Source organism: Xenopus laevis, chromosome 9_10L (genome assembly GCF_017654675.1).
Source record: "Xenopus laevis strain J_2021 chromosome 9_10L, Xenopus_laevis_v10.1, whole genome shotgun sequence".
NCBI classification, from domain to species: domain Eukaryota; kingdom Metazoa; phylum Chordata; class Amphibia; order Anura; family Pipidae; genus Xenopus; species Xenopus laevis.
The window spans coordinates 99,128,624-99,416,981 of record NC_054387.1 but is presented as its reverse complement, the minus strand read 5'-3'; the positions used below and the strand labels follow the sequence as shown (position 1 = coordinate 99,416,981).

General features: G+C 38.4%; 3 protein-coding genes across 9 annotated transcripts; 1 reads left to right on the top strand and 2 right to left on the bottom strand.

Moving 5' to 3' along the window:
• Nucleotides 1-56,948: 56,948 nt before the first annotated feature.
• clec16a.L (C-type lectin domain family 16 member A L homeolog) lies at nt 56,949-187,603 on the bottom strand. 6 transcript variants are annotated; one of them, XM_018236297.2, is made up of 25 exons: nt 187,267-187,601; nt 178,844-178,972; nt 175,518-175,651; nt 173,841-173,989; nt 171,760-171,865; nt 170,113-170,118; nt 168,195-168,318; nt 163,681-163,855; nt 162,059-162,112; nt 159,741-159,854; nt 154,223-154,454; nt 153,134-153,254; nt 151,812-151,912; nt 148,958-149,080; nt 146,865-146,974; nt 146,280-146,324; nt 141,060-141,110; nt 140,335-140,463; nt 128,064-128,184; nt 106,193-106,344; nt 98,025-98,229; nt 96,503-96,670; nt 71,679-71,834; nt 65,718-65,813; nt 56,949-59,347 (listed from the first exon to the last, which is right to left on the bottom strand). In XM_018236297.2, exons 1-25 carry the CDS (start codon nt 187,341-187,343, stop codon nt 58,980-58,982), a joined length of 3,246 nt encoding a protein of 1,081 aa, XP_018091786.1. In that variant the 5' UTR covers nt 187,344-187,601; the 3' UTR covers nt 56,949-58,979. The 6 variants fall into 6 exon arrangements, with proteins under 6 accessions (XP_018091786.1, XP_041432917.1, XP_041432916.1 ...); XM_018236299.2 differs by having other exon boundaries at nt 59,208-59,347; nt 65,718-65,817; nt 187,267-187,600; XM_041576983.1 differs by lacking the exon at nt 178,844-178,972 and having other exon boundaries at nt 187,267-187,603.
• A 3,025-nt stretch (nt 187,604-190,628) lies between these two features.
• Nucleotides 190,629-199,332, top strand: LOC108701521 (dexamethasone-induced protein). The gene is made up of 2 exons (XM_018236295.2): nt 190,629-191,371; nt 198,232-199,332. Exon 1 carries the CDS (start codon nt 191,006-191,008, stop codon nt 191,201-191,203), a length of 198 nt encoding a protein of 65 aa, XP_018091784.1. The 5' UTR covers nt 190,629-191,005; the 3' UTR covers nt 191,204-191,371; nt 198,232-199,332.
• An 11,606-nt stretch (nt 199,333-210,938) lies between these two features.
• On the bottom strand, nt 210,939-266,240 carry LOC108701883 (MHC class II transactivator-like). 2 transcript variants are annotated; one of them, XM_041576679.1, is made up of 22 exons: nt 265,907-266,240; nt 265,027-265,299; nt 238,905-239,009; nt 237,629-237,724; nt 236,664-236,717; nt 234,222-234,305; nt 233,720-233,761; nt 232,995-233,093; nt 231,965-232,093; nt 231,613-231,681; nt 231,372-231,503; nt 230,613-230,681; nt 228,092-229,655; nt 225,466-225,639; nt 222,793-222,861; nt 221,258-221,338; nt 220,685-220,777; nt 220,282-220,365; nt 219,382-219,465; nt 216,207-216,290; nt 213,489-213,575; nt 210,939-211,616 (listed from the first exon to the last, which is right to left on the bottom strand). In XM_041576679.1, the coding sequence occupies exons 1-21, from the start codon at nt 266,169-266,171 to the stop codon at nt 213,491-213,493; spliced, it is 3,735 nt and encodes a 1,244-aa protein (XP_041432613.1). In that variant the 5' UTR covers nt 266,172-266,240; the 3' UTR covers nt 210,939-211,616; nt 213,489-213,490. The 2 variants fall into 2 exon arrangements, with proteins under 2 accessions (XP_041432613.1, XP_041432614.1); XM_041576680.1 differs by lacking the exons at nt 265,027-265,299; nt 265,907-266,240 and adding an exon at nt 257,404-257,487 and having other exon boundaries at nt 210,940-211,616.
• Between the last annotated feature and the right edge of the window lie 22,118 nt (nt 266,241-288,358).

Sequence of the window (288,358 nt, the reverse complement as noted above, 5' to 3'; positions counted from 1 at the left end):
TTTTCTGCCGTGCCCCTATCTTTGTCCTTTGTTCATGTGATTTTCCTTGTTTACCCATGGCCTGCTACACAAACTTGCTCTTGTTTGCCACCTGCCCAGACCTCTTGCCTGCTACATGGACATGTTATTGTCTTCTGTCTTCCCTAAACACCGGTCTGTATATATAGACTTGCCTTCCCATTACACCTTGCACAGTTATTTTTTGTTCTATTGCTCACCCATTAAATCATTTTATTTTCACCATAACATGGCTTCCAGTTTTCAAGGTTACATAGCCCATAAGATACTTCCAACCAGTTCCTCACCTGTGGGGTTTCCTGACACTCACTGAATCATCAGCTTAGTTGTCAGTTCCAGATGTAACTCTTGTTTGCAAAAAGGTAAAGGTCGTAAATTTAGTGGGTTCCTGACTCAAGTTTTCCTACAGATTAAAATCTAGAAAACCTGTTTCCGGAATAATTTAATATGGAGTGTATCATCTCCCTTCTAGTGGAATCATCTTTTTTCTTGGGTTTCATCATATCTAAACACTCTATTCTAAGCAACCACAAAACACTACTCAAACTGTAGCATGGGATAGCTGACCAGTTGGAATGGCAACAAAAGAACTCTAAGGGGTGGTGGAGCTGCAGCATCAGGGAGGGAGGGATACAGGGAGGGAAGGGATGGCAGTACAGAGAGGCAGAGATGGTGACTTTATGCGTATGTCTGTGTGTCTCTTAAAAACAGAAGATAGAAGATACAGTATTTGGGTCTTACTAGTAATATAGATTAATATAGGACTTCAGTATCACCTTGATACTTTGGGCAATGATATAAATAAATGCTTTTAGTACACAAACTAAAGACAAGTACTGAAACACGAGTTGGGCACGTTTTTTTGTATTTCATTAAACTTGAAGGGGGCCTGTTTGGAGAAGCCACACACTTACTGGCAGCTTTGAATTCATAATCAATAGTCATGTTATATAGTGCAACTGCACAGCCCGGCTGCTTTCTCGTTTCCCGTATGAAAGGGTTAAATCTTTCTTAAACTTCAAATTACAACTATTTATCTGCACAGGTGTCCAGGCAAGGCAGACAGTGGAATTCAACGAAAATGAAGTGTCAGTAGAGCACAGGCTGACCATCCAGTCCTACCTAATCTTGTTATGATTGATGTCATTTACAAGAAGTAAGGCTCTAGTTGCTATCAGCAAAGATGCTATTTCGAACATCTTAAAAAAAAAAACCTGTCTGAGGCTAGGCGTTAAGCATGTAACACATAGGGGGTTATTTATCAAAATCCGAAAATATCTCATTATTTTCTGAAATCTACTCCAAACAAATCCGCAAGGGTTAATTAACCCTTATTTATCAATACATTTTCCCGAAAATTTCCTGTGAGGGAAAAAACACGAAAAAATTTGTAAAAATTACAATCATTTGGGATTTTCCGCCTAATTTTCCTTGAAATCCACAAAATCTTATAATTATTGCATGAAACCCAGCACTGATCAGGATATCTTCCAGACTTCACCCACTGACTTATATACAACCTCATCAGATCTGAGATGCTGGATTTTTGGATTCCATTTTTTTCCATTTTATTTTCACTAAAAATTAAGATCTTATAGTAAAAGAAAACTCGAATTTTTTGAGTTTTTGCCATTCGGACTTTAATAAATAACCCCCATATTGTACTGCAGACTGTCCTAATAGTCATTGCAGTAGCTTTGTGAATGAACAAGTTGGTTAGTTGAATATGCAAATTGACTTAGACCTGTTGTACCTACCCTGATGTTGTTTTAGGAATGTAGAGACATTTGATGGAATTACAGATTGTAATAGGTGCTTTCTCTCTCTCTTGGGCAAATTACACCTAAAAGTATTGAGAGAGCCACATGTACAGTGAACAAATCTAAAGGACTCATTAGAGTACCCGATTCAATACATTGGACAGTTACATTCTGCCATTAAAAAGGAGCAGGAGATAAATCACTGAATACAACATTGTTTTTCCATTAATGTGTAGAAGGAGTTGTTCACCTTTGAGTTAACTTTTAGTATGAAATAGAGAGTGATATTCAGAGACAATTTGCAATTTTGTTTTTATTATTTGTGCTTTATTATTTGAGTTATTTAGCTTTTTTATTCAGCAGCTCTGCAGTTTGTAAATTCAGCAATCTGGTTGGTAGGGTCGAATTTACCCTAGCAAACATGCACTGATTTTAGAATGAAAATGGAGTATGAATAATAGAGGGCCTGAATAGAATCTTCAGTAATAAAAAGTAGCAATAGCAATAAACGTGTAACTTTACAGAGCATTTGGGGTTTTTTTTAGATAGAGTCAGTGACCCCCATTTGGAATCTGGAAAGAATAAGGAGGCAAATAATTCAAAAACTGTCAAAAATAAATAAATAATGAAGACCATTTGAAACGTTTCTGCAAACTGGCCACTCTATAACAAACTAAAAGTTAATTTAAAGGTGAACCAGCCCTGTAAGGGCACATATATATATATATCTAAAAAAACAAAAAAAAAACAGTTTATTATGTTGGTGCCTTTTGACTGCTTTCAAACCAACGAGAATGCATTCAGGCACTGTGAGAATGTTAACTAAATTGTAAGATACCATTTTTATATATTTGATACATAGTGCTATATTAGCAAACCTTGCTTTTGCTCATGTTTCATAACTGTACTATTAACAACTCCCTGTTCTTCCACTATACCTTGCCTTTAGCATCTTTGTGACTACAGAAGATTCTAATCAATTCTGTTATTTTTAGTATATATATGCCTGCCTATAAGCATGTCTCAGATTTGAGTGATTTGACATTTGTAAATTGCAAGTTATATGGAGTCATTTTGAACTTTGATGATATCAAAAACATCCAGTCGACTTGCACTCATTATAGCTAATAAGTTAATTTGAAGGAGAAAAATTCTACTTAAAATCATTTCTAAATCATTCAGAGGCTGACGTTCAACAAAGGCTATTTTTCTTTAATAGTCACACAAAATAATACTTGGCTGGTTTTAATCCTGTCTACTGCAGTAGGTTTGCAGACAAAATACCTCCTTACGTTTATCTGTAGAAAACAAACATTTTAAAGATAGACTGCAGAAAAATTATATCTGTATATAAATTCCTTCCATTCAGCCTCTGTTGTGACTGTTTTGACTTACAGATAAAAAAAGTCTGTGCTGTGTCTGTGCACTAGTCATGCAATGAGCTACCTAGAAATGACCTCAAGAAATAACATTAAGTATATGTTATTTGATTAAAACAATAGGCAAAAAGTATGTTCTCTGTTCATTGCATCTCATGTTGAAAAGGGAGGTATACTGCCCCTTTATTAATAGGAATGGTTATCCACTACAATGAAATATCCAGAAATTGTGAATAATTGAGTTTTTCTGCTATAACTTCATTTTATATGAGGAGTTGGAAGTTAAATGATTCTCCTTTCTATCAGTCTAATGATTTATGTAAATGTCACTCAAACATATTCAAATTGAAATACTTATTTTCACATATTGGGTTGCAAGTATTAGGTTAAACTGGAAATATTTTCATCTGGAGGCTGTCAATAACACTTCCATGTTAGCTGCTATAATAAACACCCACAGTCTGATGTCATTATAAATGCAAGAAAAAGACATTACGTATGTGCATTTTCAGAAATCAGTGGGGCTCTGGAGCTCAGGTGCAAGGGTGGGCCAACACAATCCTAACTGCGAAGGGCACCCATGCAATTGTTATTATATACACTTCCCTGTAAGTGTAGCTAAAAGATTGTTTTGGGTGAGACTCCTATGCTACCTGAATGATTCACCTTTGTGTCACATCCTTTAATGATACTTGGGGGCAAATTCCCTAAGCGGCACTAATTCGCTAGTGTCCCACATCGCAACACTTTGCCAGGCGTAAATTTGCCCAGACAACACTAATTCCCTAAAATGCGACCAGGGCACTGAACACTGGCGAAGTTGCGCTATAGTTGATTCGGCAAGCAGAGTGAAGTTGCGCTAGCATTGGATAATTTGCATGTGGTGGGGAAGTTAAAGCTGAATGGACGTATATGTTTCACCAATTACATTACATTACACAAGCCGAGGGAACCTTGATAAAAGAAAATAGAGTTGTTATATTGCCCTATACATGAGCCCAGTGTATAGTTTATGTGCCATATGTTAGGAAATGTAGGGGGGGGGGGACTTTTCAACTAAATTTAGAGGAAGTCTTATCCACTCTAATGCACTTCGCCTGGTCTGAGGTGGCAAAGGCAAATCTGGCGGGAGAGGTAACGTTCAGTAAAATCTGCAACTTAGTGAATTTGCGGAGTTACGTCCGTTCGCCAGAGAGAGAATTTGCCTGTGGCTAGAGTGTGAAGCAACGCTAGCATCTATCTCCTTCACTGATGCTTGCGCCTGTTAGGGAATTGCCGTAGTTATGTAATGACGTCACGCTGGCAAATTTTCGCTAGCGTTAGTCACTTTGCCCTTTAGGGAATCTGCCCCATGGAGTGACAGATGCTCACCGCATGGTACAGTTGCTATGTATCGGCCACAGATGTTTGAGAGCTAAGGAGTGCAAATTTGCTCTCCATAGACAAAAATATACAGTTTTTGCACAAAAATGCAAAAAAAGCAAGGCTCACATTACAAAAAAACATGATATGTCACCATTTCAAATCCACCCTGTTATCTGGTAAAATATTTAGATTCCCTTCCTTAACGTTGGGACCTTAGATGTTGCTGCACTACAATCCCCAGCATGGCTTAAACAATAGTTATATGTTATGGAATGCTGGAACCTGTAATCCAGGAACATTTTGGGACTTAAAGTTAAGGGACAGGAGGGATCATTTATGAAACTCAAGTGCAGTTACAGTCACACATATTTTTCTACAGTCATGCAACATGACGCCATTCTTTAAAGGGATTTAATCCCAAAGCCACTTCTTGCAGTTGGTCATTTTAGTTCACTGTCAATATATTGAGAAGACTCGCACAAACTACACCAACTGATGCAAAAGAACCCTTGAGCTACCACCACCTTCAAGGTGACAGTATCCCCAGGGTTCCCACTGCATGCTGTGTCAAGCTATGTATTAACATGCATTTACATGATCTCATACAAACATTATTTTGATGCCAAAATGCAGTAATGATGCCAACCAACTGATTACCAAGTAGCGTACTAGATTTCATATCCATCTTGGTGTAATAGAGCACAATTTAGTTTCTCACACAATATGTTATATTAGGGGAAAGGGAACACATTTCAGTCAAAATAAAAAGTGAGAACCATCAACCATAACATGAGAACCATTTTGCACTGTGTGATTTCCTGGCGCTATACCAATAAATGATGATAATTATTAGCTTTTATGTTATTGGACAGTAACATTAACTCTTCCTCATGTTTCATTGGTATCAATTCTGTGTCTAACCAAGTCTTCCATTTTTTACAATTTCTTTTTTCTTTCTTTACAGTTCTTGTTCAGAGTGCCTCTTATTTGACTGCCCCTGTACAGAGATATGGATTTCTACTCAGCTATGTAACTAACATGCAGTCATATGAAAAACAGACTGTGTCGGAAGCAGCTACACCTCAGAATGGCATTTTTGTTGGCTGCATGTGATTTTTCAAAAAAGCCACAAAATGACGTCTCAACTCATTTATCTGTTCCTGGAAAATAAAGTCAACCTACTTCCCCGAAGTTTGATGTGAAATATTCATTTTAGATTCAGACAACATTGCTGCTAAGCCTCCACTCTCACCACCTTCTGACAAGCTCATTTTTACCTTTTCTGAATTTGAAACCTTCTAGTTTTTAGTAAGAGTTGTGGCCTTGAGCAAAAGCCACCATTCACTTTAGCACAAGAACCTTTAAGAAAGAACCTTACAGACATTCCACTAGAAAAAATATTAGCCTGATGCTCTAGAAACCAGGTACAAAACACATCATTTGCATTTTATTCAGTGACCCTGCTCAGTAAGCCTCTCCTCTGGTACCTACTGGCTACTATCTGTTATGGTCAGTATCTGTACCTCTATGTGTCAGTTTATTTAACAATAAAGAACTGTTTGTATAGTGTTCTGATATGGTGTTTTAAGTTTACTCACCGCAGCAGAGACCTTCAGGATCATACTTCCCTAATTCCAACCAGAAAGCAGAAGACCTCTATGAAGAGGCTAGCAGTGAGATCTCAAATAGTTTAGCTGTTGTTGAAGCTCAACTGGAGGGTCAAAGCTTGTAAATCCGTTGAGGTAAGATTTTGGAGTAAATGTTTATTTTATGTTCAGAATACCCCAATATTTTCTTATATATGTAACCATGTGATCAGCTAAGTGGGACTAGAGCCACGGCCGGAACTAGGGGTAGGCAGAGTAGGCGACTGCCTAGGGCGCCATCATTGAGGGGCGCACTTTTAAGAGGAAAATTTTTTTTGTTTCTTTTTTTTCTTGTTTTAACAGAATTTAATTATCTGCCTGCCACAACCCTCTTTTGCGTTATTTGCAAAGTGCGAGCGGAATCCACCTCGCCGCCACCTCCCTCCGGTGAGTAGTAGCCACCTTAAGTGATTCTCTTTAACATACTCCTATGTGTCGGTGCTGCTTGTCGGTGCATACGCACGCACTTCAATTACGCCGCTGACACGGCTGGGCGGCAGAGAGCTGCAAAGAGCTGGCGCGTTGGTGTGACACGCTGCTGAAGACATTCCAACAGAAGCAAAGAAACAACCAGCCTGGGCTTGTATTCTGACACTTCCTGCTGGCACAGGTATAGATTCGTGGGCCATATTTCTGCTGTTGCTGCTGGCACAGGTACATTGATACTTGTATCAATAATCTACATGAGTTGATGTATTTGTGGCTGCTGCTGGCACAGGTAAGGATTGCCAATATGATGGCTGCTGGGCTTTCTGGCACAAGTACAGGGGGGGTAGTAAGGCTGCTGGGCTTTCTGGCACAGGTACAGGAGGGGGTAGTAAGGCTGCTGGGCTTTCTGGCACAGGTACAGGGGGGGTAGTAAGGCTGCTGGGCTTTCTGGCACAGGTACAGGGGGGGTAGTAAGGCTGCTGGGCTTTCTAGCACAGGTACAGGGGGTAGTAAGGCTGCTGGGCTTTCTGGCACAGGTACAGGGGGGGTAGTAAGGCTGCTGGGCTTTCTAGCACAGGTACAGGGGGTAGTATGGCTGCTGGGCTTGCTGGTACAGGTACCGGGGAGTAGTATGCTGGATTGCTGCTGGCCCAGGTATGGGGGGGGGCTGTATGATGTATGGCTGCTGGGCTTACTGGCACAGGAGGGGGGGCAGTATGATGGATGGCTACTGGGCTTGCAGGCACAAGTACAGGAGGGCAGTATGATGGCTGCTGGTGCAGGATGACAATATGATGGCTTCTGACACAGGTACATTGGGGCAATATGATGACTGCTGGGCTTGCTGGTACAGGTACGGTGTGGCAATGTGATAAAATTATCCTACTGGAAAACCTAACCGTAATGTTAAGGTGGGAAATAATAAGGCTTAACGGGTTGGAAGGGGGGCGCTGATTAAAGCCCTTGCCTAGGGTGCCAAAATACCTTGGTCCGGCCCTGACTAGAGCAAATATTTTTTTGAAGAGGTGAGCTTGAACTTGGTTCCAGTGTGAAAACTACCTTGAGACAATGGGGGGTACCAAGGGGAGAGTGTTAATATGGTAATGATCTATATACTGTACATGAACATGATTGTGAGACTCGTTGGGCAGCACTTCTGCCTTGTACTGAGTTTTAACCACCATAGGCATTGCCTTCAAGCAGTGGTAACTATAAAGGAGAGGGGCAGACCTCAGCTGGACCACAGCTAGGACTGTAGAGCCAGGCAATTGGACCACGTGGCCTAGGGCCGTCTGCCCGAGGAATCCGGCCCTGAAAACAGGCAGCACTCTAATGGGACAACCCCAGGGACATCCCCTGGGAGCCAGTGTACAAAGTGCAAAAAAAAGGCCAATTCCAGCTCTTTTTGCACATTGCCTTCCTTATTGTAAATGACCACTATTGTGTGTAAAAGTGATAGGGATTATACCACTGGGACAGGGACTGATGTGAATCTCTTTAAAATGCTGTGTACATAACAGGTAGTAGTAATAATATTAATAATAATAATGTTATACTCTTCGATTTCATTGAATAATGGCTTCCCTTGTACAGTTAGCTCCTTCAAAGGGAAAATAGAATGCTATCTGCCATGCTACAACTAGAGTAAAACAGAGACTGAGAGGTAGCTATATGCTTTTGATAGCACAGAAATGATATCACATACCAGGAAAGCTTTTGACATCGGTGTGAAAATGATAACACTTCTAAGAAACGTCAGGCAGTGAGTTTAGAGAAAAGGAGATGAAAGAGAGAACAGACCAGAGACTAGCTAGCTACAGGGGGGATGCATTTGTGCAGCAGATTTCTCTTTATCTGGCACACTGAGCAAATTTACAGGAATTAAGAGTAAGTGGAACAAATGAGTAAAGCTGAATAAAGCTTATTTAAAACACCAAGGAGTTTTCTACATTTCTGAACACTGCGCTATTTATGGGGAATTGCGAGGACTCGAGATAGAGCTATCTCCTTGGCTGGGGAAGTGAATGCACATGCTCACTTTAAGAGAAGCCACTGACCTCCTTCAGGGTTCCCTTGCACTAAAGTTTTTATATAAATGATTTCATTCTTGATACTGAAAATCTGGTCAATTCTTAAGTATTCGCTGTATACATTTGAAGCATAAGATAGAGAGACTTTTTTCATTAAAACTGTTACCCTGCATCAGAAAGCAAAAGTAATTTAGAATTTCCCTTCCTGCCTCGTGACCAACTTCCTCACATCGCTATGCTGCTCCCTTTGTTGTCATCGTAAGCACCTTTCATTTGAGTCTTTCCCTTATGACTCAACAACCCTTCTGCTTTAGATCCACCCTTCTGCACTACCAATGGCATCTCTGTCATCAGTCTTTCTACATTTGAAGCTTGTAATGAAGACTTCAGAAAAAAATATTGTAGGGTGAAGATCTAATGTTTGACACTAGATGACTGAAGCTAGAAGAGAGTTTTCCAACTAAATGAGGCTCTGCAATGGATTTCTATGGCCACATCTTGTTCAAAGGCTCATAGGCTTCATTATATGTAATAATCATTTTTACATAATCCAGTCCTTGGACGTTCAGTGGGTGGAGGTCTGGTGTTTGAAGCTAGATGTCTGAAGCTAAAGTGTTGATGTGCAATGCAGTTTTAGAAGAGAGTTTTCCAACTGGAGACCAAAATGCTTCAATGTCATAATTATTTGCCCACTTAAGGGAAGATTTATCAAAGGTCGAAGTGAATTCGAAGGACTTTTCGAAGTATAAAAATTTGAAATTCAAAGTAATTTTGTTGGTTTCTTCGACCATGAAATAGGATACTACGACTTTGAATTGGATTCGAAGTAAAAATAGTTAGAATATTCGACCATTCGATAATCGAAGTACTGTCAACTTCAATACTTTGCCAAATTAAACCTGCCGAAGTGCTATGTTAGCCTATGGGGACCTTCTACAACCATTTGCTAAGTCTTTGCACATCGAAGTAAAATGTTTTGATTGTATGCTAAAATCGTTCGAATCGTTCGTTTCAAACAATTTTACTTCGATCGTTCAATGGCCAAATTCGGTGAAAAATACTTCGACTTCGATATTCGAGTTTGAAGTATTTTAATTCGATGGTCGAATTTCGAAGTATTTTACACTTCGAAATTTGACCCTTGATAAATCTGCCCCTAAGTGTAAAATGTTACACAATGTTTAAATATTAAATAAATCCAATATGATTGTATGAAATATAATATATGAATATTATTTGTTTATTTGCCAGTATGGGAAATGGCATTGATATGTTGCAGAGCTTTCTGGAAAATGGGTCTCCAGATAATAATAATTTGTACCATCATTTAACATTCCCTGACTCATCTATGTTAAAATGGCACTAGAACAGCCAAGATGTCATTTGGAAGCAATATATGTTTTGTGTTACTTTTGTTGTTGAAAATAAGACTGAATATGAAAAAATAAGAATGAATGCCAGAGAGATACTCCACATTCTGTGTATTATTTCATTAAATAGCTCATATGGATAATTTTTGCTAGAATTGGGTGCCTGTATAAGTGTGTGTGTCGGTGTGTTTGTTTTCTCCTACTATAAAAGTACAGATTGTGCTTTACAAAGCAATCAGGAAACACTTGAAATTAGAGGAGTTCTGCATTACAATTTAAATGGCAATTAAATAGTCAGTTCCTGAAAATCTTTTCGCACAAAACAAAGTCTTCCTTTCCCAGAAATATTCATTCAGTGTGTGGCTTCCAGAGCATTCCTGTAATGGATAATTCGCTTGCAGAAAAAGCAAAATAACTTTACGCTGCCTTTTAAAAAGTGATCAGCCCATAAAAGTTGTTAGTGATTATATATTCCGATAATACACAAAAGCCATGAATATCTTGTAAATTATATCCTTATAAACTGTGTCATCAGTTATGAACGGTGAGTAGTGATGTCATTTTTGTCACATGACTCACTGAAACTTGTGTATTATAATAAATAAAGTACCCCTTGTAGGAAAATATGAGGATATTAGAAGAAAACGGAGTTCCATGACCTGTATAAAAACATGGAACTCCTCTGTGACTTATAATATCCTTATATTTTACAATAGGGGGGTACTTTATTTACTTTATATACAAACTTGCAAACAAATTGGGTTGGTAGATATTAAATAACACTGAGACATTGACTAAGCCCACTTTGCACCGGCCTTTGTACTCTGGAAGGATCATTTAGGAGAGAGAATCAGACACAGTGGATTCTGTAACTGTAAAATGTAACATATATGAGTGTTTCTACTTCATAAATAGGGCCAAACATTTTGACATTGTGCCCCCCCCCCCCATTAAAGCATTGTATTTAATCTTACACATTAGCTGCATTCTAACTAGGCAACCTGTTTTCAAAGTGTTGAGATGGAAAATAAAAACGTAGTCTGGTTGAGCTGTTAATCTATATTTTGTCATGTATGGGGATGAGAGGTTTTTTTTTCAGTAGACTTTGTGGTTCCCACTGCATAATGTTATTAGCCAACCAAAGCATCAGAACAATGATCAGTGTTTCATAAATAAATGTGCCCACGTTACAAACCCTACAGGGCTCTCCAGCAGTCATTTGATCTGCTGTCTCTGCTCATGTACCCCACTATAGAATACTCTCCAACATTTGCAACTATGAACCTCCTAGCTTGGCATTTACATGCAAATACATGAACTCTTGCTATTGAATACTACATTACAGGTATGGGACCAGAATGCTGGGGCCTGGGGTTTTCTGGATAAGGTGTGTTTTTGTAATTTGGATCTTCATACCTTAAGTCTAAGGTCTACTAAAAATCATTGAAACAATAAATATACCCAATAGGATTGTTTTGCTTCCAATAAGGATTAATTATATCTTAGTTGGGATCAAGTACAAGGTACTAGTTTCTTATTATATATAAAAAAGGAAATCATTTTTAAAAATGTTATATATTTGATTATAATTGTATTTGAGTCTATCAGAGATGGCCTTCCAGTAATTGTGAGCTTTCTGGATAACAGGTTTCCAGATAACGGGTTTCCAGGTACATCTTCTAGGTTCACTTCCATGTATATCCTGTGTAATGAAAAAAATAGGGATAGATGCATTATACAATACCATGTATTATACCATACCAAATGTTAATGAAAAGATCAACCACCCCTTTTAGGGATGATATGTTTTATCTCTATTATAAACGTCGCAAAAAACAGCTTTGAAGGTTTGTGAAATGTAACCGAAACACAGTGTAACCAATGACACAATTAGAGAGTTAGAGCGCAAGAAGGAGAGTTTCACAATCATTAAGGAAGTCAGCAGTCTGCAGGCAAGAGGTGATGAGATCACTCTAATGTAAATTCTACACGGAAAAGACATTCAGCAGTACTTCCTGATGAACGGAGATAAAAATAAACAGTTCAACTCTTCCTGGTACTGTCTTTTTTTAAGCCTGTGGATTTTGCAATAACTGCTCATAGAAAAGAAAAACCAAAAAGCTACAATTCAGAATTTACAGGAAAGATGAAATTGGTGCTTGCTAACACCTTCTAGTAGTAGCAGCCAGGCAAAGACAAAAAATATTGCCACAACCTGGGACCCGTCTCTCATGTTGCTCTTTCTCATTTCTGCTCTGTCTGCTCTATAACACATGCTAAAATCGAAAGAACAATGCAATTATTCATACATATTGTATTTTAGAATATTGTTTTAAGATTTAGTAGCAATAGCGATTAGTTATGGGCGTTTAGCCAGGTGGGAATTTGTGGCAAATTTCTGTGTTTCACCGGTGGCGAATAAATTTGCGTCAATTCTGACGGTAGCAAAAATTAATAGGCGCCCATTGACTTTAATGCGTGTCAGAATTGTCCCCGGCGCCTAAATTCGCGTTTAGTGAACTGTTCGCCATTTCACGGATTTCGCTAGAGATTTGCTAATTTTTTCAGGCAAACCGTAATGGGAGAAATTCGCCCATCATCGATAGCAAAGAGCAAATCTGTCGCGTTTCCCGAAAAATTTGAGAGACTGCAAAAAAGTTTGCAAAATTGAAAAATTATCAAAATTAATTGAAGTCAATATGCATCAAAAAAACAATATTCAGTGATGCATTGCCCAGCCGTGATTTCAATAGAAACAAAAATCTATCATAGATTTCCTTAAAAGGCATTTTAAAGCATGATTGCCTTTATGGTAAACCTTTTTATACTTTTAGCGTCTTACTAATGCTTTAAATCCTTTCTCTCAAGATGTCACAATAAGTTCCTAACAGTTTATTGGACGTTGTTCAATTAATTACTTCCAGGAACACTGCACAGTAAAATATTATGACCTGGCATGACCCCCTCTCATAAGTGGGAATGAAATCCAGTGGGAATGCTTTAGGGTAAATGTACAGGGAAGAGGATTTTACAAGACAACACTTTCCTTTGATGAATGGTTTCTACAGAAAAAGGGCAACGCTTGTTTTAGTTTTTATCATCTAAATAATACTGCAAAATTCAAGAGAAAAACAGAATGATTTCTAAACAAGACTTGTTATTAATGTTATAGTATGAAATGCAGGGTCAGAATGTACCAGACATGAAATCCTAATAAAGCCTAAAATCTATCAGAGCTGTAACCCCTGCTGATGCTTGCTGTCTAAAAATGGATGAGATAAAAATCTAACATGGTGTCCAAGGGTAGACAGATTTAAGTGAGATTTACTTTAAAGGGATACTGTCATGGGAAAAAACATTTTTTTCAAAATGAATCAGTTAATAGCGCTGCTCCAGCAGAATTCTGCACTGAAATCCATTTCTCAAAAGAGCAAACAGATTTTTTTATATTCAATTTTGAAATCTGACATGGGGCTAGACATTTTGTCAATTTCCCAGCTGCCCCTGGTCATGTGACTTGTGCCTGCACTTCAGGAGAGAAATGCTTTCTGGCAGGCTGCTGTTTTTCCATCTCAATGTAACTGAATGTGTCTCAGTGAGACATGGGTTTTTACTATTGAGTATTGTTCTTAGATCTACCAGGCAGCTGTTATCTTGTGTTAGGGAACTGTTATCTGGTTACCTTCCCATTGTTCTTTTGTTTGGCTGCTGGGGGGAAAAGGGAGGGGGGTGATATCACTCTAACTTGCAGTACAGCAGTAAAGAGTGATTGAAGTTTATCAGAGCACAAGTCACATGACTTGGGGCAGATGGGAAATTGACAATATGTCTAGCCCCATGTCAGATTTCAAAATTGAATATAAAAAAATCTGTTTGCTCTTTTGAGAAATGGATTTCAGTGCAGAATTCTGCTGGAGCAGCACTATTAACTGATTCATTTTGAAAAAATCTTTTTTTTCCATGACAGTATCCCTTTAATTATTTGGTGAAATAATTAGTAAGAATACACAAATCCGGTGCATCCTGTTCAGCAAAAAAACCCTCTCTGCTAAATAGCGTGAAAATTGCCAAGCTTATTGAACAGCGATGTCCAACCAATGGCTTGGGAGCACATGTTGCTCACCGAGTCCTTGGAAGTTGTTCCCAGAGGCCTCAAAGCAGGTGCTTATTTTTGAAATCCAGGCAAGTTTTGATTGCATAAAAACCATGCCAGTCCACATACTGTGTTGCTCCCCAACTCCTCTTACATTTGAGTGTGGCTCATGGGTAAAAATGGACCCTTGTTCTAGGCGTTCCAATTCCAAACATGAGTGAGGCCCTGGGGAGGCAACCAGTCTGGCAGTTTTGACAGAGGATATGCGTTTTATGTCTAGGGCTTATTTTTTTCATTTAAATCTTCACAATGAGGTTGGTGGCCATTGTGGTATGGCAGAAAAAACATATTGTAGTCCTGTTTGGAACCAAAGGAGAACCTGCTACTGTACAAGCATGTTATGATATCTGCCCAATCCATTGCTGTGTAGTGCTATACGATTCAAGGGTAAACCTTCTTTTATTAACTCTGTTGTCACCCTTGCCTATGGTGGCTGTACATGCTGCTGATTTGGCCTCTTAGATTGAGTCAGCAACTTAACTGCTCAAGTATGTGGCCCACCAATGGGCCTGCTTGACTAATATCCTATAAGATGAGGAGTAAGTTGGCATGTTGATGCGGTCAACAGCTGACAGGTCTTCATAGGCCCCAAGGAATGATCCAATTGTTAGTCCTAAGGCCAGAGATAAAATCAACCTGATTTTGCTGAGAATTTGCTTAGGGCTGGTAATGAGCTATTAACCATGTTGTTTAAACCCTCATGTTCCAGGAAACAAGTATTGCTCATCCTGTTATGTATTCATGTATAGGAGCCTTACCAGATAAAGCAGTATATAGAATTCATTTTATTACCTTTCTAAATTATTTTAAAGTAATAGAAGCCCCAGAGATTTTGAAACCCAACAACTAGAAAAAAGGATTGCCACAAACTTTTGGTTTTGTCTTAATAATTAATGAAACCCTTTTCCCATGACAAATGTCTCCATACAGTGACTGAAAAATCATGACAATGTGCTGCTTTCAGAGGTAAATGCCGATGCCAATGGGAGATCCAAGAAGTTAGAGGGGAACTGTGAGCAAATGCAGTGCAGCATAAATAGAGGGCAAAACAAGGTAAAATCAACCATTTACTTTTGCATTATTGGTTTATTAAATAGACATTTAGGGAACCTTCCTTTTTCCCTGTATGTTTCATCAGAGATGAGCAAAGATCAAGTGAATAAAGGATTTATTATTCTGAGTGAAAAATCTTTAAATGAGTTTAATAGTAATTGCTTGTCTGTTGGTTCCCTTTGTCTTTAGGAAATGACATAAACCTTACTGTGCAACATTGAACAATTGCATATTAGGATGTACATGATGTACTCCTTAGAAGGCAGATATTATTCAATAAACAACATAGTTGTGTAAAGAGACAGACATGTGTAATTTATCAGCTAGTGACTGTGGATACGTTTTATGCACCGTGCAACAACACACAAGCACAGGGCTTACTAATGTTTGGTACTACACGGTGCCCTATTCAAAAATCTGTTGCTTCCCCCCCAAATGACAGACACCCCATACATATATACAACAAGAGGAAATACCTCAAATACTTTGTAGTCAGTGAAAGGGTACTGACATTCGATGGTATTATATATAGTCAGTGGCTGTGGGCACAGGCACCCCATGTTTCTGCAGATACAGCACTGCTGCTGTCTAACCATCAGGAAAGAAAACAGCACCAGGACTACAGTGACTACATGGGAAATGTACCCAAGTGCCATTGCAGAGCTCTTCTCCTGCCAGCGAGAGTGCCGCGCTTTCAGATGATTTAAAGACAAACGGTTCAGTTCCTCTACCGACACCTCTAAGGCACTACCCACTGGAAGCATTGCTATGCACAAAACAACCCAGGGCACAGTTAATGAACTATCTGCTCAGTGAAGTATAATATCTGACTCTGTGGTGATAAATTGGGAGAAATGGCTTAAAAATGAAATAACTAGACCCCACAGAGAAGATTCATTTTAGTCACCTCAGACTCCAATTCATGGGTAGATTTTTTGCACTACTAGATTGTAGCTCCAAGTAAAAGCTAAAATAAAGTAAAACACTCACACATAAAGGCCATGCTTAAAAACTAAAAAAGGGCTAGAAATAGCATCGAAAATGCTTTCAGAATAGCAAATACTGCGTATGATGGCTGGTCACTCCTTAAATTAGTCTTTTTATAAATATCTTGACATTCAAGGCTATTTTGGTCTTTTTTTTTGCACATGAACTAGCAGAGGATCTGAAAATATTTCAGACTGGCTAGACAAAAATATTGTGCAATCTGCTTTTTATTAAAAAGCTACTGTATATAGAGGAAGATACAATGTAAAACCTTTTCAGGCTTGTAGAACTATAAATAAGAATTGAGACACCCACAGCAATGTAACTTATTTAGAGCTGGGAAAAGGTCATTCAGGTGTGCATGAGCCTAGAGGCCTAGAGAAGTACTGTATACACAAACATGTATGTATCACACACACAATAACGTGTTAAATAAAAGAGATACAGTGACTATAGCACCTAATAGGCACTTCTTATAAAGATTTTTTTTTATAGCTAAAATGTAAGCAATAGAGCAGGGGTGTCCAAAAGGTAGATCGGTAGACCTTTAGCTGGTGATCAGTAGACACTGACACTGTCAACAAACAGCTTGTCTATATCACCCTCCTATTTCATTCAGATATTTATTCTGTTATGGTTACATAAAAATAGTGTTGTTTTTTTTTAAATATAGTAACATAAAACCAAATGTAAATCAATATAATATTTAAGTAATATTTTCCATGGAACAGAATGCTAACAATGCTATTATGGATGTAGATCATAATGGGACAACACCACTAAAAGTAGACCCCACATTAGTAAAGTATGGGCACTCCTGCAATAGAGTAATTCAAGAGGAAAAAAAGTGACATTGTTGTCTATGCACCTTTATACAGCCATGCAGCTACACAGAAATCAAGCAAATGTTCTCTCTAAAATACTTGTTGGGCCTAATTGAATTTCTCTGAAGTCTTCAAGTCTAAATTGTAGACAAATACCACACAGGTTAATAAGCTCCTGCTCCAGCTCCAGCTGTTTCCCCTATAATGTTTACTATTGCAATCCTTGTATTACTTTATGACAGATTTCCATTAATATCTCTTACAAGACTAAACATGTAATTTGCACCCTAATCTGTAGAGATCCGTTTATCAAAGGTTTTGTAAAAATAAAAAGTGGTGGAGCAAATCAGAAAAACCAATAAAAAAACTCATAATTTATATGCTATGAGTAAGTAAAAAGGACATCCTGGGCCACTGAATTACAGATCTATTGTCACTTACAGGTAAAAATAATGACAACATTAACTAGTCTCTGAGGTTAAAAGAGACACGTTCAACTTTTTCATTTTTTAACCAAGCCAATAAAATTTACTTCAACTGGACCAGTCCCTAGATCAAAAATGCATTAATGGAGAAACATAATAGAAGGTGCCACGTTTGCTACTGGTTAATTTACCTATAGCAACCAATCAACAAGAAGCATATACAGGTCATCTGTTCAAAAAATCTTATTAGCTGTTATGGGTACTACTCCAAGGCATAGGTAGTGCCTTTTATTACATATGTGTGAGTCTTAATACAAGTATACAAGTAGCCCTGTATTTTTTTACAACCTAAAAAGGTATCCAACCCTGTCTTAAAAGTATCTAATTTATCTGCCTGTACAAACCACGTCCATGTCAGTTCACATTGTACCAAGGAAATACAGTAAATTCTACATTTTCTACATTTAAATGCACCAACGCTATTTATCTGCATCTTTTTCCTATTAAATATTTAAACATTTTTGATTGGACTTTTGCAAGTCAGGCAATCAATTCCTTGTTTTGTAGTTTTGCCATCTTGATTGCTGCTTTACAAGACTTGTAATATTTATAGGTCCTGAATGATGTCTGTCCCCTTTGACTTGTATATTTTCTGCTTTATTATTCCTTTCTATTTCCTTCCTTACATGTGAGTTAAGCCACACAGTTGGCCCTTAAAGCTTTTACTTTTCTTTCCAAAGGAAATAATTTGAGACCAATAATGGATTAATTTCATGCTCAAGGACAAGCATTTTTGATCGTTTTTTTTAATCTGAGAAACTATCATCTAAATGCATTGATATTATGTAAGAGCACATAATTTCTTAAATTTTAAAACCTTTGAAGAGTATGTATGTTTTTTTTAAGTATATATATTAAATAAGACAATATTATGGTCACATTGTGTTCAATGTTGTTATAGATCACTGCATCAGAAATAGAATTAGTCATGGTTCAGATCTCAGCAATGACATGAATCTTCATGCAGCATTTTTTCCACAGATCTCTAAAAATTAGGGGTTTTCCTAAAAATTTGAGATTTATCAAGTGGAAAAACCATCTTATACTCACCTGCAGCTGTCATGTGGATTGCCTCATCCAATGCCCTTCTGTCTTCTCACCTGCAATCAACTTGAAGAACTGGGCTGTGCAAACAAGAATTCCTTATAGGTAAGTAACCCCATCATATCCAGCCAACCTTCCCATGATGGCTCTTAAGTTTTAAACACACTTGGGCCAGACATTCTCAACAGAAAAAAATGCTCATTGGAGCGATTGAGTCTTTAATTCACTCTATATTGTGTATACTAAATGTACATATTAAAGTATTATAAGAACAGCTGGGTGTGAAATTGACCTATTGGTAGTGTTTCCAAAAACTTGGTTTTAGTGGCTACCGTGGAGAATTTGACAGTCACATGACTTATATTGAAACTAGACAAGAACCTTTGCTTGGAATTTGGAAACCACAGACTAATTGTATGTTTCACTTTCTTTAACACAATTTATTGCTGTGGTTGATCGGGGTAATATAATATTGTACAAAATCTGACATGAAATTGAAAGTGTTTAGTAACAAGAAAGAAACCCCAAAGAAAAAACAGAGGTGTCATGAGGGCCATAAACCACCCTAGATTAGGACTGACCTTAGATTAATTGAGTACATTAGGTTGACGGAGAAATTGTTTCAGTTTCACTGTGATAATCTAGTCTATACCTGAAACCTCAGAATAATTCAATATGTCTGAACCACAAATATTATAAGGAATTACTAGAGCTAGTGACTGGGGAACAGCAAGGTAAATATTATGTTTTTGTGGTGACTGCAGCCAAACTGTAGGTCCCTTATGATGTTAATGCAGCTTGTTGCTTGTGTCTGGGACGTATCTGACCTTTTGGGCTGAATGTTTAGATATTGTGAGATATTGTCATTCATGCAGAAAAATCCAGGGTGACTGTAACTGTAGGGTTCTCCTGCTTCAATATCCTCATTGCATACTAATCAGACAAGTCTGGGCACGTGCATTGGGCTGAGTGCAAGTACAAGGATGGGCTAGGGGTATGTTTGGGCACAAGAACTTTTCTTAAATGGTGGTTTCAATACAACCACAAATTTGAACGGTTGTAAGTTAGGTCTTTTACCACTTATGGCCAGAGTTTTCTTCTTATTGTGCCATGTTTTTTCTGCTTTTTTAGTGCTCACTTATATTTTCTTTTCTTCTTTTTTTGTTCTACTTTTAGTTTATAGTTTAGTTATTACATTTACATTTTACCTCTCCCTGTAAACTTTCCCTGTAAACTTGCTAGGCCATTGCTCAGTAATCCTAAACATATTATAGACATTTCACCCCCTTTTTGTATTCTGTCCCCTTCTATACTGCCCTTCTTTTTCTTATTGCTCTCCCATTTTTCTCACCTTTCTAGTATGTTCTTTTTCCCTTCTCTATTGTCCTCTACTTTGGAAATATTGCTATTATTGTGCTATTTACTTTCTCATTTGTTTTTCCTTCACTTCATCACTTCAGATGTTCTCTACATTTCTCTATCCTCCTCTTTTCTATTTTCTGCTGGTCTTCTCTCTATTTCTTCTACTTTTACCTATGTCAATTTTGTATCTTTTCATTATATTCACATTTTCTTCTCTATTGCTCTCCATTTTGCCTACCTCCACCCTTCATGCTTGGGCCCATGCTCTTTAGTATAAAGAAGGACACTGCTTTTGGACATTTTGCTGCACAATGCCTTGGTTGATGTTTAGTGTTTAGTTTTAGTAGAAATTACTGTTTATAACAGCAAAGATACAGCCATTAACCAGACTTGAAGATTCTTTGTAACTTGCTGGATCTCATTGGTGACTAATAGTAAAATCATGGCTTCTTAGGTTTAGTGACATAAAGAAAGAATCACCATGATAGGCAACACATGTAATATACAGTATAACATCCAAAAATTTTAAAAAAATGGGACAAACTACTATTTCGAGACTTTTCCGTTTCGATAACACGATTTCCCCGTGGCACGACCTTGCTGAAATATAATTGATTTGCATTTGCTATCAGGCCTGGTGAGTTTATTGGTCAGTTTATTGTGCCAATTGCAGCCTTAAACAGTGTATATTCATGATGTATAACGTAACAGTACTGCAAAATACCATAAATATATATAGTGCTTCTGAAATAAAAATTCTCTATTTAAAATATTTATATAATAGTATACTATATTTAAATATATATGATCTGATGATTTTTTTATCAGCTTATTGCATTTCCAAGAATTGATGAGCTCTGTTAATTTAAAGGGGTGGTTGACTTTTAAGTTAATTTTAGTATGTCATAGAATGGCCAATTCTACATAACTTTCCAATTTGTCTTTATTATTTATTTTTGATAATTTTTAAATTATTTGATTTCTTCCTCTGACTCTTTCCAACTTTCAAATTGGGGTCACTGACCCCATCTAACAATCAAATGCTCTGTAAGGCTACAAATGTATTGTTGTGACTTTTTATTACTCATCTTTCTATTCAGGCCCTCTACTATTCATATTCCAGTCTCTTATTAAAATCAATACATGGATGCCAATGTAATTTGGACCCTAGCAACCCTATTGCTGAAATTGCAAACTGGAGAGCTGCTGAATAAAAAGCGATATAACTCAAAAAGCTCAAATAATAAAAAATGAAAACCAATTGCTACCACTCTCAACATTATACTAAGGGGCATATTAATTATGCTGGATAAAAAACAGCTGGATAATACACCACACATCGCCAGGCTTTGCTGTGTAAAAAAGTCATAAAAAATGGAGTAAAAAATGTTTATGCGTTTTTTTCTTAGAGTGACTTCAAATATGCAAATCTGGCGTTCACATGGCGTAAAATTACACACATTTTTACACTGCTTTTTACATAATCTTTCAGTGACTTTCATTTTACACAGCATAATAAATATGCCCTTAAAAGTTAACTCAAAGTTGATCAACCTCTTTATTTAATATACGTAGTAGTGCGTTAGCGGTATTTTATTTCATTTCACCGTCGGTTGTTTGTTCAGCTCATGACCATGATATGGCTACTGTGCACACCCTATATAAACATCACAACTATTATGCTTGGTTTTCACAGGTTTTTGTTGGAAAGTACCTAATAACACCAGCATGTGATGTGGTAGTCATGAATAATATGTAATTAAAAAACAATAGCAGATTTCCTTTGCCAAATAGTTCTGAGCTTATGTAGATAGCGTTAAAAGGTGATTTCCATTGTGGGTGTTGAATTCTCATTTCGGCCAGCCTAGTATGAAACTATGTACCATCTGTAAAAGAACTGCTGTTATGAAATTATCGTTTCTTTGTAGTTAAAATTAATTTTTAATATTTATTTACAAAGGCAGAATATGTTAGAGACTCACAAGTAAGAGAAAGGGTGACATTTGTTTTGTAATCAATATACTATACAGTATATCATATACTTTTGGGGCATCCTTAAATGAGAAGGATTTGGGGATCTGTGTGGATAACAAGTTGTGTAACTCTAGGCACTGTCACTATGCAGCTACTAAAGCAAATACTATACTGTCTGGCATGAAAAGAACATTAAGTTCTAAGACCTGGCAGAAAGCACACAGACTTTTATTTCTATAAGCCAGTATCACTCCTAAATATGAAAAGCAACACCCAAGCAAACTCTATAACAATATCTCCAGAACAAAAAGGTTTCGTTCACAAACCAATTACTGATCCAAATTATATGTAATGTAATAGCTGCTACAAATTAGGGATTTTCCAGACTTTGCAGAAGCTGTGATCTTTAGTGCCTGACTTTGATCAGGTTAATTTCTCAGGACCTTAGACATCCAAAGCTTTGGCCTCATAAAATGAATATATGAATCAACCAATTATATCAACTGCTAGTCAAATCAAATCAAAAAATTTCCATTAGCAAATTTCCCTATTCCCTAATATTATTCAATTTAGCAGGGAATCCACTGATTTAGAACCTCAAAAATGAAAGGGGACGTCACCCAGACATAAAAAGCTGTATCATAAAAGTCCTTTGCAAATTAAATCACAAACTTTTTTTTATTAAAACATCCATAGGCATTTAAAAATCTCAGCTGTCAATCATATGTTGACTGTCCCACCTCTATGTTTTAGGCATAGAGGCGGGGCAGCCAATTACTTTCACTTTCTACTCCTCCCATTCCCCCTCCCTGCTCACCATCTAACTGTGTAACCTGGGCATGTACATTATGTGCCAGAATGAGGGACCTAAACAAGATTTTGAGATCAACAAAACTTGCCTTAATAACAGTGTCCACAAAATGGCCCCTGACAGTTTGCTGTGATTGTGAAATCCCAGACTGATGCGAACAAAATTTAAATAATTTATATAGTATAAGTAAAGTTTATTTTGTTTAACCAACATAATAGAAAATGATTTTCTTAAGGTGACAGGTCCCCTTTAAACTAATTCAAGGGATGAAAATATCCATACATGATGCTTCTATAGCCAGCCCAGAAATAGATGTTGCAATGCTTTGGAGTGAGGCTAATACAGAGAAATCTGTACTGATGTGGTTAGGAACCTCTTCCAATATAACAGCTCAAAACAGTGCTTAGGTTCTTCAACATCATATTTAAAATACCAAAGGATGAAGATCTTCATTATGTTCATATAGAAACTATAGACAGAATAGTCAAAACTTTATGGGGCAGATTTATCAAGGGTCGAATATTAAATTCGAAATTCAAATTTTTGAGTGTTCGCACATTCACAAATTCAAATTTGAATCAACCTATTTAAAGGTAAATTCAAATGTGAGATTTATCACACTTTGACCATGGAAACGTTCCTAATTCGACCTAAAACCTGCCGAGTTCGTGTACAAGTCAATGGCAGAGGTCCGTTGAGCCTTTTGGAGATGTTAATAACCTTCCTGACATTTTTTTTCACAAATCGAATATGATTCGAATTTTCTGGTCGGAACCATTCAATTGAATATTAGACATTCAAATTTTTTCTTCAATAACCTCGCAGTTGAATTGTAAGTATATTCGAATTTAAAAAAAATTCACATGGATTCGAAATCCGACCTTTGATAACTGGGCCTCCCTATGTTGGGAATATTTACCCATACTTCTATATATGGTGGCATTCTGAGATTATATTATAAACCATCTCTGGTGATACTGCTGACTGTGAATAATCCTAACCGAATCAATAAGAAGTTACAGCTCTTATTTGAAAAAATCAGTGCCAGAATGATATCAGGAGTAAATTGTCAGAAATGTGTCTTTGGGCTGCTATATGGGGCCTTGCTTTAAAGGAGAAGGACTTGGGGTGCCAAATGTTAGGCGCACCCAAAAGATTGTATTTACTTACCTGAAACCCCAGGCCGGTGCTCCAAACAGCAGAAAACTGCACCGGCCCGGGGTTATACCAGTGAGGACCACGGAGCGATCCTCTTCCGTCTTCCTCTTTCCTTTGCGCAGTAGAACGAAAAGCCAAAATTTAACTAAAAAGTCGGCTATTGCGTTCTACTGTGCAAGCGTTTGCCCAGGGAAATTTGAAGAAAGAGGAAGACAGAAGAAGATCTCTCCCTGGTGCTCACCTTATGTTCATAGTAAAAATATTAAGGATATAAAGATAATACATAATTGGATTAGCCTTGGGAACTATGGCATAAACCCATGAAAAAAACTATGATATAAATACAACATAGAAGGAAAAAAACAAGTTAACAAAAAATCCTCCTACCATAAGACTTCAGATGACTTACATAGACAGAGATGTCATTTAGCTCCATATCATTATGGTGAATTACCCAAGGCACTTTGTAGACCCTAAAGCTCATTTACCTTGACAAGTGCAGTGAGCAAAGTGCAATTTTGAGTGCAATCGCCATGTTTGTTTCCCGTAATGCTGCATTTTTTCCCAGAACCCCTTCTTTGTTGTGGTCACATTGGGGACTTGTGTCTGATGCAATTGCGACCAATGTGTCAAAATTAACGCTACTGCACTCACATTTTACCATCAATTGGCCATGATTACTCTTAGTTTTACTAAGATGAGGTACAAGGAGCATCGATACAATAAACCCTGCAGCTTCTGCCTCCTGCACCACTTATGCAAAGGGAATATAGTATCTGGAGACCCTTCAAGGCCATCAAGCCCTATCCCTTGCCAAGGTTATGGGGAGTGACACTTTATTAAATCTTAAATTCCGGACACCGGGGGGGGGGGGGGAAGTGCTTTAAATCAACAAGGCATTCTCCCCCTGTCACCCTCCTCCCAATTACCCCAACAGTGAAGAGAAGAGGGGTTATACATTCTTGTAAAAGTAGTTGTGCACAAATAAATCTTGTTTTAAGTAAGCTTCACATCACTTCAGTGGGTTTTTTATTTTTATGGGATTTTATCACAAAAAGTAAACAGACTAATGGGGAAATTTAATATGTTTCTTAAGAGGAAAAAAAAAGTTTGCAAAGACCATTGAACAAGAACATTAGCGACTAAGATTTTCATTGTTTGCGTCCTTTTTGACTGATTTCAGACCTCAACAACTTCCTTTCAAAGTTTGCAAACAAATGGCTCTTGCGGACATTCGCAGTGTATGTAATACAATTTTGCAACTGCAAAGCCATTTTTGCGACAAAATATTTACCGAAACTCCAGAGCAGTTGTTTTTTTTTAAAGTTTTTTATTTAAAGTTTTAAACATAACACAATTAAAAGAGCAGTAAAGAGATAGTAAAGGGAGAAAGTTGAGAGAGAGGGGGGGAGGGGAGGTAAGGTATAAAATGACATATCTATTAAATTAGTATATAGGCAGTTAACCAGATTGCACATTTAACCAGGTACCCCATATCGCTTAAAATTTCCCAGGGCATCCTCTTGAAAGATAGGTCAGTTTCTCCCAGAGCAGTTGTCAACTCTAACCTTTACTTAGTGGTTAATGAGCGATGTAATATTCACCAGCAAATTATTTACATTGCGAGTTGTACTAAACATTCATAAAAACTATAACAAAGCTTGCGATATTAACTACATTCCCCTTAAAGGAGAAGGAAAGGCTTGGTGCACTTGGGGTGCCATATGTTAGGCACCCCCAAGTGATTGTATTGATTTACCTGAAACCCTGGGCCGGTGCTCCTATCAGCAGTAAATTCCACGGGCCAGTGTTATACCAGTGAGCACCACGGAGCAATCTTATTCTGTCTTCGTGCGGCTGCGCATGCGCAGTAGAATGAAAAGCCGAACTTTCACTAAAAAGTCGGCTATTTCTTTCAACTGCGCATGCGTTTGCCCCAGGAAATTTGAAGAAAGAAGACGGAAGTGGATCGCTCATTGTCTAATGATGGAGCAATATATCACTATATCAAATACAAACCCACTCTTTCTCTGTGTTTAAGACATAAAACCTATTCAGAAGAATATTGTTAAATCCATTTTTAGAAATCTGTTATATGAACTTTATAATCAGTAGAAATCAAGCACACCACAAAATGACAGTTTGAAATATGATGAGGACCCATGAGCTATAGACATTCGACATTCTGCAATAAATTGTTGTTAGTTTATCTAGTTTTCTGGTTGCATATTTAACATTTCATTGCAAGTGGGAGTTGATGAAAGTTAAATGTGTAAACTCCAAATGTCAGAAAAGTTGTATTTGTCTGCATTATTTGTGCACACATCATATAAATAGCCTGTGTTTTAATCTGACTTTTATATAGATGAAGTCACTTCCCCATTATGCAGTTGAAATTAAAAATGTTACTCTGGTTTCAATTAATCGCGTCGTCCCTTATGTGTAAATTTGCCTTATACTGACGTACAGAAAATTCACTTAATGAGTTCTGGTTTTACTCAGCTTCCTAGTGACTCAAAGCGAATCTGGTATTTAAGGAACAGTATAAAGATATAACAAAGGGAAATTTAGCGATTCAGATAAAATGAAACTTATAATTATTATTGCAGCGAAACGGGTAGATGGGTTTATCCATCCCCGAGACCCTGTGTAGTCGGAATTATCAGGTTTTGAAGTCTGCAGCGGTTTCATGAAATCCTCCTCTGTCTAATAAATTACAAGTGAAAACCCCTGTGGATCTGTGGTATCTCTTTTGTATGAACTGATAGCTCTCACTGTCAAAATGAACCTCTTCCTACGAACTTCTTTGGCCCAACATCAAAACAAATTTAATTTCAGTTTTAGGAAATAAGAACTAGTTTTTGCATTCTTTATTGCATTACAGAGATCTTGCTTGCCACCAGCTAAACTCATTCGCACAACAAACCACGGTAGCTCCTATCTAAACCCAACTTGCAATATAGGTTAAACTGGGCTAAATGGGAAAATGTATATTTTCTTAGAGGTACCTGGTATACAAAGCTATTGCAGACTAGTACAAGTACATGGTAAATGTATATATATAGGGGGTTACTAAAAAAGAAAAATATAAGGTTTCCAGAAGTTCGTTCCTGTAGCCGTTTCTATTCCGTTCTCCAACAAGTATAAATCCTAAAATCCAATCATTTGTGAAACAGCGCTTAGCAAGAAAGTCCAGGAAGAGACAACAAGAAATGATAGAAATATAGTGTAGTATATCTTAAATATGTTTACCACCTCTCTGTGTGATCACTCTATGATATACATTTTTCGTGGAACCCACTCCAACATTCACCAAACCGTTATTATCCTTAATTTTTAGTGGGCCACCATCAAGGGAAGGTGGGTACTCACAAACGTTTAAAAATGGTTATGCGTCTGTCTGGAGGTTCTCTCAATGCTGTTGTCTGAATTCCAGTCCGGATTTGCTAAGGAAAATGCACTTCATATAGTGTAAAACCAAGCAGATTGGGCAATGAACAGTCTTTTCCAGGTTCAAAGTGCTTCTACCCGATATGCTGTGTTAGGAGTTCAATTTGTTTAAACCGGCATACTTCTCTCCTTTCGGATGCACCCTGGCTGACGTAGCTAGGCCCCACCTGACACGTTTCGTCACTCTTGACTTTCCTGGGCTTCCTTGCGACTCGCTGTTTCACAGATGTTTGGATTTTAGGATATATGGGGGGTTATTTATCAAAGGTCGGTTGTATTTTTCCCCAAACATTTGAGTTTCCGAGGGTAGTTTAACTGAAAACTTAAATTTTTAAGGATGAGTTTATTTGAGGTAGAAAAGACCTCACAAACCTCACAAACTCAACCTTTGATAAATAACCCCCTTAATGTGGCAGTGTCAAGTGCAGAATGTAATTAAAACACACCCATGCCATAACTACACAATGATCTCAGTTTAGGCAAGATAGTCCCAAATCGTAGATCCAAAAAAGGGAAGTTTACTGGAAAGTGAGGTTATTTTTGGCCATATCTGGGTGAAAGCAAAAAGGATTTGGGCTGTGACCTAAACGCCCACATAGACACAAAGGCAAATAAACACCTCCACCACCCTTAATCTTTTTTAAATGTAAACTATTTTTTGGAGTGTTTAGGTTTTAAGAAAACATATACAACATACACAATATTTAATATAGGACTGGGACTCTTTTTGATATCCAGAGAGCTCCAAATTACAGGAAGCCATCTCACATAAAGTCCATTTTAAACAAAAAAAACTTTGAGTATTTTTTCTTTGTAATGATACTTATTTCTGTAATTATAAAGTAGGACCTTGTACTTATTGGCAACTAAGCAGCATACATTCTTATTTGTGGCAGAATAATCCTATCGGGCTTATTTAATGTTTATTTTTTTTTGTTTTAGTAGACTTAAGGTGTAGTGATCCAATAAACCCTTATCTGGAAAATCCCAGGTCCCAAGTATTCAAAATAAATGTTCTACCAAAATTACAAAGTACAAAGTGTGAAGCATTACTGTAACGAGAATTCAATATTTTATGGGTTCTTTATTGTTATATAAATCATTGGGCCAGACTCTACTTTGGGTTTTAATACATGGGCCTCACCATGTTTGCAAAGCAAACCTCCCATAGGTCTGGTGTATGAAAAAGGTTACAGGTTCTAGAAGGTCCCCCATAGGCTAAAACAGCACTCCGGCAGCTTTAAGGTGGCGAATGGTTGAAGTCAAAGTTTTGAAGAGACAGTACTTAAAAAAAATTCGACCTTCGAATTTCGAAGTTTTTTCAAATTCGAATCAAAGTTGGACTATTCCCTAGTCGAAGTACCCAAAAATTACTTTGAAATTCAAAGTTTTTTACTTCGAAAATTCACTTCGACCTTTGATAAATATGCCCCTAAGTGTAACTTTTTGATTAAAATGGAGTCTATGGGAGACAGCCTTCCTTTAATTCTTTCTGGATAATGGGTTTCTGGAAAATGGATCCCATACCTGTTTATACTGCTTGTTTCCTGCTTTAATTCAGATATGCTATTACATATAAGATGCCTGACATAGCTGTTTAATCTTCTTTAATTGTGTCCCCTAAACGCATAATAATAATTTAGACTAAGCAGTTTTGAAAGGAAAAGAGTTGGCTAGGATACAGTGAAGCAGGGGAATTTACCATGTCAAGATATAAAACATCAACTGCTGCACTTTAATCAGTGCCTGCGGTTCTATTTTTCTGCCAGTGATGACAGATATTAAATGTTAAATATAGATATGCTCTATTCATTGCAGGAACTTGTTTTAGCAGGAATTTTTTTTCAGCCCACATCTCATTGTCAGAGTGGGTGATAGTTTACTGTGGCTTTTTTTGTCTCAGTGATCACCCTAAAAAAAGGCAACTTTTTTTTTTAAAATTAAACATATTTTTTACAACCTCATCATTAGTATGCAACATTTGGAAAATTTTAAGAGGGATAAAAAGATGTGCTGCGCATAGTGCGGTGAAATTTTTCTTGACTACACCCCCAAAGTACCATGCCATTTTACAATATTTGGCAGTTGTGGAAAGTTTAAACACATTTAAACACGGGGGTTTTGAGAGTCGTGTTTTATGTGTTATTACTGTCACAATCGCACCCTAAATCCAGAACAAGTGCTAGGCTCCCTGGTCTCAGCTCCGCTTCCGCCTGTAGCAGCCGCATTTCACTTCGGGAGGAGCCCTCTGCTAATTGGATGCCGCAAGGTCTTACTAAGAGAGGAGCCTAGCACGAGTTCTGGATTTAGGGTGTGATTGTGACAGTCGTGGCACAATTGTTTACCAGGGATTTTGGATGGAAGGCCACACAACTCAGGAGGAACCAACGGAATAGCGTGGTCAGACAGGCCAGATCGGTACAGGCAGAGTTCAAGCGAGGTCAGACAGGCAGGGTCAGTACAGGCAGAGTTCAAGCAAGTTCAGAAAGGCTAGGATCAGGATTGGAGAGTTCAGAATAGGCAAGCAGGCAAGGGTCAAAACCAGGATACACAAAAGATTCACATAGAAATAGCACCCAGGAACTAAGCAAGTTAGACCTAACAACTGGCAACTATTTAAATTCAAAAACGACTTCAAATTCCTTTTGATTTTCGCGTCACCACGCCGTCATGTAAAACCCGGCAGCGCGCACCGCGCTTGTGCCATAGAGAAACCGGCACTGGAGACTAAAGGAAGCACTCGGCCACTAGACCAGCAGGGTAAACTATCTTTACAATTACAGTTTTGCTAATGAAGGTAAAATTGCCCTCTTAGCTGCAAGTTCCACCAAGAGATCTGCTTATTATGTGATATGTGGATCGACAAAAATTCGACCCACTACCAACCAGCACCTGACCAAAACCCTGCCAGCAACTCCATTTATAGATTCATGCATGACCCATCTATCTCTGACGTCACAAAAGGGGGCGAGGTGGGGCAGACGCATGTCTATAAATGGAGGCTGCTGGACAGGGAGAGAGGAAGAAGTACTCAACCTGAATCCGACCTGCAGAATTAGGGTTGCAACCTGAACGTTTTTCACCCATACAACTCGGTTCTCAGGAGGGCTGTCTTGTTGAAAACTGCCTGTCCAGACTTCCAAATTAGGAAATTTGGACTGGTCTTTAAAATGAATGGCACAGCAAAAAAAAAACCTTGATGTTATGGGCACACCCTTGGACCGTCACTTGCCCTGCGCCCTGATGTGATTGCCCATCCCTGATGTCACAAGGCCTGTGGACTGCCTGTTGAGGTGGCAACGCTATGTAGAATGTGTGTGGCAGTCAGCCTGAACCTGCCTGACCTGCAGGTCAATCTACTTATCTTATTAGTTACAATTGTAACAATCCTAATAACAATTATATTTGTAACAATTACAATCTTTCTGGTATTCAGTTCATTGCAGGAGATCAAAAAAATGTGGCACATTTCAATAAGAATCTAGGACTGCGGACTGAGCTGTCAAAATCAGAACTGACCCGCAAAAATCAGGACAGCTGGGAAGTACGGTAATCTGTTTTACCTACAGAAGTAAATGTGCCTTCCCTAAGATGGCTGCCGCTTGATGTCTGGCACAGTGAGGTCATCAGTGTGCTACTTCCATTCAGGGCTGTGAAGGAGGAGCTTCTCCCAGGAGGAAATGAAGTAGAAGTGATAATTGGAGGAAGTGTGCTCTCTGCTGTGAGAGAGATGTGGACTGAAAAGGGAGCAAAGTGTAGTTTGTATTAAATCAATAAGTAAGGAGTATTGGGGAGCACCTCCCATCAAATAGAAAACAACCGATGGTGTACAATGTCAAATAATTAAACCAATATAGAAAAGAAAAAGAAAAAGAATTGACCTTTTGCTTTGCACCTTCCCATCTCTCTTAGTCCAAAAACAGTCATATATCTACCCCACAACATGTGTTAAAACATAACTTTTAATAAATATCATTAAGAGAGTGAAAGAAAAAAGTCCCGATTAACACCATTAAAAATACGTTACGTACAGGGAGGCGAGATGCCACAGGATAGTGGGTTTAAAACAAATCTTTGCGGCAATATATATGCCGAACAATCCCACAAAATAATATGGTGGCGTGTTGTTGTGTACTGGTATCAGCCTTATATACATAGACAATGGTAATCCACCATGCATAGCATCTTATACATTTAATTTGATATTACCGCAGCATATAATGTCTAAAATATTAATATCATAGCAGACTGCTGCGTTTAGAACGAAAGAGGCACTATCTAGGTGCAACTCTTAGATTTATTGTGGCGGTAGCAGAAGTAGGTTCCGTTTCCCAACCATTCCGAACCAACCCCTTCACCCACAGTATAAACCCTCCCAGGTACTGAAAGAGGTAATAAGTGAGTGCAGCTCTAAGCTTGCTGTGGCGATGAATTTATGATTACATTTATCCACTGTTGCCAAGCCAACCCCTTCTCCCACAGTGAACACCCTCCCGGTCATTAAATAGGAGCAAAAATGTACTCGATGGTAAGGACATTATTTGTGTTATAGGATATAAAAGAAGCCGGTCCCAGCACCACAGCCACACCAACCCCTTCACCCACAGCGTAACAACCTCCCAGAGGTGACAATTTGTTTCAGGTATCTTGCGACGCCCTGCCTAACGAGATTAATATCGTGAAAGCGTATGCGCATGACGCGCGTTTCGTTCACAGCATGTGAACTTTGTCAAAGGCTGCAAAGCTGCCAACAGTGCACATCTACTTATAGACATGGATCCAACAGTTGTGTTTTGAATTCACCAATGAATCCATGCCACATCATAAGGGGCGGGGCCAGAGGCAAACGGCGCAGAATCCCTCTACCCTAAATATTGTATTAAAGTGGCCACATTCATGCATCCTGCATCGTATTAAGAGCGGAGTCCCTCTACCATAAATATTGTATTAGAGAATGGAGTGTCTCTCAATTAGCTACATTTTGTGGAGTAGGGACTGGGAACTGTCGCTCAGCAGAAGCAGGGAGGGCACAGTTTAGACATCTATGATCTCTGTAGTGTCTCAGGTCACTGCACTGCATGGGATCATTTAATCTTTTCAATTTAATGGCACCCCAGAAACTGTTGTGCACCTGAAGCAAGTAAGCCAAAAATTCAGTGCATAAGTGCTCCAACAAGCCTCCTTTGCTGGAGAATTGTCTGCAATTCCGTTTGTGAAGCAGTATGATTGGGCAGGAAAGGTATCCTGAAGCTTTCCAGCACTTCCTAATCAATGGGGAGATAAAAAGATGTCTGACTTTTCTAGAAGGTGGAGGTATAATCACCTCTCAGTGTACAGGGTCCAGATATACAGTATATACAGAACTGGTTTTACTATTTATAACCACTTACAATATACTTCTGCTACACAAGATTTAAGTATGCATTGCCAGTGATGGACCACCTTTCGCAGAAGATCCTGCAATTCTCTGCTAATCCATCCTGGAATGATGGGTTTATACTTCAAGACTGGTCATCTCACTGGTGACGTCCATCGATGAACGGGGACAGTATTATGGCATGCTTCATAAGCATTTAGTTAGCAGGAATCCCTTCATTCTTCCAAGCAGCTATATCTGTATCATCTGTCAACACAGATAAGGGGTCCAACAATGGGTATCTGGAACCTGAACACAAACAAAAGAGGGTCATTGAATGTATAGCTTCCAGAGAATTCAAAGTTTCATCAAGAAATCACAGCTATATCTGTATTATCTGTTTGGCTGCATGGCTACAGGTATAGGACCTGTATTGCAGAATCTTTGGGACCAGGGGTGAAAGGAGTCAGAAGACAACAAACAATTCAAAAACTATAAATAATAATAATGAAGACCAATTGCAAGTTGCTAGGAATAGGATTTTCTATATCATACTTGAAGGTGAACCACCCCTTCAATCATAGCAAAGACACCTGTGATATTTGTACCTTGTTCAGCTAGAAAGCTAAAAGTTCAAGGTAGACCAGTGGCTCTTAAACTGTGAGGCTGGTTCTAAAGCAGTGGCAAAGGTAGCTCAGCCTGTAACGCTCAAAGACTTAGATTTCTGGTTAATGCTTTTTGCTCTTCTAGATACCCCTGAAAGGCCAGTCTTAAGGTCAAATAGGCAAAATCGCTGCGACTATTCGCCCATTCGATAGTCGAAATTCTGTCTCTTTTAAAAACACTTCGACTGCCTACTTCGCCACCTAAAGCCTACCGAATTGCTTTAAAAACCTATGGGAAAGTCCCATAGGCTTGTTTTCTAAGTTTTTGATCGAATAAAAAGGCATTCGATCGTTCATTCGATCGGATGAAAATCCTTCGATCGAATATTTTATCGTGCGACTATTCGCCGGGTGAATATTCACCCATTCGACTATTCGCTGACGCGTAAATTTGCCCGAATTGCCTATTCGATTCTATTCCCCAGTCGAATTTCGAGGGATTTAACCCCTCGAAATTCGACCCTTGATACATCTGCCCCTTATACTTCATAATTAGATTGTCCAGATGGAAGGAAAAGCTCAAGAAACTTGGTGGGGAAGTCTTAGGGGCAGATTCAATAAAGGTTGCACACATAGCACCACCTCGCCAGTTGCAAATCCACTACCACTATGCTAATTCACGATTATGCAAAGTTGCGCCCTGGGAGCCGAACGCTGTGCTCGCACTGTGCAGTACTTTGGCAGTGCGAGCATTTCACAGGGCCGCGCCGCACAGGCGCCCAAGGCAAGCCGGTGGACGTGGCGCCGGCTGAGCCCAAGTGAGCATGCGCGAACTGGCGCGAATGTGCGCATGCCGAGAGATACATTCGCGCGCAAGAAGCCATAAAAACTTCAAAGCGTCGGGCACCGGACTGGGGGTTGGCGACAGAGGAGGTGCGTGCCTGGCCCCCCCCCCGGCTTTGCGCCCTAGGCACGTGCCTACTCTGCCTACCCCTAGTTCCGGCCCTGGCATTTCATATCGAAGATTGTGCTTAGGTCAATTTGCATACGGTGGGTAAAAGTTGTATGGAGGTCTTTATTATAAATGTTGGTGCAAATGCTTGAACATACCACTTTTTATTACACATGTCCAGGGAACCTTAATAAAGACAAGAGAATTTAAATAATGCCCTACACATGAGCCCACTGTAAAATGAATGTTCCATATGTTAGGAAATGTCTGGAGAAAACCGGTTACCCAAATAAAGTTTGTTAGGACTTTTGCAGTAAATCCCGCTTCAAAAAAGGAAAAGTCGCCAGCATTTTTGTAACTTTAATGCATTTTCGGCACACAGGATATGATCAAAGATCTTACTTCTTTTTAGCACTTCGCTTGGTCTGAGGTGGCGAAGAGGTAACTTTCAGTACAATCCGCACTTTACTGAATTTGCGGAGTAACAACCTTTTGGCAGAGCAAAAAGTCGCCTGGCGATAGAGTGTGAACGAATGCTAGCAACAGTCTCTTTCGATAGCGAATTGGCCCTGCACCTGTCAGTGAATTGGCGATGTCCCTGCGGGTGGCAACGCTGAAGAATTGTCGTTATCGTTAGCTATTTCGTCCTTTAGTGAATCTGCCCCTTAGTGTCTGAGGTATAATTATCTGTTATGACGCATGAGAGAGAAAGGTTCACTGTCACTTTATTCTGCAACAAAAATATCCATGTATTTTGCAATTGGTTTCCTTTTAATGATGTTCAACACTGAGAAGATAATGCAGTTAAAAAACATATGCTGCTTAGAACATGGGCATTGGGGTTAATGCTTAGGTAGGTCAGTTGCTATTGAAAGCAGTTGAAGCAGCCAATCAATATTTATCACAAGCTTTCACCTTTATATGTTATATCACCACTATGAACCACTATTAAATTATCCAACTATATGCACATCCTTGCATTACCATCTATAATAAATGAGGATAGCCTAACCGCTAAAACTACTTTATATGTTGTCACTATTGCATATAGATTTTCTTTCGGTGTAAAATATATATGAATATCAGATGAAACAGAAATGATCCATATTTCATACCTCTATGCTCTGCTTCTGTGTTCTTCAGAAAAGTCCATTTTAGCATGAGCAGAGAGTTGTGTAACTGCATGAACTCCATGGTACATGTAGCAAGTGATTAAGCGTACCAATGATATTTGCTTTGATTGGGGCTGGTAAGCTTAAAGAAGAACAAAAGGCATCACTGGGGGTGCCAAAATGTTAGGCACCTGCCAAATAATTAGAATCACTTACATGATACCTCAGGCCAGCGTTCTTGTTCAGTACTGACAAACCACTTAACTTTGAAAATTACTTAAGGGCAGAGACAAATGCTCAGATTTGGGGAGATTAATCACCGGGCAGGATGGCACTCGGAGCTCTTTATTTTCCCGAAATTGCCCGAAATTTCCCCGTGAGGCAATTTCGGGCTACTTTGGAAAACAAAGCGTTTTGAGTGCCATCCCGACGGTGATTTTGATTCTAGCCGTCAGGAAGGCAATTTAGGGAGATTAGTCGCCCGAAGAAGAGGAGATTTGTCACCGGGCGACTAATCTCCCCGAATCTGAGGTGAGTGTCTCTGCCCCAAAGGAACAGTAACATCGAAACATTTAAGTATTTTAAAGTAATAAAAATATAATGCAGTGTTGCCCTGCACTGGTAAAACTGGTGTGCTTGCTTCAGAAACACTATTGTTTATATAAATAAGCTGCTGTGTAGCAATGGGAGCAGCCATTCAAAGGAGAAAAGGCTCAGGTTACACAGCAGATAGCAGCAAACCTTAATTGGCCTTAATTTTTTATTTTTTAGAGTTTTTTGAATTATTTGCTCTCTTCTTCTGACACTTTTCAGCTTTCAAATGGGGGTCACTGACCCCATGTAAAAAACGAATGCTCTGTAAGGCTACAAATGTATTGTTATTGCTACTTTTAATCGCTCCGTGCCCTCTCCTATTCATAGTCTTGTATTCAAATCAATGCATGGTTGCTAGGATAATTTGGTCCCCAGCAACCAGATTGCTGAAATTGCAAACTGGAAAGCTGCTGAATAAATAAATAGTGCAAAAAACACAAATAATAAAAAATGAAAACCAAATTGCAAATTGTCTCAGAATATCACAAAGTGATTTGACATGTGTCAGACTGGGACACCAGGGGCCCACCGAAAAACCTTAGACCAGGGGCCCACTCTCAGTACTATTATTTTTCATCTCCTCAATCAACCTCTATTCTCCCAGTCTGTTATCTTTACATACTATAATCAATTATTCCATTTATTTAGCCTCTTTGTTCTCATAGAAATAGGAAATGACCATGAAATAGGCCAAAAGTTTAGCAGCATGAGGGCCCACTGACACCTGGGCCCACCGGGAGTTTTCCTGGTATCCCGATAGGCCAGTCTGACCCTGAAATAACCCAAAAATACTTTGTCGTCCATCTGCCTTGGACTGTGGAAAGTATTTCTTGGGAAATGTTCAGCGCCCCACCTTTCTTCATGCAAATGTCATATATCAAATTTCCACAGAACTGCTGTGGATGAAAATCAGATTAACAGCTCACAGTGATCTTTAACTCCAGCTTCATGAATATATTTTCACATCTGTAAAGCAGGGTTTCTACTTTAAAGAAATGAATCCTTGCAAATGTTACAGTCAGTATCTGGAAACTACACAAGCCCATCCTACATGAAACTGCTATAGACATGCATGTTTATGTTTATTGATATACTGCATATAATGAACTGTGCAAGTTGCAGAGCCTGTGAAATAAAAAAAAACACAGAAGGAAAGCAACTAAATAAAGAATAAATATGAAAGTGTTCTGCTGGCAGAGCAAACAGCCATTTATCAAAAGTCACCCTAACTGGTCATCAGACTGCCCCCAAGTTTGATCTCATTGCAGTGCTATCTTTCAATTGTGTCCTTTAATTACAGGTATGGGATCCATTATCCGGAAACCCGTTATCCAGAAAGCTCCGAATGACAGAAAGACCATCTCTCATAGACTCCATTTTATCCAAGTAATTCAAATGTTTAAAAATGATTTCTTTTTTTGTAATAATAAAACAGTAGCTTATACTAAGATTTAATTAATCCTTATTGGAAGCAAAACCAGCCTGTTAGGTGGATTTAATGTTTACATGATTTCTAGTAGACTAGAAGGTATGAAGAGCCAAGATCCGTTATCTGGAAACCCCCATTCCCGAGCATTCTGGATAGCAGGTCCCATACCTGTACTTGGAGACTTTGTAGATGAAATCTATAACTAATGTCTGATATGCTCGGCCTGTGTAGCCAAACTGTATGTCACATAGAATGGAGGGTGGTAGACTAAACATGTTATTACTGTACAAGTTTAGGATTTGTTATGCTGAAACTTGTTATCCAGAAAGCCCCGAATAACAGGCCATCTGACATAGACTCCATTTTTATCAAATAATTCAAAATTTTCTCTGTAATATTAAAACCGTAGCTTGAACTTGATCCCAACTAAGATCCCAACTAATATATAATTAATCCTTATTGGGAGCAAAACAAACCTATTGGGTTTAATTAATGTGTTTTTAGCAGACTAAGGTTATATCCACACAGGGCGTTTTGGGGAAATTTGGTCGCCTGGCGACTAACCGCCTAGTTTTTGTGGCAACCAATCTCCCCAAACGCCTTCCCTGAATATGCGCCGGCTAAAATGAAAAAACACCAGCGCTAATCACACGCGGCGGTTCCTTTTCCAAAGTCGCATGACGAGGAAGCTTAAGGAAAACGAATCGCCACGTGTGATCAGTGCCGGCGTTTTTTTCATTTTAGCCGGCGCATATTCAGGGAAGGCGTTTGGGGAGATTGGTTGCCGCAAAAACTAGGCGTTTATTCACCAGGCGACCAAATCTCCCCAAAATGCCCTGTGTGGCCTGACCCTTAAGGTATGGAGATCCAAATTATGGAAAGACACCTTATCTGGAAAATTCCAGGTCCCACACATTCTTGATAACAGGTCCCATAGCTATAAATATTTAGTTTATACATGTTACATGTAGGTTGCTATTTATATGGTTTATTAAGCAGAGCATGAGTACAATAGTTATACTGCTTTTTATATGCAGCAGTGGCCCTGTAAAAGTCATGTTGCACAGAATCTGATGTCTGAAGACTAATACACATGCTAAGAAACAGTAGTTAGTTCCATTGTGTAACATGCATAGTTCATACAGAATTTCATTAACTATGCTGGTTTCTACACAGGTTTATAAGATTTGTGGCAGTTACTCACTCTAATGTTATGGCATTTTGATGTGATGTGAAAAGGGCAACTTACTTGACTTGACAGAATGGGTTAAACTTTGTGTATTTTGGTCAGTACTGATGATTTAAAAGCGGGCTTTAATCATGATCTAAAAATCTGTATAATAAAAGTTCTTTTCAAATTCAATATGAGACCAAAATTATTATTTTTATGAAAACGTCCATACCTGTTATAAACATGTTTAAAAGTCTAAGCTGCCAATCATGTATCGCCTGCCCCTCCTTTATGCTTTAGGCATAGAGGCAGGGCAGCTTATTACTTTCACTTTCCATTCTGTACTTCACTCCTCACATTCCCCCTCCATCCTCCCCATCTAATTGTGTAGCCAGGGCATGAGCATTGGCATCAGGTGCCCCATTCCGACTCCGACACATAAACAAGATTTTGGCATGATCTAAAGCCTGCCTTAATAACAGTATCCATAAAATGGCTGCTGCCGGCTTGCTGTGGTGTGAATTCCAAGACTAAATGAAACACGATTGGAATAAGGAATGTAGTGAAAGTCAAGTTTATTTTCCTTGACTACATCATAAAATAGAATTTGGAATCGTTATTTAAGGGTGACAGGTCCCCTTTAAGAGCAGTAGGTGGTGATGTGGGCAGGACAGAACCTAAAATAAAAAGGGAAATACAGCAATTCTTATCCCTAAAGTATTTATTAGAGCTGTAGGAAAGGGTGAAGAATAAGCAGCATCCTCCGTCATGCAACATCCTGTACATTCATCATAGCTAAAGGAAAAACAATTAAAAAGCATAAATATGCATTTAAATATAATTTACTGTTGCTCTGTGTTAGTAAAATAATAGTGTTTGGTTCAGAAACACTACTTCACTTTAAATGCATAAGCTTCTGTGTGGGGGACAGCCATTCATGTTGAATAGGGCAAAAAAAAGGCACATCATTACACAGCAGATAATGCAATGTGTTTAGTTCTTACACAGGCAGATAACAGCTTAATTGCTATTCATGGCTCTCTACAGTAGTTGTAGGTACTGGATGGACAGATCCAATCTTTAAATGTAAATCAAATATTTTCACTTTTTAAAAAAATGTTAAGGGGTCATTTACAAACCATGGGCTGGGGGCAAGAGCTCATTTACACAGAACTTGCGCCCCAGGATTGCTGCTCTTTGCAGGAAGCGCTGGGTCAAATATCTGGTGCATCTGGAGACGCACCCCAGTCCTGTTCTTATTTGCTTGTTGTAGATCAGGCGGTAAGGACAGGGCCCCAATATGGGCTGCACCCCCACAACTCCATGCCAAGCATCTCTAAATGACACACAAGGTACTGGGCAGGTAGGGGAAGGAGGGGGGGGGTTGCCACATTTAAAAAATTTAGAGTGCCCCAGAGTTTTTCAATTTAGAAGTCGGTATTCCATTAAAACAAACAATTTTTCAGACAGTACTTTGTATGTAAAGTTCCCTATATATTTTTTTGTTTGTTTAAATCATTTTTAGTAGACAACAAAGATTTGAACTATTGTTTTAATTTGACTTAATCCTTGTTTATGTGGCAACTTCCAGCACAGCAGATCAAATATCGCATGGCACTAAATCTGGAAAAAGCCATGTCCTATATCTTTATGAAATCAAGTAGAAAATTCTACAAAACAAAGGATCATCATTGTGGACTAGTATAGCTTAGTAACTTATAATCAATCTATATCAGGAACATAACATCATTAGGAAATGTAAAAAATAATTATACAGGTTACAGGATTTCTTATCTGGAGTCCCAGTATTTGGAACACTTTGAATATTGGGATCCCACAAAGTCTGCAACCCACTCTGAAGCTTTATTATTACTGGTATGTAACCTGTTATCCAGAACAGAATCCTTGAGACCCGCGGTTTTGCAGATAATGGATCTTTCTGTAATTTGGGTCTTCCTACCCTAAATCTACTAAAAAATCATGCAAACATTAAATAAATTCGGGAGGATTGTTTTACATCCAATAAGGATTAATTATAGCTTTGTTCGGATCAAGTTTCTTTTTATTACAGAGATAAGGGATATACATTTTTAAAATGTGAATTATTTGGGCCCTGTAATTCAGAGCTTTTTGGATACGGGGTTTCCAGATAATGGATTAAATGAGTGTTTACACTGAATATACAGATTATACACCAAAATACAAACAATAACCAATCCAAGAAGTAAAGAAAGTCCTTCTCAAAAGAACTAACAATCTAAAATTTAAGAACAGATTGCTGGTTTTCCCCTGCCTTCTGACCCAGAGCTGAAGGGAGGAAGAAGAAGAGGGGTTTAGGGAGTTTTAAGAACGTCCTGGTCACCACATAGTGCTCACACTGTTATTTATGTCTTTTATATAACTAAAAATTCTGAACCTGTTAATAATATGTTGCTTAGTACTAGAACTCTTTCAATGCTTGGAATCACAGTAAATTGCAAATATGGGTTACACACAATTTCCACATACCAAGATTCCATTGTCATGATAGTTCCTCTTTAAACAGAATGAAATGGGAAATTCAAAAAAAAAAAGAAAAAACATTTTTCAAAGGCCAAGAAGATTTTTCTAAGATGACAAATACATGATTTTCTTACAACATATCAAGATGCTGTTCATTTATACTGGAAGCTTTGCTGTTGATTGGCTTTATTTCTGCCCATAAAACATATACAAATAGGAAATGTAAATAACCCCCTTACAGTTAACTTACGATCATTTATCACCCAAGACGCTGCCAAAATTCTTATTCACTCTCTCATCATATCGCGTCTAGACTACTGTAACTCTCTTTTAATTGGCCTCCCCCTCCAGAGACTGTCACCTCTCCAGTCCATAATGAACACTGCTGCGAGGCTCATACACCTCAGCAACCGCTCATCCTCTGCCTCGCCATTCTGTCAATCCCTGCACTGGCTTCCGTTGCCTTTCAGAATCAAATTCAAATTAATGACACTGACTTTCAAAGCACTTCACAACTCTGCTCCACCCTACATCTCTGAACTCATCTCTATATACTCACCCACTCGCTTACTTCGCTCCTCTACTGACCTGCTACTCAACTCTTCTCTCATTACCTCCTCACATGCTCGCATTCAAGACTTTGGAAGGGCTGCACCCCTCCTCTGGAACGCTCTCCCACGATCTGTCCGACTTTCTCCCAACCTTTCTGCTTTCAAAAAATCTCTGAAAACGCACTTCTTTCGAGAAGCCTACCCTCACTCTGCTTAACTACCAAACGCAACACCACATACAACACCACATTTCTCACCCACTTACTTCGATCTTGCCCACTGCCACACCTTGTGTATTACTCCCTTCCCTTTAGACTGTATGCCTATGCATAGGGCCTTCCTCACCTCTTTGTACCTGTATTGATTGTGATGTTTGTTACTCCATATATTCTATGTATGTAATTCATGTGATGTAGTTGTATAATCACAGTTACTTTACAGTGCTACGCAATATGTTGGCGCTATATAAATACATGTTAATAATAAATAATAGGTGGGGGTTCCCTGGTCCTTTAAATTTGGTCAGTGGTCACGGTTCAAAAACGTACTTATAAACACATTACAGCTAAAAAAAAACCCACAAAACCAAATGTTTCTTATTTAAAGGGCCCAGTAGAGCAATTTCCCTGGAGGCTATATCATTAGGAAATTACCCAGCATAAACACTTGTCTATCATAATAAACGGATGAGTATTCATCAACCAAACCACCAAACTAGTTGGGACAGATTGTTTTTATCTGACCTCCAGCCATGTTAGTTGGAAAACAAATAGACATAACCTATTAGACCACAACAGTCACAATTCCCATCCAGACTGGCTTTCCCAGTAAGTCCTAATCTTTACATTTCTGAGTCACTGCTTCCAAGCTGCATTAGCTGGAACTCGCACAGTCAACTGACCATCATACCATGACACAGTCTGTACAGTGTTTCAAAATACATTGCACCTTCAAGTCAAGTCAAGTCAAGTGGATTTTATTGTCATTTCAGCCATATACAGTAAATAAAGTACATAGTAGAAACGAAATGACGTTCCTCCAGAACCCTCCGGTGGACATTTCAGTTCCTTATGAATATATTCAGTTCAGTCCTTGGGAGTTGAGATACCTATTGGCTTGTGGAAATAGACTGTTTTGCATCCTGGAAGTCAGCGCTCGAATACTGTGGTATCTTTTACAGGATGGCAGGAGGGTAAAGAGATCATGCACAGGGTGGGTGCTATCCCTGACAATGCTGGTAGCCTTCTGGAGACAGCAGGTGTGGTAAATATCCATAATGGCAGGAAACGAGACCCCAATGATCTTTTCTGCTGTCCTCACCACCCGCTGCAGGATCTTGCGATCTGATACAGAGCAGTTGCCATACCAAGTAGTGATGCAGCAGCATAAAATGCTTTCAATAGACCCTCTGTAGAAGATAGTGAGAATGGGTGGTGGAAGGTGGGCTTTTTTCAGCTTTCGCAGAAAGTAGAGACGCTGCTGTGCTTTCTTCACTATAGAGCTGGTGTTAAGGGACGAGGAGAGGTTCTCTGCCAGATGTACCCCAAGGAATTTGGTGCTCTTGACAATTTCCGTCAATGTACAATGGAGAATGATCCCCACGTGTTCTCCTGAAGTCAACAACTATTTACTTTGTTTTGTTTGGATTCATAGACAGATTATTGACCATTTCACCTCTTGTCTATATACTGACTCGTTGTTGTTGCTGATGAGACCTACTACGGTTGTATCATCAGCGAACTTGATGATGTGATTGGATCCATGACTTGCCACACAGCCATGAGTCAGCAGTGTGAACAGCAGTGGACTAAGCACACAACCTTGGGGAGCTCCCGGGCTCAGTGTGATGGTACTGGAGGTGTTTTTTCCCATTCAGACTACCTGAGGTCTCTTGGTCAGGAAGTCCAGGATCCAGTTGCAGGAGATGTTCAGGCCCAGCATGCTCAGCTTAACACTCAAGTGCTGAGAAATGATTGTATTGAATGCTGAAGTCTATGAACAGCATACGTACATATGTGTCTTTATTGTCTAGGTGGCTAAGTGACAAGTGCAGGGTAGTGGCGATGGCATCGTCCGTTGAACGATTGGAACGGTGGCGAATTGCAGTGGATCCAGAGATGGCGAGAGCAGGCCTTTGATGTGTCTCATACAAAATTGGAGTGCTCACCTCAGACAATTTTCCTTTCGGATCAGGTGCTTCTAGCAGTATTCGATCACGCCTGCCACGGATCCAAACTTCAATTGTAGAAATCCAATATACTGCAGCACACTATAATTTGTGTAAATATAAAGGTGTACTTTATTTGGCTCAAATACGAGCAGACATGTGGCAACGTTTCGGGCCTCGCAGGACCCTTTCTCAAGCCTGGAGGCTTGAGAAAGGGTCCTGCGAGGCCCGAAACGTTGCCACATGTCTGCTCGTATTTGAGCCAAATAAAGTACACCTTTATATTTACACAAATTATAGTGTGCTGCAGTATATTGGATTTCTACATTTGATGTGTCTCATGACCAGCCTCTCAAAGCTCTTCATTATGGTGGATGTTAGTGTGATAGGACGACAGTCATTTAGGCAGGACACGTGGGACTTCTTTGGCACAGGAATGATGATGAACTCCTTGAAGCACCTCGGAACAACAGCGGTGCTCAGGGAGATGTTGAAGATGTTGGTGAGAACATCTGCCAGCTGGTATGCACATTCTCTGAGCACTCTTCCAGGGATATTGTCTGGTCCAGAAGCCTTACGTGGGTTGACTCTGTGGAGAGTGTTCCACACATAAGACTTGGTTAGACATAGCACCTGGTCGTTGTGTGGGGGTATGGTCTTCGACACCTTTGATTTGTTCATTTCGTTGAACCGGGCGTAAAATTTATTAAGCATATCTGGAAGGGAGGCATCATCGTCACAGACTAATGTTGTCATCCTGCCACATGCGCCTGGTGTTCCCGCTGTCTTGAAATTGGCTATGTATCCTATGACTATATGCACGTTTGGCTGCCTTGATGGCCTTGGACAGTTTTGCCCTTGCCGTTCTTAGAGCTGCCTTATCACCTGATCTGAAAGCAAGGCTCAGAGACCTCAGCAGATCACGTAACTCAGCAGACAACCACGGTTTCTGATTGGGACGTATAGTGATGGTCTTGTAAATAGTGACATCACCTTATTCATGTTGATAGGGAAGACTTGAGCTTGTCAGAGAGTTAATATGGATCCCTGCATCTCCTGCCTCCATTACACTTCGGGGCAGATTTATCAAAGGTCGAGGTGTAAAATACTTCGAAATTCAACCATCGAATTAAAATACTTCGAATTCAAATATCGCAGTCGAAGTATTTTTCACTGAATTTGGCCATCGAACGATCGAAGTAAAATCATTCGATTGAACGATGAAATCTTTCGAACCGAACGATTTTAGCGTACGATCGAACAATTTTACTTCTATGTGTAAAGACTTAGAAAATTGTTGTAGAAGGTCTCCATGGGCTAACATAGCACTTCGGCAGGTTTAATTTGGCGAAGTATTGAAGTCGAAGTTTTTTTAAAGAGACAGTACTTCAATTATCGAATGGTCGAATATTCAAACTATTTTTACTTCGAATCGAATTCAAAGTAAATTCGAAGTCATAGTATCCTATTCGATGGACGAAGTATCCAAAAAATTACTTCAAATTTTGAATTTTTTTACTTAGAAAATTCCCTCAAATTCACTTCAACCCTTGATAAATCTGCCCCTTCATTTCTTATATATAAATGACCTTCTTCCTATTAAATCAAAAATAAAGCTGTTCTTGTTTCACATCTGCTTAGAGAAAACCAAATTCCAATCACTTGTTAACCTCCTGCAGCCACCAGAGAAGATTCTTATTTTACTATGTACATGCAAGATGTGATTCATAGTTTTCTAATAAATACTTTTTCCGTCATAGGGTGGAAAGAATTTTTGGGCTTTAACAAAACACTAAATGCCATAATATAAATTAATTAGCTTTTAAATCTTTATAAAGGTTTCTGAACGCAGGGTCGGTCCATTGTTCCCATCTGCCTCCTCCTGATTTTCTGGCCCCATTTGAATTATACCAATAAATAATGACGGGCGAATTTATTCGGCAGGCATGGATTAGCGGAGAATTTCTACGTTTTGCCACCCGCAAATGTTGTCTCAAAACTGTGGCAAAAATTCACAGCAACAAAACAATTTGTTGCATGTCAAAATTGCCGCATGCATAAAGATTTACATGCGTAAAAAATTATTTGGACGCCCATTGACTTTAATGCATTTGGACAAAATAGTCACATGTCTAAAAATTATTGCTGGTGTAAAAATTGATGCACGTCAAAATTACTTCAATGCGTTTCGCAAATTTTTTACTGGACAGATTCACCCATCACTACCAATAACCAGTATTTTAGTACATTACTAGATCTTCTCTCTACAAAGTTTATTTTGAAGCCCAGAACAAGAAATGCTGGAGAGAGCGAGTTCCCAGTGATCTGTGTTACAGTCACAATAATCGTAGATAATATATCAGTTGTTAAAATGTGCCAGGAATGTTAATGTTCCTATGAGTTATCACTTTTACCTAGAGGTTATTTATTACTATGGCAACTCTGAATCTGAGTTATGAATGTAGTATGTGTCTGTTAGTATAGACTATGAAAGGTTCAAGTGTGGATACCAAAAAGCAGAAAAAACACATCATCAAAATTTAAAATTTTTAAAATATGTTTACTTAATATGTGGGCTCCTGCCAAAGCCCTGGTTTCATTTTATTATATCCCATTTAATGCTTTTACCATCACCCATTGGTCTTGAACAATGGCCAGCTAAAATGAAACCAAGCTATATAGGTACTCGAAAGTTTGTTCCATCTAGCCCTTGGGCCGTGTGAACATTGTTAACATGTGTAAACATTTAAGTACCATATCCTATGTCAGACACTGACTCAGTTGAGCCATCTGTATCACTTCAGAGTGGGCCCTAAAACTCAGACTACTCTATTGTACACATTGAAGAAAATAACTGATTAAGCACATGTGCTAAACCAAATTACATTTTTTAATGGAGCCGCACGTTCAAGCTGTATCTTTACTACTGATATACTTTTTGGGACTTGTCTTTGCCTATGAAACAATCAGTTCCTCCTTTTCTATTTTTGCCTTTTGAATGCTGCCTTACAACACTTGCTTTCGCACTATAGGCTTAAAAGAAGTGTTTGACTTGTCATTTTTAAATGTTTTATTATTCATTCTTAATGAGGGAGACAGGTTTTTGACATTCAAAAAGTAGGGTATGGGGACAGAAGGGTAGGGGGGCTGGTCCACCAGGTCAGGCCCAACACTACAGGAGTAGATGCAAAATGAATAAGTTCAAAATCAATAACTTCAGAATGTGTGCCTCCCACATACATCTCACGTTTAGGGGTTACTGATTTAACTAACCCATTACCAAGGGGATTTTCATCTATGGGCAGGAGTCTGACAGGAGAGGAAAGAGGAATGGAAGGGACAGACATTTTTGCTGCAAAAGAAGCATCAAGAAATTTCCCAGCAGCTCCTGAATCAATAAAAGCCTTAACAGACACAGGTGTATTATTCCAAGACAGAGTGACAGGAACCAAAAACGGAACTAGAGGGGGGCGGGCCCTGGCGCAGGACGCGCAGCTGGGCCCCCGCCCCCCTCCGTAAACCCGGAACTGGCCGCCGAACATGCGGCGGGCGGACTGCCGGGGGGCCCTGAGGGGGTGTGGGCCCTGGCCCGCTCGTACCCCCTGCTCCCCCGGTAGTTCCGCCCCTGACAGGAACACAAAGCTTAGAACTAGTTTTACAGGGAGCAGAAATACAGCCTGAATGATTCTCCCCAACCTCATTCAAAAAGGTTTTCCCACCTTTACTGAGCAAGTACAAACAAAATGGCCTTTAGAACCACATTACATGCAGAGACCATGGAAACGTCCATGGAAACGTCCGCAGAATCGTTCTACAGGTGATAGTTTAGTGGTCCAAATCTACATGGGCTCCTCAGGAGATTGAGCAGGAGGAAAAGATTCAGAGGGAATAAAGACCTTGTCGGCAGGAGCATAACCCAGTCGCAAGACCTTTTCCTGATGCCTTTCCATTAATCTGCGATACACCTGTATAGCTACGTGCATTAAGGCTTCAAGGGATGTGGCTGGAGGAAAGTTAAATAAACTATCTCTAATAGCATCAGAGAGCCCCACCCGGGAATGGACTGCACAAATCTTTCATTCCACTGGGTATGAACAGCCCAGCGCCTGAACTCAGTACTGTATTCCTCTGCACATTTCTTTCCCTGTCGCAGGTTGCGGATAGCAGAATCTGCTGAAGCACAACAATCAGGATCATCATAGAGAAGGCCATGGCTTGAAAAAATGCTTCCAAAGAGACTTTTGCAGAGTCAGAAGCTGGTAAATTTAAAGCCCACATTTGGGAATCCCCCTGTAGGAGGGTTTTTACAAATTTAATTTTAGCCTCCTCTGAAAGAAAAGAGCATGGCAACAAGCTAAAATAAATCTTACAGCTTTCTCCGAATGCAAAGAACTGTTTACGATCCCCAGAAAATCTATTGGGAAAAGGAACCTTAGGTTCTGACTCTTGAATGGCAGGCTCTTGTTGCAAGGCTTACAGATGTGAAGCTAATAGTTGCAGGCACTAGATGACATGGTCTTGCTTTGCCTCTTGTTCCCCCGAGACGCTGGAGGAGATTTGCCAGGATTGCTTTTCTGGTGGCAAGGGAAACAGCCTCTCCTTCGGGCGTCCATGTTGGCCCAATATCATGTTACAATTGGTATCCAAGCAATCCCCGAAGTCCCGGTCTCGGCTCATTCCTCTGCTTTTAACATTCATTTTTGCTTTAGGAGGAGCCCTCTGATTCTCAGGTGCAGCCAGGTCTTAGTGTGAGAGGAGCAGGGAGAGAGTTCTGGGCAGGCAAGGAAACTGCGTGTAGTACAAGAAATGGAGAACAAGAAGCGAGGTCGTGAGGCAGAGTCTATACCAAAACAAGAGCAGGCAGTACAGATATATGAGACGGAGGAGTAGTCAGGGTCACAGGCCAGGTCAAAACACACCAATATCTAAGTACAAAGCAGGATCCGAAGGAATAGTCAAAGTTCAGGCAAAAGTCCGGACAGGCAGCAGACAATTCAGGAACAGGGACAGGCAAGGTCAAACACGGTTTAAACAATAACAGATCAGGAACTACCAAAATAGACCTATATTGGGCAATGATTCAGTGCAGAGGTCTTTATAGGTAGCCTAATCGCTTACACTGATTATATGGGACCAGATTGATAACAGCTGAAACAAGCCATGCCAATTTGCAATTATAAGCATAGCAATAGAAATGAACAAGGGCTTTGTTGTTTGCTCACTTAGGGGCGAATTCACTAACCTCTGAAAATTCGCCAGCGACTGCTTTGCTCACAGTGCAACACTTTACCAGGCATAGATTCGCCAGGACAACACTAATTCACTAAAATCCGAAGTTGCGTCCAGGGAGCAGAATGCTGGTGAAGTTGCGCTAGCGCTACTGAACCAAGCAAAGAGTTGGCTAATTCGCATACGGCGGGAAGTTAAAGTTGAATGGACATATATGATGCAGAAAATACATTACATTACACAAGCCCGGGAAACCTTAATAAAATAAAGTTGTTATATTCCCCTACACATGAGCCCACTGTATAGTTTATGTGCCATATGTAAGGAAATGTAGGGGGGAAGCCAGTTACCCTAAAAACTATTTACGCTCTCTTTCAGCCTATTACCGTGAAAAAGGAAAAGACACTAGCGTTTTTTGAGACTTAGAACAATTTTCAACTATTTTTTTAGGAACTCCTATCTACTCTACTGCACGGCAAGACTGGCTCAAGAGGTAACGTTCAGTAAAATCCACTACTTGGTGAATTTGTGTAGTTCATTTGCCAGAGCGCAACTTTGCCAGGCGTTAGAGAGTGTAGTACCGCTAGAGTCTATCTCCTTCGCTAGCGAAGTTACGCCATCGCCCGTTAGGTCCCTGGTTCAACTCCAGGCAGGATATTACAGTTGGGGTTGTTCATGAAGTGCAGAGATGCTTACGGGTGATATGATGACTATGTATAAATACAAGAGTATCTTACAATAATCTCTCTAATGCTTTATTTACCAGTAACAGATGACAAGTGGACACCCATTTAGATTAGAAGAAAGGAGGTTCTGTCTACATATTTAGAAGGATAGTTTTTTACAGTGAGAGCTGTGAAGATGTGGAATTCTCTCCCTGAATCAGTCGTACAGGCTGATACATTAGATAGCTTTAAGAAGGGGTTGGACGGTCTTTTTAGCTGAACCCATAATATGCACTGAAATAGTGATTTTAAGGTGCTAAAAGTCAAGTCTTTGTTGACCCAGTGTATATATTTGTTATGGTCATTATTACCATGGAGTTCTAGCACTTGCACCTTTGCTATATGTTCTAGATTGTTAGAAATGATTAGATCCAGTACAACATGATGGTTGGGTCCTCTACAGTCACATAAAATTGTCATATAGCAAGTTTATACATTTTTGTTAATAGTCCTCTAACCTAGAAGGAGCTGCTGGAACCTGACCTGAAACACAGTTGTATTCATTGCCCAAAACGGAGCCCCATATTGAAAGTGAGGTCAAAGTCAGTTACAATAAGATAAAATGTTTTCTACTAACCCATATTTCCTCTTCTAACTATTGACCATTTAAATACATGTCTTATGTTAAGCCTTGAAATCAATAACTATACATTAAAGTGGACCTGTCACCCAGACACAAAAAGCTGTTTGATAAAAGTCCTTTTCGAATTAAACATTTTTTATTAAAGCATTCATAGCTGTTGTAAGCTCATTTAAAAATCTCAACTGTCAATCAAATATTGTCTGCCCCTCCTCTATGCCTTAGGCTTAGGCAGACAATAACTTTCACTTTCTATTCAGCACTTACTAGATGTCACTGCTCTCCCCACATTCCCCCAGTTCCCATTTAATTGTGTAGCCAGGGCATGGGGATGGACATCAGGTCCCCCATTCTGGTGCACAAACAAGATTCTGAGATGATGCAAGGCTTGCCTTAATAACAGTGTCCACAAAATGGCTCCTGCCTGCTTGCTATAATTATGAATTCCCAGACTGAAGGAAACAAGATTCAAATAATTGATACAGTGTAATTAAAGTTCATTTTGCTTGACTAATGTGATAAAATAGGATTATGAACTTTTTTTTGGGGGGGTTGACGGGTTCCCTTTAATATACATTGAATTATAAGTGCTAGTACTTGCCCATTTTTTCTTTAAGCAAGAAAAATATGTATGCAGTTGCCACTCTATGGTTGAATGCTGTAAACAAATTCTGATAACATTTTGACCCACTTGTCCACTTCCTAATATGTTTATATAATATGAAATAAAAGGGGGTTAGGTACCAGTATTTCAGCACTGCATTAGCCTTAGGGCTACATCAAAACATTGCACTAGTAACTCTATCCACCCCGGGGCATACAGTATCTATTAAGTGAAGAGTACTCCGCTTCCAAAGAGATGGTTAAATTGTAAATCTGTATCCCCTGTATTTCCTTAGCCCAATTTCTTCCAAAAGAACAAATTCAATATTTTAAAAATGATCTGTTACACATGACGTTAAAGGGGCTGTTAACCCAACTGTACCTCCTTTCCACAGCGCCCATAGTTTTCTAGGAAGAAAATTCATCAGTACTAATTCTGCTGATGAAAAACTTTATTATAAATGCAAAAGAATTGACCAATGGAAATGCTGATTGTCAGAACTATGTCAGATATCTTGATAATTATGACATTTTTGTCTTCATTATAATACACTGGAATCAAACATAGGGGTAAAGGACAGTTTTTTTTACAGTGCTATTAAAGCTTCCAACTTTGGAAAGGTTTTATTGTGCAATATTGCTTTAAAAACACAACCCTGATGTTGCTGGACTACAGTTCCCAGCATACCTCAACAGTTATTATTTGTTGAATTACTCTGTGATTTGTAAACCAGCAACAAGTGTAGGTAAGCAGTGCAGCAGGGTTTACTGTCCCTTAAACACACACACACACAAGTAAGAAATATGTAGGTGTTTGCAAAACAGAGTCATTTCTCTAAAGTTGTACTTGTGGGGCTTTACATGTAATTTACATGTAATGTCACTGCATACAGAGGTATTTCCAAATAGTTCTAAGAGCAACAATAAACATTTCCTTCCCCAAATATAAACATGATAAAAAAGCAGTTTAAAACATTCATTTGGGTAGAGTTAAACAAGTCAAGTATTCAGAAAAGAGACAGTGATATTCAGTGATAATCATAAATACCATTCCTGAATGAACCATCTACTCAGTGTTCACAAGCCCTCATTATTCTGCTTGCACACAGTATTGGAATGCAGTAGATAAGAATAAAACAGTGCCACCGTGAGTTCTTTACATATTCATTAAAGGAATGTAACCTGTAAGATAACTTATATAGTATGTTATAGAATGGCTAATTCTAAGAAACTTTTCAACTGGTCTTCATCTTTTCTCTTTCATAGTTTTTAAACAATTTGTCTTTATCTTCTGACTGCTTCCAACTTTCAAATGGGGGTCACTGACCCCATCTAAAAAACAAACGCTCTGTAAGGCTACAGATGTATTGTTATTGCTACTTTTTAGTACTTATCATTCTATTCAGGCCTCTCCTATTCATATTCCAGTCTCTTATTCAAATCAATGTATGGATGGGTATTGGTATTAGGTTTACATTATTGTAATATTGTTGAGGGATTCCCTTTCAGCTTTCTTCTGACTGTGCGGGTTGTACAACAGCAGACAAAGTCTGAGCCATTCGTTTGAATCTTGTATACAGGAGTTGCAATAGAGTATATAGTAGTATACAGATGAGCAGAATTACCTGTAGGAATGAGAAGAGATAGGAATTAGTTCCATGGAACTGCCTTGTTTAAAGGAGAACTAAAGCTTAACCAAATAAGTAGCTATAAATGCTGTACATTAAGTTTTGAGCTTCTATACCAGGCCAAGGCAACCACAGCCCTTTAGCAGTAAAGATCTGTGTCTCCAAAGATGCCCCAGTAGCTCCCCATCTTCTTTTCTGCTGATTCACTGCACATGCTCTGTGCTGCTGTCACTTACTGAGCTTAGGGACCCACTCACAATATACAGTACACGCAGAATATAAATGTCAAAATATGGGGCTGATTAGTAATCAATACAGATAATTACTACATGGCCGCACAGAAACCAGTGCAATTAGCATCCAATATAATAATCGGCCCTCAAGCAGCAGCTTATATTACAGGCCAACCTCAATTTCTGCTTGATAATTTGCGACGACCCCTAAGCTCAGCTTCTCAACAGCTGCTCAGAGCCCACTGAGCATGTGAATGTCACAGACACTTTCCAAGATGGTGACCCCCTGTGACAAGTTTTAAGTCCTGGATCATTGCTGCTATTGACAAGCTGAAACTTTAGGCTGGTGCAATAAATTCAATATATAAAATATGGCATTTTTATTCAGCCATATTCATTTTTAGGGTTTAGTTCTCCTTTATCTGACATTTCCTAGCACTTGTTAAATATAAGCACTTAGGAAACGTTATCACTAGTGCCATGCCCCTGACATACTAGAATAGTGACAAAGGAAGTTAACTGGGTGGAGTAAATGCCAAAGTACAATTATGAGATAATACAACAGAATTGCATACCCTTCTTAGTTAAAGGGAAATAATGTAATATAATATATATATATATATATTACAAACTTTTCTGTTTTTGCACCTTAAAAGCCCTGTGAGTGCGGTTTTTCCAGCATTTTGTTTTACATAATACCATTAACCAGCACCAAGGCAGCTGTCTTATATTGCATGAGTGCTCCAGCTTGACGAACAATATATATATATATATACGCTGAGACAAAAGGTATTTGGGGGGGGGGGAACTTTCCCTTCGCCAGGAATGGAGCGAGTCGGCAGTTTATTAGCCCGTGTTGAGGACCTCAGATGGACCTTGCCCAACAAGCAGATGTTTTAGTGATGGCCAGCTTAAGAGCCCTAGAGGAGAAAGAAAAGTAAAAATCACTAATGGATTCCAAGTTGTTAAGCAACCCCAGTGATTCTAGTCACTTACCTGCTACCCCAGGCTGGTATCGCCATCTTGTTCCAGTGTCCCAGGAATCCTCTGCAGTAGCCAGGGCAAGTGACTTTGTAGTACTGAGTTCCCAGACAGCAGAACTTCATATTTTTGTGAATCTGAGAAAGAGAAATATTCGGACATAGCATTATTTATTTTATGGGCAGTGAGTGTTACAGATGATTTTGCACATGGTCAGCAGAAGGAATTATGGAAAAGAAGCCCTGTACCCCTCCTAAAAATGGGCATTTACACGTCATTCCATAGAGCAGTGTTTACCAACCAGTGCTCACCAAGCTCTTGGATGTTGCTCCCAGTGGCCTCAACGTTGGTGCTTATTTTGTATTTCTGGCTTGGAAGCAAGTTTTTGTTGCATAAACAAAGCCTCCTGTAGGCTGCCAATCCACATAGGGGCTAACATCCCCAGGGCCTGTATTCATGTTTGTGTTGATCCCCGACTCTTTATAAATTTGAATGTGGCCCACAGGTATAAAAGGTTAGCAACCCCTGCCCTAGAGGCTGATACTAAAGCACATCCAGGGCAGTATGCTGAACAGATTTCTAACTACAACTTCCACTTTATTGAAGCTAACAGGGCAGGGATTTCCAACCAGCATATGTAGATCCTTGTGGATCCACAAAAGAGGTATTTTGGTTGAGCAAATACCATCTTGGTTTTAATGTAAACTGCTGGGGCTCATCAGTGAAGTGTTGGGCACACATGCTTATCAAAAAACCCTGCACTGAAGAGCACAATAAAGAGGAAATACTGCTCCTGCTGGACTTTAAAACCCAGAATACACATTTCCCAAGCAGGGAGGCTCCATCGTATAAAATATGACCAAAGGTAAATAGCTAGGACCACCATGTGACATGGTATTTGTGCTTTATGCAAATTTCCATTATTTTATCTATTCTTTAATTATCACATACTCCCTTTGTACCCTCATTATCAACCTCTACTACTTAGAATTGCTGTTACACCCATTTAACTCAACACAAGCATATTGATATTTTTCTTTTGCTAACAGTAGGATCCCTGATGCAGTGTCAGACTGGGTTACCCAGGGCTCATCGGGTACCCAATTCAAAAATCCAACCCCCTTTCCATCCCACCACTCCACAACACCACTACTTACTCCCCAAAATTGGCCCACACCTCTGAGGAAAACTTAAAGGTGGCAATGCATTCTTTATTGGAACAAAGGCAATTTGTTTGAATCTTTCTGTAGATTTATCTCTTTATCAATTCCAACCAAGCCCTAAGGTCCCTTGGCATGGACACAAGGCCTTCCCATTAAGGAGATATTTTGTTTAAAAAACAAGAATGTACCAGTCTAGTATACTCTTTTAAATATAGAAGGAATGTGCTGAGAAAAGTAGTGTTTCAGGCTGGTTGATTGAATATTTCTGCAAAAACCCTACTAACCCCGCCCATCTCTTTCACTTCCTGCTGCCTCCATTCCCGGCTGTGCAGGGGAGCCAGCGGCACTCAGCACACTGCACTGTAGGACAGGAACCAATCAGCAGCTAGGCTGACCAGATATCAGGTGTGAATAAACAATCAATATCCAGTAATGCTAAAAGTCAGATTGCTGTGAAGGAAGCAACTCCGACTACTTTAATGCAAAAAGGCAAATCTTAGTGTGAGAGACATTTATGGATCAGTCAGGTAACGTACAGTAGATACAACTGTACTGGGCCACAACATTCCTATGTCTGCCTGCCAGAAGGACAGTTTGTATTCAATGTCATTGGACTACAAGAAATTATCATTAATGGCTCCTCAAGGGCACTTTCAAGCACTTAAAGGATAAAATCAAAAGTACAGTACTGAAGAAATACGTACTCTTGAGAATTTAAAGATGAATATATTAATATGTACATCAGCTCTAGAAATAAAAGAAAGTTATTTATGTACGTTTGTTTGTTATTCAGCCTTAGTGTGAGCCGTGTGCATGCTGTGTACACACTAGAATACTGTTACTTGTCCAGGTAAGGAGGCTGTACATGGTCATAATTAGATTGCCTTGATAAGGGGTAAATCTAGTACTTTGTGAAGATACAGGAACAGACAGAAGCATTCCACCTCCAAGATTGAACTGTAGACCTCATACCAGTAGAAACATATTTTGATTGCGTTTTTTAAAATGCTCTTTAATAGCATGCAACATTTGTATTCAGCAAAGGGTTTCATGAATATGTTCAAAGTCCCTCTAAGGACACACACAGTCCATGTTGTGACTTTCCTTGTTCTGCCGCACAAGAATAGACCCCATTCATATTTATGAAGACTGTAACCCCATGACAGCACATCCTTTTTTTTTTCCTTTAAAATCCTGGGTCCAACACATGTGCAGTAGAGTGAAAACGCTGGCTTTTTTTGTTGAAGTTCAGGGTTTTACTTTACTGCACATGAATCACTCCAGGGTGCTTGCTGGTAGAAACCCAGGACACGGCAGTTTTCTGCCAATAGGAGCACTAGTCTAGGGTATTAGGTAAGTGAATTCAATCACTGGGGGGGGGAGACAAACTTTTGGCACCCCCCAGCGATTGTTGCCTTTTCTTCTCCTTTAAAGCTCTCCAAAAAACACATTTAAAGGAAAACTATACCCCCCAAACAATGTAGGTCTCTATTAAAAGATAATGAGTAAAACAGCTCATGTGTAAAAACCCTGCTTCATGTAAATGAACCATTATCATAATAATATACTTTTTTAGTAGTATGTGCCATTGGGTAATCATAAATAGAAAATTGCCATTTTAAAAAATAAGGGCCGCCCCCTGAGATCATAAGATTCACTGTGCACACATACAAACCACATGTAAGGTCACATGAGCCAATTAACAGACAGAGTTCTGACTTTTGCTTCCTCACTTCTTCCTGTTACAGTTAGAGTTGCAGTATTTCTGGTCAGGTGATCTCTGAGGCAGCACACAGACCATCACAAAATGGTGGTTCAAGGTAAGAGATGTAAAAGGGCAATATTTATGTAAATATATATTCCAGTTTGGTAAGATTCTTTAATATGTCATTCAATTTGATATAAACTATCTGTTGCTTAAGTATTCATTTTGGGGGTATAGTTTTCCTTTAAGAGAAAAATGTATGCAAAGAGATGATGCATCTATGTATGTAGCATTTGGGAACTCATTCCTTTGCAATACTACATTTACACAGAAAATGAATTAGAAGAGGTGCAGCACAGTTAGATAATGCAAATGTGAAAAGCTTTATTAAATTGTATGCAATATGACTGAAATACTGATAATGAACCCAGTATGCAATAGTGTGCGTAGGGAATATGCAATAAATTAACATTTGTTTGGAGAGCACAGGCCTGCTGTACTTGGGCAGAGAACAGTTCTATGAACTACATAAAGCATTTTAAATTGACCTTTCAAGGAGATTACTTTAAGCAACACATAGGGGGTTATTTATCGAAGGTTGAGTTGTTTTTTTACCTGAAGAATTCAAGGGTAGTTTTGTGTCAAAAGTCGAATTTTCGTGTTAAAAAACAACAGCAAATTTTTCAGGTTTTTAAAAGAATATATAATTTTTCAAGATTTACTATACCCCGAAGATTACTATAGCTTCATTTTGAAAATAGTCCAGCTAAAACCAAAGTCATGTAGAAGTCAATGGCAGAGGTCCCTTGAACCATTTGAAGATGTTTGTAGCCTTCATGATGTTCGGGTTTTTTTCGGTGGGTTTTGTTCAAAAACTCGATTAATTTGAGCAATTTGAGGTTTTTTTTTTTTCGCCAAAAACTTGATAAATTAGAGTATTCAGGGTTTTGACCCCAAATTCACTGATTTGAGTTTATTCAAGGTATTAAAAAACCTCACTAACTCGACCTTTGATAAATAGCCCCCATACTGTGCAGTCTCTACATCTGACAATGGAATCACTTCTCCAATACAGGGTTTTATGCGGGAAAACTAAATTCTAATTCAATGGAGCAAGGGAAAAGAACTTATTAAAACATAATGCAGGGGAGCTGTCATAGATAAGCATACATTAATTTAAAGAAAAAAACAGTATTGTAAAATATTTGAATAGATTCATAAAATTAATAAATATGACCTGTATGAGAGTCGATAAGAGTCAGAGGCTTTTTGTTGTGTACTGGAACTGGTCATTATTACAATGTTCAATAGTCATTAGACAAAATGAAATCAAAAGAGTAAAACATTTTTCTTAATTATTTGTCAATCTGATTATTAAGACTGGATGCCCCCCCCCAGAAATAACAATATTAAAACATCATATTGTAACATACTATACACAGGTATAGATACCCACAGTACAGATGTTGCTATGGCAGAATGTATGCGGATAATGGGTGTATTGTTTTTCAGCAGACTAGAATAACCAAGTTTCTGTTGACTTTTATTCATATATAAGACATGAATGTTACAGCCGAATTTTTTAAATAAAAGCAAAAGGCTACACAGACCAAAAATGGCCAATGAAGGAGTGGCACAATAGTCTAAAGCAACATAAGCTGAACTTTGTTGGTCTCTGTTTAAGAAGCTTTAAACTATGGCTCCACCATGGTCAGTAACAGTCTATGCCAGTGGTTCCCATGTTGTAGGTCTTGGAGCAATGGCAGGGTCTCTCTCAAATGACAGTTAGGGCAGAATATGTATTTGGTGTCCTTGGAATTCTTGAAACTAGGACTTAATGAGTGACACGCTGATATTTTAGTATATCTGTACTCGTTTCATAAGTTAAAAGCCCTGACCAAAGACTGAACCTAGCCTCCAGCCAAGACCAGACAAAAACAACTTAAAATGAAACTGAACGCAAGGAAAAGCTAATAACATGTTCAAGTGACAGCCAGTGCAAAGACCGGACAGTGTCATCTGTGGAAAGGGGACAGACACCACAAATGTAACAAAACAATCAACACAAAAAGCAATGTGATTATCACAATCAAGAATCGTTATCATTCCAGTGGCTTTAATTTAAGTTAAATAAAGTCTCATATCTCCCACATCTGGTTAGAAAGCAGAAGCATGAAAAGCAGCGCAGGGCAGTTCTTATGGGGACATCAACTGGCTGGTAACTTCTGTACATGGCTATTTCTTCTGAATGTCTATAGAAAGATTGACTTTACAACATCAGGACAGTGCTAAAAAGAACCAGTTCCTCAGTCCAAAAGAAAAGAGCTGCAAATGGTAGTTGAATGTTGAGCTCAAGTCATTATTATGGCTTTCAATATCTTACAAAATAGATATATCACTGTGTCTCCATTATTACTGCTTGCTCAGTGTCGGGGGGCACACCAGTGGCATCTTCATTGTCACTAGAGGTCTCTGACTCGATGTGAGCTTGTAAAATGCTACTGATCGAATGAATACTTTGTGGGTCAACAGGCGGAACCAGAGTCAGGGATTCCACGCTCAACGCATCTGTGTTTTCATCAGATATTAAAGATATAGTTGGTTGGGGTGCTGGAGTCAGACTGGGAGCCAAGTTGGTTTTTTCAGTGTCTGACTTGTTTAAAGAACTTTTCCTTATTTTGGAGACTGCTGCCTGAGCCTCATCAGCACTTTCTTCTTGGTTGCTTGGAGTCAGCTGAGGCTGGTCACAAACGGATGCATCATCTAATAAAAAAAGTAATACATGGAAATATGTGAAAATGTGCTAGTATTAAGTAACATCTATGAAGAGAGGTGCAAGACACACAACAACAAAGTAGATAAAAAAAATCCAGTTATGACAAGATAAAAAAAAAAAAAAAAATACACTTTTCTTCCCAGCTGAAGTTTTTGCATGGTTCTCATTGAGAGACACAGAAATACAACATGCTAAGTAAAGACATTGCTTGGCAGGAGAATGCATTCAGCTAGCGGAACAATACATATCCAAGTGGTAACAGCCCTCAGATTTCCGTTTTATTGCTGGCAGGTTCTCAATGGCTCGCATCTCAACCTAACATCCTTTGTTCTGCTGGAAGTAACATGAATATACTTGTTGGAGTTGGGTCTCAACCTGAGACTGAAAGAATGAGTGAATTAAGTTGTTTGGAGCAGAAAAAAGGTAAAATAAAAATCCCTCTCGCTGTTTCATTGTAATAACAACTTTCTCTCTTTAGCCGATTGAGCCTTATTTCCATCCGTTAATCGCAGTCCTTCTCATAAGTTCTACAATAAGAGACCAAGCATCCTTTTGTACTGAAGAGGAACCAATACAAGCAAAGAATGCTGTTTGCTTAGTAGAAGTTCTGCAGAATCCAGAAATGTATTCTAAAGAAATCTTTAACATGGCTAAAAAAATTGTTTGGGTGCCACAACAAGAAATCCAACCAAACAGAAGACAGCCGGCACTCACAGATCCCATAAAACAGGCCTGTAAAACAACGGATAACTTTATTTCAGGCCACAAGGTAAATAAATACATAGCCCTGTTTTATGTATTAATTTACTTCCTAGTCTGAAATAAAGTTCTCTGTTCTTTTACAAGCCTGTTTTATGGGATCTGTGAGTGCCTGCTGTATTCTGTTTGGTTGGATACCTTCACTTTGAGTTGCATGTGCACTCAGACCCCACGTACTACTGGTGACATTACAAATTTATTGGTTTTGCATTGGGAATTTCCTTCTTTGAATGCCACAACAAGCAACCCTAATTCCTTAATTTATGCATTTAACGTACTGCAAAAGAATGTCTAGGACTATGCAATAATTTTACAGCTTGATAAAGAAAATGTTTATTGTACAGATAAATGAAGTCTTCTTAAGAATGCGAAGATGTCACATTATGATGACCACCATTAAATAGATGTCTAATTTACTTTGTTCTCTTTTTTTAAACCTACAATATGAGGGATTGGGTACTCGGAGACAGAGAACATCATAACTTTTAATGAAACATCATTTCGATTAATACCTTTACAATAGGGTGTTAAATCCACCTATGAGGGATGAGAAAGCTGAAATGTACGTTCAAAAAACTGTTGCATGGCAAGTTAAATTTCCTTTAAGAAAATATTTTGGAATTTGTTTCATCTCCATGACAGTATCAAAAAGTACACAATCCCTTCACCAGTGTGATGGCCTATAGTTCTCTGGTGTGTATATGCTTCTGTGAGCTACAGGGTCCTTTTTATAAAGGGGCCAAAAATGCTCAGAAATGTGGACCCACCATCAACTGTTATTTGCTATAACTTATGACTGAAGCATCCCGCAAAAATGGGAGGCCCCTTAGTCTCCATTCCAAACGGAATGCTGTTGAATAATAGCCACTATTTAGCCAAACTGAATTTTTATGATAATTTACTGGAGAAAAAATGTGGCCATAAAACAGCCTCTATATTTTACTGTTCATTTCCATCACTCAGGATGTCACACAAGGCATATTCTCCATGGATGTGCAGACTTGAGCACTTTCAGGCCAAAATCCACTTGTATGCGTGGTGGGAACCAGTTGCTATTGAAGTCAATGGCAATCTGCACAGGAAGCACTGCCTGCTTTTCTGCCAGCTGAGAAAACTCCCTGTCTAACATTAGCCTTAATGTACTACATTTCCATAAACCACCTGCAGGGAGAAAAAAGATTTACAGAAGGAATGCCAACAAACTCCATGGTTAGAAAGTTTCCTGGCAGATTCTACAATGAGCTCCCAGCAGGGAAAGGGAGGAATGAGGGGTTTAGCCAGTAGCACATAAGAACTATGAATGTATCACAGTTTGTCTGCTTGCTTCTCTCCATTGAAGAGCATTGAAGGCATTATTTTTTTATGATTTTACCCATTTAATGTAGCATTGATATATTGTGTAGAGTGGGGGTCCACAATCAGTTATACCCTTGAGCAACATTCATATATAAAAAGAGTTGGGGAGCAACGCAAGCAAGAAAAAAGTTCATGTGGGTGTCAAATAAAGGATATATGTGGACTGGCAGCCTACAGGAAGCTCTGTTTGACAGTACACCTGCTTTTTATGCAACTAAAACTTGCTCCAAGCCTGTATTTCAAAAATAAGCACTTGCTTTGAGGGCCCTGGGAGAATCATCCAAGGGGTTGGTGAGCAACATGTTGTTCATGAGCAATTGAAAATTGAAAAATGTCTTTCTATGCTGCAGAATCACCACAGGACTCTATACTCTGTTCTGAGTTTGTAAAATGACCCTTTTATTATAGAAATTTTTAGAAATAGATTTTATAAAATTGAATGGAGTGTATTATCTGATACTTTATAGAACTGCTTTTTTTCTGGGTATTTTAAGGTTCCCCAAACCAACTGAAGAATGAAAAATGAAACATTTTATCACCCAAAACAATGAGTAAATAGAAGTGTTTCCATGCGGTGCGACAATCTGAATTCAGAAAGTGTAATACTGTAGAAGCTGGCCAGAATAAACCAGCTGAGACGGATGACACTAACAGGAACATTTCATTAGAATAATATCGACTCTAGTTCTGCTTATTTTTATCAGGTTCTACAGTCACCTCTTTCATTACTCCTTAGCTTTATCATCTGGCTTTTCTGATGAACTACAGCTCATAAACATGCTCAAAATTATGACTAAACAGTATGCAGGAAATAACCACAGAAATGATAACGGACACAAAACAGGATATTATGTCTGTGTGACTGATATGAAGAAGCATCATTAACATGGCACTACCCACTAGGTGGTTCTAAACTCTAGAGCCAACAGTTTCACCAAAGGTTATGTCTTCAAATGTCATTCTCAAGTTATTTCATTTATTATTAGCAAGACTGGCTGATAAAATAAACAGTTTGATATTGGGCCACATAAATGCACAATGTTGGTGAAATGCATTATATGTGACAGTTGGCATGGAATTACATGCAGAACGCCAATTAAAGGCGTGGTATAACTTTAAGGTAACTTTTATTATGTTATAGAACGGCCAATTCTAAGCAACTTTTCAGTTGTTTTTCGTTATTTATTTTTTATAGTTTTATAGTTATTTTCTTCTGACTATTTACAGCTTTCAAATGGGCGTCTCTGACTCCCTTCTAAAAACAAATGCTCTGTACGGCTACAAATGTATTGTTATTGTTACTTTTTATTACGGATCCTTCTATTCCAGTCTCTTATTCTAATCTATGCATGGTTGCTAGGGTAATTTGGAACCTAGTTACCAGATTGATTAAGATGCAAATTGAAGAGCTGCTGAATAAAAAGCTAAATAACTCAAAAACCTTCAATAATAAAAAATGAAAACAAATTGCAAATTGTCTCAGTATATCACTCTCTACATCATACTAAAAGTTATTTCAAATGTGAACAACCCCTTTAAAGGGCACAGTTGACTTTTTTGTGAAGTTTGAACAAACAGAAAAACAACGGAAGGCTCTTTCATGTGATTGGGACCTGGGATTTCCAGATAAGGGATCTTTCTGTAAAGTGGATCTACAAACATTAGGTCTGCTAAAAAACATAAGTAAGTAAATAAATTAATTTTAACTTAGTTTGGGTCAAGTACCAGCTACTGTTTTATTATTATTATTATTATTATTATTATTATTACAGAGAGAAGGGGAATAATATTTTTAAAGACTGGAATTACTTGCTTAAAATGGATTCTATGGAAGATGGCATTCCCATGATTGTAGGCTTTTTGGATAATGGATCTGATGCCTATGTTCAATAACTATGCCACTTTGAAAATTATGAATTTTGTGTGTGTATGTATATGTATAGACGCTTGCACTCTGAACCAGTCTTCCATAAACGTGGGTGCTGGGTCAAAGTATTTATGTAAAGTTAAAGAGGACCCGCACTCCTTGGTTAGTGCATCCAACGTTTCGACCCACATTAGGGCCTTTATCCTTGATAAAGGCCCTAATGTGGGTCGAAACGTTGGATGCACAAGTTTGAAAAATAAAGATATTTTTGGGGCCCCTGATGTCAGAACGCGCCATTTATAAGGATATAATTGCCCTAACTTTTCCATAATTCTGTAAAAACTACATTGCGACTATGTCTTGATAAGATGGAAACAAATTATATGGCAACTGTTGCTATTACGAACATTTACTAAACCGCAACCGATGTTGAATAAATAAGTTTCACTAATTGCTTTTATTTTATTTACACTTGTTTATATGTTTAATAATTTATTTAGTTGCTCAACTAAACTTGTTTTCTGCTGTTCAACCAACACACACTGATATCAGTCACTGACAGAGCTTCTGTTCTGGTTGGCTACTTCCAGCAGGAGTCATCAATTTACAGGACACTAGTGAGAGCCAGCAAGTTTGAGTGATTAGATATTGAGGAAGCACACTAAGCATTTGATAAAGAAATATTAGGCTTCCCCTGCAGTTCAGTTGACATGAATATTTTGAAGGGTCGCTTTTATAGTGTCAGTATCACTTTAACTGTAGTGAAAGGTATGGAGATGTTGGTGAGAAAATTCTGACAGCTACATATATTTTGCTACAGTTGCAGGAAGAAAGGGTGGGGCAAGGAGATTGTGGGAGTCAAAACCTATTTGTCACAAACGGTATCACTTGTGCAAAAATGTTAAGGCAAATTACCGACTTGCTGTGATACTATATTAAAATGCATTATTTATTATTCTTTATTTACATAAAGCTGACAAATTAACACAAACATTTTACAGATAGTACATGATAAGAGAGTGGGAGGCAGGACAACAAAGACAATTTAAGTGCAACTTATTACACTACCCTCATATAAAACAAAAAGCACTTACAGGAGCAGTAACCTGTAGCAAGCAATAAGAGGTTTGCTTTTAAAAAGGTGACGTAAATTCTACCTTCTGATTGGATACTATGAGTTACTGCTCCTGGGCAAATTTAGTGCAGTCTACTATATGTTTGGGCTATACCACATATAGTTTAATGAATAGCCCTTTGCACTCTACGGGGGTTATGTAATATCAGGAGCAAAGTTTGCTACACTTCGTATCACCTATAGCAACCAATCAGCAGGTAGCATTTACTGGTCACCTGTTTAAAAGGAAGGATCTTATTGGTTGCTATTGGTTACTACTCCTGGGCAACCATTATGCCTTTAATTACATATGGGGGTAAATCTGTGTTGTCCTGCCTCCAACTCTCCATCGTGTACTACATGGGATAAGGTACATGCATGACGGAGCACAGTGGGAGCAAATTGAGGACAACTTGGTCTATTAGGAACTGGCTGTATTTTCACAACAGTATTTTATAATTAACATCAGACCAGGGGCAAAACTGCAGGGATCGGGGGTGGCGGGTGCAATTGCAGCAGGGCCCACACCCCCTCAGGGCCTGTTGGATGCTTACGCAAATCGGCTACAAAAAAATGCATCCGAAAGGGGGTCCGGGTGAATGGCCTGGGAATTACTTGTTCAATTACTGCATCAGACCCTGCTCCAATAAAGCAAACAAAGGTCTTTCTCAAATTCTCACACAGACACTGGGGCCTCCTCTGATCAACGTGTGTAAACAATGTGTGGGTGGAAACCAGAGAGCATGATCATAAACCTTCGAATTTTAAGTTTTTTATAGTGCACGATTTCTGGTACGGCAGATCTTTAAAGCCAAAATCTTAGTGAAAATTCTACATAAGAGAAAACAATAAAAAGAGAATCCCACATGCAGAAGTGATCTTGCCAACATGAAAGAATGAAGCTTTTATAGACAGAGATAGACACAAGGACAAGTCACATACAGAGACAACGCATGCACAAATGTATCTGCATATAAAGAGAAACTTTTAGATTGTCCCCAGAGAAAGGAACAGCAAACTGAAGAGGGAGAATGTACATCAATCACAGATGGTTCCATAAAGAACATAGCAAACATCAGCTATTATACGTGTTTTATCTTCCACTTTAAGAATTCACAGACCTGAAACAGATTAAAAACTGACAGTTTCATGGTTATGTGATTTAGGGTGTGGCATTGATGATGACCAAGTATGGATGCTGGATCTGTGGTTGATCTCTAATAAGCTAAGTCTGGAAGCCATGTATTTTTGCAAGACTCACTGAGGCAGCTGCCGCTGGATGGCCTAAACCCAGTGTCCGCCGTGACTGTCTGCCTCCGAGAGACTAAACACTCGCCGTCTTCCTTTCCTGCCAGACCTTACTAGAGGGAAACATAGTGACAGATCATAGAGGCTGTAGCAGTGGAACAAATAAAGGAGAATACAAAAAGGAAAGGAGCACAGAGGTTAAACGACACATTAAAATAGCAGGTTAGACAAAGACAACGAAACAAATGCATTCTGGTCTCCTAGAAGGACGTGCAAACTAATACCTGCTACGGACGTGCAAACTAATAGCTTACCTTACCCACACATTCAGTTGAATATAGCTATATTGCTTCCACGATTCAGTTTTTTACATAATAAATTGCTTTGTCTAACCCAATGACACACCAGGCAAAGGCACCATATTTAATCTCATTTATACCCACCAGATATCATACAGAACTGCTTCCCTTGTACTATGTTTTACTCTTTGTGCACTAAGACAACAATGTATTACAAGTATGGGATCTGTTATTCGGTAACTCGTTATCCAGAAAGATCCAAATTATGGGAAGTCAGTCTCTGATAGATTCCATTTCAATCAAATAATTCCGATATTCTTTTTCTCTGTAATAGTAAAACAGTACATTGTACTTGATCCGAACTAAGATATAATGAATCCCTATTGGAGGGAAAACAATCCTATTGGAATTAGTTAATATTTAAAATAATTGAGTAGACAATGTATTGACATCCAAATTACGGAAACATCCCTTATCTGGAAAACACCAGGTCCTGAGCATTCTGGATAATTAGGTCCCATACCTGTACTATTGCTGATGTAATTAATTAGTATTCACTTTTTTTTTTTTTAAAGTATGCCTTGGAGCAACAACTGGACTTTCTTACCTGATAAAAATATTGAATCAAGTGTACAGTTAATTCAGTTGCTTTATAGGTAATTAACAACACAATTATTGCTTCTGAAGAATATTATTTTGCCCCACAGAAAAAGGCCTTGGGAGTTTTTACTACATTTAAAACAAACAAGCACCTGAATCAGAATCGTATATTTCTGCCACTACAGCTGTACTACTCATGCACCATAAACTAAACTACCTCCTGGCCACAAGTAAGGGAATCCTTTGGAATAACAGTGTTCCAATAATAACATGAAGGTGATTCCTAATCATTTGGGATCAAAGTATCAACGCGCTTGTATCTAAATTAACTTTTCTATTCAAGGGTTAACTCATCAATTATAAAAAGATAAGAAATGTACCTGATTTTTTTCAAAAGCTGACTTGTGCTCAAAAGGTGCAGATTCTTAAGATATTTTCATCAATAATTAGAAAAAAGGGAAATAAACCCCTTAATAAAATAGCAGGTTAGAAAATTAAATAATTATCAGGTTGGAGATATCTTAAAAGGAAAATTCAAACTCAATTTGCCCCTAGACATTACACCAAGAGTAAGAAGGCAGAAGCCTAGGGGGAATGGTCTCAAAAATTAACTTCCCTAAGCTTAAATATCCTAAACCCCAATGGGCCTTAAGAAGCCAAGAAGAGTTTAAACTATTAATTGCATTAAAAATGTTGCTAGTCAAAACAGATGCCTATATATACCAGTTTTCTTCCTTGGTGTCTGTAAAATTCATTAAAAGGAATTAAAAAGAAAGATATGCAGAAGAAGTCAATATAAAGGACCCCTAGAGATAACAAGTTTTTTTTAATTATTTGCCTTCTTCTGACTCTTTGCAGCTTTCACTGACCCCATCTAATGTTCTGTAAGGCTCCACATTTATTGTAATTGATACTTTTATTATTCTTCTTTCTATTCATATTCCAGTCTCTTATTCAAATCATGGCATGGTTGCTAGGGTAATTTGGACCCTAGCAACCAGACTGCCAAAATTGCAATCTAAAGAGCTGATGAATAAAAAGCTAAATAACTCAAAAACCACAAATAAAAAAATGAAAAAAACAGCTGCAAATTTTTTTTAGAATATCACTCTCTACAGCATACTAAAATTTAATGTAAAGGTGAACAACCCCTTTAAATAAGGGGTACAATGGTACAAATATCTTTACGAGTTAGACTGTGAAGTTCAATGGTTGGAAAACTAACATTCTCCGGCCAAATTAGAAGCGGTCTTATAGGACAGCAAGGACAAGGATAACAGAGTGCTTGTTTATTCAGTATACAAATTGAGCATAGCACAGGTTTTTAGGCTACGTTTCCGAAAGTTTACTTACTTAAATCAAGTATAGTATTTTATATATTTTTTATAATATATTGGTTTATATTAATGCAATGCGTGTGCTTGTTTTCACAGTTATACATTGGTCTCCTTCATTTATGATTATATATAGGGAATACATCATGAAGATTAGGTGATAAAACAGATGGTAATGCGTCACTGGTTCTTGTTAGCATATAATGTAGGGAAGTACCCACCTGCCTTTCAATAAGAAATATTCTGTACACACAATGCACAGATAAACTCACTATTTATACATTGGACTAATTTATGATGGACTGGCATTTTTACAGAGCAGTAATGACAGTAATGGGTTGTAAAAAAACAATGAATCCTTCCAGATTTAACATGTTATATTTCATACTGGAACATTCAAGTTCTTCTAAACCTACAGTATAAACCCCTCTTACATTGCATTCTTTCTTGGGATTCATGGGGTGTTAGACAGTATTGCTGAGCTCGAACACCTCATAGAGAAGAAGGGAATTTGACTGCTCAAAGATGCTGAACTTATTCCGACAAATTAGGGAAATTTATTTAACTGTACAAAAAAAAAATCCAACAGACGGAATCTTTCAGGATTATCCAGTTAGGGTTTTAGTAAATGTGCCCAATAATGAATTCATTCCCCCTCAAAAATAGAGATGTCCTTTAACCCCTCTATATTTACTATAATGTTCTTTCTTTTTATATAAACCTAAAACACATTTTCCACAATACTGCATTAATGCATAGCTGGCAGGTTCAGACCAGTTCAAAGAATTCCAAGGGAAAAGACTAAATAAGCAAGATTAATTTAAGACTTTGGCAGATGTTAAGTGGCCTTGTTAAAATAGAACAGACTTCTGCTTATGAAGGAAATGATAAAGAAGCTGCACCAACAAATAAGGCACGATGTAGTCCTTTAGCCTTTAACAGATGTTTCTTCTTGAACAGATTCAGAACACAAATATAGCAGGGATCACCATACTTCCCCAATTGTATCTGACTTACAGAAATAAACTCTGGTTCTTTCCAAATAACAGAAGCATAAACTTTGAGCAAAATATACCTTCTCTCTCTCTATTTTTTTTTAAATTATATATATATATATATATATATAATATATATATATATATATATATATATATATATATATATATATTCGCTTGTATTGGTTAGTAACAGCACTCACGCTATGTTCTCTTCGTATGTGTGGTGCAAGTCCAGATGAGGTTTTCCGGTCTTCCCTCGTTATATAATGTACAAAAATGGACAGCACTCACGAATTGTATGCAAAAATTTATATTATAGTGAAAAAAGCATATACATCACCATATGTGTACACATTTTGTAACGACGTTTCGAGCCAGTTTAGGCTCGAAACGTCGCTACAAAATGTGTACACATATGGTGATGTATATGCTTTTTTCACTATAATATAACTTTTTGCACACAATTTGTGAGTGCTGTCAATTTTTGTATATGTATATATATATATATATATATATATATATATATATATATATATATATATATTTAGGTGCCATTTCTGTTATGACTCAACAATTGAAAAAAAAAGTAATGTGACATATGTTTTAAATAGTGAAGCTATTTAGAGGTGGTCTAAACCACATATTTTGAACTATTTTATGCATAATAACGACCTTCTTGCAATTAGATAAAGGTTGGGATTTCTGGGTGGCAGGGAGTGATGGTATGGACCACATTCTATCTACTCCCACACGCTGATGCTTTTGAAGGGTAATTTATATTTATATTATGCAAGAACATAACTCACCATCCCTTATAAACCAAGAATTCTAAAAGTGAACCCCTTAGTAAATCTGAACTATACTAAAGAGAGCTTATCTGCATTATGAATAACAGCTCAGTAGAAAAATCCTCCCCTCAGGCATATTTACATCCCATATGTTAATGACTGCATTTGCTCTATCTTTAAATCAGAGCCATTTAATGCACTATTAAAAGTCTGTTAAAAGTGCATTCCCATTCACTTAGCAATTTTAGTTAATCGAAGATGCCTATATCGATCTTCATGCCAGCACTAATTACCTCCTGAAATTAATGGGCCACGGAAAATAAAAAAAAAAGGCCATTCTGGGAGTGAAAACAAAGTCTCTATGCCAGCTCAAGTTCAGTTAAAATGGTACAGTTAAAATGGTATACTACATGAATATGTCTCCATGCAAAATTGTTTAAATTCTAAGCAGAGATAATTCCCATAATGTGTTGGATGCATCAATCATGGACGTTTACAACGAGTCTTTCATTATCTTCAACCACCTTCTTCCAAAAAGATGATGTTGTTCTAGGTGCAAGCTTAAACACTATTAAGGTACTTGCACCTATATACACACACCTTATACAAGGGGTCCCCAAACTTTTTTACCCGTCAGCCACATCAAAAATAAAGAGTTGGGGAGCAACACAGGAATGCAAAATTTTTCTGAGATGCCAAAAAAGGGCTAAAATTGGCTATTTGGTGGCCCCTTCGTGGACTGGCAGACTACAGGAGGCTCTATATAGCAGTACACCTGGTTTTTATGCAACCAAAACTCATCTCCAAGCCTGGAATTCCAAACTAGGCACCTGCTTTGAGGCCACTATGAGCACCATCCAAGGCATTGGAGAGCAACATGTTGCTCACAAGCTACTGGTTGGGCATCACTGCCTTATACCTTGAACTGAGCACCACTATGCCAGTTCAACCTGCTCTCATGTGCAAAGTACAATAAGCATGGATGCAAATAGCCTGGAATTAGCCCCAACCTTAAAAGGCTGTCACTTTCACATTCCCCTTAGCGTGTCGTGCCATCACACTCAACTTTCATCAAGTGAATACCATGCTAATGCCATTACTGACACCATGTCATTCAATGTGCTAGACGTGACAACTAAATCTTGCCCTGCAATTAGCAGATGATTTACAGACTCTAATTTAGATCTTATTGGTAAATGCAAGATGCTTTGAGACAAGGTAAAAGCCACAATGACAATGTCCTCAGTTGGCTCAGCCAAACTCAAGCCTGTATTTAATAGAACACTACATCTAAAAATGCTGCACAATGCCCAGTTAAGAATTATTAAGACCAATTGATTTTTACAGATTTTAAGTAAAAGAATTCTCCTAGTGTAGATGACAGTATATCCTAATATTATTTGGTTAAATACAGTGAAGGTAAATGTGTATATGTTGCCCTCTATAAAAACAACTAGGGAATCTGAAGCTTACTGGCCAGGAAAGTCTAACCTTTGTTTATAACCTCTCCCTTATGCCAAATGTAGGCAATGTCAAGAGGTTCAGTCCAAACAGAAAAGGTGTAAAACCTTTATCTTCACAGGAAACATATCCTCACTCACCGACTTGTAACTCTGTTGCCATTATTGTAGTTTGCTATAAGCCACATGAAATTTATTGAAGCTATTAAGTGCAATGGGTCCAAGGCAGGAGCCTCCTCAATCCTTTTGCATTCCACATACCATGTATACTATATAGCTTCTAATAATAGGAGGAGTTTAATTCCCTGTTGCAATTTCAGTGTGCTTGCCTCTACACAATTGCAAGGCAATCTGTACAATCATGGATGAAATCCAGCATCTAAATTGTTGCTTTATTAATTTATTCTTGCAGATTTATGATTTAGCCCCAACTTCTCTGAAGCTTCAGCTGCACCCATGATACAATGACACACTCCCTAAGGGGGGTCATATTACCTGACGGACTGTGCAGTGTGGAGGGAGTGGACGTTAAGCTGGTGGTTCCAGAATCACAAACTCCGGTGCTTCCGCTGGAGCTGCCACTGGAAGGAGGGGATGGTGAGGATGCTGGGGATGAACTGTGCTGGTTTATACACTGTGCCACCGCAAAGCCTGCAAAGAAACACCATTCATTAGCATCAATTCACAAACAAAATGAATGACAGCCCTACAGTATATCCAAACAGTGCAGTGCAACAGATGCAGTAGGACTGATACTTGACAAGCATCATGGTGGATATGAATTGAGACTTTCTTGTGATGAAAATGAAATGCAAAGATGCAAATATTCCTGCAGTAGTTCTCACTATGGGGCATTTTTGCTTGTAACAGTCGTAATTATCCCATTGCAAAACTTTAAAATACAACAATTTATCAAGAGCTCCATGGTGTTATTTCGCCTTTTTGTCCAGGCTGTTAATCTACCATTTTAAAGATACAGCACACATTATCTATGTCCTACCCAGTACTCTAGCAGCATACGTGTGTCATTGCTTTAGGGCTAGTCCACACGGGGAGATAGCGACGCGTTTGCGGTCGCGGCGACAAAGCGCCGCGACAGTCGCCGCGACCGGCGCAGGCGACAGTTTTGTATGGGCGCCTATGTAAAAACGCCTGTGCTAACCACACGAGGCGATGCGCTTTTCAACAGTCGCCTGAAAAAGCCTGGCGAGGCATTTTCAGGCGACTGTTGAAAAGCGCATCGCCTCGTGTGGTTAGCACAGGCGTTTTTACATAGGCGCCCATACAAAACTGTCGCCTGCGCCGGTCGCGGCGCTTTGTCGCCGCGACCGCAAACGCGTCGCTATCTCCCCGTGTGGACTAGCCCTTATGGTGATACTTTGCCAGTGTTATTACCCATAACAAACGAATAAGTAAAATAGCATAATCATGCATATATATGTAGTGATGGGCGAATCTGTCCCGTTTGGCTTCGCCCAAAAATTTCACAAACTCCAAAACAATTAGCAACATGGCGAAAAGCGTATGCATTGAAGTCAATGTATCAAAAGTATTGATGTGTGACATTTTTTTTATTTTTTTTGATTTACATGTTGTTATTTATAAATGTAATTGCAACTGCAATTGCAACAGAAAGTTGTTTTCTGGTTCTGATTCTTAAAACAATGAAACAGAAAGCAGGTCTGTTAAACACGAGTATTTAATAAATGAGCCCCACTGTGGTGCAGATAAGTGCTGAATGCAGTTGGACTGCAACTTGTAGATTATAGATTCTAATGGGTTGGTGATGGGGAATAAAAGGTCATCAGCATATGATAATATTTTATGCTGTCGACTAGTGACATTGATTCCATGTATGTATGGGTTTTGTCTGATTGTGTTTAAGAAGGGTTCAAGAGATAGGATAAAGAGGAAAGGAGAAAGCGGGCATCTTTGCCTCGTGCCGTTCTTAATTAGGATTGGAGAAGATAGTGTGCCATTGACCTTTACTTGGGCTATAGGATTGGTGTAAAGTGATTGTATCCAGGTTAGGATATTTGATCCCAGTCCATAGTATTTCAGGCATTCTATGATATAGTGCCAGTTGACTCTATCAAATGCCTTTTCAGCATCTGTGGATAGTAGTAACAATTTAATTTGTCTCTTCTTGGCTATATAGAGTAGGTCTAACAATCTCGTGGTATTATCGCGTGCCTCTCTACCCGGTACAAATCCTACCTGTTCTAAACCTATTAGGTAGGGGATAAAGTTTTGCAGTCTGGTTGCTGTTATCTTGGCCAGGAGTTTAACATCACCATTTATTAGAGAAATTGGGTGGTAATTACCAGGGTCTACAGCAGGTTTACCGGGTTTCTGTATCAGCATGATTTATTGTTTTTAATGTCTTCTAGTGCATTAGTTAAGTGTGGCAGGAGTACCCCTTGAAATGCTTTGTAGTAAATTATAGGGTAGTCATCTGGTCCTGGGCTCTTGCCTGTAGGAGTGTTGCTTAGAGCTAATTTGACTTCATCTATTGTTATTTCCTGCTCTAGTGCTTGCGACATCTTGTTGTTTCAGTTTTGGTATATTCGATTTGTTCAAGTAGTCTTATATTAGGTTTGTGGCTATGTGTTTGGAGTGTCGGTGTGGGTCTTCTAGCTGGTACAGCTTCGTTGAATCACCAAGTGTTTGTTCGGGGGGCGGAAGTAGGCGGTTGTAAATATAATGCAATGGGCGCATGATCAGACCAAGTGCGGTCATGTATTTTAGTAGAAAGTACTTCTTTTAGGCTAATGTGCGACACTAGGAAAAGATCTATTCTAGTATATACGTTATATCGATGTGAGTAGAAAGTATAATCCCTTGTGGTGGGATGTTGTATATGCCAAGCGTCTATAGCCTGAAGGTTATGCAGTAGTTTCTTCAGCATTACGATGCGCAGCAATTTTTACATGTGCGACTTTTTTGTCCAAATGCATCAAAGTCAATCATTTTGACACGTGACGTTGCCGCTAATTTTTTTGTTGGTGAATTTTTGCAGAAGTTTTGCAAAACAATTCGCAGGTGGCGAAATGCAGAAATTCACCACAAATCCATGGCTGGCGAATAAATTCACCCATCACTAGGAGCATGTAAATGTGTTTGAAAATACATTATTTAGCATAAACCCTCCTAATTCAGGGGGTTTTAGTCCCCAGTGACAAATGACCTCCTCTTTGGGCGACTATTCTCCCAGAAAAGCCTTCCCGCCGCTAGAATATAAATTGCCAGCGGGATGGCACTCGGAGCGCTTCGGAGGCACTCAGAAAACGAAGTGACCTTAGTGCCATCCCACCGGCAATTTAGATTCTAGCCAGCTGGAAAGTTTTTTCGGGGAGATTAGTCGCCCAAAAAAGAGGCGATTTGTCACTGGGCGAGTAAATCTCCCCGAATCTTAGCCTAAGTATGTAAAAAGGGTGTTTACTTGTATAAGCTATAAAAGCAGCTGTACAATTGTATATGTTAGGCAAAACAGAAAACTACAGTTGATTCTGTTACTGCTGCATAACCCATATGTTTCCAGTTATTTCTTTAAAAACATACTGCAGTCATAGGACTTTATAGCTCAGCTCTTATTCTAAATAATCAGCTGTATTTACCAGTGGTGTTCAAAGGACTTTACCACAGAACTACAGAGAAGTACGGTGAACAGGAAAAGGGTTTCCCTGAGGTTAAGCCAATCCCGGAGTTCAGATAAGTTCAAGTACATTCAGTGGAAATATTCAGATTCGCGCCTATAGGGTTTTCCTGACTAAACTGAATTAATGTTTTAAAAAAAAAAAAAAAAGTTTTAATTACCTGAAAGGTAATTATGTTACACACACATATATAGGGTTGAGTGCAGGGGACTCTTGTATTTCTTTCTCTCTCTCTCTCTCTCTCTCTCTCTCTCTCTCTCTCTCTCTCTCTGTGTTAAAATCAGCAAAAGCTTTACGATTCCATCCTTTTTTCTGGCGACTAGGTATGAGGCATCCATAAATGTATTAAATATTAGTATATCTAGAAATGATCTTCTAGTGAGTGAAGCACAAACAGGGAAACATTATAATTAGCCTTCTCCCTGTTTTCATCAACCAATTTTCCTGTTCTGATTCAAAGCAATGTAGCAATTCAGCAATGTCCCTTTCATTTTCAATATTTGCTTTCCTGATGGCTTTTGCATGTTCAATGAGCCTTTTACATAATAAAAGTTTCAGATTACCATATTAAATTAAATGCCATACCCCCATACGCAATAAAAGGCACTACGTTTGCCCAGTAACCTATAGCAACCAATCCTATGTGTGCCTTTGATGTTACATGTACAGGGCTATACGATATACTGTATAGTGTTATGTAAGTATGATGTAAACCGTGATATTTGGAGACAATTTGCAATTGGTACATTTTTGTGGAATTTCAAGAGCTGATTGCTAGGGACCAATTTACTCTAGCGACCAGTGGATCAAATGAGCAACTAAGAGATGAGTTGGAGAGGCCCTGAATAAAAGGATAAGTAATACAAAGGAACAATGTTAATTACATTATAGCTTCACATAGCAAATATTTGTTTCTGATAAAGTCACTGATCCAATTTGTAAGCTGGAAAGAGGCAAACATTTAAATAAAAAATGAAAATCAGCTGAAAAGTTAATAAATGGACGGTCTATAAAATACTAAAAGTTAATTTAAAGCTACTTTACCCCTTTTCAACCATAAAGGTACTTTAGTAGCATTTTAAAGACAATTCGTCCTATGGGTTTCAACCTGTGAAGATAACGCATAGATGCTCTATGTTCCAAAGAAGCAGTTACTGAGGAAGAAGGCATGTAGGAAAATGTAATGAAAAGACTAATACATAGGTTTTTCTTTACTCACTACTACAGAATATTGATTGCTGTCTACACATATTTCACATACAGAATATACAAGTAAACTAATAAGTAAACTTTAGATGGAAAACACATTTCTACAAAAAAACTTAAAAAACAAAATGCATTCTGAATAAAGCCACATACATGTCTGTAATTCACATTGTAATAAGAACTGAACATTATAACCCCAGGATTCTTTGAAAAGAATTGTCTGACATTACTAAGGCACTACAAATTTCCCAGAATTACTTCTCATTATGAAACCAATTCCTTAGTAAGATGTGAAGCCAACCAGAATGTCCAGATTTCTTAAAAAACTCCTTCTATTAATCTTGGGTAGTGCTACTGAAGAACCATGAGCAGTGACTTTCCCAAGAAAAATATGCAATGATAAAATAGAAAAAGCTTGTGACTTGTAGTATCACAAGTAATTTGTTGCTTCAGGCACTATCAAAACTGCAATGATTGAAGTAGATATTCACAATTCAATTAACTTTTAAAATATTCCATATGGAACATGATGCACTGCCAGATGTCTTCATTTTTGGGGTCTAAATTATTTGTTGGGGAGAAAATAAAATACTAAATGAAAGTACTGGTAATACCCGTAGTTATCTAAGCAGTAACTATAATTATTATTATGCAGTTTAGCTCATAATTGTGCTTTTCTTTATGCTCAAATATATGGGCAGGGAAGTACATTTGTGTTAATTGTGTTATCTTGAATAGCCAGGGCTCAGTCAATATCTTAATGTAGGACTCCCCAACCTTTTTCACCAGTGAGCCACATTTAAATGTAAAAAGTGTAGGGAGCCACGCAAGCATGAAAATAGGTCCAGGGGGTGCCAAAAAAGGGCTGTCATTGGTTATTTAGTAGCCTATATATGGACTGGCAGCCTACATGAGGCTTTCTTTGGCAGTAAATCTGTTTTTTATGCAACCTAAACTTGCCACCAAAGCAGGAATTAAAAAATAAGCAACTTCTTTGAGGCCACTAAGAGCAACATCTAAGGGGTTGGGGAGCAACATGTTGCTCACGAGCCACTGGTTGGGCATCACTGTCTTAATGTATTCTATATAAAAGTTCTCTCTCTTTCTTACCACACAGAGGATTAAACTTGCCTGTTACAGAACCAGAAAGGAAGTCATTATTGGAGTACAATGTTGCTCTTGACTGACCTATCTTTTTTACACCCATAGCTGCTATGTAACCAAGTCTTTTATTGATTCCATCTTTATTGTCTTGCATTGAACAGTTCAGTAATAGGTATAACACACAAAAGAGAAACACATACAGTTATGGGACCTGTTATCCAGAATGCTGGGGCCTGGGGTTTTCCAGATAACGGATCTTTCCGTAATTTGGATCTTTATACCTTAAAGGTGGTCAGACGTAACACTTACGATCTTTCTTGGAAATGATCTTTCCCAGAAAGATCGTTCGTTTCAATACACACGTTTAGCGATGAATCGTCGGATATACAGGTAGAAACAATGGAATTCTACCTGTATCTGACGATTCAGCACTAACAATGGCCGATGTTTGAGTGCCTTCAAAGGTGCCCGATCAAAATGTTCCATCCAGCCCGATAGACGAGCTGACTGATATCCAAGTCTTCTGCCGATATAGGTTGGCTCTTTTCCACCATACACGCACCGAATATCGTACAGAATTTGTTTTGTACGATATTATCTGTGCGTCTATGGACACCTTAAATCCACTAGAAAACCATGTAAATATTAAATAAACCCAATAGGCTGGTTTTGCTTCCAATAAGGATTAATTATATCTAAATTGGAATCAAGTACAAGGTACTGTATTATTATTAAAGAGAAAAAGGAAATCATTTTTAAAAATCTGGATTATTTGGATAAAATGGAGTCTATGGAGTCTATGGAGAGCTTTCTGGATAGCAGTTATCCAGATAATGTATAAAGAATAAGTAAACCTTAAAAATAAGTGAATTTAAAATGAATGAAGGTGATATTATGAGCACTTTTGCCATTTACATTTATTTATTTTGTTTTTATTCCAAGATATGAAGGGATACATGTACTGTTAATATGAATGAATTTTGTTACAACAGCGCCATCTGCCGGTCAGTTTCCCACCAGTCTGACCACCAAGTACGGTATATACTCGAGTATAAGCCGATCCGAGTATAAGCCGAGGTACCTAATTTTACCTACGAAAACTGGGAAAACTTATTGACTCTAGTATAAGCCTAGACACAACTACAGCCCTGTCTCCCAGCAGCGCACCTTCCGCCAAAGAGACTCCCCCAGCGATCAACCGGACTTCTTTGCAAAGTTGATGGTGACAGAGAATTGTGCAGAGAGTGCTGTGTGTCATAAAACCATCACTGATCTTTCGTATAACCAACAGATGGCGCTGTGTGATATTGCCATCACTGTTAATCCTTTATTCAACCAACAGATGGCGCTGTGTGATATTGCAGTTACTTTTATTCTTTGATATAACCAACAGATGGCGCTGTGTGATATTGCAGTTACTTTTATTCTTTGATATAACCAACAGATGGCGCTGTGTGATATTGCCATCACTGTTAATCCTTTATTCAACCAACAGATGGCGCTGTGTGATATTGCAGTTACTTTTATTCTTTGATATAACCAACAGATGGCGCTGTGTGATATTGCAGTCACTGTTATTCTTTGATACAACCAACAGATGGCACTGTGTGATATTGCAGTTACTGTTATTCTTTGATATAACCAACAGATGGCGCTGTGTGATATTGCCATCACTGTTAATCCTTTATTCAACCAACAGATGGCGCTGTGTGATATTGCAGTTACTTTTATTCTTTGATATAACCAACAGATGGCGCTGTGTGATATTGCAGTCACTGTTATTCTTTGATACAACCAACAGATGGCGCTGTGTGATATTGCAGTCACTGTAATTCTTTCATAAAACCAACAGAGGGCATTGTGGGATATTGCAGTCTCTCCCCAAGTGAACTGTTGGTATAGGAATGATTAAAAGTGACTGCAATCTCGGCTACTGCCCGATGACCCGAGTATAAGCCGAGGTAGACTTTTTCAGCACATTTTGGATGCTGAAAAACTCGGCTTATACTCGAGTATATACGGTAGTCAAGGAAGTTGTCAGGAGAAAGAAAGAGGCTGCTCTGGTGTTCTTCTGCTTAGGAAAAAAAATTAGAAACCTTTCTCACATCTTTCCTAAGCAGAAGAACATCAGAGCAGCCTCTTTCTTTCACCTGACAACTTCCTTGACTACTTGGTGGTCAGACTAGTTGGAAACTGACCAGCAGGTGGCGCTGTTGTAACAAAATTCATTCATATTAACAGTACATGTATCCCTTAATATCTTGGAATAAAAACAAAATAAATAATGAATGTACATTGCAAAATTTCTTAGCATAGCATCCTCGTCAATTTTAAATTCACTTATTTTAAAGGTTTACTTATCCTATAAGTAAGTTAACTGGAGGTACTTTTCAAAATCAAAGGGATTAAACATCTTATCAACAAGAAGCTCAACACTAGTGATTTTCAAATCTCCCCAGTTAAACATTAGTAGTAGTTAGAAAAATGGCATAAGAATCCATAAATAAATAATTTTAAGGATGTGCCAAAATGATTCAGGATCCATAGTCCGAAATGTTTTCAAGTGTTCATTTGGTTTATTTCCCTGGTATATCCCAAGAAGTAAACCTAATTATGCCCCTAAAATGCCTATCAATAAACTCATACATATCTTTAGTTTTCATTGTTTAATAGAAATAAAAGATTTAGTAACAATTATTATACAAATTACATAGAATGATTGCAACCCGACTGCATCAGAAATGCATGCTGGGAAAATGGATCATTACAATTCTGCCCAGTTGCTGGTGGAGTATATTTTGTGCAGGGCAGTCTTTGCATATTTGCAGTTTGGGCAGCAGTGTTTCTAGTGACCATGATTTACACATAACAGGGCTGGGAAGGTTATGAAATGACATTATCTGTAGCAGATTTCTTTGCAGTTCTGTTGTGGTAGTGTTTCAGAGAACAGAATTTTATTGGCGCTATCTGGACTTTTAACAATCTCATTTCACAGAACTCATTTTTATCAACCAGGAGGTTTCTGGGCAGGTTAGCTGCAATGCAGTTTTCTCTGCACCAACGTCTCACCACAGTATGTGTTCTGGTTAATAGGTGGGGAAATGATTATTATTAACATGTATTTTTAGCGCGCCAACATATTGCGCAATTTCTGTAGTGGGAAATGGGTTTACAGTCAGTGTTTCAGTTCTGGTCAAAGCCACAGTGTGGGTTAGACTGAGCGCTGGTGATTTTCTTTCAGTTTAAGTTATGTTTAAAATGTTCTGTATTCTACATTGTACCAACATATGCATACGTTTTATGGGATCTGTGTGGCATACTAAATAGTGAAAAGGGGTGAACAGCTAAAATGAATGTAAAAGTACACATGGACAAAAAAATTCTACCAAATCAGCTGTGGGTCCCAACTCTGTGCAGATTGGAATTATCAGATGAGGGAATGAATAGTGTGATTTGAGTAATTGGAGGGCTGTTGAACTATTGAAAAATGACCTGTATTGGCCACAAGTGTGTAGCCAAGTCGGCTGATTATCTGGAGCTTTGGGCATTTAGGTCAAATGCAGCATAACTGGTCAAAGAATAAAAGGACAAGGGGGCACAAAGAAAAATGGAAGAGATGAGGAACATGAGAGCGACATTAGTAGATATTTAGAACAGACATACAGCTGATATAGTGGAGACAACTATATCATATCCACCTACCTTTTATGTGTGATCTCCTACTTTGCTGTCCTAAATGCAACAGCCGCACATTATAGAATGAGAACTGACTGTGGCGACAGCCCATGGACAATGTCCAACTGATGCAGTCTAACAGATAGGGCCTCACCCAGGCACTGCATTCATGCTACAGCCAAAATCTACCACAGCAGCTCCCCATTCTGTAATTAATTCTGAGATTCCCCTGCCTCTCCGGTGTCGGCATACACTGTTGTACTGGTTTAGCCACAGCTCAAAACAGAGAAACATATAGTAAGTGATAACTTTTATTGCTTAATTTAGTAGCTTACAAAGTGTGAGCTTTTGGGACAACTTAGGTCCCACGCTCAGGCATGGTATAATGCAGTAATCTGTTTTGTATGTAGAAAATATTTCCAAGCCTCCCTGAGCCAAAACTCCCAGCAAAGAGGTAATGGCAGTACTAAGGTAAAGCATCTACAGAAATGTAATAAAGTCTCAAATCCCCCTAGCAGCATCAGGGTAATATAAACAATAATTCTATCTGGACATAAGGCTACTGTTAAGGCTACATTGTAGGGTATCGAATTCATGTATAAATGTATGCTTCCACTCATTTTACTACTACTGCCCATTAGTATGGTGACTCAAAGTTCATCAATACTGCATCATTGCTGCAGAAATACGCCGCTACTGGGCAGGGCAGCCATCAGGGGGGACAGGGGGGAGAGTTGTAGGGGGCCCCGAGGGTAAGGGGGGCCCTGCCACGCCACACTTACTTGATTAGCCAGGCCCCCCATCTTTCTGAGAGCTGCTGACTTCGGGAAGGTATGGACGTTTAAGGGGCCCTGGCAACCAATTTTCTTATAATGTGTTGGTGGGGGCCCTGGCCACCAATTTTGGCCACCAATTTTTTTTTCTCATGTGGGGTCCTAGCCACCAATATTTTTTTAATTGGGGGGCCTGGCCACAAATGTTTTTTTATGGGGGGCCCTGACCACCAATATCTTTTTATTTTTTATTAACATGTGGGAACTCTAGCCACCAATATTTTTTTTGTTTTTTTTACTGTGTGGTGGGGGGCGGACCTGTGGGGTGGGGAGGGCGGACCTGTAGGTGGGGCTTGCGGTGGGCACAGCCCAGGGGGCCCAGGAAATTTTGTTGTATGGGGCCCTGTGATTTCTGATGGCGGTCCTGCTACTGGGGCATCTGTTTTTCCACAATTAATATTGGATGTGTGGAGAGGACATCTGCTGGCAGTTTGCAGTTTCGGCAATCTAGTTGTTAGGGTCCAAATTACCCTAGCAACCATGCATTGATTTGTATAAGAGACTGGAATATTAATAAATAAATAGATAAATATAATAAATAGGAGAGGGAATGACTTTTGAGCCCCTGAAATTAAGTGATTGTGTTAAAAAAAAAAAAAGGCTTTAGTTCCTCACATTTTTATGCAATCCACTGAATTAAAGCTGAAAGTCTGCAGTTCAACTGCATCTGAGTTGTCATTTAAAATTCATTGTGGTAATGTACAGAACCAAAATTAGAAAAAAGTTGCCTCTGTCCAAAGATTTATGGCCTAACTGTAACTTAAAGGTGAACCATCCCTATAAAGTTTGATGGTTTTCTGCAAACCAGCAGGGAGGTTCTGGGAATAGATTTTTCAGAAAAAGCACACACACCCCCAAATAAAGGTAAATGCTTGCGGCTACACAGCCTCAAAGAACTTAAATATACTTAGAAAAAGGCCTTTTTCTGAGAAAATAAATAAAAGCCCTTAAATTAACTGTACTACTTTCTAATCTTTGTTTTATGATAAATAGAGGTTTTTCTGGCTACAGATCTTTTGCTTTAAAAGTGCATTTTAAGAATCTGTTAAAATGATTTTTCTCTTCAGATAAGTGCCATGTGAAGTACGAGGTACCCATAATTCACTGTGATTGGTTAATATTGGGGCCAGCTGTCTTGCAATCACATATTTCACAAGACATGAGACATAGAGCACTAGTTTCTCTTTTGTTCCCCAGATTATTTCTTGGGATGGGAGTAGCCAGTGTTTACAGTGATGGGAAATATCTGTGGAATTGATCAGTATTTCATAATATGCAATTGTGTGGCAAGAATAAAGAATAATATACTGTTTCCACATAACCGTTGGTGGCTTATGAGAAATGATCAGCATTTCAAATGTAACTTATTCCATTGCATTGGGAGGAATGTTGATTTGTCACGTTCCTTACCTTCACTCATTTCTTCTGACCTACTTCACTAAAGCAGCATCATATCTTTACTAGAACCTATTATACAAGAGTTCTTGAAGCAATACAACTGCAGTGTAAGGTGACAAACATAAAAGCATACATATAGATCATTAGTAGTACGGGTATGGGATCCGTTATCAGGAAACCCGTTATCAAGAAAGGTCAGAAATTACAGAATTTTACTTTATTGCTTGGAATTCTTCAGGGAGCAGTACCAATAATCAGGGCTGTCATCAGAAGTGTTGTGGGGGGGGGGCAATTAGAAATACTTTCCTCCTGAGAATTAAGGATCTTGAAAGGGATTTTAAGGAATGAGCAGGGTTTGAGCAAATTGTAGCAATTTAGCAAGAGTTGGCATGGCTTTTTTTAGACATCTATTTTTATAAAAGAAAAATTAGGGCCCCATTTTTCTGATTTGGCCAGGCCTACCTGGACATTGGGTTAATACCTCATGCACCCTGGAGTAGGCCAATGATTTCTAAGGATGGGCTCTGACCATAAAACTGATTAATTTTTTGCTCTTCGAAATATAACCTTCAATAACATAAAAAAGTGAAAAAATCAGCTATTTTCACTGATTAATGTGATAGATTGTTGGAAGTGTGTAAACTCTTTGAAAGAAAATTCTTGTGAAATGTAATAGCACATGCTGTGCCAATTCCGATCAAAATGTCCACAAAGTCATACCCTCTCTTTTATTATTCTCTGTAATCAGTGTGTGCCAAAGTTTCCTCTGGAAACAATGTACGAGTTAGTTTCCAAAAGAGAAATTGTTATAACAGGAGGAACACATGTGACAATCAGTCCCTGTTGTAAAGATAACAATGTCTTCCGTAGACTCTATTTTATCCAAATAATCCAAATTAGTCCAATTGATTTCCCTTTTCTCTGTAATAATAAACCAGTACCTTGTACTTGATCCAAACTAAGATATACATTAATCTTTATTGAAAGCAAAACCAGTCTAATGGGTTTATTTAAGCTTCAATACTCTTTTTTTTCTTTAGCACACCATTTACTTTTTTCTGGGTGTATCCACTCCAAAGCCACCTCCAAGCCAACCAAATCACTTTCTTGAATAACGGGATATGAAGCACACCATCCTCCAGCTTTGCCTTTAAAGTATTTTATCACATTGGAAAAGTAACTTGGGGAGAACGGTTACCTCAGGTGCATTACACACTAAGTGAACCTCATGCATTCAGTACCCCTTACATCATGTGACAAATTCATTAACCCCTTAACATCATGATACAAAAAGTCCTTATTCCATTGTCATACAGTCTCAATTCTTTTATTTAGTCCCATCGGCATAAGAGAGTCTAATCTTTTTATCCAAACTGCCTCTCTGCTGTTTTCGTAAATATTGCCTCCTCTGATCCTTTCTGTTGCATGTAAAGTGCCCATTAATCCTAATGGGAGAGCCTTTTGTAGGATGTGCTATTGTCTCCCCTCTTATTATCCCATTGCAATGTGCACATTCTCCACAACCAAATGTACCATTTTTAAAGGTGCCAGTAATCCCATATTCTTGTCTTTTTTAGGACCTTTTTTGATAATATTTCTCCTACTGTTTTCCCTTGTCTATATGCCGATGGGACTAAATGAAAGTTTTAGTTTACAATGTTTTTTTATTACAGAATAATGAAAAGACTTTGAGATAGGCTTGAATTTGTAATATGTATTAACTGTTTTTTAATCAAGATGAATTATTTATTTATTACAGGTATTGAATTATGCACCTAAAAAGAATTGAGACTGTATGACAATGGAATAAGGACTTTTTGTATCATGATGTTAAGGGGTTAATGAATCTGGTGATTAGTCACATGATGTAAGTGGTACTAAATGCATGAGGTTCACTTAGTGTCTAATGCACCTGAGGAAAGGTTCTCCCCGAAAGCTTGTGTTACTTTTCTGCTGTAATAAAATGCTTGCAAAGCAGGAGGATGGTGTGCTTCATATCCCGTTATTGAAGAAAGTAATTTATTTAGGGTTTACTTGATTTTCTAGTAGTATGGAGATCCAAATTACAAAAAAAGATCTGTTATCCGAAAAAAAAACAGCATTTCCGAGCATTCTGGATAACAGGCCCCATACCTGTATAATGTCCAGAGAACAATGTAATTCTCCTACCGCACACCTGTAGTTCACCAATCCTGCAAGCTGGTGATGCGTTCCTTCCGTTGACCCGGCCGGGTCCCTTAGCAACCAATGTGTAAATGAAACGGATCCGCACACACAACAATTAATGCAGTCGGGGATTATCCCCTTTTATTCAGCCACGTTGATGTTTGGTGGCTGAATAAAAGGGGATAATCCCCGACTGCATTAATCGTTGTGTGTGCGGATCCGTTTCATTTACACATTAATGTCCAGAGAAAACACTAGCACACACAGAATATATACCAAAAACAACATTTACTTGGAACATATTTAAAAGAATATGTTTAATACAGCCTCTACTTATAATGGGGGGTGAATCTAACCTTTTGTTAAAACAAAGCAGTTTACGCAAGAAGCTTTGAAGGACCTGTACAATGAGACACTGTATTGCATTTCTTTACTGCTGTTTACAGGATTCCAAAGAACTCCGAGCGAGAAACCCCAGAGGAGAGATAAACTATCTCAGTAATTAGCCAAACCCATGTCTTGTTTTTACTGGCCAATTTATTACTCCTTGAAATAGATTGATTGTATGTGACCTCAACAGTAACAATAAAGCATTAAGCTCTGCATCACTGCACCGCAGAAACAAAATAATGACACATGAAGGGGTAATGTCACTGGAGTTGCCACTGGCCAAACTGGTTTGTTGGCCAATATGGCCTGGGGAGGGGCCACAGTAAATATAGGTCATTGCTAGTGACATAATCTGAAGTTTCTATCTACTTTGATCCAGGTATTTCCAAGATTGCCACTCGCATGAATAGGGAATGGTGCAGTTACATGTGGGCGGAGCAACAAATTGCCAAGGTGACACAACTCCTGAAGCTTAAATATATGTCACTGACCCCATCTAAAAGGTAAATTCTCTGTAAGGCTAAACATATATTGTTATTGCCACTTTATATTACTCATTTCTATTCAGGCCCTCTCCTATTCATATTCCAGTCTCTTGTTTAATTCAGTGCATAGTTGCTGGGGTAATTTGAACCATAGCAACCAGAATGCTGAAATAGCAAACTGGAGAGCTTCGTAACGCGTTTCGTAACTTCCGATACATAGTCATAGGTACCTATGACTATGTATCGGAAGATACGAAACGCATCAGGGAATGGATGCTTTTAATATGCTGAAACAAACATTTACTTCTTTTAATCCAACAGGTGAATGGAGTGCTCGTCAAATTTTTTCTATGGACTGACTCACCTATAGCTACGGGCTTGGGGCGATGCATCCGGACCACCACCTGTTTCGGGTGAGCTGTTTTAATACGAATTTTTGAAAGTGTCCGCTAGAGATGAAGTATGCACCACATAGCATAGGCTTAATATAATGTTTTTTGGTGCTTATTATTAGAGGTTTTCACCTCTGTTAAATATATGTGAACGGAACAAAATTTAGCACTTAATTGTTTTGTATACGACAGTAAAAGATCAGTACAATACAAATGAGTTTCAATGTTTTATCTTCGAAACTAACAAACTTACAACTATTCCTATCTTTGAAGCTATAAAATTCTCCAGACTGTTGAAAGACAGGAAATGAAATGTCAGACACCGGAAAAGCAAGATTTATGTGAATCATTTTACATATAACTGTGTGTATATATATATATATATATATATATATATATATATATATATATATATATATATATATATATATATATATATATATATATATATATTTATATATTACCCAACAAATTCTGAATAACTAGTCAAAGAATATACATTCTTATAAAAGATTAGTGATTTAATAATCTATGCTTAGAAATGTGATGTGTCACATGACTCACTGAGCCTTAAACGGGTGGTTCTACATATAAACCACTTTTCCATAAATGTTCATGATTTTTTTTAAATCATTTTTTAAAATAAATGCCTCACCTTGATATTTCAGGCATATAACAATGTAATACAGGTATGGGACAGGTTATCCAGAATGCTCGGGACCTGGTGTTTTCTGGATAAGGGATCTTTCTGTAATTTGGATCTCCAAACCTTATGTCTACTAAAAAAATGATTTAAACATTAAATAAACCTAATAGGATTATTTTGCCTCCTATAAGGATACGCTATATCTTAGCTGGGATCGAGTACACGGTACTGTTTTAATATTACAGAGAAAAGGAAAATGTTAATATTTTCACTAAAATTGAGTCTGTGGGTGATGGTCTTCCTGTAATTGGGAGCTTTCCGGATTACAGGATAAGTAAGGTAACTAGATGTACTTTTCAAAATCAAATGGATTAAAAAAATAAAAATCGGAATAGTGTTTATATTCATATGAAGCTTGCAAAAAACATTATTCTAATTTTTTCTGAGTATTAAAGAATAACTTAGGTCCTATTTTAAAGTGATAAAGCAATAAAAGGAGAAGGGCTGGGTGTTTGAATAAATGCCAGACCAGTCGCAACACCCTGAAATTAGTGAAGAACATCTGATCTGTCAGTCATGTTGGGATGGGGGGCAACACAATCGTCAGTCTGAAATACTTGCATACACTCCTAAATTAAAGAGCTGCATTGCCCAGCCCAGTGTAAATGACAGATCCATTTATTACTCAGTTAGCATTTCAGGAGTCTAAACCTGGCGTTAATACTGGGCAGGGGGAGTCAAATTTATTAATATTGCCATAGATTTAGCGATACTGCCATTGATAGAACATGTCAGCATCACTTTCATTTTATTTCCTCCATAACAACATGTTATAACTATAACTCAGAAAAAAGGGAAAATGAATGGTTTGGTTATCTTGCTGAAAAGGCTTCACTTTTGTTAACCAAAACAAATTGGTTCATATTAAAACTGCCCATTCTCCTGGGTAACGTTGATTATAAAGATGCTGATCTGTACAGATTAATGTAAGTAACAAATCTTTGGGTCTCCATTGATTTTCTTGGACTTCCGAAAAGAATGACAGTTTTCAGATCCCACTGATTTATGTTTATGGTACATTTTTAAAAGGCTGCTTTTTACTTCCCATAAACCATGCCACTAACCATATATTTTTTTAGGATTTATAGAAATAGAAAATGAGAAGAAAAAAAAAGAAACCACCATCTATTTATTTTACAGTTGTCTTGCTTTTTTTTATACGACCATTACACTCTAATATAAAAACCAAAGTTAGTACAAGAAATAGCAACGGATAAGTCAATCTGGGTCTCAATTTGATTGAATTTTCTCCATATGCGAGATACAATGTGGCATAAAAAAATAACACTCCAAAATACACTTTTATGGGCTGGTGGGAAAGGTGTTTTCAGATGATGTAAAGAAATTGTTATAGAAAATAAAGTGTTGGTAGCGTCACATAAATTATCTGTTCATTCTTTACGTTTTTCAATTCAAATCAAAGTCGAATTTGGCCTATTCAATGGTCGAAGCACCTAAAAATTTTAATTCGAAAATTCACTTCGACCTTTGATAAATCTGCCTCTTAAAAGGTATAATGGCTGATTTTCCATTTCATTGGAAGCCAGTGTTGCAAGCATTGAATTGGTTTTATGTGGCATTGGTGGGGTGGATGGCTGCCTTTTTATTCTACGGTTTGGTGCAGCGTTCTATGCAATGACTAACATATCATCCCTACGTTTCTTTTTTTGCCAGCTGAGAGAGTTCCCAGGGAAAGCTGCAGAAGATTACTAACTGGCTCTGATTAGTCACTTAGAAAATAGTCCAGGTACGAAGTGCAGGCCTAAAACCAACAGAACATACCAATCGATCGGTAATCCAAGAAATTCACATTGCAGCACTCAGATGTGTTAAAAAGTATTTATTTGCGCCAAAGACAAAGGGGCACATTTACTTAAGGGCGAAGTGACTAACGCTGGTGAAAATTCACCAGCATGACGTCATTCAAGCACTTCACCAATGGGAGCAGTCATAACTTCGCAAACGAAAGAGACAGACGCTAGTGATCATTCGCACTCTATCAGCAGGCGAATTTTCACTCTGGCGAATGGACGTAACTCTGCAAATTCACTAATTTATGTATTGTCAGAAAAACTATCAGTCTTTATCAGAAAGCTAAAAAAATGGTACTCTAAAGACAAGCTGGACAAGTGAGTAATGTCACACACAATGCTGATAAAATATGTAGAGATATACATCATCATGATTTATGGCATTTTAATATCTCCATCCCAGTCATTTAACAGTGTTACTTAGGCTATCTGTAATACCTAATCAAATTCCCTTGTTTGACTCAATCTTTCTCTGGGGAATACATACCTACACATATAAGGGCAGTCAAAAACTATGCTAGTTGGCATAAAATGTTGATTTCACTTTTGCTGCGTATAGCGAATGTATGAGGCAGGCAACACAGCACTTCACAATCATACAGTAGATAAACATGGTATGTAATGGAGTAATACTTGCTGGCCACAATAATATATATCCAGTAGTAAATACTTTAGTAGTAAATAGTTTTAAGATTAATCTTGCAATATCAACTAAATTTTACCATATAAATTACATAAAGCAGATCAAGTCACAAGCAAACAAAGGATCCACTAAACTTGTCTTACTACTCTTTGACCTCAGGTTTTATCTTTATTCCATACAAAATGCTACCTGCCATTTTTTCAGATTTGTCTGACATTTCACGTGCATAAAATGAATTATATAAACTTTATGCAGGGAATTATGCTCCATATTCAAGGTCAGCGCTATTATCTTTAGCAATCAATGAACTTGCAGCACATTATTTTTAGTAAAGGTTGATGGGTGAGGGCTGCATGTTTTAAATCACAGAAAGAAACTTTGCAAGAAAGTTTGTCACTGTGTATATAAAAACAAGATAACAGTAAAGGAATTTATTAATCTTCGCTCTTTCCTCACTACCTAAGATTTGAAGAAAATGTTCCCATTTTCCCCAGACTCAAACTTTAAGCGGTTCTTCGCTTTGTCAAACATTTGGTATATGGCTTCCTTGGTGCAAATGTCTTGTATTTCTAATTAGGCCTCATTAAATGCAGGAGGAGAAGACTGTAGCCATTTTTAAAGATAATTCTGTGAGCAGCAGCCCCCCAGTTATTTTAACTTTCCTTCTCTTTTAAAGAGAAAATATACCCCCTTTTTGACATGAGCTCATTTACTTGGGTTTCTGTAGAAAAGATGCATAAACACCATCTGAGCCATAAATTAATAAAAATGTATTAATTCTACACAAACATACCTGATTTTATAGATTGAAAAGAAAATCATAATCACCTTTCTCTGTTCACAGGCACCAGATGTCCATCCCCCCTTAAGCTTATGCCAAAATGCAAAGCCTCCCTCACCTTGTTCCACTGTGCAGTGATTCTGGCACTGAAAGCCCCTCTGCTTTTTATAGTGGTTGGTGCACTTCAATTCCCAGAATCCATCACTTACCAATGGGACAAGGTATGGGTGGGGTTGCATTGCATTGTGCGTCTAAGAGATTAAGGGAATTTCTCATGCAAGTATCATGGTTTTCTTTTGATCTCTTGAATCAGGTATGTAACTAATACATTTATATTTATATCTGGAAGTTCAGATAAACATTGCATAAACTGGGTATATTTTATATACATTTTAACTGGGAAAATGTTGATGGTGCATAAAAACTAGCTAGCCTGCTTTCTTGTGAAGGCTATATTTGTTGACTGTTGGAGGCCCATTTACTATTGGTCGAATATCTAGGGTTAATAACCCTCGATATTCGACCCCTCGAAGTAAAATCCTTCGACTTTGAATATCGAAGTCGAAGGATGTACCACAAATTCTTTGATTGAACGATCGAAGGAAAAATCCTTCGATCGAACGATTAAATCCTTCGATCGAACGATTAAATCCTTCGAATCGAACGATTAAATCCTTCGAATCGAACGATTAAATCCTTCGAATCGACCGATTAAATCCTTCGAATCGACCGATTAAATCCTTCGATCGAACGATTAAATCCTTCGAATCGAACGATTAAATCCTTCGAATCGAACGATTAAATCCTTCGAAACGAACGATTAAATCCTTCGAATCGAACGATTAAATCCTTCGAAATCGAACGATTAAATCCTTCGAATCGAACGATTAAATCCTTTGAATCGAACGATTAAATCCTTCGAATCCAACGATTCGAAGGATTTTAATCCATCGATCGAACGATTTTCCTTCAATCACAAAAAGCTTAGAAAGCTTATGGGGACCTTCCCCATAGGCTAACATTGGTGCTCAGTGGGTTTTACGTGGCGAAGTAGGTAGTCAAAGTTTTTTTTTTAAAAGAGACAGTACTTTGACTATCGAATGGTCGAATAGTCGAGCGATTTTTAGTTCAAATCTTTCGATTCGAAGTTGAATTTCGACATTTTTTTCATTCTAATCTTTCACTCGAGCTTAGTAAATGTTCCCCTTGGTGTCCTCACATATTCCTATAGTATATAGAGGGGGTGAAGTGGGAGAGGAGAGCCGAGTCAAGCAGTCAGTGACCTTTTCTTAAATAAATAATTATGACTTTTAATTTAATTCCAAGAACTTATGAAATGAAATATGCAGCACAGCTGCAGGAGCCATTTTCCAACTGAATCTCACGAGACATCCTGAATCTGCTTCTTATTAAATATCACAGCATTAATCATTTAACGGTAGAATCCATATTTCTTTATAGCATATTTCAGGAACCAGAACCTAGAAAATCTTTTCAGGACAGATCCACACTAGCCCCCACCCCTGAACTTGGCTGCTGGAATAAAGCATTTTTACAATCAGATTTTCAAAGAATGAACTACTCTACCGCAAGCTTTATTAGACAGATCTTGGCTCCTGGATGTCTTCTCAGTAGACCACATAAACTAAAGTGACAACTAAATTCAGCCAAAAAAGGAGAAGAACTAGGAGCAAGTAAATGATGCTGATGTATACTAGGGTGCCTCTGCCCTTTTTATACACAGGCCCAGATTTGTGGAAAGGTCACCAAGGCCCGGGCCTAGGGCAGCAGGATTTTAGGGGGCGGCATGAAGCCCAACCACACCCACATTGGGGCTGTTCATGACATACAATAATTTTTTAAATTTCCCAATGCGCCAATCACCAGTCCTCCAGACCTAATGATGAAAATGTGTGTATGTGCACAAATGAAGGGGAAGGGGATAGGGAAGACAAACGGCAGCGTGCCTAGGGGTGCCCGCTATGTAAATCCGCCCCTGTTTGTACATGTGTATGTACTGCAGGAATGCACTGTTCTTCTTTATAACCAATAAAATAACCAATTTGAACTCCAGACCCAGACAATGTTTAGTGACATTTACGCTGAATGCACTGTTTTGTATTCTTGTTATGTTTAATCAAGATGCCAGAATGCCTAGTTGTGCCACAGTATGTAAAGCGAATATATCATGTAATCATGTTTCCAAAATGTTTGAACCACTCACAGGAATGTGACAGGAAAGTGAGTGTAGGTTGACGGTTTATACACTGGTCATGAAACTCCAAGGTGATATACAACAGCCTAACATTTTAATAAAAGGTATATTACTTATAAAACACACAAGTTGTTGTGTTCTACATCCATTGACAACAATAATTTTTAAGCTTTATTTTTCAACAACAAAAAAAAGAAAAAAGTAAGGAAGGGAGTGAGGTTCAGATCACAGTTGGTTACATTAAAAAGTAAACATACGCATATAATCAATGCATCTAGTCAAGCGCATAAAATGGTGTTGAATTTCTCGGGACAGTTCTATTCTCGACGAATAGGTCAACTCCTGACTTGGAAGTGACCATTCACCAATTTTAAACAAAATAGGCGGGTGCCAATAATGGTGCCAAATCTGGCATTCGCATGGCGTAAAATAAAACACCTTGATAAATTCACAGTTTATTTTACACAATTTTTTACACCAGTTTTTTTTGTCAAATTTTGTTTTACACAGCATAATCTATATGCCCCTTTGTGCACCAAGAACCTTTTTTAAAGGGGTTGCACATCTTTGAGTTAACTTTTAGTATGGTGTAAAGAGTGATATTCTGAGACAATTTGCAGCTGGTTTTCATTTTTTATATTTGTGGTTACAAAATAACTTAGCTTTTTATTCAGCAGCTCTACAGTTTGCAATTTCAGCAAACTGGTAACTAGAGTCCAAATTACCCTAGCAACCATGAATTGCTTTGATATGAATAGGAGAGGGCCTGGATAGTAAGATGAGTAATAAAAAGCAAACAACAAATCTATAGCCTCACGGAGCATTTGTTTTTAGATGGGTTAGTGATCCCAATTTGAAATTTGGAAAGAGTCAGAAGGAGGAAGCAAATAATTAAAAAAATAAAAAATAATGAAGATAAATTGAAAACTTGCTTAGAACTGGTCAAACTTTAACATAATAAGGTGAACCAGCCATTTAAATGTAACAGTTATAAAATCTAGTTTACTAGCTTGATGTTTTAAAATAACATGATATTTAGACAGAAGCCAAAAGTTTTTCATGAAACTGAAATTTATCTGAATATCTTATTCAGACCAAACCTGGTCATACTGTTTCCAGCTTCTGTGAATGCACATAACTCAAATGGTAACACATGCTCCTGGTATATGTATGTCATGATCTGTATAGTGCTGCTACTGCTACTATTACTTGTATACACTGTACATTTTATAACTCAGTGTTCATACTGCAATGCTTCTGCTGGGTGTATAATTTATTAGGGCGTGCATTTTAGTTTTACTGTGGAAATTTACAACTTATTTTACTTCACCTCCAATTTAAGTCAATAGAACAAGCTCAGGCAGAGAAAAAATTCTTTAGTAAAACGTGTTACATACTTACACAGCTGTTTACATCCGACTTTTTTGGCATTAATACAAGCATGTACCAAAACAGTAGTGGATACTTGATAGTTCCTATTCACAAATAGCCTTTATTATGTCTTCCTAACAATTTGTTTAAATACAAATTGTATCAGTGCACATTCTCAAAATAACTCACAGCAAGAGTCTGTGTTTCCAGTCACATTTGTTATGTTGAAGAATTCACAAATACATTATTCAATATATATATATATATATATATATATATATATATATATATATATATATATATATATATATATATATATATATATATATATATATATATATATATATATATATATTGTGCGAAACAGTTTGATGAAAAAGGAATTACTGTTTAGAGGATTTTTTTTTAACAATATTGAGAGCTGCTCTTTAAAACACAGTTGAGTCTTAAAGGGAAACTGTCATCAGAAAACATGTTTTTTTCAAAACGCATCAGCTACTCCAGCAGACTTCTGCACTGAAATCCATTTCTCAAAAGGGCAAACAGATTTTTTTATATTCAATTTTGAAATCTGACATGGGGCTAGACATTTTGTCAATTTCCCAGCTGCCCCTGGTCATGTGACTTGTGCCTGCACTTTAGGAGAGAAATGCTTTCTGGCAGACTGCTGTTTTTCCTTCTCAATGTAACTGAATGTGTCTCAGTGAGACATGGGTTTTTACTATTGAGTGTTGTTCTAAGTTCTACCAGGCAGCTGTTATCTTGTGTTAGGGAACTGTTATCTGGTTACCTTCCCATTGTTCTTTTGTTTGGCTGCTGGTGAGGGAAAGCGAAGGGGGTGATATCACTCTAACTTGCAGTACAGCAGTAAAGAGTGACTAAAGTTTATCAGAGCACAAGTCACATGACTTGGGGCAGCTGGGAAATTGACAAAATGTCTAGCCCCATGTCAGATTTCTAGATTGAATATAAATAAATCTGTTTGCTCTTTTGAGAAATGGATTTCAGCACAAAATTCTGCTGGAGCAGCACTATTAAGTCATGTGCGATCAGCACCAGTTCACGAAGACAGAATCTTTTTTTTTTTGGTCATGTGGTTTTGTTACAAAACTGCATTTTTGTTTACATGACAAAATTATTTTTGTACAATGATTTATTGCCTTTAAATGAACTCAAGAAGGGAAACTATTTTTGCTTTTCATTACAAGATTTAAATTACTGACATTATAACCATATATGCGTAGTTCTTCTTTTCTTTTGCTTTAAGCAATATTTTAAAGTAGGGGTGCACCAAATCCACTATTTTAGTATTTGTATGAATACTTTGTGAAAGATTTGGATGAATACCGGACAAAATTATTCAAAGGGAAGCTCTCCTTACAGTACAAGGCAACATACACTTTAAAGTGATACCGACACTAAAAATCTACTCTTCAAAATATTAATGTACATAATATCAAAGGTCAAGTTGTTTCTTCCCCAAAATAATCGAGTTTTCGAGGGTAGTTTCCACAAAAACTCGAATTTTTCGGGTTAAAAAAATACTTTATTTATTATGTCCTGAAGCAGGAAATAGCTTCAATCCGAAAATACTCCAGCTAAAACCTGTCGAGGTCATGTAGAAGTCGATAGCAGAAGTCCCTTCAACCACTTGAAGATGTTAATAACCTCCATGATGTTGGGTTTTTTTTCAGTGGTTTGCGTTCACATACATGATAACTTCAAGTGATTCAAGTTTTTTTTTCACTGAAAACTCGATAAATTTGAGTATTCAGGTTTTACCTCCCAATGCACTGATTCAATTTTTTTACATTTGAGTTTTTTTCATAAATAAGAAAACATTCAAGTTGTGAGATTATTCGAGGTATAAAAAACCTCACAAACTCGATCTCTGATAAATAACCCCCTTAAAGTAACATATAGGACATTTTATCCGGATAGGTCTGCTTTTGTAAGTAATTGTTACTTGAAGTTCCAAAACCTGACAGTTTGCCAAGCTGTCAGAGTTTCTAATGTTTACAGACTGCTGCTGCACAAATATGACAGACCCTCATAGAGGACTGTGGGGGATCAAATAGGTAAATGGACAAATACTTTTATGATAAAATTGTATATACCATGCAAAGACAATGTTATAATAGATGTAAAAAGTTTAATCTCTGGTGTCAGTATCTCTTTAATCTTATCCATTTTATGAACTAGATGCAGTGACATCTAGAATGTGTTGAATGGAAAGTGAAAGTAATGGTCTGCCTCATAGAGGTGGGGCAAGCAATGCATGAGTGACAGTTAGGACTTTTATATTTGTGTATAACAGGTATGGATGCTTTAATAAAAAAATAATAATAATTTTGGTTTCATGTTTCATTTGAAAAGGTCTTATTATACGGCTTTTTATGTCTGGGTGACAGGTCCCCTTTAAGTTCTTAAAAATACAGAGTTATTTAACTTGTCATCAAAAGTGTAAAATGGAGAAAAATGCCTTACCTGGCACCTTGTCAACAGACCCAAAGCCAGATCGTTGCATGGCAAGATCACTCAATGTACGTCGTGACTGTTCATAGAACCGAAACGGCAGATGCTGAGCAGCTGCTGATGAGCTGTGTCCAAACCCCACGACTTCTGTTGATGGCTGGACAGGGAGGTCTAAAAGAGCTTGGCAAAAAAAATTAGATTGTCAGATTTCTGCCCATTAAGATCTGCCCCAGTCAAGTGTAACTGAAGCTAAAACTTCAATCCATTTCAGCAAGTGCTAAACGATGCATTAAAAATGACATCTATCAAATGAAAAAATCACTGCCAAGTACACAACTGTCTTTCAAAGCAATGTTAGCAAATAGTAGTATTCTCTAGTAGAGTCTGCGAAGTAGCAAAAAGTCCCACATTTTTATGCTGAATGAAAGCAGATTTATTTGTTATTTGCCTTCCTTACTCGCAGCAAATGAAAAGCATTTTGGAAAATGGAGTTACAAGGCAGTGGTTTCAAAAAGTACAAAGTGGTCACAAATACAAGTGCAGAGAGTATTTTTGGATTTATATTTCCTTTACAAGAAAACCTATTGGTAAATACACACACAAGACAAAACTTATACAACTGCTCTTACGAAATGAGACAACAGAGCTAATTTAGGCTGGGTCAACTAGATGGTTCATGATAGTGGTTGCATAGCTCACTGTAGGCTTAATACTTTCTTTTATCTTAATAATTCCAAAAATATTGGGAAATGAATGATAATTTCCATGTGTGTCTCAGATGAAGGAAAACCGAATACAACAGAAAAGCACCCATTAATAATCACTACAAATAGGGCTTTCCCACTGGCATATACATAACATGATTAAAATGATATATGGCAATAGAATTAGGGGCAGATTTATCAAAGGTCGAATTTCGAAGTTATGTGATTTTTTTTAATCTCTAATGAATTCAAATGGGAGGTTATTTATTAAAAAAAACGAAACATATAATATTCGATCAAATACAAATGACTAGAAAACTTGAATCGAATTCTAATCAAATTCGAATCGAGTTCTCCCCTAAAAAAATTTGAATGTCAGGAAGGCAATTAACAATCTCCAAATGACTCTGCCACAGACCTCTGCCACTGACTTGTAAATGAACTCGGTAGGTTTTTAGATGGCGAATATTTGGATTAGAACTCTTTCCAGGCTTGAGGTGTGAAAAATCTCACATTCAAATTCGAGTTGGTGGTTTTAAATTTGCATTTGTGAGTTTTGACAAATAAATTGTCATTTCAATTTACCATTTGAACCTTAATAAAACTGACCAGCAAGATAAAGATATATTATTATCTAGAGTATCATTTTATTATCAACAAAGGTTAATATTTTTGTTCTTTCAATAAGATACTGGCAAGTAATTAATAGGGCCACAATTTTGTGCTGTTGGCATGTGAGTATGTTTCCAACACCAATTAAAATGTGTAAATCATTTTAACATTTAGCATTATTTAATATTCTTTAAAAGATGTCCTACTCTGTTACTTACCAGATATTCTTTGCATTTTCATGCGGCGAGCCTGTATGCGACCCTTTGCCAGCCGCTGCTTTGCTATGATACAGCGGATATGATCAGAGAAGATAAATGTTGCCTGGAGGATGGGGAATGGCTTGGAATGTGGAGTTGAAGCTGGTTTGTGGATGGTGATATTTAATGCTCTGCTGTCATCCTCAACTCCAGTTACTTGCATATCCTAAGAACAGAAGGTTCCACAGTCAGGAAAGGATCTCTTATTAAAATTGTTCTACCTGAAAGACCTTTTTACTACATTATGTAGGTAAAGTTTTAAGAACTGGAAAATGTTTACTTGCTTCTTGCTTTCCGAAAAAGCTGTAAACAAGTTTTTGCCCTGCACCTCATCTGCTCTACTAGAAAATAATCAGTACAGGTATGAGATCCATTTTCCAGAAAGCTCAGAATAACAGAAAGGCCAGCTCCCATAGACTCCATTTTATCCAAATAATTCCAATTTTTAAAAAAGATTTCCTTTTTCTCGGTAAAAATAAAAAAATACTTTGTACTTGATCCAAACTAAGATATAATTAACCATTATTGGAAGCAAAACCAGCATATTGGGTTTAATTAATGTTTACATGATTTTCTAGTAGACCTAAGGTATGAAGATCCAAATTACGAAAAGATCCCTTATCCGGAAAACCCCAGGTCCCGAACATTCTGCATAACAGGTATGGGACCTGTATATACCTGTGACTGGTATGAATGAATAAGTTGCAATGGCAGTCCAAGAGCATATAGTGGTTGCAACTGATAATACTAAATACCTTCTTATAAAGGCATTATAATTTTAGCCACTGTCCCATACAGAGATAGATATATATATATATATATATATATATATATTTATTTATTTACAGTAAAGCCATCCACTCAGCTCACTAACCACTCTCACGGTCCATCTTGTCTGGATTTATGAATAAATGGTTAAAATGGGCTACAACTCTGAAGACTCTGAACACCCTTTATATCTCTAGTACATGACTACTGTAGGAAGCCAAACAAATTAGGGCTCTAATGATCCATGACTTAGACACTATTGAATAGGTATCATTCAACTTTTATCTTTTAACCTCAATACCATTTGAAATGTAGTCAGCCGTACTGCTCACACAAAAAGACATTAACAAGGAACCATCTGTTATAATTTTATCTACAGACATTACCTCATTCTACGAATAAAATAACTGTGAAATAACCTTACTGAAACAGTGTGCTCTAATCAAGGGAGTTTTATTCTGAGAAATGCTGAATATTTTAAAACGAAGAAAGAACACAAATAAACCAGTAGAAGTTCAACCAAGATAAACTGTGCTGTTATTTGAAAATGAACTTCCAAGAAGTCTTGAGTGAGAGCCTGGAGAAGCCTATTATAATATGTCAGAAGTTTTTTTTTGTAAAAGGTTTTTATTTTTCATTTTCAAACAATAAACAAACAAATATTGTATTATGCATGGTTCCATCTTATTGTAAATATATCACACATTATATCAGCATTTGAAATATTTGAATCCTGCAGATTTGTATATACTTTAATTCGAGTATAATTCTGGATCTATTGCCCCTAGGGCACTTAAGTAGTTGATATAGATATATATATGCCATTGTTATCTTGCCATCTCTAACATTAAGTCTCCTCTGTGGCCTCCAGCCAGTCCCGCCACACCAGATCATATTTCTAAGGACATCCTCTTGAAGTATAGGTGAGTTGTATTTGGGGGAGTGTTGTTTTTAGCAAGTTCAACCAGCCATTAAATGTGGGTGGTTGGGGGGACATTCAATTCAGAATACATTTCCTGGCATAGACCAGTAATGTACGAAAAAGAATTCTCATGACCGCCCTTGGGGTTACCTCATCTATTACACCAAGAATGCACACCTGAGGGGTTATCAGGTTGGGTAGTGCCGTTTTATCCTGAATATAGTTGAGAACCTGAGACCAGAAGGCTTGGATTCGGGGGCATGACCAGATGAGGTGTAGGTAAGACGCCTCTGAGGCCCTACACTTAGGACACTGTGGTGAGTCGAGTCTGTTCATACGAAACAGCCTATTTGGAGTTAAGTCGAGTCTGTGTAGGATCTTGAACTGAATCAATCTATCTCTGGTCGAGACGAGATAGTCATAGGCCCTGTCAGTTGCCTCCTCCCAGTCCCCATCCTCCAACCCTGGGATGTCTCTGCTCCAGGCTGCACCTGCTGCGTTAAATGGAGGCTTAATAGTAGCTAGGAAAAGCGAGTACAGCCTGGTAACAAGTTTCTTGGTGGTAGGTGCTCTCAGGGCTGATTCTATCTTAGATGTTGTAAGTTTCATAGCCTTCCCTTGAAATTGAGCATTGGTGGCCTGTCTAAGCTGGAAATAGGAGAACCAGGGGAGAGATTCCTGGGTTTGGACATGTTTGATTTCGGTCCTGGGGCGTATTATTCCATCCTTAACCAAGTCCCCTAGTGTACATAGGCCCCATTGTGGCCATATCTTGTACTCTGCTATATGTTGCAGATGTGGGAGGAAGGAATTTCCCCATAGGGGTAGATGAGGCAACAGGAGGGGTAGTGCTAGATTGCAAACTTTAAGCGCTGCCACCCACGTTTTGTATGGAGTGATTATAACTGGGCGGGTTGTGTAAAAATCGGGGGATTTGCGAAATGGGATATATGAGAGTGACTCTATTGAGCTTGCCAAAGTGGCCTGTATTGGGAAATTCTGATTATATGGATCTGGATTAAGCCACCAATGTATATAGTAAATCTGGGCTGCCAGTGAGTAAACATACCAATGTGGGAGGCCCAATCCCCCTTCACTAACAGGAGCCTGCAGTTTGGCTCTAGCAAACCTGGGGGGCTTGTTAGCCCAGAGAAATGCTGTTTGGGCCATATCAATAGAGGTAAAGAAGGAACAGGGGATGGGAACAGGGGAATTGTGGAATATGTAAAGGAACTTGGGGAGAAATATCATTTTTAGAAGACTGATCCTGATCCAGATGGAAATGGGCAGATTAGCCCATACTTTCAGTTTGTCTTTCATAGTGGAGAGGATTGGCTCAAGATTAGAAGGTATAAAGGCATCTAAATTCCTATGTACCACAATGCCAAGGTATTTGAACGAGTCCACCCAGACAAGAGGGGTGGGAGGAATAAGTCGGGGTCGATGTTGGTATCGATAGAGAGTATGCTTGATTTTTCCCAATTGATTTTTAGCCCTGAAAATTGTGATCCACTATACTCAGGACCGCCTGAAGGAAGTCACCTGGGTTATCCAGATACAACAGTATGTCATCCGCATAGAGAGAGATGCGTTCTTCCACTCTCCCCAGGCGGAGTCCTGTGATGTTGTTTGCCTGGCGGACCAGGACTGCCAGAGTCTCCACTGCCAAGGCAAAAAGGAATGGTGATAATGGGCATCCCTGTCGGGTGCCCCTATAAAGGTTAAATACAGCTGATAGGTAGCCATTAGCGCTGACTCTAGCTACCGGATGTTGGTATAATAGTTTCACCCATTTAATGAATTGATCCCCCAAGCCAAATCTCCTCAAGATTTCCCAAAGGTATGGCCATTCTATATTGTCAAACACCTTAGACGCATCCAGTGACACTACTACACGTGAGCCATGATTACCATGAGTTGCATGCAAATTTGTAAATAGCCTTCGGATATTTACATTGGTAGATCTATTGGGCATAAATCCAGTTTGGTCTGGTTCCACTATTTCCTCTATAGTTTGCTTTAGTCTGTTGGCCAGGACCTTAGCAAACACCTTGGCATCCGTGTTCAGCAGGGAGATAGGTCGATAGGACTCACATTTAAGAGGGTCCTTCCCTTCTTTCGTGATGACCACGATCACTGCCTCATTGAAGGAGGGAGGGAGGGAGGTTGTCTTCCTCAGTGGCATGTATTATTGTGCAACCAGGGGGAGAGGATTTCACTGGAGGTTTTGTACCAGTCCGAAGGAAGGCCATCAGGACCGGGTGTTTTGTTGAATTGAAGGGAGGCTATTGCATCTTGCACTTCTACTAAGGTAATAGGGGCATTAAGGAGGGCAATTGCATGTGGTGACACCAAAATCGAATATATATAAACCCCCAAAGAGGGAATACGTATAAGAAGCGATCAGCGCCTGTGGCAACAGAAATAGAAAACAAACATAGCGCAATACGTTTGCAATATAAAATATCACCCCGTGCATGCACTGGATGTTGAGTGGATGTGTTTTCCCCTTCTCCTTCAGGTGGCTATTAATAAGTAAAAGTGGCAATACAGGTGAGCAAAGGGGCGAAAGAGTGCTTTTCCTGTGAAAATGGAATATGTTCCAGGGATGCAGGTGCCTCCACCTTCTATATAAAATGCCTACTTACAAACCACTGCCGTGGTATGATGCGTTTATCATGAAGCTCTCTCAGGTTTCTCCTCCAGCGTTCAACTCCTTCCAAATTCCCAAAGTAGGAATACAAACCGATGATAGTGTAACACCGTTTATTTAAAACATAATTAAAAGCAATTAAAATTCACACTCACATTTCCCTTGCGGGTTTTTGCGCATTGAGTCCAAAAAACAGTTTTTCTGGGGTCCCCAGGGGCAGTCCTGCCAGCTCGCTCCAAAAATCTTTTCTGCCCCTGGGGACCCCAGAAAAACTGTTAATTATGAGGGCTGCCTCATTTGATTCCTTAATGTTAGGTTGTGTTAACCTAATTGGGCTAAGACGCCAGAGACGTTCTCTGGGTCCTGGGATAAGGTCTAGTTTTACCAGTAAAGGGGAATGATCAGAAACAGCTCTAGGTAAGTACTCCACCGAGTTCACCCAGGGCAACAGTTCTGCAGAGGCGAGGGCAAGGTCAATACGGGATAAGGTGTCATAGGTAGCTGAAAAACAAGAGAATACACTTGTATCAGGATTTCTCCAGCACCAGAGATCCGTGAGGTTCATGGCCTGGGTCCAGAGAGAAAGTCTAGAGGTGGTTTGGGGGCTTGGGGTCAACCTATCTAGCAAGGGGTTCAGTAATGCGTTGAAATCCCCCATAAGGAGCAATGGTGCTGGTGGAAAGTTTGCTAGTTTACTCATTATATTATCCAATAATGTACTATCAAAGGGGGAGGCATGTACACATTAGCTATGGTTATCAATTGATTGGATATCATACACCCCATAAGTACATATCGTCCATAGTGATCGGTACCGATATCTAGCAATTCAAATTGTATACCTTTGCGAACCAGAATGGAGGTACCCCTGGCATGAGTAGAAAAGGTGGCATGATATGTATGTGCGACCCACGGCTTCTTAAGTGCCAACAATCATTGACCCACCAGGTGTGTTTCCTGTAGGAGAAGAACATCAGGTGTGTACTTCTTGACATAGTCAAACATTAAGGCTCTCTTGAATTTAGAATTCAGCCCCCTGATGTTCCAGGAAAGAAACTTAAGTGGGCCCCCCATGTTTAACATTTGTGAATTCTATCGTACAGGTAATCTGGTTTAAAAAATAAATCAAAGTACCATTTTTCTAATGTCGAAGCAGGAACCATATGAACCAAGATTTAACAACATAACAACAACATCCCATAAAACCCTTCCCTCCCAACCTGACCCAGTAACTTGGCAGGTATTGTTCCCAAAACATTGTAACCGGGGGAGTGGTTATCCAAGGACAGATAACTTTTAAACTAGTTAAGACAGGGGTAAAGTGTGAGTCTCCGTGATACCTAAATAATATAGTCATAACAGGTTGATCCTTAGTTTCGCTGCGGCAGCAGGATCTGACTCGAATAACAGAATATTCTGTGTAAAGAGTCTTTTGTAGTTAGGTGTCCCTTTGGAAGTGAAACACCGGTGTCACCAAAATTCCAGAAGTACAGCAGAAAGAGGACTTTCATAGTAACCCCATATTCATGTCCTCTGGTTCCCCAGCCCCTGTATGGGAGAGCAGTCATCCATATGTTTCTGGATACTAAACATAGGTGGATGCTGTCATCATTCCTCCCTTGTCTGGAGGTGTGGGACTTAGGGCATATTCTTGAACAAACAGTGTCAGGCTACATTTAAGTAGCATAATTGAAAGAAAGGTGCTGCTGTTATATCTCTCTCTGTTAAGGGGTCACTTACACAGGTGTAATTCGGTAGGGGATGCAGAGGATGTAATAGTGCCCAGTTAGTAATGTTTGCAGTGTGCATGATTCCCCGAATCAGGAAACCAAGGGAGTCCTGGGCTGACCCAACAATGGGAGTTTCCACACCAGTGAGAGAGGCAACATTAGTAGGTGGGTAGTGGTAAGCATAGGGTCTTAACCATATGTATTAGTCTATGGTTACTGGTTGAATCAGGGGAGCATAAATACAAGTAGTCTCATCTGCTGCAGCGCCTTCCTTTGAACATCAGCTTAGTTGGGGCGATTAGGGCTGCCTCTGGGGGACGGATTTCCCTGTGCATCCAGCCAGTTGTTTACCTCAGCTTGGCCGGATAAAGCATGCCATATTTCAAATTAGCCTCCCGCACGCAGCGCTTGGCCGCCGTGAAGATGCCCCGTTGCCTCTGAAGTTCTGCCGAGTAGTCTGGGAAGATGGATACTTTTTTCCCTTCCACCATGATGTCCGGGCTTTGTCTGGTAGCCAAATGGCATCCCAATCTCTGAAGTTCAGCAGTCGAATTAGAAAGGGTCTGGGTGGTGCACCTGGAGGAGGACTCCGGCCTGGCACACGATGGGCTCTTTCGACCGCATAGAAGGATGAGAAGGTGGCTGTGGGGATAGTGTCCCTCCGCAAAGGCTACTGGATCATTCCCTTCCGCTCTCTCAGGGAGCCCCACAATACGCACATTATTGCATCTCTGCTGGTTCTCATAGTCATCCAGCTTATCGGGGCAAACTTTGAGTTTTGTTTCCATGCGAGCTATTGTTGAAGGGATTGGGGCGCAGGCATCTTCCAAACTCGAGACTCTATTTTCTGTCTCACGCACTCTCTCACGCATATTCTGGAGGTCAGCCCGGAGCAGTGAGAGGTCAATTTTGACTTCCTCTATTTTGGTGGAAAGTGAAGTCCTGCAGTCCATAATAGCGTCTAGTAGCAGTTGAGTTGCCGCTTCTGGTTGCGGTGTTGGGGAGCTTGTAGTCGCCATCTGGCTGTCCTTCTGTGGGGAGCCAGTTAGGGAGGGTTGTCTGGTAAATTACTCATGTTTGGATGCTGCATCCGCCTTCAGTTTTTGTGTTTTGCTGCTTCTCATCTTAGGAAAGATAGTGTTTTATAATAGGTTCTGTGTCTATTGCAGGGGTAGGATCTCTGCGAAAGGATGTAGTCTGTGGTACACGGAGCTGTCACTAGGACCCTCTACATTTGCTCATTATTCGTTATCTGTCCAGTCTCAAATGCCAATTTGGCCGAGCATAGGTTGGGCGTTGTAGGCAGTATTGTATTAGCAGGTATTATATATACTATAATGCCCCTTTAAACAGGCTCTTTATTTCCTTTTAAATCTCCTGGCTATTAGGTTAGCAGTTTCCCCAAGGAGTCTGGTGTTATCTGGCCAATAGCCCCCCTGGGTGGCTGTGCATTTTAATTTAGGCTCCAAGCTCCCTTCCTGCCAGTCTGGGTTGAAGCGCAGGGCTAATATGGAGCAACGCAGTGCTGTTAGAGGCTGCTGGGGCTGCTGGCCTTGTTTATGCCTTATAGCTGAACACCTTGGCCCACAATCCTTTCCCAGCCCGTTTGTGTAGCCCCCGGGGTCCTATGGAGTCCCTTTTCCCCTCTGCAGTACCTCTCAGCGCTGTCCTGTGCCACCAGCAGCACTCCTGTCCCGCTTCAAAAGAACGGTCACCTGTGGGCAGGCCTCGCAATCACGCGAGTCCCCGGCTTCAGGCCTCGCTAGGCCGCAACTCAAACTCCGGCCCAGATGTGGCTAGAAGGCTCGTTCGGGCTGGAAAAGTGCAGCAATGCCTCCTCCACACAGCCCAGACTCTGCTGGTATGTGCTGGGCCCCTTATTCCAGGGGGGATTTACAATATAAAACCCAGGACCCCCGGGAGCACTTGATAGTGCGTCTTCACTTGATTTCTGATATAGAATCTGTGGGGCATGAGAGTGTACGCTTGCTACACTTTGATGGTAGTGCCAAACACATATTCAGCCCTGCTACTTCATAGTTAATTCATGATTTACCTGTAACAGTCCAGCAAACTTCACTACTCCCCAGCCAAGTCTTTTACTGTCCGGTTCTACCAAACTCATCTGATAGATATCCACAGCCAGGAACCTTTGCGCCTGTCCTCCATCCTTTGTAAGGACTGAGCACGCAATTAAATCACTGTTATCTGAGGAAACAAGTGAAAAACACTGATTAAAATTTTGAAAAGCATTACTATGTGTATTATAAGTTACACGGTGGTTCAAATACTCATACATATGACATATATGCTGCAGCCACACAGGACGTTCTAGCGCAGAGATTTTCAAAGAAGTAAAGTAGTTCATGGCTTACAAAGCTGCCATCCCTGTGGCACCAGTGATCCATGGGTTTTGATAATAAAATTTCAAATCATTCATAAAAATGTTGAACAAGATTTATATAGGAGGATTTAGTGTCATGTAAAATCAAGAGCATAATCTAACTGTTAGTAAAATGATGTATAAAGGAAGCTTTAGGAAGCTAAAGAACTTCGACGCTGTAGAATTTTGGCCCGTTTTTTGCTCAGCCAAATTGGTTCTGAAGCACTGGGGATGTGCAGGGGATGCAATAGTTTTTTAAATTTCCTGTCAGTCAATCAGTGCTCTGGACCCGATGAAGAAATGAATGAAGGGGATGGGGCAACCAGCAGCTGTGGGCCTGGGCGGTGAGTGGCAGCAGGTCTGGGGGTGCCCACTATGTAAGTCCGGCCCTAATGTTTGGGTAGTTTATAGAATAGGAAACTACAGTGGTGTGAGGGTAAATGAATCCTTATTGCAGACTCCCTATACTAAAGGAGAAAGTTGACATATATTGCAATATACTATATGTATTAGTAGGAACTTATATTACAGTCTGATCAACATTGTTTCAATGTCATTGACACAAATCACCTGTGCCTGCACAGTCTAGAGTCACATTGGGTCTTATATGTAGTTAAATATTCTTTACTTTGTGTGGGTTTAAGAGATCCTCCTTAAACCAGATACAAAAATAGAATCATGTACCATCGAGTCATGCATTGGTTTGAGAGTTCATGTGGCTGGAGCAGAGTTTTATCTGTATTTGCTGCCAATTAAATACTTTAAGATTGGAGGGATATTGGTTGTAGCAGTAATCTCTGAAAATCATCAGTGAGATGCATAATGGTGGAATAATCCATTTAGAAAATGTGACAAATTATTTGCAAAAATCCATATTTGTTTCTGTTCGGAATGCAGCAGCATTTAAACTGATAATTTGTAGCGCTACAACCGCCATTCTTGTTATAATGATCTATGACTATGTCGGAGTAGGATGGTCATTTCCAGTACTTTACAAATGTATTACTATAGTCTTAAGGCTAAAGATTTAACCTAGATCAACCAGGTTTTTATGATACGTTGAAATACATCAAAAGTCATAGAAAATATACAAAAAAATACGTTTAGTATATGTAGGAATAAAGGAGAATTATTTATTTGTCACACTGTGAGAGAGCTGGCTTCTGCTACATAGTTTCAAGAGTCAGAACCAGATATGAAGAAAGGAACAAATACTACTTTTACTTGCAGTTACAAATAACAGTTTTTTAAATTAATATACATATATTAAATTATATATAATTATATTTTCTTAATTATAGACAATTTTAATTTCCGGTTTATAATCCCTTTGACTGTTTATCTTCCTCCATTTCTAATTCTGTTGGTAACCTGACAGCAAGTTTGTCTGTATTATTGCACTTTACTTGAAAACACACATTATGCTGCCTGATGCCTGTATAAGAGGACCACACACATATTTTCTCTCTTATTGTTTTTTTGTCATTTTTGTTATTTGTCATGTAGTTAAGTGCATACACAGGCACACTGGGAAATAAATTTTTGCAATATTGGTGGATTGCTTAATTCTTGCTAAATCCAAATGAACAAGTATAAACTGGAAGATTGTAACGACTGTCTCTGAGGATATGTTGAGGTGCCAATGTAAACTGCTGGTTTATGGTCAGATCTGGACATAAAGAGATTAAAAGAGCAGTAAACTGTGCTACAAAGGCTTTCTCCCAAGGTCAGCAGTGATGCCAGGGATAGACCCGTGTGCCCTCCACCCTCCCATTTATAAATTAAGGCTAAATTGACTTAAGGTCTTGTTAATAACATTGCAGCACATCTAATGGCTGAATGTTGATGCCTTCAGTATGTATCCAGCTATCAGACTGCAAAGTGCCCCCAACTGTCCTTGGAAATGCCTTTTATACAGCTACAGGAAATTAAGTTTCTGGCCCACAAGGTGCAGAAGAGACAGTTTCAATGACAAAGACATAACGTTATGTAATGGTTAAATTTGTATAGCAGGCCTGACTCACTATAGACAGTCTAAACTCAGATGTATAGTGGTCAATACTGTTTCACCCATCAAGTACAGGTGAACATCTACAGAGCTCAATTGTGTATAGTTCTATTGTTTTATGGTTGTGGGTCTTCAGTGGGAGGTGGGACTCCCTTCACAGTTCCTCCAAGCTTACGTATGGCTCCGCACCACTGTTTGTCTGTCTTTGCATATCTTTGTAATATCTATTTGTGTGAAATTGTATAAAACCCCCACCTTGTTCTTTGGTCTATATTCTGCCTCTTGTGAGTACAAAATCCACTGAGCTTGTGTCAATAAACTTCACTTTCTACCTCAAGAGATCTCTGGTTCCAGTATATTCCCATGATAGTTACGTAGCTCACATGGCTTGAGATTAGACTAATTTTTTCAAGGTTACATTTAAAGAACTCCAATTTTTCATTGACTGCGGACAAATGACTCGAGTTTTTGGGTTGTTCACCCCAAATTCAATGATTCGAGTTTTTTCTTAAATAAGAACACATTCGACATGTGGTATTAAAAAATCTCACAAACCCCTAAAACTCAACCTTTGATTAATAACCCTCTAAACATTATACATTAAATGTTATAAGGGCAATGATGTACAGTTTTGATTTTGGGTGTTTTACCCAATGTTCTTTACAAGCGGAAAAAAAAGCGGAGCCAAAACACCTGTTGTTAGTGTTGGAATTTGGGAGGGATGCACAGGCATTCCATTCCAGGTGCTTCTTGTTTAGAAGTGTCTTTTCAGGTGACAAATGTCTGACATCTCTGGAGCAAATGCTTTTAGGCAAAAGTTCATAACTTTACCCAGTGCCTTTGGGCAAAATATCCAGCATTGACCCCTGTTCCAATGGAATTTAGTATTTGATTAAGGGCTGCAGCTTTGATGTAACTATAGTAGAAACCCCATTTAACTTTTCCCAGGGGATGGCGTCAAAGCGGTGTAAATTCAAGGAAAAGGTAAAATTTGCAACAAAAAAACCCACTTGCCTTTATGGGACTAAGAAAAATGGTGTTAATTCAGGGAAAATGTCCAGGATCTACGTTATTATGCATATTAGGCTAACTGAGAGGGTATACATTGGCCAAGGATTTATTTTAAATGCACCTGGAACAATTTTTTCAGAAAAAAATACATTGTACACTAATTTGAAGCATGTTTTCTAAGCCTTGAAAAACATCACTTTCAGACCTATCAGGTAATAGAAGACAATTTACTAAGGCAAATACAAGTTCAATTAATATAATAGTTAATTGCAAAGAACCCCAGCAATATGCAAACTAATTGACTTTGTAAATAATTTCAAAGTTGTGCCTCAAAGTTGTGTACTAAATGTGAAATTCAGAGCCTGGCTAATTGCTTGAGTGGGTTTTATAGATCAATCATTATAATTAAAAGGTTCAGAGCAAACCACCAATTATAGCAAGCAATTTACTGAGCAGGACATGACTAAGTGCTACAGGATATCAGTTCCACTGAAATAAATAAAGCATTTCATTTATGAGCGTGTGCATCTTTGTGATTGTTATGGGTTGCACAGCAATGGTTCTGCTGTACAGTCACATGCCCTTCAAGCTTACCCAATAATATACTTCAGTTTATAGTATAAGGATGAATATTTGAAAAGCATTGATTTAACCGAGCTGTGTAATGCACTAAACAATAAAACAGAAAATTACATCTCAATTGCCCTAGAGGTGCAAAAATCGAATCCCCATATTAGACGTCACCTCAGAATAACATGAACCTTATAATATAATTTTGGCCTTTATATGGTCATGGAAATCCTCTATGATTTGTAATATGGTTATACCTTGCAATGGGGGGGGGGCATTATCCCCTATAATACCTAATTTTTATGTCTCTAGATCACCTGCAATGTGATTTAAGTGGTATATATAATTGATGTAAGTGGTTGGATTCAAACCCTCGATACACCCTGCTATACATGTTCTCGTTAAATATACACCTTAAATGGATGCCATAAAAAGTTTCTCATCATTTATCCACTTTTCATCAGCACCGACACTTTGAAACAAGGGACGTTTTGTTGTCCGAGGTGGCGAAGATTTATCGCTGGTGACTAAACGTCCTTTTACACCTTTGCCCTTACCATTTTAAAAACAGTGCTGAAGAGCCATATGACAATCCAAGGCATCAGATTATATAAAATAACATCAATTATTTCAAGTTTACAGAGGTGAACATGCACACCAAGTCTAATATCACTTAATGCTATTAACTTTTTTAACTCATTTATAAGTGTTCATAGATCTTATTCTTATTTATATAGTGTCAACATATTCCACAGTGCTTTACAAATATTAGGCATCATTTACACCAGTCCCTGCCCCAGTGAATTTTACAACCTAAGGTCCCTATAACATTCACACACACACTATGGTCAGTTTTATCAGGGGCCAATTAACCTGCCTGTATGTTCTTTGAGTCTGGGAGGAAACCAGAGCACCCAGATAGAAACCTAAGTAGAGGAATACAAACTCCTTAAAGATATTATAGACAAAGAAAATAGCCATATCATTTTCATTAAAGCGTTAGTTGGTGCTTAATTAGTATTAATACTTTAGTACCCATTTATCCCATTCCAGGTGCAGGCAAGGTAAGGGGCAGATTGCACTGTAGTGGCTAATTCTTGGCTTGTGTTTTTCAGCAGGCTGCGTTTCAGTCCCTTTTGACATTACCCTTAAGGTGGCCATAGACTCAAAGATCCGCTCGTTTGGCGACATCGCCAAACGAGCGGATCTTTCCCCGATATGCCATTAACGGCATGGCTATATCGGGGGTAATTCGAACGTTCGGCCATATGCCCGAACGATCGTATTACGATGCGCCAAGGGGCTCCGACGGGTCGGTCGGTTAAAAATCAAACCTTCCCGATCGATATCGTGGCCATATATCGATCCAGAAGACCCGTCGGAAGCAACCATACACGGGCAGATAAGCTGTCAAATTGGTCCAAACGACCGATATCGGCAGCTTTATCTGCCCGTGTATGGTCACCTTTAGGTGAAGGGTTGTTGGTGGTCTGTACAGCTGAAGAGGAATTGAATGTCCTGCTCCCAATTAAGCTGCTCTTTGCCAACAATTCCACTGTGGCAGTAAATGAAAATAATTAAGGAAGGAGAACTCCAGCAGGATCTCTGCAAAACTTCTATTCCAGGTTAGTTTTGCAGAGATCCTGCTGGAGTTCTCCTTCCTTAATTATTTTCATTTACTGACATTAACCTTAGGGTATGGGCACATGGAGCTGTAGGCATAGCTGCTCTCAGCCTACAAACGCACATGCTCCATTGATTGCACACAGCAGAGAAGGTTGGCCTAAAGATACTTCCTTTTGTGTATTTGGGCTTAACTCCACTTCCACTCCACTAAGTGTGAGCGGATATAATTCTAATCATCTGAGATGGGATACGAAGCGGATCTGCTTCTCTCATCCTGTGAAAATACACAGGCTGAGCGCAGCGGAGTCTACAGCATGTGTGCCAATGCCCTTAAGGTTTACCCTGATCCTGGTTAATCTGGGACTTATCTTATTTATCTTAGATCTAGATGGCAAATTATTAGGGGAGGCATGCTGCTCCGGTGTGTGCGCTCACGGGGGGTGCGGGCAGCGGGCGCTAGGACTGTTCGGTCGGGCTGCAGACAGGCGCTAGGACCGTGTGGTCTTGAGGTGCCCACAATACAAATCCGGCCCTGGCTGCATGTAAATCACATAGTGTAAAACACAAAAGCAGACATTTTCAGACCCATTTTCCCTCTGCGTAGCCACACTCAGGCTGAAGCTGTGCCTGGCAGTGCAGCTGCACTTCTCTCCTCCTCATTAGAAACATGTGCCCCTGCCCTTAGGGTTTTGTTGCTAAGAGCAATATGGATCTAACAGATTTCCAAGTAAATGCGCTCTTCTGTCTATTCTCCTTTTAGGTCTGAGGATATTTTGGTTATGAGTGGTATGAAGTTCATTCGATATATTATCTCATATGCTTAAGTTAGAAAAGTGCCTAGGTGTTTGTTAATTAGCTTCCATGTTTGGGGCACAGGGACATGCAAGCAGGAATGGTTTGTTATATAGAATCACATATCAAAATTTCAGGTTTATAATAGGTTTTGTTATGTGGTATGGGTAGCTCTAATGTCTAAGTATGGTTACTCCTGTCTTTTTGACATGGCCTAAGGCCATATAGGAAAAGAATGTCTACAACTATTGGAGTGACTATACCTTTTAAGCATGCTGTATAATAAGCCTTTTGATTTGAGAAAGCAAGTATGTAACTGAAATACACACAGGGCCTCTACTGGTGTTCCAATAGATGTGAAGAAACCGAGAAAATGTAGCTTATGTTCAGAATATTTGAAGAAAAATAAAAACACACTTTAATGAAAAGATTACTGTACAATAGGGATACACCAAATCCTTTTTAGATCTGAACAAAATAACACTTGCGAAATATTTTGACAAATACAGACTGAAATCCTAACTACCATATTTTGACAAATACAGACTGAAATCCTAACTACGATATGCATAAAATTCTGACGTCCAACAATTACTATAGAGTCAGAATGTGCTCATGGAAGCCATACAACAGACTTCAAGGGAAATGCTGAATGAATTAACAGATACAAGCTGTTTGAGAAGTGGATATTGATCGAGAGGAAAAACAGAACTGGTGAAAAACAGACAGTTCCTGCTGATTTAAAGCTTTACAAGCTACCAGAGAAGAACAGACAAGTTTCAGTGAAATACAGAAAAGCCATTCAGAGTTCTGCTGAAACCACATACTTCCTTATGTTCCTGGGAAATTAATTCTCATTATAATACAATTACAACAGCTATAGCACTTTGAGTAATTTCTGCACTGGGCTGTTAAAGTATTCTTTGGCTCGTGGCCATTTTCCTAAGAAAACCACAGCCTTCGGTCTCCTTGCATGTTGTGGTTTTGTGATTTAATATTTACAACACCACACCTGTGTGTCTTTTGTTCTATGCACAGATGTGTTATGAATCTATAAAAGGGAACACGCAAGCCAACACGAATGGTGAATTTAAAAGTATGTTCTAGGGTAAAATCCAGGGATGCCGTTTTGCCTATTCCCACTAAACTACAATGTACAGCAACACATTTCCTAACCACTGCTCCATTTACTCAAGTATATTTACTGCATATCATTACAGTGCTTACTGCAGAGTTACAGACAACCTGCTACACTGGACAGCTGCAGCACAGCAGTAAATATATTGGTGCAGTTATCATTCAGTCATTTTTACTGACAAACCATAAACACGTTTTCTGGATGAATTTCACAGAATTGTGAGTTTACTACATGTCATAGAATTGTGGCTCAGTCTGCTTCCCCAAAATGAATAACTTATTATCTCTATGTACACATAAACTAACAAAATGAACAGAATTTGCTCCTCTGCCAGCATACGGAAACATTGCCTCTGCTCAGGTGCAGACAGACACTGTAAATTTTGGTGCTGTGAAAAATTGCATTTCACGCTGAAATCCACCTCATGTGCCTGCACTTGAGTGGAGGCAATGTTTCTGGGTGCTGTGCAGGCAGAGCAGCAGCGATGGAGCGGATTCTACTACTGCGTTGCTCCGCAGGTCAAGATCCGCATCTGTAAAGCACTAGCCAAAGCCACACATACTTCTGCAAATCAGCAGGTGTTAATACATTAATTGTCTGTTTTTCCCCGGACTTAAATTATGAGCACAGTTAAAACACGGTCTCTGGGGGAAAACCTGGACCCCTATTTGATAGTTTGTATAGGGAAGCCCTTAATCCAAAGGAGTACATACATAGGGGGTTATTTACTAAACTCCGAATGCAAAAATCACCAAAAGTTTGTGATTTTTTTTAAATAAAATATGACGTTTAAAACCCCCGAGGATGGAAAAGTCTGAACCTGAAAATCCGGTATCTGAGACCAGTTGAGGTTTCATATAAGTCAATCGGAGAAGTCCCAATGACTTTTTGATGTGCGCTGGGTTTCGGGCAATACCAAAATTACCAAAAAATTTTGAAAATCAGATGAAAAAGTCTGGAAAAATCATGAAAATTAGATTTTTTCCGGCAAAGCAAATTGTCGGGAAAATGTAATAAATAAGCGTAAAAAAACCCGAACGGATTTGATCGGAGTTTGTAGCAGAAAATAGAGATAAATTTGGACTTTGATAAATAACCCCAATAGTGTAAGGCAGTTTCCATGTGCGGATGTGTCATTTTCTAACACACTGTGGCAAAATGCAGTCAGATTAACAGGTCACCACTTTTTATTAGACCACGAAGAGTCAAAGAAAACAAAATTAGCAATGCTATTGGGGTAAACAAAATTATTTTGCATCCTCCATATGTTATTCTAATCAATTACTGGCTTTAAATCATAATGTAACAGCAGTGCACGTTTCTAATTTCTGAAGTATCTGTTAGATAAGGCACAAGATAAAATGCTGTTTGCTCTGTTGCTGAATGAGTCTGATATTTGTCAGGGAGAATGCAGTAATTATGCTCATTGCATACATGCATCCTTATTACACAGGCATATAAAAACCCACTGTAAAATATAAGCTACTGCCAGATAAACTCTGCAGACTAAAACCATTGTCAGGGTCCCACATGGGCTTTGCTTATAGATTTCCAGGAGTGTTCTTCTCGGAAGAATCCTTAACATGTGCAAGAATCATTCATTCCCAGATCAATACCTGTACTTGACGAAAATAATGATGGGCGCTCCTGAAGAAATCATTCCTGGCTTCCACATGATGAAAGCATTACTGACACTGAAAATAGGACCAAGCAGATTTATGCTTCAAACCAATGACCCATCCAAAAAGACACATGCATCCTTATACAGGTACTCTCCAATAGACCTCTACCATTTCTTTGTATTTGGGTCATTTTATAGAACATTAAAATTTTTTCTATATGAAGAGTGCTTCTAGCAATGGTGTTTTCCGGTGTAATATATACAGTGACATATCAGCAGCAGGGTATCCTATAATGATGTGCTTGTCAGGACAAATTCAAGCAGCAAAACCCTAAGCTGTAAAACCCCAACACGCAAAATGTTGCCATCGTACGACACGAACCTGCAACTTTCCGCTCTGTGAGCTACTTCTGTATGTGCCTCTGGTTCCAAAACCAATCTTCAGGAGCAGTGGAGGGGTGTACTTCCCCAGTCTGACCCACAACCAACCCAAACACGCAATGGTCATCCGCAGGATCCAGGTCAATGTGCACATCATTAGTACCATAGGCAGGAAGGCCCCCGACTTATTAAACTGCCTGCAGTGCAAACCATGCAACCATCCTCAAATCCTGCATGAGATGTCAAAAATAGGCTTATTATTAATATCAGCTGACAGTAAAAACTACAGCAAAGGGAACTTTCTGTATATTCACATACCTACAAACATGTGAAAAACAGAAATAGGGATAAAATGATTTGGCGTGCGTAGCGAGGCAAAATGATTGACCACACCCATTTTATGGCCTTACCCCTAATCACCATGTCCATTTTACAAAATTTGGCAGTGTATGAAAGTTTGAACACATTTCTGGGAGTTTTATGGTCATGTTTTGTGTGTTATTACAGTTTTCTAATGAAAGTGAATTGCCTCAGGATCGGGGCAATTTAGTAACAATCCGGGACTGCGCGCTGAGCAGTCAAAATCGGGTCTGTCCCGCAGAAAACAGGACAGTTGGGAATTATGTCTTCAATGTGTTTGGAGGCTTAAATCAGTGCACCCATGTTATGTATCTATTAATATGGAAAATCATAGAACATAAAGCATCATGCATATGGTATATCTTCCCTTTTATAATTTCTATGCAGTATACAAAAACAGAACTAGTAGTTCCCGGGTTCGGATAATTCCGCCTCTGATAGTATGTCAAAAGTGCTACAAGAGATGAGAAATTGAGTTGGGTATGCATGTGAGGACTAGAAAAATGCATTTTGCATGTCGTAAAGTAGTGGTCCGCAAACAGTGCCTTGTGAGCAACATGTTGCTCACCAACCCCTTGGATGTTGCTTTCAGTAGGCCTAAAAGCAGGTGCTTATTTTTGAATTCCAGGTTTTGGTTGCAAAAAAAGAAATTTACTGCTAAAAAGAGCTTCCTTTAGACTGCCAGTCCACATAGGGGCTACCAAATAGTCAACTAAAACCATTATTTGGCAGCCCAGGGACTTTTTTCATGCTTGTGTGGCTCGCCAAATCTTTTCACATTTAAGCGTGGTTCACGGGTTAAAAAAAAAAGTTTGGGGACCCCTGCTCTAGTTATAAGTATGTGCTAAGTGAATCTTTTGCAGAAAACTAGTTCCTTAAAAAATTAGGAAATATGCAGTCCTTACATAAATTGTAGTGGAAACTTTATTCAGGACTGCATTCACAGCTTTCTCAGTCAATTTTCAGACCTACAACAGCCAAAAGGCCCTTTCATGAAACAGAACATTTGCATTCTTGTTATGAACGGCAGCAGCTGCACCTGTAACTGATATGTAACAAATGAAAAGGAGACATGGAGGTAGTTGCATTATGATCAAGGAGCATAGTAAATGCCACATATGAATTAATAAAATAATACCAAGAAGTTGTTTGTACGCAAAGTAAACAACACTCTCTTAACTGTTCATCACAAAAAAGTGATAACCGCCCCCCCAGCACCTAAGGAGCAGTAATTATTGAAATTAAAAATCTCCACCGCAGCAGACTTTTTTTCAAGGTTTAGCAAAGTTGACTTGATATTCATCCTCTTTGTATAAAAAAAAAATACTTTTCAAAGGCAAGAAATGTCTCTAAACCAGAAAAAGCTATTTTTTAACAACTATTTACAGCTATTAAACACAATATGCACACTGCCCGTGAGCACACTGCAACACTTCACAACCAACATTCAGTTGTTGGAATACGGGTAAAAATCCTGTAATAATGTGAACACTTTTATTATTAAAGATTGCTTCAATATTAACGATTGCTCGTTTGCTCAAGAAAAAAAAAAATTTTTGCACTTCATGCTACTATGTCATAATGGTTTTTAATATTTGCGTATGCAAACTAGGATTTGATTCTGTTCGTCTGGGCAAAAGGTTTCGGCCGAATACGAATCCTGCTGAAAAAGGCCATATCCCAAACCGAATCCTGGATTCGGTGCCTCCCTAATTCTTTAGGGATGACTACCCCTTTTATGATTATTAACATGTATTCATAAGCGCCAACACAACAGTGATGTACAATAAATGGGTGTATACATTAAACATACAGATTTACAAACAAAGCAACCAATAAATGATAGAAGGGGTGAAGAAGGCCTTGCCAAAAGAGCTTATTATCTAAAAAGAGAAGGGATTGAGACATAAGGTATTTATTACTTACATAATATTAAAATCTTATGTAAAAGATATTCCTAAGAAGCGTGTCAAAGAGTCTTGTTCAATAACAAATAGTTTGCCACACATCATGTAAGAGTACTTTGAATTTTTAATCATCATAAAAAATGTAATATAACTGTCAAAGCTAAATCTGGATATAGTGGCTGCCCTTGAAATGTTAGATAAGGTGAAGGTTCGGTAAGGTCAAACCAAACTCCAGCATATTCTGATGTTCCTAAACAAACCCGAGAGACCACACAATATTTAGCTTTCCAGACAAGTGATGCGTTTGAGATAAATTGGTAATTCGATATGAAAACAACCACCTACTTGAGACACCCACAGGTCTTGAAAAGCCAGACTGCAACAGACCTACGCTCTAACTCTGCATGTAGGCGCTTGTATTCACTTTACAGTAAAAGGAGCTTCCATTACTTCTTACTAGTATTCCATGGAATTCCTGATTCACATCTATCTATTCAAACAATATTTCTAAAAGAGAAACAAACTTGAAACAAACTAATATAACATAAAACCAGGGGTAGAAGCCACAACTCTAAATCAAGACAGAAAACCTTTTACATATCGTATACATGTTTAGATATTCTTTTACACAGGGCCCTCTTTACCTCTTGTATAGGTTACTGGATGCTTTGTACGTAAATCTGCATGTTTAATATACAAATGTGTCACAGATATAGGATCACTTATCTGGAATCATGTTACCCTGAAAGCTCTGATATCAGGAAGGCCATCTCCTATAGACTCCATTTTAATCAAATAATTAAAATTTTAAAAAATGATTTCTCTCTTTCTCTGCATTAAAAAAAACAGTACCTTGTGCTCGGCCCTACTGAGATAAAATTAATCCTTATTGGAGGAAAACAATCTTTTGGGTTTATGCAATATTTAAATTATTTTTTTTTTTTAGAACATTTAAGGTCCAAATTACAAAATAATCAGGGGTGCTGCTCCAATGAGTCAAGTTGAGAATCTCACCTCAGGAGTCAGAGCCCCACTTGTTATAAGGGGTGGCAAAAATGCTGCTCCCTGTAACTGGTAAGAGTTAAAGCAAAAAAAAGTGTGGTGGGAAGTGGGGGGCCACAAAGGTGCAAGGATCGTCCCTGGTAAAGATCCCTTATCTGTAAAAACAAAGGTCCCAAGCATTCTGGATAAAAGGTCTCATACCTGTATTAATATTAATACATAGATATAGATATATATTTATATATGTCTATCTAGTCTGTTTTTAGAATGTTCCTTATATACAGTACAGGTATGGGATCCCTTATGCAGGAACCCATTATCCAGAAAGCTCCGAATTACGGAAAGGATTCTCCAATAGACTCAATTTTATCCAAATTTTTAAAAGTGATTTCCTTTTTCTCTGTAATAATAAAACAGTACTTTGTACTTGATCTAAACTAAGAAACAATTAATCCTTATTGGAAACAAAACCAGAATATTGGATGTATTTAATGTTTTTCTAGTAGACTTAAGGTATGAAGATCCAGTTAACAGAAAGATCTGTTATCTGGAAAACCCCAGGTCCCGAGCATTCTGGCTAACAGGTCCCATACCTGTATATACTACTCACAGAGGTATTATGGATTTTTACTATGGCAGTTTCCAGTGCTTTCATTAATACAGCTTAAAGGAATATATGGCTAGTTATTACATCAATATCTGGTCTTTCATCTGTTCAAACTAGTAAATTCTCAATTTTTTTAAAAAAATTTTCTCCAATATTCCACCAGAAGGAAAGGATCCTGATAGGCCCATGATAGTCCCAGTCTTGTACTTATACATAACAACTATTTATTAAAATAACTGAAAATACTGTCTGCTTCCACACCTATGTATACCAATTAATAACAGGGCATTGCATTCTTTTTAGATTGGACTAATCTAACCCTGCTAAGACAATGAAAATATTATTAATCACACACTTCACGTGGATAGCCATGCCTGAAGAAAGCTCAATGAAAATGGAGGAGAAACCTACATTGCTTGGTTGGCATGCAGGGAATATAAAAACGACCCAGGAGTGTCCCCGGGCATTCCCGGTGAATAAAATAAAATAAAAAAAACATATAAAAATTCATAACCAAGTAGGTCTCTCTATAACAAAATAAAATGTACGTTATATCATGTACTGCAATGCTAAGATGATGTCCCCTTTCAAAAAAATGATGCTATATTTATACAATTAGAGGTATGGGATCTGTTATCCGGAAACCCGTTAACTAGAAAGTTCCAAATTACGAAAAGGCTGTCTCCCATAGACTCCATTTTAACCAAATAATCCAAATTTTTTAACATGATTTCCTTTTTCTCTGTAATAACAAAACAGTACCGTGTACTTTATCCAAACTAAGAGATAATTAATTCCTATTGAAAGCAGAACCAGAAACTGGGTTTATTTATTGTTTACATGATTTTCTAACAGACGCGGTATGAAGATCCAAATTATCGAAAAGAGCCGTTATCCGGAAAGCCCCAGGTCCTGAGCATTCTGGATAACAGGTCCCATACCTGTCAAAAGCAGTAACATTTGTTAGCATTAGCTATACTTATAGAACGGTATTAGCAATACTGCTTATTTAGGCTTGTACAGGACAAATAAACGGGAACTGCCATATAGCTCGTCTTAGGGAAGGCCTTGCCATAGACATTAAACAAAAAAATGGAAGTTGTAAAGTAAAAGACTGGAAAATTCCCCAGCAGAGAAAAAGTAATATGGCACGTTTCACTGCACTGCACATGGACATAGTAAGAATTATCCGCATGCTTAATTAGCAATGCCTTAATAAAGTTTGATATGTCAGTGTTCACTTTGTATAATATAATTAATGACACTATAAATACAGTGTAGATACTGTCACAATCAAACTAAAAAGATTAGCTCCATATAGAGATCAAACCTTGCATTTAAACAACTGCTCCCATTTACACCATTTGTACACCATGTAGGATGTCTTCTCACATGTGCTCACGACAAGTAGGATGCGCTAAATATTTCTGCTTTGTCGGTTACCACCAAAACAGTCTTAACATTTGTCACAAGACAGATGGCAGTTAGAATAAGATGTAGAAAAACCTACAGTCCACCCACCATAAAACAGTCAATATCTCAGCTGTAAAAGTGAGATGGGGGTTGTGCTTCCACTGCATCTAAAAGCCCAGAAGTCAATATATTCATAGCATGACGGAGGAGTGCAACAAACAGACTGAGAAAAGTGTAACCAATATTATAGCATCCATGGTATATAAATCACTACTTCAGGCACATTTACTTTCCCTTCTCTTCTACATGCTCTATTTTCTTGTTAATGAGTGTGATCATACCAATATTGTTAATTATGTTCAACAATTATGCAGATTTCACTTTGGCAGCAACCTTACAGGAGGTTTTTAATGTTATGCCTACAAAAGCAAAGCAGTAAATACCAGGGGGGCAATGAAATAACACATGTAACATTTGCTCTATTGCTAGGATTCCATGTATACTATATGCCTGTTACAATATTCGGTAAATTGATATTCTCCTTAAAGGGGTGGTTAACCGTTAAGTTAACTTTTTGTATTTCATAGAATGGCTAATTCTAAGCAACTTTTTAATTGGTCTTCATTTTTTAAACGTTTTTGAATTATTTGCCTTCTTCTTCTGACTCTTTCCAGCTTTCACCTAGGGGGTAACTGACACCATATAAAAAGCAAATGCTCTGTAAGACTACACATGTATTGTTATTGTTACTCTTTATTACTCATCTTTCTATTCAGGCCCTCTCCTATTCATATTCCAGTCTCTTATTCAAATCAGTGCATGATTGCTAGCTCACTTAATTTGCAAACTGGAGAGCTATGGAATAAAAAGCTAAATAACTCAAAAAAGCACAAATAATAAAAAACAAGCTGCTGTGTAGCCATGGGGCAGCCATTAAAGAACAGGATACACAGTAGATAACAGATAAGTTCTGAACAATCCCATTGTATACTACAGAGCTTATCTGCTATCTGCTGTGTATCCTGTGTCTTTCTCCTTTTTCAGCTTTGAATGGCTGCCCCCATGGTACATAGCAGCTTGTTTATATAAATTATAGTTTAGTATAGTATAGAGTTTCTGAAACAAACACACCAGTTTTACCAGTCTAGTGCAACAGTACTTAATATTTTCATCACTTTAATACACTTTCATTTTTTGGTCTTACTGTTCCTTTAAATAGTTGGTTCACCTTTAATTTAACTTTTAGCATGCTATAAACAGTGATATTGGGGCAATCTGTAAGTAGTCTTTTTATTTTTTATGGGGTTTCTTTTCAGTTATTTAGCTTTTTGTTCAGCAGCTTTCCAATTTGGTATGTCAGCAGCTGGTTGCTAAGGTCTTCATTTTCTTAGCAACCAGGCAGTGAGAGACTGGAATAAGTAGGAGTGGACTCAACAGGAAGATAAGTAATTCAAAGTAACAATAAAATGATAGCCTCACAGAACAATGTTTTTTTGGCTGCTGAGTTCAGTGACCCCCATTTGAAAACTGGAAAGAAGTAGAAGAGGAGGGTGCATAACTCAAATATAAAGAATAAATAATGAAGACCCATTACAAAGTTGCTAGGAATAAGGCATTCTATAACATACTAAGTTAACAAAGCTGAACCACCCGTTTAAGATGTTTCCCATTAAATGACTGCATTATAACAAGTGGCGACATTTAACCAAACTCACAATTTACCATTACATTTTATGAACTGCATATAGTGAAGAAGATTCATCCAACAGTATTGACCAGGTATAACCAGCAAAAGGGTAAAGAGAAGGTAGACAAATGCTCACTAGAGAATTTTCAGACTGAAAAAGTTTCATAAATTGTGCTTTTCAGAACTGGTGCTTTTAGAGGCAAGTTTGGGCACTCTTCCGTTGACTGAAACACACGTGTGGCATTAACCTCAAAGTTTTACAGGAATGTGCATTAAAATGGCATCAATGAGAATTACTGAAGGATAAAAAACAATATCTTAGGGCAGACAGGTACCAATCAACTAATCAATATGTAGGAACCAGTTACAGAATGTCCTGAGAAATGCAAGGAATACTGCTGTTTTGTTTACCTTATAAAGCAATTAAGGAAATGTGACAGTATATAGGAAAATGACATTTCCAGTAAGCATGCAACTAAAATAGCCCCATCTCTTAAAACATAGGGGTTTTAAACGAATACTGTGATGAATAAGATTTTTGTCTGGAGCCTTGTACAATTTTAGTCTACTGTTTTCAAAATGATTAATTTTGAAATAATTTCTCAGCAAAGAGATATACTTAAAGTCTGATGAACAAATCATGTTTTACTTAAATCATTGTAGGCTCAAATACAAAGCACGCTGGACAGTAGGAGCGTTATTCTTCTTCTGAGGCTTCCTCTTTTATCTTGTAAACCTTTTAACAACTGTAAAACACATCTGATGTTAAACCTACACATGATTACATAAAATATTGAAACATGGAAAGAGAATAGAATTACTATCAGCAATATGTAACAATACTAAACCTAGGTTTAAAGAAATCTGGAATAATTGGCTTTATTGCTATCCCATGGGGGAGGGGGTCTAATAATAAATGATGGAGAAAAACAGGGGGAAACCAAATAGTGACACATTAAGCATCAGGCAACATTGTATATCAATGTTTAACTGATTTCAGAAAACGTGAGTTATTTTTTGCACAGTTAGGGTTTTCAAAAAAATTAAAAGTTTACCAGGTTGTAGGTGAAAATTATGGGCAGAATATGATTTCTCTGCGCTTGAGTTGTTTTTTGATGTTTTTATGCAATCAAAAAAAAAACTCACTTTTTTTCGAGGTAGAGAAGAAATCCAACCTCCAATCTCTGCCAACTGGATAATAGATCCCATACCTGTGTATGCATTTGAGAGATTTAAGGGTAAAATGAACTGCTTATATTTATTTGTGCACTGGATTTGGTAAAATTAACTCTTCTACAAAAGATCAGTTCTATAGTTTGATCGTAAATTAGTGTGGTATAATTTTGGGGAGGAGTCTCCCTTAATTTTCTGTTTTCTATAATAATAGTAATCCTTGAATACAGTATATTACTCAAGAAATACAAGAAAATCTAATCAATGGATATACCACTTGGGGAGGCATGATGCACAGGCCAGACCAAAGCTATTACAGAAAGTAAAATTACCATGTGATGTTTCATATAAATCTGGATTTTTGTAATTATCTGATTTACTTGCCTTAATCTGTTTCAGTAAACTCTATACCATACTGTATTAAATTATCAACAGACATGCTGCCAGTAAATTTATATTAAGGGAGCTGTCAGAAAAAAAGTCTGTTAAGTGATTCTGACTGGCAATCTGTAATCAATTCAAATTGATCAGTCGCATCTTTTAACTGAATGGAGATTTCAAGAGCATATAATTCAATAACCTTAAAAATAAAGTAAGTCTAGGAAAAGCAAAGAAACAAATATGGACTTGTTACAAAAACTAAGTTTTATTAAGATAAAATGTTTTCTAATATTAACTATTGTGCCTTCAGAGCTTGTTTTAAGAACTTTTCTGTTTTGTGAGTGTTAAGGCAACAAATGTAGTTGCCTTCCTGAAGCATTTGCCTGAAATATATAGTGAATAACTTACCCCCTCTTGTAAAATATAAGGATATTATAAGTTACTGAGGACTTCCATGGCCATATAAAAACACTAGGCCTAAGGCCAAGTGTTTTTATACAGAACTCCAAGGTGACTTCTAATACCCTCATATTTTGCAACAGGGTGTACTTTATTTTTCATAATACACATGCATCAGTAAGTCATGTGACAGAGATGACATCACTAAACTCAAATTATAACCAATGACATTACTAAGCACCGTTTATAAGGCTATAATTTATAGGATATATATATCTATCTATCTATCTATAGATATATATATATATATATATATATATATATATATATAGAGATATATATATATATATATATATATATAGATAGATAGATAGATAGATAGATAGATAGATAGATAGATAGATAGATAGATAGATAGATAGATAGATAGATAGATAGATAGATAGATAGATAGATAGATAGATAGATAGATAGATATATATATATATATATATATATATATATATATATATATATAGATAGATATATATAGATCGGTCCTTTCAGTGAATAATGAGAACTAGTTGCACATCTGTGTTATGTTTACCTGAATTCTGCCTGTGCTACTTTTATGGAAACATTTTTTGCCAAACCTCAATTAAATTGACCCTAAATTATCCAGGGCTTTCCATGTGTGGAACCAACTTTGAAGTACCAACTCCTGTTTCTTTTAAACATATCAATGTATGTACCATGCAGTGCTACATAGCCCACAGATCTACAGAAAAAACATACTAAGGGTTCATACACCAATTAAGCAGGCAAATGGTAAGAAGACATAACACAACTGGTAAATGCCATACGACAAATAAACCATAAGAGCATTATTTAAACATAATTTTAGTTGCTGTTACAAATAGTCCAGAATTCCATATGGTAAAATATATGTTTTATGGTCAAAACTCCATAACTTCATATGTCTAAGAATAGATCATGACACTGTCTAAGCTTCAATCCATGGTAATGGGTTTTGATAATAATGGAATATTGAGCAAAACGTGATTATATGAGAATTCTGATAATAAGTACTGGAAGATGGAGTTGCTGAATTTATTTGTTTAGCGTCATAGTAAAAAAGTTGCTATGCTGTCAAAGTATTCTGAAGGCTATTATAAGACTTGCCCCTACAATTAAGAATATCAATTATGTTTTAACCTTATACTCATACAACTATTACACAGTGTGGATATAATCTCTCTTTTTGTCACTCAACAGAATCAAGGAGAGCTGCGACATGGAATACTTTGAATACAAATTTACATTTTTGTAACTTGCCCCAGCCAATATCCATAGTTTTTCCAAATTCACCACTCTTTCAGTTCAACAAATTGAGCAATGAGTTGCAGAGCTTTGATACATAGTATTATGAGCACCAACAAACTTGACACTGCCAGTGCAGCATTGCATTAAGTGTACAAAAATTGCCTAATGGGATTGGTTTGGGTATGTAACGCAATGGAACAAACTCAAATTTGCAAACTCTTAATAGCTCAAATTAGAGGATCACCCGCTGACCCTCAACCTAAGCTCTACAAAAGCAATGTAAGTTTTATAACCATCAAAAATATATTATTTGAAAAAAAAAAAAACCCATAAAATCTGAATGGAAACAACATAAAAGAAAGAGGGCAGTCATCATTTGTCAGAAAAAAAATACACAGACTACTGTGGGATTTGCAATAAATACAACCGCAATGACAATATTACAAAATCTTAGAACCTGTTTAGCGTTAAGGCCCAACACCATTCTAATGGTTATTGGATGTTTTCTATTTTATAAATGTCTCTTTACATAAAGCCTCGCACATGGCGCTACATGTAAAATATTCAATACTGAATTAAAAATTGTTAAAAAAAATGTTTTCCTAAAAAAATTAGGATATGTAAATTTTCTTACAAGATCTATTAAATATATAATTTATTGCAATATACACCTTTGCATATTATATTATCATTTGAGGGTTTTTTTCTCTTTCTAGAAAATAGATTTTCACTGTTGTTTTTTAGTACCTTTGCTTTTGCTTTTAGTATTATTTTGAACACAAACCACTACAGCAAGACTAATAAAAACATGTCAAGAATTCACACTATTAACTGCTTTTTACTTTTTTATTCTTGCTGTGATCACTATCAGTTTGATCCGTATGACTCTTCCATGTTTTTCAGGTGGACTTTTCAACAACTGTCTGGGTCCCTGTTCATTCTTTACAATAAGAAACGTCTATTAATAGTGCGATACAAATATTAGATACAGTAACGGATCGAGTTGCTGCTTTTCAGTATATGCAAAAGACAATCAGTCACACAGATACACACTAAAATACAAAACAAAGGTATATTGGTGTGGTCAATTTGGCAAAAAACTTTAACTGTAAAGTGCTGTTGCACATGTGCTATTGTAGCTGTAAGTCACACATGACTGTTGCAGACTCACAGAAAATGAAAGTAGGAAACACCCCATGTACTTGAACAAACATAAAAACCATCGACAGTTTAACTGGGGCTTTAGAGGTTAAAGGGAGTCTGTGTATTTCTAAATTACACTTTTTACACTGCAAATAATTCACTCTACCATAAAAATTTCATTCTTGAACCAGCAAGTGTATTTTTTTTTAATTTATAATATTGGTGTGTAGGCAGCATCTCAGGTCACGTTGCCTGGTTATGTGCTTTCAGAAAGAGCCAGCACTTTAGGATGGAACTGCTTTCTGGCAGGCTGTTGTTTCTCCTACTCAATGTGACTAAATGTGTTGCAGTGGGACCTGGATTTTAGTATTGAGTGGTGTTCTTAGATCTACCAGGCAGCTGTTACCTTGTGTCAGGGAGCTGCTATCTGGTTACATAAAACTATATATTGAAAAGTTGCTACATTTAAAGGGCAAGTCAACCCCAAAATAAAAATTTGCCTAATTAAAAAAAAAACAGAATTCTAAGCAACTTTTCAATATACATTTGTTGAAAATGTTCTGTGCTTTTCAAGTTATTTGTAAAAACATTTCTTAACTCCCAGTTGTTATGTTTTAAACAATGTTGCAAAAGTCTTAGTTCCCCAGCCAAGACAGGTATGTTAATAAACTGCCTTGTCTTACATTGTAGCAACAGTCTGAACCACCATGGCAGAGAATAGAAAGGGACAAACACTGCTTTCAATAGCAATACATATACAAATAACTTCAAAACCATAGACAATGTGTAATGAATGTATACTGCAAAGTTGTCTGTCACTAGGCAAAATATTATTTTTTGGGTTGAAGTCAATACAATTACTTGGGGGTGCCTAACATTTGGCACCCCCAAGTGCATAAAGACTTTCCATCTCCTTTAAGGGACTCTAATATAACCACTAAACTTTGCCTTTAACATATGTCATATCAGACCAATTTTTTTTACATTCTTAAGAATTAACATTTTAGCAAACAAAATCCTTACTTAAGTCTAAAACGTCGTCCATCTTTATGAGATCCTCTTCCCTTGTCAAAGGTAACTGAGTTTCTAATTCTTTCCTTAGTTGTAACGACAAGGACCTCAGCATAAAAAAGACACGTATAGCCTGCAAAACACAAAATAAAAACCAAATAATGAAAACAGACAGTCACTGAAGGTTTGTGTGTGGGGACCAGCTTTGGCTTACGAAACTTTAATCATACATATCATAGCATACACGATCATAGATGTTTGGTTGCTACCTTACACAACATGCAAAATGTATGTAGCACAACATTTTACATATAATATAGCACACAATTACTTATAATATTATAAATAACAGACAAAGTAAAGCAAGCTTCAACACTCAGCATCAGCATTCTAGAGCAAAACCAAATGACACTTGAAAGTGCTCTAAGTATATATGCAACATATAAAAGCGTTATTGTAACAATTAGGGATGCACCAAATCCACTATTTTGGATTCGGCCGAACCCCTGAATCCTTTGCAAAAGATTCGGCTGAATACCGAACCCTAATTTGTATATCCAAATTAGGGGTGGGAAGGGAAAAATTTTTTACTTCCTTGTTTTGTGACAAAAAGTCACGTGATTTCCCTCCCATCCAATTTGGATTCGGCCGAATCCTGGCCAAATCCCAAACCGAATCCTGGATTCGGTGCATCCCTAGTAACAATACAAGTGCTATATGCTAGAAAATTAAACGTATCACAGCAAAGCTTCACAATACTCATAAATTCTGAACATATTTCTCGCTCTACATGGTTCATTAGAAGAATAGGAGCAATTACTATGGCTGCAAAAGCTTGCTCAAAAAACTACAGGTATGGGACCCATTATCCAGAATTCTTGGGACCTGGGGTTTTCCAGAACTTTCCCTAATTTGGATATCTATACTTTAATTCTACTAAAAAAAATCATTCAAGCTTTAAAGAAACCCAATAGGATTGTTTTGCCTTCAATAAGGATCAATTATATACCAGTTAAGATAAAATAAAAAGTACTATTTAATTAATACAGAGTAAAAGGAAATCATTTTTAAATATGTGAATTATATGGTTAAAATGGAGATGGCTTTTCCATAATTCACAGCTATCTGGATAACGGGTTTCCGGATAACAGATCCCATACCTGTTAAGAGATTCAGTATGTGGTCAAGCATGTGAACACTTTTGGAAGGTGCTGTATATTATATAATTATCTATCTACATATATATATATATCTATATCTAAATAAATATGGGCCGGACTCCCTGATGACAGATAATACCTGGGTGCTCATGCATGCAAAATTCATAACAGGTAAGAGGTGATGGCACTCACAGGGTTTGCAGAAAAAACAACTTGAGGTTAAAAATAAAATAAGCTTATTAATCCAACGTTTCGGTCCCACACAAGGACCATTCTCAGGAAACACAGTGCAGTGTCAGAATACACAATTTATAGCCAAAGTGAGGCTAAGTGATCATAGGACCTGACATCATAGTGATGACACACCGTGAGGCTTAAAAAAACACTGGTTATAACACTGGGCATTACCCCTCAAAAGGCCAGCTCTAGCATCGAAGTGCCCCAAACCTGGGAATCACAGGGTGACCAGATGACCATGGCATCCCAGTGGCAGTTACAGTAGAGGTGGGCGAGCCCATGATGGGCATTAGATTAAGACAAAACACACATAATGCTCCCCTTCCTGTAGGAGTGAATATGGACCACTATCCATTAGTGTCGGACCTGTCTGCACAAATGCCAATTAACATAACAGGTATAATGGCTGTATTATCCAGCGGTGACTACATTTAAGGCCTACCAAGGGCTGGAGTAAATGCCTGTGTGGCCTGGAATGGCCCACATAATGGCAGAGCCTTTAGGACATAAGGCCACGACCCAGGGTGTTTGTTGTTTATCCCTGCTCACATACATGTACACCAAAATGGTCCGATATGTCAAACGTCATAGTAACTAGTGAATAGAGTGCCTTGACCGACAGACAACATCAGGAACCTCTTAAGTGTGTCCTAAACCAGGTGGATTAATAAACTTTTATTTTTATCCTCAAGTTGTTTTTTCTGCAAACCGATGGTTTTAGGAGATGGTTAAACAAGTGGAGCTTCCAATGTATGGCTATCTTATCATGGACTGCTCCTGGTTTGCATTCATCATGCCCTGATCATCTTAAATAAGCGCTTGCTGCTCAGCAGAAAAAAAGTGCATAAGTATTTCATATAGATTGTCTTCCAAGAATGCTAATCTTGGAAAATCATTTCTAAGAATGAGCTTTCTTCACATATTCTTAGAAATTATTTTCATCTACGCGGTCTGATCACATCTAGCTGCTACCTCTGTCCCCAAACCGGCATTTTTATGCCATCTGGTGAACGGGGAATAGACGGTCTATTACCATACCAATACCAAAAAAAAAAAGTATTGCAACGCATGTTGTCTACAGAAGGATGGAACCAGTTGTTACATCTTTTTTAGCCTTCCTAAATATGCTTTTAATTTAGTAATGTATAGATAAATTAAACCGGATTGCCAATTTTAGATTCATTGGCTATTGTTGATAACAAATAGAAAATGATTTGTACTATTTGCACAGTCATCTGGCATAATCATGAGCCCTAAATCAGTCTGTTTGTGCAGACTGCAGAATAAACCTCCAAACTAAGAGTATTAGTTGCATATTTTGCGTCATAGAAACTAGAAGCTTCTGGGCCCCACAGAAAATCCTTTTCAGGACAACCAGAATCCTTCCGCCTTAGAGAAGATGATCTCTTCACCACACATATAATGAAGTCCTCTATGCTGATTCTGCTGGCTCTATTTCTCTAAATCTGTACAATTTTTTCGGTCATATTATCTCAGAACATACAAAAGGTAAAGTCATGTTTAGCTGAAGTACAGCAAATACATACAATAGATCTACTTCTAATGGGTATGGTTCCAGTTCTACTGTATTTAGAAATACAGGTATGGGATCTACTGTATTAATAAGGGCCCAAACGGGCTTCCCCAATTGATATCTTGCTGACAGTCAGGCAGATGTCAATTGGACAGGTTTAAAAATACTCGATTCGACCACCAATATTATCCTTGTTGTGATCCAATCGGATCAGCCCAGTATCAGACACCTGAAGGTGGGCATATCTGGGAGAGATCCACTTGTTTGGCAACCTCACCAAATGAGAGGATCTCTGTATGTATGGCCATCTTAAGTCTGCTAAAAAAGCATTTAAATGTTAAAAATGTTTTGCCTCCATTAAGTATAATTATTATATCTATAAAAAATTTAATTATTTGATTAAAATGGAGTCTATCGGAGATGGCATTCCTGTAATTCAGAGCTTTCTAGGCAACGGATCTCGTACCTGTAGTGTACCAATATAAAGCCCATGTTACACAAAGCATTTTCAACAGCTGCTCCTTATACAAGATTAGGTCCCAAATACGAAACACTACAGTTTGCCCATAACTAGTTATGCAGCGAATCCAAGATTCAATTCAGTATTCAGCCAGGATTCGTGACTATTTTTTCACAAAACAAGGAAGTAAAAAAATGTTTAGCTGCACACTGCATTCAGATTCGGTATTCAGCCGGATGTTTCACAAAGGGTTAGGCTGAATCCAAATTAGTGGATTCGGTGCATCCCTACTAGGGTTGTCACCTTTTCATTCGGTGGAGACCGGGCAGGGAGCAGGGCCGTGACATGGAGGGTGCAGGACTGACGTGGCGGGGGCGGGTCGTGATGTTGGGGTGGGGCTATGATGCAGCAATCGGCGATTGCCCAATCACCTGTCAATAATGGGGAGTCCTGCCCGGTTTTCCTAATTTGGAAAACCGGGCAGGAAATTTTGACCTGGGTAGCCTTTCAAAATACCGGTCTATCCGGATCATAACTGGACAGGTGGCATCCCTAATCCCTACCCATAACCTACTACTAGTGCTTGAAAATGAGTCAACTCTAAGCACTAATAGTAATCATATCCATGCAGCATGTTTCTTGTGTCTCGCTACCAAACATTTTTATTATTAACTGTGCCTTTAAGAAGAAATCAGCCAATTAAGCAAGAGATAAATCAGTAGGGATACCACATATGATTGTAAAACATGTAAAGCTACTTCTGCAAACAGAATGAACACTATGAAGCTACATCAGGTATCCTATGGTTCACCTTTCTAACAATTAGGACATCTGCACTTCTCGGCTCATAGAGAAAACTCTTAATTCACAAGTGTCTGGCATATTTTCCCGTGTTTAGGATTAGTTTAATTGATATCACTTCTGGTAAAGATGGTGTGGTCATTTTTATAAAAAATGGAAATATTAAGACAGTACGAAATGGAAGATTAAAATAAAGCTTACAACATAAATTTGTTGCCAGAGACATTTGGTAACGACTTTCTGAACATCCTAAAAAGTTGCAAGATGCTAAGTATTTTCAGTAATAATATTTAAAAATATTTGTTTCAGCGCCCAGTACAACCTTTCCCGCAACACTAGGACTTGTTTTTCCTTCTTCTCCAATTCTACCCTATGTGCCATTAAAAGGTACTTTACAGTAAAACACAGCATAAATTACAATATATTTCATGTTCTAGAAGAAACAGACTGAAATCCCTGGTCTGTCACGAGTAAGCAATTTAAACAGTTTCCCAACACTGACACAGTGAGGTAATATTACGTTTACAGGAATCCATGTAGGGAAAATGGATGAAGAATGAAGAATTTGGGCCGGAGTATTTAAAGAAAATGAATCAAGGAGAAATGTATTTCATTATCACAGTACAACATGAAATGCGGTTATAAACTTGTAAATGAAGAAACAAAGTAACTGTAGGAACCTGAAGGTATCCCTATCTCATCTGCTCTCTTTAGTCAATTTAATATGACCCCCCCCAACCATTATGTGAAAAAAGACAGCTGCTGTCACTTGCTTCCTCCTCCGTCTTGTGAGAGTGCAACTGTGCAGGCAAATTATTTCCTGGACTATGTGAGGGTCTATAGAGCTTGGAGTTCTAACAGCAGCAAGAGATTGCAGTCAGGTATCACACTTGCAGCAAGTGACGCAATGTGCTTTGCCTTTAAAGTGATGACCATATTGTCCCAAATAACCAATGCTTTCTTCCCATTGGCATCATAGCCAGTCTGTCCTCTTACCTTAGCTTATCTTCCACTAGTTGTTCATCAGCGAGAGATGGGGGGGTCCTAAAGGAAAAGAAAACCCCCTACAGCTAAAAGCCCCCATTTGCCACCTTCCACTGGCCCCACTCCCTGCATAGTGTTCTACTAGTATAAGTGTCCCATCCAGCAACACTGACCTGTATATATACAGACTAGCGTAGTGGAGCTCAGGAGAGCCATGTTTGGTCACTTCGGTAATTTTCTGAAATGAGTGCCAACACGTGGAGCTGGAAAGCTCCATAAATTAACAAAAAGAAAGCAGAGGATTCAGAAGATACCAAAGCTACCGAATATGGCCCCCCTCAGCTCCGTTGCACTACTCTACATATATAGCTCAATGTTGCTGGACAGGGCACCTATACTATTATAACACTATGCAGGGAGGGGGGGGGGCAGTGGAGGGTGGCAAATAGGAGCTTTTAGCTGTAGGGGGGTTTACTTCTCCTTTAAGGATCCCACCCCCTACCCCGATGACAAGCAGTCTCGTAGAAGCCAAGGCAAGAGGACAGACTGGCTATAAGGCCAGTTGGAAGAAAGCATTGTTTTTTTGGGACAATATGGTCACCACTTAAAGGCAATTTAAACATGACAAATCATCAGTATTTGTCCAGTTTGGCCATCCTATGGCATAAATGAGTTCATCTAACTGAAAGTGAGAGCAAGATAAATCCGAATCATAATTTGCATATGTAAATTAGGTGTGCGAAGGGAAATCACGTGACTTTTCATCTCAAAACAAGGAAGTAAAACATTCTTTTTCCACTTTTTCTTTCCCCGCCTCTAATTTTCATTTGCAAATTAGGATTCGGATTTGGTTCGGTATTCGGCTAAATCTTTCATGAGGGATTTGGGTATTCGCCGAATCCCAAATAGTGGATTCGGTGCATCCCTAATATTTTTATACATACACACACTTTAATTCTATTAGTGAGAGACCAACTCAGCAGTTGTACAGACACTGATATAAGTAAAACACCTAAAGACTCAAACTATCTAATCCACAAAATACATAATAAAGAAGTGCATAAATATAAGGAAAATAGTGATGAGGATTTAGGAGAATATAATTAAGTTGTTCAGCTCTTTACAAATACCTGTACTATATTACAGAACTACAGATTACAGATTACTCTACGCCTATATTTGATTTCAGATGCAATAAAAGGGAAAGCCTCCAAGTCTAAAAACCTCAAAATCATCTGTTCTCAAAAAGACACGTCACAACTCTTTTCGAGTAAATGACCTTCCTGTACACAGCAGATGGTAGGTGATTCCAGGAATATTGTAAGTGGTAAGTTTCAGATAACAAACAGGTTTCACTTCACGTTTCTCAAGTAAATCAGTTTCTCTTTAATTTAGGTTAGACCATAAAGTTTCAAGTTTATTAAAGACCTTGGCCCTGACTGATAAGCAGCTCTACAAAGGCTTGATAACCTTGTTAAGGTCCCCCATAGACACGACGATTCTTCTTTGATGAACGATCGATTTCATCACAGTCCGACCAATCCGTCAATTTATCATGCGGTTAATGGGATTCGAACGATCGTACATCTTACGATTTTTCGGCCGATATCTGTGTATCTATGTTTGCAGGGCCAAGCAGGTAGCTGCTCTTCGGTTTTGCTGGCAATATCGCCTTAAAGGAAAACTATACCCCCCAAACAATGTAGGTCTCTATTAAAAGATACTGAGTAAAACAGCTCATGTGTAAAACCCTGCTTCATGTAAATGAACCATTATCATAATAATATACTTTTTTAGTAGTATGTGCCATTGGGTAATCATAAATAGAAAATTGCCATTTTAAAAAATAAGGGCCGCCCCCTAAGATCGTACGATTCACTGTGCACACATACAAACCACATGTTAGGTCACATGAGCCAATTAACAGACAGAGTTCTGCCTTTTGCTTCCACACTTCTTCCTGTTACAGTTAGTGTTGTTGTATTTCTGGTCAGGTGATCTCTGAGGCAGCACAGATAGAGTCACGAAATGGTGGTTCAAGGCAAGAGATGTAAAGGGGCAATATTTATGTAAATATATATTCCAGTTTAGTAAGATTCTTTAATATTTCATTCAATTTGATATAAATCTGTTGCTTAAGTATTCATTTTGGGGGTATAGTTTTCCTTTAAATGGTCTTTTTAGTTGATGGACACATCGTACATTTAAACGATCATTTCGAGATAATCGTGGTCTCATAATAGCGATTGGATCTTTTAAAAACCTTTACATCTATGGCCAGCTTTACACGCATAATAAGAGTGACATCAGTCACTGTGTGGCACTTCTATGAGAGGCATCTGAAATTGTAGGCTAAAACTGACCTAAAAAAGAGAAAATCCCTATGTAAAACAGAAGACTGAATACTAAAATCCTGGTACTAATGCGCCAGTTCTGAGAACAAAAGGCAAAACAAATGCCTTTTAATCATCACCTGTCATTTCTGGTAGAAATTCCTGGCCGAGGACCATGTTTGACATAAAAGCAGTCAGTGGCCAACAGCATTTCACTGGAGCCCAGGGTGATCCAACAGTTGTCTCAAAGTCCCAATGCTAAAGTCTAAAAGCCCAATAAATAAGTGGGTGAAACTGAAAGATATCTACTAGTTAAGCAACGTGACCAAATGAGTAGGTCTGCACGCACATAGGCAAATTTCTGCAAACTAGCTTTTCAAACTCAATGTAATGATCAAACACCTGCTTTCAGATGTTTAGGAATCCATAACAAGTCAAGGGGAAGTACATACAAAAACATGAGACAGTAATAGAGTAATATCGGTAAATATCCAATGGCTTTACTGTAACTTTGTGGTGAACATGGTACATCCAACGTGGGTGCTAATGTTTCTGATGCCGATTTCATTGCGCTGTGCAAAAGCTTAGCCCTACTGATACCTATGGAGTGCCTGATTTTAGTTCTGCATCCATTGTGGTATGCCAAAAAGAATTTAATTCATCTCATTGTGGCCAGTTTCCCAACTTATCCTGACCTCTGCTATTCTTATGTACTATATGAATCCCCCATAGAAGGAGTTTTATCATTATGGTACTATAGCATCCCTATAACAGATATAAAAATCACTGGTAAGTTTTCATTCTTTTATTGAAATATATAAAGTTGACATTATTGTTTCTTACTGAAGCTTTTTCCAGGAATTCAACTGTAGTACTGTATTGACTTTAATTCCTGAACCACTGGAAGCCCTCCAAGTTTAATTTAATCCCTACATCCTTCTAAAAATGCCAATAACTTCCTAAATGACAAACCAAAGCTGCTTCACTTCTAGCTAATACTTTTGACCTTACCTTGCAGCTAGTTTGAATGAGACTGGAATGTGAATAGGAGAGGGACTGAATAGAAAGAAAAGGAATACAATGTAACAATAATACAATTGTAAGTTTATGTAGAAGAGGATGGTTATTAGTTCCACTAGTTAAACTAAAAACCAATAGCAGAGTTACTAGCAATAGGACATCCTATAACATACTAAAAGTATGTGGGCTTGTAGAAGGTAAACAGGAAATTTTCAATATCATCAGCATTCATTTATTTAGTGCCAGCAAGCTAAGATGCCCTACACACCAATTTATAACAAATAGCAGTCTTAATATGATTTTAAAAATTATATGGATTTGATTACAGTGGAAATTGGGAGTCAGTTAAAGGATTTCTATAGGAGTGGCCAAAGTGGATCAATAGGATAGATCTAGGAGTTGCATGACACATTGGATAATCCTATCACAGTAACTACACAGAATCTACACCTCTGTGAATTTCTTCAGATGTCACCTCTTTGAAGAGTTACAATGTGCCATTGTGATTGGATTAGTGGAAGAGTTTATATGGCGAGAACTTCCCACACCAGTCAGTTGAACTGAAGAAGCTGCTCGGATGAGTAGTGAAACGTCTTCATTGATTACTCAGCAAGTCCAGTTGTTTTTAGATTTACCTATACTAGATATACCATGACCTGGATGAATGAAAATCTTCAGTCAGGATAGATCAGTGTTGTCCAACTTTTGTGGTACCGAGGGTCGGCATTTTTCCAACCTACAAGGTGGACAGCCGATAATGGAAGCCAGTGTTGACACTCCCTGTTTTTAAACCAAACCCCACTTTGAGCCACACACGTTAATGGTGGTAGCAAGCCAAAAAAAACAAATGGCTGGTGTTCACTGCAGGGATATCACCCATATGTGAAACAAGTTTGCCAAGTCATATTAAAACATACCCTTAATCCATAGGTCTTATCCTTCCCTGTAGATAGCACAGCAACCGCCAGCACATGAAAAAACACGTTGGGGACCCCCTAACAAGTATTTCCAAATGCTAACAAACCACAAGCAGGTTCACTTCCCATAGGCAAAGTATGGCACACACAGGGAGCATAGGGCAGGCAGAATAGAGCAGGAGACAGGGAAACCCTATTAGGACCACTCTAAGATGAACAGTTCATACAGTGCTACATACAGTGACAGTGCTGGTGCGCCCCCCCCACCCCAGAAGTTTGAGTGTGAACAGGTGAACAGCGTGTGCAGTTTCAGTCTGGGTCTGAGGTGTGAACAATACAGGGTTTTCAGAGAGTGAACAACAGAGGTGTTGCAGGTTTGAACAATGCAGAGGGGATTAAAGGAGTGAACAATGCAAGAGTTTACGGTCTGAATATAAAAAATCTAAAAAAATTAAAGGTCTAGTTAATCTCAGTACTGATACCTTTTAAATTTACACAAGGTAATCAGTCACAGCAGTTCTGGAAATGTATATTGGAATGCCCTCCAAGAATAAATTGCATTAGATAAGGCAACAGTCAATATTACAGTCAATTATAACTGGCAGTTAGGCAGGTAAAAAAAAAAAAAAAAAAAGGTTAAACGGTTGAGCTTGATGAACGTGTGTCTTTTTTCAAACTTACTTTGTTACTATGTGTAATTAGAGTAGTAATGAGTCCAAAGAGAAGAATCAGGTCCACAAAAGGAAGCGGACCTCAGCAAGAGAGGTTTTTGCTGGCATATGTTGTCCATCAAAATAAAAGACTTATTTATTTATTTATTTTTTTCTAGTTAAGGGTATTATTGCTTGTTGCCTTGGTAACACTCCTCACACATCTCAGTCAAAAAAAACCCCTAAATTACATTTAAATTGCAGGACCTCGATCTTCAGAATAGGATTCTAGGAAATTGCCTGCTCAATAACACAGGGGTGGGGGAGCTATTCTTGTCAAGAGGGAAAGAATAAATGCTCATAATGCAATCATTCAGATGGGTTTTCCTAGAAAGGTCATGCATTTTCCAGCAAGAACCTATTGTAGTTTGAGCATGAAACAAATCACGCTGAATATACAGTAGAGACAGATGAATAGACATGGGTTATAATAAAGGTCAGAATTCTGAATAACAGCGAATGGCAGAACAATAATGCATTATGCCATTTGAGTAGAAGTAATACACTTAATCACTTCTGTGCAAAAGGATTTGATAGGGCATTGGCAATACAAGGGCTGCAATTGAAAGTATACGTTTATTTTTTTGTGAGGACACAAAGTGTAACAACTTAGCATGCTCATAGTTACTCCATAAGAAACTAAAATGTTTATAAAGTGTCTGTAAATATACCAAAAATACATGTACAACAAACAGGCTACAGCAGTTCAGTGCTGAATTCACAATCAACAGATAGGTGAAACCCCTGTTCTAAATTATCACATACAATGGACCAGATGCAATTTGCAGACTAAAAACTAATCTCTTGGATGAGCTTGTGAAAACGCCATATGAGTTTAAAGGAGAACCAAGAGCTGAGCCCTAAATAAACACAACCACAGCGGTTTTTTTGCCACTGAGAAGTGTCATTTGTAAATTAATTACAGGAGAACTAAACCATAAAAGTGAATATGGCTAGAAATGCTATATTTTATATATATTGAACTTTTTGAACCAGGCTAAAGGTTCAGCATCTCTATAGTGGTAATGATCGAAACCCTTAAAGGGCAAGGAAAGGCTTATGAAGAGTTAATCTTCATTCACAGGCATACCTCCAGTGGTGTCATTTGTTCATTTAAGTCCTGTCTATCTCAAACCCTTTTCCAAATCATACTGTAAGAGTGATTGCAGAAAAAAATGCTGAGTTGATATATAGAAATACCCATCAGCCGCCATCTGAATTATTTACTTATCAGCCTTATAATCTGACATTTATAATATATTATAATATATATATATAATATATATATTGTGCATCAGTCCCTCAGCTCAGTAATTGACAGAAACACAGAACATATGCAGTGGATTGGCAGAAAAGATGGTGAGCTACTGGGGCATCTTTGGAGACACAGATCTTTACTGCTAAAGGGCTGTGGTTGCCTTGGGCTGGTACAACATTTTTTGCCCTACTACTTTAGTTTTACTTTGAGAAAATCTGAAACTTAATAATGAGATAAGCTTTACTCATTGAACTAAAGGTGGCCCAATATAATATGAGATCTCTTCAATTTATTACTTCTCTACAAAATAAAAATAGTTCACTATACAGAACATAAATGGATGTGTTGCATGGCAATGCTGGACTCTTCATGTTTGAGACACAGGGCTCATAAGTATTGTTCTGCTCTGTTTCCCTTTAATTTAAGCCATAGTATATATCAGTAATGCAGCGGCCAGAGGGACCTGGCTATTAAAGGAGAAGTCAACCCCTTCGGCGCTAAAATCCCACAGTACTCGCACAGTAGAGCTGAACCAGCAAATGCTCCTACTGCGCATGCGCCGCCAAACGCCGGGCAATCCAGGAAGAAGACCGCACGGGAGAAGATGTCGCCTGTGAACTCCATGGACAGGACCTGCACTGAGGGGTAAGCAGCAACTTAGGGGCATTTGCCCGGGGGGGAGGGATTTTAGCGCCAAAGGGGTTTAGTTCTCCTTTAAGCATGCTAGGGTTTTTTAGAGTTACTGTGGGATCCCTCTGAATCTATTATTATTGTTATTATTATTATCATTGCCTATTTAAGATTGATTTTAAAAAAATACACCACGATTATGTTCTGTGGTCTGCTAGCTCTCAAAAACACCAACTTACTCTGCGTGTTTTTTCCACATCACCGCAAGGTAAGCGCTTCACAAAATCAATACCCGTGAGGGGTGTCCCAGTTGGTGGTAGCAAGATAGATTCATCCATCATCAAGTATTCAACATTCAAAGGTTTGCTCTAAAAAAAAAAAAAAAATAGAATTTTATGGAATGAACAAGTTCATGTATACTGTAAGGAAGATGAACATGATATTGTTCCAAAGGAGAACATATTATAAGACCAGAAAATGCTGAAGCTAAAGAGATCAAATTGGCTTAATTTTATTGACTCTTTGGCGTCAATAAAATTAAGCCAATTTGTTTAAACCAAAAATATTACATTTTTAGGGGCTAATCCCAGATAGCACTATTACTCTTGATGTAATAGCAATACAACAAAAACAATAACTTCACCAACATTTATATATAGTACAGTAGTAGCCAAAGTATTAGCATTCAGTACATGGTAAACTATGGAGACCCACTGAAGGACAATTGAAGAGGGATCTGTTAACTTGCATAAGAGAAAACATGAAATTATACAATATGCAGTCTTGATTAATAAAGCTTTAAACTGCAAGTGGTTCACAGACACAGCAACCTGGTTCATTCAAAGACAGGATCATATCACTATAAAATGCAGCTACTGTGCAGTAGCCCCCTCAAGCTTCTATGCAGAGACATAACCTACAGTATATGCTTCATTTCACATATTAAAAATATTTTTAAACTTACGGTCATACTTCTGTACTCATCTTCGAACATATCCAGAAATATTTCCTCCCCCTTAAAAGAAAAACAAGTCTTAGGTCATTTAATAAAAAAAGAGAAAAAAAAAAGACCCCTAAAACTAGGAACTTGGCCAAACGTTATTTATCAAAGCTAAAATTTTAAAGTTTTATATAACTTGAATGAAGTAGCAACTCAAATGGTTTCTAATTTAAGAAAAAACCCAAATGGAAAAAACTTAATTTAGCAAGTCCAGGGTTAACAACAGGGATAACAATTTTTTTGGCGAAAAAAACCTCAGATCACTCAAGTTTTCAAGCCCTCCAAAAAGAACTTGAACATCATGAAAACTATTAACATCTTTAAATGGTTCAAGGGGGCTCTGCCATTAACTTCTACATGACCAAGACAGGTTTTAGATGGTGTATTTTTGGATTTGAGCTATTTCCAGGGTTGGGGTATAATAAATCTCAAAAAAAGTTAGTTTTTAAAAAAGAACTCAAATAATTCAAGTTTTTTTTAACCCGAAAATGTGAGTTTTGACCAAAAAATCAACTTGAAAACTCAAATTTTCATGGAAAACACAACTTGAACATTAATAAATCTGCCTCTGCATATCAGTTGTAATGGAATTAGAGACCCACATTCCAGCCAAACTCAAAATGAAACAGTGGAATATAGAGTTTGAAAAAGCATACCATATTATTAACAAAACTTGTGACATTTTTAGTTCTAACATAACTAAATGCGCTTTAATCAAAATGCGCTTCAGTCAAAATAACCAATTGTTATTTTATGGCGTTACCAATGTGTGGCACACGTTACAAATGCCAAAATAAAAATGAAAGAAATAAAAACAAATAAACAAAGAACATCTTACAAATACTACAATTTTGAAATAAACAGATTTAGTACAGGAGTATCATATCTGCAGCTGTGCTTGCCATAAAACAGCACTAAGGCAAATAAAGAATATTACATGTGAGTAGTAGCCGGCACACACATACTATATTCGTGAGTAACTTTTATTATTAATTATTATTTATTAAAAAAGGGGGATAGGTTAGTAGGAAGCCAAGACACTTCTACTGCCTTCTAGAGACAACATTTACATAATGTGAATTTCCCCAACAACAAAGTGGGAGCCCTGTTGCTACCTTCCAGCCAATGCCTAATGAAAAGCTACATAACAAAGACTGGGAAATGTCAACCATATAAATATGTTGAGGGAATTTACCCATATTGTGCATAAAGCGTCTAAATTCCCTCCCCTTTAATCAAAAGAGAGAGCTATTTCGCAATATATTCAAGCTGGCCAACTACATCAACCATCAATGCCTGGTATGGTCAGTCCTACTGTGGTGAGTAGAACTTTAGGTTTTGATAGAAAAAACTAGCATGAGCCTGAGCCAATGCTTAACTTGTTGTGAAGCCTGTTACTATAGTCTCATGGGCCAAGCAAATACAACCAATAAAATCCAAGGACACACAGTCAGTGTTTATGCAAAGCGCCTTTCACTTTTAGGTATGGACTTGTTCCAATATACTGTTTGATTCCATGTAAAAAGTAATATTTGTTGCCAGTTTCCGGTTTCTCCTATTTGCAGAACATTCGTTCATTATAATGCTGGAAAACAGCCTGATTGGGTTTATCTATCCCATATTTATAAGAACTCTGCTTGATACCAGGAAAATATGCTTTATTTACAAGCAGTGCTTCCCTTTCATTTATTTTCTATAAATATAGTCCATTTTAAGGAATGTTTATTTTCAGTATTTCTCTTACATTTACAGTAAACCATGAAAATGTACTCTATTATTCAGGGTCTGTGGTTCCAGACAATCATCCCCCCATGCGTGCCAGAAGCAACATAATGCCCATTACCCATAACTGGAAGTGATCTGTGCCAATTACTGGTGCTTTGTCGCTTTTCCTCTTTAGAAATGTGACATTGGCCTAAACACAAAACATTTTCTCCTAAAATAAAATGTATTGTTCTACTGTTTGCAGAACTTTTAAATTTAGCGTGTAGTCAGTGCTATTTCTCCATTAAGCAACAGTTAGTAGACAAATCAGTCAGCAAAATAAAATGGGATTTACAAGCTAACTAACATCTAAAGAGCCACTAAATGGAGCCTTGGACTTTGTTCTCTAACCCCAGCTTAAAAAGCAGAGCTGGGAGTCGTGGAGTTGGGAGCAATTTTGGGTATCTGGAGTCTGTGTCACCAAAAATGTACAGACTCTGACTCCTAATAAATTTAAATATAAGCACTGAAAATAATCAAATCAGATTTAAGAGCTTCCTTGAAGGAGGATATGGCAGACATAATAATGTTTCTAAGATCACTTTAGTTAATTTTGGATTGTATTTAGCAGCTATTCTACAGCTACAGTATATGCCAGGTTCAATTAATATAGAAGTTGTTTTAGGTTTTCCAATTGTGTTTGGTTTTTCTAGTTTAAATTTGATTTTGGTTTAGAATTTACAAATGATATAGTTTACAATTTTGAGTTTTGGCATTGATAATACTTAACTTCTTAAAAAAAAAAAAAAAGGGTTTTTAAGTAATTAATATAGAATATACTTTTTAGCATGCACTGGTAAGATGTGTTTGCTTCAGAAAGATTATAGTTATATAAATAAGCTGATGTGTAGCCATGGAGGCAGGCACTCAAGCAGGAAAAAAGAAGAAAAGGCACACGTTACGTAGGACATAACAGATAATCCCTGTCCGATACAATGGTATTTTATCAGTGTCGGACTGGGGGGTCCTGGCCCACCGAGGCTGCCACCTTAGGAGCCCGCATGCACCTGCTCCAGGACATCGACCCCCTCCCCACCAACTTCAGGGCCGCCACCTGCAACCCGCCCCAATCAGCCTGCTACCTGCTTCTTCCGGAGAGGCAGCCAGGTGGAAGCGGATCAGGGAGAGCAGGGCCCAGGAGGGCCAGGTTTTTTCCCGGGGTCCCGCTGGCCCAGTCCAACCCTGTATTTTATCCGTTATCTGCTATGTAACCTGTGCCTTTTCTCCAACTTGGATGGCTGCCCCCATGGCTACATAATAGCTTGTTTATATAAAATATAGTATTCTTTCTGACACACAGCTTTAACCAGTGCAGAGCAACAGTACATTATACAGTTCCGCAACACGACGGGATTTTTAACCCTGCCTGATCGATCGGGGAAGCCAGTCGGAGAGCCCCATACACGGACCAATAAGCTGCCGACTCAGTCTGTCAGCAGCTTTTAACGGCGCGTGTATGGCAACCTTAAAGTGATACTGCCACCAAAATTGTTCTTTTCAAAATATTAATCTACATAAAAAGTTACCTTTAGGTCATGTTGATCCTTTTTTCGCTGATAGTTCTGCTTTTGTAAGTAATTGTCACTTGAAGTTCCTAAACTTGACTGTTTTGCCAACCTGACTACGCATCTCAGTCTGTCAGTTAGTTTCTAATGCTAACGGACTCCTGCTGCACAAATATGCAGCCTTGTCATAGAGGAACTTGGGCGATGTAATAGGTAATGTAAAAGCATCAGGCAAATACTTTTATGGCAAAATTATAAATAGCATTCAAAGACAATGTTATGATAAATAATAAAAAAGGTTATTAATTGATGTCAGTATCTCTTTAACAGGCAAGTTCTGTTGATTCATTGGCTGATATAACATAGCATGGATGTGTATCCTTGGTTTGTGTGTGAGCACAGTTCTCATATGAGCCAGAAGGCAGACTTTTGCATCTGTACTTAAAACATTAATTCCTATACATTACACTACAGGTATTGGATCTGTTATCTGGAGAACCGTTTTCCAGAAAGCTTCCAAATATAAGTCTTCTCCCTTAGAGTCAATTTTAATCAAATAATTCAGATTTTTAGAAATCCTTTCCTTTTCTCTTTAAAGGAAAACTATACCCCCCAAACAATGTAGGTCTCTATAAAAAGATATTGCATAAAACAGCTCATATGTAAAATCCGTCTTCATGTAAATAAACCATTTTCATAATAATATACTTTTCTAGTAGTATGTGCCATTGGGTGATCATAAATAGAAAATTGCCATTTTAAAAAATAAGGGCCGCCCCCTGGGATCATAGGATTCACTGTACTCACAACCATACCAACAAACCATACTTGTTAGGTCACATGAGCCAATTAACAGACAGAGTTGTGTCTTTTGCTTCCACACTTCTTCCTGTTACAGTTGAAGTATTTCTGGTCAGGTGATCTCTGAGGCAGCACAGAGAGCATCATGAAATGGTGGTTCAAGGCAAGAGATGTAAAAGGGCAATATTTAAATATATATTCCAGTTTGGTAAGATTCTTTAATATGCCACTTAATATGATATGAACTATCTGTTGCTTAAGTGTTCATTTTGGGGGTATAGTTTTCCTTTAATAACAAAACAGTACCTTGTACTTGATCCTAACTAAGCTGCAGCTGGTAACAAAACAATCCTATAGAGTTTAACGTTTAAACGATCTTTACTTGACTTAAAGGAAAACTATACCCCCCAAACAATGTAGGTCTCTATGAAAAGATAATGAGTAAAACAGCTCATGTGTAAAACCCTGATTCATGTAAATGAACCATTATCATAATAATATACTTTTTTAGTAGTATGTGCCATTGGGTAATCATAAATAGAAAATTGCCATTTTAAAAAATAAGGGCCGCCCCCTGAGATCGTACGATTCACTGTGCACACATACAAACCACATGTAAGGTCACATGAGCCAATTAACAGACAGAGTTCTGCCTTTTGCTTCCTCACTTCTTCCTGTTACAGCTATTGTTGTAGTATTTCTGGTCAGGTGATCTCTGAGTCAGCACAGATAGAGTCACGAAATGGTGGTTCAAGGCAAGAGATGTAAAAGGGCAATATTTATGTAAATATATATTCCAGTTTGGTAAGATTCTTTAATATGTCATTCAATTTGATATAAACTATCTGTTGCTTAAGTATTCATTTTGGGGCTATAGTTTTCCTTTAAAGTATGGTGATCCAATCTGGTAAACCCAAGGTCCCATACCTGTACTACTAAAGGAAAAGGCTTTATTTATATGAAAAATTGTTTCACACATTGGCTGTTTTATATGATAACCTGAAATGTTCCAGGGTATAGGTTCCATATAGATTGGAAAACAAGCAATCAAAAGTGAGTGTTTTTGAAACCGTATGAAGGAATATGAATATGGTCAGTAGAAAGGAAATCACACCTTGTAGAAATGTCGCAATAAGTGTATGCTTTCTTCTCTTGCACCCTTTAGATAAAAATGAAAGGAAAAAGAAAAACGTCAATATTTTCAGAAATGGGACTTATAAATCAGTTATACTTTCAAATGTGCATGAAAAACAGATCAAATTGAGAATGGGTCCAAAGAAACCAAATTTGCAGGCTTTATGAGTTTCTATTTTATTGTCTGCGGGAAGTTCACATCTGAACATACATGGGTCGTTTAGGAATGTGGCATAAGGACTATATCAGAGCTAAAATGACGAGGCTTATCTCTATAGCTATTCTCTCAATGATTCAGGTGAAGGCACAACCTCCCATTAAACTTTACATTACATAAAATAATTCTTGATGGACAGGAATAATCTAAGCACTAAGTCCACTGGTCCTGCTATAAGATTTTGGTGGAAGTGTTTCATCTATTTCTTTTTCCATCTGTCCCTTACTACCACACTATAGATAAAGTATCTTATTCCCTTGTAAGCTTTATGAAACCCCAATAAATATGTACAATATAGTGTATAAAGGTGATTCTTATAATAAATATTAGCATGATGGGAATAATTACCTCTAAGCAAGCAAGATGAACATCTTTTATAATGCAGCCACTGTCATGTAAAACAAGATGCTTTAGCAGAACACATGTAAGTTCCAAGGTGGACAGTCTGACTTTACTATCTGTAAGATAAGACAATGTTTGTTACTTTTCATAAATGTGAGAAAATATGGAAAATTTTAATTTGCCCTTTTCATTTTTTTCATTTTATGCTTTGAGGGTAAAATGATCAATTTCCTGCTGCACTAAATGCCAGTTTTCAGTGTATTCACTAAGCATCTATGTGTATGTTATTCATTCACTTTTTTATCTTCTTTTTAAAAAAAACAAAAAAAAAAAAAAAACCAAATACTCTTTATACTGCCACTATTTTTTTAGCTGTATTTAGTTCCTACTTATATAAACAGTATTTTTCAATTTCTCTGTTTTTTTTCACGGGAGACAATCACTCCTGCTGTAGACTTATCTATAATAATTTTGATAATTTTACTATCATTTAGAAAATCAAAGCAAAAATCTGAAGCAAGGCTGCTTCACTGGTGCAATTTATCACCTGGTTTACCACATATAACCCTAGCAATCTTCAACAATGTTAAACTATTAAATGGAGATTACCCCTGAGATAATGGCAAGTACATTTTAATCTAGAAATAAACTTAAAGGGGGAACTACTGCGAAAATGAAAATTTAATACAAGCTTCATCTCATGGAAACAAAGAACTTTTAGGGGCAGATTTATCAAGGGTTGAATTGAAGGGAATTTTCAAAGTAAAGAAATTCAAAATTCAAAGTAATTTTTTGGATACTTCGACTTTGAATTTACTTTGAATTCGACTCGAAGTAAAATAGTTTGAATAGTTTGAATATTCGATCATCGAAGTACTATCTCTTTAAAAAAACTTCGACTTCAATAGTTCGCCAAATTAAACCTGCCAAAGTGCTATGTTAGCCTATGGGGACCTTCTAATGCATTTTTTTAAGTTTTTGGAAGTCGAAGTAAAATCATTGCTAAAATCGTTTGATTTGAACGATTTAATCGTTCGATTTTACTTTGACCGCAGGAACCCCAAATTCGATGAAAAAAACCTCGACTTCGATATTCGAAGTATTGTAATTCGATGGTCGAATTTCGAAGTATTTTTAAGTTCGAAATTCGACCCTTGATAAATCTGCCCCTTAAAATATAATCAAAGCTAAATTATGAACCATTCTGAAATGCAGGCGTCTGATTTTGATTGATTGACAGATCTATTACATCCTTTGGGGGGGGGGGGAACATCGGCTAGTATTATAGCTCACGCTTTAAAAAAAAAAAAAAAACAGGATTACATGCAAAAAGATTTTCGCCAATAAGTCTTATTGCATGTAATCCCGATGAGTGCAGTACTATGCCCTGCTACTCCATAAACTTTTTCTCTGCACCCGACAAGCTGTTGGACCTGTCATATGAGTGCTCCTCCTTGCTGAATATATCATTAACCTGTTATCAGAAAAGCACATATCACTGGAAGGCCATCTCCCATAGAGTGCATTTTAAGCAAATAATGAAAAAGATTTCCTTTCCTGAGGTATTTTCATAATCTCTGTAACAGTAAAACAGTTCCTTGTACCTGTACTTGATCATAACCACAACCTAAGCTGCATCATACTGGTGGCAAAAATTATATTGGGTTTATTTAATGTTTAAATGCAGACTTAATTTGGTGATTTATTCAGAAAACCCCAGATCCCAGGCATTCCAAAAACTATATCCTATATATTTCCTATATAAAATGTTTTTTTGATCATAACCTTAATACAATTTATAAAGAGAATAAGAGAAACACACACACACACACACACACATTAGTTGGTGCTTAGTGATGTCAGTTCGGTCACCACAGTATCACAGTTGTAAATTGTAATAAAACTAGAAATAACTTCTAAGCACCATGACATGTATAAAAGAACTGCAGCACCATGTCTTTATATGATTATGGAACTCTGCTGTGACTATTAATATGCTATATTTTTACACAAGGTAAATAATTTCCTATAGATACAGGTATTGCATTGGCCCCTTATACAGTTGTTCTCAATCCATTTTGAAAACTAAGAGTGCATACCTGTCTGAGCTGCTTGGCTCATGATTCTGATAAGCCTTTCAGCTAGCACATGGTTGTAGGTGCGGTTCTCCTGTGTGGGCTGTACAAACAGTTGGATCCTTTCCAACTTGCTGGGATTTATACCTGACAAGAAAAAGGAAGAGAAAGAGCATATTGATGCCGCCTGACTGGGTGTTATGTTTAGCAAGTGAAGTGGTAATTGAGCTATGATTTATTACATCTGAAGGCAGACGCTATAGTGAGCATTAACCCTCTACTGGACCTAAATAAGTTAAATAATTAACTAAAACAAAGTCACCTAGAATATAATCAAAATACATTTTAAAGAACTAATCATATAAATGTCTCTTGTCCTAGTTATGAAATAATATCTTTTGATTCAGCAACAAAGTCTTAAAACCACTTATATTGCTCAAAATGTTCCAAGTTCAGCACCGTGGAGCTGAATCAGTCAATATTCCAATTTGTCATTGCTGGAGAAAAATGTGTGTTTGACCATAATAACAATAAGAGAATGAAGGTGTGAAGCAAATAGGGCAATGCAGTTTTCCATATAGACAAGAAATTAAAAAGGCAACACCTATGTATATATAACAGCAATGTCTCTTGCATGCTCTTTTCATTTATCAGGGCTGGGATATCATACAAAGCTTTAATTAATGTCCTACTATTTTGAGATGGGGTGAGGAAATAATGGGCACATTTGCTTTAGACTCAATTAGCAAATATTTGCTTGCAAACCGAAATTTTCATTGGCTGATCGTCACTAGAACAGGAGCAAATGTCACACCTGGTGTTTTCTTTCACTGGCAAAATAAATATATGGTAGAAAAAAATGCCAACCTACCCCTATCTAGCTCACATTCACAGAAGCATTGACAGAATCTGCATACATCTCTCAGTGCTCACGAAGCAGATTTTGAACAAAAACCATATCTTCCTTGTTTGTGCCGGGTGCGCATGCACAACTGAGTGAAAACTTTAAGGACTTTAAGAACTCTACTGAAAGAGTATTGACAAGGGCAATAAATAAAGATAAAGATTCAGAAGAAGCATCATTGTGCTCACATAATAGTACCCGTGTGTTGGTGCAGTTTTCTGCTAACAGGAACATTGGTTCAGGGTATCAGGTAAGCTATTGGAATCACTGGGTTGCCCAATGTTTGGCAGCCTGAGGTGACTATAACTTTCCTTCTCCTTTAAATGTATACTAAAACATGACCAAATACATACTGTGTGCAACAATATTTATTTTCCGAACAACAGCCTGTATGCTTACAAGGGGTCCTGTCCCCTCAAATAATGTAAGTCTCTATAAAATGATATTGCATAAAACAGCTCATGTAAAACCCTGCTTCATGTAAATACATTTTTTTCATGATAATATACTTTTCTAGTAGTATGTGCCATCAGGTAATCATACATAGGAAATTGGCATTTTGAAAAATAAGTGTAACCCCCTGGGATCGTATGATTCACGGTGCACACAAACATACCATACATGAGCCAAATAACAGACAGAGTTGTGTCTTTTGCTTCCACACTTCTTCCTGTTACAGTTAAGAGTTGTAGTATTTCTGGTCAGGTGATCTCTGAGGCAGCACACAGACCATCATGAAATGGAGTTTCGAGGCAATAGATGTAAAAGGGCAATATTTACGTATATTCCAGTTTGATACGATTCTTTAATATGCCACATAATTTGATAGAAACTATCTGTTGCTTAAGTATTCATTTTGGGGGTTTAGTTTTCCTTTAAGTCTAGCTATGTCATTAACAGAAATTGCTGTCTCTTTTTTGTCATCCGATGACACTGTGCTAGAAGATGAATTGCAAAAATTAGAGCTATCAACAAAAAGCATAAAAGCCACATGCAGCAGAATTCCAAGAAACCAAAGTGAGACACATCAGGGTGGTAATTATATAAAAAGCAGACCCTGCGGCTGAAGGGGGGACGAGGAGTTATAGAGAGCCCCATGAGGCCCTAGTTAATGTGCCATTTCAATAAATGTTGGTAAAACAGAAAACCTCTGGATATTTAGGGGGCTCTAAAATTAATTTGCTGTGGGGCCCAATAACATCTAATTACGCCACTGAGACACATTCTAAAAACGGGTCAAAGTCACAGTTCACTCGGTACTTTAAGAAAATACAGGTCAAGATGACCATGGGGAGAGTGAATTAAAAGCAAACAGACTAGTTAAATAACTAGATAAATGATAATGACAAACAGGGTACTGATTACAGAACTCATAAAATAATAACAGAAAGCAAGAAATAAAAACAGTTAATCAAAAGATTACTTATAAGCCATTGTTTATCAGGAAAGGGCCTGAGACAGTTATCAAATGAGACAAACATCTAGGAAACAAGTTTCTCATAATTCGCTGTAAAAGAAAACAACCCAAAGTCCCAAGCACTCTCCAGGCCTGCAAGCAAAATCCACTTTCTTTGAAATGATGCAGCTTAAACAGGCATTGCTTATAAAAAAAACAGAAAGCATTCAAATAGATTTATTTTATATTTATATGGCATTACAAATTAAATGCATAGAAAAATGCATAATTATATGCAGGATTGTACATTGTATTCTTTTAGGCAGAGCAAGACGCAAAATAGATTTTTGTGCTGATTTAATGTGATGTTATATTGATATATGTGATGTGATATGTGATATTCCCCTGTAACAGAACAGTTGAAACAAAATGTCTCATATGTGCAAAATATTTGAGTAGAATTGTGCATTTCACTGTAAATTTACCCATACTCCCAAGGCTGCATTTACTTTACTTTGACGCCAAGCCAATATTTCATAGCATATTATGGTATTTCTAAATGTTTTGCAGTTACTTACCAGTGTTATGGGTCATTGCATAAAGAAGACACAAGACAAAAAGTGTATAGTAATCATCTTCAGTGCATTCTAGGTTACTATAAACCATATCTAGGAAGGGCCTGTTAAAAAAAAAAAATACATATATTTAGAGAAATAGATTGATTTACATTATAGGCTACCCATTCACTGACCCTTTCTGAGGTTTAGAATCTGTGTAGTATATGAAATGAACATTAATATTTTATAGCATCCAGCTCAATCGTGCTTAAAGGGCAAGTCAACCCCAAAAACCCCAACCCCCACAGGTTTATTTCTCCTTTAAGCGTACTGAATAACTACTGAACATATATTTGTTTTATGGGACTTCTCTGTATAGTCACAAGGAAACTGCCATTTTTTTCCCGATGGCAATGCACCCAATAATCAAAGGTCATGCCTTCAGTTTCTCTGGCAATTATTTGGGAAGCATGGGGGGAAAAAAAGAAAGAAAAAAAACAAGGCAGCTTTTAGTCAAGAACACCTTTAGGCTTGGACCACACCAGGGGTGCTTCGCCAATGAGGCAAGTTGAGGCTGTCGCCTCAGGCGGCAGCGCCCCACTAGGTACCAGGGGCAGCAAAAATGCTGCTCCTGGTTCTTTAAGAGCAAATTTCCGGGGGAGGGGGGGCAGCAGCAACTGCTGCTGCCTCAGGCAGCAGAGGGGCCAGGATCACCCCTGGACCACACTGTTGCAATGGCGTGAAGAACATACACAACTATAAACAATAACCAAAGTATGCACCCAAGAGTATAAATTGTGCCCTTTCTGATACAGGTTGTGCATTGCAAATGGCACTTCACTTGCAAAGAAAAACTTGCATCTGTAACCACAGTGGCACTTAGTATTACACAGGTGCCTTCGCTGGAATCAATGACAACATTAAGGGGCAGATTTATTAAGGGTCAATTGAAAATTCGAATTCAAATTTTTTTATGGTCAAAACTGTCAAATTCTACTAGGGAATTATCCAAACTCGATTTGAGATTAATCATACTCTGGCCATTTAAGAATTCAAATTGGACTATTCGCCACCTAAAACCTGCTGAATTGCTGTATAAGTCAATTGGAGAGGTCCAGTGAGCAATTTGGAGATGACCACAAGATCTCTTGAGCTTGCTTAGTTGCAGATTTGCACACTTTGACACATTTTTCACATATACTGCTCCATCTGTGAACTGTTGTTTAACACTCCAGTGTAACAAAAGCCAAAATATTATACTGATTGCTCAATAAACAGCATCCACTTGACGCCTGAAATCTTGTGCTGTTCTTTAACTTATAATTGGCGTCTGAACACTTTACCTGTTCTGACAGGCCTCCGCTCCAGCTGCAGCTGCACTTTTTTCTTCATCTGTAGTGTTTTCTTCTGTTACAGCAGATTTCTCTGCTGATTTCGACCGTTCCATGATCACCATCTCAATTTCTGAGACAACAGAAAAGTGAATTTTAGAAGTGTTGTATGGCAGCTGTAGTTTATACAGTGCATATTCATCTATGCAGTTTTCTGGCACACGGGTATATTTGTCTCCCACATTTTAATCTTCGCTAACAAAACGCAAATCTCCAAAAAAACTTTCCATGGCATAAAAATATAATTGCTGCAAGTAAAACTTATTACTTTTGGGAATCTGGCTTAACTGTGGGAAACTGCAAATGGGGGTAATTTCCTGTGATTAAGCCAAGGGTTCTCAAGTAACAGAGTATGTTTATGCATAATATAGATATTTTGTTGGCAGAGAAGTATCTAAAGGAAATTTTATTAATACCTAACCTAAATGGTTGATTATATAGATACAACTACAACATTCTTTATATTTGGAAGTAAAACATTGCACTCACACTTCTGAAATTTACATAGTTAGTTCACCATTCTCATATATTTATGATAAACAATGTAAATTGAATATATATTTGGAGCTAATATTTTTCTGCTTGAAATCCAGTTGTGCTTGGTAAAAATGCTACTTGTTTCTTATTTTTACAAAAATGCTTTATTGCCTAAGCATTTCTGTTTGAATCACTTTAGCATAAATCATTTCTAAATTTTTTAACCAATTTGTTCAACACTCCAGAGCTGCAAAAAACATTAGAATTCAACAATGGATGAATGTCCTCTTGGATTTGGTAGCCTTGCACAAATCAAAGAGTACAAAGAATGCAGTGCATTCAATATAATTGCAAGGGCGTGCCCTGCTTAACTAAACTCCTGTGTGCCGGTGATCCTTCTACGTACCTTGACTGGGTGGTTGCCCCATCACTGAGCACCAGGTAACTCTGTTGGGGTTTGTGAGGTGTGCGGTTTTTCCAAATTGGCTTCACAAAAACAAAACATGACTTGCCATCCCAGCACTAAGCATGCCCCACAGACACCTGTTACTTGTGTTATCTCACCTTCAGTTTCTCCGCTTGTCTTTGTGCCTTTTGAACTACTCTCTGTACCCTTAGCCTTGTCTGGATCTTCTGATATCTCTTCTGACCCTTTGTCTCCTTCTTCTTCCTCCTCTCCAACATTTTTGTAATTGGGCCTCTTTTGCAGTTTTTTCTTCCCCCTCTGACGGTTGATTTCTAGGGATTTCTCCAGTGTCTCTTGTGGTTTTATAAAGCATCTGACACTAGATTCTGCCTGCCAAGTAAAAGTAGAAATTCCACTATTTTGTAGCAGCTTCTTACAGGTTTAACATACAAAAAACATTCAAAATTGTCGGTTATCAACATGTGAGACATTGTAAAGTTTTGGAAATGTATATTAGTCAAAAGACTAAGGTAGTGCTTCTTGTTTTTTTAGAAGGAACAACTTGTCTATCACAGTTAATGCTCAATCCTAAAATCCACAGTGAGCAAGCTCATATTTCACTAAACACATCAAAAAATATCAGTCTTTTTATACAGTAAAAATGGTTTCCTGCAGCAATCTGGGAGCATTTCTTAAAGAGCAAGAAAGACATGGATATTTTTTTAGCATGCTTTGCCTTTTAGGAGGCCCCATCTCTAGATGAAGACATGTAAAACACAATGAACCAGGGTAAATACATAATAAATACAGAGGCAGTAAGCATTTGATCCAGTTCACAATGTTAAAGTCAATGAAAGAGTATTCCTTTGCATCAATAAGCTCTTGATTTTAAAAAATAAAGGAAGTAAAAGAATTGCTTTCTCTGATCAGTCAAATAATGCCAGATTCCAGTTGCCTGGAGAGGAAAGCAATGGTCTGCCAAGCTCAGCTGCACATTACTTTATAACTTGGTTGTCAAAAACCAACATGTTCCAAAAATATTTTCAAGTATACAATTTTTTGGGGGTGGTAGAAATTTCTATATGCTTTTCGGAGTCTGAATATGTTACATATGAATTTAAAGCATCAATTGTCTGGAAAGGCAGTCTCCCCTAGACTCCATTTTATTTAAATAATCCAAATTTTTTAAATTGATTTCCTTTTTCTCTGTAATAATAAAACCTTTACCTTGTACTTGTTGGAAGGAAAACCAGCTTGTTGGGTATATTTTATAGTTTCATTATTTTCTAGTAGACTTAAGGTACGAAGATCCAAATTACGGAAAGATCTGTTATCGGGATAACCCAAGGTCCTGTGTATTCTATTTAATAGGTCCCATACCTTTATATATTTTTTTTTTCAAAATATATGTTTATTTCTTTCTCTCTCGGTCCTGTGCTTTCCATAAGGCTATTGTGCATGGCAGTCTGAAGCAAATTTAAAGGAAAACTATACCTCTCAAACAATGTAGGTCTCTATAAAGATATATTGTTTAAAAGAGCTCATATGTAAAACCCTGCTTCATGTATATAAACCATTTTCATAATAATATACTTATTTGTAGTATGTGCCATTGGGTAATCATAAATAGAAAATTGCCATTTTAAAAAATAAAGACAGCCCCCTGGGATTGTATGGTTCACTGTGCACACAAACATACCAAACAAACTATACAGGTTAGGTCACGAGCCAATTAACAGACAGAGTTCTGTCTTTTGCTTCCACACTTCTTCCTGTTACAGTTGTAGTATTTCTGGTCAGGTGATCTCTGAGGCAGCACAGGGACCATCATGATTGGTGGTTTGAGGCAAGAGATGTAAAAGGTCAATATCTACTTAAATATATTTATCGGTATGACAAGATTCTTTAATATGCCACTTAATTTTATATAAACGATCTGTTGCTCATTGCATTTTGGGGGTATAGTTTTCGTTTAAATGTGCCCCATGTCTATATGGATGGATGTTGGCTACTAATGTGGTTAGCTGCTGTTTAGTAGTGCTGGGGCACAAGTGTTTCATTATCTACACTACAAGGAGTGTGCTATCCTCATGTATATCTAGGATTAAGCCCAATGGTTGTTTTTTTCACACCTTATACTGTACATATACAGGTTAATGGATTCCTGATCAAACTGTTCCAAGTGTTTGTGTGTGGTGGGATCAATAAATCATAATTTCCAGGGAAGCAGAGACTGATGTGCATGGTGAATGTTCTTTATAAGACCCCACGTATTAGGTCAGTACTATATGAATTGAAAGATAAACAGCACCGTGACTGTAGCATATTCCTGTGATGTCATCAGTGTGATCAATTTGCATGTTTATTAGTTCAGTAAAAAATGTATTCTCAGTCATGTAGGTAGTACTGGTATTTAAATTGTAGTATGTCATTAATTATATGTCATGTTGCTCAGGAAAGCTTAACCTAGCTAACTAGCTGGCACATACTGTGGGAACGGCTTGTTTGTGGCTGTGTATCTTAACACGTAGTGCCGCCCATAGCTTTCACAAACACATAATAATTTCACGAGAGAAAATTAACAGTACAGGCAAAAAGACTTCCTCAAAAACATCCTGCCACGTCAAATAAAGTAGTGAAAATGTAATGCCACAGCAAGGCCAACATGTAACCGACAGTGAAAAGACTTGCTGAGCAGTGTGAATTTGTCACAGGCCTTTCACCTGTCATCCGCCGTCTACGATTCTTGCCACTGTACGCACAGGCCAAAGTCTATTCAGTTCTCACCCCTTAATTAATTTTTTCATGAACTCTGTCCCTTCCATACAATGCAAACTGAATTTCTTCTCCACAAATCATGATGGCATGATAAAAAATCAGAATGTTACTGGGGACTGGGAAAAGTCCATTCATATGATGGGAGTTATAGGAGATGTATTGATCTAAAGAGTGACATGCAGTGGGGCACTGTTCTTACTCCAACCATAGCCTTGCCAGTATACTGTATATACAAGATATACAAAGATAGTGATCCTCTGTCATTTTTGTTGATGCCCATTATCAACCATAAAACAAATTCCTTATCTACTTGTGAGTTTGTCAAACTGTGCTACACAGGAAGCAAAGCTTTTTCACCCATCTGTAAGCAGTCAGCTGAGGTCACTACAAGAAAGACATTCTGAGGAAAAATAATGTAATTCATTGCAAAGTGATATCTGTGCACTAGCAGATATTATCACTACCCCTCCTTTTTAAACCATACTATTACTGGAAGCAGCTCTTAAAAGTCTGTATTGTTGCAAAAAGTTGATGGACCACAATTTACCCGATTCTATTAAAAAGGGGCTGTACAACATACACTATACACTGCTTTATTCAACCTTAAGCAAGACTCCAATAAAACACCTAAATCAGAGAGGCACCAAATCCACTATTGTAGGATTCGGCCGAAAGATACAGCTGAATACCAACTGAATCCAAACTCTAATTTGCATATGTAAATTACGGAAAAAGAGGGGAAAGAGAAGCGCATGTGCAGCATGTGAGTAAAAAAAAATGTTTTACTTCCTTGTTTGTGTAACATGTCACATAATTTATCGGATTCGGTTCAGCCAGGCACTTGGATTCAGCTGAATCCGAATCTTGCTGAAAAAGGCAGAATCTTGGCCGAATCCCAAACCGAATCCTGGATACGGTGCATTCCTAATCTAAATAAAAATCAGACAATATATTTCAGATTTCAAAGTAGATTTCTGCATTTCTTAAAGGATAAATACATATTTTGCATTTATTTATCACTCAGTTCATTTTCTCCTGATTTCAGTTTTTTCATGCAAACTCTTGCTTTGCTTGTGCTGCAGAAGTTTTGGTTTCAACATGTGCTGGTTCTGCTAGTAAGTCAATGCAGTACCAGTAATTCAGCTTTTTGTTACGGGAAAGAGAAAGTAGGTTAATAACATCGACAAACTCTGGGCAGGTAAAACCAAACCACATCTGTACTGTGCAGGAAGCAGATGGAAACCTTTCTCACCCAACAGGAAAGAAGATACATCTATGGTGACAGCTGCCAAATAAACATATGTTTTTTACTCATGCACCAGAACCCTCCAAAGTTTGACAGTGGTCAATTTTAACGGCAAAGTATCTTATGGATTACCAGGCATGATGTGGCTCCACAACTATGTTAAAATGCAGCCCTGTATACTGGTAGAAGTTATTCATTTGCTAAAAAAAACAGCAGTTGCAGAAGTTGAGTGAGACATTTCGAGGAAGTGAGCAGTGCAATATTTGTACTTCTGAGAACTCTTTACCACAAGGTAACACTTTAATTTTATCTTATCAGTGAAACTGCATTATCTTTCATCAGAAGAGAAGTTTCAACCTTTCATGGGCTTGGAATACAGGAATGAAGATTGTGCTTCCACTGAACTAGTAGAGACGGAAATCGAATTACATAAACTTATTGGAGAATCAAACAGCAGGCAACGGCACAGAGGGGCTTTATTTATCAACACTGATCAAATTTGCACCATGGCAGTAACTCACAGCAACCAATCGGAAATAAGCTTTTTCAGTCGGTTGCACGGAGAACAATGAAAGCAAAAATTAGATTGGCTGCCGAGGTGCAAATTGCTAAATGATCTTCCATGCCTGCACAATTACTGTAGGCTAACATAAAGTTAGTAGATCAAATTCATCCCTCTGATTGAGAATACCCGGAAGTTAAAGTGCTGGATTTTTGGATCATTTTGTTTTAACACAGCATTTAACACAATGACAAGATAACTGAACATGCTATATTGCAATTACACACACATGCACTTTCATACACATAAGAAATATTATTAGAATTATCCACAGAAAGAAGTTGTAAAAACAAAAAAAAGAAAGAAATAGAGAGACAAAGATGGAGAACCTTCCCATAGACAGGAAGAGTGTGGGATGGAGAACACAGAGAGAGAAAGGAAGTTATTAAGGGTACATACAGGAAGTCGTTGATGGCAGATATTCACACAAAATCTCAGGGGTGGGCAGACAGAATTTCCAGGGGAAACTATAGAGGGCAAACCAACAGGAAGCCTAGGGGAGTGAGGTTTAAAGCCTCATTTCTTGTAACCTTGTGCTGTTAAATAATTTACTACTAAAGTATCTACTGTTGATAATAGTGTTGTGAATTTAACAGGTTATGGAATAAGTTGATTGAATTTTTTTTGGGTACAGAAGAGTATAATACAGAGTGTAAGACGCTCATTTATTTAGCCATTAATGATGCAATGATGCAAAGGGTATAGCTAAAACCCATGACTTGAACTTGTAACTAACATTAAAAATGGCTGAATAAATTAATCTTATTGTATTCTACAGTGCTGCTTCTTTTCTTTAAATTATTTTATATTTGAGGGGGTCCATTATAATTAGCACTTGACAAAAAAAATGTATAACCATTATATCATTACTCATAAGCGCTTAACTGCCTTAGCAGTAATGTAATCAAATTTAAGGAGATATTTGTCAGTAGGAAATACCCTCACCTAGAAAGGACTTTGGGGAACTGAGCAAATCCCACAGGAAATCAAACATGTAAAATGTTTTTTTTATCATCAGTCATTTGTGAGTACTAATCAAATTTGGCAAGTATCAAAATGCATTAATAGAATCACAGAAATGGTGACTTACAGAAATTCGCTTAGCATCAAGCTCTGCTTTAGATGAAAACACTGAAAGGTCTCCGTTTAATATCACATCAGCGAGAGAGTCGACTAAAGGTGCATAGTGGATGGTTAAAAAGACCTAAATTTGAGGAAAACAGAATAAGGAAGTTAATATATATAACAGCTACATATTCATTTTTATTGCTACTTTTTAGTACTCATCTTTCTATTAAGGTTCTCTCCTATTCCAGTTTCTTATTAAAATCAAAGCATTGTTGCTAGGGTAATTTGGACCCTAGAAACCAGATTGCTGAGATTGCAAACTGAAGAGCTGCTGAACAAAAAGCTACAACAACTCAAAAAAACACAAATAATAAATGAAAGTCAATTGCAAATTGTCTTAGAATATCACTCTCTATATATCATACTAATAGTTAATTTAAAGGAGGACAACCCCTATAATATTTTTTTCTTAAACAGAAATTAATCTTGAGTGACCCTCAAGATTACATTTACCCCAGTAGTCTGTTCTATGCATATCTACAGACTGCACAAAGTGTCTGCATTCTAGCGCTAATTTAGAAATGCAAGTGCAGGTAAAAAGGGTCCTCACCATCGTTTGTTTTATACATAATTTTTATCCATATACTGTATATATATTAACTCCACATAGATATATATATATAGATATAGATATATATAGATATATATAGATATAGATATATAGATATATATATATATATATATATATATATATATATTTTAACTCCACATAGATGGAGTGCCCTGGTCAAACTAAACCCATTGATTATTAAAGGTTGCATATCAATAAAAGGTGTTCCTATGTCAGAGTTTTTTGGCAACATAGATACACATTTACTGCAAATGTCTTTAACAACAAAAAAAAACACTACTTGTGACACAAGAGGGAAAGGACAAACTGATGTTAAAACTGCAATGAAGGAAGTAAAGTAAGGAGGAGTAAGAGGAAGGGCAGGTATTTTTGTACTTTACCAAAAGTAGACATTAGAATGATTAATGATGGAAAACAGCATACCAAATCTTTGCTAAAATATCTGACATAAATCCAAGTACAGTAGCTTCCAGCCAAGGACAAATTAAGGAGACTGCAGTCAAGTTGTTTTTCTTTTTATTATCCCAGTTTCTCAAGGCTTCTTTTTAAAAGAGGTTTGGTTTGTCTCTGAGTGCATTATTCAGCTGATCTATTAGAAAGCCCTAATTTGCCAGCAAGCATTGCTTCTTCAGAGGTTTATTAGGTCAATTCGTGTATAAACTTAAATGCCTGGAGGGCGTCAGGACGATGCACATTTATTTATTTTAAAGCAAAGCTCTGAATGGGATGAACTCCAAATGCTGAAAGCCATTCCAGTAATCCAAAGATCAATAACGTCCCCTTTGTTAAGGGTTAAGGAGTGGGCATGAATATTATTAAAAATATATACCTGCATATTACTGTATATTTGTTGACGATTGACGGGTACAGGCTTAACAGGGTTAAATTCATCTGCTGTATTGTAGTATAGGAAAGCTAGGCCTGAGGCAAAAGCAATTATTTTTAGTTGTAAGGCCCATGGCACGACAGCAGTGCAAGTTTCCAGGATTATACCCATTTGTCACCACTAGTGTCAGGCGGATTTCATTCATGAAAATTAGATGCTGCAGCACTACTAAAAGAATGTTAGAGCACCACTAAAAGAACTATACATTTCAGAGCCTTTATTTACGCAAGGAAGCACCAACAAATACAAATCCTGGAAGTACAAGCATCAATTAATGAGGATGGTTGGTCCTCCCTCATCTTATTCTTCATTTGTATAAATCCGCTAGAGTAGAGTAGACAATGGATGGACACATTAACTGAAGTTTTATGTACATTTTAAGGATTTTAAAAATAAAACAAAATCCTAAAAATATATTTCAGTGCTTACCCTGAAGAAATCACTGTCTGCTCACTTCCCAGCTGTTAAACATGGAATCAATCAAGGTTACCCAACTCAGGGGGAACCGGGGTGCGCAGGACCCAACTCAGGGGGAACCTGGGTGCGCAGGACTGTAAAAGAGCACCTGCTTTATATAATGGCTTGAAAAACCAGATTCTCATCAGTTTTCTAATAAAAACCAATGAGGATCTAGACAAGTGGAAGGCACACAAGCAGTGCCCTAGGGTTGCCCCTAAGAGTCACTGGTTGGTTTGGCAGTATTTAGCAAACACATTGACTCTACCTGCTTGACACTAAAAGGGTTATAGTGCCTTTGTTTAATCATAACATTAACCTTTTTTTTTTTTTTTTTTTTTTTTTTTAAATCGTGTAAAGATCATACCTGTGACAGCAAATACAGAGACACTTGCCGACTTATTCTTGGGCGATCTCCAGGCTAAAGTGAAACAATACTTTGTTAATACAGATTTATAGTATACATCTTAAATGAAAACAATGTTTGAGACCTTTATTTTAACACATGATTATGATGACAATAATACAGATGTGATACCCTTATTAGCATTTTTTTTTAATTCATCTCTCAAATACAAGCTGAGAAAAATCACCCCAGTACAGCCTTCATTTTACCACTAAAATTCATTAAATGGGCAATATTGAAAACATGGTGAAAGGATTGGTAATATAATAGCTTACTTAGCTTAAAAAAAGATTCACATCAATGGAGTTCAATTGGACATACTGGAAAAGCTACTGGTAAACACAGCATTAGCAGGTTTATTATACAAACCTTTATATATTTATACATAGTTATATCTCCCGTTATATCTCCCCTTAAAGGGGTTGTTCACCTTTAAGTTGCTGTTTTCACCAGAAATAAAGACTTTTTTTCAATTACTTTTTTAGTCTTTATAAAACAGCTCGGTAGGGAGACACTGACTCTGTAAACTGTTCTAAATTGATATATTAGTTGATACATTTCTTATCTTTGTCCCTGCTGAGCAGAATCCCTGAGTTTCATTTAATGCAACTGTTAGAATTGATACAATAGTTGGGAATATCTCATAGATGCTGCTGAAAAATGTATCAACTAATGTGGCAAATTTTAACAGTTAAGAACCTGCACCTGAATTACTGAGCTGCCAGACTGAACCACCAGAGACAGAAAGATTAAAACTTGAAGCTTCAAATTTGGAAAAAAAGTAAAAAAAAAAAAAAAAAATATTTATGGTGAACAATCTGAAAACAACTAAACTGAAAAAAGTGTTTGAAAGGTGAACAACCCCTTTAAGTGCCTCTTCTGCAGCATAATCACCCACAACTTGGCCAGTCTTTCGTCATAACAATTTCCATGCCCTTTACCTGCTTAGTTGTCTTTCTTTGGACTTTCTCTCGAAATCAACAATATCCCGTTTGAGCATTGGAGACCGAATTTGCAAGGCACATTCTAGGTGGACCTTACCAGCAGAAGTAGAAGAATGAACCTCTTCCTCCCTCTTTGTCCCTTTTAATAAAGCTCAAAACCTTGTTTTCCCTCTTTTTAACCCTTGTTTGTTAAATTATTGTGAAATTCCCGTTTGCTAGGAATAATTGCAAAGCAAGTGAAATTAGAGTGCATTTTATCTTATTTCTTTTGCTAAAACAAATTCAAAACATACCAATTAAACCTGTTTATTCCCTACTATTTTCATTCCAAATGCAAGGGACTCAACTGTTCATCCAAGTCTTAAAGGGCAACCGTCACCCCAACATTTTGCACATACCAAAAGGGGCAATATATATATTTATATATATATATATATATATATATATATATATATATATATATATAAATCGAATGAAAGCTGTTGCACAAAAGGGGTCTTGCAAAAAAAGTAATTATTTATTATTGCACAGATCGACGTTTCGACCCTCACTGGGGCCTTTGTCAAGATATATATATATATATATATATATATGAGAAAAGGTGATTATAAATTATTTGAGCCATTGTGTTTGTCCTACCTCATCCTGTGTTACCAGTGAATATACATAAAGAGGAAGCAGTAGTCTGTTAAGCAGATGGTCTGTGAGGACATCGTTGAGAAACTCGCAGTTGATTATGAGAATATCATTCAGGTAGTTCAGATGGTCCAAATGCTGTGATACCAGATTGCTTAGATTACCCCTGTTTCTGTGTCTACAATATAAAATCATTGTTTAGATAAAATCATTGTTTAGAAAAGTGTAAAAACACCACAAAGTCTTAATGCATTTACTTTGTTATCTATAGGGCTGCATATGCTACTATTATGTGCACAATTTAGTGCCTTAAATGATTAGTAACAACAAAACGTTGCATGTTGCTTCACAGGTAGATCATACACCAGTGTTGGATTTTAAATAAGAAGATAATCAAGAGACAACTGCTCAAATGTAAAAGATATTTTAATTTTATTTTCATTTGATGGTGTTACTGGTCCTTTAAACGCATAAAGTACCTAAAATAAAAGGATTCACTGAAGCCACAGTTCTATATTAGCCAAGTCTCATCTTATTTTTCTTAGAATTCAGTCAAATGAAATCTGAACCCTAAAGAAAATGGCACATGGGTTCATACTGGACTCGTTGGTTGCCATGTTTTTAAGTAAACCAAACTCATAGGGCAAAAACATGTCATATAATTTTTCACTGTCCTTGTGCAATTTTCTGAAAGTAGATGTAAAGATTAAGCTATATGTATTTGTACTTTAATTGCAGAAATGAATTAGTGTATTGAAGTCATGTTTAATCCATCTACTTAAAATGGGATATAATCCAACACTAGAAACTCATACCTACCTCTATATGTAACAAAAAGCACTCACTTTGGACATGTGCAGTAACCCATAGCAACCAATAAGTCATTTGATTTTTAACTGGTGATCAGAAAAGGCTATCTGCTGATCAGTTGCTATGGATTAATGCACCACTAGTGTCTAATATATTTCTTTGGAAAACATTTCACGGAAAGGAGGTGGCCAACTTCTTTTTGTTCACAAAACACTGGTCACCCAGAGCATCTAATGTGTCCCCCTAATCAATCTGACCAATCAGATTTCAGCATTCAACTAAGCATGTACCTAGGAGTTTTCGAAGGTGCTAAGCTTCTAGCTTCAGTCACTTAAAGGAGAAATAACAGACCTGCTGATCTCACCAATCAGACTGCTCCATTCCATAGTACAGGTATGGGGCCTGTTATCCAGAATGCTCAGGACCTGGGGATTTCCGGAAAACGTATCTTTCCGTAATGTGGCACATCAAGTCCAAAAGTGCCAGCATTTAAATATTGGGTGTAAAACGTCTTTATAATGTGCATTCCTCAGGTCCCTTTAATGTAATAGCTCAGCCATCTAAAATTAAATCTGTGCATTAAACTTGGTGATTTTTTAAAACCCAGGCAGGCAGGCAGACAGATAAGCTAGTATCATTAGTAAAATCGATGTCATAGGATCACACCTCCAAGTCCCATGCCATTTCTGCACTTAATGCAGGCTACCCAAGAAATGCCAGAAGCTGTCGCCACTTCCTTTCCATCGAGCTTTTCTCACTCGACAGTGTAACCTATTAATTTAGCCAAATTACATTCACTTTAATAGATTGTTTCAGAGTATGGATTACATGGCCACTGCAATCACTCAAGCACAACAAGCACAGTTTCAATTAGTACATTAGGAGGCTCCTACAAAGGCTGCTGACCCTGAAGAAGCTGTGAATAATTCATGCAATCCAATTAAGAGGCAGTCATCTGGTCATTGAGAATGTAGGAGATTAAAGGCATCAGGATTAAGTACTTGTTTATAAAGCAAAAAATCAACATGAAGGCAGCATGATTCATATCTTACTTCTTTTTTTTTTTTGGTTTTAAAGGAGACTGTTTTTCAGTTGTGTTTTTCATTGACATTTCTTAGCTTCGCATTACTTTACACAAAGATATTAAGGTACAGTCTACAACATTTACAGGATATATAAGGGAAAGGGTCACATGGATGCCGTTCTCCCAGGAATATGCACTTTTAACTTCAAGCTTTTATGAATATTTCAAGCTTTTATGAATATTTATGGGTGTATGATAAAAGTTGTTTGGCAAGTAAACGTGCCAGGCTTGGCAAGGCAAGAATGCTATGAATGAGGTAATGACTCAAGAAAATGATGTCTAATAGGGAATGATGCTTGGGATCAACTACAATAAGAGAAGGCCACTATAATGGAAGGAAGACATATTTCACCAACTGTGGGGGAAAAAACTAAATTCTGATGCCACTAAGGGTGCCAAAGAGTGGAATTCCCAAGTGTACAGTTCAGGCAATGCACCCATTGCTCCAACTAAGGTGAATGTATTGTCCCCATAGTACAAATCTGAACAGAAAGTCTTCCTTTCTCAGCGACACCTGTCTGTCATTGATAGAGTGTGGTCAGTTAAAAAGTGAATCATACCATCCCAGGGGGCAGCCCTTATTTTTTAAAATGGCGATTTTCTATTTATGATTACCCAATGACACACACTACTAGAAAAGTATATTATTATGAAAATGATTTGTTTACATGAAGCAGGGTTTTACAATATCTTTTTATAGAGACCTACATTGTTTGGGGGGTATAGTTTTCCTTTAACAAATATTTGACCTGTTCCCCTCAAATGATCAAATGGAGGTCATAAAGGCAGCCTGGGCGAGGCCTAGGGTTGCCACCTTTTCTGGAAAAAAATGCCTTCCTATATATTTGCATTTTTTCCCTATTAATAACATTGGGATCAACCTCCATTTTTACCGGCCAGGTGGCAACCCCAGCGAGGCCTGGTAAAGAGATTATCAGATACTGCGATTCTATCTCACGTCATGTGTGTCATAATGGAGTAGCATGGGCACCAACTACTAGTATTCCCAGATGTTTTAAAGGAGAACTAAAGCTCAACAATGAATGTACCAGCCCAAGTCTATTACATAACTTTAGTAGTGATAAACTGCCCCCCCCAAATATATTTTGCCATTCGAAGCAGAAGCATATGGTCTGGGCTGCTGTCAGTTATTTGAGTTTAGGGGCCTGAAAATATACAGTATTTCTACAAAATTAAATAAATCAAAATTCAGGGCTGATGTGGAATATTCAGATTACACAGCAGCATAGAAACCAATGCATTCTGAATTAATAATCCGCTTTGTAGACTCGGCTTCTGTGACAAATGCAGCATTTCAACTTCTACTTACGTGTTGATGATTTCTGAAAACGCCTAAACTAAAGATCTCAATAAGGCACACTATATAGAATATCAAAAAGGCAAACTTGCCTAGCCAGGCATGACCATGTAAACTGCATATTTATTAAGCTGTGTATTCATTTTTGGAATAAAAGTTTTCCTTTTTAAATTCCATCAAAAGCAGTGGCTGCTTAAATCTCATTCATCACCATTTACTCACTCCTTGGACTTGAATGGTTTACACCATAAAAATAAAGAAAGAAATCACACCCCTTTATAAATTTGCTTACAGTACTTTTTACACAATTTTTCTGGCATAAATAATTGTACTCGGCATGATAAGTAGCGTAGGCAGTGACACGGGATCAGAAGATGGCCAGTTCCTGTGACAAATCTGAAGGCCTGGATCTTTACCAGCCTTTTGGTTTGCACAGAAAAATCATTTTATAAAATACAGCATTTCAAGCTATTTTTTTTATTTTTGTTTCCTTTAACAACATTGAGTTTCACCAAGGGACAACCATGATAAAATGTCTCTGGTGACACAGGCTTTCATCAACTGCCACAGGAAGCAGGTCAGCAAATGGCTACTGCTTATTTCCTAAGAAGTCAGTGCAATACAGTATGTCTGATGCAATCAATAGTTCCCTTGTTTTTTTTAGCTATAAAGTCAATAAAGATTTTTAAAGGTGTCGTTCACCTGTGAGTTAATTTTAGTACGATGTAAAGCTTGATATTCTGAGACTATTTCATTTTTACATTTTTGTGGTTTTTGAGTTATTTCGCTTTTTATTCAGAAGCACTCTAGTTTGCAATTTCAGCCACCTGGTTGCTAGGATCCAAATTACCCTTGCAAACCATTGCACTGATTTGAATAAGACACTGCAAGATGTATAGAAGAAGACCCAAACAGAAAGAGGAGTAATAAAAAATAGCAATAACAATAAATCTGTAGCTTTACAAAACATTTGTTTTTTAGATGGGGTCAATGACCTCAATTTGAAAGCTGGAAGAAGTCCGAAGGAAGAGACAAATAATGTAAATCTATAGAAAATAAATAATGAAGACCAATTGAAAAGTTGCTTACCCTTAGCCATTCTATAACATACTAAAAGTTAACGTAAAGGTGAACCACCCCTTTAAGGGTAAACGTCTCAAATCCCACCACCTGGAAAAATTAAGGTGTCAATATCCAGTATTATCAGCCACCAACGTCCTTGTTATATAAAGATTCATAGAGTTAGACATTATATTGAACATTTTCATCAATGCTAGACATAAGAAGGTCATTAAAGGTACTTACTCTTCATCAGTTTGCACACACTTGTCGAGCTCAATGACATGTATTCCAATGAACCAAACCAGATTGGAAAAATAGGGCACGGCTGTTTTATCTCTAATATAGTGCAACATCGGCTGGTTGTTGACTAAAGCAAAAACAAGAATCAGTAAAGACAGGCAAATTGCTTCAATTATCTGAAAGTTTGCATTTTACAAAATCGCCCATTATTGAGGCAGATAATGATACAATGTTTGTCGGACCAGTTCAATTAACCTAATGGGGTTATCCAGGGTCGGACTGGCCCGGTGGGCCCCGACCCGTCATGGGCCCCCGCCGGGCCAGACCCCCAATCGTGTTATTTAAAATAAAAAAAAAAGCCGGAGCGCCGTGCCGTCTGCGCATGCGCGCCAGCACCGCACCGTCTGCGCATGCGCACCAGCACCGCACAGAAGGAAAGGAGCGCACTGCACGGTAAAGTGCGGCTCAGCAAGGGGGGCCCTTGACAAAAGTCCCGGTGGGCCCCGGGCCCCCCAGTCCGACACTGGGGTTATCTTCCTACACTGTGTGATTGTAAGGTCGGCAACATGTTTAAAGTTTATAGCGCATACTGTAAATGGATACACTATTTGCTCATTTTATTCACTTTCTCCTATTAAAATGTAACAGCCACAACTAAGCAGCCTGTAGATATGACTTGGAACATTATCCAGTATCTAGTGTTTGCTGCAAAACAAAATGGACAAGATTACAAGCTTCCAATGGTGTTTTACCATTCGGCTAATAATATAGCTGGCTTATGATCCACCTCTAGGTGGTCCCATTTTTAAAAAAATGTAGTTCTCGAGAACTAGTACTTAGCAGCAACTTCATTATGCATTTATATTATGTGGCATTCAAGCACCGTGACCACCTTTTCATATATTTGTCAATAGAGGTCTGAAACATAACAAAACCTGAAACTGCATTATCATCTCCATGAACATATTTCCTCATATAAACCATACATTTCCCATAGGACATGCACTCAAGGTGTGTTTGAACACAGTGCACCATTCAACTATAATGTGTATGTAACTTTACATTTTGCTTTTATGCCAGCCATAGATGTGCATAATGGAACACTTTAAAGTTACAACTATTAATTACTTTTTGAGGTCGAAGCCGACGTCTCAAAAAAGTAAATAAATAAAGGTCACAGACAAACATTTATGTCACAGTCAGCTGTATCTAGAGCAGCTCCAGTCACATTAAATATATATATATATACATATACACATACATACACACACAATTCGTATATACAGTAGAACCCCCATTTTACATTTTCAGGGGACCAGAAATAAATGGTGTAAAATCCAGGAAAATGTCAAATCAGAAAGATGTATTATGCATAATATAGGTGGGACCACAAAACAACAATGAAAACTTAAAATCAGGAGTGGAAAATTGAGGTTCCATTGTATTTGCATACAGCACTGCATGCAATTGTAGATTAAAACAAAACATATTTTCTTTCTGATATTGCAACTGCCAAACGGGATAAAGGGGTACAAGTGGAATTTCCAACTTGCGGATTCACTTGCTGCCAATCTAGTAGTTACAATCTATCGCTGATGTATTTTGTGTATTTATAATATTGTGAAATTTTCATGTACATGACATACAAGTGATTAATTGCATATGAACAGACAGGTACAGCTATAACAAGAATATACAGAATTGTGGTCCATGTAGCATCTGCAATAAGTACAGTCATAAATCCTACAGCTAAAAACACCACCACCTCTGCATTCTAAGCAGTGGTTGTCCATGCCAAGAGGTTATAAAAATAACTGTTTTTCTTTTTTTGCCCCAATTTTTCAAACTTAAAATTGCAAGTTCCAATGTTTGCAAGACAAATACATAAACAAAGCAGTAAGAAATTATTTGTAACACTTACATGACACTGTTATGGCACGGGAAGGTCAGCAATAGAGGGAAGCAAGAGAAAGAAAAAAAAAAGTAAATAAGATCAGCAACAGAGAAGATTGATGCCCTTCAGCAATATAAATCACAAATGAAAGCATAGGAAGAAGCAAAAAGTACTGGAAAATATAAACTACGAACAGGCCAGAACATTTGTTTTTGCCAGTCTTTTATAAAAGAACATATAATGACTTTTTGTAATAAAGGCCTAGTTTTTTAACCATGTTACAACTATTTATGCACAATAGGTTTCAGGGACACTGAAAGCTATTACTGGAAGACATCCAGTTTTATAGAACCGATCCATAGTTTCAGCACTGTACAAAAGGAAAGAAATGCAATTTGCTCACAAGTAATAGACATGCATTAGAAAAATATAAGTGATTTTTGAGGCATGAGCAGATATTAGCTTACATTCAGGTAAGACCTTTGTACGAGCATGTATATTTATTTTTTTATATATATGAGGCAACACAACAGAGAGACTTGGCACAACAAACCTGTCTAGTTTCAGTTCACAAATCTGCAGAGATTGCTGCAAAATATTAATATAATACAACAGTGCCCTCTGCTGTACAGCTATGATATTGCAGTTCACAGTTTTGAGGAAAAAACAAAGCTCTGTTTCCCAGTTTAGGGGTATATTCACTAAGCACCGAATTTGCGCTAGCGTCCACTTCGCTCACATCGCAACACTTCGCCAGGCGTAAATTTGTCCGGACAATGCTAATTCACTAAAATCCGAATTTGCGTCCAGGGTGCCAAACGATGGCAAAGTAGTGCTAGCGTTACTGTGGCAAGCGAAGCGAAGTTGCGCTAGTGTTGGCTAATTTGCATATGGCGGGAAGTTAAAGTTGAATGGACATATATGTTGCAGCAGATACATTACACTACACAAGCCCGGGAAACCTTAATAAAGAAAATAGAGTTGTTATAATGCCCTACACATGATCCCAGTGTATAGTTTATGTGCCATATGTTAAAAAATGTAGGGGAGAAGCCGGGTACCCCAGAAAAAATTTATGATATTTTCTAGCCTATCACCCTAAAAAATGAAAAGTCTCCAGTGTTTTTTGGGACTATTTTTCAACTATTTTTTGAGGAACTCCTATCTACTCTATTGCACTTCTCCTGGTCTGAGGTGGCAAAGGCAAGTCTGGCGCAATAGGTAACGTTCAGTAAAATCCGCTCAGTAAAATGCGTAGTTCAGTAAAATGCGTAGTTACGTCCCTTCGCCAGAGCGCAACTTTGCCAGGCATAAGGGAGCGAATTACCGCTAGAGTTTATCTCCTTCGCTTGCGAAGTTATGCCTGCGCCCCTTAGTAAATCGGTAAAGTAACAAAATGACGTCATGCTTGCGAATCTTCGCTATCGTTAGTCACTTCGCCCTTTAGTGAATCTGCCCCTTAGGGTGAATAAGTTCCTGCTGTATTTACAAATAAAGTGCTTTAATAGCCCCATCTAGTTAAGCAGCAGTTTAATATAGAACAAAGACACTTATGTTTGTAGATATTTTAAGAAAATCCAGGCACACATCAATTGCCTTTGTGAAAGCTCGACCTCTCATTTAAAATGCCCCCATTAATTTATATATAGAGCTTTAATATAAACGCATACATACCTTTGTAGATATTTAAAGTAATATTACGCACTGCAATTCTGACCATATGCTCTGGATGGTTGAAAAATTTAATGGCCTCTGTGTATAGAGCAAAATCGTTGGTATGCTGAAAAAGAAATACAGCTATTACTAAACTATGCAGAAGATGGAAAAAAATCATTTTCTTTTTTTTGCATTACCAAACAAAATACGCTTTAAAATGGGGGGGGGGGTTGTTTTTTTTAATACCCTAGTGTCTCCAAACAGGGACCAATCAGTTTGTACCTGTGGTCCTGTGCAATAAGTAATCTGGATGCTGGGAAAGGTAGCACAATGAGGTCCAGTAGTATATCTGTATGTGTACATATATACATGCAGATCAGCAGTGCAGTACATTCATCAATACATTAATAAAGCAGATAAGTTAAAACACAAGAATAAATAAAATTAAATGTAATTGCATATAGTTAAGTGCTAATTGTTAAGAGACATAAGAGGCAGAAGAACCTGCCCCACAGATCTTACAATCTAGGGCTTACAAGGGGATAATAAGTGTTGCACCATAGTGGTTTAGCCATTGCCAAGACTGAGTACAGTCCAAATGTGCAGTCCGGAAATGCAGGGGTCTGCGGCTGATCTGGCTTAATAGGCTACAAGCATACAAAAAAAGACAGGGAACGGATCAACGCACATTCCCTGGTCATCTGTTTCATAATTAATTTACTATCTATGCAAGTGCATGTGATTTTAAAAACAGGGCTTTTCTGTTACAAACGTATGACAATAAAATTGGTAAACCACCATACCAAGTCAAGGTAAATCCCCCATATGGTGAGCCTATCTATTTCTCTCCAGACATACTTTTCAAAGACTGGCACACGAGCACTACTACTACTACTTGCAGTACCCAATATTTATCTCCAGGGGTTCCTTTACTTACAGTCTTTAAATGTTTTTAAAAAAAAAAAAAAAACCGAGGCTGAATAAACACAGATGATCAATACAGACCGCCCTCGATTTGTAAACACCAGCTTACATTTTTCGTAACAGTTTTTCGTAGCCGGACACCTGCTACCCCCATTCCGTCACATGATTTTAGGCCATGTTCCCCTCTCTTATGGGATAAAAAATTTGGAAATTTTGAAACTTTAAACAGTGGATACAAAAAATGGACACCATTTTCCCTAGGGGCATGAACTGAGCCTTTATCTGTATTTATCTAAACAACTTTGGGACTCCCAGAACACTAGCCTATCATGAACTTGGACTTGAATTAATATGTACAATTCAAAGACTGTTTCCATATATGAATCATTGCCAACATCATAGAATACTTGCTTTACTTTTTTGTGGTATTGCTTTAGCTGTTTTATTATTTATAAGTGTCCGATACTAATGCTTAATGGAACGGACTATACTTGTTTTATATGTTTTTGTCATGTTTGGGTCTATAAGCAAGTGAATCTACAGAACTCCTTTGTGGTCCCATTATACAGCAAACTTACCTTTCCTCTATACTTGCTTTTGCCGACCACTTGTTCTGCTCCTGTTCATGAATGGAACCACATATATTAGGTATGACCCACGATGACCACATTTGGGGGCCTACAGTTGGTACACCTATTATTGCTACCTCCTCTTGATTCACCCACTATATGGTATAATAGTTTGGGTTGGCCCAACGGGCAGTCAGACTGCTTTGCCAAGACATCTTTTAGGTTCCATCATATGGACTTACAATATCTTACAATATCTAATTCATTTCCACTGAAATCTAATTCATTTCCACTGAAACCAATGGTAAAGTGTTGTAGTTCACCTATTGCTGGGCATCTCCTAATAACCTGTTTATAACATTTTATTTTTTAAATTTTACACCTGATGGGTGGCTTGACAGGATGCAGGGTAGTCATATCCAAATAGTCCAAAATAATCCCAGATATTATGCTCTAAGAAGAGGGGCAGTCACCTGTAATTTCACAAACATTTCTGTTTTTCTCCCCATTGAGATGGGCTTTAACTATGTTTTTTGCTTTATTTTTAAGACCTACATACAGAAAAAGACACATTAATACATATTTTCATATTAGAGAATTACGTACCTCATTGTAAAAGAAATGAACTGTGTGATTGTTAAGTTTCACAGAAAGGGTTTTTAGAAAGCAAATATAATAACCCATAATCTCTTCATCAGAAAAGTCAAATTTGTGGACGATGATTGAGTTCACGTGGTTATTAGAGAGTAGATAGTCTGTTGGAAAAAGAAGTACAAATTAAAAATCAGTCAGAAATACCCTTAAACATCCAATCAAAGGTAAAGCAACATGTTAGCATCCCTATGGTAGACAAGATTTGCATTATTAAAGCCCATGTTTTCTTTACAGTTCACAATAAACTTATGTTCAACATACATTTAATATCTTCAAAATGTTGGGAATGTGCACTACCTAAAAACATCAACAGTTTTTATACTTTAATAATTGGATGCAGTGGTCTCAGTCAGTTATTTTAAAGGGAAAGTCATCCCATTTTTTGCCTAAGAAAAGAAACCCCAATTCTAAGCAACTTGGCAGTTTACAGTCATTACAATTTTCATATGTTTTATTAAGTTATATGTATATGTGTTAAAAACAAGGTTTGTCTGCACCATTTCGTTCTTTGCACTGGTGGCTGAGACAGGTGATTAACAGACCTGTCTTTGCTGGGGAATGGCAAATAATTAAAAAACTATACAAACTTAATAATGAAGACCAATTGAAAAGTTGCTTAAAATAGGCCACTCCTTAACATAATAAAAGTTAACTTGAAGGTAAACCACTCCTTTAAGCAAAGATTGCTTTCAACAGCATTTGTTTTTTTACTAATAACTTTAAAAGCACTGATAACTTTAAATAAATCTTTTTTGGAAAGTGTTTTCATTTATTAGACAAATTTTTATGTTCGGGTTGACTTGCCCTTGAACAATAGCTTCTTCCACTCACATATGTGAACTGGAAGTTCAGGTGAAAGATTCAAAGCCACTCTCTAATCTACTTTGTTCATCTCTGTACAGAATGGGACCAGTTATCCAGAATGTTCGGAACCTGGAGTTTTTCTGGATAAAAGATTTTTCTGTATTTTGGATCTGAATACCTTAAGTCTTCTAGAAAATCATGTAAACATTAAAGTAACCCAATAGGCTTTGTTTCCATTAATTAGGATTAATTATATTTTAGTTTGGATCAAGTACAAGGAGTGGTTTTATTATTAATAATTTTTAAAATTTTGGATGATTTGTATAAAATGGAGTCAATGGGAGACGGCCTTTTTGTAATTCGGAGCTAATGGATAACGGGTTTCCAGATAACGGATCCAATACCTGTACATGAAAGCTTATTTATGTTTAGTTTTGTAGAAAGACTAATGCCTTCATATCTCTTATACCAGGATAAGGAGTGCATGCTCAGTATATATCTTCAAATATATCCATAAAATTTAACATAAAGTGATTCTTACATCTGCAAAGTGGTATTGTTGTTATAGATGGTTATAGATTATCTTTAGTATAGGATGCTCATGGGAGTTATGTTAATGAGAACCTAAAATTCAGTTGATTTTCTTTTAAGCGTGTAATTACATACACTAACAAAAAAATAAAAACCCAGTGTGTTTTAGATTCCCATGATGCAACACCAAGCCCATACAGAGATATGTGTATCACCAGTGTCTGAATAATATCATGTACATTTTTAATCTGCATTTAATCATTTGTAGGATAAATGGTAAGTGGATGTACTTACACAAAGAAGTCTCGTGATTTATATTCTCGAATAACATGTTCAGTGACTGGAGAAGTTGCCCACAGACATATCGGCCCGACTTCTGCCGTAATATGTTCAAGAAGAAGACAAACATGTTCTTTTCCAAAAAGAAGCTAGAACAGGCATCCGAAAAGTCAATTATAAGTGGTAATATCAACGTACACATATAATACATTAGGAAACAAGGCTAGAAATCAGTGGTCACTTGTGATACGTGACTTATTGATGCAGGAAAATTAAAAATGTTATGTCCTTGTAACATGTGATGATACTAGATGGACAATTTCCATGTCCAAATGAATATATGTTAAAAGATAAGTAAACATTTAAAATAAGTGAATGTAATTTTGATGAGGGTGCTATTCTAATCACTTTTGTAATTTACATTCATTTTTTATTCATTTATTTTCAATTCCAAGATATTACGGAATACAGGTACTGTTAATACAATCATTTTTTTTTACAACAGCACCGCCTGCTGGTCAGTTTCCAACAATTCTGACCACCAAGCAGTCAAGGAAGTTGTCAGTAGAAAGAAATGAGGCTGCTCTGATGTTCTCCTGGTTAGGAAACATTTGAGAACTGTTTCTTATTTTTTTCCAGAAGAACATCAGAGAACCCCCTTTCTTTCTCATGACAACTTCCTTGACTTATTGGTGGTCAGAATGGTTGGGAACTGACCAGCAGGTGGTGCTGTTGTAACAAAATCATTATATTAAAGGGATCCGGTCATCGGAAAACATGTTTTTTTCAACAAAAAAAAAAATCAGTTAACAGTGCTACTCCAGCAGAATTCTGCACTGAAATCCATTTCTCAAAAAAGCAAACAGATTTACATTCAATTTTGAAATCTGACATGGGGCTAGACATTTTGTTAATTTCCCAGCTGCCCCAAGTCATGTGACTTGTGCCTGCACTTTAGGAGAGAAATGCTTTCTGGCAGGCTGCTGTTTTTCCTTCGCAATGTAACTGAATGTGTCTAAGTGGGACATGGGTTTTTATTATTGTCAACTACAAGAGGTCCTCTGCACTCAACCCATTATCAATATATTTAAGACAGAGACATTTTGTGCATACTGCTACTAAAAAATGCCTTACCCTTTAAACAACACAGGGATTGTTTGTCCATATATTGCAATATATTTAAGCTGGCCAACTACGTCCCTTGTTTGTTATGGTTTTTATTATTGAGTTCTGTTCTTAGATCTACCAGGCAACCAGGCAGCTTTTATCTTGTGCTGCTATCTGGTTACCTTCCCATTGTTCTTTTGTTTGGCTGCTGGGGGTGATATCACTCTAACTTGCAGTACAGTAGTAAAGAGTGATTGAAGTTTATCAAAGCACAAGTCACATGACTTGGGGCAGCTGGGAAATTGACAATACGGTATATACTCGAGTATAAGCCGAGTTTTTCAGCCCCCAAAATATGCTGAAAAACTCTACCTCGGCTTATACTCGGGTCAAGCGCAAAAACGGTCGCCGGCGCCTAAGAATATTCGCCGGCGCCTTAGAATAGTAGCCGGCGCCTAAGAATATTCACCGGCGCCTTAGAATAGTAGCCGGCGCCTAAGAATAGTCATCCAAAAACGAGATTGAAACTTACCAGAAGCTGCTGCATTTCTCACCCTCGGCTTATACTCGAGTCAATAAGCTTTCCCAGTTTTTGGAGGTAAAATTAGGTACCTCGGCTTATACTCGGGACGGCTTATACTCGAGTATATACGGTATGTCTAGCCCCATGTCAGATTTCAAAAATGAATATAAAAAAATCTGTTTGCTCTTTTGAGAAAAGGATTTCAGTGCAGAATCCTGCTGGAGCAGCACTATTAATGGATTCATTTTGAAAAAAAAAATTTTTCCAAAAAGTTTTTATCATCATTGTCACCTTCTTCTTCACCGTTTATGTAAAGCAGCTCCAGGAGGGGGGTGTTCACCAAACTGTTCTAAATTATATATTTCTTATCTTTGGCCCTGCTGAACAGAATACCTGAATTTCCTTAAAGGAGAACTAAACCTTAAAAATTAATATTGGTAAAAAAGCCATATTTTATATACTGAACTTATTGCACCAGACTAAAGTTTCAGCTTGTCAAAAGCAGCAATAATCCAGGACTTCAAACTTGTCACAGGGGGTCACCATCTTGGAAAGTGTCTGTGACAATCACATGCTCAGTGGGCTCTGAGCAACTGTTGAGAAGCTAAGCTAAGGGTCGTCGCAAATTATCAGGCAGAAAATTAAGTTGGCCTGTCATATAGGCTGATGCTACAGGGCTGTTTACTAAATTTGGATGCTAGTTGCACTGGTTTCTGTACTGCCACTTACCAATAATCTGTATTAATTACTAATCAGCCTTATATTGTGAAATTAATATTCTCCATGTACAGTTTTTTGTGAGTGGGTCCCTAAGTTCAGTAAGTGACAGCAGCACAGAGCATGTGCAGTGAATCAGCAGAAAAGAAGATGGGGAGCTACTGGGACATATTCCGAGACACAGATCTTTACTACTTAAAGGGTTGTGGTTACCTTGGGCTGATACAGAAGCCCAAAACATAATGTACAACATTTCTAGCCTACTTCTTCAGTTAAGCTTTAGTTAAGCTTTAGTTCTCATTTAAAGGCAGCTGTTAGAATTGATACAATAGTTGCTAATATTCCACAGATGCTGCTGACTAATGTATCAACTAAATGTAACAGTTCAGAATCTGCACCTGGACCACTGAGCTGCCAGACAAACACTGGAGGGAGAAACTTTAGAGTTTTATTTGGGAAAAACTGTAAAAAATAAAACATTGAATGCAACTGAAAGAAGTCTTTATTTCTGGTCAACTATCTGAATACAACTGAAATGAAAAAAATTGTTTGGAAGGTCAACAACCCCTTTAAAACATTTCCTAACAACTGGAGAAAATGCTTAGAATTCCTCTGGATTCTGAATCACATCTATCCGCTGGCCTAAGACATAGAACAGCAGTAGTACAGGTATGGGACACATTATCCAGAATGCTCTTGACCTGGGGTTTTCCGGAGAATGGATTTTTCCGTAATTTGGATCTTCATACCTTAAGTCTACTAGAAAATCATTATGTAAACCCAATAGAATGGTTTTCCCTCTTATCTTAGTTGCGATCAAGTACAAGGTACTGTTCTATAATTTCAGAGAAAAAGGAAATCATTTATTAAAATGCTGATTATTTGGATAAAATGGAGTCTATGGGGAACAGCCTTTGAGTAATTCAGAGCTTTCTGGATAACGGTTTCCCAATAACGGATCCCATAACTTAATTATTAAGGATATTGCACTTACTCAAATACAGAGCTGTCATTCTGATCACCCCACAAAAGAATCTCTGTGATCGACCGGATTGTCTCCACTAATAAATTGCGATTCAGGTCAGTGACGGTAGTATTCTTCGTCAGAATATGATACATATACCTAAAACATAGAGGTGCTTTTTTAGAATATGATCTTTACAACTGAAAAGAAGAGGGGTATGTGGGTGCAAGAGGAATTAATTAGAATTTGCATCAGTTCATCCAGTACAATGGCACAATTGTAGTTTACATTTGTAACACTTTAGGCCACTTTTAGCAGTAGAGATGTAAACAACAGAAATATTGCAACTCTGCTACACTTTTGTGAGTCAAGGAAATACTAAGGATGCCAGTCACAAAGAATGTATGGAGAAACTATTTTGATAGGAAGGAAATAGTTATTTTATGCAGAAACAAAAAAAGTTACTTATTCAGAAATCCAACACTATAACACATTGCTGTCAAGAATTATGTTTTTATTTTGATGCTAAATGGCCTCTATACAATAAATGACTTTCTCCTTATATTTGTCTTAAAGTGGCTGCTGACTTAATAGCCAACAGCAGAAACAGATTGCAATTGGTCCTCTTTTTTCTTGGTGGATGTTAAATTATTTTTGTTTTTCTGGTCTGCGGCTCTCGTACAAACTGTTCACTGATTTGTTGATGAGTGGTTTAAATCACCTAGCAACAAAAGGACAATTTTGGAGTTAAAACGAGGCATTTAAAAAATGAACAACAAAAATGAAGCTATGCAGTAAGGTTGCTGGGGTCTCTGACAGACTATTTCAATTGTAGTCTGGAAAGAGGCAGAATTAGAAGATTAATTGCACAAAGAAATAAGCTTGTACAGTTGAAAAGTTGGTTAGAATTGGTCCAGCTATACCTGATGTTTTAGTCTTGCTTAAACTTCCATTGATACTGAGCTGTCTTGTCACCTCACACAGCCCTACAGTAAATGTATACAGGTATTGGTTCTATTATAATATATGGTAATCTCACAACATAGGACTATTAAGACAAGACAGGCGAAGGCAGAAAAAAGGAACAGGAGAGGGATAATCACAGATGGGTGGCAATTGGGTTTGGCACTCCTCAATAATTGTAATCACCAACCTCAAATCCCAGGCCAGCACACTTACAACTGACCCAAATGTCAGTTTTCCATTTATTTGAAGCAAAGGCTTCACTATTGAAAAAATAGCAATGAAAAAGAAGGGAAATCCTGAGATTGTTGCATACTTAGACCAACGAGGGAGCAATCACTGCCATTTTATCATACCAGAAAGAAACTTTTTTTCTGTGCACAATTAAAAGTGATCCCAGACAAGCCTTCAATATACATCTCCACAATCTTATAAACAAATCAGAATAACTGTCATTTGTGCTGTAGAACAAGTGGCTCTTTGTTTATTCTAAGCACATTTAGTATACAAACCTTGTATGCTGAATGTAATTAACATGAAAGAAAGGGTGGATAAAGATACAATTTTTTAATATTAAGGCTTATTAGCAATCATTGAAAAATACCTGTTGCTCTATTATCTATATTTAAGATCTGATAAATTTTAAGGGATTCCGTCACAGGAAAGCATATTTTTAAAAAAGCATCAGTTAATAGTGCTGCTCAAGCATAATTCTGCACTGAAATCAGTTTTTCAAAAGAGCAAACAGGTTTTTTTTTTATACTTAATTTTGAAATTTGACATGGGGCTAGACATGTTAGTTTCCCAGGTGCCTTTAGCCATGTGACTTGTGCTCTGATAAAATTCAGTTGCTCTTTACTACTGCACTGCAAGTTAAAGTGATATCAACCCCCCCCCTCCCCAGCAGCCCATCAACAGAACAATGGCAGGTAACAAGATAAAAGCTCCCCGACACCTGCATTGTTAAAAATGCTCCCATGCCCCACCTAGTGGTAAATATGAGAACAGCACTCAAAAGTAAAACACCCATGCACGACCGCGACTGAAAGCACAGAATCAGGCACAATAACCCGAGATGGCTGCCTGTACACCAATATTACAACTTAAAAGAAATTTATTGGTTGAAGAATAAAATGTTAAATAGTAGAACAAATTATGTGAAATGTACATCAGGTAATCTAGTAATACAAGTATACCATTAAAATCATGACAGAATCCCTTTAACATAGCAGACAGTCTGGGGAATGAGAAGTCGCAAAACTGTGAGCAGCTCACAAATAACATTCTTTTGTGTCAATCAGTGAACAAGGGTATTTCAGTAAAAACCTATGACATGTGACTCCCTAGTATAATGTATAGACCTGGTGCCCTGTCCAGAGTCTACAGTAAAGGGAGGTGAATAAACCATACCAAAATATGTGGCAGGCATTCCAAAGGATCACTTCAATCCAGGCTTGTAAAATCAAGGATATTTTATGGATACACAGGCATCAGCTCTTTCCCGGGCCAGTGCTCCTGGTGCAGCAGCACTGGCCCAGGGTATCACTGGGGGTGCCTAAAATCAACATCAGTGATTTCGACTTTCCTCCTCATTTAAACAAGGCTTCATTCTTTGTTAGGGTTCAAAAAGTTATCCCATGTCAAACAGCTGATTCGTCTGCAACAGAGAGCTTCCCAATAATGTTCTATTGCAGATAGTGGGAACAACTTTCCTCCTGGCTAAACTGCACATTACGAATAAATAGATGTGTAATTCATATTTTTTTTTTTTTTTTTTTTTACACTAAACATGGCAAGATCTGAAAATGAAAGTCACAATCTACTTCCTGGTTTACACAAACATGGTAAAAACAAATCAGCAGACCACTAACAAGCTTCTATATAATAAGCTGTTTCTTATCACAAAGCCTAACAAAGGATTCAGGCTGGGGTAAAGGGAGTTGTTCATACAGATGGCATAATGTCACTGGTCAGATGGAAAGCATATCACTCACACTGCTTAACACTTGAATAGGCTTCAATACCATTTACATCTGAACTCCATATCAATGGGGAACACATTTACACATTTTCAGTTTCAGTGGGGCAAACATTCTATCCCATATCTAGGAATGCACCTTCCATCTAAGCCACATAAATTATATACCCATAATATACCCAATAACTATTGCTCTGTGAGGCTACAATGTTACTGTTACCATTTATTACTTACCTTTCTATGTAAACCCTCTCCTAGTCACACTCCTGTCACTAGCACACACTGCCTGGTTGCTAGGGTAATTAAGACCACAGCAACCAAATAGCTGCTAAAAGTCCAAACTGAGGAACTACTGAACTAAAAGCTAAATAAATGGAAAAAAAAAAACATAAAAACCAAAAAAAGAAAAATTGCAAGTTGTCTCAGAATATCAAATCTACAACATACTAAAGGTTTATTTAAAGGTGAACTATCCCTTTAAACATAACGTGAGAGACATTAGATGTATACTGTTTGGTGTCTCTAGGCACATTGACTGTGCTGTGATCCCCACTGTTCCTAAAATTCCTACAAAATAAGTCATATGCTCTCCCAATAGTACCATTTGCTGAACATCGCTCAGGGTTCAATACACACAACTGGTCAGTTTTAATTAGAGGGGTTGTTAATCTTTAAATTAGTATGATGTAGAAGGTGATATTCTGAGACAATGATATTCTGAGACAATTTGCAATTGGTTTTCATTTTTTTTTTTATTATTTGTGGTTTTTGAGTTATTTAGCTTTTTATACAGCAGTTCTCCAGTTTGTAATTTCAGCTTCCTGGTTGCTAGGGTCTAAACTACCCTAGCAACCATGCACGGATTTGAATAAGAGACTGGAATTTGAATAGGAAAGGGTCTGAATAGAAAGATGATGAATAAAAAGTAGCAATAAATGTGCAGACTTACAAAGCATTTGTTTTTTAGATTTTAGAACATTTTAGAATAATTGGAAATAGTCAGAAGAAGGCAAATAATTTAATTACTATAGATAATATAAAATGAAGGTCAACTGAAAATTTGCTTAAAATTAGCCATTCTGCCCCGACAGCAAGCGTATGAAAGTTATGTCAGACGAAAGCTAGTGACAGTCTCCCTCTGAAAATCGTACGATCAGCAATACATGCAGAGATATTATCGGCAGCCGACAGAAATCTTTTAACCTGTCCTATCAACCAAACGACCGATCTCCACCGGTTAAAAAATGTCGGGACTCTCCACACACGGTCTGAAAATCGTACAAAACCTTGATTCATACAATCAGATCTTTGCGTCTATGGCCAGCTTAAGGCTCCACAAAATTAAGGAGGGGTGCTTTCTACTATCCTTCTTTCCCATAAGCCTCAATGACCATTGTTGCTACAAAATCAGCTTTGTCAAGATTCTCTTGAGATGACAAATACTTCAGTTGGACTAAAGAGCATGTAAAGGCAAACAAATAAAATCCCATTTTTAATTTCTTTAATGAAAAAGAAACCTATCTCCAATTTACTTTAATTAAAAAATGTGTACCATTTTTATAAGAAACCTGACTGTATGCAGTAAAATTCTCCCTTCATTTACTGCTGTGGATAGGAAATGTCAGATGGTCCCTAACTGCTGAGCAGGGAAACAATCATAATTATGAACAGCAGGGGGAGCCCCCTAACTTACTTCCCAGCCATGCAAAACTCAAGCAGCTTTGTTTATGATGATCGCTAAGTAGCCCAGACCACACTGAGCATGTGCACAGTCTTGGTCTTGCAAAGATGTATAACAAAGTTACAAGATAGTGACCCCCTGTAGCCAACTTTGAAAGCATAAATTATTTGTTTGATTAGGCTATTTTAGACTTTACATGCCCTTTAAACAGATGCTGTGTATAGCCCTATCCCACACGGCCCTTAGTTACACATTGACAAACCAAGCAAAAGAATTCCATTGAAATAAATGCTTACATGCCAGTGATAAAGGAAACTAGTTGGATTTCTTGCTTGTTTACTCTACACATGATCTCTGTAGCACAAACAACTTGCTAAAGCTTTACAAAAGCCATTCACGTTAACTTTAAAAAACAAAAATATTACGTGCCATATTTACAAGCATCAACTCAGACTCCTGATTTAAAAAAAAAAAAAAAAAATTTCAAAAGTTCTCTCTTCGTCCTTGCACGATGATTTACTTGAACTTTTTCAGACTGTGCGTAGAGAGAAGGGTGGTTCTGAGAAAGTTCTGAAATGTGTGTGTGCATAGCAGATTTTCTGTTTGCTCCATAAATGGTTGAGTGCATCAGTGGCACGACAGCACAGCAAAGACCACACAGAAGGTAGTTCAGCTCAACAGGTGAAACCAGCGATGACAGTCAGTCTACTACAACTTCTGGAATTTCCAGCCACCTGAACAAAGTTTGGATACCTCTGGCTTAGAGAAAATGAGTACATTGCTCGGCATCCCTAACAACAATTCACAGGTTCATTTACCCTTAGGGTAGGACTGCACGAGCGATTTTGTCGCAATCCGACGCGCTGCGACAAAACGCTTGCAACTTGTCGCATGCGACAAAAATAAATTAAGAGATAGAATTGTCGCATGGTGTCACAGCGTTGATCCGACGCGACACGACTGTCGGATGAAGACGATGCGTCTGCATCCGACAGTCGTGTCGCCTCGGATCAACACTGCGACACCATGCGACAATTCTCTTACCTTATTTCAGATTGCGACAAAATCACTCATGGAGTTTTACCCTTATATCCACAAAGTAACTTAATGCAATGTACCTAGCTCTAAACACTTTATACATTTCTCAGCAGCATCTCTGGAGTATTGGCAACTATTGTATCAATTCTAACAGTTAAGTTCAATTCAGGGATTCTGCTCAGAAAAGACAAAAATAAGAAATGTATCAACTAAATGCGTCAATTTAGAAAGTCAGCAACCCCCCCCCTCCCAGAGCAGTTTTAGAAAGGTAAAAAATTATACTTCAATATTAGAAAAACGGTCACACATAGAAAATAGAAAGTAATTGGAAAAAGTCTTTATTTCTGGTGAAGGGGTTGTCCACCTTCCAAAACACTTTTTCCTGTTCAGTTGGTTTCAGTTAGTTCACCAGAAATAAAGACTTTTTTAAATCCTTTCCATTTTTTTTATTTTTTACAGTTTTTCCAAAATCTAAGTTTAAAGTTTAATGTTCCCGGTGTTTGACAGCACAGTAATTCAGATGCAGATTCTGAACGGTTAGTTTTGCAACATTTAGTTGATACATTTCACAGCAGAATTTCTAGAGTATCAATTCTAACAGCTGCATTTAATGAAACTCATGGATTTTGCTCAGCAGGGACAAAGATAAATAATGTATCCACTAAATGTATCAATTTGGATCCGTTTACAGGGTCAGTGACACTTTACACTTCAATATTAGAAAAACAGTCACAGAAAGAATTGGAAAAAGGCTTTATTTCTGGTGAACTATCTGAAACCAACTGAACTGAAAAAAAGTGTCAGAAAATAAACAACCCCTATAAGGTGGACTCTATTTTCTAGCACATGTAGCTCACTCAAATAACCAACAATAGCACAAACAAAATTGAACAAAATAACTGACTGGCACAAATCCTACATGTAGAGAGACAAGAATTCTGGTTATTTTAAAAGGGTAAGCTTTAATACATAATTTAGGCAAAAGGAGCACCCCTTCCCCCAGAGCTGTATTAGACCTGTCAATCAAAATCTGCCTCCTGCATGAACAGAAAATGAAGAGAGACAGATGCTGAGAGGGGCATAGTGTGGAGTAACGTGGTTATTCAGAAACAGTATAAAATCTGTTTAAAACAACAGCATTGAAATACAGACATCAGTGGCATAACTAGATGTTACTGGGCCTCACAGCAAATCATTTTTTTGGCCCCGAAAATATCCAGGGTTTTCCTGCTTTACCAATATATGCTAAAATTGCTCATTAATCATGGCCTCATGGGGCCCCCTATAACTTCTGGGCCCCCCTGCAGCCACATGGTCTGCTTCCTCTGTAGTTACACCCCTGACAGACATTATCACAATGAGACCAACATATCATTCTGCCATATTTTGATGTCCAGGTCTACTTAGCATTATTATTATTATATGTAACCTCAATTAAAAGTGTAAATGTGATATGTAAATAAATGAGTTGAGTCAATGCTCTTTAAAGTTGGAGATCTAAGGCCAGCTAGATAATTCTCTAAGTTGGCATGGCCTATTAAGGTGTCAGGAATCTAGTGGAGCACTAGACTTTACAAACAGCACAAACCATGACTAGGGACTGGAATGTCATTGGGATGATATATAGCTGGGAGACTTGGTTTAAAAAAAATCAGAAAGTTTGGTGGGGTCTGGTTAATAATGCAGAACACACAGGCAGGGTTGGATTGGGTCAGCAGGAAAAAAAACCTTCAATAATACCCTTAGGTCCAGATTTACATAGTGGGTGCCCCTAGGCCCACTGCCGTTCATTGCCCCTGCCCCCCCCTTTATTCATGCAAATTTTCATCATCAATGGGGATTGGCGCATGGGAAATTTAAAAAATGATTGTATCTCCAGCGCATCCCCAGTGTTTTTGAACCAATGTGGGTGTGGTTGGGCAGCATGCCGGCCCCCTAAAATCCAGCCACCCTAGGCTCAGGCCTAGGTGGCCTTTCCACAAATCCGGGCCTGAATACACACCCTTCCGTGATCACAGCATAAGCAGGTAGCAGTCCTGGTAAGCCTCGCAAACCCCTGTCCGACACTTCTGTCAGGTAAGTCTCGTTGCCTGTGATCGCACCCAGATATATAAACTCCTAATAAAAATGTGAAGTCCCATCACACACACCTACTACTCATTCAAGTGTTTCAATCAGGTAGTTTAACCACAGTAAAGATAACAATGTTGCAGGAGCAGTGTTATTCTCCCTGTGATCAAACCGGCTTATTTAAACACTTCCAGCCCTACTGGGCGAGTGCTTGTACTTCATTTTCACTAATCTTGTTGTCGGTGATCCAAGCCGGCCATCAAGAGGCAGAACCACCAAAAGGTTTTCACCCCTTCAAGTGTCACACATCAGTAGCCAGCTGCCTTTTAAGGCAATTTCAGAACTTTTGTTTTTATGTTCCTTCCAGTGGAGCTCCTGGGTAGTGTTTGTATGTAGGATTGCACAACTACTAACATGCAGGTTGTTGCTGTAATCCAGGAAACAAACAAGCGTGGTCTAATAATTGGGACTCATTTATCATCACTGGGCATATGTGCCCATTGGCTGTTACCTATAGCAACCAATCAGTGATCAGCTTTTTAATGGCAGCAGCAAGTAGAACAATGAATGCAGCAATTTGATTGGCTACTGCCCATAGGCAAATTTGCCCAGTGTTGATAAATGAACCCGTTGTCTGTGTGTCAGCCAAGGGTTGATGGAGTGATAAAACAACCCACAGCTCCAGCACGTGCCCCAGTGTATGGACTCAGTGTTGTCACTTACTTGAGCCTGTCCAGAGAGTGGACACTAGACGAGCGCCCAGAGCCACCGCTCACCCAGCTTTTCGACCTCCCGAACATTGCTTTATTTTCTAATGTCCCTTCCTAGTTAGCTCATCCTTAGGACAGCCAGCTCGCCCGCTGCTTCTTAAAGCCGGCCCCCATACCGCCCGACAGTTCCGGTATTCTTAACAAAGTCCGCAGTCCCAGATCGTTGCTTAAACGTCCCGCAACTCCGTTAACGTCTAGCTCCTTGGCTTCTGCCGGACAGCGAATAGCAACGTCACAAGTCTCATCTTGCGAGACTGTTGCGTCACTACTACGGGTGCCTAAACGCAGTGACGTTGCACGTAGCGCCTTGGGGGCGTGACAAGAAATGACAGAGTGTCAGTGTGGTATATAAACATCAGCATACTCGCCTGTCTGTAGTGGTCAGAGGAGGCTGTGACTCACTTTTTTTTTTTTTTTCCTTTGCTCGCAGCTCCTACGTTTGTCAGGGAAACTTAAGTAAAATATTTGGTCAAAATGAATTCGTTGTTATATTCGCTCACTAGAATTCAAATAAAAAGATGGTTTTTCCTAGTGGGTACCTTCCATAGTCCAATATCTATCACTGCACCCTTTTTTTGCTCTCAATATTTCTTCAGAACAAAAAAAAATGACATTGATTTAGGTTACTGATAGTACCAGCTGTACTCAAAACGATTTCGACAAACGAAAGTTTTTAATTCAAACCAGGGCCAGCAAATGAAGTACATTTTTTGGTGTTTTTGTACTGAGGTCCCAGTGTTTTATTTTGTAAACAAGAAGATAATGGGTGAAATTGACTAAAGTAATCTTGAGTTTTTGGGCTTTTTTTTAAATTCTGACATGAGAGGGTTCCACAGTTATATTTGAAAAGTATTCGTTTACCATTTTCTCAAAATCTAAGTTTAATGTTCCTGTCTCTGGTGTTTGTCTGGCAGCTCAGTAATTCAGGTGCAGAATCTGCACTGTTGCTGCATTAGTTGATACATTTACTCTGGAGCATCTCTGGAATATTAGCAACTATTACTAACAGCTGCCTGTAATGAAATTCAGGGACTCTGTTCAGCAGAGACAAAGATAATAAATGTATCAACTAAATGTATCAATTAAGAACAATTTAGATAGTCGGCGACATTTGCCAGGGAACAAAAAGAGATACTTTTTTCCTGTTTGCCAATAATACCTGCCGCCATGAGAATGCCACTCCCAATATCTGACTAAAAGATGTTCATTTTTTTCTCTACTAACTAGAGCTTCTACTTGTACCAGGGATAAAAAAAAAAAAAACATTGTATTTCCCTGGTGCTTAATAGCAATACAAGAGCCTTCACGCCATATACTTGACCAAAAACATACAATCATTTATTTCTCTTGTCAGAGATTTGGTATGTGCCAGAGAACAAAAAGACACCCTTTTACTGGTTTCCAACAATACCTGCTGCTTCCAGAAAATTTAAATTGACCAGACATAATTGAGCTGTATGGTTTTTTTTTTCCTCAGTTGGCGTAAGAGTGTCCAATTGTTTTATGTTAAAATTAAGGCCAGATTTTTCACAATTATAGGCTATTTAAGTAGAATATAATGGGTGAAAATTACCAATATACCAGCCTATTTTTTTAGGCTTTTTTTCCAGGGTCAAAACTAGGAGCAGACAGAAAAGATAGGAACCCGTGGAGTATTATTAGAAAGGGAACAATGTTATGAAAATGTCTATGGCCCTTTCTGGTATTAAACATTCCCCCCCTTGACTCTGCCCCTGCACAATATGAGGAATCCTTTACCAACTGCTTTACTAAGGCACACTCCCTGTATAAAGGTGGCCATAGACTCAAAGATCCGCTCGTTTGGCGCCATCGCCAAACGAGCGGATCTTTCCCCGATATGCCACTAACGGCATGGCTATGTCGGGCATGGCTATATAGGGGGTAATTTGAACGTTCGGCCGTATGGCCGAACGATCGAATTACGATGCGCCAAGGGGCTCCGACGGGTCAGTCAGTTAAAAATCAAACCTTCCCGATCGATATCGTGGCCAGATATCGATCGGGAAGACCCGTCGGAAGCAGGTGTTTGAGTAAAGTCACAAGGTTATTATTCTATATATAAGTTTTCAATATTCCAAATGGAGAACAAGTGCATACATTTAATATACAAAGTTAAAGAATAAGAAAAGGAGCATGTTGTTGACACTCAAATGAGTATACAGCTGAAAGTGGCACAATCAGGTAAAGCTGGCCATACATGGGCCGACAGACCGAGTCAGCAGTTTATCGGCCCACGTGTGGGGCCCTCCGATGGGCTTCCCTGATTGATATCTGGCCGAAAGTCAGGCAGATGTCGATCGGCAGGGCTAAAAATCTTGTTGGATCACAGACTGCATCTGTTCGTTGATGCGGTCCCATGATCCGACCACTCATATTGCCTGCATAATGATCCAATCGTTGGGCCCATGATTGGATCACCCAATATTGCCCACCTCAAGGTGGGCATATCAGGGAGAGATCCGCTCTTTTGGCATATGGCCACCTCTCCCAGGATGGGGCATTTTGACGCCTGTGTGAAATTGCCTCTCATGGGTGACACATGCCCCAAAAGGCAATGAGTAGTCGGTGGGTGGTTTTATAATTGTGGTCCTTAAAAGGTGGCCATACATGGGCCGATAAAAGCTGCAGACAATCGACCAGATGTCAATCGGTCAGGTTTAAAACTCCCATCGGATAGAGGACTGCAGCAGTTTGTTGATGCAGTCCGCGCACCAAACACTTGCATTCCTGGTATAGTAATCCGATCATTGGACCCTAGGGCCCAATATTGCCAAGTTAAGGTGGGCATAAGGGACAAGATATGATCATTAGGTAACCTCTCCAAACTAGCGGATCTGCCCATGTATGGGCACCTTAAAGGAACAGTAACAGTATATTAAATGAATTAAAATATATTGCACTGTTGGCCTGCGCTGGTAAAACTGGTTCCTTTGCTTCAGCAACTCTACTATAGTATATATAAACAAGCTGCTTGGTAGCTGTGGGGGTAGCCATTGGAATTTGAAGAAAAGGCACAGGTTACACAGCAGATAACAGATAAGCTCTTTAGTATACAATGCGATTCTACATAGCTTGTCTTATTTTATTTGTCTTGTGCTTGAATGTCTCCGTGGCTACACAGCAGCTTGTTTATATCAACTATAATAGTCTTTCTGGCGCACTCACACCAGTTGTACCAGTGTAGGGCCACACTACATGATTTATTCACGACTTAACTGTACTTTAATTCTATTAAGATTTGTGTGGGTATATATGTAATACAATACGCATGCACATAACTTCTTGACGCTTGTCATGTTCTTGGTATTTCTGATGTTTCTGGCAACCCCCCAGTCTCCTCCCACTGGCCATGCTGTGGATTGCGTGGATTGTATATAATATTTTGCATAGCCGTGTAAGGCTAATAAGTGGGAGTAAACATTGCGTTGTCCCACTGCAGTGAGTGCTGCTCGTCCTGTGTGTGTCAATCCTTTGCTGCTTCTTCCCTGCACCGCCGCGTTCTTTACCCCCCCACTAGTGCCCGACTCTCATTATCCGCGACCCCGTGGTGAATGTGAAAGGCTGGAGCCCCTCCTGCGGTACCGACGCTCCCAATCTAAGCCCCCTCGGGTCAGTGCTTGATCTCTGCACCTCTGGATTCCCCCGGAGCCGCGCTGCATGAGTCGCCCTATATGTTTTACGTGGGATTGTTCTTTGTGAACGTGCTCATCCTCTATTATGCCTTCCTGATGGAGTACATCGCCCTCAACGTGGGCATCGTCTTCCTTCCCGAGGATATGGACCAGGCTCTGGCGGAACTGGGAGTTCTTTCTGACCCCGCTTCCCTGCTCTACGAAGCCGACAACGAGCTGGACGGATACCTGGAATAAAGGAAGCGAATAGGAGCACTGGGGATACAATGGTGTCAGTATGGAGGTCTGGGAGAGGCAATTGGCCAAAGCAGGCTTGTGTTTGCTCCAAAATGTCCTCCTCCTCGGCACCGGGGCTACTGCGGACAGAACATGCGGCCGGATCAGTGCGCGAGGGACACGGCTGAGGTACAGTGAACCCGCCGCACTCACTCTCCCATAGACCGTTCCCTAGGCCTCTCGGGGAGGGGAAATCGGACTACGGGGCAAATTGGGGAATTGTTTACAGAATCGGCCTCAATGGTAACTGTTTAAGGCCTAGGTGACAGGTGCAGTTTAGAAGCGCAGCGCTGTGCTGTCTGCAAGTAGTTCTGCCGCAAAGTCTGCAAAACTGCCACCTGCCATGATATGTTCTTGGGTGGCAGGTCTGGACTGAGAATCAAAATAGGCCCTGGCATTTCAGGTACACAAAGACCCAATCAGCCCACACAGAGGCCCAAACAGCCCCCAGCAGCCCACTAAATACTGACTTTTTATGGCACCTTATAGCAGCCCCTCTGGCATTTGCCAGAACCCACATATTGCCAGTCCGGGCCTATTGGGTGGCAATGGCTTCTGGGAGTTTAAGGGTCTCACTAGCCCATGTCTACTTGGAGGGGGTGAGCACTCAGCAGAGAGGGTAACTGGGCCCAGGGTCACCGTCACAAACTCTAGTGCCCTGGACAAGTTATATATGGAGCCCTTTGAAGGCAAGTGCACGTTACTAATAATACTCAGGGTTGGACTGGGCCAGCTGGATACTGGGAGAAAATCATTGGGCCCTGGCCCACATGGTTCCACTGCCTCCAACAGCTGCCCCCTCAAGATTTAGGAAAGGAAGAGGAGGTATGTTGTGTATGTATGATGTGACGCTGGGGGGCAGCTGCAGGGTCTGATGGGACTGATAAGCAGCTGCAATATATGATCATGGAAAATGGCTTGTTTTCAAAGCTTAGGGGCCCTATGATCTTGGGGCCCAAATAACTAGTCATTCCACTGCTGGAATGTACCACTCCCACACCTTTTACCTTGTTTCTCTTCAACTCTTGATGGGGCAGCCCAGGCAGGAAAACAGGTCTGGGTCAGGCCCATTCAGACCCTGTACACAGTTTATGTAACTTTCCTACACAGCTGCCACCCCCCCAATCAATATTTTACCTGGCCCTGGACAACAGTCCTATCTTTAACCTCCTCCCTCTGTGGCCCAACCTGAGCCTTTATCGTTGTCAGGGCCGGATTCCATGGTGCGGTGTCCTGAGGCCACATGGTACCGATGCCAGGCGCTCGCACGTGCATGCCCCTCCCCGCCATATTTTCCTACCGCCGAAAAGTTACTGCGTGCCACCCCCTCCTACGCGCGTGTATCAGTGCGCTGACAAGCACTGGGGAACTTTGAGTCCCCAGTGCTCCTTAGGATGCGGCTGGGTGGCATGCCATGTCTAAAATGTTGTCTCACCACAAATCCGGACCTGATAGTTGTACAACCAGTTAATTGAAAAATAGCCATGGTGAGGGCTTTGCCAGATTCCTTTGGTCTCCAGTGTAACTAATTTCATTCAGGTATCCCATATACAGTATGTAATGATGCCTATTATGTGTGTTTAGTCACCTTCAAATATAACAGGCCCAAAACAACTGAGGGTGTTTTAGATCAGTCCTGCAGTAAGAGACTTACCTACACAGAAACTCTAAATGTCTTTTTTTTTATGTAGATCTGTATGTTCAGTGTATATACCCATTTATTGTAAGGCACCGTGGAATAATATTAATTGTTATGCATTCATAGTGAGGCACCAACAGTCAGTACAGGCTTATTCCAGGGTAAGTGACCGTGGGAGACAGAGCTAAGTTTTAAATAATAGTCTTTTGCAGCCCAGTGACAGCAAGGCGCCACCTTATTCTCAGACAGATGCTGAGACTTGTGCGTCACCTCATTATTGCTACCATCTTTTTTCAGAATGTCTAGGGGTGCTGCTACCATGAGGAAAGTTGAGAAATTCACCTCAGGCAGCAGAAGCCCTCAAGTTACCAGGGGTAACTTAAATAGCAACCCCTGAGCTGAAATTACAATTTTCTATCTTTTCAGTGCAGAGAGGGATGGGACCCCCCCCCTCGACCTACTCCAACACAAATGACGGATAATTTGTCTCTTAAAACAAAGGGCTTACACCGTAGCATTGCCTTTAGAATAATTTACCATTGGGAACTGCTGCAGGTATAGGGCAATTGGGGGTGACCAGGTTCTTCTACCTAATGTAAGGGAATGCTTTGGATTACCCCAGATCTGGCTGCAGCTATACGTGAATTCTGGAGGGCACTTTTGCTGACTTTCTGTGTGAGTTTTATCTCAAGAAAAGCTGCCTTGTGTCCCTTGTTTGACTCACTACTGAGATTACTATGAGAAAAGGCCAAGTCCATCAGTTCACGTGTTTCACATGTAAAGCAGCTGTACAACTAACCATGTTATTTCTTTATACTAGTGCAAGATTAGTGACAACACTGCTCAGTGTAAACCCCACATACACAATTGTTCAGTGGAAAGACAATGTAGTCATTTTTCCCTGTTAAGATCCACACGCACAACAAAGAAGGTTATGGTTCTGTGGGGAAATGTGCTTGGTTGTTATATGAATTGTCACATTCAGAGCAAATAGCTAAATGCATGTATTTTGGTTGAGTTGCATAACTGCTGACAGTTGTGGGCTGTGAATTAACAGCTGTTTGAATTGAACCTCTCGGGATAGGCTCTGAATACATAACACTGCAGTGCTGAGCATAAAGAGAAGATTCTATTTACTTGAGATAATGCAGAGGTTATTTCATTATTGCCGACTGATCAGCTTGACCTGGCAGTTTTCTCTATTTCCATGCTATCCATCATTGAATCTGATGGCATCTTCGTTTAACTGCTGATAGACAGGTGACTGCCATTATATTCAGTGATGGACGACTAAAGCTGAGAGGCACTTTGTATTATTTGGTTTTCCTTATGTATTAGAATACCGCAGAATTTAACAGATTCTTGTGACATCACTGCTCAATGGCACATACGTGTAAAGTTGCTAAAGGTTTACTGTGTGTGTACTTCGCTTCACTGACATTACTTGGTGCTTCTGAGTTTGTGCACATTGGCTAGAGAAACTGGAACATTTGGGGGAATGGCATATAGTGAGAAATCTTGGGAGACCAGGGGAGGGAGTCCAAAACCAGATCATTTTTGGGAAAATCAGGGGAGTTGACAGTTATGTATCTGTTGGTCATGTTTAAGTCAGGCCCAATAAGTTAGGGCCACCTTTCAAGCACAAAGACCATTTTGATTCTAGTTATAACTCAAAATATTTAACTTTATCAAGACATTTTTTTTAATAACCCTTGTTATTGACCTTGTCCTTGATGAAGATGCTAAGTAAGGCTTACTGCAAAAAGGAACAAATTCAGACGTTAATGTCACTGCATAGTACTCATTATTAATTCAGTGACATTATTGCTTATGCTTTGGCTTTCTTAACCTCCATAGAAGCCTCTGCTGTGATCTATGGAAAAAAGTACCCGCCAAGCATAAAGCACAGTGAAGAAAGCCTTAAAGGAGAAGGAAAGGTTAAAACTAAGTAAGCCTTATTAGAAAGGTCCATCTAAATATACCAGTAATCCCCCAAAGTAGTGCTGCTCTGAGTCCCCTGTCAAAAGAAACACTGCATTTCTTTCCTTCTATTGTGTACACATGGGCTTCTGCATCAGACTTCCTGCCTTCAGTTTAAACCTCATTGCCCTGGGCAAGAGCATGCTCAGTTTGCTCCTCTTCCCCGCCCCCTCCCTTCTCTGCTGTAATCTGAGCCCAGTGCAGGGAGAGACTCAGGCAGGAAGTGATGTCACACCATGTTAATACTGCAGCTCCTATCCTAAACAAACAGAGAGTTTCTAGAGCTTTTTACTCAGGTATAGTAAAACATTCTACAGAATAAATATAGCATTCTAGCTTGTACTATTGCAGCTAATCTATTGGCAATAAAATGCCTCTGTAGCTTTCCTTCTCCTTTAAAGGACCAGCAGCGTAGGTATTATTTTATTTAATAAAAGCATACAATTTATTTTTTGGCCTATTTCACGTTATAGGGCTTGTTAACATTGCACCGTGCTGCATTTAGGCATTTTTTTTGCACCCTGTATGCAAATAGCCTTGGGCAGAGGCCTGCAACTCCTTTTACTAGTACAGTAATGCCTGTGTTAACTAGTGCTGTTTAAGTGTGGGGAGCCATGTAGGTGTCCCGGCTTGAATTTGCATACCTCTCTTGAGAATGTGTTGTAACTGGCCTTGATAATGTAAATGTTTTGTATGTTATACATATCACTTGTCCACAAAGGGTTTTCCAATATTTTATTACTATAATGACACTGATTTATGTAGTAACAACACATTGTTTAACCCTTTATGTGCCATATGTCACTGTGCAGACGCTGTAGATTCTACTTTTCTAGGTTCTCTTTTGATTTCTGCCATGTTGCTTGTTTATTGGCAACATTCTGCATGCATCCACAGAGCCTGGAACCTTAAAGGAGAACTAAACCCTTAATGAAAAAAACTCCTACCCCCTACTCTACATAGACCCCCCTCCTTGCTTCCCCCCAGCCTAGCTGCTATCCCTGGTAAATGCCCCTAACTCTTTACTTACCCCTTGGTGCAGATTCAGGGCATCGGCTTTCACAGGCGCAATCTTCGGTTCTTCTTTCTTCACTTCGGCAATTTTCGTGACTTTTAGCGCATGCGCAGTTGTCGTGAAACAGAAGATTGCTCCAACTGCGCATGCGCTGATACGCCACTCTCTTCAGAAGATTAGTGAAGAGAAGAAGATGTCGCCCGTGAACTCTGGTGCCCTGAATCTGTACCAAGGGGTAGCAGCTAGGCTGGGGGGAAGCAGAGAGGGGGGGTCTATGTAGGGTTGGGGGATCGGGTTTTTTTTTTTAAAATTAAGGGTTGAATTCTCCTTTAACGGCACATTTTTCTCTCATATTTATATTCCTAAAATTATACAGTACAGTCTATAGGTGTTGCTTACTGTATGAAGAGAACATTTCTTTGCATTCTTGAGGTGAGTGTAACATGCTGCCTGAGCATTAAAGGGGTAGATCACCTTTAACTTTTAGTATGGTGTAGACAGTAACATTCTGAGACAATTTACAATTTTTCTTCATGTTTTGTGTTTCAGCAGCTCTCCAATGGCTATCTAGTTGATAGGGTCTTATTTACCCTAGCAACCAGGCACAAGAGAGTGGAAGATAAATAGGAGAGGCCTGAATAGCAAGATAAGTAATAAAAAGTGACAATAAGATTGTAGCCTCACAGAGCAATAGTTTTTTTTGGCTACCAGGGTCAGTGAATTTGAAAGCTGGAAAGTGAGAAATGAGAAAGGCAAGTAAGGGGCATTCTAAAAGTAAAAAATGGGGAACTACCCCTTTAATGGCAGCCACACCATGGGGCAGATTTATCAAGGTCGAATTGAAAATGCTAAATTCCAATCTTCGAGTCAACTGTCAAATTTGCCTAGGCAGTTATTCATATTCGATTTGTTCTTCAAAAAATGTTAATTCGATTTTTGAGCTTAATCATATTCTGGCCCTTTAAGAACTCGAATTAGACTATTCGTCACATAAAACCTGACGAATTGCTGTGTAAGATAACGGGAGACATCTAGGGATCAACGTGGAGTTGTTTGCAGCCTTATAAATTTCTAGTTCATGGTTGTTTTAAAAAACTCGCATGAATTAAAAATTTGACCCTTGATAAATGTGCCTACCTGTCAGGCTTACCGGATAGTTTAGGCGATGGATCTCTTCCGGATGATAAGGACCCACAAGCGGCTCACACAACACAGAACCCACCAAGGGATGATACAGGGGGAAGCCATGAGTGTAGAGAAGCCAGTGAGGCGGAGCCGAGGCAAGGTACCAGGGCGTAGAGAGAGTAGTCAGGTCGGATCCGAAGTCGATGGCAGACAGCGATTCAGCAGAAACGATGGGCGAGCAATGGTCTGGACTGGCAGCGAAGATTCAGAAGTCGGAACAAGCAAGGATAATACACAAGAATCAACCAAAATTGGTTACAGTCTATATAGCTAGGTTTCAGGACAAACCACGATAACCAGGCACAGATTAAATACAAAAATCAGTTTAAATACCTTAAAGTCTTGGCGCCAATTTTCCAGCGTCAGAATGCTTGCGACAAGCCACCAGCATCATGACGCTCCGCAACGGAATGTGCCTGCGGCTGGACGCATGCCAGCGTCAGTAAGAACACGCACACTTCCGTGCGCGCTTGCGTGATGTCAGAGCTACAGGACGGAGGTGGGCCGAGGGATCCGCTGTGTACATTTTCTTACACCTGCCTTTGTCAACTAATTAAGTGAAAGAAAGAAGTCATTATAAAGGAATTCTGTCATGATTTGTATGATGTTGTTTTTATTTCTAAATTACGCTGTTTACACAAATAATTCACTCTACAATATACTATTTCATTCCTGAACCAGCAAGTGTATTTAGTTTTAGTTGTAATATTGGTGTGTAGGCAGCCATCTCAGGTCAAATTGCCTGGTCATGTGCTTTCAGAAAGAGCCAGCACTTTAGGATGGAACTGTTTCTGGCAGGCTATTGTTTCTCCTTCTCTGAATTTGTTGCAGTGGGATCTGGATTTTACTATTGAGTGTTGTTCTTAGATCTACCAGCTGTTACCTTGTGTAAGAGAGCTGCTATCTGGTTACCTTCCAATCGTTCTGTTGTTAGGCTGCTAGGAGGGGGGGAGGGAAGGGGGTGATATCACTCCAACTTGCAGTACAGCAGTAAAGAGTGACTGAAGTTTATCAGAGCGCAAGTCACATGACTGGGGGCAGCTGGGAAACTGATAATATGTCTAGCCCCATGTCATATTTCAAAATTATCAATTCTTTTGAGAAACGGATAGAATTCTGCTGGGGCAGCACTATTATCCCTTTAACACTCTTTTTTTCTTTCATTGATAGGTTTAAGGCCTATTGTGTGACATGAAGAGAGCCTTGGGCAGAACAATGAAGAAGCGGAGAGTATCGTACGCTGAAAAAAGCATGTTAGCAAGAAGAAACTGCGCTTAACGCATATGCCACCTTTCTGCAAAATATATATATATATTATTCACTTATGTTCAGCGTTTCTGAGCTCCACTTGTGTCATGGACAGAATTAACTTTTATAATGGACCTGACTTATGTACTGGTCTCCCCTCCTATTAATGTTCTGTCACAAACTGGTAAATGTAAGAATATGGAGCATCTACTGAAACAGAAACAGCAATGGGTAATATATGAAACAATGTGTACCTCAGTGTTGTGTCATAGGATATTGTATAATGACTTAAAACGGCCCGTTTAAGGGCCTCAAAGTTGGATTTTAAATCTCCTTTACCTGCACACCAGCAATAACATTAACACATTAGTTTATATTGGGATGGCTTCGCCATGTTTCGAGGAGTTGCCTGCAATGCTTGAAAATGTCTCTAACTTTGAAGGATATTCTAACCCTCCATTTCCAGCCAGTCAAAACTTGTGTCTTCCTACGAGGCACAAAACCGTACGGGTCCCATTCACTCACAAGTATCTTACTACATTTTGTGTGGAATTTCACGTATCTGAAATTTATATTGCCTAATAAATGGTGGACACAGTGATCCACTGTAAAAACAGTCCCCAGATAATTGTTACATAAATGATTACAATAGTTTCTATAAAAATATTTTCTGCCTTTTGTTGTTACTGCATTCATTTTCCAAGTTTCTTTAAGATTAATCTATCTCCAATTAGACATTTGTGTATAAATTTCCATCCAACTGGATAACTCCTTGGCCATAGCATTTTACAGCTGTGGTCAACAATAACATTATTTTTAAAAACTTACAAACTGCTCTTACATAAACTGATCTATTGCTGAATACATTTGAAATTGACAAATCAGGTTTCTATAAATTCTTGTTTCACTATTAAGATTACAGAACTTTGCTATTCCATTCAAAACATAATATTCAAAGGGACCCCGCTTTTACCTTTTCCTGGGAAACAAAAAAAAAAAAATTGGCATAAAATTCAGGAAAACTTAAAATCCTGGAAGAAATAAACACTGCTTACCTGCACAGGACCGCAAAGATATTTAGTCATATCCCAGAAACTGTAATTTCTGGGAATGTAAAAAGGACAACTTTTGACACAGTAGATTTAAAGGAGAAGGAAAGTTAGTGTCAGGGCACACAGGCAGATTCAGGGAGATTAGTCGCCCGGCTACAAATCTCCTCTTCTTTGCGGCCACTAATCTCCTCGAACTGCCTTCCCGCCGGCTAAAATGTAAATCGCCGGCGGAATGGCATTGGGATCGATTTGTTTTCCCGAAGTTGCCTGACGAGTATACTTTGGACGAATCCAGAAAACAAATTGCTCCGAGTGCCATCCCGCCGGCGATTTACATTTTAGCCGGCGGGGAGGCAGTTCAGGGAGATTAAATCTCTTCTTCCGGCGACTAATCTCCCCGAACTGCCTCCCGCCGGCTAAAATCTAAATCGCCAGCGGGGTGGCATTCGAAACGCTTCGTTTTTCGAAGTTTCATAGTGAGGCAACTTCGGAAAACAAAGTGCACCGATTGACATCCTGCCGGCAATTTACAGTCTAGCTGGCGGGAGGCAGTTCGGGGACATTAGTCTCGAAGAAGAGGCGATTTGTCTATCGATGGGCGACTAATCTCCCCGAATCTGAGAGTGTGTCTCTGTCATTAAAGTAAAGGATAATTATCTGCTTGAAATCTAAAAGTTTCATACACTTTCTTAAAGGTGCCATTCATTTTGCTCAGTTCATTTTAGCATTTCTATGTGAAAAGAAAATGTAGTGCATTTTCAGTCTACTGCAAGAAAACAAATTCATATGTTAAATACCGTAAGAAAAATACCATAACCTTTTTTATTTTCAACAACTTTCTGGCAGAATTGGGTCATTATTTAAAAAATAAATTAAGATGCCAATATTGGGGCCTTTACTGTATACCTCTTTTACAATATTTGCTCAATGAATAGGGCTTGTGTTGAACATACATTTTCTTTACATTGTGATTTTATGTTAAAATACATGGATATTGCACATCCTGCTACCTGTTAATAGGATCAGAATCAAAACAAATTAGTCAAGCTACGGAGAAGCCCTCTGTTGAAGCTTTTGTTAGGCATTGAGATTAAACAACTCATTATACAGAGGTCTTCTCAATGAACTGCTAATTTATTTTGACTGTGTTCATATAAACCAGGTGAAAAAATTATATATTACCCTCTTTAAACAACCTATCAACATAAAGTTATGTTTTTGTGGGCTGTCTTCTCTGTTTAGAATGTCTTTATTTACTCTTTACCACACTACATATTTAAAGGGGAAATTGCGAAAATATAAATTTAATATAAGCTTCATCATACTTAAATAAGAAGTTTTCTAAATACCATTAATTAAATATTCGGCATTGTTTCTGAAAAAAATCACGTTTATCTTCACTATCCCACTATTATCTGTTTCTCTTCATTCTGTCTATTGCAGCACTTGGGTGTCAGATAGTCACTGACAGTTAGATCCAATATATGTTATATTGGTGGGGGGGGGGCTTCCTTTCCTAGCAGATGTATTAGAGCTCACTCAAATAACTGATTCCAGTACAAAAAAAATCGAACAAAATAACTGCCTTTTGCCCAAATCCTGCATGTAGAGAGACATGATGGGGAAGATTGACTAAAGGGCTAAGTGGCCGACGCTAGCGACAATTTGCCAGAAATCCCATCCACGTGGACAAGCTGTAAAAAAACGCTGGTGACTTTTACTTTTTTAAAGCGGGATTGCCTTCAAAAGTCCTATTAAAGATTTTTGTGTTAACATTTTTTTTTATTTGAGGGGCATGGAACATTCATTTTAGGGTGGACTCATGTCTAGGGCATTTGAGGATCTTTTATATGTTTATTATGGCTCATTGGACATTTGTAATTAAAAAGTGGCCACTTCAAGCATTTGCACCAACATCACGACTTTTAGGTACATGTCCTATTCACATTGACATAAGCGTAAGAGTACTAACGAAGTTTCAATGGCAGAAATGCTTGCACTGATTACTGAAGTAACGCCAGGGAAAATTCGCCCACACGTTCAGCTCCTGAGACGCAACTTCGAATTATAGTGAATTAGCATGAATTTGCGCCTGGCGAATTGGTCGCTGGCGAAAATTCGCCCTTTAGTGAATTTGGCCCGATGTCTGGTAATTTAAATAGAATGAGCTCTAATACATCTTCTAGGCAATAGGAGCCCCCTTATAAGATATATTGGATCTAAGAGTAACTGACACCCAACTCCTGCATGAGTAGGAAATAAAAAGAAACAGATGCTGAGGGAAGGAAATTGAAGATAAACTGGATTATTTCAGACGGTACAGAATTTCTAATCGATTATATTTAGAATACTTTTTTTTTCAGTATTCTGAAGCTTATATTAAATTTTTATGATAGTTCCCCTTTAAATTCCTGTAGAAGTTAGTGGGAAGTGATCATGGTGCATAATGGAGGTTGTGATCACTGCTGCTTTTAGAGCTGTGTCACATTTGCTCTGTCAAACACCAGTGTGCTATGATCCATCCAAGTGGGTCTATCTGGCTCAAAATCTTATCTACTGTATTTCCCAGGGCAGGCAAATAACGTTGATGTAATTGCTTAAAGTCACGGAGCAGATTAGAACACAATAGCGTTTTCTCTGGCAAAGGAGAAAGATTTGCGTTACTACAGATGCACAATTCAGTTCAAGAATTGGGCAAATTTCAGCAGATTTGGCCATATGCTTAAAGGGGATGCTCACCTTTGTACAATAGTCAGAATTTGATGAAATGTTTTCTAAAACATCTATTATTTTTAATATCGTTTTGTGGATAAACACCCAATAATCTGTGCATCACTGAGCCTACTTTTAATCATACATCACTTTAATTCCATTCATTAAGGCCGGAACTAGGGGTAGGTAGAGTAGGCGCCCACCTAGGTTGCAATCATGGGGCGCACTTTTAGGGCTCTTACACACGGCCGTTCCGACCTGCGCTCCCCTGCGTTCCGTTTTTTGGCGTTCAGCCGCAGGGGAGCGCAGGAATAGACGCAAGTCATTATTTGAAAAGGGGCTGTACTCACTCAGGCGCGCGTAGGCGCCGAACGCAGGTTTAGACGCAACATGCTGCATTTTTCCTGCGTTCGGCGCCTACACGCGCCTGAGTGAGTACAGCCCTATTTCAAATCATGACTTGCGTCTATTCCTGCGCTCCCCTGCGGCTGAACGCCAAAAAACGGAACGCAGGGGGAGTGCAGGTCGGAACGGCCGTGTGTAAGAGCCCTTAAGGGGAATTTTTTTTTTAAACCCTGGTTTGCTTGGCCGTTAATTTAATAAACTGCCTGTTTTAACCCCCTCTTGCCCATGATTCTTACTGTAAGCACTCCCAACCTTCCTCTTGACAGCTGCTGGCACAGGTACATATTTGTGGGCAATATCTTGGCTGCTGCTTGCACAGGTAAACAGATAATTAGGGGCAATATGATGGATTTGTTGCTGCTACTAGCACAGATACGTATTTGGGGGCAATGTGATGGATTTTTTGGCTACTGCTGGCACAGGTACACAGATGTTTGGGGCAATATGATGGATTTTTGGCTCCTGCTGGCACAGGTATAAATTAGGGGCATTATGATGGTTTTTTTGGCTGTCGCTGTCATAGGTACAGGTTGGGGGCAATCTGAGGGTTTGACTGCCCTTGGCACAGGTACAAATGGGGGCAATAGGATAGGTGCTGGCAGAGCTACAGGGGACAATATGAATGGTAAAGTGGGAAATTGTAATGCAGGGCTGGGTGGAGGGGGCACTGATTGAAGCCCTTGCCTAGAGTGCCAAAATACCTTGGCCCGGCCCTGCCATTCATTCTAGAGCAGGCAAAGTACAGAGAGTATTGGAGGTGTTATAATTTCCCATAATGATGTAACCCAACCATATGAGCTAATTTATCAAAAAATGTAATAGAGCATGTCTCTGTTTTCCAGAGGAAAATGTCCTAACATTTCATTTACAGGTATGGAATCCATTATTCAAAAAGCTCTTAATTCGGGAAAGGCCATCTCTCATAGACTCCATTTTAACCAAATAATCCACATTTTTAAATATTTCCTTTTTCTCTGTAATAATAAAACAGTAGCTTGTACTTGATCTCAACTAAGATATAATTAATCCTTATTGGAAGCAAAACCAGCCTATTGGGTTTATTTAATATTTGTAGCAGACTTAAGGTATGAAGATCCAAAATGTAGAAAGATCCGTTATCTGGAAAACCCAGGTCCCATACCTGCACTAGTATGGGGTTTTGAGAGGCATATTTATCAGTGAATGAAAGTGTTGATTAATATACTGCACCCCCTAAAAATGCCATACTAATAAACAGATATTATTCATTAACATACCCAAATGAATCCATGATCTCTAGTTACTGCAGATAATCTCCAGGCCAATAACGGATTGAGTGGGCTGTTTTGAGTTTCATTTTCAGCCATGTTTATCAGTTTTAGAACTGATTCAGCAAACTTTGTTTTCAGCATTTTTTTAGTTGTGGTTTAATTTACTGTAATTTAAAATAATAATCTGATTTCCCCTGCCCTTCCTCTTACATTTAAATCAGATACAGAGGTGTGATAAGGGTTAAGATGGAGGTTAGTTCCATTGTACAGTCCATAAGTCAAAGGGTGCATGGCCTGCCTGCTAATGTTTTTTTTATTTTAGCCTGTCAGAGAAAGAGTTAAACAGCAGGAGCACAAGTAAACTTTTTATGAGCCTACCAGATCTTTTTTAAATTCTGTTACTGATCTTCCAAATGTACCTATGTTTATATGATCCCAAATGAAAAGCAGTAACGAGCAGCTTATTATCATTATAAATAACAAAATAAGTTAAAGAGCTAAACATGCACCAGAAAACTGTACAACTCATTGAAGGACTTTTTGCAGCTGAAAAGCATCCATTGGAATTGTAGGGCGTATAGTGAACCTGTGTCATGCTACAGAACTATTCTGTCAAATTCTTCTATAAAACATGTACATATATTTGTTAGCTGGACCCTGCTCCATGTTTCACCTGTAAAAGCAATACGATAAAGCCAATCTCTTTATTAATAAAGCAACGCAAATATGTTGTTAAGTTGTTATAATTCAATCCATTTCTCAGCGCAAACTTTACAGAGGTCAAATCTTTTTAAGGCTTGAATACGCATTGTGCTTTTTCAGTTTAGGAGTATTTCTTGAGGGGGAATATATATATATATATATTTATATATTAGAAGTAAAAAAACATCAGCATTCCGAGAATTTCCAGTGAATATTTCTTCTTTATTTAGTGCATGTAGAAATAAAAGTTTTGGTCGATTTTGGGACCTTTATCAGGGTACACATAAACTCCACAGTTTAAAGGAGAATTCAACCCTTAACTAAAAAAACCCTACCCACTTACCCTATATAGACTCCCCTCCCTCGGGGATAGCAGAATAGAATTTCCCTGGGGAGGGACAGCTAGGCTGGGGGGAAGGAGGTAGGGGGGTAGGGTTTTTTTAGTTAAAGATTGAATTCTTTAAATCCGTATAGAGGGTGTACACCCCTTCTGTTCCATCAGCATACCACTCCCATTCAGCATTTAAAGTCACAGTGCCATCATAAAGTGACTACAATGTATTAAAGGGCACGTAAAGGCAAAAAAATAAAATCCGATTTTTACATTCTTTAATGAAAAAGAAACTAATCTCCAATGTTCTTTAATTAAAAAATGTACAATATTACAGCTACTGGGTTTGCACACTCACAAAGAACTGCAAATACACAGTGGTATGAATTATAAAAAAATAGATTTTTATATATTTTTATTTTATTTATATAATTTTAATATTTCTATATATTAATCAATCAATACATTGCACAAACAGGTCTCTTGTTTATCTATCAAAGATGAACATATATATGTACAGCAATGTCATCAAGTAAAGATACAAACCGCAATTTGTGTGAAAACAAGGCAAAAAAGAAACCACAAATAGCGGATACACTTGCCAGCAATGAGAATTAACCCCTTGCTACCGTTTTTATAAGAAACCTGACTGTATGCAGTGAAATTCTCCCTTCATTTACTGCTGTGGATAGGAATTGTCAGATGATCCCTAACTGCTGAGCAGGGAAACAATCATACTTATGAACAGCAGGGGGAGCCCCCGCCTTACTTCCCAGCCATGCAGAACTCAAGCAGCTTTGTTTGTTTCCCTGTAGAGAAGTCAGCAACTGTGATGAGCTTTGTATTGGATTTTATTTTGGCATTACAACCCCTTTGGGGCAGAGACACGCTGCTATTTCTGGAGAATAGTCGCCCAGAAACAAATCGATTCTTCTTCGGGCGATTAATCTCCCCAAACTGCATTCCCTCCGGCTAGAATGTAAAAAAGCCGGTGGGATGGTACTCGGATCGTTTCAGCTTTCTGAAGTCGCCCGTAGTTTCCTTGTGATGCAACTTTGGGCGACTTCAGAAAACGTCGCTGGGCGACTAATCTCCCGAAATAGCAGCTTGTCTCTGCCGTTACTGTTTCCAACTCCAGCTGCAGGGACAAAGATAATGGAGCCAGATTTAAACAGATAAACTGGGATTCTAGTTGGAGGATTATTTTGCTGCAGCCACTGGTTCTGCAGAGTTGGAGAAAGTTTGTATTAAAAAATACAAAAATTATAAAATCCACATTAGATTACATGACAACACAGGACCCAGTGCAGTCTGTCTATTCTGATTATTAATCAGTCTTGCTGTATCTACTTCTATGGCAGATATTATTTGACTTATGCTGTTTTGATAATTTATGACGATCCCTAAGCAGCTCAGACCAGAAGTCTGGTGTTAAAATGCTCTGAATTGACCCCCATTTTTTCTAATACTAGAGTCATGGGGCACAGTGGTAGGCAAAAAATATAAAATACTATTTTTAAAACCAACATGCCCATCAAAAAAAACACTGTTTTCTTATGTCAGAGGTTCTTTTTTGGAACTCCACCCAGATAGATAATGAAGCCCACTAGGTTCTACCATGTTTACAGAGACATGTAGATCCCTGGACGTAGCTTTTTGATTTTTTATAGCGGTTTCTGGGTGAATTCCCTATGACTGGAAAGACTGGCAACTCTGTTGAATGTTCCCCCATTTAAAAAACAGTTTTCTGTCCATAGGACGTGATCTTCAAAACATATAAGGGGTCATTAGCATCAGTGTTAGAGCGCTAAGGGCACTTGCACCACGGGGTAAATTGCACTCAACTCCTTGCTCCAGATTGAAAACCAGAAATTAGAGATTCTGTCTGAAACATTTGGAATTTTGGTTTTAGTGTTACAGCAGATGGCACTGTTTTAAAAACATTTAGCCACTGCACTGTATGCAAGGTCAAGTTCATATTCAGTTTGTAATCTGTTATTTAATCATACACAACAGGTGGCAGTGTCCCATCTTCCGTTTTACAAAGCTACAGAACCATAATATAATATAGAAAGTGTAGTAAAGTCACAGTAACCCTAATATAATGTAGGAAGTTTCCTCTTACATGGCAGATGGTCCTAATGTACAGATAAAGGAATACTGAAGCGAAAATACATGTTACACCTATAGACCATATAATTCATGGATTTTGTGGTTCTTGGTGTAACACTCCTTCTGACTGGAGGAAAAGAGTTAGCACTTTAGAACACTATCAGGACCTGATATTTCCTAACTGGACTTCTTTTGCTCTCAGTATATCTGACAAGAAAGAATCATACATACATATATGGCATGTATTGGAGATGCCAACTTACCAAATTATTTAGACCCAAACCGCTGCTTCCACCAATATCTGATTTGTCTGGTCCTCTTCTGACACATGCTCCTAACTGAATTGCTGGCCTGGTGGTCAGACTATTGGATGAGCCCCAATTTGGTGTGCTACCATCAAAGGGAGAGAATGTTAGGGCTCTTACAGACGAGCGTTTTTACCTGCGTTCCGTTTTTCTGCGTTCAGCCGCGGGGGAGCGCAGGGATAGACGCATTACATTTTTTCCAATGGGGCTGTACTCATACAGGCGCGTGTAGGTGCCGAACGCAGGAAAAATGCAGCATGTTGTGTCTCAACCTGCGTTCGACGCCTACACGCGCCTGTGTGAGTACAGCCCCATTGGAAAAAATGTAATGCATCTATCCCTGCGCTCGCCTGCGGCTGAACGCAGAAAAACGGAACGCAGGGGAGCGCAGGTAAAAACGCTCGTCTGTAAGAGTCCTTAGTGTGCATGAATATTTAAATCAGCTAACGACAGGGCAGAACATTAAGGGGGTTATTTACTAAATCTGGTCAGGCTTTTTGGGGCAAAGTCTTGAATTTTTTTCGTGAAAAATAACCTCAAACACCATTATACCCCGATGCTGTAAAAAGCCTGAATCTGAAAATCTCAGACCTGTCGAGGTCATGTATAAATCAATGTCCGTATCCCAGTTGGAAGTTTGCTCTGGGTTTAGCCCCATAATCTGATATTTTGGAGTTTTCGGGCAAAAACCCCAAAAATTTAGAAATTCTGGAAAAAAGTATGATTTGGGGTTTCGCTCGATTGAATTAGGTTTTTTCCTGATCCAATTTATTTTATTAATAAATAGGGCAAAATCAGGTCAAACTTTTTTTTATATAAATTATGAGATTTTAGTAAATAACTCATAAAATTATGCTGATCATAAAGCTTAATTAATACGGTATTGTGATTAGTATTGGCGTTACTAATCTTGTGTGCATTTCAGATGAACAATACATATTCTATACCAGGTTGGTTCTCTTTTATTAACTCCTATACGGGTATGGGATCCGTTATCCAGAAAGCTCCAAATTATGGGTAAGCCAACTCTCATAGACTCCATTTTATCCTAATAATCCATGTTTTTAAAAATAATTTTCTTTTTCTCTGTAATAATAAAACAGTAGCTTGTTCTTGATCCAAACTTAGATATAATTAATCCTTATTGGAAGCAAAACCAGCCTATTGGGTTTATTTAATGTTTATATGATTTTCCAGTAGACTTAAGATATGAACATCCAAATTACAGAAAGATCCCTTATCCTGAAAACCCCCGTTCCTGAGCATTCTGGATAACAGGTCCCATACCTGTACAGGCAAAATACTTTTTAATCTTTGTAAATATTCATTTTACTAGAAAAAAGTTCAGGAACTATTTAGCTAACAAAATATTCTAAACCCAGGTCTACAATGTATACCACTGACAGTCCTTCTAGGTCTGTATATCACATAAAGTGTAAGGCTAAGCGATCATTTAACACTGCTTTGCCCATCTATATAAACAGACTTAGGGGCCTATTTATGATTGCTAGAGCCTTTGAGCTAATTTCTTTACAAAAGCCCCCTTGGTGAAAAAACAAAAACTAAAATTGCTGGGGTTATTGGGCCCAAAACCCAGTGTGAGCACCTTAATAATTGCTTGATCCTGAAGGCTTGAGCAATCAAAGATAGGCCCCAAAGTGTCGAGACATATGAAAAGGTATAGGGAGGGTGGAAATAATGAATGGCAACATGTAGTTGGATTGCTTGTTAACCATCCCCTCAAAGTTGATACTACTTGAAGCCTAACAGTTCACATAATGCATCTTATTGCGTTATTTATTCATAATAATGAGACATGCATGGTTTCTTGTTTTTGTTTTATTGTTTATAAAAAACAGTAAACAAAGTTTTAGAGAAATCTACTTCTAGGTAGGAGTAGCAAAGCACATGAACCTGCTGGGTGCCCCAACGCACCCCAAAATAACCAAGAGCTTGTGTTGTATTTTTTCACCCATTGTTACTTGCTTATGAGTTGGTACTATGAGCAAATGTTAACGAGACAAATAGTGGAAAATGGACTACACTTGGGTTACAGTTCATATTTCCCTCTGTATCAGCATGTGACATTTTTGCCCGAGTTACCAAAGTCCCTGATCCGCCTGGTGACTTTCCAAATGTTACTGCACCACACTGCTAAGGGTTAAATGCTGGGAGTTTAGCAGCAGACAGCAGATTCCTCCTCTATTTGGATCTTCAGTATTTTACAGGAAAAAAACATGAAATTGCAAGTTCTAGTGCAAGAGAACAGAGTTTTATGCAACATTGTGCTTTCTTACAGTAAGTCACATTGAAACTGAGAACACAGTACAGTAAGTTGTCCTTTCAAGGCAGACTTTACCTAGCATCATCACTGGAATAAACGCCATTATTTACATATTTATAGTATAAAACATTATCACATTTAGCATTGCCCAAAACCAAAAAAAAGAGACAATTCTGACGTATATTTACTTTTTCTCTGGAAGTTTCACAATGGAAGACATTCATATAAAACTACACATTTACAAATATTTACAAGTTAATAGTGCTTAAAGTAGTCGTCAGTAGGAAAGGCTGATAGCTCCCATTAATAAGTTATGGTCAGTCATTATTATTATATTGATATTTGACTTTGAAATTTAAAACTGAAAGATACCTGATATGAGACCATACAGTGCATAGAAGGGTAAAACCCAGAGCTATCATTTCAAATATTCATAGTGCAATCAAATACATTTACTAAAAACTTAATTCTGCATACACACCCTTTATCAGTGCATCTGGTCCTTCACACGGAACTGAAGAAATATTGCATTCAATATTTTTTGTGGGCTAGTGTGCTCACACAGAGATTAGAGCAGGGGTGCCCAGGACAGTGATCGCAGTCTACCAGTAGATCCCCGTTAAGTTCCTGGTAGACCGCGACCTGGGGCCCCACATCAGAGCAAGAGATGGCTGGCTGGGCTGGCCTCAGAGCAGAGGAGAAGTGCCGGCTCAGAGGAGAAGGGCAGGCTGAGCTGAGGGGAAGGGACACGGAGGGGAAGGAAGGGACTGAGGAACAAGCACGGAGACACAGAGGGGAAGGAAGGGAGAGAAGGCTACAGACACAGAGGGGAAGGAAGAGGGAAGGCTACAGACACAGAGGGGAAGGAAGAGGGAAGGCTACAGACACAGAGGGGAAGGAAGAGGGAAGGCTACAGACACAGAGGGGAAGGAAGGGAGGGAAGGCTACAGACACAGAGGGGAAGGAAGGGAGGGAAGGCTACAGACACAGAGAGGAAGGGAGGGAAGGCTATAGACACAGAGAGGAAGGGAGGGAAGGCTACAGACACAGAGGGGAAGGAAGGGAGGGAAGGCTACAGACACAGAGGGGAAGGAAGAGGGAAGGCTACAGACACAGAGAGGAAGGGAGGGAAGGCTACAGACACAGAGGGGAAGGAAGGGAGGGAAGGCTACAGACACAGAGGGGAAGGAAGGCTACAGACACAGAGGGGAGGGAAGGGTACAGACACAGAGGGGAAGGAAGGAAGGGAAGGCAACAGACACAGAGAGGAAGGAAGGGAGGGAAGGCTACAGACACAGAGGGGAAGGAAGGGAGGGAAGGCTACAGACACAGAGGGGAAGGAAGGGAGGGAAGGCTACAGACACAGAGGGGAAGGAAGGGAGGGAAGGCTACAGACACAGAGGGGAAGGAAGGGAGGGAAGGCTACAGACACAGAGGGGAAGGAAGGGAGGGAAGGCTACAGACACAGAGGGGAAGGAAGGGAGGGAAGGCTACAGACACAGAGGGGAAGGAAGGGAGGGAAGGCTACAGACACAGGGGAAGGAAGGGCAGGTTACAGGCATGGACAGGGAGGGGAAGGAGGGCTGAGAGCAGCAAGCACAGAGGGGAGGGCAGTGTGTTCAAACTTTCATAACCTGCCAAATGAACATGGTAACTAGGGGGTGTGGCCACAAAAACAGGCGTGGTTTAAACAATTGCCGCGGGTAGATCTCCTGATGGGGGCCAGGTGTCGAGAGTAGATCCCAGTGTAAAAAAGTCTGGCCACCCCTGGATTAGAGGGAATACTACATACAGGCAATCACATCAGCTTTGGTTACAAGGTAAAATAAGTGCAATAAAATGCAGAGTAGCTATGGTGCCACACGTTTGTTTCCCTGCTGTTGGAAGACATAGGATAATGAACTGACTTAATTACAGCAGAAAGGAAACCATTGTATTAGTGCAAGTTTATTACATTCAATGGAGCTCATTTCCTGTTGGAAGAAGGAAAGTCTTCTTGTTGTCTTGACTTTGGCATTATGGTTTCTAGTACATCCTCATCTCAATATCACCCTCGTTCTTTTTGCCAGTGCAGACACCAACCATGCAAACAGCCAACAGATAAGCGATTATCATTCTGGCTTTCTCCAAATCCTCATTCTCCTTTCTTTTGGCCTATTTAAGAAAACATAAACAAAATCTTATTTTCACCCAGATCATGTAATTTCCAAAGTATTTAAAGGAAAAGTTCAGTATAAAAATAAAAACTGGGTAAATAGATAGGCTGTGCAAAATAAAAAAAAAACGTACCTAATATAGTTAGTTAGCCAAAAATGTAAAGTATAAAGACTGGAGTGACTGGATGTGTAACATAAAAACCAGAACACAACTTCCTGCTTTTCAGCTCTCTAACTCTGAGTTAGTCAGCGACTGGAAGGGGGGCCACATGGGACATAACTGTTCAGTGAGTTTGCAATTGATCCTCAGCATTCAGCTCAGATTCAAAAGCAAACAGTTATGACCCATGTGCCCCCCCCCCCTCAAGTCACTGATTGGTTACTGCCTGGTAACCAATCAGCGGAAAACAAGAGAGCTGAAAAGCAGGAAGTAGTTTTCTGGCTATTATGTTACACACCCAGTCACTCCAGCCTTTATACATTACATTTTTGCCTAACTAACTGTATTGGAAACATTTTTTTCTTTTGCACAGCCTATCTATTTACCCAGTTTTTATTTTTATACTGAACAATTCCTTTAAGTGACTTCCAAGCTCATTAGTGCAGTTTCTATAACTATTTTCAAAATGTTGGAAAGGGAAAGCTGGCTAATGGGCTAACCTTGATCCTGGTCTGAGCTAAACTCTAAAAACAAATATTGGTAGAAATACTGTATTATATACACTGAATTTACAAGCCTAAAGTCTGTAATCTCTGTAACAATAATGGTTAAATCAAAGATTATGGGGCTTATTTATTATAATCCAAATGTTAAAATCTCCAAAAAAAATAGTTTTTTTCACTAGAAAACACAAAAATATAGAGGGAAAAAACCTTGAATTTGTGGCAATTTTTTATACTTCGAGGCTGCAAAAAATATGAATCTGAAAATCCACCATCTCCTGTTGAGGTCCTGTATAAGTCAATGAGAGAGGCACCTATGTGAATTTAAAGTTTTCATGATCTATGCTGGGTTTAGCATATCCAACTTTTGCAGGGTTTCAGGGCAAAAACTCTAAAAATTTGTGCAATTCAGGAAAAAAGCCTGAAAAATTCAAGAATTAGGGAAGAAGCCTGAACAATTTGAGCGAGGATAAATGTTGCACAGGGGATCACCATCTTGGATTTTGTTTAGCGCACATGCTCAGTGTGCTATGGGCAGCTGTTGTTGCTAACTTACGGGATATTTATCAAGGGTCGAATTTCGAAGTTGAAGTTTTTTTTTGGTCGAATAGGTCTGAATAGGTCCGTATTCGGCCCAATGCAAATCGTACGAATAGAAGAAATAGCGAATTCGATTGAATCAGATTCAACGTTTTTACCAAAAGGAACTTCGATTTTTCAAAGTCCACTAATTGACTCCATATAGGTTCTAGGAGGTCCCACATAGGCTAAAACAGCAATTCGGCAGGTGAATTTTTAAAGAGACAGTACATGATAAATTCCAATATTCAAATTTTAGATTTTTTTGCAAATTCAAATCGAATTTGGACTATTCCCTAGTCACAAAAATATCTTGAAATTCGAATTTTTTTCAATTCGAAAATTCACCTCGACCGTTGATAAATCTGCCCCTTAGGGTTTGTTATAAATCTTGAAACAAAAATGAAGTTCACGTGCCACGGAAGCTGATGATACAGGGCTGATGCAGAAAGCACTGGTGTCTGAGCTGCCGTATAATGAGAATCTAAATAAATTGCTAGTCAGCCGTGTACTGTGACTTTTCTATTCTATATATACAGTAAATTGTAAGTCGGTCCCTAAGGGACAGCAGCATGTGGAGTGAATCAGCAGAAAAGAAGATGGGCTGCTTGACATATATGATCATTACCTTCAGCCAAATGACTGGCAACTGATCCTTGGGTCCTGCTGTTGAAGATGATGCAAAATATTATGAGGAATCGCTGAACTGTATATCCTAGAAAATATTTATAAAACATAATTAAAATGCGAGAGATTTAAATGTATTTAGCACAGAACTAATTCCACCAGCACAACAAGCAAGAAATATGAGGATGTATTAGTATTACATTATTAGATTTCTATTGAAATGTAAAGGTCATTGAACCAGTTCCACTGCTGTCATGTATTTCCCATTCAAATGATCGGCAAGGGGCAACTTGTGCCATGAACCTTAAAGTAGTAATACATGGGATGTCCTATATGGTAATCCAACCAATCAGCTTGTGGGCTGAACAGAGAGATTCAGTATGAGGGGTCAAACACATGTATAGGCACTTTCTCTTGTTTCTGATTATTTGATCAGTAGTAGTAGTTTACTCGACATTGAGACATTTTGTGCATACAGCTACTAAAAAATGTCTTACCCTTTAAACAAAACAGGGATTATATAAATATATAATATATATTGCAATATATTTAAGATGGCCAACTACGTCAAAGTCATCCCATTTCTGGCCAGTCCTACGCTTAATTTTCATCTGATTCATTAAGAATTCTATTGCTTCATTATACATTTTACAAAGGGACTAAGTTTTACCTGCAACTTACTTGCTGCTTTCAAGGTTAAAACTCCCAAACATGGCTGCCCTTTTATTGGCCACCACTGGGATCACCTGACTATAGCTGGGAAGGGTGTTTACAGACCCATAGGCTGCTGTCTAAGCAAGCCAATCCTCAAGAAATAACAATAATGTTTTATTGTTCGTTGTTGCAGGCAAATTGCAAAAATGTTTACATCCATGGGGGCAGATTTGTTAAGGTTCAATGGTAAATTTGAATTTTTGAATTAGTTTTTTTGGTCGAAATTCACAAATTTGAATTTTAAATCACCAACTCGAATTTGAATTCAAACGTGAGATTTATCACACCTCGAACCTGAATCTATATCTAATTCGAATATTCACCACCTAAAACCTGCCCAGTTCATGTAGCTGTTTTTCTGAGGAAAACTCAAATTCGATTCAAATTTTCAGGTCGTTCGTATTCAATTGAATATTGGACATTCGTCTTTTTCCATAAATAACGTCCCATTCAAGTTGTGAGTACATTCGACTTAATTAGAGTTAAAAAAATGTTCACACAACTTTGAAATTCGAACTTTGATAAATTTGCCCCCAAATGTATCAATTTTGCATCTTTATCTATCCTCTCAATTTTTAAAACCAGGATCGTTGACTTTGGTGATACACATTAACCGCAAAATACTAACTATACTTTGTTCCTAATCTGTATTCTGCAGCTTGAACACTAGAGGGCAACATCTGCATTATTTAGTTCAAGTTTATCTTGCATGTTATTATCAAAAAGGAAACAACTGCAGTTGGAATACTGACATAAATACCATGAGTTTAGCACATTGTGTGCAACACACGAATATGGACACAAATTAGCATCCAGTTTGGCCATTGCATGTGGTTCATGGTTTTCTTACTGGATTTGTTTGGAAAGTGTTGCAATAACAGCACTAAGGAACACTAAGGAAGCCGTGAAATTATCATGAGGTCCAGGCTACTATTCATTTTAGGGTTTCCTTGCATCCATGGAAGATTGGTCTGATAAGGCTGGGTGGGTATACTAGCCCTCAGCACAAGTTATAGGAGTATGTTTATACACTAGATTGTCAATGTGCACTCACTTTTGTGTCCATTTCAGTTCTTTGCAATGCTAACATTCACAAAAAATCCTCATGGATGGTGTGAGACACAGGCTTTCGGAAAGCATTTAGGGGAAACACTATCAATGAGGATGGAGTACTTAAAACACAGTACTTAAATAAACTCCGATCAAATCCGCTTGGGTTTTTAACGCTCATTTCTTATTACATTTTCCCGAAAATTAGCGGGGAAAAAAATCAGATTTTCACGATTTTTTAAAGCTTGTTTATTATTACATTTTCCCGAAAATTTGCTTTGCGGAAAAAAAACAGATTTTCACAATTTTTTCGGATTTTTTCATCTGATTTTCACCCGAAAAAATCCAAAAATTTCAGGGTATTGCACAAAACCCAGCACACTACAAAAAATCATTGGGACTTCTTCCATTGACTTTTATGCAACCTTGACAGGTCTGAAATGCCGGATTTTAAGATTCTGACTTTTCCATCCTCAGGGTTTAATAAATTCTGAAAAATTTGTGATTTTTTTAAAAGTCTGATTTTATAAAAAAAAATCGTGATTGTAGCATTCAGAGTTTGGTAAATAACCCCCTAAGGGTTCTAATCTCAGGAATGCTATCTAACTGAAATGAGGTGGTGAGACTACAGGGTCCCATAACAATAAAGGGGTTGTTCACCTTCCAAACACTTTTTTCAATTCAGTTGTTTTTAGATTGTTCCCCAGAAATAAAGACTTTTTTCAATGACTTTCCATTATTTATTTTTTACTGTTTTTCCAAAATCTAAACTAAAAGTTGAAAGTGTCTCTGATGTTTGAGTCTGGCAGCTCAGTAATTCAGGTAACAATTTCGCAACATTTAGACAAAGTCGATCCCTATAATTTCTAACTGCAGCTAAGAGTTAATATTTATCCATTTTCTACATGCAAATGCCTATACTACATAAGGACACTTTTATAAAAATCATACGTACATCAAACTCTTCATTTTGGGACATTTCTTAAGACTCTCTGTAAGGTTCCGGGCCCCGACATCACTAATCTTGTTGTATGCTAAACTGAAGATGGAGGAAAGGCAATACTTTGTTAGAGATCTCTAAATGTGAATTACACGTGTTAGTATCTATTAAGAGGGATTAAGAAATCACAAAAAATAACATGAACACAGTTAGAGGGTCATTTACATGATATAAATGCTTGCAAATAATTATTCATATAATTAAGCATAGGCCTACACATGTGTGCATGCTAGTTTTGTTGAGAAAACCTCAACCTGCACCCGACATTGAAAAAAAACATTTGTGGTCAGAGCCCCCCATTAAAAAATATTGGTGGCTAGGACACCACATGGGGGAAAAAAATTGGTGGCCAGGCCCCCCCCCCACGTTATAAGAAAATTGGTGGCCAGGGCCCCCCAAAAACGTCCATGTAAAAAAACTTGCTCCCCCCCAGAAGTTTAAAAACAATTTGGTGCCCAGGGCCCCACCACACAACAGGGACCACAAAGGGTTACCTTTAGGGGGGCCCTGCCATGTTACATTTACTTCATTAGTGTGACCCACCTGCTCTCGGTGAGCTGCCAACTACAGAAGGGAGGAGGGGAGCACAGGTGGCTGCATATTCTTCCAGTGACAGCATTTTCTTCCTTTATTGGTCACAGAATTTAATGTCCTGGTAAAGCTGCATGGTGATTGGATGAGCTGGAGGAAAAGTTCAAACCTCAGCTATCCAATCCCTGAGCAGCTCAACCGGGACTTAAACTCAGTGACCAATAAGAGGAAGTAATGGACAGAAGATACCTCCCCTTGTGCTCCCGGCCTGCCTTCCCGAAGTCAGCAGCTCTCAGAAAGCAGGGGGCCCGGCTAATCAAGAAAGTGCGACATGGCCGGCCCCCCTTAACCTCGGGGCCCCGTACAACTCCCCCCCAAATAGCTGCCCTGCGTACAGCAAGTAATGTCTAGTAAAGTTTACTGTCTCAGATATGGGGTATCTGTTAAACAGAGTATAAGTGTTTGCTTCATGAATTTCTGATGCATTGCACCTTCTTTGATAGCACGACTGTGTGTCTTGAGGTGTGTATTTTGTGAGTGGTGTGCCTGAGTATCCCAGGGTTCTTTAACTATGTGGTGTGGGGTACACAAAACCCACAGACAGATAGAAACACACTGGTGCACTATTATAGCAACCACCCCAGACATCTGTTAAACTCACTGCTGAAATCTCAGATGTTGAGGGTGGTTAGCAGAGCCGGGCCAACCCAGCCAGGTGCCCTAGGCAGCCTGGCGGGCCAAGGCGCCGGCTCTGTGCGCATGAGCGAAAGTGCGCTCCAGTGCGCATGCGCGAAATGTGTGCGTGCATACGCAGAACCGCATTTACGCGGATGATTCCAGTGCCGGTCGAGGAGAGATGGGACCGGACACGGGGTAGGCGACAGAGCAGGTACATGCCTGATGCCCCCTCAGCTTTGCGCCCTAGGGACGTGCCTACTCTGCCTACCCCTAGTTCCGGCCCTGGTGGTTAGTATTGATAGTGATATTACCAAAAGAGAAGAGGACTTGACTAATATGCACAACAAATTTTTGGAGAGAGGGTACCCTGAAAAGTTACTGCTTAATACTAAAAATTGGGCACTCTCACTTAAGCGAGAGGAAGTACTGTATAAAGAAACAAAAAAGGCTACAGACAGAATCAATAAAGAGAGGAAGGATCTTTATTATGTTAGCCAGTATGGTCCAAATAGCATGCTGGTTAAGGGCAGTGTAATTAAGCACTGGCCGATTGTAAATACGGATGGATTTATGTCTAAGAAATTGCCTGAAAGACCAAAATTTAGTTACAAAAGAGGGAGAGATTAAAAAAAAATTTTAAGCCCTTCAGATCCGGCCAGTAAGTACATAAAACCCAAGGTTCAGCACCACTTGACAGAACAACCGGGGATGTACAAGTGTATGGGTTACGTTATATGTGGCACATAAAGGGCACATACTTCACGCACCCGCATAAAGGATAGAGATACGCCATTCGGCAGAGAATGACACGTGACACTACTATGGTGATATATATCATCAAGTGCCCCTGCGGTCTTCTGTACTGTGGTAAAACCATCAGACAATTAAAAGAGCGAATCGCGTAGGGCCAGCATTCGAGCAGCCCTGGAAAGGCAAAAAACAGGACATTTCCCAACTAGTGGCTAAGCATTGGCCAGAGGCCAAGCACAGTCCAGCAGCATTCAGGGGCATGCCCATCGAGCAGATCCCAAAATAATCAAGAGGGGGAGATTAAGACATGTTGCTAAGAAGGGAGGCATTCTGGATCCATGAGTTGGATTGCATGGCGCCCAGGGGACTAAATGGCCAATTGGTTCTCAGTTGCTTCTTGTAATCTTCCCTTATTCCAATAGGCAGAACATTAACTATGAATTTAATAATGATGGTTAAAAGTTTGTTTCATTGTATGAAAGTATATTGTTTACAAGAGGTGAATAGAAACCTTGTTCATTTCTGTTTTTAGGTGATGATATTATGTATCTGCCGCTGCAGGAAATGGAGTAAGCAATGATTGACTTTTTTGTATCAAAATATATCCTGTTTTTAATTACTTTTTTGCAACAATTGTTTTGTATCGATTTTCACTGGGATTAGCACTCCACATTGAATTTTGCACTAATATTCTACTATGTTATAGAGCGACATCTAGTGGGAGAAATGTATAATGCTTTTTACATGTTTAACTATATGAAATGTTTTCACCAGTTGCATCAATAAGGGATCTATGACTTCATTTTGGCGCCTTTTTTTGAAGGGGGTTGTGTATATATATATATATCTATATATCACAATTTTTTCACTTGCACCTTATCCTTGATAAAGGCCGAAACGTTGGACACACGAGTGATGACTCAATAAAATTGTTTGGAAAACTGTTTGCTGGTCCACTGTGCACACTATATATATATATATATATATATATATATATATATATATATATATATATATATATATATATATATATATATATATATATATATATATATATATGCACATTTGTATGACCCAGTCATTATTTGTGGTGTCCTGTAGTGATAGTCAACATCACCCCTTAGTCCCTTATAGAGTAGCAGTATTAATATTTAGGTGATGGCACACTTACTGTAGCTTTTCCAGGGAAGACATTTCAGGAAGTATCTCAGCAAATTTCTTGGCTCCTTCATCCTGGATGAAGTTGTTGAATAAACTGAAAATTAAAAAAATTATTTTAGTTTAAACCATTTCTGTGACTACATATAACATTAAGGGGCCCATTTACTTAGTTCGAGTGAAGGAATAGAATAAAAAAAACTTCGAATTTCGAATGTTTTTTGTGGCTACTTCGACCTTCGTCTACGACTATGAATCGAACGTTTAAACTAAAAATCATTCGACTATTCGACCATTCGATAGTCGAAGTACTGTCTCTTTAAAAAAAAACTTCGACCCCCTAGTTCGCCACCTAAAACCTACCGAAGTCAATGTTAGTCTATGGGGAAGGTCCCCATGTTATGCAGAACACATTGGGGGTTATTTACTAAACTCAGATTCTGACTTTTCCATCCTCAGGGTTTAATAAATTCCAAAAAATTTTTTTATATAACTTTTAAATTTTATATTTATTATTTTTTTAAATTTTAAATTCATGATTAAAAAATCATGAATTTTCTGCAATTTATTAAACCCAGAAGATGGAAAAGTCAGAATCTGAAAATCCAGCCTCTCAGACCTGTCAAGGTTGCATATAAGTCAATGGGAGAAGTCCCAATGATTTTTTGATGTGCGCTGGGTTTCTTGCAATATCCCAAAGTTTTCGGAGTTTTCGTGTGAAAAATCCAAAACAATTGTGAAAATCTGATGAAAAATCCGAAATAATTGTGAAAATCTGATTTTTTCCCACAAAGCAAATTTCCGGGAAAATGTAATAATAAATAAGCTTTAAAAAACCAAGCGGATTTGATCAGAGTTTGTAGCAGAAAATATTGAGACTTGAGATCGGACTTAATAACCCCCATTGACTCACCTAAGTGTGTGTAGGGAGCCCAAGGAAGGGAGGGCTGCAGCTAGTTGTGCTGCTCCAACATCAGTTATGTTGTTTTGTGATAAACTGTAGGAAAAACAAACACAAATTGAACATATTTAACTTGAGCTTACACATTTTTCTGCAGATGGAGTAAAATGATTTTATGTATTTATGTGCAGTATTCATTTGTAGCATCTATGGGTAATCTTTGTTCTCCATAAATGTTATGTTTAATGAAGGCCAACTTAAACCTATACTGACAGTTAACTCAAATGACTTTTTAGTTTCACAAATAGCATCTGCTGATTCTCACATCCAAATGAACTTGCACAGAGCACCATCATAGTGATACCCAGTACCGCACTTATTGGTTTAGTATTAAAGCTCATTTCTAGACACTTACTCCAGTGTTTCAAGGGACAGCATTTCTGGGAATTTCTCAGCCAGCTTTGCAACCGCTTTATCACCGATGTGATTCTCAATAAGAGAATGTAAACTGCAAGATGCACAGAAAAATAAAACAAAATAAACGTATTCTCACATACACTTTTTTACATAGAGTAGGTGCATGAGTCAAATCTAATGCAATAGACTATTCACCATTGCAGTCATGTCTATAAAGGTTTTTCATCCAGGTCACAATATACAATATCTAGTAGTGATAAGTCTAAACTGGACTTTCTGGGTGTTTCACCAGCCATACCGGCAGCTTCTTCAGTTTAACTGCAGTGACAAGGAAGATGAACTGCAATGTGATCCAATTAGTAGTGAAACTTTTTCAAGATTACTCAGCAAATACAGTCGGTTTAAACATATAACTACTAGATACTGTAATGCAGGCAAGGTACAGGTTTACATTACTGAATGACATAAGCCTGATCCTTAATTACAAAAGAGCAATTAGGTTGTGGATAATAGGACAAGCAATATTTCTTAGTTATGTAATCAGATACTGTAAACTAAGAGTACTACTTACTCTAAATGTTGGAGAGATGGCAGCTGTGGAAGAATGTCAACAAGCTTCATGAACCCACTTTGTCCTTGGTTCTTCCCAAGTCTAGAATCCAAATGTTAGAGATCAGAATATCAAAATATAAGTTTATATTTCTTTCTTAGCAATCTGTGGGGCTACAGACCACCCTGCTTAGGTAATTAGCCAACTGCACAGCAAATTTCATCACTGGCCCATCACCCATATTTTGCTCAACAGATGAGAGTTCAGATAAGAACAATACCAAGTACTAGTAAGGTGCAAGGGAACATAAATCTAGAGGCACATTTATCAAGGGTTGAATTTAGAATTCGTGTGAACTCCCTTCAATTCGAATATACTCCAAATTTGACTGGGGGGTTATTTAAGAAAAAAAACTGAATATCTTAAACTCAGACTCATTTGGAAAACTCTAACTGATTTTGAATCGAATTTGACCAAACTTGATACTTGAAAAAACGTGAATGTCAGGAAGGCTAAAGCCATCTCCAAATTGGTCCCATTGAATTATATGTGAATTTGGCAGGTTTTAAGTGGCGAATAGTCAAATTCGAATTCTTAAAGGGAGTATGATAAATCTCGAAAACCGAATTAGATTTTTTTTAAAAAAAACTCAAATCTAGTTTCGACAATTCCCTAGTCGAATTTGACAGTTTTCAGAGACGCAAAACTGTCACGTAAAAAAAGCTGCTCGTTAGTGATGGGCGAATAAATTCGCCAGACACAGATTCACAGTGAAAAAAAAATTGGCAGGTTTTAGGTGGCGAATAGTCAAATTCAAATTCTTAAAGGGAGTATGATAAATCTCGAAAATCTAATTTGAATTTCTTTAAAAAAAACTCGAATCTAGTTTTGACAATTCCCTAGTCGAATTTGACAGTTTTGACCTAACTGTCCCCCCGCAGTTCACGGTAGCCAAATTTTTGGAAATTATCATGACTTTCGGTGCATGCGCAGTTGTTCGGGTCCAGACATCGACTCCAACTGCGCATCCGCTGAAAACGAAGATCTGCTTCCAAAGTTTAACGAAGAAAAGAACATGGCTGCAGTGAACTGCAGGGGACAGAATCTGCACTCAGGGGTAAGTAAAAAGTTAGGGGCATTTGCCCCAGGTACCACCTAGGCTGGAGGGGAGGAGGGAGGGGGTGTATGAAGGGGGGGGGTAGGGTTTTTTATGTTATGGGTTTGTTTCTCCTTTGAGTCTGCTGTAAATCATTTAAACATTAGATAAATGTGTTGTCATCAATATGGATTCATGTAACTTAGTTACCATCAAGTACAAGGTACTGTTTTATTGTTATTATTACTATCAGTATTATTATTACAGAGAAAAAAGAAAATGATTAGAACGTTTTTTTTTAATTGCCGCTATTTGAGAGATTACCTTTCTGTAATTTGGAGCTTTCTGGATAACTGGTTTCCAGATTTATGCCATAATATATGAGATAAGGAGGAGTTTATTTGTTATCGCCATGCAGACATTTAAAAAAATAAAATAACTGAGACGAATCTAGTCTTACCTAAATATAATCTTTTTAATTGTTTTGATGGCAGGGATTTCATTGATCCCATCTGTTGATTCTTGAAGGCTGCAAGAAAAGCAAAACAATAAAAGCAGTGCACCTCCATACACATCAGTAATTGTTGTGTTGGTTGTACTTTACATAATAATAAATAATAGTAAGAAATAAAAAATAACAGAACATCTACAAACAACTCTACAAACATCATTAGGGTATAGGATTCAAAGCAGGACAGCACTGGAGGAGACATCATTTCTGCAACCAAATGGGGCACATTTACTAACAGTGGGTAAATCTGCAGCTCCCCACACTAAAGGATCTGCACTGTACTGGTAAGGGCCACCTAAAGCGTCATTCAGAGACACAAAACTGTCACTTAAAAAAGCTGCTCGTTAGTGATGGGCGAAAAAATTTGCAAGACACAAATTCGCAGCCAAAAAATCTTGCGCATCAAAAAAAAATTGTGATTCTATATTGAGGTGCGCAAAATTATTCAGACTTTAATGCATTTGGACCAAATAGTCGCTTGTATAAAATTTGTCGATCACGTCAAAATTTTGACGCCCATTGACTTCAATGTGTTTTGCGAATTTTTCGCAGTTAACCGAATTTTGCTGTAAATTCTCAAATATTTCAGTGAAACAGCACAGATTCGCCCATCACTACTGTTCGTGTTCTATAAGTTGGTATTTTTAATTGTTTGCAAAGTGTGACATACCAATGGTGAAAAATAACCCAAGCTTTTTATTACCTATGAATGTAAAGATAAAATGTGATGACACTTTTCTCAAAAAAGAGGAATAAAGTAAATCCAAAATGAAAACTGACGTAATTGAGTCAGCAATATGTTAATGGAAAATGATTCCGAATATAAAGCTTAAAAATGAAAGTGAAGAAAAAAAAAGAATCATTGTAACTAGTACTTTGGAATTCTATAAACAAAGTGGGCCAGGTTCAATTCACTTAGAAATGTATCTCCTAATTCAAGACTTTTCCATATACTGCCGTGGAGTTTTCATAAGATAAACAATGTTCCTAATAAATCATACACATATTTAAAATGTCTTCTGTATTTAGGTAGTCAAAGAAATGTGTTAAAGAAAAGGAAAAAACAAGGGGGAAGGGAGAAGCAGAGGAGAGCATAAGGGAGAGAGCTGGGGCAAAAGGGAGAAGGAAAGAATGACAGGGAGAGCAGAAGAGGAACGGACAGAAAAAAAATTGTCAAATCTTAAAAAGAGGGAAAAAGGGTTACATTTACCAACGTAATCATTTTTACCAGGTAGCTACTTCTGTATCAAGGTTTTTTTGGTACTGAAACCATTCATGTACATAAAACATTTGTCTCAATAATCTCTCACTGCATGCAATATACACTGTGGAGCAATGATTTATTGAGGAGCAGCACTGAGCACCATCCCACTGAAAAGTAAAACGCTTGACTCCTCCAAGCAGATTGATACCTGTGTCTGTTTTTTTCCTGACTGATGAATGGGGAAAACCATTGAACTGCTTAGGGAGATATAGAATATGTGGAATATCAAAAGAGTACTGGGTGATGGATGGTGCACAGTATTAAGCATAAAGTGGAAAGTGAAGAGAAAATGTGTCAGACTGTAAGAAAGTGGTAGTGAAGGAGAAGGAGAAGTCATTTCACACTTGGGGGTGCCAAATGTTAGGCACCCCCAAGTGATTGTATTGACTTACCTGAAACCCCTGGCCAGTGCTCCTATCAGCAGAAAACTGAACCGGCCCGGGGTTATTCCAGTGTGCACCACGGAGCGATCTTCTTCCGGCTTCTTCTTGCTTCTAGCGGCTGTGCTTGCGCATTAGAGTGACAAGTTGAACTTTAACTAAAAAGTCGGCTATTTCATTCTACTGCGCATGCGTCTGCCCTGGGAAATTTGAAGAAAGAAGAAGACGAAAGAGGATCTCTCCATGGTGCTCGCTGGGGCCAGAGCAGTTTTCTGCTGATAGGAGCACCGGCCAGGGGATTCAGGTAAGAAAATATAATCACTTGGGGGTACCTAACGACTTTCCTTCTCCTTTAAGGAAAGAATGAGAGAAAGAAAAAGAAGAGGAAAAACTGGGATAAAGAAAAACATGTTAGAGAAGCTCACCAAAGAAGAAAAGACTTGAAGATAAACTGAAGGACAGAAGGGGAGGCGTGAGAAGGAGGAGAGAAAGGAGAATAAAACAACAGACAAATAGAAAATAGAAAAATAGAAAAGGTAGAAGAGCAGGTAAAAATAGCAGAAAAGAAGATAATAAAGTGACTATCCCTACATAAATATATGATGTTGCTGTAACTACACACACATATATATAGATATATATATATCTATATATATATATATATAATTTTATTTTTTTCATTATTATTATTATGATTAAGTATAATACAGGTTACATACATAAATACAACAAATTAAAAAGAGGATCCTGCTCAAAAGAGTTTACCATCTAGAATATTAAAAAAAACTGTAAGTACATTCTTCCTAAGAGTATCTGCAACAAATGTCGATAAGTGTGATACTAATTAACAGTAGGTAAATCAGGAGGAATTAACAGTATGGATATTACTTTAAATGACATGTGCCAATAATACACCATGGGACCACCTGATATTGAAAATGTAACATATTTAAACACATGAACTGCAAAAAGACTCACCAACTGCAAATTTCATTCTGGATGTTGACAACGGCTGTGAGATCGACGATGTCTTTCATGCTTTCTGCCGTGAATGGATCGATTCTGAACTTCATAACAGACAGCTTTAAGAGTCTGAGGTTATTCTCACTTTGTAAAGTCTTCCAGAGTCTGACTGTGTCACTGAGAGATGCCCTGGAACAGGGAACAGAAAGCTTATTAGAAAAAAACATAATAAATAAACAGATATATGGTATTATGCTATTACAAATAGCTAACTAGGCAGGGTCTCATGCCAATTATATTATATTGTTGTAATATTCTATGTACTATTGTGCTATAAATGTTATTTTAAAAAAAAATGGCCCTTATTTCCAGGGTATAATCAAAATGCCATGCTGGAAAATTTTCCCTTTCTCTTTATATAATCTAAATGCTCTATCAACTGGCTAATTTCTCTATCTGACTATAATAACCTGATGGATTTGCTGTTTTGTAGGTAAATTATCTTTAACAACCCCATTGTTATGTGTGCCCTGGATGTGAATTGTTACCCTTTGATAGCATTTGTTAGAATTAATTAGATAGATATCATAAAAGGGCATTTAAATGAGTGTTGGGCACTGGTGTTGGAGCTTGCTTTGGGTGGCTAGATTTGCAGGTGTTTTATTCAATTTCAGTGTGATTTATATATATTGATTTCCTGTGTTAGTACTTCCTGCGTAATCTACGGTTCAAGAAATTATACTAATTTTAAGACTAAGTGCGAATTCAAATCTCCCAACGCAGACAAATAAAATAAATACAACCACTTCCTGTTTCAGTCAGTTTGTGCAGGGAGACACAAGTAATATGAGAACTGCAAAACCCAAAACAAAAAGTTTAAAAGTAAGAAGACCTATGTTACTAAACACTTTTGTTTTTCATAGTTATTTATTCGCCACACTTTTAGGAAATGTTGTAACTGTTCTTGGCAAGAATTATTAAATGAAGATTATGATAAAGGGAAAACCAAGGGGTGTGGGTACATAACTGGAGGCTGTTGAAAAGACAAAGAAACTTTTGTTAAAGAACAGGAAGATCAGGAAGTACAGGTGACCTGGTTGAAAGCAAATATGACTGGTTGTTATGGGTTACTAGACCTGATGCAGATAATGTGACTTTTATTTGCTTACCTGCCCACACAATGCCGAATAAACTGATTAAAAATGGATTATGGAGATTGTGCTACTAACATTTTCAACCAAATAACTCTCACACTTGCTGACTGCCAGATCCAAGAGCAGATATACATTATAATTTGTAGTCCTGCCTCCAATGAAAGCTGATAGTAAAAGGCCTAACCTTTCTGTGTGATGGTTTCAAAAGTTACTGAAATATAGGTGTAGGGGATGGATAAATGTATCCCCATTTACTTTATCTACCCCTTAAGTAATTCCCAGTGACATGGGCCCAGACTTGCTCCCCTCGGCTTCCCCATAAAGAAATAAAACTGCGCGCGGTGTCCGTGCATGCAAGCGCATTGCGCCGTGTCCGTGTATTCGTGCGCCACGGGCCAGGGAATCAGATGTCAGGAGGGGGCCCACAAGGAATGTGAGGAGGGCCCTTCGTTTGCAGCCCCTGTGGTCCACCAAGGCTCCAGTCTGACACTGGTAATTCCCCATTTCCTGGGTCACATTATTACTTCCTAAATAACCCACATTTTTTGGGGCCCAGTGCCATCTAGTTATTCCACTGGTAAGATGGTAGCGTTGTGCATACTTGATACAAAATACTAACGCAGTTTTTTTTCCAAACATGAGAACTGTTCTGGTGATACTGGGGGCTGCCTAACATATTTGTCCCCCCCCTATGTATTAGGCTTACAGCGTCCTTTAAAGTCTGTTCAGAAATATGGAAGTTACCAAATCTCAAGATAAGTAGGATATACATTATATATCTTTTATATTATAATTATAATATATAACTAATATCGTAGGTGTCGGAACAGAGGGACCAGGGGGTTCCTTACGCCGGTGGGAAAACTTTTGGTGTAAAATGTGCAGTACGTCCCCCTCACCCAACAATGATCACTCTCTCTTTTAATGATTTCTGATGCCAAGAAGCAATTATTTAACATATATTAGGGATGCATCGAATCCACTATTTTGGATTCGGCCATGCCCCTAAATCCTTCGCAAAAGATTCACCCGAATACCGAACCGAATCTGAATCCCAATTTGCATATGCAAATGCAAATTAGGGGTGGGAAGTGGAAAACATTTTTTACTTGTTTTGTGACAAAAAGTTATGTGATTCCCTCCCACCCCTAATTTGCATATGCAAATTAGGATTCGGCCAAATCAGAATCCTGCTGAAAAAGGCTGAATCCCGAACCAAATCCTGGATTCGGTGCATCCCTAACACATATTATAACAAAATAATGCAAAACAACAGTCCACCTTACATACAGTGAAACCTCAATTTTAAATCCCCTGATTTTAAGTTTTCCCTCATTTTACTTTGTTGTTTTGCGGTCCCACCTATATATTATGCATAATACATTTCCCTGGATTTTACACCATTTTTTTCTGGTCCCCTGGGAACAACTTAAAATGCGGGTTCTAATGTAATAGATGATATTATTGCTAATAGGTATTAAACTAACCTGAATGACTTAATCTTTTTCAGTTTCACCAATTCCTTTAATCCTTGTTGGTCAATTCCTGTTCTCCTCAGGTTCAAGGATATTTTTCTGTCTGAATGTTTCAAGAGGCATTTTAAGACATATACATCTGGGGGTGTAAGTCTGGTGCCCGCAAATGAAAGTTCATCACTAAATTTCTCAGCTGTGTGTTGGCTGAGGCTAGTGTCATGTGTCTCGTAGACACAGTGACAGAGTTCAAGTAGTCTTTGTGGACAAAGTGCTTCAGGCTGTATTGTCTTGAAGTAGTCAGTAGCTTTCTTTTGTTTTTTGACAATGATTTTCAGCAGATCAGTTTTTGTATTTTTGCCAAATAAAAGACCAACCAAGTACCTTCGTACCATATCAGAGCAATTTTCATGATTTCGTTTCTTTTTGGGCTCCAGTGAAACATACCTGACAAAATGCTTATCTGTTATATGTTCCATGAGACTTTGGGCCGTCTGAAAGTGCTGAACCAGTGAGTTTCCATTGTTTATATTGTGGGTTTTTTTTGCTTGAAGTTCAGGTTTGCCATTAACTCCGTTAGCCGAATTTATTTCATCTTCTTTGTTGGAGTGCTCATTAGACGAACCTGAGTCTGCAATCTCTTGGTTTTTCTGCAGTACAGTCAACATAAATTCTGCTAAAGAAGAATGAGATTCCACTGTCTCAACCTTAAAATTAGTTTCAGCAAACAGACACATTATCCTACACATAAAGGGGATATAACAATATCTAAATATATATTCATGTTCTTGCATCCATTTTAGCACGTTAGTAAAATCTGGAAGCCTCTTAAAGTATTCCTTGATGTACCATTCCACCTGTTGCTGAGAAAATCCAGTCATTTCTACAATCTGGTCCACCTTAGTTAGGTACTGGTTAAATTTATCTCTTGGTCTTGCAGTGATAAGCATGGTGCACCCTCGCAGCAGCTTCTTTTGGAAAAGGCCAGTGAATAATTCCTTTATTTTATGGGTTTTTGTAGGGGATGCAGTGAAAGAAGCCTGCATCAGACCCTCTGAGTCATGAAACTCATCAACTCCATCAAAGATAAGCAGGACTTTCTCCGGATTTCTCAGTATATACTGGTAGATTTCAACATTCCTTTCTTGCGGGCAGGAAGACAATTCAAAAAGCAAGTCTTTCAAGCTGCATTGCTTTTTACAAGAAGCAAGTACACTCCATTCAAAGAAGATCACCAGACTGAACTGTGAATATTTCCCATTGGACCAGTCTTGGCAAATTTTTTTAACAAGGACACTTTTCCCCATTCCTGATTGTCCCAGCAGTGCAATTATTCTTGTCTCCATTTCTTTCCTTTCTTTATCTGCAAAAAGACTGAAAGGGTCCATTGCTTCTTTTTCCCGCTCATCTAAATCATAAATCACAAGTTCCTTCTCCCCTGTTTTACAAGTAACTTTCCCAACCTTGGAGTCAATCTTGCTTTTTACAAGTGCAATGTCAGTGTACAGTAAATCTTTATCCAAGGCCAAGTAGTTCTTGTACTTCTCTGTCAACGCAGCTTTAAACAAGTCCACATATTCTGAAATGCAAGAAATATGTTATAAAACACGAGAACTGAAAGATTCATGATATTGTCAGGTGCTTAGATCAAGGTAGTTTGGTACTTTCAGGCCAATGGGAAGTTTTAAGGATATACTTCTCCTGATTACATAAAATACAATATTGCATCATGACAAGTGATTGGATTAGTACGTTGTACAATATGTCCAATCACTTGTATGACTGCAGGTCAGATGATCAGACTGTATAGGCAAGATCTTTCATGATGGGCAAGATGCTTCAACCCTTCCTATATTTTTAATACTAAACCAATTGCATAATAATGTTAATGTTGGGGAAGGTACAGTTAATTGTCTATCAAGTTTATTAATAAGGTAGTAAAAAAGTTATTTTATTATAACCTGAAACACTTTTATGTTTAAGGAAGGTGTCCATATGCATATAATGCACACATGTATATAAATACAGGTATGGGATCTGTTCTAGAGAAACCTGTTATCCAGAAAGCTACAAATTATAGGAAGGCCATCTGCCATAGATTCCATTTTAATCAAATAATTCACATTTTTTAAAAGGATTTAATTTGTCTCTGTAATAATAAAACAGTATCCTTGATCCCAACAAACATATCATTTTTATTGGAGGCAGAACAAGTGTATTGGGTATATTTAATTTTTCAATAATGTTTTAGTAGAGTTAAGGCCTGGAGATCCAAATTACAGAAAAACACCAGGTCCTTAGAATTGTAGATTACAGGTCCCATACATGTATATATTTTAATATATGTATTTGTAGACAATTCAGAGTAGACCTAACAAAAAATAGTACATATTTAGTTGATTACAGTATTTCGTTTTTGTATTAAATTTTTTTGGCACTAGTAGGGAAATAAAACAATCTAAATTAACTCAGTCTTCAAGCTATACTGTAGTATTTATGCACAGTGGTTGGGAAAGAACAGCAGATTACAACTTACTATTTTTTTCTTTCTCTGCATAAGAATTCTCCATAGGTGCTAATGACTGCGGGGTAAGAGTTTCATTTTCTTTAAGAAAAACAGAAAAATAACTGATTTACAAATCCCAAAAAAAGCTTATAACCAAATCAAATAAATTTAAACGAAGGCAAACAGAGCTGAAGAAGCTTTGTCATAAAACTCCTTTAGGACAGTTATTACTCTGAAGACCTGACTTCAGCCAGTCAGATGCTGAGGAAAAGAGAGACAAGCTCACATATCCTACACACAAGGTTGGTTGAAATGTCTAGTAACCAGCGGCACTGGACATAATAAAATGTCCTTATATAATCCAATGAACTGCTGTTCAACATAACCAAATATAAAGGACACAAAAAACAGCTGTATTCTATTTTATAAGTGGTTAGCAGTGTGAATGTATATTGTGGCAATTTTTAACAAAGCCACAAACTGCATCATTATCACTTGAGTTTAACAAACTGTTATCAAAAGACTGTTTGGAAAAACCCCTTCAACTTCCTTTGTAGGGTATTTGCAGCGATTTTCTATTAATGTTACTCCCACTAGGCTATTTTTATTCCCCTGCCTTTAAACTTTGCAAGTAAAAATGATAAGAGCTTAGAGAAGAAATGTATTTCCTTAACTCAAACCAGAACCCAATGTGCATGAAATACTGAAATGTTACAGCAGACCATCAGTTTTATTTTTTAAAAGTTTTCCCCCCTACCAAAAAACATAATATAATAAAGAGGTAATTACCTTTCAGAGGGTACTGACTCATGGCTGTTGCTTCAGGGGAATTTGGTAAATCAGTTGCTGCAGGAGTAAATGGACTAAAGGAACAGTTCTTGTCGGGGGAACAAGGGATGCTTGTAGGAACTGTTGGGATTTCTATAACAGAACACAGTCAACCATGAATTAGCAGTGCGTCCATATTTTACGGAATACCTATAGAGTCATGAGCCTGAACAACAATACAGTACATCCTTATAATGCTTACCTGACATAGTAACTGTTGAAACTGGAGGTACAGGTTGAGTTTGCAATGGCGGGGACACTGCTGAAGGTGCTAAAAACCAAAATACCATTATTTATTGGCATGCATCAAAACGATTTAGTTTCATGTGTGTTTTCAACTATTTTCAATATGGATCCAAAGGAGCCAGAATGTGTTGTCTAATAAGGTATATACACCCTATTATTTCGATTTTATTGTCTAATAAGATTGTTATAGCTGAATCTAACATCACAGATTTGATTAACAACAATATCAGTGTTGTGACATCTCTTGTTTCCTGATATTTTATATTATTGTGTTTTCAATCAAAATAAAAGTTGAGAGTTCCACCAACCTGTGTAGAAAATGATGTTTGCTCCAGGAGGCAAACTGATGATGTGCTGGGATGTGAATCCAGGTAAGAAATTACCAAGAATAGTACCAGGTTCCACATTCACACAGTTTCCAACCTGGATTATAGGTACTACAGGGAGTTAAAGGAAAGTGTTATTATTTCACAACAACCAGATGTAGCAAAATATTGTGTCCATACTGGCAATTTTGCAAATGCATAGACAAATCCATATATATGTATGTTTCTGAATCCTGTATGACTACAGACAATACTTGAAAGCTACAGCATACCCCCATTACTGTAAATATTGTCAGTTGTTATACATATAGTGGCTTTTGTCTTTGGAACCTCAAGGCTGACATACCAATGTCCAGTGATGACGCAAGGCTTGTCTTAATAACAGTGTCCACAAAATGGCTGCTGTCTGCTTGCTATAATTATGAATTCCCAGACTGATAGAAACAAGATTCAAATAATTTATATAGTGTAATTTAAGTTCATTTTGCTTGATTAAAGTGATAAAATAGGATTATGAATAATTTTTTTGGGTGACTGACAGGTCCCCTTTTTAAAGGGGAAAGGTGCAAGTTGTGGCACACACTGACTTACGTAGGCATCACTTGAGAAAACCCAAAGGATCTTATCGTCAGTGTTTATCACTCTATTTCCCATTTAGGTGAAGGGGAAGCAGCTGAGTGTGGAGAATTCCATGTTTATTGTAGACTTTCTCCCTGAAGTGACTGTGTACATAAACATGGCCCTGCTGCAACATGATGATACATGTGCTAACTCTATGAGTTACTAAGACATGATGAGAAATAAGATGGTTGCCCCACCAATCTTCTAGTGGGCCTGCCATTCTTTGCTAAAAACCTAGGTTTTCAGATGCAGAAAATAATAATTAAAGCTATTTCTTGTGGCATAGGACTGTTGGTGTTTGGAAATCGCACAGCAACCCTATGAATTGGGGTTTTAGATCCCAAATAACTAAACGCTGGCTTCTATTATAAGATATACTTCTTTGACGTACCTGAAGACAAAACTGATCCTCCCGGTGGACTGAAAGTTTTTGATACTGGGCTATGCTGCACTTCTGTTGCCTCCATACACTGAGGGACTGTTGGTGTTGCTGTAAAAGATCATAAATACTAAATGTTAAATCCTTCACTTTGTGGATCATTAATTATGTCAGTTGAGTCATTTTTTCAGGTAACTATCATTATAACTATATATTTTTGTATTATATCGTTTGAATTTAGGAATCAACCACCGCTACCTAATAAAGTAACATATTTTAAAATGCCTGTATCAAAATATATGTTTATATATAAGGGTTTACACAACTGAAACACATAACGCCTAGCTTGGGTCTTTGTTTTTTTTTAATGATATGCTAAAAAACTTTGACTAAATTTCAATATTTGGCAAAATGTGTCAGGACAGTGTGCCTAGGGCTGAAGCTTTAAAAAGGTTGCCTATATAACAAATCACATTTTTTTGTTATATTTGTTGGCAAATCTGCCAGTTTAGCTAGGAGAGGCAACCTTCTTGTACTTCTCAGCGGAAGTGACATCATACGTTGTGCACGTAGGGGGCATTGTGAAGTCCTAAATACAGTGCTGTCTGGAGTATGCAGCAAAGCAATAAGTGTAAGGAGTAAAGCAGTAATCCACAAAGAAGCAAAAGGCAAGCAAACATATCCAATTTGCACAAATGATATGTCTCACTGTTATCAGTACTCACTCAAGAACTTACCTCGTTTAATCCTTTTTCGCTTTGTCATCACTGGCCTGGCTTCTGTAATTGTAAAGGTAATCTGTTAATTAAAGTTCTTTAGCCTATATGTAATGCATTCATGCTACTGTTGTACAGTTAATAAAAATGTTCATAAAATACATAAATAGTGTTTTATTCATTCTCCAGAAAAAGAAATCACCAATGGGCCATGATTTGGCTCCAATCAAAGGGCTTGTGGCATACATGAACAACTATTGCTCCAAATGGAAGCCTTCATTTTTAAGCGTTATACAAAGGCATCATGAATTCCCATTAAAATTATTTTAGACAATATCTTTTTTTTTGTTGATACATGTTCTAGCCAAATAAATCAATTTACATTTCTGACTACTGTGTCACAAGAGGCCTAGATGTTTGCACTTGTGGAGTGAATTATGGGAATACATTAATTACAGTATGCTTCCTTGTCTGAAACATGGATTTCATCCAAAAATTCTTTTAGGTAAAGACAATTACTCACTTCTTTTTCTTTTTGATTCCTTTGATGTATAGTCACTTTCATTGGTGGAGGCTTCGGCATGATTCCCAGAAGACACATCTCCTTCTTTAAATGAAAGAAATACTGTATCAACTGATGCTTCAGATATTCCAAAATAAGTAAAAGCAATGCCAATATTCCAATATGCCAATGTTATTTTTGAAAATACTACAAGTAAATTATATCTAAATAATTCAGCAGCAAATATACAAGAGAATACTGTTTATAAATGGTTATTACAGACTGGCACATGTAAGGCTATACGAATTCATGTCTTGACCATAAAAGACAATAAACAGGAATGGTGCTGGAAGATGTTTCTTAACACTACCAGAGTATAATAAATCTAATAAAATAACAAAAAATCTAAGAACGAAGGATATACTCACAGTTCACCTCAGTCGAAAGGTGCAAATATGTGAATAACCTCAAAAATTGTGAGTTTTATCTCCAAAAAAGAAATCAAAAGGTAGTAAAATTTACAAATACATTTATTAGGACATTACAAATGAACGCTTAACGCGTTTCGTGTCTGTTGGGGGACTTACTTATAGCCTTTTAAGTAAGTGCCCCAACAGGCACGAAACGCGGTAGGCGTTCATTTGTAATGTCCTAATAAATGTATTAAATTTTACTACCTTTTGATTTCTTTAATGGAGAAAAAACATCCCATTTTTTGAGATTGTCTGACCATGGAAGACACAATTTACTAATTCTTTATTGTGGACAATACCACGTTTAATATCCTTCAATTTTGAAGTGGGAGAACATTATTTCAGTGATTGTTGTGGAAAAGATTATGAAAATCTGACCTTAATTCCAATTTTCCATCTTATTCATTGTGCATTATATTGGGTATTTGTGCCTATTAAGCAAGCTGAACAGGAGTGAGTTAACAGCTATAAAAAATGATTTGCCCTTCCTAATACTAATGGGTTTCTAAAGCTGCTGAATACCTGCAGTATATACCGATAAATGGTTGGAGAGAAAATACAAAGTTATACAGGTATGGGATCCGGAAACCCGTTATTCAGAAAGCTTTGAATTATGGGAGAACCGTCTCTCATAGACTCCATTTTATCCAAATAATCCAAATATTTAAAAATGATTTCTCTGTAATAATAAAACAGTACCTCGTACTAGATACAAACTAAGATATAATTAAGCCTCATTGGAGGTAAAACAATCCTGTTGGGTTTATTTAATTTTTAAATGATTTTCTAGTAGACTTAAGGTATGAAGATCCAAATTATGGAAAGATCCATTATCCAGAAAACCCCAGGTCGCCAGCATTCTGGATAACAGGTCCCATATCTGTTACTTCTTTGTGCAAGCAAAATTTCTGTAGCAAATCTCTTTCCCAAAACATCTCTAGCATTAATGTACTTTTCGGCACTCCCATTGTCTTCAGTTAATCTATTCAAGTAATTCAAGTAGATGTGCTGTGGGGAGGCAGATTATCCCTGGGGTACAGATATCACATTTGACACATAAATATCTGAAACTTGTTTATTATTTTCCTACTCAGGATGTGAGGAAGAAATGGAATTAATGACCCCACCTACTCCTCTTGGATAAATACCAAATTAAATCTACTTAGTAATAAACTTGCTTTCTGGGCGTTGGTCCAGATAGAAGCACACTAGTAACCTTTACCTAGAGCTCTATTGTTGCTTCATGTCATTTATATATAGAATCCCAAAAATTCTCAAATTCCCTGGCAACAATGACATCACTATGAACCAGATGTGTGTGGGTCTAAATGTGGGGTTTTTCTGTTGTACAGAAATCCCTTTGGAAAACCCCTTAGGAAATTATTTTTGTGAGGAGTAGGAAATATTTTAAAGGGACACTGTCATGGGAAAAAATTTTTTCCCATGACAGTATCCCTTTAAACTCATAAAATCTGTTGTGTTTATTTTTTGGCTTTTTGTGCCTTGTGAATTAGCTCATTGGGTCGGATAAAAAAGTCTGTGATAAAGAAATATCTATATTTTGCTCATGTTTATTAATAGTGTCATTGGGTGCTGCACGTAGATGGAGAAACATCAGCTATGTAACTGAAGAACTCCCCCAAATTTCCTTACTCCACTGGCTCAGTAGGATGAGGGCTCCACTAAAATTTGCTCAGTAGGATGAGGGCTGATGTCTAATCCCCATGGTGTACATTGGTGTGGGTACATTGTGTATGTACATATGGTTATATGGCATGCATATAAAAAAAATGGAATAGGGAGATGTGCTGTTAACTAACGTTGTGTAATAAACTGTATCTCCTGCTCCTCACAAGTCACATTCTGCAGGGTTTGTGCAATGACTTCCAAGCTCAGGTTTTATTGTATACTCTAGCCCGAATATTAAAGATGCTGTGCAGAGAGACCAAGGCTAAATCAAAGAACTGAGATGAATTGTGCAAGCACTTACCCAATAAACTTTCCATCTGATGATCTTCACCAAAGATATAATTGCATATTCTTGCTAAAACATTAGAAAACAAAGTGTTAGGCTAGCTATATATAGGATTGGGATTGACTCTCATATAGCTCACCTATGTCCAGAAACAGTCAATAGGAATTTTGAGATATTCCATGTTTATACCATTGCTAGCATAGAAGATTATCAGTGAGCCACAGACAATAAAGAGGCTAGAGTAGCAATCTATGCAACATCATCACTAAAGTTTCAGCTGTAATTAAGAACATCTCAATCCATATTCTTTAAAATGTAATTACAAACATTATGAATATTTTTTTTAATTTTTTTTATTTGAGATTTCCATGTAAACCCACTAATAACTAGCAGGTCAACGCTATTGTTTTTCTTCCTGCATAGGAATGGCAGCCATTCTAAGGGGTACTTCACTTTTAAACTTACTTTCAGTACGACGTAGGGAGTGATATTTTTAAGACAATTTAAACTGGTCTTTATTTTTAATTTTTTGTAATGTTAAAATATTTAGCTCTCCATTTTTGAATTTTTAAAACTATCTGGTTGGTAGGATACAATTTACCTTATCAATCAAGCAGTGGTTTGAATGGCAGGCTAAAATATGAATAGGAAAGGCCTTAATAGAAAAATACAGTAAGTAATACAAAGTAACAATAACTTTAATTCTAGCCTCACAGAGCAATATTTTTTTTGGCTGCAAAGGACAGTGTATTTCAGCCAATGGAGAAATGTTCAACCAGATATCAATTTATATTGCAAGCTGGAAAGAGGCAGAAGAGGAAGGCAAAGGCAAATATTTTAAAACTATAAAAATAAATAAAGAATGAAGACCAGCTGAAACGCTGCTAAGAATAGGACAGTCTATAACATACTCAAAGTTAACTTAAGCCCTATAACCAGAGGCTTCAGGTGGCAAGGCAGGCGCAATAATAGTTTCTCACCAATTTTATCATATTCTTCGTCATTATCAATAAAATTGTTGCCGTTATCTTCAAGTTCAAAATCCAAAGGGCCATCAAGCAACAACCTTTCAATATCTAAAACAAAACAAATCAAAAGGCCATTACACAAGTTGCACATTTATGTCAAATGGCAGACAGACATTATTTTATAAATAAGAGGCTTCCTTATCTTAATAAGTGAATTGCAGCTGCCTTTCACAAGAAGTAAGTAGTTTAATAAGGCCTTATCATTTCCTTCTGAACTGCCAACAGCCATAAAACCAATTCTGCAGTATCATATTGCTCAGGTTTGATTAAAGTGATACTGACAGGTTCCTATGATTCACAGTAAAGTGTCACTATCTCTAGCAATGCAGGGCTGCACTTTTTTTTTTAATAAATTCCCATGAAAGAGCCTGGTCCTGCATAGATTAAAGGGGCCATATACACCAACATTTCAACATGAGTACAATAAAAGCTATGCTGGCAATTAACTGAAGAAATCCATATTTTCTTTTTTTTGACCCTAGCCTCTGGAATGAGAAAAATAAGATGCATAACTAAGGCATAGAAAAAAACCCATCTCCCAATGAATCTGTCATTTGAAGCTATGTATCATTTGGAAAGTGTAGGGGCCTGAGACACTTATCCCTCTCAGTAGTCTTATCCATACACATAATAATATATACTGTAGCAGTCATATGAAATTATAGAAAACCCTGTGTCTTATGATTATTGATATAACTATGGTGGCTCTAATGGTCCTTTCAGAAAATGGGCAAGTCTGCAAAACTGCATCTGACAAAACACCAGAGTACAGTGCACTGCTGTTCCAGTTGTTCCTTGTATTCGTTATGGTTGGCCAATGGGTAAATCTGTCAGAGATCATTCCCCATCAAGACATGACTTTTCTAAATTGCATAACATATCTCATATCTCTCTGAGTCATAAGGCAGTTTGCAAAAGGCAAAGATCAATTGTGGTTCAAATCTCAAACATTAGTCTCTAAACTGGAGATCCCCAACCTTTTTTTACCCGTGATCAAGATTGAAGTGTAAAAAGTGTTGGGGAGCAACACAAGCATAAAAATTTTTCTTGGGTGTACCAAATAAGGGCTGTTATTGGTTATTCTGAAGCCCCTATGTTTACTGGCAGACTATAGAAGGCTCCTTTTGGCACTACATCTGGAATCATCTCTTTGTAAAGCAGTTATACCAAAGAGACACAAACACTAAGCTCTGTATGTAGGTTCAATACATGTTTGAAAGCAATTCACCTGATAAATCCGATGGCAGTGCTTCCGAGTCCAATTCTGGCTCTAAATTCCAGTTCAGTGCACTCATGTCTATAGTGCCCAGATCCATCGTTGACATATTTTCCCCTACAGATTAAAAAGAAGGTGTTAGGACATAGACAGACAAGAAGATTCGGGGAGATTTAGTCGCCTGCCGACAAATCAGCTCTTTTCGGGCAACTAATCTCCCCGAAAAGCCTCCCCGCTGGCTAGAATCTAAATCGACAGAGGGATGACACTCGGAGCGATTCGTTTTCCGAAGTTGCCTCATGAGGAAACCCGAGGATTAGTCACCCGAAGAAGAGGTCATTTGTCGCCAGGCAACTAATCTCCCCGAATCTTCTCGTCCCTAAATATTACAAAGAAAACACTAGTTTTCAGCTATTTGGTCTGCTATATGGATGCTAGAGTCATTGACCCTAGCCACAAGAACTGAAAGTCAGAAAGAATGAGACGGGGGGGGGGAGGTAGGGTTGAATGGCTATAAGGCAAAAAAATTACATTAAAAACCACACCTCCAAATGAATCTGACAGTCACATGAAGCTATGTATCATTTGGAAAGTGAAGGGGCCGGAGAAGTTTATTCCTCTCAGCAGTCTTAGCCACACACATAACAATGTTATATATATATAACAGTCATGTGAAATCATATGAAACCTTATGATTATTAATACAACTATTGTGGATCATTCAGAAACTGGGCAGGTCTGAAAACTGTATCTGCCCATACACCAGAGTATAGTGCACGGCTGTTCCAGTTGTTCCTGGTATGTTTATGATTGGCCCATGGGTAAATCCGTCAGAGATCATTCCCCACTTTTGTTACTTGCTTAACATATCTCATATCTCCCTGAATCATGTGGCCAGCACAGTTTGCAATAGGCAAAGATCAATTGCGGTACAGATGCCAAACATTACTCCCTAAACTGGTGGTCCCCAACCTTTTTTACCCTTGAGCCAGTTTCAAGTGTAAAAAGAGTTGGGGAGCAACACAAAAAAGATCCTTGGGTGTACTAAATAAAGACTGTGATTGGCTATTTGGTAGCCCCTATGTTGACTGGCAGACTACAGGAGGCTCCTTATATCTGTACACCTGGTTTTTATACAACCAAAACTTGCCTCCAAGCCTGGAATTAAAAAATAAGCACCTGCTTTGAGGACACTGGGAGCAACATCTAAGGGGTGGGTAAGCAACATGTTGCTCACGAGCAAATGGTTGGGGATCACAACCCTAAACCATCTACTCCAATATGTTATTGTTCCTCTGCCCCATATTTCCATGTCATTCTAACACAGGTGAAAGAAAAAGTCAGAAGGAAACTACCAGCCTGTGGTAGAGCATGTGATGTAAGTCATTCAGTGCAAAGACTATGCAAATGGTGTCTATGTTTGGGTATGGGTTTGACAACCCTGCAAGCATGAACTGAAGTAAACAGCACAGTTAGATATTCTGCTCTACTTTACTTCCTGATCTGAGCAAAATTAAAGTTTCTTATACAACAAGGCCACAAACAAATACCGGTAATAAAGAGTATTTATTGAAGTGGCACCAAAGCTACTATCAGGGGGTGGTTGCCCCCAAGGATTACGGATCACCGGCCAAAATGTGCTTTTGCAATAATGAAAGAAATTTTAATTCTAAATAACTTTCCAGTATACACTGATTAGGTTGACTTCAACTTTAAAACCATTCACAATGTTTTATTAACGTATAGCTGTTTTGAATGGCATTTCCTTTATTTATTCAAAAATCTGATTATCAGTAGAGTTCTACTTTAAACTTCTAGTACTCTCCTAACAGTTTTCTTCAGTTGTCTCTTCAACAATGAGAAGTAAGGTCATATGTTCTCTCATGTCACTGGAGTCCAACTGCAAAATATCAGCTAAACTGCAGCAGAACTTGTACTAGGTGCCAGACATTGCAGGCTAAAATAGACTATGGACAACTTCTCATATGAACAAAGGTACAGAATGTCCATTTGAGCTTCTTGACCAGACACTTCTTTTCCACCAATGTTAAAGGCACGTAAAATACTACTATAGGTAGCCTTAGGTATTATTGTCTTTTTTCACCCTTTTGTTTCTCACAATTTTTTTATTCTCTGTTTTTTTGTTCTTTCTTTCCAATAGAGAATAAACATAATAAACTACCCGACTCCAATTACAATCTGAAAAAATAAACCTTTATGGGGTTCAAATAAACACAGACACTGGGCAGATTTGTACCAATGCAGTAATCCAAAGTAACCAATCACAATAGACAGTTCAAATGTTGCTGATTGGTTGATATGGGATCTTGCACTGGGCTGAATTTTCTGTTGTTCATAAATTTGCCCCACCAATGATCAAGTACACTATTGCAGGTCAATGCTGATATCATTTTTATATTATATGGAAAGTGTATTTAAAGAGTGCAGGAAATCATGTGCACAGACTCTGATCTGCATGGCTGCATAGCTGTTTACTGTGGTTTAGGTAAAGTAGTGACTTCCCTTTTTCAAAAACATGGTTTTATACAGTAAAAGGCAAAAGTAAGCATTATAAGAGACATTTGAATCCAAGGGGGTTATATAGCAATGGTCTGGTCGATTAACATCAAGCAGTTATTCTAGTTTAGACAGAATAATGAACACAAACATCTCACTGATTATTGAAGCATTATGCAGCATTTTACAATAAAAATCTAAGTTTGTGCTGCTGAATGCACCCAGAATGCACCCAGAACAGCTTACAGTCTAATGTAGGAATGTAATAAAAGGGCAAAGTTTGTCCAGTTTTAGTAACTTATAGCAAACAATTAGTTGCTTTCAAACAGGGTGCCAATAAATGCTACCTGCTGATGAGATAACTTTTTATAACATTACCCACTAAATTTCCATTTACATTTATGGCTCTTACACACGGGCGTTTTCCCCTGCGTTACGCTTTCTTCCGTTCAGCCGCAGGGGAGCGCAGGATTAGACACAGTCAATTATTTTGAAGGGGGCTGTACTCACACAGACACATGTATACGCAGAACGCAGGTGAAATGCAACATGCTGCGTCCCAACCTGCGTTTGGCGCTTACATGCCTCTGTGTGAGTACAGCCCCATTCAAAATAAGTGATTGTGTCTACTCCTGTGCTCCCCTGTGGCTGAACGGAAGAAAGCGCAACGAAAAAACGCCATTTGTAAGGGCCCTTACTCACTAAACAAACACATTATCTTAATTTAAAAGGAGTCAATTCCCCTGCCTTTTTTGCTTTTGGAGTGCGGGAGTACCTTTCACCCTCATATCAAGTACAGGATATTGCCTCTACTGTAGTACTCAAAGGCAGAGAAAGGGCAAGAGACCCAAAAATGGAACTGTAGGTTAGAAAATATGTTTCTTTGTAAGCAAATAATTCCATTTGGATGGGGTTTCCTCTGCAAAATTATGAAACAACTTTAGTTTTACATATGTCTGTGTGTGTTTGGGTTCCAAACCAGTTATATGTATAAGTGGACTTGTCTGTATATATAGGCTTATTTACTAACATAGGTACTAAACTACACAATTCCAATTGCCAGCTGCAACCAATCAGCAATTAGCTTGAAACAGTCAGAAAACTAAAACAAAAATCTGAGTAGCTGCTACTGGCAATTTAGCACCTGTTTGTAAATCAGCCCCAGGTGTGTGTGTGTGTGTGTGTGTGTGTGTGTATATATATATATATATATATATATATATATATATATATATATATATATATATATACACACACATGGGTGTTAGGGCTCTTACACACGGCCGGTTTTACCTGCGTTGCACTTTCTTCCGTTAAGCCGCAGGGGAGCAGGGGGCAGGGGGCTGTACTCACACAGACGCATGTAAGCGCATACATGCGTCTGTGTGAGTACAGCCCCCTTCAAAATAATTGACTGCGCCCCCCTGCGGCTGAATGAAAGAAAGCACAACGCAGGGGAGCGCAGGTAAAAATGGCCGTGTGTAAGAGCCCTTAGAGTATTTATAAGAGACTGAGAAGGGATGAAATTTGATATTTGCAAAGAAGCATGTATTTGCAGCTACAAAACCAATAGCTACTTCTCTCTTTTGAAGGAAGTGTCTTTATAAAAAAGAAAAATCAATCTCTCTTGAGATTTTTTGTTAATGCGTAGGAATGAAGTCTGATCAGTTAAACTGTGTGTTTTCACCTCCTCCATGGTGGCTCTTTGCGTAGATGTTCAGTCTGATGATAAGCTTTTTTATTATTTAATTATTTAATTATTTATTTCATTAGTCATACAGGAACAGAGAGATAAAAACATTGTCTTACTTTCTGTTCGCTAAAAAGTGGTGCCACTCCCATTTTATTTTAACCGGTTACATTTATATAATAGGTGAAACCAAAGACACTTTCGAAAGATTTGATACAATAGAGAGAGCTCCAGGAGAGGAGCTTTCATTCATTCATTCATGCAACAGGCACAGAGCACTGAGGGGCAATATACAGTGTATTTAGGAATAAAGTCATAACAGGTGTAAAGTCTGCTGCTGGTCTAGCCACTCATAGCAACCAATCAGAAGACAGCATTTATTGGTCAGTAAAAACACATCTCGTTATTATGGGTAACTAGACCTGAGTAAGTAGCGGACCATCAGTGTTGAACTGAGATGCCAGGGGCCCACCAGAAAACCTTAGACTGTGGGCCCACTCTCCAAACTATTTCTCCTTTTCCTCTACTCGCTCAATCTCTTTACTCTCCGTCTTTTTTCTATATTTTCTATAATCTATTATGTGATCTATTTAGCCTTTTTGTTCCCATGCAGAAATAGGGAATGACCATGAAATAAGCCAAATGGTTAGAAGCATGAGGGCCCACTGACACCTGGGTCCACCGTGAGTTTTCCCGGTATCCTGGTGGGCCAATCCGACACTGCGCACCATTACATTATACAATACAATATAAGGGGAAAATGTTAAAGGGGAAGGAAAGGTTAAAACGAAGTAAACTTTATCAGAAAGGTCTATATAAATACACTAGTAAATCCTCAAAGTAATGCTGTTAAGAGTCCCCTGTCAAAAGAAACACCACATTTCTATTGTGTACACATGGGCTTCTGTATCAGACTTCCTGTTTTCATCTTAAACCTCCAGGGCTTGGGCTTGAGCATGCTCAGTTTGCTCCCCTCCCTCCTCCCTTCCCTGCTGTAATCTGAGCTCAGAGCAGGGAGAGACTCAGACAGGAAGTGATGTCACAGCAAGCAATATGGCAGCTGCAGTCCTAAACATACAGAGACAGTGTCTAGAGCTGTTTACTCAGGTATGGAAAAGCATTCTAAAGAATAAAAACTGCATTCTAGCTTGCTCTGTTGTGGCTAATCTATCAGCAATAAACTGACTTGGTAGCTTTCCTTCTCCTTTAAAGATGTTAAAAATAAATAACACCATCTTTGAAATCAAGAAGGAACAAAACAATGATATGTTGATGTAGGCGTTATGTATTATTCTATGAAATACCTTTCTGCTTAGCTAACAAGGTGTGTACTGTTTAGCATAATATCTTGCCATGCAAGAAAACCTGCTTGCTTGCTATATAAAAAGAAAAATAGCTTTCTAATAAGAATAGACATTTCCGCCATGTAATATGGGAGGGGGGAACTCAAAACTATGCAATGAGAATCCTGCCCCCAGCAAGCTGGTTAAGTTACTAGTATTCAGCACTGTTGTCCAGACTGCTTATACCAGGCAGCATTTGTAGGGGCACACACGGGCATCAGCAGAGTGAGCGCAATGTTTGTTTGTTTATTGGCAGGTCTCCAGCTACTGAGGCCTCAATGTTGAATCATGGAACCTTGGCAAAGGCTGAAGCCAAATGCATTGGTGATGGAACTGTTTCGTTTTCTCCCACGTCATTCCTCAACTCTGTATTTGAATAAGTTATTGAGACTAACTTTAACAACATTATACTGCAGACAAAACCATTCCAGGGGAATGTAACATATATCATCAACGGAAAATGTTCACAATGAGAAAATATATGTTTTCGTGCAAACATATCTTCCTTTGCTCAAAAGTAATATCTTTATTACCAAGTGTTTAATGGCAGAAGAAATGTTATAATTTGTGCCAATGCACAGTTATGTAATAAATGTAGCATGCGTGCTTTAAAAGTGCGCTATGTGCAATTCACCACTGCAATATCAGTCTAATGAAGAATATTACACTGCAACATTTGATTTTTTCTTCTCATTTGTGCACTTTCTTTTCTGTTTACAATTTTTATTACATTTCCCTTTTTATGTCTTAAGTACTTTAGTTTGCTTTCTAAACAGGGCTATTAATCAGTGTAACAATACTTACTATAAACTTCAAAAGAAACAAAATGTAGGGGCACATTTACTTAGCTCGAGTGAAGGGTTAGAATGAAAAATACTTAGAATTTAGAAGTTTTTTTTGGATACTTCGACCATCGAATTGGCTACTTCGACCTTCGACTACGACTACGACTTTGAATCGAACGATTCAAACTAAAAATCGATCGACTATTCGACCATTCGATAGTTGAAGTACTGTCTCTTTTAAAAAAAACTTTGACTAACTTCTTCGCCATCTAAAACCTACCGAGCACCAATGTTAGCCTATGGGGACCTTCCCCATAAGCTTTCTATGCTTTTTTTGATCGAAGGAAAATCCTTCGATCGATGGATTAAAATCCTTCGAATCGTTCGATTCTAAGGATTTAAACGGTTTTTCCTTCGATCGTTCGATCGCAGCATTTGCAGTAAATCCTTCGACTTCGATATTCAAAGTCGAAGGATTTTACTTCGAGGGTCGAATATCGAGGGTTAATTAACCCTCGATATTCGACCAATAGTAAATGTGCCCCGTAGTGTTACACTTAGCTGGAAACAAGAATGTCACAAAAGTGATATATTTTAAAGGAATTGTTCAGTATAAAAATAAAAATTGGGTAAATGGATAGGCTGTGCAAAATAAAAATGTTTGTAGCCAAAAATGTAATGTATAAAGGCTGGAGTGACTGGACATAACATAACTACTTCCTGCTTTTAAGCTCTCTTGGTTTTCACTGATTGGTTACCAGGCAGTAACCAATCAGTGACTTAAGGGGGGGCACATGGGTCATAACTGTTCAGGCCCAGATTTGTGGAAAGGCCACCATGGCCCGGGCCTAGGGTGGCAGGATTTTAGGGGGCGGCATGCTGCCCAACCTCACCCACATTGGTTCAGAAACAATGGGGATGCACTGGAGATAAAATCGTTTTTTAAATTCCCCATGTGCCAACCCCCATTGCTCTGGTCCCAATTATGTAAATTTGCATGAATAAAAGGGAGAGGATGGGGCGACGAACATCTGTGTGCCTAGAGGTTCCCGCAATGTAAATCCGGCCCTGTGCATGCTGAGGATCAATTGCAAACTCACTGAACAGTTATGCCCCAAGTGGTCCCCCTTCAAGGTGTGACTAACTCAGAGTTAGAGAGCTGAAAAGGGCTACACCACCACCTACCATCTTTTCTATTGTCTCAGAGATCCCTTGCTCCCCCTTGGACCATGCGCATACTCATTATAGTAAAATCTGAACACAGAGAATAAAACCTGTTACATAAAAGTTCACCTCCCAACAGAGGTGGGCTGGTGCATTTTGTGGGAAGAGGAAGGGCTGTGGTTACCTAACAAATTAACACCTACCCAGTGATTAATCCTTCTTGTCATTTAATACTTCCATATAGCTGTGTGTCCCCTCTGAATTTACACTGCTTACTGATGTTTCCATAGAAAAATCATCTTTTTTGGGAACACCTGTACGTTGTCCTAGAAACTGATCTTTGCAACCTAAGTAGCTTCCTAATGCACAACAAATACTTCCAGTGGTTTTGTTATTTTTAATCCTTTCACTGCAGGGGTGAACATCATCTTTAATATTAGTGATACTATTTTGTTACTGTCATTATAATACAGCATTTGTCTAATGATTTCTGTACAATCTTGGTACCAGCTACATGTACTTATAACTGCGTGGGTTAATGAAACAATGACGGTAAAATATTCTATTATAAAACAGCGGCAGAACCCTTTTAGCCTTTGGATTTAATGTGTTTTTCCTTTCAATTCCTCAAATTGTGCAGGAAATACAGCAGCTTAGAAAGTACCTAGGTTTCCTACTCTGTATTGTGAAATAATTAAAGAAGCACAATCACTTCATGAAGTGCTATAAGTTGAATCCCTCATTTAAAGCCTAAATCCTTAAATGTAAGCAAATGTATTTCCGTACACGACAGAGGGCAAAATAAAAGCCAAGATCTGTTGTGGCTAAATAGGAAAATGAGCTCTGAGCAGCAGCATCATGACTTTACCTGGTAGAAATTAAGATTTTTGTATTAAATTTATAAAAAAAAACAACACATTTTACCTTTGGGCAGACTATTCAACAGAATGCTAGACTGTCATGTTTCAAATTGTCTGATAAAGTATTCCACGCTATCTAGCTCTGTGAAAGTGACCAAACCCAGGCCTATAAAAACTGCCAACTTGGCCCTTCCAAAACGAGTTGGCAAGTTATCGGGGTCCTCCTAAAAACACATTGACAACTCTACTTGCAAATACAAAGCTGCAAATGTTTGATTAAAGTGCCAACATACAATCTACCATCTAAATAATCAACCAAATAAATTGGCTGTGTTGATGTGCGACCTCAGCACTCCATTTGCGGGTCACTGGCTACAGCATTGTACAGGATTAAGCAGAATCCAATATATCTGTGGACCTACATAAAAACATATATTGAAATACAATTTATTTTTATTTTGGAAATAGAAAACACTTGCACATGGCAATCATGGAAATAACCTCTGTAATTACTGGCAATCCCAAGTAGACCTATACAAAGCCATTTAAGGGGTCCACCAACCAACAACGAATTATGCACAATGAAACAATATGTCATGCTAAGCAACTTTCAACTATACATTCATTTTAACGTTATTTATAAACATAATTGAAGTTGAAAATTGTATTTGTTTATCTGTTTCTCTTCTTCAGTTCTAACTCTTAAAACAATTTGGTGGAAGCCAGTTCTGTTAATTTTCTGTCTTCTTCTGCTAGGTTGTTTCAGAAGTCTAAACCAGTAGTGCAGATACTTCTTTCAGTAGCTTTTACATTTACAAAACACTTGCTAAACATTTTTAATGAATGTACAGTGGGAATTTGCTTAGCACACAGCAATGCAATGGAACCTGAACAGATGAGCAAGAGTTAAGCATGGATATATGTTTGACCTACATATGTATCGTGTGCCTGCTGTGATATGGATACCTGCCAATGTACTGCATGATGACTTGCTTTATGAGAGTCATATAATTTTATGAGGTTGCCACTTTTTCTTGAAAAATAAAATCTGCCCTTTCTATCTTCAATAAAATTGCTATAATTTTTACCAAACAAGACTGCAAAGTAAAAGCCGGGGTAGCAACTAGTGGTGCAGGTTGAGTTTCCCTTGACCAGCACCTGTTTTGGATGGGGAGAGCAGAAGGAAATCCCGTCCGGGACCTGAAGACTTTTTGCAGTAGCTGTCCCGAACCCGCCCAACCAAAGGGTTTTGGGCCGGCCGGCACATCACTAGTAGCAACCCTATACTGAAATTTCCATGACGATGTGATTTGTTTACCCAGAGTTTTACTACTGCTACCTTGGTTTAGAAGAATTGCTAGATTCACACTAGCATTATATTATATATATTATTATATATTATAGCATATTTACCTGTTTAAATTGTCTTGCTACATTGTCTGTTTAATGATACTTTTTTTCAGCATATGTCCAAGCAATGTAGGACTGGGTTCAGGGGCCCCCCACACCCACAATTACATGGGGCCTACAGGCTTTTTCCTGGTGACCTGCCAGCCCAGTACAAGGATTGTTTTGTTGTCTTTGTGCTATTTAGGATTTAATATGGGTGTGGTCAAGTTTGTGATCCCCAAGTTTCCCTCTCCTGACCAAAAGGTTGGCAGGTCTGCACTCATAAGGGGTTATTTACCACTAACAGGATGCAATGCTCCAATCCAGTGTTGGTGTGGAACGCAGTCAGGCCCTATCTGCAAATCCTTTTTGAATGAGCACTAAGGGGCACACTTCTGCACCCTTCTTATGCACTTCAGTCAAGTTAGCAATTTTTTCTGTTGAGCCAAAAGTGATTTATAACCTGACATCAGAAGTTACCATTTATAACTAAAAAGAAAAGGACATCAGGCCCTATCCACAAGTCCTTTTTGAATGAGCACTAATGGACACACTTTTGCATCATTTTAAAGGGGATGTAAAACCAAATAATATCTAATATCTATCTATCTATCTATCATTTTCCCCCATGGCTTTAAAAGGGTTGTTCACCTTTAAATTCACTTTTAGTATGATGTATTGTAGAGAGTGATATTCTGAGACAATACAATGTTTGAGTTATTTAGCTTTTTATTCAGCAGCTCACCAGTCTGCAATGGTAGCAATCTGGTTTCTAGGGTCTAAATTACACTAGCAACCATACATTGATTTGAATAAGACGCAATAATAACTGCAATTGAGAACAGTACTTTACTTGGCTTCCACTACACTGTTTCAAGACAGACCCACCAGTGCAGAGAACACCAAGGTACAGACACATATTGATCTTATAAGTAATTATAATACACATTATAAATTATATCCTTATAAACGGTGAGTTCTGATGTCATCAGTTATAAACGGTGAGTTCTGATGTCATTTCTGTCACATGACTCACTGAAACTTGTGTATTATAATAAATAAAGTACCCCCAGTTGTAAAATATGAGGATATTATAAGTTACCTCGGAGTTCCATGACCTGTATAAAAACACTCGGCCTTCGGCCTCGTGTTTTTATATGGTCATGAAACTCCTCGGTAACTTATAATATCCATATATTTTACAAGAGGGGGTACTTTATTCACTATATATTTACACAGATAACTTACATTTATCACTACATTTCTTCAGTATTGGAATGTGGCTTGGAATTACATTTTCTTTTACTATCCAAAATGTTATTTTTGAGTTTAGATCCCCTTTAAGTAAAAAAGTTAATTCAAAAGCCTATGAATTCAGTAACTGCAATTACAACCCCCTTCCCCCACAAACAACCAAATAGATGCACATGTATAGACAAACATAAGCATGTTTAGGGAAGTTCAGTAGTTATTTCAGCACACATTTTTGTAACTACAGAAAACCAACACAAACACTGCTGAGCACTGACAACACTGACAAAACACAGCAGGTGATAGAAGTGCTCAACATACAAATCAAACGGGAATATGTGATAAATGCTGCAGAGCATTTAAATTGTGCATTTAAAGCATTTAAATTAGAGCATTTTTAAGTGTATTATGAAATAGAATTTTTACTCTTATTATTGCTAATTACAGCCTCACTGGTTCACGGAACTGCTCCATATGTAATAGGAAAAATAGTAATTTAAAAGTGTAAAAAGCTACACACTATGAAACTATGAAATTATGAAATAATTTTACAACAAAGCATTCCCCAATGCAAAGTATGAATTGTATACCGTAAATATATTCAGTAAAGGGTTGTTCATCTTTGAGTTACCATTTAATATGATGTAAAAAGGCATATTCTAAAACAATTTGCAATTGGTTTTCATTTTTTTTATTATTTATTATTATTTGTGGTTTTTTAGTTATTTAGCTTTTTATTCAGCAGCTCTCCGGTTTGCAATTTCAACAATCTGGTTGTACAAAACGTTACCTCATTCACCGGGTTTGTCTTTAAAAGTTGTAACTATTAAAAAAAATGTATTTTTACATTTTCTTTTTTTTTTACCATATGAAAGGCATGCCACATTTGTTTTAGGGTGGGTACATGTCTAATACATTAGAGGATCTGTTTTGTCTTTATTTTGCTTCCTTTGTAATAATAAGTGGCTACTTCAAGCATTTGCACCAACAACTCTAATAAAGACATATATATGACCTATATGAACCTGCCCTATTCAAATTTACCAAGTGTAAGTGTGCTAACAAAGTTCGCTATGAACCGTGTTAGCAAAACTTTGCCAGTGTTCGGCTGCAGAGACGCAACTTTGCATTTTAGTGAATTAGTTTAGTGGTAGCGCAGGCACAAATTCACCCTTTAGTGAATTTGCCCCTGTGTGTTTTCAATGCAAGGACCACCTGTACTGGCTTTGCCAAGTGGTTTAAATGAAAGCCAACTCGGGCCATTAGTCAATCGAGTCCAAAATAAATAAATACCTAAATAAATAACAAAATAACTAAAGAAGAAAAAAGAATGGACATCATTATACTGCCAATGGAAATAGCCAAGTATCATAATGACATAAAATGTTAAATAACATAAATTATGCATCACATAACCATCTTCTATGCTGGCTGTTGCCAGGGAAACATTGGCATAGATGCCTGCTTGTGACTACTCTGACCTCTCCAATCTGACCACTGAATATTCTACGTTCTCCTATCACATAACCATCTTCTATGCTGGCTGTTGCCAGGGAAACATTGGCATAGATCAAAGAACCAAACAGAAATATTAAATCCATGGCGCTGGAACTATCCTTTACTGTGGGTAAATTATAGTCTATAGGGCAAATTTAGTAAAGGGTGAAGTGGGCTTTTCTAGTGAAGTGGGCTTTTCCTGGGCATGAGGGGGCTCCCGCCATGCCTCCGGCGGGGACGCCATATGCGTCTTGCTCCTTCCATGTCTGGTTCCACTATGGTGCGCGCCGGCATGCTTCCGGGTTTATGCGCCGGCGTGATGAAAGGGGAATTCAGTGTTCTGCAAGTTGCCCGTTGTTAGGTTCTATTTGTAAAGTTCCTAGGTGCCTTGCTTTCGTGTATTCTATCTGATATTACTGGTTTGACCCTTGCTCTGCCTGTGACTATTCTGATCCTCTCCAATCCTGACCTTTGCCTGCCTGATTACTCCGACCTCCAGTGGCGGAACTACCGGTGGAGCAGGGCCCGCACCCCCTCAGGGCCCCCGGTAGACTGCGCGCCACTGCCAAATGCGGCGGTTCGGAGGGGGGGCGGGCCCTGCTGTGCGTCACGCACCAGGGCCAGTCCCCCTCTAGTGATGCTTCTGCCGACCTCTCCGATCCTGATCCTAGCCTGCTTGTGATTACTCTTACCTCTCCAATCCGACCTTTGCCGTCCACTTACGTTCTCCTATCCTGATTCCGGCCTGTCTGACTATTCTCTGCTTGTGCTGGCCCGTTCCTGGTGGTGATCTTCCTTCCAGTATCCTGGTGAGACGATCGTGTCCCTTTCGTCCAGAACCGTAAGCTTTGCTCCTCTCACAAATAAGACCTGGTGGCATCCGATTAACCGAGGGCTCCTCCCAAGGTGAAAGGCGGCGGTTAGAGGCAGAAGTGAGAGCCAAGACCAGTGAGTTTAGCTTGGGTTCTGGATATAGGGCGCCAAACGTGACAGTGGTGTCCCATGGCTTAGGAAATTACAGTTAGTTTCTTCGGGACAGCTCCACCTCTGTACTATTTTCTGTTTCCATTCTTTTACTCATGAATTGCTGACGCTTTATTTATCATGAACTCACTTTAAAATTAATATTTATAGCACTAGCACTTTACTTAATTTATACAGAATATTTATACAGAAACAATGGATTTTTGAGATTATTTAGTAATTGGGCACAGGTACAAAATTAATTGGAAGTCACAGTAAGTATACACAGTAACAGTATTATGTACTAACTACATGCTGGCACTGAATTGATTGGTAGTTGAGCATGTGATTATAACAGCACTAATCACTTATATTTAGATTTAATCTAAATTTTAATTCTGGCAAGGAAGTGTGGGGTTTTTACTATTATTTCTTTATTTTGCTTCTTTGGCCATTTTTATAATAAGGGGTCATTTCAAGCAACATTCACTAATAAAGATATATATATATATATATATATATATATATATATATATATATATATATATATGTTTTCCAATGAGTATCTGCACTCCAAAGCGGTTATCAATGGCGGGGTGCACGCATAATTGTTTATGCATCAAAAAATCTTCTGACCCGCACTCCCTTTTAAAAGCTTAATTCTTTTATTATCATTCTGTAATCTCCGACGTTTCGGTCCACATTAGGTTCTTTTCAAGGATATATATATACACAAAGAAGAGTGGGCCTGGTGCACCCAGAGTACTAGGTCACTGCCCAGGTGCTGGAACAAAAAATTGTACAATCAATAAAGAAAAGAGTCCGCACTCATGGGTCTTTGTGATGCAAAAAACTTCTTAGTGTTTATTCAACGTTTCGGCTCCTAAACACGAGCCGTCCTATCAGTGGCGTAACTTGATATTACTGGGCCCCACAGCAAATTATTTTTCAGGCCCCATAATGTCTAGAGGTTGACCTGTTTTACCAATATTTATTGAAAATGTACATCAGTTAGGGCCTCATGGGCCCCTATACCTACTGGGCCCCCTGCAGCTGCAGGGTCTGCTTCCTCTGTAGTTACGCCACTGCGTCCTATATATATCTATATATATATATATACGTATATATATGACGTATATGTACCTGCCATATTTAAACTGACGTAATTGTACATATGTTAATGAATTTCGCTGGGGAAGGAAGTGTCACTAGTAAAAATTTGCTTAGAAATGTTCGCAATGACAAAGGTTTGCTGGCCAAAATTCGCCAGCATTCATCTGCCAAGACGAAACTTCGCATTTTGATAAATAAGCTTATTTGCTGCGAATTAACATCTGACGAAGTTTCGCAAAGTGTGGCAGAGCCCTTTAGTAAATTTGCCCCTATGAGTTAAGTGGCTAAAAGGGTTGAAAGTGGTGGTTCACTTTTAAATGAACTTTTAATATTATATAGAATGGCAAATTCTAACAACTTTTCAGCTGGTCTTTATTTGTAGTTTTTTTTGCTGCTTTCAAATGGGGTCACTGACACTGACATCTAAAAACAAATGTACAGAAAGTCAGGTCTGCACACTCAAAAAATCCTTTCGACTCAGGTGGTAAAATTGAAATATACTTTACTAATAAAGGAACAACAAAACAGCATCTTAATGTTCACAAAAAAAAACAAAAAAAAACAAGAAAACATTTCACATGATAATGATATACATACCACCCTTAAGTACAGAAACAGGCAGACAAGAAAATACAAGTAGCGGATACACCTGCCAACTGTTTAACTGTTTAACTGCAATTAGGTGTGCCCTCCATTTACCTGTATTTTCGTATCTAAAAACAAATGCCCTGTAAGGCTACAATTGTATTATTTTTGTTTCTTTATATAATGTATTTTTCATTAATTTCCTCTCCTATTCATTTCCTCTCCTGTTCATATACAACTCCCTGTTGCTAAGGTAATTTGGACCCAGGACAAAATTTGTGCTGCATGCCCGTAGGCCGGCTTCCTCCCTTGGATCTCGCACATTCACATTCGTTTCATCTACAGCCAGAGCACTGGGACAAGGCGCATAGTCCCTAGTGCTCCGGCTCAGCGTAAATTGAAGTACGGCTGGGCGGCATGCCGCTCCTGAGCTTGCGGCCTCGCAGCAAATCCAGGCCTGTTTGGACCCTAGCAGATAAGTTCTGAAATTCCAAACTTCAGAAAGGGACTACAAATACATATAAAATAAACAAAATGAAAACCAAATGCAAATTGCCTCAGAATATTGCGCTCTACGCGGTACTATAAATTTCAAAAGTTCCACCATGATAATTTAGACAAAATCCAGAAGCACTGCTTGGCACGCACTCCACAGGACTCCAGGTAGCGGTAAAAACTTATTTCTTTATTGCACAAACATATATCCTAACGCGTTTCGTGTGTTGCCACACGTAATCAATGCCTATGATTACGTGTGGCAACACACGAAACGCGTTAGGATATATGTTTGTGCAATAAAGAAATAAGTTTTTACCGCTACCTGGAGTCCTGTGGAGTGCGTGCCAAGCAGTTGTCTTTTTACTTTGATGTCTCCCCCATGCTGAGGGTTCGGGGCGCAGCACCCGGACCACCGAACAGGAGCGGTGAGTGACCCACAGTTTTACCACATTGGAATATTTTAAGCGGAGGGCCCGGGGCAAGTGCACCCGAGCCAATTTGAAACAGCGGTGAGCGCATTTGCATTGAATGATATAATATACCGCTACATAGAAAGAGTTTCCAACTTGTGAAATTAAAGTGTGGCGGGTGGTTTGAGCGCTTCTGCCTTTCTTCTCTAAAAGTAAAATCCAGAAGCACACCAAAAATAGTTGCTGCATGAAAATAGGTGATTTATTTAGCCCATAAGCATTTCACAAACAAGGCAACGCTTAGGACCCCTCCGGCCCCTTTATCAAGCCTGTGCAAGGAAGGGGATTTCTGGTTGAGCACATACCACTTTCAACAAGTGGAAATTATCGTGCACCACCATGACAATTTGTGATATAAACAAGGTTACAAAAAAAAAGAAGGGAAGAAACTATAAGAATTTCCTGTAATTTCTAAAATAAAACAATCAGTGAGCTGTATAAAAAGCACTAGGCCCGGGGATTTATATGATTGCTTATATAAATGAATAAATATATGTATATATAAAACTGGATATATATATATATATATATATATATATATATATATATAACACGATGGATCAGCACACACTGTAATTTTGTGAAGCAATAGTGTTTATTTCATACAAAACACATTTTAATCCGACGTTTCGGTCCCACCTGGGGACCTTTTTCATCCTTGAAAAAGGTCCCCAGGTGGGACCGAAACGTCGGATTAAAATGTGTTTTGTATGAAATAAACACTATTGCTTCACAAAATTACAGTGTGTGCTGATCCATCGTGTTATATACATGCCTACCTTTGATCGTGCACTACTGGAAACATCGGTTTGAGTGCTGGTACTGTGGGACTCTATATATATATATATATATATATATATATATATATAACACCATATATATAGATAATGGTTTTAAAAATGTGGTGAGCACAACTTTCCCTTGTTTGTTTTATATATATATATATAGAGAGAGAGAGAGAGAGAGAGAGAGAGAGAGAGAGAGAGAGAGAGAGAGAGAGACCACAGAGCAGCCCATGAGTCAAGATGTGTGTGTGTGTGAGAGACTGATTTGGTGCCAGTGTAAGTGAATGTTGCTGCTGGATATGATGCCTTGACAATGGTACAGTGCATGATCAGGAGCAGTCTTTCTCTCCCCTATGCTTGGAAGCTGCGCCGTTTCAGGGAAAGCTATTGCAGTGTGCACGCTCCCTCCCTTCTCTCTCTCTCCCTCCCTGAAAAAGTCCCTGAGAGTTGCTTGGGCAGTTGCCAGATCTCATACACATGGAGTTGCTTTCGCTTTCACTTGGAGCCCGGCCAGCATCAGCAACATTCGCAGCCGCTTCTCTGCAAGCTCCGTGCATTATAACAAAGCAAGGACATGTTACCACGCACCTTGCACAACTGTAACTTTATGCACACAGTGCCGTACTGAAACACCAGGGGCCCACCCAAAAACCTTAGACAAGGGACCCACTCTCGGTGCTACTAAACCTCTATTCTCTGAGTCTCTTTTCTTTATATACTATAAGCTATTATTTCATTTATTTAGCCTCTTTGTTCTCATAGAAATAAGGAATGACCATGAAATAGGCCAAATGTTTATTAGCAGGAGGCCCCACTGACACAAGAGTTTTCATGGTATCCCGGTGGGCCAGTCCCACACTGTATGCACAACTATCACTATAGGCACAACTATCACTATAGGCACAACTATCACTATAGGCACAACTATCACTATAGGCACAACTATCACTATATGCACAACTATCACTATATGCACAACTATCACTATATGCACAACTATCACTATATGCACCCCGGGCTACCTCGGACTAGGCGCATCAGTCACACAATGCATTCCCCCGTTTAACAGGCAAGGGTCCCAATTAGGGTATATAGAATTGCAGGCGCATTAGGTGTGTAGCCCTGGCAAGTGCCCTGTGACGAGCAAATATAGCTGTGAGCCATTTGACCAATATGAACTATAACTCCCACACTTGGCATGGATATACATGTACTTTGTAAGAACTTGGGGGCAACAAAAGACGATTATAAAGGAGGGGGATCCATCTAGCCCATGAACATCATTCTCCCATATGCCTACACAGCCACACTGGCACACAGGGCACACCCACACAACAACAACAACAACTGCCTTTCCACTGTGGCCCATATAGGTGCAACATCGTGTCCCCCCGTGTATATGGTACATACCCGCCATGGCCCCTGCCCTCTACACACTCTCCCTCTTCATTTCAGTCTATTGCGTGTAGGGAAAGTAAGTAGGGGGTCGCATCATTGCCCCAACACAGTGACATACCTCCCCTCAAAGTTCTCATACAGTCATTTCTCCCAGTGTCTCTGTCTATACAGAAGACATTTATCCACGAGAGGCTCGGACTCACCTGTCACGCAGCAGCGGGAAAGGAGCTTGTAGCGCACATTGGAACCAATCGAACAACTCGCAACAATAGAGCGAGGAGGATGCAGTGCGCATGCTCAGGTGGGTCCCTAAACTGGGGAGGCTGAGAGGTAGCGACCTGTGCGAGTGACTTGCAAGCTGAGAGGGAGCGCCATTAGCGGGTGCAGGACGGATTCCAATAAGGGCTCCAGTCATCTAATGGCCAGTGGGTTAGGGGTAGAAACTTTCTTCTTATGGATGGGGTTTGTGCCGCGGACTGAACAGAAGGAGCCTGAGGGCGGGAGCGGGCTGGATAACATGGGCAGGTGACACCGAGTATGGCACACGGGAGCAACAGCTCTTATGACTGCCATTATATGGGGGTTATATGGGGGTTATATGGGGATGGAGACTGGCACATGGCGGACACAGGGTAGAGGCGGCGTGACTGGATATATGAGGGGGGAGTGTAATGAGGGGTAGAAAATGGCAGCTGGAATGATGGAAAGGACTGTGACTGACACATGGTGGCTTGAGGAGAGAAAAGACTTAAAGGGGTTCTTCACCTTCCAAACACTATATTCACTTTAGTTGTTTCACATAATACACCAGAAATGAAGACTTTTTTTCAATTGCTGTATATTTTTTGTTTTTGACCATTTTTCTAAAAGTTACTTTTATTTAATGTTCCTGTCTCTGGTGTTTCAGGACTGTATACTCTCAGTAATCCATGTGTAGAGACTGTGAAATGTTACAATTTGCTACAGTACTTGATACATTTCTCAGCAGCATCTCTGGAGTATCAGCAACTATTGTATCAATTCTAACAGCCGCCTGTAATGAAACTCAGGGATTCTGCTCAGCAGGGACAAAGATAAGAAATGTATCAACTAAATGTATCAATTTAGAACAGTTTACAGAGTCGGGGACCCCCCTCCCCTTCCAGAGCTGCTCTCGGCAGACATGAAAAGGGGAAAAAAGAAAATGAAAACTTCAATATTAGAACGGTAAAAAAAAAAAAAAATAGAAACCAATTTAAAAGTCTTTGGTTCTGGTAAATTATCTGACACCAACTGAACTGGAAAAAGTGTTTGGAAGGTGAACAACCCCTCTACCATCGGCATATGGGATGGGGAACCTGGCAGATAGAGAAAGGGGAAAACTGTTGATATAAGATTTTGGTTTTGGAACTTCAGGTTGAAGAGAATAAAATGGGAGAGAGGTAAAAGGCCTGGGATGGATACACGTGAAAGTGGGCGAGAGAATGGCACATACAAAGAGACCGGGAACTGACAATGACACAGAAGTGAGGGAGGAGAGGAGAAAAAACATGATGAGGCTGTGAATGACAAATGGGAGGGGAAGGCAGCAGAAAAAATGTCACTTGGGGTATCAGGAGTATGGAGGAGCCATTGTCACATAATGATTGAGAGTACTGAAGTGAGGCAGGAGGGGAAGAAGGTAACTAGGAGAAAGGCAACAATGGCCGACCCATGACAAGTACAAAGAAGAGTCAGAAAAAAGGGCAAGAAAGAAAAATGATAGGTAATGGGTAGGAAAGGCCAGAACAGCTAGAGAAGAAGGGGTTAAAAGTTGAGGAAAAACTGTGCAAAACTAATGACAGATAGATCAAAAGGTAGGATGTTACTCCTAAATAAATATAAGTGCAAGAGTAAAACACTACTGCGGACACAAAACAAAGTGCATTTTGATGCTACGCTCGTACATGCTTCAACAATTGCAAATTTGCATGTTTAGCCTGCTGTGATGATTTGCATGCAATTGTGCACATGGGCACTGTTTTAAATAAGTGCCCCAGTGTAGTTACCCATAGCAACCAGTCAAAACTTTGCTTCAGTAGTAACCTGGACAAACTGATTGCTGCTTGCTGACTACAGGCAACTGCACTTGTGCAATTTTGAACATGATAAATAAAGGGAGCAATAAAAATCCAGAGTAGAAGGGACCATCTTCAATCAGCAACAATGGATGTGGCAATTACAGATAAAAGAAGCACCAAAATTATGCACCAAACTTATACTGATTGATTTTGACAAAATATCACATCCAGCACCAGGTGGGGTCCAAGTGATGGGTTAAATGGCCGTTTATTTATATCATCTGGGTTTTTTTTAATTGGAGAAAAAATTATAGAAATAATGCACCTCTAAACAAAATTTTGTCACCAGCATGTCAATCAACATCTGATATTAAAGGAGAAGTACAGCTTAACTAAAAAAGTAGCTAGAAATATTGTACATTATGTTTTGTGCTTCTGAATCAGCCCAAGACAACCACAGCCCTTTAGCAGTAAAGATCTGTGTCTCCATAGATGCCACAGTAGCTCCCCATCTTCTTTTCTGCTGATCCACTGCACATGCTCTGTGTTGCTGTCAGTTACTGAGCTTAGGGATCAACTCAAAATATACAGTACACATAGAATATAAATGTCACAATATAAGGCTGTAATTAATACAGATAATTACTACATGGCAGCACAGAAACCAGTCCATCTAGCATTAGAATTAAATAATCATCCCTGAAGCATCAGCTTATATCACAGACAAACCTCATTTTCTGCTTGATAATTTGTGATGACCCCTAAGCTTAGCTTCTGAACAACTGCTCAGAGCCTACTGAGCATGTGAGTGTCACAGACACTTTCCAAGATGGTGATCCCCTGTGACAAGTTTTGAAGTCCTGGATCATTGCTGCTATTGACAAGCTGAAACTTTAGGCTGGTGCAACAAGATCAATATATAAAATATGGCATTTTTAGCCATATTCATTTTTATGGTTTAGTTCTCCTTTAAAAGGATAGTTCACTTTTAATATGATGTAGAGAGTGATATTCTGAGACAATTTGCAATTGGAAGAAGAAAGCAAATAATTAAAAAAAACTATTAAAAAGGAAAAATGAAGACCAATTGAAAAGTTGCTTAGAATTGGCCATTCTATAACATAAGAAAAGTTAGCTTAAAGGTGATCCACCCCTTTAAGGGTTCAGAATGAGCATATTCTGCTTGATGGGGCCAGTACATTCATCCAAAATGTTATCTTGTTGGATGAAACTGCAGCATCCAGCATCCACAATTTTAATTTCATTATTCTTATAGAAGGCTGATTTGCTGATTCATAGATTTCCTTTTCTTTCTCAAGTCTCACTTTCACAACTTTGGGATAAAGATTACCATTAAACATTTCCAGTACTGTTTAAATGGTACATATTTGTTGTACTGCTGCTAATAAAAATGTGCCTAATAAAAGAAAACATAATTCTAAGCAACTTTGCAATATACATTTATTAAAAAATGTCAGTGTTTTTAGTTATTTGTAAAAACAATTGCTGTTGAAAGCAGCATTTGCTTAACTTTTTAAACAATGTTGCAAAAGTCTTAGTTCCACAGCAAAGACAAATCTGTTAATTAGTTGCTTTGTCTTGCATTGTATCAACAGTCTGAACCACCAATGAAGAAAATAGAAAGGGTCAGACATTGCTTTCAATAGCAATACATAAACAAAAAAACTTAAAAAAAAAAAAATAGAAAATTGTAATGAAAGTTTACTGAAAAGTTTCTTAGAATTATGTTTCCTTTTGTTAGACAAAGAAACATTTTTGGGTTGACATTCCATTTAATAAAAAAGAAGTTACTGTTTTTCCAACGTTTAATACTACCAGAATTTTACCTACCCTTTTTAGAACTATTTAAAGTTAAATGATATAATTCCTTAATTTATAATTATGGACATTTAACATTATTTGACATTTACTGTACATGGTCTCTGTGAATGGAAAACAGGACCGATTTTATTACCATCATGGTCATATCTAACCACACATCTGTCTGTTTTTTCTTCCTGGTCCTCAGTAAAACAACCAGAATCTAGCGGTTGGTTAGCCCTTTAGGAAGCACCTGGCTGTGAAAGAACATAAGTACAAGATGGCTCATTTTGATGGAAAAGTGATTCAGAAGTAAACACACAAGAGATGCCATATAGAAAAAAAAACAAATGACAATTGTGAGAGTAGGTTCTATGAACTAGAGATAATTCTATCTACAGTTTATGGATTTTCATGGACCCTTGTCTTTAGATGGTGTCAAATTCATGGGACACAAATGATGTCCAATGTTTTTTTTGTAGTCCTGTATGGGTTTTTTTGCCTGGAAAAGGAATAATTATCTTACCAATGATATTATTGTCTTTCTTAAGGTGGTCATAGATGCAGAGCTCCGCTTGTTTGGTGAGGTCTCCAAAAGAGCGGATCTCTCCTCAATATGCCCACCTTGAGGTTGGCAATATTGAGCTGATCCAATCATGGGTTCTAGGACCCAATGATCGGATAACACAACGGTGCACAATCCAATGAAATGTTTAAACCTGGTTGATCGATATTTGGCCAATTTTCCACCAGATATCGATGGGGGAAGCCCGTCTGAGGTCCCCATACACTGCCCACTAAGCTGGTGACTTTTCGACAGCTTATATCAGCCCGTGTATGGCTACCTTTAGTCTTAGTTACTGATGATAGTTGTAGCTCCAGGACATATGTGTATTATACAACATTTGCTCTGCATCCAACAGAAATAGTAGCTTAGAGAGATTAGAGACATGTTAAGATAGGTAAGAGAGGGGGAATTAGAGCATTATGGAAATTCTGGTTTAGATAGGGAATTGTATTGGGCTCGTGGGGTAGGAGTGAGGGGGTCAATCAGTTTGACAAAGGCCTTTCTATCACTGGGATTCCTAATAACTCTATTTTTTGCTGAGTATGTCAAGAGAATTAATGTGTCTTAAAAATAGACATGCAATAAATCCCAATTCCAACAGTTCAATGCATCACACCCTTGTTTCAGGGCAAGGGTGTTGAGATGAATAATATACTGGCAGTGTACTTAATACATAAATAGATACAGTTATTTTCCACTTATAACACAGTATGGGAAATGGTGAGAATTTTAGAGCAGGATTTGCAGCAGACATGTTATGCACCCTTAAAAGAGCACCAAAGATTTCATCTGCTTTTGCAGTTGTACTTATTGAAAAAGAGCAGAGTTTGTCTATTTAATCTGACTTAAGGGGATACTGTCATGGGAAAAACATTTTTTTCAAAATGAATCAGTTAATAGTGCTGCTCCAGCAGAATTCTGCACTGAAATCCATTTCTCAAAAGAGCAAACAGATTTTTTTATATTCAATTTTGAAATCTGACATGGGGCTAGACATATTGTCAATTTCCCAGCTGCCCCAAGTCATGTGACTTGTGCTCTGATAAACTTCAATCACTCTTTACTGCTGTACTGCAAGTTGGAGTGATATCACCCCCTCCTTTTTCCCCCCCAGCAGCCAAACAAAAGAACAGCTGGGAAATTGACAAAATGTCTACCCCCTTGTCAGATTTCAAAATTGAATATAAAAAAATCTGTTTGCTCTTTTGAGAATTGGATTTCAGTGCAGAATTCTGCTGGAGTAGCACTATTAACTGATGTGAAAAAAAACATGTTTTCTGATGACAGGATCCCTTTAAGTATGACAAATAATTTATTGGAATTCTTTTAACCATATGACCTGCTTTAGTAGACTCAACCATTTTTTGGGTTCTCATGTAACAACCCTTGTTGGAGCATGCCTTTTTCACACCTTTCCTATTGTAATGTATTGGATTCAATACTATTAACAAGATGGATAGCTTTTACAATCTTTTCCCGAGCAATTATGCTTCAATCTAAGGAACTATTCCATATAAAGCCTACCTGTACAGCAAACTCAGTGGATATGATCCCTTTATCTTATATTAAAAATATCTAAATTAATTGAATGTATTATTATTAAATAAGAAGGTTGTTAGATTAAGGCACATAATAGTTTTGTACATACATAAAAACTTGTGTAGTCATGTAAAAAATATAATTATCTCCAGTAATCTCAATCTCAACTTTTCCAATGATTTTAATACCATATAGTGAATAAAGTACCCCCTCTTGTAAAATATAAAGATAGGAGGAGTTCCATGACCATATAAAAAGCCAAGACAACGGCTTCAGGTCATGGAACTCCGAGGTGACTTTTAATATCCTTATATTTCGCAACAGGGGGTACTTTATTTATTATAATACACAAGTTTCAGCAAGTCATGTGACAGAAATGACATCCCTAAGCTCTGATTTTAACCGATGATATCACTAAGCACTGTTTATAAGGATATACTGTAATTTACAGGATATTCATGGCTCTTGTGTATTATATAAAAATCACAAATGGGTTCATCATATTCATCATGTAAAGTCAAAAGGTAAAATGCAGGAAAAGTTACTACTCATACTTTTTCCATGGATTTTCAAAGAAGCTGAGCAATTAACAACTCGTATACATGTTGATATTAGCAGATTTTTGCTCCCAATTGTTGATTTGGTGGTCACCAGAGGGATTGTATTTGGATTGCTTTGTTTTCCAAAGTTGCCCTGAAGTTGCCTCATGAGGAGACTTCGGGTCGACTTCAGAAAACCAAAGTGATCTGTATGCCATCCAGCCGGTGATTCACATTTTTGCCAGCAGGAAGGCTTTTCGCATAGATTAGTCGCCCAAAGAAGAGGGGATTTGTCGCTGGGTGACTATTCCACCGCGGATATGCATGTCTCCCACCACCCAGACTGTTGCAAACCTTGTAGCCCTGATTTATCATGCTGGATATGAATTGCTTCTATAGTAAAGAGCAAAGAAATATGAATCATTTCAATGAATCGGGCTGCTAGTTTACATCTTTGATGTGGTCCAGTAAGGGCTAAAGTGCATTGGTGACTATTGGCATTCATTTAGATCATTTAGAATTATGCTGGCCTTTGTGGTGAAGGGCCGATAATGGAAGCAAGGGTTGGCCACTCCCTATTTTAAACTAAGCTCATGTTAAAGCACATGTTACAACAAGAAGTGTTAAGACCATAGCTACATTAATGGTCATAGCTCACTGCAGGGATATCACTCATCACTCATATGTGAAAAAGTTCATGAAGTCATATTAAGACATACCCTTACTCTTAGGGACCCCCTAACATATATTTCCAAATGCTAACAACCCCCCAAAACAAACCCCCACCACGCTCATCTCCCATAGGCACTAAGGGAGCATAGGGCACATATAGGCAAAGTATGGCACATATAGGGAGGCAGAGTCTGGCACACACAGGCAAAGCAGGAGACAGGGAAACCTAATAGGACCATGCAAGTAATCAGAACCACTCTAAGAACAGTATGTAATGTGGTATGTACTGTAACCCATTGCCTATGTCCCTCCTACAGTCTATATAAGGTGTGAACAGATGAACAATGTGGGCAGTTAAAGTCTGGTTTATTGTGTGAAGAATACGTGGGGGGATTACAGGTGTGAACAGTACAGGGGGGATTGCAGGTATGTACAATGCAGGCATTTATATTAAGAATCTGGGGTTATTTAATCTCGGTTCTGATACCTTTTAAATTACACAAGATAAGATGCCACAGCAGCCAGACTTTAATGTAGAGGGCCACACAAGGAGGGGGGACATCAGTTGGGCAGCACCGATTTAGATCATTGCAATAAAAGCTCTTTGAAGATTAAAAATATGACAGATAACCTGGATGTTGTACTTACTAAATGAAGGTATAGCAGTGGAAATATTTTCTTCTTCTACTTCATCCATAAATGGCAAACATGTATGGAGGATTTCATGTTTTTCTGGAAATTCTAAAGAAATATCCAATGCAAGATCATCCATATTGTTTTCACTGAGTGAATTAATGAAATATTCCAGTGGCGTGGGCTGTGTTTCTACAGAATTATTAGGAAATTCAATTCTGTCATTAGAGAACGAGTTGGAGACAGTCTTTCTGGGTAATGGTAGGTCCTCCTGCCAAGAATCCATACCTGAAAACAGACAAAGGCAGAAGACTGTATTTTTCTATACAAACAAACAGATCTGTGCGTGTAGTGAAGGAAAGTATTCTGCCCAGTGAGCTATACCTTCATACAATATTGCTTTTATATGGGAATGTCTGAAATGTAATGAGGTGCTTTATTAGGACAAAACATGTGCAATGAGAAGAAAAATTGAGCAAGACTTCCCAAATATTTTACCTCCATTTTAGACCAATTTGTTGCTTATATTATTTATTGACACAAAATATATATTGCTCCTTTTTTGCTCACATTGCAGTTCTGTATAAATTGGGCCAGATTCATTCAGTGAGAAAAAGCTTTTTCACGTGAAAACTCATGGCTGAGATTCAAGTTGAGATGCAATTCAATTCAGGAAAAACTTATTTCACGGTTTATCATGTGAAAACTATATTGAAGTCTATGGGAAACAAGGGCGACTGAATTTGGAGAACATTTTTTCTCCTCCAATTGAATCTCATCCATGAGTTCTTATGTGATAAAACATGAGATAACTTTTTCTCACTGAATTGAATCTGGCCCATTATTTAATATCACTAATAACAACAGGTAGGTTCAAGCTAATAGGTGCACTTACTAACTGCAGCTGGCTCTGGTGCAAAGTCTTCAATCTCAGGTCCGCAGAGAAGTAATCTGAATTTATGGCGGATTTCAGGTTTTTCTACAGCTATCAAAGCAATTTTCCGGGCAAGATCATCTGTGTCATTTTCACTTAGCAAACTAGCATAATATTCCAGGGATATGATCTGGGTTTCAAGAAGCTGATCGAGAAATGTTCTTATGTCGTAAGAGTTGGAGACAATTTGTGTCGCAAAAGGCAGGATCTCCTTAAAGAAATTCATGGCTGCAAATAAAGGGAAGATTGTGAATTAAAGGTGTCCTTTCAACCAGCTTGCTGTCTCTTTAGTAGAGGAAAGAGAAGCACAGCTTTTTTGTACTCACCAGAGTTTCCTCATTTTCTTTGCAGAAACCAAAGCATTTTAATTTTAAAACTTGTGATTACATGATACGAAACCACTTAGAGAACTATATGCTTCCCAAAATGTGTTCATGTTAAAAGGATTATCACTGTACATAAGTAGCGCCCATGCATTTCTGGCTAATGTCTACCTTGCATCCTGTTTAATCTCCAGGGCTATGTCACATGATATGATATGGCTGCTGTAGTCTACTGTATAAAGGTAATGGCACATGGGAAGTTTTGTCGCCTATGATAAATCCTTGCTTCAGCGGGCGACAAGACATCCCTGTTTCCCTTCTACTTGCTTGCATTTAAAGGAGAAGGAAAGGTTAGAACTAAGTAAGCCTTATCAGAAAGGTCCATCTAAATATACCAGTAAACCCCCAAAAGAGTCCCCTGTCAAAAGAAACACTGCATTTCTTTCCTTCTATTGTGTACACATGGGCTTCTGTATCAGACTTCCTGTTTTCAGCTTAAACCTCCTTGCCCTGGGTAAGAGCATGCTCAGTTTGCTCCTCCTCCCCTTCCTTCTCTACTGTAATCTGAGCCCAGAGCAGGGAGAGACTCAGGCAGGAAGTGATGTCACACCACGTTAATGCTGCAGTTGCTATCCTAAACAAACAGAGAGTTTCTAGAGCTTTTTACTCAGGTATGGTAAAACATTCTACAGAATAAATATAGCATTCTAGCTTGCACTATTGCAGCTAATCTATTGGCAATAAAATGCCTCCGTAGCTTTCCTTCTCCTTTAAATGACTAGTGGTGAAACATACATGGTATGCCAGCTTTCCAAAGTCATCCGAAGTTTCCTCGCAAGGAAATTCTGTGCAACTTCACATTGTGTATATTTCACCATTGTGTATATTTTTGTTGTTTGTGGTAACAAAGGATTGTCTCAGCGAGAAAAATGTCCGGTGTGCTATTAGCCTAAAAAATCACCCAAACAACCACCAGCATTGGCCATCCACATAGAATTTTCCATTTGAAGGGATTTTAGTATGCTGATTATTAGATATGGATTCCTCCATAACATCTCATGGTATACATCCTGAGAACTGTGATATTTATTCTTCTTTTAGTTGAATACCTACCAAATTTAATGAATAGATATATAGATGATAGATGATATATAGATAGATAGATAGATAGATAGATAGACAAATAAGAGAGGTCCTCTGCACTCAACCCATTATTAATATATTTAAGAATAATGATAATGGGTTGAGTGCAGAGGACCTCATATATATTTGTCTATGAGTATTTTGTGGTCACAGCCTCATTGCACCCCCGCCTAATCGTTTTAAAGATTGTTGGTGAGCACAACTTTCCCTATAGAATTCTTAATGAATCAGATGAAAATTGAGCGTAGGACTGGCCAGATATGGGATGACTTTGACGTAGTTGGCCAGCTTAAAGATATACTGTCATGGGAAAATCATTTTTTTTCAAAATGAATCAGTTAATAGTGCTGATCCAGCAGAATTCTGCACTGAAATCAATTTCTCAAAAGAGCAAACAGATTTTTTTATATTCAATTTTGAAATCTGACATGGGGCAAGACATAATGTCAATTTCCCAGCTGCCCCAAGTCATGTGACTTGTGCTCTGATAAACTTTAGTCACTCTTTACTGCTGTACTGCAAGTTAGAGTGATATCACCCCCTTCCCTTTCCCTCACCAGCAGCCAAACAAAAGAACAATGGGAAGGTAACCAGATAACAGCTCCCTAACACAAGATAACAGCTGGCTGGTAGATCTAAGAACAAAACCCATGTCTCACTGAGACACATTCAGTTACATTGAGAAGGAAAAACAGCAGCTTGCCAGAAAGCATTTCTCTCCTAAAGTGCAGGCACAAGTCACATGACCAGGGGCAGCTGGGAAATTGACAAAATGTCTAGCCCCATGTCAGATTTCAAAATTGAATATAAAAAAAACGTTTGCTTTTTTGAGAAATGGATTTCAGTGCAGATGTCTGCTAGAGTAGCACTATTAACTGATGCGTTTTGAAAAAAACATGTTTTCCTATGACAGGATCCCTTTAAATATATTGCAATATATGGACAAACAATCCCTGTTTTGTTTAAAGGGTAAGGCATTTTTTAGTAGCAGTATGCACAAAAGGTCTCTGTCTTATATTGATAGTGGGTTGAGTGCAGAGGACCTCTTGTATTTGTCTATATGTATTTTGTGGTCACAGCCTCATTGCTTCCCCGCCTAATGGTTTTAAAGATTGGTGGTGAGCACAACTTTTCCTTGTTTGTGATAGATAGATGGTAGATACAATAGATAGATAGATATCTACAGAAGTCTTGATAGGAGGAAAAACAAACCTCTTAATGCAATAGCTCTTTGCCAAGGGACAACAAACAGATATTTTTTTCTATTGTAGACAGACTTCTGTTCTCTTGTGTTAGCCATACACAGGCAAAGTTATCAATGAGAATCCTGACCATTGCTGGTACAAAAGGCCCAGAAGAGTGCCTCATTTGCTCTATGTTAGCCTTCAGGGCTCATCTGTCAACTACCAGCCCAATACAAGCTACAGAACTGAAAGTTGTTGCAAAACTTTTACAGGAAACAGAGAATTAAATCTCTACTCTATTTATATACCACTGATAGTGTAGGCAGTGTTTAGTAAAAACATTTCTGTCATGCATTAGTCTCAGGGGGCATTTACACCACCTGTGCACTCATGACTGAGGAGATGTCACTAGTGGGCACAAATTAGAGAAAAGGAATTTGTGAGAATGCCTGCTGTGATTAACCAGTTGCTCTCTAGGATGCTCATGTAAATATAAAACAAATTACAGCAACATGGAAAAGGATGTGATATCAGCACTGCGTTCTTGGTAACAATCTCAGCACCCTTTTGCATGATTAAGCTACTCTGAAGGGTCCCTCTTACCAATGGGATTCCTTCTAAACTTTGATCTCTGAAATTTTGATCCATGTAAGAGGGTAAAGTTTTTGGTTCCTTTGAAGAAAAATTGTCTTTTATTTCAGCCTGCAGCAAACAGGAACAAAATAAAAGCAGTTTTTCTTTCCAAACAACATACATAGTTTTTAACAGTAGTATAAGGTCAATCACAACAAAAAGGCAATATATTTGCAGACCTTCCCGTGACTGTCCGTGTGTGTACAGGCACATAGGACCCTTAGCGTCAGGATCCCAGACACTATCTGTGTGCCTCTCCCAGTTTGAGATCCTCAGAGACTGACCAGCCTGGTGTTTAAGGGCTCCTGATTGGCCACCTGAGGCTAATCAGACCCAGCTTGTAGAACCTCAATCTGCTACAGTTCCCATTAAAGTTAATCCAGCAAAGGCTAAGATTGTGTAGAGTGGGGGAGCTGTTTCCGTTTCCAAGTTCTCCTGGCAGCTCTGTAATTGACCAGGGGTGTCAGGCATGTCCTAGGGGAGTTTGGTCTCCTTGGATCCAACTTGTGGAGAGGGTGGTCAGTTCTGAAGAGCCTGAAGTAGATGGCCTTAGTATTAGTAGCTATTGTCAGGATAGATTTTGCAATTACGTGCATTAGGAGTTAAACAAGATAGTAGAGGTTGCCAAGCTGGTTCATTTAGCCTGATTTGACCATTATTCTAGCTGATATGATTGTTTGGCCCCTGACAATGATTTGATCATGAGCGGCTATGCAGGCTGGTTGGGAAAAGGCTGCATCAACGAGTTGATGTGGCCATGACCAATTGGATTTTTAAACCTGCCCAGTTTATATCTGACCAATTGTCAGCCAGATATATATTGGATAGGCAGTCGAGATAAGCTGCCAACTTAAGTGGCTGCTTAAGTCTGCTTGTGTATGGCCACCTCTAGGCTGAGGGTAGTTAGTAGAGCAGCCAGAGGCTCCAATGAGGACAGCAGAAAGGGTTGTTCAGGTTCCAGGGATAGAGATCCACTAAATAGTTCTCCTCAAGCTGGGTAGTAGTTTACCTGTAAGAGAAGACTACCGTTGGTTGTAACTAATGCCCTGCCTATGCCAAAATACCATCCAAGTAACTACTGAAAAACTGTAAAGTGATTGTATTTGTACTATTTGAAGTAACATCACAAATGAATGTGGTCCTGCAAATAAACAGTTAACTGAGTCCCATGTACCATATTGTAAACTGGGATTTGCAGGGAGTTGTGACCTACTTTGCAATTAGACAGCAATTATACAGCAACGTTTCAGGCTATTTAACAGCCTTTCCTCAAGTTGTGACCTGCCAGGCTCTTGTCTAAGTAAAAATCAGCATTCTCTGTCCAAGGGTAATACAGAGTATAGCACAGCATCTAAAAATAATGTTTCATCTGCATTTCTTCACTCGACTAGGAGTGGAGGCTGGATACTCCCCACAGTAAATGGGTGATTTACAAAGGAACAACATTTTTTAACGAGTGTTAACAATGGTTACCAGAATCTCTTTTCCACACTGGAATCGTCAGACAAATTAAGACAAACTGACACGTTCATTTACATTAATGAAAGTGTCAATCTGTAAAACACTTTCCTGAATATGAATATTATTTTCTGGGAATCCCTCCTTTGAAGTGGCAATTGAAGGTGACAGTCCATGGTGAGTGAAGCCCGTGTTTAAAATACATTTATATTTATTTTTGAACGTTCAGATAGTGCTTTAAAAAGGGGGCATTTCCTACTGCGTTTATGCTGGCTTCCCATTACCACAATAATGCTGTTTTCCTCATAAATTAAACATGGTTATACATCTCATTATATAAGTGGACTATTAATGGCAATGGTTGTTAGTGCCAGAGCAGGATTTTCGTTCATCGTTAAGACTGGTTTGTCAGAAACACCCATGTGCATATTTATACACCAATACTGTTGACAACAAGCTTCTCAGTTCTGTTTCCTGTTGGAAAAATAATGGGATAACATGCACAAGCTGCATTCTACAATTTGCACCAGAATTTTAATCCTGCAAATACAGAATGCAGCAAGCCCCCCGGATGCAAGTGCTGTGATTTTGAGTCACATAGGGGTATATTTATCAAAGAGTGAAGTTAATAGTGAAGTTCCACCACTAGAGTGAATTTCCGCCACTCCCCATTCATTTCTATGGGATTTTTAAAGGCATATTTATCAAAGGGTGAAATTTCACTTTCACCCATTGATAAATACGCCTTTCAAACTCCCAAAGAAATGAATTGAGAGCTGCGGCATTTCACTCTAGTGGCGGAACTTTACTCTTTGATAAATTTACCCCTAGTGCTCTTGCACTTTTGTCCTGGGCTCTACTTTGTACTTTCTCCTGTACTAGTTAGTACTGACTGTTTCAAAAAACGTTCAGCTCTCAGATTAGTGTTTTTTTAACCAAGAAATGACCCCAAATTAGCTGTGCTTCAACGAAATGATCATATTCTGTTTTTCCTGCTTCCACCTCAGTATTATATAATAGGAGGGATTATGTTTGTAGGTGCGGATTGAATAACAGCTTGAAAGTTATATTATATGGCATTTGCAGTCTTCCAATGTTTCTTTTGAATACACACACTTTGAAGAGTTTATTGTGAAATGAGAGTTCACATGTGAGTAGCCTGTTTGTGATAAAACTGCCGAGTGGAACTTATATTTCCAGCTTTGCCACCTTTTTTGGAAAGAAAAAAAAGTAAATCCTAACTTTGTTAGACTGATTAAACATCAGGACAGCAATGAGAAAGAGAGCTAAAAATAAAAATGGCTATTTAATTACGTACTAAAGTAATACGTGCAAAAAAAGAGGGACAGTGTTTTAGGGTAGTTGTAACATATTCGTTTTCTCAGGCGCTAATGAAAAATAAATACCAATAGTTTAATATATATACCTGTATATATATATGCTAGTGAAAAAGCTCAGCACTATAGAATATTTACACCATTTTGCCAAACAAATTTTGGCTCTGGCCAACGATTGTTACTCTGCAAATTTATCAAAGTGTGAACTTTCCAATCTGTTACCCTTTTCACCAGAGTCTGTTTCACCAGGTCATACCTGGCATTTTGATAAAAATTCACTGCAAAATAATGTCTGACGAAGTTGCACGAAATATGGCGGAGCTTTCTGAGGCAAAAATGTACCCTTTAGTAAATTTGCCCCAGTTGATGGAGCATTAACTCTGCTGCTCTCAGCCTGCATATTTTCAGGCTGAAAGAAGAAAATCCACTCCCTGTCCCATCTCCATTCATTTGAACCTCTTCTACTTGTGTGCATTCATATACAGCAGAGTAAAGGTGGCCACAGACGTGCAGATTTACTTCATATCAGATGAACAATCGTTCTGTGCCATCTCCCAACCTGCCACTAACCATTCAGATCAAAGTAGTAAAAGAACAGATCAGACGATGTTCTGCCCCTGACAGAAATCGTACGAAAGTTTATGTCCAACAAAAGCTAGTGACAGTCTCCCACTGATATCGTCAGATCGGCAATACATGCAGAGATATTATCAGTAGCTGACAGAAATTTTCTAACCTGCCCGATCAACTGAACGACCGATCGCCATGGCACGAAAAATGTCGGAACACTCCACACAAATCTTACAGATATTTGTACGATCAAATCTTTGCGTCTATGGCCTGCTTAACACTTAACAATTTCTGCATTTGTTTATTTGGGCTGCGTGTAGAGTTTCCATCTTTGGACTAATTTAAATCTGGACAAAGTGGGCGGGTTCTGATATCAGTGGGATGGTTGGTGACATCAAAGGGTGATCCAGTGATGTTTATGGGCACTCCAGTGATGTCAGGGGATGGACTGTCATGTTGGAGGCAAAGTTATGGCCACAAATGTGGAAATTTTACTTGGTTGGTTTAACCTGCCAAAACCAGGTGAGGGTTTTAAACCGGACAGCCCCTTCATAAACCAAGCTGTTCAGTTCAAAACTGGATGGGTGGTAACCCTAGCTGTGTGTGACTGCACACAATTGTATCTTATTTAAATAAAAGAAGATGAGGCACAGGAGCAGATCCGCTTCTTTCAGTCACACACAGACTGTGAGGAGGGTCTGCTGTTGGCCTAAATGTGTATTTTCACTCCTGCTTACCCACTAGCAGTTGTAGGGTCTCCATTGTCATGATGATTGTGTCTTTAGGAGAAGTTGATATAGTTGAGATCTGATCGTATTTTTAAAATGAAAGCAGATGTTGAACATCTCTGAGAGGGCTATAGAAACGACTGTGAACCACACCCCACTTAATGTCTTGACGATTATTTGCATAAGAGAATTTTATAGGAATGGGTAATATTTGTATGTGGCAATTACAGATTAAATGCATGCAGAAACGTGTGCAATTTGAAATGTTCTGTTGTTATTTTGTGGACTCTGAACAAGCAAGTGCTTGAGTAGTTCATTAATCCCACTATATGGTGACTTTGATAATGAAATGTCCTTGGATAGCGCAGTTACCTTAACATTACAATCAGCCTGGCTGCATAGAAACTAGAAGTAAAATAAACACACCTTTGATACATGCTGAACACATTGTTATCCAAGGTAAATAAAATTACAGGAAGTGAGATTTCAATCCTAAGGGTTTTTCCCAATCAAACATTCAATGCAAATGTTAGAGCATTCTACTTTTGGTTATTCATTTGAATCAGAATCACACCTGTGTGTGCAAAATTTTATATTATTATTCCAAAACACAAACATTGCACTTCTGATTGCCTGTTGTTGCTTCTTCCAGTGCCTCCTACACATGCAAATAATCATTGTTTTAATGAACTAAATATCTTCCCTGCCTGATTAGTTTATTTGAGTGACTGCCCAAATCTACCCCTGATCTGTATTTACTTGTTTGGCCCTCCCATTCTGATGCCATATTGGCCAATGATCTTGCTTTCTGCTAGAAAGCCTTTTTTAGGGCTAACTAATAAAATAATGTACACAGAATTGTGATAGCTTGGCAACAATGAAATAAAAATGAATGTCCAGAGAAAATACCAAGTGACAATTTGCTTATCAGAGACAATAGGCAAGTCTGCCCCTGTGTAAACATTACCATATTTTTGGGCGGGTTTGGGTTGAAATTTGGTAATGGGTTAAGGTTTTGTGGGTACGAGTTTTTCCTGACTCGCATATGACTAATAGGCATACATTTAATTACATGTTCTAACCTATGCAAAGATGCTGTTTATCATATGGACTAACAATTTAAAACAATTTTATCTAATGCTTACACTAAAGCAAAAACGAAGTAAGGCAATGCCTGACTGCCTAGTATTAATCTAGTCTGAGTCATCTTTTACTGTTTTATATTCTATATAACTGGATAAAAACAAAAGGAAGCCTTTGACCCCAATTATTCGGTTCCAGTAGTGTAGTTGATCTCTTGCTCTATGGTCAGGAATTTTTATGAGTATGCTTTTTATTTCCTATGTACTCTCTAGCAACCACTATAAAGGTTTTTTTATAAAGGTGCTGTAAAGTCTTATAAAATCATATAAAACATATAGACTGATTTCAAGCCTACATAGATTGAATTATAAAAAAAAAGAAATGTCTGTATACATATACTTTTAATGATCATTTTAAAATGCGTGTGCAGTGTGCAAAGTGCAATAAAACCGGAATTGTGACCACGAGGGACAGTTGTCTAGTGCAATTGTGCCGATGCATTACAACTCATGCAATTAGACTTAAATCTGATGGAATAGCTTTGAAAATTCCATCAAAGTTATGACTCTGCATGATTCTTTATGAACACTCTTTGCATATATTTCACATATTGATGCAGCCCAAAGTGGAAACAATGAAATTACTGTCAGACTAAAGGTGGCAGTAGCTCCAGGGCTTCCTTGCGCCAATAGGGATATTTAGGTGCAATTCAGAACAGGAGGTGGCAGGGCCGGGCCATGCTGACAGTGTGCCCTCGGCACCCGATTGGCTACCCCGTCGCCCCCCCCAAATTGTGTGCGCATGCATCAAAAGAATAGATGGGAGAGTAATGAAGGGGAAGGGCAGGGGAGCGAGGGAAGTGGGGGGAGTGATGGAGGGAGGGGAGAGTGATAGAGGGGAGGGGCGTGGAGGGAGGCGAGAGCAGCACAGGAGCGAACCACCCGGACTAGGGGTAGGCAGAAGATTTTTGAACAGGTACCTGCCCGGCACCCCCACATCTTTATGCCCTAGGCAGGTACTTCTTCTGCCACCTCTAGTTCCGGCCCTGTGAGGTGGGACAGATGTATCGGCTCCAAACACAACTATAGGAGAGGCCCTTTGGGTTCAAGTATCTTTAATGAATGGTGTCTGAAATATTTGTTGATTAAATCAATTAAATCAACTCTTTTGTGTTGCCAAAGAGTGAAACCATAAGACTGAACCACACAGCAACTAGGAACCAGTAGGAACTGAGCAATAATATATGGATAAAGTAGGAATGAAGGGATACGATGCCCTGGTCCAGTAACCCAGGGTAACCAAGTGGCAGTTAGTTGCTATTGGTCTAGTGTAGTTGCTAGTCACATACAGTTTTTTCGACATAAACACCTTTGTACTTTATCAGGTCATACATCTAACAACGTACAATGCAGGAACAATGATTTCTGCTTCTGAAATTATCCTGATTTTTGTTGTGGTTTCATGAAAATGCACTTGTTACTAAAATACATGGTGTGCCCAACTGCCCATCAAATGCTTACCAGATTTAATCACTCCCACTTGCCAAATGCTTAGCGGCCACTTAACGTTGTATCTCATAAGGAAAGTGCTGTAGACATCCAAAATAAAATAAATAGTAGGCTTTTTTTTCCAGAAAATGTGACAACCCTAACCTTGTGCTATATTAAAGTCTTGGGGCACATTTATTAATGCTCAAATTTGAATTTGAACTTTTTTGCACTAAAACTCACAAACTTAAATTTTTTGAGATTTATTAAGAGCAAAAAAACTACAAAAGCTGCCAAGTTCATACAGATGTCAATGGGAGCTCTCCTATGAAAAATTAAATCTATTGTTTTACTGAGTTTCTTTTTAAATGAGTAGAATGTGCCTTTGAGGGTTTTTTCACGTTCTTAGTCAATCAAGGTTTTTCAAAAATAAGCACATGTTTCAGTTTTGTCAGTTTTCAAAAAAAAAACCTCATAAATGTGAGGTTTGAGAAATATATCTCCCTATAGCGATACATTAATTTTTTCTTTATGAATAAAGACATTGTTCATTGACAATTGTCCTTTAACAAAGTGAAAAAAAAAACTTGAATCACTTGAATTTTTTGATAAAACTTTAACATTATGGAGGCTATTAACATCTTCAAATGGTTCAAGGGACCTCTGCCTTTGGCTCCTACATGACCTCGACAGGTTTTAGATGGTGTCTTTTTGGATTCAAGCTATTTCCAAGGTCGGGGCATAATAAATCTTGAAAAATGTGAGTTTTTTTTAACCCGAAAAATTGATTTTTGACTCAAATTTCCAAAGGCAGATGCATGCGCAGTAGAATGAAAAAGCCGACTTTTTCGTTAAAGTTTGGCTTCGCACTCTAATGCGCATGCGCAGCCACGTGAAGAAAGACGAAGCCGGAAGAGGATCGCTCTGTGGTGCTCGCTTGAATAACCCTGAGCCTGTGCAGTTTTCTGCTGATAGGAGCACCGGCTCTGGGGGTTTCAGGTAAGTAAAGACATTCACATTTGGCACCCCCAAGTGCTAAACGACTTTCCTTCTCCTTTAAGTAAATCATTCATGAACAAAGGAGTTATGCACGCATGTTGTTTTTATTCTGTTACTTTACAGATAAGTTCTCATTTCATTGGCTGTTATTTTTAGACCTTATTATGCTACATGCACTGCAACATTCCTCTCTGACTCTGGCTCAGTCTTGTCCTTTTTATTTTCTCTGTTTAAAGAAAGAACAAAATTGCAAAAACTTGATGGTTCCAATATTGAGACACCCTCCCAGTGACCCCAATCATTAATCTAAAATCAAATCTAATGCGACTTGTCTAATGCGATGTGTAGGAGTGCAGCTGTGGCACTTTGCCTATTCTCCCACCATTCTCTGGCATTCTACTTTGCACGTTACATGCTGAGATGTTAGCCGTGCATAATGTTCATGAATTATATTGAAAGTTCTGTGTCATGCAGGTAGTGGAGACAACATGGTACTACCATTTTGGTGTCGTATAACTTTCTTTGTTTTCCACTACGAACAGAAAGCGACCCATAAAGATGGCAACCTTCTTGATTTAGTCTTCACTAGAAACCTGGTCCTCTTCCCATTCATTAATGACCCATTACCTTTTTGAGATCACCACTTTTTCACCTTTTCTGTCTAATGCTTTCTTACTTCATATACTCCCAGTGTCGGACTGGGGAGCTCTGAGCCCTCCGAGGATGCGGTCTCAGAGGCCCCCCTGCCACAAAGCCCCCTTTAGTGATCTCAAGGTGGGATTTTCAAATCTTTTTATGGTCAAAATTGTCAAATTCGACTAGGGAGTTATCCAAATTCAATTCAAATTGTTTTAAAAATTCTAATTTGATTTTCAAGATTTATCATACTCTGGCCCTTTAAAAATTCTAATTTGACTATTCGCCACCTAAAAACGACCAAATTGCTGTTTAAGTCAATGGGAGAGGTCCAGGGGTTAAATTTGGAGACGTTTGCAGCCTTCCTGACATTTTTTCGGAGAATTTGATTTGAATCCGATTCAAATTTTTCGGGTCGTTTTCAATTAATAGATTTCGATTGGTCGAATATCGAATTTATGGGAGTTGAGGGGAGTTTTATAAATTCTAAATTCGACCTTTGATAAATGTGCCTCTAAGTCTCTCCTCTTTTTAACTTGAACTATTCTGTCTCTTTAGCTACCGACCTGTATCCTTCTACCCCCTAGACTTTAAACTGATAGAATATACTACAAAATTTCTGCACACTCTTAATCTGCTATACGCTATAGAGGGGCACTTTTATCAGTGATCAAATTCAGGTACTTTAAACTCTAAAACTCACAAATGCAAATTTGATTTATTAAGTGCAAAAGACGGGAAAAACTCAAATGTAAGGCTCAAAAGCTGTCGAGTCAGGTCATGTAGAAGTCAATGGGAGGCAAAATATAAGCAATTTTTTCAATTGAAAATGGAGTAATTTTTAACAAATGTGATTTACAATACAAATGAACAAGGATTACAGAAAGAAATGGGATCTGATAAACATAATAATGTTGTTTGGCTGGTTTTCAAGGGGATCTCAACCAAAATAAAAAAAATAATATTTTGATTAATAAAGGAAAATATAATTTAAGCATCTATTTGATATACAAAGTTAAAGTTGGAAACATAATTTCCCTGCACTGCTCTTTCTGACTTTATATACAAGTTGTCCAGTGTGGGTAGCTCAGGATTTTGTGTATTTGTTTGTGGTAAAAGCTCTGCGAAAGGGAAATGAAAAGCCATTACTCAGTATATTTGTTACACATAGCAGTGTGGTCCTGACAATTTCATTTAGCTGAGAAGGCAAGACATAATGAACCTCTAGACATTGGATCAACCAAAGGGAAGATAGAGAGATGCAGAATTAAAGCCCTTCAGAGTAAGACTAGCTCAGTATGAAACATCCATCACTCACCAAAAACCTTTTACATATGAGCTGTTTCATGCCATATCTTTTTATAGAGACCTACATTGTTTGAGGAGTATAGTTTTCCTTTAAGGGGAACATCCTCTTTTAACCATCACTCTGTCCAACCCAAGTAATCTTGTAAAGTGTTAGCAGAATAGGTGTATACTGCTCCTTTGCGGGGTATGGGTATCATAAAAGACTTATTTATAATTTCCCTTGATGTCTGGCCAATGGTCTCTGTGCAATAACCAGATTAAAGGACATGTAACCCCCCCCACTCATAAAAATTTAATCTGTGAACAGCCTCTTTAAATCTTTAGATACCTGCCACTCTGGTTGTTAAAAGGTTGACAGTAAGGCTGCAGCATCCGCTTAATCATTTAGAAATCATTCTCCTCCTCTAACCCACTCTGCCCCTCCCTCAGGAAATTACTTTAGTTGTTGGCTCATGAGCATGCTCACTTCTTTTTAGCTCAGATTACTAAACACACCCTCCAGTCTAACAGCCAATGAAGAGATAGCATCCTTTTCCAATTATGGAATGTTTATCCTCTAGCCCAGGAGTGCCCATACTTTACTAATGAGAGGTATACTTTTAGTGATGTGCCCCATTATGATCTACATCCATAAAAGCATTGATAGTATTCTGTTCCATGGAAACTATTATTTAAATATTGATACATGAGAAAATGTATTTTGCTATATTTAACATACTATTTCTTATGTTACCGTAACACAAATATCTGAATGAAATGCATGAAATAGGAGGGTGATTTAGACAAGCTGTTTGTTTGACAGTGTCTTGAGATCTACTGATCACCAGCTAAAGGTCTACTGGTAGATCCCGATCTACATTTTGGGCACCCCTGCTCTAGCCTTTACAAATTAGAATTGCTGTTAATATGACTGTATCTGTCTGACATGCACTAAATATAAACAGGTTGTGAGAATAGAGAAGTTTTGCATTAGTAGGAATAACAGTGACTTCCCTTTTTATAAAAAAAAAATCCATTCTGATTAAAAAAGAGCAAACAATGCAAAAAAAATAATAATAATAATGATTCACATTAAGGGGCATATTTATCAAGGGTCGAATTTCGAATTTGAAAAACTTCGAAATTCAAAAAGAAAAACCGAAATTAAGTCAAAGCTTTTTTTGGCCGCATAGGTCAGTTTTCGATCGAATAGGTCCGTATTCGGGCGAATTAGAATCATACGGATCAAAGTAATAGCACAGTCGATCGAATTTGAATCAATGTTTTTCGCCAAATTTTTTTTGATTTTTCAAAGTCTACCAATTGACTCCAAATCGGTTCTAGGAGTTCCCCCATAGTCTAAAACAGCAATTCGGCAGGTTTTAGATGGCGAATGGTCGAAGTAGAATTTTTAAGGAGACAATACATGATGAATTTCGATATTCAAATTTTTTCAAATTCAAATCTAATTTGGACTATTCCCTGGTGGAAGTACACAAACAATTGCTTGAAATTCGAATTTTTTCCATTTGAAAATTCACCTTGACCTTTTTTTTTTTTTTTTTTTTTTTTTTTTTAACATCATAACCTTTATTGCAAAGATTGAACATGACATACAGTAGTACATACCAACATTGTATTTATGGTATTACACACTTTGTAAGGTACCTTCAGTTTGCGAAACTAATTTAGCCTGTTGTCAATCGCATGTCACACTGATATTGTTCATATAACGTGTGAAACAGATACAACAAAATAAAACATCATCAATCAAATAAAATGGGAGTCTGTGATACGTAACCTCTCACATTGGGGGTTTTAGAGAGTAAAGAGCCTCTTCGTGTCTACATAACTACTAGGAAGGGGGCCAGTTTCCCCATATTAAGTCAAATTTTTCAGAGGAGGCTCTTTTGGTGAATAAATAGTGCATCCTATCAATATAGAGCTTCATTTGTTCCAACCAACCTTTGTGAGTCGGGGCCTCTGGACTTTTCCATCCCATAGTTATTTGTCTGCGGGCCTGGAAAAGACTTTGCCTAATTGTAATCAATTGATATTTGTTGTATTGGAAGCTTTCGCCTATGTTTAGTATAGCCAGTGCTGGGGTGGGCCGTATTTCCACTGATACTGCATTCGAAATAGTATTGAAAACCTCACGCCAATAAAGAGTCAGGCTGGGGCATTCCCACAACATGTGTATAAAAGAGCCGGTATTTACCCTGCACCGGGTGCAAGTTGGTGGATGCTGTGTATTCATTCTGTTCAGCCGCACCGGTGTGAAGTAGGCTCTATGAATTATGTATCTCTGAATCATTTTATGATCAGCATTTGGCGAGACAAATCTAGGGGCTTCCAGAGCATCCTGCCATTCCTCGGCTGTCAATGTGGGAATATCTTGCTGCCAGATAGCAAGTAGATTGGGACTAAGTCTATCATGTTTACAAAATCTCAGCACGTCGTATAAGTTGGAAATTAAGTGTTGGTTGTCTAGCAACTCTAATATTCTACAAAAGGGGGGTTTACCCAACTTAAAGGGATCAGCAAGGAATGCGTGTTTAACCTGCTCATACAGTAACCAGGAAGATTCCGAAATTCCGAACTCCTGTTGGAGTACGACAAACGGCTTGAGCGAATTGTCAGAAATAATGTGAGCAATAGTCGATATTCCTTTGCTAGACCATGGCCCTGCGGATTCTATGTTGTGGAATTCTTTGAGTAAATGGTTGTTCCATATAGGGGTGTCAGGGTGCTTCGTTTGAGTAAGGCACAAAGATAGAGCGCGTAGCCACATTTTTTGACCTAGTAGTATTAAGGGGTGTTCTTTACTGGTGTTTCTACCAGTCCGATTCCTTAGCAACCTTTGCGAAGTTGGCATCCCCTGTTCCCCTGTCGACTCCAAAAGGGCGGCAGATAGGCAGCGTGGGTCCGCAGTGATCCATGGTTTGATGTGAGCAAGTTGGGAAGCCAAAAAATAAAGCTCAAAGTCTGGCAAAGCCGCACCCCCATGCAAAGCCGATCTCTTTAGGATTCCAAGTCGTAATCGGGGTCGTCCTGCTCCCCATATAAAGGGTCCCATTAGTTTATCCAAAGCCCGAAAATAGTTTGAGGGGATGGCTATAGGAGAGTGTGATAGTATATAAAGGATCTTAGGGAGGATGGTCATTTTTGAAAATTCACCTTGACCTTTGATAAATTTGCCCCCTAAGGTTCTTGGCAGGTGTGTAAAGTTCAAGGCTATCCCACGGTGAAGCTGCAAATTCCATAACTTTTTTCCCCAATTTTTCCAAAATGTTTCCAAAATTGTGAATGACATTTGTGTGAATTGTCACACCTCAACCAAGTACTGAATGTAACTGCTCTGCAATCTAAGTAGTCAAGTTCATCAGGGTTTCAACAGGCAGTAACCTGGATCTGATATTCTTCTCTCCAAGTATGTGGGTGTAAAGACTTGACTTCATTGCAGCATGTTACCTTATATGGAAAAGTGTGCTACCACATAATGTTTTGGGGTGGTGTTTTAACATAAAGGAGACAAATTTACCAATGGTTGAATAATTTCTACTCTTAGAGTTTATTGGCATGCATTCACCAAAAAACTTTACCAGTATAAAACATTTTCTCCTATGGGTCAAAGTTGGCTCTGAAGTCACAGTGCAACATTCCTGTCCACAATGTGACCATATTTCATAAATCTGTCCACGTGTGCTGAATTTTACAAGATAAGAACATGAAAATTTTACATCCACAATGGTACAAGCATTGATTTGCCTTATTCAAGATTGGGCATGCAAAGAATTTATAATTAAATAATAACATTATGTTTGTAAGTAGTGCTCAATAGCGACAAAAAATATAACGATTTGGCTTTGGCCAGTTGCAAACCCAGCTCTGCCAATTAAAACTTTTTGACACTTAGTTTAAACCCTCACTAGACCATATAGCGTTCCAACATGTTCTTGATCCATACAAGATAATGTCTATTTCTGGACAAGCTCTGCTCTATTTAGGTCGGTAAGTCAGGATGGTTGTGCTTAACTAGGAACAGCATAATGTTGTTTTGCAGATCAAATCAAATACCACATCTACTACAAATATGTCTGAATACTGTGAAAGTGACCAGCAAAAGAATGAGGAACAATGTTATACAAGACTGGAAAACAAATATGAGTCAAAGGAACTCTATCATCAAAACAGCAAAAGTAGCTCCTTATGTCTTATGTACTTTTTACATAGGGCCCTATTTATAAGATTCTTTATTTTAACTAGCAGTTAAACTGGTTAATGTTAGCTAAAAAAAAGAAAACAATTTCTGTTAGATTTTAAGCAGTTTGTGGAAATGCAAAAAGTATTTTTTCCAGGTTGGGAAAACCCATATTTTGGGATGATCTATTTAATGAGGTGTTAGAGCTCTGAGGTAAAGCCCTGGAGTTGTGAGTGGGAAATCATGAGGAGTGAGGAGAAGAGAATGAGGTTGTTAGCAAAGTGAAGGCTATGCCCACAGATGTACTAGGTAAAAAAACATGTTTTCCCATTACAGTATCCCTTTAAACAAGCTGTATCTTCAGCAGGTAAAAATGGCAGTTTAAACACAGTTTTCAGCATAAAGTAACATCAGCTTTCATGCTCAACAAAACTAACAAAACATACAGTTAATTTTCCCATTCAGGGATCAGGCTCACCTAGCCTTGCAAAACTTTTAATCCACTTTGAATCAGGAGAGCAGTTTCCAACACACTTTTCCTTGTGCAGACCTCAAGAGTATCTACCAACCCCCTTCCTGAACTCCCAGGGCTCTCTAATTTTCTGCACTACTGCAGTAATTAGCCCTCCTGTGCACCTTCCAGGTACCTGAATAAAGGTGACATATACCTTTCGTCCAGGACCCACCCCTGGAGTCGTGTACATATCCCCCCTGCCTCAATCCGGAGGTGGAGGCAAACCAGGTTCCTAAACAATGTACCCGGGATAGTGCATCTGCATTTTGGTGTAGCTTCCCAGGTCTGTGTTCTACATTAAAATTGAAATCCTGGAGGGCTAAGACCCACTGTGTTACCCTGGCATTGGCCTCCCTATTGTTTCTCATCCAATTCAGGGGTGCATGGTCTGAGATCAAACAAAATTTTCTTCCCAGAAGGTAATAGCGAAAGGAGTCCAGGGCCCGATTTATGGATAGGCACTCCCTTTCAACTACGGCATATTTTTTTTCTGCAGGAGTCAACTTCCTACTGAGGAAAGCTATTGGGTTTTCTTCCCCATTGGTATCCTGAGACAGTACAGCCCCAAGGCCAACATCGGAGTTGTCTGTCTGTACTTTAAACTCTCGACTATAGTTGAGGGCTACCAAGATGGGGTTTTTGCACAATGCAGACTTAAGTTCTTTAAAGGCCTGTTCTGCATTGTCATTCCACTTTATCATCACAGACTTCCAGCCCTGAGTCAAGTCTGTCAAAGGAGCAGCCAAGGTAGCAAAATTGGGCACAAACTGTCTGTTGTAGCCCACTATGCCCAAGAAGGCTATTACTTGTCTCTTAGTCAGTGGCCTGGGCCAATTCAGAATTGCCTCCTCTTTATTGAATTGGGGTTTTATCATTCACCTGCCTACAATGTACCCTAAGTATTAGGCTTCCTTCATCCCTAGGGCGCATTTCTCTGGATGTACTGTGAATCCACCTTTTTTTAAGAGTCTAGCACTGCTTGGACTTTTGGCAGGTGAGATTTACAATCAGTGCTGAAAATTACAATGTCATCTAAGTAGACTGAGGTGTACTTAAAATGAGGGCACAATAACATGTCCATTGCCTGTTGAAAGGTAGCTGGGGCCGTCTGGAACCCAAAAGGCATACTTTTATACTGAAAATGACCTTCTGGGGTGGAGCAGTTTTCTCCCTAGCCTAGGTTAGAGTTATTTGCCAATACACTTTAGTAAGATCAAGGGTGGTGATATACCTGGCTGGTACTAACCTCTCAATGAGTTTGTCAACCCGAGGCATAGGGTAGGCATCGAATTTGGATACGTCATTCAACTTCATATAATTATTACAAACCGTATAGTCCCATTGGGCTTGGAGACTAGGACAATTGACCACTTACTCTGTGACTCCTCTATGACACCTAGTTATAACATTTCCTTTATCTGAGACTGCATGCGAGCTGCGAGCTTCAGGAATGCAATATGGTTTAACACACACCTTTACATTGGGTTTAGTGATTAAATCATGCTCCATGACATTGGTAAGCCCAGGTAACTCAGAAAAAACATCTTTGTTCCTCTGCAAATACTGCTTAACTTTTTGAGTCTGAAACCCTGACAGTAAAGAGGCTACTTTTATGGTATTTATCTTATTTTGTCTTTTAAAACTCGCAGTAGCCCCAACAGATACTGCTTCCCTATCTCTCCAGGGCTTTAGCAAATTCACATGGTAGATCTGGTAGGGTTTCCTTTTCCCTGGTTGGTGTACCCTGTAATCCATCTCCCCTACTTTTTCAACAATTTCAAAAGGTCCTTGCCACTTAGCTAGGAACTTACTCTCTACTGTAGGGATAAGTACAGCCACTCTGTCCCCAACCTGGAAATGTCTTATTTTGGCTGACCTATTATACACCCTACTTTGGGTTTTTTAAGCCTTCTAAAGGATTTCACCATTGGCATTATATTAGCAATTCTCTCCTCCATTTGGGCAATGTGCTCCACCACACTTCTATATGGGGTGGTCTCACTCTCCCATGTTTCTTTTAACAAATCAAGTAACCTCTGGGGCCGTCGTCCATACACCAATTCAAAACATCACCAGTTAATTTTCCCATTCAGGGATCAGGCTAACCTAGCCTTGCAAAACTTTGAATCCACTTTGAATCAGGAGAGCAGTTTCCAACACACTTTTCCTTGTGCAAACCTCACGTGTGTCTACCAACCCCCTTCCTGAACTCCCAGGGCTCTCTTATTTTCTGCTGCCGTAATTAGCCCTCCTGTGCACCTTCCAGGTACCTGAATAAAGGGGTCCAGGACCCACCCCTGGAGTCCTACACAGGTTATAGAAAATGTCTTGTTTCCAGAGTTTAGGGGCCAAATGATCTTGCTGTGGGGCATTCCACTGCTAAAAAGGTCTTGTATAAGACACTCGTATAATTCATTAAATGGATCTCAATATAAACAGCTAATGCTACTTTATAATAAGTACTTCACATAAAAAGTTTGAGGCAAGTCAGAGAAGTTTTTGCAGTAACTGACACACTTTGCACAAGTTTTGCAACATGGCCTCCATTCAGATGAAGATTTCACAGGACCTGGGACAACAATCCCCCCCCCCATGTGCAATATCCCTCTCATGGCCCTGAGTGCAGTGACCCATAGCAACTAGTCAGTAAGCCCTGCTTTGATGTCTTACATTTGATCCCTCCCCACTTAGCTAAATCAAAATATATATGAAATATGTATGAACACATTGCTGTTTTATCCACTCAGCCATAATGTCAGGAACCATAACTTCTCCTGCACCTCCCAGTAAGAACTCAAATGCTGAAGGTAAACACAGGAACCTCAGTTACACAGTAGCAAAGGAAAAAATATACAGCTCAGAGAACACAGCACTTGGAATGGATACATTAGAAATCACCCAGGCTTGGTTAAACAATAGAAAATAGGCAGTAGGTCAGGACAGTAGGCAGCAGGCAAAATGCAGATGGGTTAATGGGCAGAAATCAACAAAAGTCTCTTGTTTTGACAATGGACCTTTTCTTGATAACAAGTCAGTGAGAAGCTGTAGCAAGAGACCACCTAAAACTGTGCACAGGCACACACAACTTGTACAGGTCCAAAGATGTGCTGATGTGCCAGAGCCTAGGTACACACTAATGTATCAGGTAATGATCACAGGAAGCATGCAGTTCCTAAAATATCTAGGGCACAAGACAAGCATCATCCTCAAATCTTTCCCTAAATGACCATAAGGACGGTTTCCAGCCATACAGAATCTAGTCTGGATAGAGATGTTCTTCCTAAGACTCACCCAAACTGACCTTCAGGCTGAAGCCCAAATAAACACAATAAGAGCTCTGCACACCCTGTCACTTGAACAACATAGACAAGAGGTGGTGTGATTATTATAATCAGTTTATTGAAATTTCAGAAGCATACAAAAGTGCAATGTTTACAATCGCAAGTAACAAACAACAGTCCAATAATGCAAAGTATACCACATACCTCCCAGCAAATTAAAATAACAGCAATACCCAGCAATGGAGTTAAAATTCCCAAAGCACTCAGCAATGTAGACAAATTACCAGAACACCTCCAGCAAATTCTTTGAGTCCCACCTTGTGGGGTTAGTGCCACAGTTTGGGAGTTGTTACTATTTAGTAGAGGTGTTTGGAGTTCCCTGCCATAGACACCTTTATATTTTTGGCTTTGGGAAAGTCAGGGGGTTATTTGCAAAAGAAAAACATTGGGATGCCAGTACCAGGTACCTGCTGCAGGGATCCAACAAAGGAAGTGTAAAGTGAAGCAGCATGCTGTACTTATACTTGTGGAGGCCACAAGTGTGTTGAATGCTTTTTCAAGTACACAATGCAAACATTTTACATTAGTTTAACATGTGTGTGGTTGCTCACTATTTATTGCTTTATATTTATATACAGCTACACCTGATAGTATTAAGAGCCCTAGTTCCGATGAATCAAAGAAGAGTTTCTGATATTTTCTGATTTTCTGGCTCAACTGAAGTTTTCTATTTCTGGTTTTAGCAGGGGATTTCCAAGCACTGCTGATATATTCTAGTACAAACACCAGGTATTCCCCTGAGAACCACATTATCTCCACAGACTGTAAACACAGATACACCCAAGCCCTCACTTTAGGGTAAAACCCATCTTATAATAGGCAGGATTTTCATCAGAGCAGAGCATGCACTATGCAGTTGTTGTGCACTGCCATTTTAATTCTCATAGATCTATTTTTCATTCTAGTTTTTTTCTTGCAGAAAGGGAATTTTTGCAAAGTATGAGGATATTATACAACTATCATTTTATTAAAGAAATAATACAAAATAAGTACAGGTATGTGATCCGTTATGCAGAAAGCTCTGAATTACGGGAAGGTTGTCTCCCATGGGGGAAAATTCACTATGCGCCGAAGCGCCTAAGGCTAGCGTCATTTTCGTTACTTCGCAACGAACGCTGGCGTAAATTCGCTAGTGTTACTTCGCACCCTTACGCCTGGCGAATTTGCGCAACGGACGTAACTACGCAAATTCACTAACGCGCGCATTGTACTGAACGCTACCTTTTACGCTAGACTTCCTTCGCCACCTCAGACCAGGCGAAGCGCAATGGAGTAGATAGGGATTGCTTCAAAAAAAGTTCAAATTTTTTCTAAGTCCCAAAAAACGCTGGCGTTTTTTCTATATTATGGGTGATAGGCTGAAAAAGATCGAAAATTTTTTTGGGGCTCCCCTCCTTCCCCCCTACATTTCCTAAGTCATGGCAACTTTACTATACAGTGGGCACATGTGTAGGGCAAAAAAAATTTTTTATTTGATGTTTTGAAGGTT

Excerpts from the sequence above, each read along its gene's own strand:
- clec16a.L (XM_018236297.2), bottom strand. The coding sequence starts at position 187,343 with ATGTTCGGGAGGTCGAAAAGCTGGGTGAGCGGTGGCTCTGGGCGCTCG. Across the intron at positions 140,464-141,059 it reads ATGAGTACAGAAGTATGACC|AGCAAACCTTTGAATGTTGA; the intron begins GTAAGTTTAAAA and ends TTTTTTTTTTAG. Across the intron at positions 96,671-98,024 it reads GAAAATGCAAAGAATATCTG|CTCTTTTAGACCTCCCTGTC; the intron begins GTAAGTAACAGA and ends TTTTTTGCCAAG.
- LOC108701521 (XM_018236295.2), top strand. The coding sequence starts at position 191,006 with ATGTTTTACGTGGGATTGTTCTTTGTGAACGTGCTCATCCTCTATTAT.
- LOC108701883 (XM_041576679.1), bottom strand. The coding sequence starts at position 266,171 with ATGAATTTCTTTAAGGAGATCCTGCCTTTTGCGACACAAATTGTCTCC. Across the intron at positions 233,762-234,221 it reads GGAATCAAAAAGAAAAAGAA|AAGCCAGGCCAGTGATGACA; the intron begins GTGAGTAATTGT and ends TTACAATTACAG. Across the intron at positions 222,862-225,465 it reads CAGAATGAAATTTGCAGTTG|CCTTCAAGAATCAACAGATG; the intron begins GTGAGTCTTTTT and ends CTTTTCTTGCAG.